The 288,358-nt window shown below is 41.3% G+C and overlaps 5 protein-coding genes and 1 pseudogene across 12 annotated transcripts in view; 4 read left to right on the top strand and 2 right to left on the bottom strand.

The window, feature by feature from the left end:
- The window catches only part of SENP6 (SUMO specific peptidase 6), a 219,638-nt gene extending 194,979 nt beyond the window's left edge, over nucleotides 1-24,659 (bottom strand). The window contains 1 exon segment of the mRNA XM_075064555.1: nucleotides 24,054-24,659. Coding sequence (XP_074920656.1) covers nucleotides 24,054-24,099 — 46 coding nt within the window. The 5' untranslated portion in view covers nucleotides 24,100-24,659.
- Nucleotides 18,802-18,956, bottom strand: LOC116829378 (U1 spliceosomal RNA; annotated as a pseudogene).
- A 48,781-nt stretch (nucleotides 24,660-73,440) lies between the features above and the next one.
- On the top strand, nucleotides 73,441-222,384 carry FILIP1 (filamin A interacting protein 1). 4 transcript variants are annotated; one of them, XM_032788161.2, is made up of 7 exons: nucleotides 73,441-73,491; nucleotides 124,056-124,334; nucleotides 158,530-158,703; nucleotides 161,836-162,014; nucleotides 204,763-207,565; nucleotides 212,174-212,231; nucleotides 219,716-222,384. In XM_032788161.2, the coding sequence occupies exons 2-7, from the start codon at nucleotides 124,062-124,064 to the stop codon at nucleotides 219,754-219,756; spliced, it is 3,528 nt and encodes a 1,175-aa protein (XP_032644052.1). In that variant the 5' UTR covers nucleotides 73,441-73,491; nucleotides 124,056-124,061; the 3' UTR covers nucleotides 219,757-222,384. The 4 variants fall into 4 exon arrangements, with proteins under 4 accessions (XP_032644052.1, XP_032644051.1, XP_074919912.1 ...); XM_032788160.2 differs by having other exon boundaries at nucleotides 212,174-212,397; XM_075063811.1 differs by lacking the exon at nucleotides 73,441-73,491 and adding an exon at nucleotides 122,869-122,888 and having other exon boundaries at nucleotides 212,174-212,397.
- Nucleotides 222,385-225,787: 3,403 nt separating this feature from the next.
- Nucleotides 225,788-248,835, top strand: TMEM30A (transmembrane protein 30A). Its single transcript, XM_032788162.2, has 7 exons — nucleotides 225,788-226,230; nucleotides 234,871-234,987; nucleotides 236,773-236,880; nucleotides 239,103-239,190; nucleotides 242,130-242,273; nucleotides 242,884-243,090; nucleotides 247,298-248,835. The coding sequence occupies exons 1-7, from the start codon at nucleotides 225,988-225,990 to the stop codon at nucleotides 247,489-247,491; spliced, it is 1,101 nt and encodes a 366-aa protein (XP_032644053.1). The 5' UTR covers nucleotides 225,788-225,987; the 3' UTR covers nucleotides 247,492-248,835.
- A 14,019-nt stretch (nucleotides 248,836-262,854) lies between these two features.
- On the top strand, nucleotides 262,855-266,927 carry COX7A2 (cytochrome c oxidase subunit 7A2). The gene is made up of 4 exons (XM_032788163.2): nucleotides 262,855-262,963; nucleotides 265,083-265,172; nucleotides 266,091-266,175; nucleotides 266,707-266,927. The coding sequence occupies exons 1-4, from the start codon at nucleotides 262,946-262,948 to the stop codon at nucleotides 266,763-266,765; spliced, it is 252 nt and encodes an 83-aa protein (XP_032644054.1). The 5' UTR covers nucleotides 262,855-262,945; the 3' UTR covers nucleotides 266,766-266,927.
- A 16,036-nt stretch (nucleotides 266,928-282,963) lies between these two features.
- Nucleotides 282,964-288,358, top strand: part of COL12A1 (collagen type XII alpha 1 chain) — a 141,339-nt gene continuing 135,944 nt past the window's right edge. For 4 of the 5 annotated variants that reach the window (XM_075063810.1, XM_075063806.1, XM_075063809.1 and 1 more), the window contains exons 1-2: nucleotides 284,872-285,111; nucleotides 287,959-288,066. In XM_075063810.1, coding sequence (XP_074919911.1) covers nucleotides 287,994-288,066 — 73 coding nt within the window. In that variant the 5' untranslated portion in view covers nucleotides 284,872-285,111; nucleotides 287,959-287,993. Of the gene's footprint in view, nucleotides 283,031-284,871; nucleotides 285,112-287,958; nucleotides 288,067-288,358 lie in introns of those variants that run through there. The other variant, XM_075063807.1, reaches the window with a different exon arrangement.

Genomic DNA, 288,358 nt, shown 5'->3' with positions numbered 1-288,358 from the left:
AAAACAGTCATAATATTTAAAAAGTTACACACAATTACAATTGTGTGCATAATATGTCTTAGCCAATTAATAGAGCTGTGATTATAGAATGAAAAATAAAAAGTCGGAAAAAAAAAGTGTGATAGGTAAGATATGTTAGTGCAGGGGTTGGCAACCTTTCAGAAGCTGTGTGCCGAGTCTTCATTTATTCACTCTAATTTAAGGTTTCGCGTGCCGGTAATACATTTTAATGTTTTTTAGAAGGTCTCTCTCTATAAGTCTATATATTATATAATTAAACTAGTGTTGTATTGTAAAATAAACTGGGTTTTCAACATGTTTAAGAAGCTTCATTTAAAATGAAATTAAAATGTTGATCTTACCCTGCCGGCCCGCTCAGCCTGCTGCTCGTCTGGGGTTCTGTTCACCTAGGCCCGCAGCGGGCTGAGCGGTGCCTGCGGCCAGGACCCGGTTGGCAAGAGTCCGTCAGCCAGAACCCCAGACAGAAGCAGGCTGTGCGGGCTGGTGGCCAGGACTCAAAGGGCTGGAGTCAGGGCTGGGGCCTGGGTATGTGAGGGGTATAAGTGTCAGGGCAGAGGGGCGCTGGGTATGGGTAGGGTGCCAGAATCAGGGCCAGGGTTGTGGCTGGGATGAAGGAGTCAAGTAGAGGGCTGCTCCTTGTCCCCTGACTTCCCCCTCCTGGGACCCCTGCCCCCAACTATCCCCAGGACCCCACCCCTATCTAAGCCTCTCCTGTTCCTTGTCCCTAGACTGAACTCTACTCCTACCGTCCCCGACTGCCCTGACCCTCATCCACACCCCTATCCCCAGCCAGACCCACAGACTCCCTGCCTATCCAACCACTCCCTGTCTCCTGACAGGATCCCCAGAACTCCCAGCCCATCAACCCCCCCCCCGACCTGCCCCAACCCTTTCACCCCCTGCCTCCTGACAGGACCCCCAGAACTCCCAATCATCATCCCCCCCCCAACTCCTTGTCCCCTGACCACCCCTTCCAGAGACCCCCCCACCCTAACTTCTCCCCCCAGGACCCTCCTTGCTCCCGGTACCGACTGCCCTGACCCCTATTCACCCCCTGCCCCTCACAAAACCGGGACTCCTGTCATAAACAGATAGCTAAGGGTTAATGTTCTTTACCTCTAAAGGATTAACAAAGGGAACCAAAACCTGACCGAGGACCAATCAGGAAACCGGATTTTTCAAAGCTCAGGGGAGGGAATTTTTGGGTTTTTGTCTTTGTCTGGCTCTCAGCTATGAGAGGGGATCTTTTCTATCTGTAAGCTTCTAATCTTCAGTTTCAAAGTTGTAAGTACAAAGGTAGAAAAGACAATAGGCTGTTATTAGGTTTTTTTGTATTTACAGGTGTGTATTGCTGGAATGTTTAAATTGTATCTCTTTTTGAATAAGGCTGTTTATTCATATTTTCTTTTAAGTAATAGCCCTGTGTATTGTCAACTTGATGCAGAGATCATGTTCATTGTTGTTTCTTTCTTTTATATATAAAGCTTTCTTAGACTTGTGAGTTTTATCTCTCTGGATAGGTAAGGAACGAAGGAGGGAAATTCTGTTTGTGTTAGACCTACGGAGCTAAAGCTCTGCAGCACCAGGTAATTGTGGAGGGGAGAGAGAGAGAATCATTTCTGTTTCCTTGTATTTGGTTGTCTCTTGTGGAAGAGAAAAGACATGCTTCTTGGATTGTGATGTAAGAGGTTGCATCAGTAACTCTCAGGTTAGCCCAGAGAGGAAATCTGGGTGGGAGAAAGAGGGAAAGGGAAGTGGTTATTTCCCTTTTGTGGTAAGACTCAGGGATTCTGAGTCTTGGGAGACCAGAGGGAGCCAAAACCCTGGAATTTTTGGCTGGTGGCAGCGAGATCAAATCTAAGCTGGTAATTAAGTTTAGAGGGGTCCATGCTAATTCTCAGGTTATGAACGCTAAGGTTCAAATCTGATAAGAAGTTATGATAACTCCCATGCCCCATCCAACCCCACCCCCACCCCTAACCACCCCCCGGGATCCACCCCCCATCCAACCCACTCTGCTCCCTGTCCCTAACTGCCCCTACCCCTTATTCCAATCTCCCCAGCCCTGGGCCCCTTACCATGAGGCTCCACACAGAGCTAGATACGCTGCTCCGCAGGAGCACACAGCCCCGCCCCTCTGGTTGAGCGGGGAGCGTGTCTGCCTCCCCGCGGGAGCGCGCAGCCCCAACCCCCAGAGCACTACGCGCGGTTGCAGGGCTCCAGGGGAGGGGCTGGCAGCTTGCTGCTCACGGCCCCACGTTCCGGCACGGGAGCGCGGACCCCGCAGCTTGCCGTGCCGGGAGAGTGGGGCCATTTGCCCACCCCGTTCGCACGGCTATGCTTCTGCTCCCTGCCCGGGGGAAGTGGAAGGCAGAGGAGAGCGTGCTGGGCTAGGCAGGATTTTTAGTGGCATGCTGGAGTCCCGGCAGGCTCCAGCGTGCCATTAAAAATTGGCTTGCATGTCGTCTTTGGCATACGTGCCATAGGTTGCCGACCCCTGTGTTAGTGGAAAGAATATAAAGATAGTTTGGAAGGACCAGATTAGTACTCACCGATGTAAGGATTTTAGAACTATACTGTAAGTCATTTCCCATGATAGAATTTCTATCATGCAAGAACATTTTGCAGTATTTCCCAGAATGGAGAAGAAAAGTCCAGATTGCCTCTCCTTTGAAAGGAGAGCAGGGGTCCCAATTCAGAGTATTTAAGAACACATCTAATCTTGAGCATTAGTAGCCCCACTTCAGTCAGAGGTGGCAAATGCCAGATTCAGTAAAGTGCTGAAGTCTAACAGAAGCTATTTTACATCAAGCATAGGTTGAGATCCAAGAAAGTAAATTACATATTGTGCCAGATTTGTTTCCATAATTAATCCCCAGGGTAAGTGAGTTCTACCATGGAGCCTTTCCTGAATCTCAAGCACCCATTTTCTGAGGAAGTTCACACCCAGATGAGGCCCACCCTGAAGTATCATATGCGGGAAGGGGGCGGGGGATCTGCTCAGACTTCAGAAATTTACAACTCAAGAGATGCTTTTGAATTTGGATAGTTTTCTCCAGAGAATCCCAGTCGTGGTCTTCCAACTCTCAGGAAAGATAGCAATAGCCCCCATCCCCATGTGTAATCTCTACAGTGGAGCCTGGAGAGAAAGTAGCTTCAACAAGAACGCCTGCTAAGACAAGGAAGTTTGAAGATTCTCTCACCAGGTCCTCATTGAAAGGAGGGAGTGACTTAGGCTATGTCTACAATCACAAGTGCTATAGTGGCACAACTGCAGCTAACCTCTAATATAGATACTTGCTATAGCAATGAAATGTTTTTTTCTATCACTGTAGAAAATCCACCCTCTTGAGAGGCGTTAGCTAGATTAACAAAGAATTCTTCTGTCAACGTAGTGGTGTGAATACCAGGGCTTATATCATCTTAAATGTCTTTTAGGGGTGTGACTTTTTCACACCCCTCTGCAAATCAGGTAGGTTGACCTAAATTTTAGGTGTGGGTGAGGCCTTATTCTTTTGTCTAAAGCTTTAGTGACTATTTTGTCTCTGTGCTCATGGAAGAGATCACCAACATATCTAGAAGGATATCAGATGTTACCCTACAATTCCAACTTTCTTTGAGTGGACCTTTTCAGGACGTGTCTTTGGAAGTTTTGAACACACAGCAAAACAGAGTCATGTGAAATATCAGTCCTGGAAAAAATGATGATAAAACGTAGTTTAAAGTAGACATTCTGTAGTTATTTTGTTTTGGTTTTGTTTGGCTATATATGTGAATGCATGCACGCTCACCATGACTTTGCAGGTGAACACAAAAAAAAAAAAAACAATAAAACAAAAACCTTGCAGAGCTGAAGAGGTGTATAATTCTTCCTCACCTGTTTATGAGGATTTAATTAAGGTGGAGTGGAGATTCCCCATCAGGAAATACTTGTATATAAGTCCTAAAAGGTCTTCATTACTCTATGTAAGATTATGCCTGTTGCAGTCTCCTTAGTAAACAATACATTTATACCAACTGAAGGAGAACTCCTGCTAAACACAGGCAGAAGGATAAAATCATCACTCAGACTAAACATGGATACAGCAGCCTCGGCCTTGACATTACTGGCTGTAGTCTCTTACTCTGGAAACCTTAGATCAGAGTAAATTATCTCCAACAAAGCCCCAGCTTTACACATTTAGTTTCGAGAATCTAGAGGGGAGACTCTTTCATGAGTTTTAAGATTTTATGCTGCCTTTTAAGAGCTGATTGTGAGCAATATAATTCACCATCATGAGAAATGGAGGTGGCACTGTGAAGTGGAAAGAGCTTTACCAGGGAGATTAAAAGGACAATCTACAGACATGTATCCTGCATGTCTCCCTAAGGAAAATCATAGCCACATTATGTCGTCTTATGGGACCTCTGGAGACTAGAAGGAGAAAAGAAATACATGTCTTTCAAGAAAAGAGATCTGAATCAATTCAATCCCTTTACTTTATTTGGGCTAAGCAGAGGCTAACCACATAGAACAAGGAATAAGCCAGAGCCACTGGAGATGATGCTTGGTATCAAAAGTTTGGAGGAACAAAGGACAGAGTTAAAACAGCCTGTAGGAAGAGCAGATCCTCTGAAGCCATCTCACCATCCCATCACAGACCTTATCCATCTCCTGACTAATAGCACGGATTTCTTCCTCCAGGTTGTACTGGTGAGGGAGGTGGGGGGGCCTTGCCTTCCCCTGAAATTCAGGAGGCTCCAGTGAACTGTTCCTGCTTGCTCTGCAAGCCATGAAAATAGGGATTCCCAAGTCTATGGAGGAGCTATGGAGGCTGGAGGAAAACAAAACACAAAACAACTTCACTTCAGTTCCATGCCACTGATTCTAGACTGGTCTCAGTTAACGGAGATTCCATGCAACTTGCGCCTTGTCCACACATCAGTCGGGAGCTACGTTTCACATCAGTCTGATCAACTCTTGGCATGGACCTTGCCCACAGCTAGAGGGGAGACAAGTTCCTGCAGCCTGTCATTTCTGAAGGAGGGTGGGGAGGGGCTGCCCTTCAAACCCTCTTCAGAAAACCACATTTCTTTTTAGTTCAGCAATTTTAAGAAAAACCTTAAAGCCAGTGAAGAAACAGACTTTCAGCTAAAAATTCTGGGAAAATTCTGCTACCAAGAGACATGAAGTCTGTCATGTGTGCCATTTGGCGACAGAATTTTGGAGAGTTCTTCCTGAGGAGCAGTCTTAAACTCAAGTTGAAAGCAAGAATCTGCTCTGACCCCAGTTGCCATGCAATCAGTGAATTCCCCCCTGTGAAGACTGACATGGAGTGGATGGAAATCTGGAGGAATTAAAAAAAAAATAATTCTACATCATTTTTACTGGGGGGAGGGAGGAATACAAGAATTAAGGGAAAAGACTAGAGCATTCTCATCTACCTTCATATTGCCTACAGAAACTGTTGACAACATATTCTCCGATGCTCCATTAAGGCTTTCAACTTCCATCTCTAATACAATGAAAATTTGAAGCGTTGTGTATCTAAAACAAAAAACTTTCACATAACCTCATATCTTTTATATCAATTACAGTCAAACCTCACAGTAACACGCCCTGCCTTAATGCAAAATCGCATATAACGCGATCACAGGTTGGCTCCTCTTTAAGATAAAATACAGTATGGTGCTCTCTGTTCCCGGCAGGCTTGGGGCCGCGGCTTCTCTCCAGCTTCAAGAGGAGCTGCGGCTCCCCGCCTGCCAGGAACAGAGAGAACCGGCATCCGCAGCCCCGGAGTTCTCTGTCCTCAGCAGCTAGGGAGCCGCGGCTTCTCTTCCCTGCTGGGCACTAGGCGGTGCACATCAATGCACCGTGTTGGGGACCACTGACAAACCCCCCTATACCATGACTCTGCATTTAGCGCCACTGAAGTTTCTGGACCCCAAACATCGCGTTATAGTGGGGTTTCACTGTATATCCAAAGATCAATGCATCTGATTGTCACATATTTCATGCATTTGGTAGGTTATTCTGCCTTAACACTGCAGTTATCAGTTGGGGAATGGATTCCTTTTGGGTACTTGTTGGAGATGGAAGTGAAAGCCCAGTGGAGCACTGAAGTTTATCAACTTCAATCTTGTAGACAATATGAAGGTAGAAAAGAATAAGTCTTTTCCTTTAAATTTCTTATTGCTCCAATTTTAATGTTTTGGGTAGAGGGAATGCAGCCTTCCATGATCTTATCTGATACTCAACATAATTTAGTTGGCTAATTTACTACCTAGAAAGTGATGCAAGGATTTTGAGTGAGCAATACTTGACATGCGAGCATCTTGTTAATTAAATGTAGGCTCTAGCATGCATTTCGAGTTTATGTAAACATTTCTTTCCGATACTTTCTACTTGTTACTACTTCAGTCTCTATGCTTTGTTAAATAAACAAATTTTATTTCACAGTCACACACAGCACTTAGATATGTTTAAGTGGAGCAGTTATCTGATATGGAAGCAGTAAGCTGGGGTGAACTGTTTTTTTTGTAAGCAGCGAATCTGCGAATACAAGTTTCCAGTGGACCAGGGGCTTGATAGTCCAAGAAGATGCTCAGACAGCTTGAGGGTTTGGAATGCACGGTTGCTAACCTGTAGAATGACTGAGAGGCCTAGAGTGAGTGCTTGTGTGGCCATGGCCAGTAAGGTTCGGAGACTGACCCACAGGAGGCACAGACAAGACTTCTTCGTGCTAAGGGCAGGTGGTAGTGAGGTGCCTCAAAACACTGGGTACCCCTGGGAAGCGTCACAACGGTGACTGGTAGGATTACCCAATCTGCCTAACTCCTGTTTTCAATGGGAGTTTGGCACTTTAAAATCCCACTTCATTTAAAAGTCTAGACCATATAGTGACCAAAAGTAAATAATTAAATGAGTAAATTCACTAACTACAGTTAATACTTCCTTTGTTTACTAAACCAGTTAGCTTTAAATGCAAAATAGGTTTCGACAGACTTTATTTAACCAGCACATTTAACGGTAACTTTACTTAACTAATATTTTACTGCGGACCCCAATCCAAAGTGACTTGTTAATATTTTCAGGAACAAAATAAATCAGGCATGCTGTTAATAGTGGATAATAGCCTACAAATAAGTATATGGATGGCCACCAGGTGATTTTTAAAAATACTGATAAATATTAGAAATTATTCATCCAAAAATATGCATTCAAAGTACATTTTCCCTTAGTCTCCTATTTTATAAGGTGTCAGTCTTCTAAGTCAGGGAATAGAAATAACAACATTGTTAGGAGCTGGGTGAAACAAAATCTCATTTACATTTATTTGTGTGAATACACCCTTCAATTAACTTAAGTGTAAAAAGTAATTTATCACAAGCCTCCGACTAAAACTAAAGGGTTATGTGACCCCACCCAGGCAGAGGGGTTTTTGCTGAGTATTGTTTTGGATAAGGGGTCAGTGTCTGGAATACACAACTAGAGTGCACCATAGACGACCTGAAAAAATCCAAGCAGAAGTCTACGCACAATGTGAAACAGAGAAGCCTAAAAAGAGGTTTTAGGTAAGGGTGCCAGCTGACAGGAAGAGGGGGGGGAAAAAGTTTGGCCTGTAAAAAAAAAAGAAAAAAAGAAAAAAATGCTTCCTTTTACCTTTGTTTCCTCCCTGCACTCAGAGAAGCAGAATTTTGTATGTGCTTGTAAATAAACATCAGACTCCATCAATTTCTACCCCCAACTAGAACAATTTATAGTACCCAAACTTTGACTAGCCATATGGGTAAAAAAGGGGCAACATTATGTTGCTTACGTGCCAACCGCTCACTATGAATAGTAAATAATAAGTGAACAGTTTGAAAACCACCCCTCCTTGGCTGAAATTCTTTTGTAAAACTATTCTTCAAAAACAAATATTTTTTATAAATCAGGATCTAAGCACAGACAGAAAAAAAACAAAGTTACATTTGCACATCTAGTGATTCAGTGCTATGCAATTCGCTGCTCCTATAAGACCATCATCATTTGACTGGTATGCTTAAGTAGTCCAAGCAGAAAGTTTATGGGTTTCATAGGAGAACCTGTGGCTTTCCCTCTTCCTCTCTTACAATTTATTCTTAAAATGGAAGAGTGTGAAAATGGTGTACAGAGAAGCAGTTAAGAAGTCATTTTAAACAAGAAGCTATGTGACCACCAACTTTAGTATCGATTTTGGGAGCAACAATCAGCAGGTGACGTTAATCATATCAGGTCTGAAATTATGAGAACCAGAGGAAGTTTTATACACTAAGCAAATGCTGCCTTTGTAATAGGAGGAGATGTACAGTGAATTTTTGCATCTGAATTGCAGACTGCTGATTGCAGACCCACTTATGAACTGCAGAATCCATCACAGCCATCATCAAAAGAGCCAAGCTCGTGCAATTACATACATGGTAACAGTAATAATCAAACCGCATATCTATTTTTAGAGATTGCAGAAAGGCAGTTAGGTACAAAATAGGATTTAAGAACCTAGCCTAAGTACCTACAAAAGCAGCAACTGAAAGTGCACCATAGTTTCCCAGAGTTTGATACAATAGTTTGGAATGTCAGGTTGAAGTAAATAGAGTACCACAGATACTATAAATTTTTCTTACGTTTAAAAAAAAAAAAGTTTTGTTTTGTTTTTGTTTTTTTAAACACATAAGCAACTTTCATGCAAGCTTGGCAACGTGCATATAGGAAGGTGTTATCCCTTCTTTAACATAAGGAAACTCAAGATACATAGCAGTTAAGTAGCTTCCTTAAGAAAGCCAGTGATATAGGCAGGACCAGAACCGGGAAAATTAAATTCTGTTAATTAAAAAGAGAAGCAAAATACCTCTTCATGTTGTCTACTGTTGGATGTTTAAGTGTGCAGAAGTCAGGAAGGGAAAAGGCATGTAGAAATTTTGCTAGCTGAAAAATAAGACATATTCCAAAAGAAAAACTTTGAGGGGTGGAAGAAGACAGGAGGGTGAAGAGAATATTTACAGAGCACTGCTGATGAGATCCTATATGGGGAGACAACTTTGCTGCTTTACAAATCTGTGTTAAGGAAACATCACTGAGGAGGTATTTTCACTGCAGAATTAACCCGAGTGACCGGCACCTAAATCTGAACACCCACATTAGCCTAGACATACTGCAAAACTATACCCAAGTTACTGTGTCCTCACTGGTGCTTCACTCACCCATGTGTTGGTAGGACTTTTGGGTACATATTCCATGGTTCTTTGTTCTGCAGTATGCCAAGGAGCTCTATGGATTTTCTTCCCCAGTGAACTGTGGGAGGACACTAGAGGATTGTCAGCATTTGAGTGACAGCCTGAATCACCACAGCAAAGTAGGTGCGTTAGCAGCCCAAATTAAAGCCTCTCTTGGGTTTTAGTTTATACCTTAGGACGGGCCAGCCCACCCTAAGTAAAGAGCCCCAGTTAAGAGAAGTGGAGAAGTGTTTGGGGGGAAAACCTGAGTAAGCACTTTGGTGAAGAGAGTCCTAATTTCTCGCTAACAAGGTCAAAACAATAAGAAATGCAACTAATTAAAAAACATCCTCTTGGTTAAAGCATCGCCCAGAAAATTTTAGCAAAAGAAACTAGAAACACGGAGCTTTTAAGTGCTTTTAGTTAGCTTTAAGTTCAAGAAACTTTTAACATATAACATACTTCATGAGCTTGAACACACAAGAACGGAGAAAACATTGGTGGGATTATAACCTTAATAAGCTTCTCTCCCCCATAATCCTGAATAGGAATTTTGGGTGAAGTCCACAGTACTACCTTATTTGGGTAAACACTGGAATAAGGTAGATCAATATTAGGGCAGGAAGCGCACAGGAACTCAGTGTCATAACCACATTAATCCCCTAAATCACAGGGGGCTTTGTATTGTGCCAAACCCCACATGAACCTGATGACCTGAGGCTTCAGAGACATTGACCTACTTGTGCCTAACCCATGGTAAGACAAAACAGCTGCTAAGAGTGTTTTAATTTGCTAGTATTTATAATTTAGATTTTCTTTTAAAATATATATATAAAATAGAAACTTTGACATCCCTGGAAAAGTTCATAACAACTTTTAAAGAAGCAAAAAGGCAGCAATTTTCTCAAATAAGAAGGGGAGATAACTCCTTCCAAGCAACCACCAACTCCCTTCCTTGTTCTCCCGAGTCCTTAGAGAGATGCTTTTTAGCATATCCTGAAGATTAACGCATGGTAGATTCAGAAAAAGCAGAGAAAGTAGTCAAACAGGGGAAAATACGGGGGCCCAAATGACCCTGTCTGCACCACACACTAAATTTATCCTCCTACGTTATTGCAAATGCTTCTGGTAGATGATATTTAGAAAAGCTAAGACAACACAAGCTTCCTCAAACTCTCTACCCAGTTGAGAACCAAGCAATAGGGGAAAGAAGATCCTACTGCTGGACAGTGTGGGGTTGAAAGTGGTAGTTTTAAACAGGATGCTAAATAATTTTATTTTAAAAATTACTAAAAATATATGTATTGTGTAGAGAAGCAATAAATATTCACCCACGAAAGCTCACGCTCCAAAATGTCTGTTAGTCTATAAGGTGCCACAGGATTCTCTGCTGCTTTTAATAAATAGTAGGCCAACTCTTATTAACTGCTTCTCTTACTGCCAACTCAGGTGTGTGGCTCTCGGTGTTTAGTCACATGGGTATTTTTACATAACTTCAGGGTTACCACGATCAAAACTAAGCAAAATAATCGTAATAAAATAAAACATGATTAACAAACAAAAAGAAAATATTAAACAAAATATCACAAATGAATTCTAGAAATATCCTAGCTGAAATTAATTTTATAATTTCTCTAAAAATGCGATGCAGGAAAGAAAACCATGCATAGTTGGAAATGTTTTCAGCTTTTCTTGGGTCTCCAATTCTTAAGATGACATAAGCTTCTTCTGAAGTGTGTATTTGCAAATATTTTGTATCTAAATGAAAGCCCTTGTACAAGCTACACCACTGACTTGGTAGTATGAGAAAATAATTAGGCCTGGTCTACAGAACAAAGCTAGGTTGATGCAAGTTGCCTTGTAATTACTCTGGCTGTGGGCTCCAGGTCTAGACATGGTTAGCAGGGGACAGGCAGGCGATGTCTGCTGCAGGCAGCCCAGGGCACGCTGCAGCCTGGAGCACGCTCATTTCCTTCTGCCCCCAGAGGTGACACATACCTGTAGCGGGGGGATGGAGAAAAGGGGGAGGAGACATGTACCCCCCACCCATTTCTCCGGACACCTCTGGCATAGATGCCCAGAAGCGAGGAGGCAGCACTCTCAGTGTATCCGTGCAGCATGGGGAGAGAGAAAGCAGCAGGCTGCTGGTGGACTACCAGCTAAGCTCCTCCTCCATCATAAGGGGCTACTTTGCCTTCTCTGCTAAAAGAGAGCGCACAAGGAGGGCTCCGTGGTGTCATCTCCCACTCAGGCGGCCCTGGCTCCACCATTGCTGGGACCCAAGAATAAGCCAATCGGCGTGGCTATCTTTGAATATTTTTTAGCACACAGCTGGCCCACAGCCATGTGCTAACTGGGCTGCAAGCAACCTGTGGGTTGAGAACCACTACCATACAGTGATAACAGTTTGGACAGTAAGGGCTTGGATATCTATTCCTAATAGCAAAATGTCCCTCAACTGCCTCCAGAGAGACCTGGACATCACCTCTTATCACGATGTGATGAAAGAGAGCCCATAGTGCCTGCCACCTCTGGAATTTCAGTGACGAGTTGATTGTTTCATTAGAAATACGCCACAGAAATTATAAATGCAGTTGCAGCAATAAGCCCCATTATGGTTGCTGATGCTCCTGTCTCTCTTTTCTGCCTGACCCTGCCTTAGAGCAGGATATTTATGTTTTGCTAAATTAACCCTAAACTGGATTAAGACAGACCGACATAGCATTTAGAACTACCATATTAACAACAGAAATAGCAGTTATGAATCTTGAAACATCTTTTCCAGGCAAATAACATTATGCCATTAGACATCATCCCCACCCCACAATATTCTTGGTGCAGTGTTCAAAAGCTGTATTTCATTCCCCATTCCCTTCCCCCCCACCCCCCCCAAGTATTGGCATACCACTAATTACTGCAGTGCAATTTAATTATAAGACTCCAACATTCGTAGTTTTACCATAAAATGCACTAATTCAATTTTCATGTATAGTTAATTTAACAATAAAATATTCTTATGTATCAAGGAAACAGAGGACCATTTTTGACATCTCATCTAGAACAAAAATTGCTTCAACCAACAACTGGTTTCATCAATACACTAAATTTTCTTTTAACTTACAAGAGCCATGCTCCAAAATTCTTCTAAAAAGAGTTACTTATTCTCACACACTCTTTCTATAGTAATCAGGTACCCACTAACCATTCTATATTCTGTTTTGTATTAGGCTCCAGCTCCAAGAGAGTGGACCCTGCTATCTGGCACTTCCCACCAATGCCATGTAGGCAGACTGAACAATAAATACAAAAATCATTTATGCCAAAGGCATTGGTGTAGCAAGGTAAATATATCTTCTTCCACGCAAGAGAGATTTATATTATTGCAATCTGTTGCAGAGAATATTTACCAAATCTCACTAGTTTGCTGTTAAATTAAATCCAGGTGCTGGGATATCAACAAAAATGTAGAACACTATATCCTACCATATGAGGGGAGGGGAGAATATATAGCGAGCTGTTACTTTCTATACCCCACTATAAAAGAATGAAGAAAACAAGAATCTCACCATTATGGAGAAAGGAATAATCACTTTCTCACATGCTGTCTTCTGACTTGTCACTGGCAAGTAAGTTTGTCCTGTTTACCCACAGAACACACAAACTATAACAAATAATTGGTTTATCATTAAACAAAATACTTTCAGATCAAATTAAAACAGGAAGAGAGACCACTAAAGGCCTTTCTGCTCCTATTCAGGCAGCTTCATATGTAGACAATTCAGTAAATTCCTTGATCTGACTATAAGGCAGAAACCAGTCAAGAGAAATTGAAATGAACAAAACAAAAATCATATAAAACAGATCAAATTAATTCTAAAATAGTAACTATCACTCTCAAGGATCTGTGTGATATGCAAGGTGTGGAGAGAAAGACTTTAAAATCTCAGTCTAAATGTTTGAAGCCAGCCTTTACAGTATCCTAGAAGTATTAACATCTCTTATTAGCTCAGCTGCAGTCACCAAGGGTATGTCTACACTGCATTTAAAAGCCCCACAGCTGGCCTGTGCCAGCTGACTTGGGCTAAGGGCTGTTTAATTGTGGTTTAATGTTAGACATTCAGGCTCGAGCTGCAGCATGAACTCTGGGACTCTCTCACTCCGTACCCAACCATAAACATGGCAATTTTCTGTGAGCCCAAGACAGCTGGCAAGGGTGAGCTATAGGTTTTTAATTGCAGTGTAGACATACTCTTAGATACGGTTGGAGGCTTAGATGTAGTTGGCTTTAGAGAGAAAAAAGTTTGAATGAATGGTTTAAATTCCTGCTCCCTCCCCGCTCCCCTTTTGCAGTGGTTGGAGTTTCTAGCAATTCCCTCGTAAACCATGTCATCTTAAGTTCTTTATCCCAAAAGTTAAAAGGCCTATACTTAGCTTTGATATCTATAGGTATTAATGTTCTGTCTGGCTCAGTACAGTCTAAGCAAGTCAAAACAACCACCACCTCTTCAGAGCAATATCAGCAACAACAAATCTGAAGTAGAATCAAAATACGGCTCTTTCAATAATGTCCTGAATCCATAAAAGTTTCAGTGGACCATGAAGAATAACCAAATGTTGTGAAAAGGTAGTCAATTTTACAAATTTGCCGAGGTGACAGATTTTAAAGCTGAAATCTAACAAATCAGATTTGCCAATTGGATAAGTGCTATAGCCAATATTAGAATGGAATCTAATAAGATAACCCCTTTTATTGAGTCCATGGAGCATTAGCTTACTAATTTAACACTAAATTCTTTTCAGGTCAACTTTTAACTTAAACAATCTTTTTAAATTGAGACACCTGATTATTCTTAACCAATCAACAATTTATTAATTCACGTAGAATTACAGCACTATACAATCAGTTTATCAATCCAGCGTAGATAGAACCAATGTTCTAGTTATGTATTGCGCACACCCAATAGATAGTCTTGCAAGCAATTGTCAAAGACTAGGGTTGAGGCTCAGCTGTTACATCAAGGACCAATTATCAGAGGGGTAGCCGTGTTAGTCTGAATCTGTAAAAGCAGCTAAGAGTCCTGTGGCACCTTATAGACTAACAGACATATTGGAGCATGAGCTTTCGTGAGTGAATACCCACTTTGTCATGGTATTCACCCACGAAAGCTCATGCTCCATGTTAGTCTATAAAGTGCCACAGGACTCTTTGCTGCTTTTATCAAGGACCAATGTAAATCACCTAGATTTCTTATTAGATGTATTTATGATATCATTGTCCCAGTATTTCTTTAAGGAGTAAGATGTATTTGTCATTTATACATTTAAGAACGGTGGTCCCTGCTATTGGAATGGACTGGTTTAGAACATACTATATAAAAAAAATTACTTCCGTTTTTCTTTACATTAACTTACACATCACATTGTCAGAACTAATCAAAAATGCAGGGGAGGTTGGTTTACATTTTCCCTTATTCAGATTCAACAAAAAAATATTGTTTTTAAAAATTATAGAACAACTATGGTATAAAAACAATTAATTTTATTTAGGTAGTGCTGGATTCAGAAAAGCAGTCAAACAGTTTTTGCAGGACATGTAAAGGGGTTTAGGCATTGCATAGAAGAACTCAACACATATAATGAAGAAATTTCCATACATAAAACAAACACATACAAATGAAAAAAAGTGCAATTTTTAAAAAGGGAAGGTGATACACATGAGGCTAAAAACCATCATTATTAAACTGTTGCTTTTCTTTAGAAAAAGCTTTGAAGAGAAAAAACAAATGGCTTTTAGTGTCAGGTAATTAATTTCACATTTTAGGACCTATTACAAAAAAGCATGATCGTCTGTTGACTTCAGGTATAACAGCTAAAACTTTGAACAGCAGATAGTGTGTGAGAGCATAGATCAGTACAAAGCTCCAGAAAGGTCAATACGTAGCAAGAGCCAACCTTGTTGACAGCTATAACGCCTCTTTCTAGCGATCCATGGTGTGTTCCATACTTGGACGTGAAACGAGGAAACAATATATTCAGAATATTTCAACTGGCTGACTACAATGCTATCTGATGTCTTGTATTCAGAACACTTGCAAAAATGTTCATATTGTTTCATCCTTGTCATCAGCCTATGCACTAGTCTGTTAAGTATCTGGCACATCATCATGCTAACAGATGTAAGAACTCCACTGAAATACTGTTAAATAGAGGGGGAGAGGAGGGCTGCTACCTAGAAACAATTGGATTTCAGAACCATCCCCCCCCTAGAAAAGCTAGTGTGTAATTGCCAACACCAAGCATTCAAAAATCTTAAATCAAGCTGTCCCCATGACAGTACAATCTATCATGAAAGTTGAACTTACAAATGTAGAATTATGTACAAAAAACTGCATTCAAAAATAATGTAAAATTTTAGAGCTCACAAGTCCAATCACTTCTACTTCTTGTTCAGCCAATCGCTCAGACAAACAAGTTTGTTTACATTTGCAGGACATAATGCTGCCTGCTTCTTGTTTACAATGTCACCTGAAAGTGAGACCAGGGATTCTCAGGGCACTATAGTAGCCAGTGTCGCAAGATATTTACATGCCAGATGTGTTAAAGAGTCACATGATACATATCTTCATGCTTCAACAATAATTGCAGGGGACATGTGTCCATGCTGATGACGGGTTCTGCTCGATAACAATCCAAAGCAGTGCAGACTAACGCATGTTCATTTTCATTATCTTGAGTTAGATGCCATCAGCAGAAGGTTGATTTTCTTTTTTGGTGATTCAGGGTCTGTAATTTCCACATCAGAGTGTTGCTCTTTTTAGACTTCTGAAAGCATGCTCCACACCTCGTCCCTCTCAGATTCTGGAAGACACTTCAGAGACTCTTAAACCTTGGGTCAAGTGCTGTAGCTATATTTAGAAATCTCACATTGGTACCTTCTTTGCGTTCTGTGAAATCTGCAGTGTAAGTGTTCTTAAAATGAACAAAATGTGCTGGATCATCATCTGAGACTGCCATAACATGAAATATATGGCAGAATGCAAATAAAATAGTGAAGGGGACATATAATTCTTCCCCAAGGAGTTCAGTCACAAATTTAATTAACGCTTTAAAAATAAAAAAAAAAAAGCAAGCATCATCAGCATGGAAGAATGTCCTCTGGAATGGTGGCCAAAGCATGAAGAGGATATATGAATGTTTAGTATATCTGGCACGTAAATACCTTGAAATGCCAGCTACAAGACTGCCATACAAATGCCTGTTCTCACCTTCTGGTGACATTGTAAAGAAGAAGAAGAGGGCAATATTATATCCTGTAAATGGGAACAAACTTGTTTGCCTTAGCAATTGGCTGAACAAGAAGTAGGACTGAAAGGACTTGTAGACTCTGAAGTTTTACATTGTTACATAACTGCACTCAAAAAAAAAAAATCTACATTCGTAAATTGCACTTTCATGACAAAGATTGCACTACAGTACTTGTATGAAGTGAACTGAAAAATACTATTCCTTGTTTATCATTTTTACAGTGCAAATATTTGTAACCAAAAATATATACTTTGACTTCAGTTACAACACAGAATACAATATATATGAAAATGTAGAAAAACATTCAAAGTATTTGATTTATTTTAATTGGTATTCTATTATTTAACAGTGCAATTAATCACTATTAATATTGAGTTAATCGTGTGAGTTAACTGTGATTAATCAACAGCCTAAATAAAACTCTTTGTCCTCATGGAGGTAATACGGAAGAGGATTTTTCCTTAAAAGAACTGAATTTTAGAGAATACCACCAATTACTGCATTGTCCACTATCGTGGAAAAGCATCATCCACTACATAGTTAAGGCTGAAGCTAGCTCCTTTTTAGATTCGATTTTCAACACCGCCCAAAGTACCCTAAAACAAACCCCATCACTCTGCCTGCCACACTTCATCCTGGGGAAGACTGGCAAACAAGACAGCAAGTTTGAAATATTAACTTTTGTAAAGCTTGAAAACATTATCCAAATTTGTTTCTTGCTAAGAAGTGACTTTCAGGTTTGTTGATGTTGATTTTGTTTTTTTTAAAAAAAAAAACTGTATGAAAAGCAGTCTTTATTAATAGAAGCTGACCCACTTCTGAAATGATTCCAGAAAACACATGAAATGCATCAATTGAATAGGAAATCAGCAGAAGTGCGGTGGAACAGAGGACCACAAAAAGACATGAACTGGCAAGCTGGGGCTTGAAAGGGGTAGTGAATGGGGGCAGAGGACCAGGAAGCACATGAAACTGTGGAAGGGAGCCATGCTCCTCATTCTCAGAATGGGAGACTAATGCTGAGGAAGGCAAGAGGAGGGGACAGAACATTCCTGGATATGAAGGGGATATGACAGAGCATTAATCAGAGTATAAAATAGGGCAGTGTGAAAAAGACATGGGAGGGGTGTACATGTGCATCTGAAACTTGAGAAAACATAGGCCTTACCTAGATTTAAAAAGGTCTATTCCCCTACAATCCAAAAATCAATTTAACCCACACCAGCTACCCAAGTTTACACTGCATATACAAGTATCAGAGGGGTAGCCGTGCTGCTCTGCTTCTCTGCTACTGCATATACACTAGGTCATAAGTAGCATTTCAAATTGAATTGACTAACTTTGTTTAAAATAAAACCAGATCTTTATTCATTTGCTTAGAAAAGGTCAGAGGCGGTCAGGGGAAGGCTGAGTATTTGAAGTTCTCCATGTGAATAAAAGCTTCACTCTCCTTCTTCCCACTCTATCCAACACTACTCATATTCCACCCCAAGTAAAACTCTTAATACCACCATCTCCCCTATCTCTGATGCTGAGAGTGAAAAAAATCTAACCTCCCAGGGCAAGAAGGATACTTTCCAACACAAATATCATCAGTTTCTACAGAATCTAAATTTCATTAATAAAAAAAAAACAAAAACAACCCTATTCTACAGTCCTCGCATTTCCAAAGAATTCTCCAAATGTGAACGGAGTGTAAAGTAATAAAGTACTGTCTTCCAGAGTCCTCCCACAGGCAAGTCCAAAGCCTCTGCTACCGCTAAGAGTCAGTCTTGTCAGTTTTTAATGTTTGTCAGAAATCTGTGTCCAGAACAACATTAATAGGAATCTATTTCATTCTGCATCTGCTTAGGAAGTGCTCACCAGCTGACAGATCAGCTTTGGAAAAATTCCCATGATGAGGTCCTAAAAAAGAAGCTTGGGAAGGGAGAGAGAACCCCAACACATTGTTGTAGTAGCCAGGAGACTGAGATAAAAGAGAAAAGCAAAGTCTACCAGTCAGTGTGCATTTCAGAGTGCTTCAAAAGTATCTGATTCAGTAATTCCTCACTTAAAGTCATCCCAATGTTGTTTCATTGCTGATCAATTAGAGACCATGCTCCTTTAAAGCTGTGCAATGCTCCCTTATAATGCTGTTTGGCAACTGTCTGCTTTGACCACTGCTTGCAGAAAGAGCAGCCCGTTGCAGGTAGCTGGTGGGGGCTTGGAACCAGGGTGGACCGGCAGCCACCCAGCAGGCTACCAATTTTTTTTTTTCCCCCCCAGGGGAGAGCGCGGAACGCAGTCCCACTACACAAATGCAATGCAGTCGAGTTTCCGCGATTTTGGGGAAATCGTAGGGGTCAGCACACCGCAGTGCAATGGATGAGCCTCACCTGGAAAACACCTTCGGAAAGGTATTCCCTGCAGGTAAGTACCAACGTTTTCAGCTGTCCCTCCCTCCTATGCATGTGCTAACTCCTGCCCTCTGCCTTGGAGCCTGCCCTGGAGCCTCTGCTGGTTGTGCAAGGGAAGGGGGCCTATGTCAGGGTGTCTCCTCCCCTGGCTTCTGCCGCCCCGCTACCCATCTCATAGGAGCACGGGGGGTGGGCAAACGGGCCCAGGAGCGGGAGGAAGCTTGCTGACAGCAAGCTTGCTGGTTCAACTTGCTGATACTACTAGTTAAAATAAGACAATGGTACTTGGAAGTGGGGTCATGGTACTTAACGGGGCAATGTTGCAATGCTCTTCTCACACACATTACAACACACAGGGTGTGGGTTCTGTCGCCATGCTGTTCCCTCACCTCCAGGTGTGTTGCCTTGGTAGAGCATAGAGGGCTACAGTTAACATGTGTTACCCGAGTCAGCTAAGTGCTAAGTTATCAATTGGTAGGTAAGGTATCTGAGAAAAGATCCCACCCGCCAGCTTCACACTGAACAACGCTTAACAATCATCATGCTGTGTACAGTAAAATTGTAAAATCTTATACTGTATATGGTAAGAGTAATCACACGAACTAGAGTGCTGTCGCTGGTGAAAAAATTCTGGAAATCCTAACCATCCTCTCTCCCTCTTCCCCCCCACCCCCCATTTACATTAATTCGTATGGGGAAATTGGATTCACTTAACATCGTTTTGCTTAAAGTCTCATTTTTCAGGAACACAACTACAACGTTAAGCAAGGAGTTACTGTACATGTTACCACGATACTATGCAAGTGAAAGCTTCAATTGAGACTGGAGGAGATGTACAGCAGTACAAACATTCTTCTTGCAGCTCAATAAAATATGAGGGCCAAATCATAATCATTGTTCCTACAATGTTTGCAGAAAGAATGAACAACAGTGGGATTTGCCCCATTTCTATTGTAGGGCGGAGGGACTGAGAATCATTTTCCCTATCCCAACTCTGAGCAAACCTTTCTGCATCATCTCACCACATTATGGCTCTAGTACTGAATGGATACTGACCACTCTCAGCTACAAGTAACGAGCCTCCCAAACAGACTGGATTTTCAATGCCACACAATGATCCTGTTGGGAAGATCTTTTGCAGATTCCCCCTGCAACTTCTGATCTCTCACTAAAGGCAAGTGACTTGGGACAGCCATCAGTAGGGATCCCATGAAGCACAAGTTCCTGAGATAAGTGTGCTGGAAACAGAGAATTCACAGATACACTAAGCTCTGGGAATTCTTTGGTCCTCTGTAGACTAATTGGGATCATTCCCCTTGCCCCCCTCCAGGATTCTGAGTTAAGTAGAATTTGGAGCTCAGTGCTCTTTTAAAATGTGAGAATATGGCAAGAACTCTGACCTCTGTTCTTCCAGTGATAAACTGTAAGGAAGTCACATAATTTGGAATTTATATTTTCCTTGTCCTTTTACAACATTTTATCATGGAAGTGACAATTTGGCCAAGAATTTTCAGTTAATGTGTTGAAAGCTTTCATTAGTCTAGTTACAACACTGCATTCTGCACATACTAATGCTCTTAAAAAAAATGTTAATTCCATTTGCAAATTACCTTTAGAAGCATAAGCTTTATAGATTCCAACGCAAGAAGGGACCACTGTGATCATCTAGTCTGACCTTCTGTATAACAAAGGCCACAGGACTTTCCTGAATTAACTGTTCTTTAAACTAGAGCATCTTTTAGAAGAACATCCAATCTTGATTTTAAATTTTTCAGTGACGGAGACTCCACCATGATCCTTGTTAAATTTTTCCAGTGGTTAACTACCCTTGTTATTTCCTCATTTTATTTCAAATCTGAATTTGTCTACCTTCACTTCCACCCACTGAAATTTGTAACACCTTTGTCTGCTAGACTGAAGAGCACTTGATCAAATTTCTGTTCATATAAGTACTTATAAACTGTGATCAAGTCATCCCTTAACCTTCTCTTTGAAAGAGAAAGAGAGACTCATGGAACTCAATCACTATAAGGTATGTTTTCTAATCCTTGAATCATTCTCGTGGCTCTTTTCTCAACCATTTCCAATTTATCAATATCTTTCTTGTATTTTGGACACCAGTGCCAAATACAGAGATAATATAACTTCCCTAGTTTTACTCAAGATTCCCTCGTTTATATATCCACAACTCACATTAGCTCTTCAGCCACTGGCATCACACAGATAAATATCTTTCCCATGCCACCTGTGTTTTGACAGCCTCTAGAGCTGACAGTCAACAAGGAAAGTTCAGCTCTGAGCCAGGTTAATCAGTGCTCTACATTATTTTCATTACTATACCAAACAGCCTCAAAGAGTCAGTCAGGCATGGAAATTCTAAGGATCATTCTTGCATTTCCAAGAAGACAATCTACATTTTTTTAAGTGACGACATGCTATGTTATATAGATGAACATGGACAAAAACTGAATGACCTAATCAATCATTACATTGCACAACAAGACAGGCAATATATACAATTGTCAGGGAAAGTTTTTCCATATATCAACCATTCTATGTTTGATAGAATAATTTCAGTTTAAAAAGAAGAATTAACCGTTAAGACAATGACAGACATTTTAATTGAATCTTTATTACACCAAGACAGCAACTGTCTTAATGGAGATCCCCAAAACAATACTAAATCTATAAAACTGCCATGCTTATAATTTAATGGTTTTCCTCCCGTACTGTATATTTTACCTTTTTATAGTCTGATTGAAAGATCATTACTATAAGCCAAACAGAGCTATTAAATATTCACATTAACTTTAAAAAAAAAAAAAGATTGTTCACCTTTGATCTCATTATCTCAATTTAATTATGAGGCCAGAATTAGACAGACAGTTGCTATACCTACACACACTTCCTACCTCGTTTGTTTCCCAAAAGATTGATGTGGGACAGAGAGGGAAACAGCAATTCTCAAAACTCTGCCCACTCTTTTTTTTTTTAATAGAGTAACCTAATAAAGATTAATTCCTTGCTGTTCTTTGTTGGTGGTGGTTTGTTTTAGGGTTTTTTATATTAATTGAAGTTCTTGATGTTTTAATGATGTCTTAAAACATCTTGCAGTCTCTACTCAGCTTAGTTACATATTTCACAGATCTAGTCTCAAAGCCAAATCATGGTTCGGGAACATAAGTTACTTCACTTCCTTGTCTATAAACCTTCACTCCTATTTTTGTCTACCTCACACTTCTCTTACCATTGTCCCAACTCCCTGCTTTCGTTATTGTCCAAAGTCAGAACTCTAGAAAATGATAGGTCTAATGCCAAAAGCCGATTTGAAGTGCTCATCCATTCCATATCATTAGCTGCTAAAAACAAAGATATGCATCACCTGTGCTTTTACTTTCACATACAGTAGTCATTTGCAAAGCTTCATTTATGTTTTTGTTTCACATTAAAACCCACCATAATCCAATTACAGGCCTATTCTGCTATTTTAATAGCCTGCAACTCTGACATTGTGAGCTCAGGAGAATGAACTCCTTCTTCCTAGCACCACTGCCTGCATATGCTTTCCTTCACCCATAGCTCATAATAGTCTCTGTTAATATATACAGACTCCTTAGACCGTCACCATTATTGGACACTACCTGCAAGATCAGTGGGTTTCCCAAATAATCTGGAATACAATATAAGTGTAACTAAATGAATACCCTATTTTGTCCACTGATCACAGGACTACCAAATATTTTAGCAATCATGCATTACAGTGCCAATCTGCCACTGCTGTTAGAAAGGGAGCCCCCCCCCCCCAATTTATAATATTTGAAATATTATGCATGCTACTTATTTTTACTTGCCACATGTATAATATACAGGAGTGGCATACCACCCACTGAACACACACAAAACAACTAATGATCATCATATGGTTGTCCCCACACCTGTCATTCTTATGGTAGAATCAGGGAACATCACTGTCAGATTCTGTGAGAGAGGAAGAGGGATGGGGTGGAACTGGTACCAGTATTTCACCACCATATGCTTAAAAAAATTTATGCCACTGTTGGCTAAGAAATAGGTCTTTAGGACATCAGTATTTCAGATGAATTATTTAAAGTAGGTATTTATTCACACAGAAAGGCAACATTTCTGCTCTATGTAAACTTCTAAAATACAACCCAAAAAAACTAAAAGAAATCCTATACCGTACATGCTTTATACAATATATATGCTGCAAAATATGCTGTGCTGAAAGAAAAACAAACCGTCAAAGACATGCAAAACTATTCATGCAAGCAGAGTATTTTCAGGTCTATGATTTTTCATGATCACCATGGTAAGAGGACAGGTAAGGTACACTGCCCCTATTCTGGTCAATTTTTATGGCAATTTTGCAAGGCTAGGTTAACAATATAATATTTAATTGTACTATGAAGGTTTAGAGTAAATATTTCTACACTTTATTAATTTTTAGTTAATTTCTGCATTATTATTAGAAACAGATACAAGAACTATGTCTAATAGTAGCCTGAAGCTTTAAAAATCATCCCAAAGCTCCCTCTTTCTAGTGACACAAACATAAGAGAAAAGCCCCAGCAGAAGAAAAGTCTTCTCTGGCCATGTCACCGGGCTCCCCTTCCCCAACTCTTCGGATGGGCCTTTTACAACGTTACAAGAAGAAGACGGAACAAGCAGCGTAGGCCGGGGGCCCGAGCGCGGCTGAGAGCGCTCCAGAGACGAGACCCCGTTCCGCATCAAACCTCACCTGCCAATTAACTTCCTACCTCAGCCTCCCGCAAACCGCCCCTCCATAGCGGACATCGCTAACCCCAGGCCAACGACCCACCCTGTGCCAGCCCTGAATAACTCTTGCCCGCGGTCCCCCACCCCATTATCTCCCCCACACACCAAACCACGTTTCCTGCCCTCCCCGCCTCCAACAAACCTGCCCCTATGAACACTCACCCTCCCCCAACATCAGGCCACCTCTCGCTGCGTCCCTCCCCCGGCACCCCTACTTCCCCCCACACGTCCTCCGGTCCGTGCCGTGTACCTTTGACGGCCGGTTGCCAGGAGGAAGGAGTCGCCCGTGGCCCACATTTCCCCACACAGCCACACACGCACCTTCCAGAAACAAGCTGTCCCTGAAGCCGCCGCCGCCACCGGCCATCTTCCTCCTGTCGCTGCTCCCCTCACTCCATACCCGCGTTGCACGCCCAGGCACCGCCAGCGGGGGCCAGGCCCTTCGCCCGGCCCGCGCGCTCTGCCTCTCGCACAGCAACCCAGCCCCTTCCCCCGGCTTCCCCAGTGCACAGCAGCAACCAGCCAAGCGGCGCTCCCCCGCCCCGCCTGCCTGTTCCGGCCCGCGTGCGGGAGGAAGAAGCGGCGCGTCGGCTCGTTCCCTTATTGTGTCCGCCACCGGCAACCCTCAGTGGTTCCAGCGCAGTCCTGGCCTGGCAGCTGCCTGCCGCCACCTCGGCGGGGGAGTGAGCAGGCCTGACGCAGCCTCTCCCTGCGGGTCCCGCACATATCCCAGCTGCAGGAGCAAGGAACCCTGCTGCTGCCTTTTTCTCCTTCCTAGGACTTAACTAGTCATCCCTCAGCCCCTTCGCTAGCCCCAGGACGTACAGCCCACAGCCTCCAGGGAAGGGGACTCTAATTTCCCTATCCCCTGGATGATAAAATGGCCGCACAAGGGCTCTGCTGGTAAATATCTACGGCTCTACCGCTCCCCCCTTATCAGCTCAGGAGGCTGCCACTTGCTGGGTGGAAAGGTGGGGTGTAGGTGGTTGAACTACATAAAATGAATGAGCTTTAAAGACTGAGGGGGCAATTAGTGAATCCTATGCTGAGGATCCTTCCCACCCCTTCTAGGTCATAATTAAACACGCGCACAAACCGAAGGCCACACTTATTTATTTTAGTTTCTAAAATTTGCCAGTAGCCCGCTGACGCTATTCTTGTTTAAGAGCTTAAGGTGGTGAGTCTGAAAACACGGATGTACAATATTGTCAACACCAAACATTCAGAAATTAGGAGTCAAACCCGTCAAAATCGTGAGATATTAAAAATAAATGCAAAAAAAAAAAACCTTAGGTTTTTGAGCCTTTAGGGTTCACACTTTAAAGCTTTTCTCTAGAAGCAGGAGGGTTAGAAACTTATGTTTAAAAGTTGAAACAGTTTCTCACTGTCACAGGAGCCCAGACTTTGGCTAAAATCTCTCATATTTTTGTTTGTAGTCTCCCTCAGTTGCACATGAGGATTTCACCAGCACAAACTTATGGCAGACTCAGGGCTCTAGCTACCTAATTTAAAGCACCCAAATTTTCAAAGATAGATGTGGTCCAGGGGCCAAGGTGAATATATAGGTCCTGCATTCCTTGCAAGTCCAAAACTCCAATTTAACTCAACAAGAGTTGGCAGAATCAGGCCCTAAATTACATAAATTGAAGTACATAATGCACCAAATAGTTCAAGGCCCAGAAACAAAGCAATGCAGATTTAAAAAAAAAAAAAAGAAGAGAACCCACTCACGACTATCGACATATTACCTACTTGCTAGATTATCTTTGAAAGACTTCAAGAAATAAGTGTGATTTAAGGAAATATTTTAAGAGAGCAGTCAGTTTTCATACAAAATAGGATGAGGAAGTTCCAAGCCTAAGAGATAGCATGTAAGAAGAAAGACTATATCATTCCTCTAAATCTACCTTACAATTCCTGGACTATGGGGTTGCTGAAAATATGCTCTGAAAGTTTTAGTGTACTGATAAGCCTAAATCATTAGACTTCAAAATGCCAGTCTTAGAAAAGTAGGTTTTATTCAGAGATGAATCAGAAAATTTGATGTGGTATTTCATTACTGATTAAATTCAAAGTTCAAACTAGAAAAAGATAAATGCATAGGATTTATGTTAAAAAGGAGAAAGACCTTAAGTGTCTCATTGAAATCTAAACAACAAAATTCTTTATCATGAGAGGGAGACACAAAGACCCTGATCCTCCAATAGGATCTGTGCAGGTAGAACTCTATGCCTCAGTGTGGCCCCGTGAGGGCATAAGGGTCTACTTGTATCCAGTTTCAGGGCTCGGACCATAATGTTAATCCAAAATGGAGAAGTTTCCCTTGAGTGAGTCCAGACTTTTGATTCAAATCTCACAAACTGTTTTCCAAAACTAGGAGTTTTATTTTGATAAAAAAGAAATACATGACATGCTAGTGTGTCCTCATTGACCGAATCAATGGCAGCAAATATAATTCCATACTCCCTATGTCCCAATCTTTGCTACTGTTTTTAATGAGTGGACATCAAACGTCAAAGTAGTTTGAAATGAAATGGACCATTTAAAGAGTGACCAATCCTCCCCCTCCCACCCCCACGGGGATGATACTGTCTTCAGCAACAGGAATTATCAGATATTAAACTGCTTGTGCTCCTGATTTTAGGCTGTCCTGCTGTGGCAGATTTCCTGTCTATGGCCATGGCTACACTGGCGCTTTACAGCGCTGAAAGTTTCACGCTCAGAGGTGTGAAAAAAAACACACTCCTGAGCGCTGCAAGATACAGCGCTGTAAAGCCTCAGTGTAAACAGTGCCGCGCTCCCAGTGCTGCAAGCTACACCCGTAGAGGATGTGGAGTACGTGCAGCGCTGGGAGAGCTCTCTCCCAGCGCTGGCGCTGTGACCACGCTCAAATTTCAAGTGTAGCCATACCCTATGAAGATTTTGTTGTTTAACATCTACTTTTTTCTGGAGAAGAACTCTTCCTAAATTACATACCAGAGAATAGAGAGTTTCCTTTTCTGCCATTTCATGTATTTAGGGATTCCTGAAAGGAAAGTGTTCTGAAAGGGGTGTGTGTAGCTCCATTCCTTCCTCTCCTGAGGCCATTCTTTTCACAACTAGTCCTTTTTCTACTTTAGATGTTATTTTTCACATTATGTGTGTATGTGAATGAATGTATTCCATATAATTTAGAAGATAACCATTTCCATCCTCTTTTCAAATCTCTGCAATCATTCTCTTAATTTGCCCCCAAAATTAAAGAGAAACTCATTTCCCATAATTGAGGGCTAATTGAGTCAGAAAATGTAAGATTAGTATATCCTAATAAAGAAATCTTATAGATTTGCTGGTTTTATTTCCTCTTTTCTCCTTACCTGAAATAGTCCTCTCTGATTGAGCCAAGAGCAGGAATAAATCTGACAGCTGCTTTCTTAGTATAGCAGCCATTAGGGTCTGACTAGACCAGCTGTGACTGATTGACTGTCACAGGTACATAATTTAAGGCCCTGATCCTGCAAATATTTATGCATGTGTCCTATTGATATAAAGCATGCAAGTATTTACAGGATCAGAGCCCAAAGTAGTATGAGACCTCTGATATAGAAAGCCTTCTTCACACAAAGTAGGAGGTGGTTATGATCAGTTAGTGTTGGCAAAGGCAGAAGTATGGAAGGTAAAGTTCCAGAAAGAAACTTAAATGCCAGCTCAAACAAACAAAACAACCACCACCTGTAGTTTTCCTTGGCAATATAGTACCCCCTGTGCACTATTTCTAATCTTTCTATGTGAAGAAATTTACATATGCTTGCTGTGGTGGGTGGTCTTTTACAAGCCAATCCAGCTCCTTAATCTGTGACATGACCCTCTCACTTAAACTTCAGTTTTTACATTTTTGATGGAGTGGGGTTGGGAGGAGGTTCTATAGAGACAATATGTTCAGTGCCTTCAGTACTCCTAAGCCAATGACTTAAGTTACAAAAAAAAAAAAAAAAAAAAGTGAGCTAAAATCATGAGAAAAGCTAAAAATGTTTAAAAAATAGACATGTATTTTAAATAAGTGCAGAGAGACCTGGTATGGAAAAATGTCCATTTATAAATCTGAATGTTAGGAAAAACACATTAGGATATTTTAGTTATGTGAATAATTGGAGAGGAAATTGTAAAAAACCCAGAATTTATCATTATTATTTATAATATCTCCTGTCACAGATTATATACTTTTATTACATATTTTAAACTAAACATTAGACCTTTAATTTAAAGGTCACTTACAAGATGAGAACAAATGGATATAAACTGGCCATGAGTACATTTAGGCTGGGAACTAGAAGTAGATTTCTAACCATCGTAGTAGTGAGGTTCTGGGAGATTCTTCCAATAGGAGAAGTGGGGTCTAAAAACCTAGTTTTAAGACAAAGCTTGTGGAGAATCATATGGTAAGTACAGTTACTGTTATTTTGTGTATGGGGTTGTGGGAAGTAAAACCTGTCATAGGACATGAGACAGTGATTTAACATCTGCAGACTCTGTAAAGGCCCATTTAGTTGCTAGCAGCCACCATGGAATGTTCATTCAAATGTCAGCAAGGGTGCATGGACTGTTAGAAGAGAGAGTTAAAGTTTGCCAGCTACAAGTGAGTTTTTTTTCAGGATTTCAATGAAAGTGCTAGGACTGGCCTCTCAGGACACCAGAGACTAGGCCAAGGGACTGTATGGGTCCAGGCCACTGGGAAGGTAGCATTGAGATCCATGTTGGAAGATTTAGGACCCCACAGTTTCTGAGAAGAAAATCTGAACTGGGACCTGTAGCAGGCTTTCCTGTGTTGAGAAGGGAAAGAAGATCTCCACATGAACAGTAAATGAATTCATCCATGGGTTTACCTGTAAGTCAATTTTAAGAGTTTGCTAACCAAGTCTGAAATGGAGCAGTTGGATAGTGGGCATTCTTGCAGTGGCCCCTGAAGGGCACCTGTCATATTGATCAGCGAGCATCCTGCTCCTGGGAACAGAGTCCTTGGAAAAAGGTAGCAGAGTGATGAGGTGTCATGATATACAATTTCCAAGTGTACAGCTTGGTGATGGTAGCAGTTACAAGAGCCCAGAGCATAGGAAATCTAGGGTCACGACAGAGCTAGATAAGTTTATGAATGGGATTATATGATTGCATTGCCTGTGACAGCATGAGACTGAACTCAATGACCCAGGAGGTCTCTTCCAGTCCTATGTTTCTAGGAACAGAATTGTTGATCGTACATATATCCTTACATAATTATTAAAAGAAAGGGAACAAATACAAAAAAGAGCTAAGATAGCAATGAATATTCATTCCCATAGGTATTCATATTGTTTTTGTATCAATTTAAAAACAAAAAAATAATTTTAGCTCATATAGCCCATCTTTCCTTAAATAGCTCAGTTATTAATCTAATATAGACATTTCCATTTCTCCTAATTCTTTTATTCTGGTTCTATAGCAGGTATATATTTTTGCACCCAAAGTATTAAAATACACTTATTGACTGCAGTTATTCTAAATAGGTGTGTCATTGTTTATAACCCCTGAAATAACTATTGCACAGATTTTCTCACATCTGACCAGAAAGTCATACATTTTTTATGTCATGAGTGAAAAAATAAAATGCGTGGATTGTCAAAAATATATATTTTTGATTATTTATAATAATGAATGGAGAAAGTACTTACAATAAATATATTCACAGCTTAAAATATTAAAATTAAAAGCTATACAGGCAGAAAACTTGCTCGTGCCCTGTACTCTAGAGATGACCAAGAAATTTAACCAACGTGAGAAATAAAAGAGTACATTTTAATTATATTCTGCACATTTGCTCTCCAAGCTACAATCTAGCTAACCTTTGAGAACAGTTTGATTAATTCAATGGTGCCTTTTTTAGTATGAGACAAAATGCAGGCCTTGCTTAAACTACTCTATGTTAAGAAGTAGGTAACATTTTCTTTACTATTCTTTCCACAAATGGTACCTATTTAATTCAAATACTGTAACTCATTCAGAATATGAAGTACCCAGCCACCCAAGTACAAGCAGATGTTTTATTTTATTGTACTTTTAAATAATGAAATTTAACCATTTTCATAAAATTACATTTGGATTTCACAATAATAAAAATAGCCTTGAAATATTAGGGGACGCTACATTTTAGTATTTGTAAGCCAGAAAAATACAAATAAAATATTCTCAACATATTTTAAATGTTTCAAAATAAATGTTTTTCATTCTTAATTTGATTTATTTAGCAAAACATAAAAACAAATCAAAATCATGAAAGTGTTATAGAGAGAAACAGACATCCCTCTCTCCTCCTTTCTGAAATAAATGTTCTCAGTTGTGGCTGATAAAAAAAAGTTAATGAAAGGAAACGTGCAAAATACCAGTAGGCCTAATTGCCCACACACAGTCCCTTCAAAAAACTGGGTTTTCTTTCTGACCGTTATATAAAAAAAAATTTTTTTTTGGCATTGTTAGAAGAATTAATAGCAAGGCTGCATCTATCCTAACACTTCTGGTCTTCAGGCTATGAGTCAGAGATAAAGTTCTGGGCTGTAAGCATGAGAGCAAGTACATAAGTTTACAGACCACTTCCTCCCCTTATTCCTTTCCCCTCTGGCCTGGTCTACACTACACGTTTAAACCGATTTTAGCAGTGTTAAACCAATTTAACGCTGTACCCGTCCACACTATGAGGCCCTTTATATCGATATAAAAGGCTCTTTAAATCGGTTTCTGTACTCCTCCCCAACGTGAGGAGTAGCGCTAAAATCGGTATTACCATATCGGATTGGGTTAGTGTGGCCGAATCCGACGGTGTTGGCCTCCGCGTGTCCCACAGTGCACGACTGTGACGCTCTGACCAGCAGTTCGAGTCAATCTGACTCGGATGATGGCCAGGTTAAAGGAAAAGCCCGTGAACTTTTGAATTCATTTCCTGTTTGCCCAGGTGACTCTGACAGCACGGTGGGCAATGCAAGTCCCAAATCCAAAAAGAGCTCAGCATGACATACGGGAATCTGCTTATCGCTGTATGGGAGACAAATCTGTCTATCAAGAGTCCATACAGAAGACAAATGCCAAAGCGTTGAAAAATCTCCAGGCTACACAGTCGTGTACAAGCGTAACGGAAAGCCAAAGAATCAAATGGAATGCTCAAGAGGGAGGGAGAGGGTACTGAGGACTCCACAACCACAGTCACACATCTCCGAATTTTACATTTGACTGAGCTCATGCCTGTAGTTCAAACACATTGTCCGCGTGGTTACAGGTATAGCTCGACAATTTACCTCCACCCACATGATAAAAAAAAAAGAGAAAGAATCTTCTTGATTCTTTCAATGTCACCTATGCTACTGAATGCTGCTGTAACATGTGCGGCAGTGAGAGCAGTATCGTCTCTCCCTCCCAGTGGCAAATGGTGCAGTAGGACTGCTAGCCGTCCTTGTATCAGCACCGGAGTGCTCCGCTGGCCTCAGGTGAGGCTGCTGGGTGCTGGTAAAAAATAGGAATGATTCCGGTCATTCATAATGACATAAAGCTACCGTCTCATCATAGCAATGGGGCTGACCCATCACCTCCTCCTTTCCTGTGTAAAGAAAAAGATTCTGTACTGCCTGACTTCATACAGCAGATGCTGGCTCTCCCCCACACGCTTAAGTTTGCTGACTGCATAGCATGTGGAGCTGCATCCCCTTATTTTTATCTCATAAACAAGTCACTGTTTCTTATTCCTGCATTCTTATAACTTCATGACACAATGGAGGGAACTGACTTAAGCCAGGAAGTTGGGGAGAAGGAAGCACGGTGGGGTTGTGCAGGGCACCCCCGTGATAGATGCAGCTCACTTTCTGCGAATTTAACAAGGAGCACTGTGCTCTCTGATACATAGTTTCTAGTACACTGCCCCATATTCTAGCGCAGGATGACTTCTATTTTTAGAACATAAAATGAGGGATTGATTCAGGAGTCATCTCCATTTTTGCTTTGTACCCTGCCTACGACCTCACAGGAGCACCATGATACAATAAGACAGTACAGGAACGCACAATAACCGTCATCTTACTGTATTAATAGCAGCAGACGGTAACAGAACGACTGATAACAGTCCTTGCTCTCGTGCAAAAGACAATGAATGCTGCTGTTAGCGCTGCAATACGCCTCTGTTAGTCGGCAAACTAGCACACATAACGGTGAAGTAAAAAGACGCTGAAAGCTCCAGGTTGCCATGCCTATGGTCTGCCAGGGCAATCCAGGGAAAAGGGCCAAAATATGTCGCCGTTGTTTTCGGAGGACAGAAGAGACTCATTTACCAGAAACCACGCGGACAATGATTTTGCCCATCAGGCACGGGATATAACCAGAATCCAAGGGTGGGGGAGACTGCGCGGAACTCATGGGATAGTACAGCCGCAACCATGGCAATCTGCTCGCGCCAATCAACGCACCGCCTCCAGCCTTGGACATGGATCACACACCGCCGATAATGTCCTTACGCGCGGCTGCTGGCACAGACTTTATACAATCTGTTTTACAAAACTGGTTTATGTAAAATCAGAATAATCCCATAGTGTAGACGTACCCTCTGTGTCAAGCTCTGATAGAATTAATCTCTCACAAACCTAGAGGAAAAGTGCAGGACGTGTCAAAGTTAATGCACATTCATACAGATTTTACCGACTAGACAGGCTTTATAAATTTTACACAAATATACAAGGGCAATATGAACATCAAGTGCAATCAGTACAAGTACACAAATAGAAACACAAAATTTAATATACAGAAGAACACAAATCCCCCTCTTCAATGTTGCATACATGATTTTATTATAATTATTTCAGGATAGGCAAGGTAAAAATCATGACACACGCTTATCCATACATGCCTATAGTTATGTGTAAAGACTATATCCACCAACCTAAATGCATGCAGTACATGCACGGACACCCTCAAAAATATGTAGACACACCCATACTTGTTTTAATAACATTATATTTACACTTGGAAAGATTAGATTTTTATTGGTAAATAGCAACAACTGTTTATTTCACCATACACACACAAACCAATGAAAAATATTTCCATTAATAATGAAAATTTACAGGTAGGCAATGTAAGAAAAATGCTGTTGGAGAATTTATTAGAATTTGATTTAAGGCTATTCATTTTGCATATTTTGACATATGATGTTGACAATTTGTATTTTAAGTTATAAAGCTTTAACTTTTTGAATCTCAGCATCTACCATCATTAAATTATTATTGTTTGACCCCACATTGTCTGACCTTCCCATAGCTCAGTGGTTTGAGCATTGGACTACTAAACCCAGGGTTGTGAATTCAGTACTGGAGGGGGTCATTCAGGCATCTGGGGCAAAATCAGTACTTGGTCCTGCTAGTGAAGGTAAGGTGCTGGACTCAATGACCTTTTGGGGTCCCTTCCAGTTCTATGAGATAGGTATATTATATTATAATATTAATTTCCCACAACCATGAAAATGTAAATAGATAAAAATCTAAAAATAAACATCAATATTATCCATCAAAATTATTAAAATAGTCACTTTCTGCCAAGCCTATTTTATAGAATATACACAGAGGAAACACATAAGCTCACTTACAGTTAATATTCATTTGACCACATAAGCCAAATGAAAAAGATAACCCCCTTTTCCAAGCACAGATGAAAAATATTATTGGAGTATTTACATTGTGGTTCAAGAAACCCTTTTTCCTTCATAAAGCTATAAGTGATGTTATTTTATTAACACATTTTTGGGGGTGCTTATGAACTGTAACCGTTATTGTGAAAATTTAAATATCCAGAGATTTAATAATAATAATTTATTGGAAGAGCTTTAGGAAATTGTAGGAAGTAACTAGACTTCATGAAGCACTTTTCAAAGTGCAGTCATGCATTAACAAATTAATATCTCCCCTTCGTGAGCAGTAGCTAGTGTTTTTCCTTCTGCAACAGTTTAAACTAAATACAGCGTGGATTATGGGGTGTGAATAGCAGTGCACATCAAACTGCTGCGCTGTAACTCCCCCATGTGGATGTTGCAGGCAAGAACTAAAAGATTCCTCGTTCAGATTATTGTAGTTCCTTGAGGAACACTAACTACTCAAGGGCACGCAGTGTGATGTGGCAGAGCCAAGATTAGAACTCAGAAGTTCCTGGATACCTGACCTTTATTTAAGACTCTAGATCATGCAGTTAAAACAGCCTTATATGGTGATAAGCATTAATATGGCATTTAGAAGTGAGAAAAACCAAAGTTACACAGAGTTAACAGGACAAGTTTTCTCCATGTTCTTCAACTGCTTTGCATTTTTATTTCAGCAACTTAACCTAGTGTGAAATGTTACAGAAAAGGAAAATCCCGATGGCTAGAGGCATGCATAAAATAGCGTATGTGCCTCCAACATCACTATAGCTGAAATGAAGAGGGTAATCATTTGCAAACTCAAAACCTATTGTGGGACTTCATTAAAATACCAGTCCATAGACAGTTGGTGGTCCTCATTTATATGGCCTTCACTGACTAAACAACTTATGTGGTCACTTGAAAGACACCTGCTTTGAACCAACTGTACCTAACACAACTTCATTCCTTTCATGCCTACGCTCTTCACTCAATCACTCTTTAAGTTGAAGCAACTTATTTTGTTCAAAGAAATAATGGAGTATTGAACAAATTTAACATCATAGCCATCCCAACTGTTAAAATCCAAGGCCATGCTTTGGGCACCCTTTGACTTGGCTCTTCCACTACAAGATTTAATACTGTAATATCAGGAAGGAGTTATTGTGCCTGTTTTAATTTAATCCATGGGTTTTATAATTTCTGTATAACACATATTTAAAGATGTTATGATTTATTATTTGTACTGCAATAGCATCTAGAAGTCCCAACCAACTGCATTACTCATTGCACATATAATAAAAAGTGCCTTCCCCCAACAGCTTTTAGACTAAAATGTCTACTTTCATTTGTTTACAATAAATCATACAACTGGCATTTAAAAATTAATTTGACTGTGAGGCCATTATATGCTTTATACAATCACAATGCCTATTGTTTGCCATTAGCTGCAAATACCAAGATTTTGATGTTTCCTAAGGGAAGATATTTTGGCTAGGTTAAGTTTGTTGAATACTTCAAAATTTCTATTAAAAAAATCAGATGCCTCAACTTCAAAAATCTCACTTGCACCCCTTTTTCATAAAACTTAGTCTTTAAAACTTCAGGTATCAAATTTAAGTCATTTCCATCTTTGGTGACACTGGTATCAGATAAAGGTATATATAATCTCCCTCTCTCCCTCCCTCCCCCATTTATGAAATCCACTTTGTGACTGCATGTTTAAATGAAGTTTATGTTTAAAGTGTAAAATTATCTCTTTATTCAAAATTGATTTATATAGGTTAGTAGGTCCCCTCACCACCCTAGTTAAAACTCAAGACCACTCTAGTCTCTTTCAGGCCCTTCCCTCAAGACAAAATTTATTAATTCAAACAAAACACTCACAAAGTAACACAAAATAAAGCTATGACCAACACACATCATAGTGGCCCACAGACAACCCTCCTTTGTAAGTCACAGGCACTAGTCTCCCTCAGCAGTTTATAGAAAACAGCTGAGCCTTTCCCAGCTTGGTCTGATAATCAAAATGCACTGGCTGGCCCCAGACCCTTTGGCCTATAAAGAGGCAGACCACCTTGTTACACCATATTACATCTTCAATCCACAGCTTGTCAACTAGTTTCTCAAAGCAAGTCATATAACGACCCAACCCATAACATTTTTCTGTGTGTGTGACTGTTATGCTCTCTGTTAATGCTGGTGGGTGGGCAGTTAGGAAATAGACTTAAAGGACACATGTCTGAATGGGTTCAAATCCTACTTCTGGCAACAAATTTTTTTTGAGAACTTTCTTTTCTATTTAAAGAGTATTGTAAAATTTAGACTTTATTCATAGCAGTCAGTGTTATCTAAAGTTAAGCCAATAATGCATACTTGTCACAGAGGGTATGTAAAAAGACCCACACAGGAGAGAAGAAACTTTGAGTTTTAACTCAGTTTCCCAGGAATTCTTCTGAATGAAAGCAGAGTTTGCCTCTCCACCTCAACCCACAGATGACAAGGGATTTGCAGGAAGTATCAGGAATTTGCAGGAACTACACATGCCCCATGCCTCTGCTCTACTGACTGGCTCCCACCAGTACCTAGACAGCACAACTCCTGCAATAACTGGGCTTCCAAAATCATCTCCCTCATGATTAGACCTATAAATGCCTTATGATGGTGCCACAACATAAAGGGAAAACCCCTGTAAGGTAAATCAGATTATTAATTTGCACCTGTTTCCCCCTGTGGTTTCTAAGAGAAAGAGGAATAATTGATTTTCATTGTCCAAACTGACAGAAATGCAAACCTTAAACATAGCATAAACAATCACAAGTAAACTGAATGTTTAACATGCCAGTTTGCATTTGAGAACAACAGGTAGGTATCAGTAAAATGATGGTATAACATAAAAAACAGCAATAGGAGAATGAGGGCATTTCAAAAGGTAATCATTGGATTGTATATCTTGCTTGCAACCCTGTGTCTTTGGCAAGAGAAATGGAAAATAACTAAAAGGTTGAGTTATGCAGAAGAGGTGGTACACACCAAATCACATGTGATTTGAACTCTGTATGGAAGAGTTACATTTCTGTCCTCTCCCTCAATCCGATTCTTCTGTCTCAAGTTTAGAAGATTTTGTGGTAACAGTTGAAATTTTATCTGTAAATTTCTATCTAGTCACTGCTCTGGAACTTTCAGATCTTTTTTCTCATGTGGTCATGGCAACTTCCACTGCACTTACTCAAATGACCTATTACTAAAGGGGCCTTTTAATAGCTCATTTTTATGGACTGAAGTTCTTAATGGGGAACTTGCCCAGCAGCCTCTGCTGTACTTTCATGGCCAAAAAATACAATTAAACCATAGTGACTGGTCCCTGTATCCAATTTCTAATTTGCTACTATGTGAGTTCCACTGTATATAGTTTATTTATCCACTCCTGTGGCAATTAATATGACAGCATCTGTCTTTGTTTCTGTGAAAGTGCAATGAGGGAGATATTCCCAGATTCCCTCCATCCTTGATGAATGGGATTTTCAGTGGGTCCTCACACTGAAACTATAAAGAAATTGTCTCACTGTTATTCATGCAGATTTCTTATAGACATTTACTGTTATTGAATTAGTACACTGACAATACATAAAAGTTTCCCAGAGTCTGATACTGCCACTGGATTGCTCTGAAGTAATTTAGTGACCTGTTGTACTTTATCAGTGTGGTGCCATACAAGCATTTTTGTATATTTTAATAGTTCATAATATTTCATTTTAGCTTTTCATCAAAAAGCTTACGAACATTCATATTTAAAAGGACACCAATGTAAATTTTAACTATGTTTGCACATAATTCTTACGAAACTAACATAAAACCTACAAAATGCTAGCAGGAATCCCTTGGGAAGTATATTCATAGCTTCTGAGAATGTCTCCCCAGATTGATCTCCCAGAGTTTTTTCACAACCCTCTTACAGAGTTGGAGCAATAGCCTAACTAAAATTAAACAAAGACAGATACTTGTTTAGAATCCTAGTGGTGTAAGTCAATAAATGTATTTAATCACCATAGTGCTATGCAATTTATCCCAACAACAAAAGCAGTAATATACTTGATTTTTGACTGTTGAAAGCTGCAGAGAGATCAAGTGGCGCAAGCATTGAGGTATCACCTCCACTGGCTCAGGAAGTTATCTTTTAGTGCAAGGAGGGCTGCTTCAGTACTGTGACTTGGCTTGAAGCTTGACTGTGAAGCATCTGGGATATTAGCAGATATCATTGTTCTGCCAGCAGATCTTAATGGGATAGGATGACTCTACTGTGGGTGACTCCATTCCTTTCTGTCTGACAAATCTCAGCGTTGTTTTTGGTAATTAATCTTCTCTGAGAGCTCTCATGTGGGTTCGAAGGGGGGAGCCCTATCTTTTTCAGTGTGTATAGGGGGCAGTGAGAAAAAATAGGCAATGGTGCCTTCAGTATTTTGTTGACGCCCAACTCAATGACCTTTCTCCAGAAAACACTTAAACTTGTTCTTAGGTCTCATTGATTTGTACTGTATTATGTAAATTTCTGTAAAAGGCACCTAGAACACAAAAAGCACTTTCCTCCTTAGTTATAATCAAAATAAATAAATAAAAATTAATCAGTTTTACAATCATTTTGCAGGTATATATTGTCTGATTGAGGATCATGATTTCTAAGATGGGATGAAATGTTAACAGCCTTGTTTTTTCTTTTTTCCCCTGCTTCTTCTTCTTCTTCTTCTTCAAATAAGGACATGTACAATGGGTCTAAGTAACATAATGTTAATACCTGGGCTGTGACTGCCACCCTGTAGTACAACGAATTATTTTCAAAGGACAGGAAAGTTTTTAAGTGTTGTATCAGTTTTCATCATAAAAGCTTCAGACTCTGTGCCACCCATAAAAATGAATAAGGATTGTGACTGTCCTGTGGCAAGTTTATCAGATGAAATATAAACTCTTCAGGAACTGATAATGTAATTTACAAGAAGAAAAATTAAGCCATATGCATTATCCATAAGTGACTTTCTAGGAAGAAGAAAATGATCAAATTGCACTTTCAGAAAAATGAAGGGCAAATGAAAAATTAACGTTTCCTTTCTCATTAAAAAATTCTGGTATCTAAAATTGTGGGTTAGGCATTGCAGTTTTTTGCCTAGTAAAGTATTTTGAGATATCTGAAGTATGAAAGAGGCTAAAGTACAAATTCCGTTCTACAGAACATGTTGTATAAGTTAATTTATTTTTAATTTAAAATTGGTAGAAATTTGATTCAGAGTATTTACACAACTTACAGATATTTTATTTGATCCTACCTTTAGGGTTTTATACCACTCTAATTACCATGATGACTGACAGTGTCCATTCAATTGTGGTCCAGTTCCAATCTCCCTCCCTCCTACTGCACAGCTGATTCACCTTGCCTTCACAGTCCCTTTGTTTCCACTCACTGCCTCACTACTTCCTGTGCTCCTTCCTTAAGATCAGTCTCTCAACTTGCTGCTTGTCACTGCTCAACTTCCTCTCACCACCCCCTAGTCTTTCTGCCTGCTCTGTCCATCTGTCTGGTTCCCTTCCTTCAGACAGCTTCTGTCCTCAGCATCCTTCTACCCATCCTCCCATTGCCCAGCTCCCTCCCGCTGTCTGAGACATAGATTTTCCCCAAGCCATCCCTCCCACAGATATTGCCCCATTCCTGGCTCCAAATTCTCCTCTCATGGCTCCCCATTACTGCAGCTCATTCTGTGATAGTGTCTATCAGTAGCCAAGATCCACATGCAGTATTTGGTGGCACTGATAGCACTACTTATCTAGGTGAACAAAAATAAAAATTCTTCCCATCGCTATTTATAAAGCATAATCTTATTCTGCATTCTAAAGAATTTTGGTAGTTAAACACATCTTTGCTCTTTTTGTATTTGAAAGTGCATGTAATTTTCTTTTTACAAATTCTGCATTCGTACATAACCTTATAAAAGAATAAAACAGCAAATCCAGCATAATTATATATTCAGTGCACCCCCCCCAACAAAAATGTAATTAATGCAATGTAATGTTTGAGATTTTAAGTCAACAAAAGCCAGACCATTTAAAGCTAAGGTTCCCATGGCAACCTTAACTGTGTCTCCTCCTGTGTCTGCATGATAGGGTCTTTTCTTACATGACCACATATTGCTAGAGAAAAGAATGCAACATACTATCCAGTAATAGAGCATTGGTTTTATGTATAAGATACTTATAGAGGAATATAGAAAATAAATATCTCTCTAGTTATTTCAAAGGAAGTTGTGATTTATTGCAATTCTGCATACATGTAAATTTTAAATACAACAACACTGAAAACAGCAGGTAATTTAGTATTAAAGATTTACATGAAAATATATAACATTATCAGTGAAATACATCTCATCTAGTAAGTGAATTTTTGAGATATTTATAATGCTACTAGTTATTTATCTCCCTAACTTAACAGAAAGTGTAATAGAGTATAGGCAGCAAGTATTGGTTTCTTGATACATCTTCACAAATTCTGTCACCCCAGTAGTATCTAACTACAAAAGTAATCTTGTTGATTTCAAAAGGACCATTCTCAGAGTAAGGTACTACTGGATGTGAGAGAAGGTGTTAGAGTTGGGTTCTCTAGTAGTAACTCTTCAAGGACTCCTTGGTGTTACAGTAACAGAAATTATTATTATTATTAATATTAGTACTCTCGTTATAGTCAATTTGAGACTGGAAAAAAATGTGATACAACTGCTTCTGGAAAACTGAATGGAAGATGACTCATTTGGACTGTGCTTTTAAATTAGTATAAGTGGGTGACAAAACCAAGGAATACCATATACACAGACATACATACTCATAATAGAAGAGAAATAAGCATAACATTCCCCCAGTTGTGCTGCAGCATATGTGTTTCTCCAAAATTCTGATTTCTATATGAAATGTTTCTATAGTGAGGATCTAGGGACTATACTAGCAGTTGATAGTGGATGAGTGTCAGCTATACCCACCTGTTTAACCACTGTTAGCTCACAAGGAATCTGACACAATCACTAGCAAATCCCAGAACCAGGTCACATACTCTCATTGACCACAACCAGTCAGTCCCACCAGATCAGAGAGGTTAACCATCTGAAATAGGAGTAGTTCTGTCCCTCCAAGAAATAATAATCACTAATCATCTCCACCTGGCAAGTAAGGGTACCATGAGGCAGCAATCCTATCTTCAGTGGAACTTCAGAATCCTAGTCTAGCCATTGCTCATCTTGCAGATATCCTTTACCCTCATTAAAAAGCTGCCACAATGCAATGTTTCCTCTGCCAGGAAGAAAGGGATAGTGGTGTTCCACATATCAGTATGCAGTGCCCAATGGTTAATGCTAACCTGTCTATGGTAAGCTCTATACCTGAGATAACTAGAGTTTAGGACTGATCACAAACTCATTTTTACACTTTTCCATGGGAAAGAGGGATCCATTTTTCCATCACACATTTCTTTTTCTACTGACAATATGAAATCTCACACTCATATAGTACTTACAAGTGAGTGACAGCTGCCTGGAGGATGCAGACATTGATGAGGTTTTTCCTAGGTTGCTGAGGAAGAAAGTCCATCTACCTAGGGAGAAAGAAAAATCTAGCAAAACACTTGGGAGCACAAATGGTGTTGATGTGCCAGGGTAATTGCCTGGTGAGATTTCCTGAGAGACCCCTTCTGTATTACTGCCTGAACACTCCCCCTCTTGGCTTGAGTGCCAGCATTCACACTTGATTGTCAGGTTGGCAGAATAAATTAATTCTCCTCCTTCTTGTGGTGGGGCTTACCCCCGTCACCTGTTAGACAAGGCATTCAGAGCCCATTAGTGCACCTGTGTTTGATTACCTCTGGACAGAGGCGGTTGAAATAGCTAAGGATCATTAGGCACTTGTGCCTTATAAGGAATTGGAGGGACTGTAGCAGAGGTAGTGTTTACTTCAAAGCAAAGCAAGGCTTGATTGGCCCTAAGAGGAATCCTGAGCTAGGGCTTAAATAGGCAGGAAATCAGCAGCAGTTGCTGCTGCTATAGTTATGAGAGGTAAGAGACCCTGAGGTAGTGTCAGTAAAAACACTTTAGTAGAGTTGGGGTGGAAGAGTGCTTAATTCAGCAGAGAGGGAAGAAGTTGTGTGGACTCATGCAGAGGAGGGAGGCCTAAGAACTAAAAAGAGGTTGTGTTATGTATAAGCTGTAGGCAAGTACTAAAGGCATTAGAGGTAGAAAGTAGCTCAGAGAAACAGTATTCTGTCTAAAGGAAGAGATCTAGTTCTTTAATATGGTGTCCTTGGGTCAGAACCTAGAACAGATGATGGGCCTGTGCTCTATCACCCTCTTAGGAAACAAGTCCAAGGGAAGGAATATGGAGCCCTTGGTGGGGCTGAAGAATAGCCCAAGAGAGGGCTGAAGACTGGGGGCGGTGTGAACTTTTTAGCTGGACCTTGTTTCCCCAGAAGGTGACTGAACTGTATGTGGTTGGCTGAAGGATAGAGCTATGGAAGACCCACTGAGAGGCAGATGAGGATTCTTTGTAGTATTGCACCCAGACACAAGGAGGTGCTATGGTGGTGAGTACATTACGCTACCTTGCACCTCTCCTAGCATGTCTCCTCATGCGCTGTTGCTGCCTAGCGGCTACTTCAACTGCTGTGGAATGTTTGGGCCCCAGCATTCCATCTGAGAGCTCGCCAGGAAGGGAGAGGGAAAGGCTAGCACTGTGTGTTCCTGGTTCACCAAATAGCGTGGGGGCATGGGTTTTATTTGGACAACCAAGAGTTGGGATAAATGAGATAGCATGAGCCATCTAGCAGTAGGGTAGCCTCCCCCATGGCTGGGGATTTGTCATCCTCCACCTTGCAGTTCTGGCCTGGTTTCTCTGCTCTATCTGAACCTCTGCATTATCTGATGGCCTTCCTTGTTTCCCAGCATGCTGCAAAGGGCATGTATATCATGCTGGGGATAAGGAAGGGATTTAGAAAACATGGAGAATTCAGCTAATGGGGTTTTGGATAAATGGGAGTAAACTGTAATATCTTGGATTGTAGGCTCTTTGTTGTGGGGGGTCATACTAGTTCTGTTTGTATAACAACTCAGATTCTGTTCCCTTCTATTTTATTAGACAATAGGTCAAATTTATTGTAACACCTGGTCCAAATAGACTCGTGGTAATTGACTCCTGTGGCACCTTATAGACTAAAAGACGTCTTGGAGCATGAGCTTTTGTAGGTGAATACCCACTTCATCAGATGACATGCATCCTATGAAGTGGGTATTCACCCACGAAAGCTCATGCTCCAAAACATCTGTTTAGTCTATAATGTGCCACAGGCCTCTTTGTTGCTTTTACAGATCCAGACTAACACAGCTACCCCCCTGATAGTGGTAATTATATACTTTTGGATTTCACTACTTTACTCATTGATTATAATCTTCATTAACAAGTAGTCCTACTGACTTCTAGAATTGCAGTGTTCCAGGACCTATCTCTATGCTTAACTTGTATAATCATCATATTACAAATAGCATGTGAACCAAGTCTATAAAAAGTGTAATTAACCCATAGTAAAGTACCTCAAAGGGATGTTCTTACACCCACTTTAGGTGAACATGTAATAGTAACATATGCTGAATATGTGTAAAGAGAGAGAGCTTTCTCTCTGCACTTTAACTCAGTCACAGGTGGCAACAGGTGAGGCTGCACTCTGATCACTAATACCAGTCAGTTCCCCTAGAGAGCTGATTAGAGTAACTGAAGTTAATTATCTAAAGAACTAACTGGCCCATCAGCTCAAGTCTGATTTAAAAGGGCACAGGAAGGAAGTGAGGGGGGGAGAAAGGAGCAGCAGGGTCAGGGGCCAGAACCTGTTTTTACAGATTTTGGAGAGGGGAGACCTTTGCTCCTCTCAGGCACTGGGGAAAAGGCTGAAAATGCAGGAGATGCTGTATATAGCACTACTGCATAGGACTGTAAAGATGTTGTTGGAAACCAATAAATGACAATGTGGCTACAATGGAGTTGGGTGGTTTCTCTGGTGCTTCAAGGCAGGAATAGAATGCATCCTATTACATATCCTTTCTAGTATTTCTTGCATCAATTTTTTTTCCTAGTACTCACTCCTTCTCTCCCTTGCCCACCCAACTATCTTTTGTGGGATGTTCACAAGTCAAAGATGTGGGAAGCATAAACATGGTAAGATACCACAAAACTACTTTGGCACAATGCCATGTTGCTCCATATTAATAAATAACCACAACTTCCAAGTTTGTCTCAGTGACTCTGATCAACTCAACCTGGCAATCAAAGTTGACAGGCAGGATTATTAGGCATTGCCTTCTGCAGCAGAATGACTTTTCTACTGAATAGTTTGGTCTATGACAGCTCTACCTTCTGTGGTTTTCTGAGGGATGTGCCCCTTGGAAGGATATGTTTGACAAAAGCCATTTTTCAGTCACTGGTGAAGCTGAAACCTTCTGAAACTTGAGTTACTGCTTCAATTGTTGAGCTGTAGAAGCTCCAGTAGATATCAATAGCAGTGGCCACCCAGCCTTTTCAAACTTTCACATAGAGAATAATAGGCAGAAGTATAAGTTCCCATGCAAATGGTACATTTTTCTTTTTAAACTGTTTTTTAGAACTAATTTTTCAGAGGCTGGCACCTAAATTGCAACTGCAAATCCTGCATTTGTATGAAGTGGAAGCATGTACACATTGTGTTCATGCTATTTTGTAAACAAAGCTGTGTATCACAGTCTTTCCAACTATCAAAACTCTGTTAGTGTACTTAGTGAAACATTTCTTAACATTTTAGGAACATCACAAAGCTCACAAAAATGGCTTCCCCATTTGATTCCACCATACTTTATGGCCTACACAGTCTACAGAGAGCCAGTAACCATTTCTCATTCAATCTGCAACAGTTGTTTCAGTGACAGGTGTCAGGAATCCATCTCTGAGTTTTAATGAATACTCCTATTCACTGTAATCACATCAAAAGTGTTCCTGCTGATGGAGATATGGTTTAATTATTCTCATCTTTAATTCCAATCTCTCTTCTGATGACCTTTCATTTCTTGATAGTCTTTTTTAAAATTGCAGAATTTTATTCTGGTCTCACACTAGGGGGCAGATTTGTACTACAGCTAATCCATCAATCCGCAGTTTTTTCTCAAGGACAAAATAATCGCATTGCTCATTTGAGAAATTTTTAAATGCCTAAAAACAGCTGCATTTTTTAAATTTAAATTAAACCATTTTTGAAATAAATATTCTAATCAAAGAATGAATCCCACTCAGTAGGACTGAATTCTCATAAGTATTTCTGAATGGCTTAGCTATTCAGTCAAATAACAAGCCAAAACCAAAGTTAATCTGAGTGATTCATATTGAGTTTCCCTCCACCTTTTTTCACTGTTTATAAAGTGTTCAGTCCAACTACTGCAAAACTACTTGATGCTGGACAATTTTATAATTTGCTTATCAATGCAAACATTACATGTTTCATTAAGGCTTGTTTTCTTTAACAGCTTAGCATAAAGAGTTGAAAGTTTGTATTCACACTGCAAACTTGCACAATCTCTTCAAATAAGTAACTTGTCATTAATGAAAATTTCACCCATTTTAAAAACACACAACTTTATTCTCTTTACCTGATGTTCTACAAACTATATCTGTTTAGCTTAAATTACAGTCCACTTTTTTATTCATTTACTGTCTGTATAGTTCACTAGCAAACTCAGACCGGTAACATAACTTGATTTACTTTTAACACTCCTTCTTTACAGTGCCCTTTTTTTATTGTTTTATAACTTTTATATTCATGCCAACATTACCAAAGGTAACGTCCTCATTTTTCTGTAAGACTCACAGTATTAGTAGAAAAAAATTATTTGTATTGTGTTTTGTCTGTGCACAGTCAGACAGTCCCTGCCCCAAAGACTTTACAATGTAAGGTCCTGATTCAGGAAACCACTTTAGTCTGTACTGGTGTCTCACTGAAGTCAATGGGATGTAAGCATGTGTTTAAATGTTCCCCTGAATTGGAGTTTAAGAACAGAGTTTAATTGTGTTTAGAGGCACTAGAGTTTTTGCTCGAACTTTCTAAATAAATAATGCAGCCTGAGGCAGACACCATGCACTGAAAATTTAAGTCCAAATGGATTGTTTCTTTTGACTTTGCCAATCTTCAAACAGGGTCTTAAAATGGGAAATGTCAGGCAACCTTAACTTAGCTGATAGTGCTACATATATGAAGAGTCTATGGTGATCTTTGTTCCATTAAAGGAACTGAAATTTGAATCTCTTAATACCAGCAAATGTTGGTCCCACTACAGTTTCTGGAATAGTATAAAGGCCAAATTCTACCCTCACTCATCTCCCTTTCCTTTAAATGGGAGATTAACATATATTTGACATACATAGCGCTTACCCATAGCATGTGTATAAATAACAGTGTAGACAGTGAGGTGCTGCTTAGGCAAGTAAAGATGCACTTGAACCCTGTGGATAGGTACCCACGTGTCTCTCTATGTGCCAAAGGAGTGCCTTCCCCTTCTACACTATTCCTTTTTAGCAGTGTAGTGTCCCATTGTAAGACCCTTTCACTGCTGCAGCAGGAAGCTGCTGGAGCCTTTTTCCTGTTACTTACCTGCTTACAGAGCTTTCACTAAGGTGTATAGCTACACACTGCTACGTGGATACTGCTTGCTTCTCCCTGAGGCATGTAGCTACACATAGCGTATGCTGTTGTCAATCGTGTGCAGCGTAGATGTACCCAAAATAAGTGGTGCTCACATATCGGAGACAAAGCATCAGAAAGACCAAAAACCCTGTTGCTAAAATGCTTGAAAATTTTTATGTTTAAGATGGCAACTTGTCTTTAGTTCTTGTTTTTATTAATTGAAATATCAATTCAAATCAAAGACACATATTATCTATTACTTCTATCTTCAAGTTGGCCATGTTAATAGTTAAATAACAAGAATGCATTAATTATGCCAGACATTTATTCAATGCAGTCCTTACTTCTACTGGTAAATTTAATTTGTGCTGGCCTTATTCACAGAATCCAGAGCTCTCTGAATCACAAAAATATACATAGTTTTGTTGTACACTGTACATCCCACATCTAAACCTAAATCAAAATATTCTGTAAGACATTTTCTAGAGACTACTCAATGATAAAGTCCAACTGACAAACATTCTGTATATGCTATTTGTTAACTTGCACATGAAGAAGTCTTTCTGGATATAAGAGGATTTTTATTCTACACTCTTTCAAAAATGTTGAAAATGTGTCCAATCTCCTTTCTTTGACTCTTGAGTTCATTAGCCAACTATAATGTTCAGAAACTTTTGGAAAAGTTGGCAGAGGCTATGGTAAAAGCATTCTTTCTTCTGTCAATTGTGTTAAAATAGTACTACTATGCCATAAACTTATCAGAAGTTTTTTAATTTTGAAGTTCAGTACAATGAAAAAATGGACTCTACTGCTTAAACAATAAATATTTAATTACCTTCTTATTAGTTATGTGCATATTCTACATAGCCCAAAGACTGGCAGTCATGCATACATTTAACAGTTGTATTAATTAGATTCTTGGATACATAGAAATAAGAAACATAATAGTGAAATATTTACAGAATTTTGTTACAATTTATATCTATCAGATTTTTAAGAACTTCCCCTTTCCTACAGATTCCCTGTTCTAGTGGCAACAGATTATATACTTTATGAAAAGCAGAAGAGCACAGCTAATATGGGAAGTCTAGTTTTTTCTAAAGGTCAGTGTAACTAACCTGTGGATTTTTAGGAGAAATCATTAACAAATTTAGTCTAGTACTCAGTTCACATTCTAAAGGCTACTTTCTCAGTGAAAATGTCTAGTACTATATTGCAGTAGAACCTCAGAGTTACAAACACCAAAGTTACAAACTGATCAGTTAACCACACACCTCATTTGGAACCGGAAATATGTAATTAGGCAGCAGCAGAGAGTCTGCCCCCCAGCCCCAAAGGTAAGTACAGTACTGTTAAAGTAAACTACTAAAAAAAGGGAAAGCAGCATTTTTCTTCAAAGCTGTATTAAGCCAGTTTTCAGTTGTAAACTTTTAAAAGAACTATAATGTTTTGTTCAGAGTTACAAACACTGTGGGAATGGAAGTTGGTTATAACTCTGAAGTTCTACTGTATCTTGAAACAAAAGCATAGACTGAAAAGGCCCACCCAGACGGGCGGGGAGGGGGGGCAAGTGGGGCGATTTGCCCCAGGCCCCGCAGGGACCCCCATGAGAATATAGTATTCTATGGTATTGCAACTTTTTTTTATGGATGGAGCCCCTGAAATTGCTTTTCCCCAGTCCCCCTGAATCCTCTGGGTGGCCCTGAGACTGAAGAGTGCTTTCTCTGTGCAATATAAGTATGCACAATGTCAATGCAGGTTTGGTTTGCTGCAGATGGATGACCATCTACTTTTATTTTGCTACATACTTATTCCTACACTAATGGCCAAAGCCTGTTTGCCTTAGCCATCTAGTCAATGAGGACACAAACCATTGTGTTATGGTGCTGATATAAATGGATAGTCATTATCTTGAGTCGTCTTTGGGCTCAGAGGTTGTCTGTTTTTAAATGCTAGTATCCCAATTTTGCTGTCTTTGGTCACGTGGCAAACAAATCATATAACTGGTTATTCAAGATCTAGAGTCACAAATTGTATATAACCCAAATACACACTGAAGCTTCTTTTGAAGGTTGCTATATCAGTAGGTGGTGCTATATAATCATTCAGTGAGTACGGGAAAGCACAAAATACTAACAACACATATAGGTAATATGAAAACCAATAAGAATAACTTTACTACAACAAAATCTTAAAAATAAAGTAGTAAAAGTCACTCATACAATTGTCTAATGGTACTTCACTATGGGATTTATTTGTGAATGTTGCATTTGAGTAATGCCCTTGTAATGGGATGCTAGTAATCATTTTCTGTGATTTCTTTACTCTGACAACTAAATCCTCAGTACCTTTGTGTTTTAGTAGTTTTGCTTGTTGCAAATTTGGCACTTCTGAATGTGAGGGACAATGGGGGCAGGGAGGGTTATTATGGCTAAGCACTGTTAGGTTCCACCTACTGATCTTCCAGTGCAGTAAAGTTCTGTCTTACAACTCGAAATGGGCCTCAACCAAGACTCTGGAGATTAATAACTCCAAACCCTGCGAGCATTAGGTCTTCTGCATATGGCCCTCATCTTTATAATGGCAAAAGCAAAAACCCTGGAATCAGTTATTGCATTTTAGGCTGACTAAGGTCCAAAACTGGCATCTGAGTATATCTCTACTAATAATACTACAGTCCTTCAGACTTTCTTTAGCAAAGACTATTCAGTTAACCAGTTTCTATGGTGGCTCTTTGTGAGTAAATATCTATCAGACATGAGCCTACAATGGACCAATCCTACAGTCCTTATTCAGGCACAACTCAAAACCCAGTGGCTTAGCCTATGAATAAAAGATCTAATTCTGCCCTTAGCTACAGAGGTATGTAACTCTCATTGGTTCACCCTTAACTGAGAGCAAATTCAGGCCTAAAATGTTTTGGGCACTTTAAAATTAAGCAGTTATTTTATTTTAAAATATGAGCCTAAATAAAAATATCAGGGAGTTTTATTTTATTTGTTACTGAAAATTGACTTTTCTATTTTTAAAATGTATGGTGGAGACAAGAGTCCCTAATGTGAGTAAACAATACCATCCTTTCTGCTATTCCCAGCTAATGAATGCAAAGCTGAACTGGGTTCATGAGGGGCTAAGACATTGTTCCCCCACACATCCCTGAAGATAAAGCAGAGAAAGTAAAAAAGATTGGCATTTTTTAAAATCATTTCCATGGTGCCTCTCTCTGTTAGGGAACTCTTTTCTTTAGTGGGGCTATTCAGGGTAAATGCAGTTAGGAAGACCCAGGTAATAGGATCCATTAGCGCTGTTGTATAGTGCCAAGGAACAGAGAGGGGATGACAGTCTGCAGTTCAACTCAAGGAACAGGTTCTCCACATGTGTGACCCTTGCTTCCTTAGATCCAGGAAATCCAGCCTGTTGTGTGTGTGACTGGATAGGCAACCCCCAATGGAATGATTCAGGAGAAAGGTTTTCCAACCTTTAAACTCTTTATTTGTGACATTAACATATGTGAACAGAAGATATAATTCTTTAAGTTATACATATCTCTATCCTTGTTAGCATTAACCTAATAAATTCACATTTCCACACAAGTCTAATGAACATTTTTGCACCCTTTAATCTTCTCTTGTTGGCTTTACTAAGCAAAGGATCTAGTCCTGTGTTAAGAGAATGGAAAGTCTGATAGAAAACACCAAAAGCAAAACCAGTCACACATGAGTGAAAGCTACATTATAATCCCTCAATGCTCAGGCATGTTGGAACATTTTGTTAATTGCTCCAGTGAGAATTTTGTGTGAGGGCTGAAATTCATCCCTTTTTACAGCATCAGATCACTGAAGTCCCAGTTTAGGCCCTATATGGGATGTTTAGGTGGTTTAGGCTCTATATGGAGGGTTAAGGTGGTATATAGTTCTTTACTGTGATCCCCTCATAAAGAGCAAGTTTCATCTATGGAAAGCAGGTATTTTGACTCATTGTATTATAATGTTGCATTTTTCTGGTTCCATATCATGGGCATAGCATATGTCTGAGTAAAAAAGAAAGCACCACTGCATTAGCAAATCCCTGTCTGCTATTAGACATAAGTCTTTCTGAGGCACGATTATGTTTATTCTGGCTTTTTCCCCCCATACCAAATGTGATGTAATCTTCCTCATAAAGATCTGACATAAATAGGGGTAGGAAGTGACTCATTAAACTTTCCAAAGATAATCAGGGTGCTTTCAGGCATTTTTATTCTACACTTTATTCTTCCTTATTTACATTGGCTTCAGCTGACACACACATGGCCACAGGGCTAGTTCATGTCAGGTAACCAAAGCTTAAGATCAAGCAGCTGAGCTCAGTTAAAATTTGGAGGGGAATGTTATTAGCTAGACTAGGGGTTCTCAACCTTTTTCTTTCTGAGGCTCTTCTCCCAACATGCTATAAAAACAGTTTTTCTGCACATAAAAGCCAGGACCAGCATTAGGAGGTAGCAAGTAGGTCAATTGCCCAGGGCTGCACACCATAGTGGGCCTCTGAAGCTAAGTTGCTCAGGTTTTGGCTTCAGGTCCAGGTGGCAGGGCTCAGGGCCCCAGCAGGTCTAATGCTAGCCCTGCTTGGCAGACCCCCTGAAGCCTGCTTGCAGACCCTGGTTGAGAACCACTGCTTGCAGACACCTGGTTGAGAACCACTGAGCTAGACTGAATGTGTTTACTCCAACATAGATTTTTGGAATATTGTTTTTAGATTAAATTAAGAATGATATCCAATCTACTTAATTTTGCAGCAATGAATGGTAAATTAATAACTCTTTTGCTTTTTATTCTATTACTTCTATGATATCTTAAATAATAAAATATCAATGGTTAAGATACTTTACCAGCCTCTCAAATTCCCACAGAAACTTGAATCTATACTTTGTACAGCTTTCCCAAACAAAGCAGTAAATTCAGGAAATGAGTAATTCTACTCAGCAAGACAACTATCTTATCAGATTGAAGAATAATATATTAAAAACAATATATAAGTAAAGATGGCTTTGATAGAGTAGTTTATAGGAGACCCTGGCTCAACAGCTATTGCAAACCTTTAGAAACTGGATAGCTTTCAACGGTAATGTGCCGAATGTCTTCTTTACCCCAGTGTTTGTCAGCTTATCCAAGGAGTGTTACAGCCAGGGCTAAAAAACCAACAGGTCTCATTCCTCTGCTAGCTTGATGGGGTGAAGGTGCTGAAGAAGAAACAGGAACATATTGTGCCCCAAGAATGAAATGAAAGTGGGAAAGCCCATAATTAGAAAATTAGGATACCTGCTTAAAAGAAAAGCTCAAGATTATGAACCAAGAACATCTGGTTACAAAGATATTATATAGATTACAATATTTGCTACAAGTGATATCTTTAGATATTGCAGGATACATTCATAATAAAGGGTGTGGGTGCCAAATTTTTAATGAACATTAAAAAATGTATTTGGGCATAAGTACACAATGGTTTTAATGCAAAAATCAGTGAGACAGAATAGTATACAATGTATCAGTATAATGTTGGTACAGATGTAACACTGGTTAACTACTGGTCTATTCAGCAAATTTTTGTATGAATATTTATGTAAACATATGTAAAATAAACAACTTTCAGTTTTTAGTTGAGGCAGTTTTATATGAAGGTAAGAATACAGGTGTTTGTGGCATGTATATATTTGCTGCATCATTATTATACCTTAATAGGTACACAAGTAGGTATAATTTGACATCTTTCTATTTGTACTATAATAAAATTTTAGTTTGAGGCATCATGGTTTGTCGTCTTCTTGCATTTAACAAGTAGCTCATTGGCTGAAGCCCAGTGTTCCATAACTCACCTTGGGTCATGACAGTCTAACCTGAGCTGTGTTCTGTTCATACATACAATTTCTCATATCCATACTGCTTATAAAAAGTTTGTGGGACTTCTTCTTATGAGCAATAATACGGTGATGCATTTCCATGCTGCATCTCTTTAATATTGGTGAAGGCTGGAAGAAGTTTGATTTCATTTTATTGCAATTTTTGGAGTATAGAACAAAGTTGTTTACTTTCCATAAGAATTCTCTTCATGATGGTGGGTAGGTGGTAGAATAGGCATTCTGGAGGGTCTACCCTGTACCCTCTCTTCTATTGTGTCTTGGTTTGGCTTGCCTTTCTTCCCTTATATAAGATAACTTACCTGTTTCCGCACTATTGAAGCTGCGTAGAGAATGACAATTTACCTTTTTAAAATTGCTGTTCAGACTTGTGCTCAATCTGTTCTGGTGTGGAGGTAATTTCATACACTGTTATTTATAAAACTTTGATCTTTGAAGACAGTATTGTTGGAGAAGTTTTCAAATTATTAAATGGGATAGGGAAATTTCAAGCCCAATTTTATTAATGAGTTTCTAAATATTTAAGGTATATTTGACCCATATTAGTTTGTAATGCGTTTTATTCTTTGTGGGATATTTAAAGGGTATAGACTTTAGCATTTTCAGAAGGTTGGATTTTTTTGTGCACAAGCAAATTGTACATACTGTCTAGTATGTAGTTTAGGTGGGCAGCTTGATGATGATTGGGAAAGCTAGTTCTCTTTGTACTTTTCTAAACCATATAGGAACTTCTGTTTTGTTCTATATTTTTCCTTATCAAATCAACATGGAAATATAAGATAGGAACAACTATCTGGGAATATGATATGGGGGCTGGAAGAGCAAGAAGAATTCTGGAAGGACTTTCATTCTAATGGTCAGGATTAATGGCAGAATTGATCATTTAAAATTTTTTTAAAATTTGTGCAAATAGTTTTGAGGTGGGTTTATTATTTCTCAAATTATTTATGTTTAGGTGTATTATTATTCTTATTCCATGCTACGGGAAGCCCTCTCCAATCTGTCTACACGACTGGAGATCCCAAATACCAGAGGCTGAGAGTCTTTTTATTTATTATCATGGGCCATGGCTTTTGTGTGATGTTTATTTTGTTGCTAGAGAAACAGGGCTGGCTCTGACTTTTTTGTTGCCCCAAGCATGCCCGCACACACACATGCACATAAAAAACCCTGCCGGCCAGCCAAAGCACAGCAAAGCCCTTGTCATCCCCTTGTTTCTGTTGCAGGGGAGGCCTACCAAACTCAGTCTTTCCTTTGTGGAGTGGGCTTCTCCTGTTGGCCTCCAGACCTGTCCGTCCCCTGACTCGCCATTGGAAGGCAGCTCTACTACACTCAGCTGGCAGGCAGCCTGCTTGTTCACAAGAGAAACTAGAGTATTGGGATTTCTGCAGCAGAAAGTAACTCAGGAGCTGCATCCCCTTCTTCTGCTCCCTGCATCCAGCTTTTTATCTATAAACAGAGTGCCAACCTGTCAGCTGACCAGGATGAGGGTGGCCTACCCTAGTGGCCAGAGTGGGCAGCAGGCCTAGTGGCTACAATTAGAGCTGAAGTCAGTCATTGGGAACCAAAGTCTTGGGTAAAACCAGGAGGCAGAAACTAGGAACTAGAGACAAGGATCGGTCTGGAGTCAGGAACATAGTGTCAAAACTGGAAGGCAGGAACTAGATACAATAGCCACGGGGTCAGGGCCGGATTATGACATTCTGAGGCCCTAAACTGTGCCAAGTGTAAGAGGCCCCATATCATTTTAAAAAAATACTTTTTTTTCACAGAAAGGACTTTGAATATATAAACATGAAAACTTTATTGTTTGCATATATACAAAGGAGAAGTTGTAAAAATAGAATACTCTTCATTTTCAGCAGCCCTCTCTGTAACGATGACATCATGACAAATAAATTTTAGACAAATTCTTTGAACTAATTGCATACATAAGTAAAATAGAAGTAAACAATACAATATAAAAATTACTGTAAATAATACAATTTACTAGAAGAATTCTCAGGAATTCTTTCTTCTCTGTTGGGGCATCTAAATTGTGGAATTCCTTGTCTGAAAATGCAATGAGACTCTTTGAGGCTATAAGATGGCAGTCGAGGATATAGAAGGCGGATAACCCACAAGATTAAAGCTCACTTATTAGTTATATTGATATGAATTATACCCAGGTAATAAGCAAGCCATCAGAAAATTGGATGCGGGTTGTATTTTTCCGTTAATTTGATTTGTTTTGTTTTTATTAAAGGTTATGCTGAATTACCTAACATTGGTACTAAAATTAGTAGCAGGAAGTTTTTATTGAAACCAGTAAAAAAAAAATAATTTTTTACATTATAAATATTGAGATTTATATATATCTATACAACAACAAATTTATTAACATATATATGCTAAATACCTGTGCTATTTTACCATGATATTTCTGTGAAAGTTAGTGCTATTTTGTCTATGTTCCTACAGGAAAACAAGAGAGGATATATACTCTTTTTTTACACCATGAATAAGGAAAATTATCCTTCATTTCATATGAATAAATGAAAAAATGTTTGATTAGTTTGGTTAGGGAAATACAAAGTTTATCCAGATAGTATATTTACAAATGTTTTATTCCAATTTAATTTTCACTATGAAACAATGAATTGTTGGGATTTCTTTTTTGCCACGCTATAAAAATACAATGCATTGTGCATATGATATCTGATTTATAAGTCTATATAAGAATTTTTACATAGCATACTACCTATAATAAAATATTATCTTGTGTGCTCCAAACCTGAAGAGCAGAAAATCCCAGTGTTTTTTTCTAGGCAGACATCTCCCTTTGCGTTCACTTCTCTATCCTCTGTCTTCCCAGGACCACTACTTAATCTTGAGTAAACACCTTGGACACACAGAGTGACAATAAGCTATATGTGCAAAACAGAGAGAAACAATATACCAGAAAAAAAGACTGGTAATCTCTAGACAGGCATTGAGAAAGTGAGAAAAACTAACCTATATTCAAGCATATATAATGAATGTTATAGGCGTTACTAGCTATAAATCATATATGCTCATAGTTCGAAATAACTTGTTCACCAAGTACTCAGAATATTTTGATATATTTGTATATCTTCCTTCACTTCTCTCAAAACCCTCTATTTATCCTCTCTTCAGCACTCTGATATTTACTGTGAAGGTTCTCAAAACTGATGGAGGGAAGGGAACACAAATTTATCCTCCTGAAGATCCACTAGACCCAAGTCCATAAGACAACCATCTGCAAATTCAGTCATGTGAAGCATGGATAGCTCATGAAGCAGAAATCGGTGTGTGCACTAAAATACACAATTGTACATATATACAGTTCAAAAGAAGGAAGAAAACAGTAACATACGAGTATGAGCTTGGCAGAATTACTTCATGACACTGCTGCCTTTGACCTCATATTTTTCCTGATTTTATCAGCAGTGAGATTATTTTATTTTATTTTATTTTATTTAAATAAGTTATGAAGGCACTGTCAGAATTTTACCAGTAGCAGCTGGCCATCAAAACTCTGCCTTAGGAGCCTGATAGCAGACTTACTCATAGAAATACTAATTTTACAAGTCTACTTTAACATTTTTTTCCCTCAGCCCTGGCCTCCCACCTGTCAATAATGAACAATTAGTGAATGGTAAGGGTATTTGTGTAGCCAGATGTGTGTTTTTGTCATATTTGAACAAAAATGTCTATATTTAGAGAGAATCTTCTTATTTATCAACTGGTTTTTATACAATTTGAAATGGAGTCAGTTTTTTCTTTTTTAGAGGTCCCTCATATTGCGAGGCCTTAAACTGTAGTTTATTTATCTTATACGTTAATCCAGCACTGCAGGGGGTCAAGCCATAATCGATGGGTGCTAGAGCTGAGGGTCAAAGCAGAGGTCAGGAGCAGGGTAACAGGCAAAGAAGGGTTCAAGGCAAGGGCAGGACAGAGGTAAGGCTACAGCAATAGGAACACGGTAAGGCAGGGGCAGGTATAGTGGTGGGCATGAGTGTTAAGAAGTCAGTGAGCTGAGGGCCCTGATTCCAGACACCACCCAGGGTTGGCTCACATGTTAGGGCAGTCCCAGGCTCTCCAGGGCCTGCAGTTGTTGCCCAGGAATGTAAAATGGGCCCTGACCTGAAAACGCCTCCCAAATACAGTATCTGTCCTTGCTCAGTTTAAGTCTGGAAAGTTCCAGCCATGTGAAGGACATCTGGGGCTGGCATTTGTTTGCCCTGCGTGTCAGTCAGCTGTGTAATCTAGCCCCCAGAGGCTGTTTGTGTCTCTCAGGCTCAAGGAAAACAGGCAAATCTCAGTTTCAATTCCAGGCTCTAGTTCTGTGCTGCTGTCTGTGGGAGCAGCTTGGATCTGCTTCCCTGAAGCCTCTTATCTGAGAAAGGAGCTACATTATAATCTGCAAAGGCAGCAATTGTTTCCTTTGTTTAGTTGCATATTTTAGTCTATACTAGCTACAAAGATTGCTCCTACTGCAGTTGGGACGACACCTATTTGCTCTGTTCCCAACTGTGGCAGGATGCAGAGCACTCACATGAGCATGGGCAAATGGACAGGGAGTTAATTTCTTGCCAAAGACCCTACACCTGTTACACAGAAAAAAACGAAACCTAAACAAATGGAATACTTTGAGCTTACAACACTTGTACGATACATTTCACATGCAACTGCTGCCCCAGAGAATGGTTGTAACTATAGCTGGCTGGGAATTTTCAGATGAAACAGGATTTCACTGGAAAATGCTGATTTGTTGAATCCAAAAAGGTTTTGTGGAAACTTACTGGGTTCCTAGAATATCCAACAAACCACAGGCAGGTTTCCATCTGAACCCTGCTGCTCTTCCTGCCACCTTGTGTGGTGGGTTTCTGAGGAGCCTAGGCTCTTTCGCTCTGGGACAGTCCCGTGTGTAGACTGCCTGAGACCAGGGACTTCAGGGCTTCCAGATTCTAAGCTGCGTCTAATAAGGGTTTGGCTTCCAGGGAGGTTGGAAGCTCTGGGACTCTCGGGGCTTTCAGGCTCTTTGCCACGGAGCTGGGAATCTTGGGCTCCCAGGGTCAATTTTGTTTTGAAAGTTTCAAAATGAAATGTTTCAATTATTTTGAAATATTTATTTTTTTGGTTTTCCCTTCTGTGGGAAATTTCGAAATTCTGTATTTCCTCCCCCCAATTTTGGAATTTTCTGCAAAAGGGAAATTCTGACTTCTGACCAGCTCTAATTACAACTCCTGGGATGAGATCTTGAGCTCAGGCCTCCCTGAAGCAAGGAAGTCTACAATAGTCTCTCTCCCCAATGTGGACAAGAAACCACAATAAGTGAAGCTGCAGTGGTTCATGTCCAAGATAGATGGAGGTTCGAGTAAGGATTTGATTGAGAGAGGAAAATTAAAACGTGACAGATTGAAATTTCAAACCATGTGGCTGTTTATTAACGGGGATAAGTTACAACTTGGGCCGAGGAGAGGCAATTTATCAACTAGAAATACTATTCAGAATAAAACCACACACAACTCGAAACAGTCTATTTACATCTGACAACAAGAAACCAAGTGATTTATAATCAACTGCTCACTAAAATCCAGAGCAGATACACAAAACTAAGTAAACTGTACACACATTAACCGAATATTGTAAAATACACCAACCAATCACAATAGCAATCAATACAACAATTTGACTTTCATATACTGTATACATAACTTTATACCAAGTAAGGGAGAGAAAGAAAGAAGGAAGGAAGGAAGAGGCTGAGCGAACAGAGTATTTACAGAAAACAAAACGCACATACCACACTCCAGGCGCAGCTGACCAGCAGTACAGACACCAAGGGCATGACGAATTGGTGAGAAGTAATCCAAAAGAAAAAATCGACATGACATGAGCCGGCAAAATCCGGAGGAGACCGTGGCTGAAAGGGTGATCAGGCCTTTCAGCTAACACGTGGATACTCCTGCCGTTTTTGGCACGAGACATAGTTTTATTTGAAGACTCCTACTCGTGTCAGCGTCTGATTGGTCCCTAGCTCCTTCACCAACCAGGTTCCGAGCTGGTGCCCTCTACGTAAACAGGATCTGCACCTGGCACACTACCCTTTGCTCACAGCCCTGTACTTTTGCACACGGCCCCATAGTGTAGCACACGGCACCAACTTGACCTTTTAACGAGACAGAAGGTTTGAGAATAGGCACACGGCACTATAATGTAGCACACGGCACTATGGTGTTGCGCATGGTACCAATGTGACCTTTTGACCGACAATTGGCCATACAGATGGCATGTTAGAGCATAGGTTTAGGGTTGCGACAGTTCACTGGTTTTAAATTGTATATATAGGCTTTTTTATGGGGCTCATTACCATAATCTATGAGCATCTCATTTATTAATGACTCATTACGTCCAGTCAGGTCCTCAGAGCTAACTGGAAACCTTATACATTTATAAGGGATGGAAAACAGAAAGTAGAATGCCACAGCTTGTAGATGAAGGGCTACCTTGGAGGCTCTTTTGTCTTATGTGAAGGCCATAGGTGCTGGAACTAGGAGTGCTGGGGGGTGTGGCCACACCCCGGCTTAAAGTGTTTTCAATCATATACAAAGTTTACAGTTTTGTTCAATGGCTCTCAGCACCTCACTATACAAATTGTTCAAGCACCCTGGTGAAAGCCTCTATTTTTGTTACAAATGGGGAGAATAAACCTCAAATCCAGTAAAGACTTGAAGCTCAAATTCTTGTGCTAAAGAATTTTTGTTGCTACTTGACTGGTTGGACCTTTTCATAACAGCATGGAGAGTGAGCCAAACAGATTCCACAACAGAAAGTAATTTATCACAAGAGGTTGTCTATTTAGGTTCTTATATTGATCTTATCGTTGATGCATTTGTACTCCAGCCATGCTATTTCAGAGTGTACTGACTGAACCTTTCATTGTCTGTTGTGGTTTTCTTGTCTACTCTAAGCTTTTCCTTTTTCACCCTTCTTCCTTTTCCCACACTTTTACTACGTCCTCTTCTTATTTCATGACTTTTCCCTGTGGTTTGAGGGTGTGATAAATAAAGTGCTGGGATAGCTCCCTTTGATGGACACCTGGCCAGCCAGTTAGGTGTAAAATTCCTCTTGGTAGCTGTTCTTTACTCGCTTTACCTGTAAAGGGTTAAAAAGTCCCTCAGGTAAAGGAGGGGGAAAAAAGGTGGGCACCTGACCAAAGAGCCAATGGGAAGGCTAGAACTTTTTTAAATGGGGAAAGAAACTTTCTCTTTGTCTATTGTTCTCTGGGCTGCAGGGACAGAGCAGCCATGCTATAAGCAACTACACCAGGTATGATTATAAGTCATTAGATCATGCCTAGAACTATTTATCTGAACTCCAAATTTGTAAGTAGATCAGAATGTTTAGCTAGAGGCGATTAGGGTTATTTCTTTTATTTCTTATTGGCTTGTGGCTTCCTCTGTGCTAACCCCAGATGCTTCTGTTCGCTTGTAACCTTTAAGCTGAACCCCCAAGAAAGCTATTTTGGGTGCTTGATTTTTGGAATTGATCTTTTAAAATCTAGCAAAAGCCTAAGTTCCAGATGTATTTTCTTTCTTTTTAAATAATATTTACCTTTTTTAGGAACATGATTGGATTTTTGATGTCCTAAGAGGTTTGTGCATGTTTGATTAGCCGGTAACCACAGCAAATTTCCTTTGTTTCCTTTCTCAGCTCTTCCCTGGAGTGGGTGGTGAAAGGGCTTGAGAGTACCCCACAGAGAGGAATTCCCAAGTGCTCCTTCCTGGGTTCAAAGGGGGTTTTGTTGCATTTGGGTGGTGGCAGCATTTACCAAGCCAAGGTCAGAGAAAAGCTGTAACCTTGGGAGTGTAATACAAGTATTAATTTTTAAAAATCCTTGCGGGCCCCCCTTCTGCACTTGGAGTGACAGAGTGGGGATTCAGCCTTGACAGAGGGCTTATGGGTTGAGAGAACAGGCCAAACTCAAGCTAAAACTTTAGCTACAGGTTATGGGATTTTCTTCTTTTTCAGATTCTTCTACCTTTTGGCTAGCAGCGAGCTTTGTGCATTTTTTATTTTTTAAAGCATTAATTAGATGTAACCAACTCCCCACACTCTTCCCTGAATACCCCACCCTTCATCTTCAGGAGAATTATACAGGTAATTTCCTGGATGAAGATGCTCAAGTCAGACTTCTGAACTTTGGCACTTTGTGTTCAGAATGGTGGTTTTATTTATGCAATCTCATACATACATTGTTCTACTCTGAGTCTATTTAGGAGTGTGCAATTATGATATTCAGGTATTTAACTTTTTCCCTTCTTTTCTGTGGGGAAAGCAGTTTGTAGCTCACCACAGGATTAGTGGTGATACTTCTCCATGGTCGTTGTTTGCTGGCAATCTCTTAGTACTCTCCCTGTGAAGTATACAACGAATAATGGTAAGCTGTGCAGCAGCCACTTAATGTATGATCTAGGGCAGTGGTCCCAAAACTGCGGGATGCACCCCCTTAGGTGGCACAGAGGAATGTCCACAGAGTGTGGTAGGCCTATGCCAGCCCCCTAGGGGTGGGGAGGGAGCACCACCCAGCCCTGCTCTGTCCCCAGTTCTGCCCCAGCCCCGGCATCCCTGCCGGCCCTGGCTCCCAGCTGAGACCTCCGGCCCCAGCAGTTAGAGTTGCCAGGTGCCAATTTTTTATCAGAAAGTCCTCTGCCATGGTGGGGAGGGGCGGGAAGAGCAGTAGCTGCTGCTGGAACCTGGAGGAACGCTCAGGGATGCTCCAGGGAGAGATACTGGCAACCCTCTCCTGTCCTGCCCCACTCACCCTCCATCTCCCAGCCCCGCCTCCCACTGACTGGGTAAGGGAGGCACAATTGAAAAAGTTTGGGGATTACTGATTTAGGGGATGTTTTTGTGATAAAAGGAGGGAAGTATAATTGAAATAAATGAGAAAATTATGTTCTCAACTTTCTAGAAGGCATTCTTTAAGGTTGAGAAAGCAAACTGTCCTTAATGAAACAAAATATGTGGAAAACATGGCAAAAGGATTTAGTGCCTGCTGCAGAGAGATGGGTAAGGAAGCAAGACTGGTCAGAGGGAAGCTTACTGTTTGCTGAAGAAATGTCATGCTTAAGCTAGTGAATAGTACAATAGAGTAAAATTAGAGATCCAATAACTGTGGAGAAAAATTTATGAAGCTTACATTTCCTGAATTTTGAGTATCATTTAAAATGTGTATTTCAAGAGACTTTTCTTTAGATAGATAGGCCCAGATTTTTAAAGGTATTTAGGCCTTGCAATGCTGAATGGAGCAATACCTACAGTGACTTAAGCAGCTACGACACATTTTCAAAAGTGACATAGGCTCTTAGGATCTGAAGTATCAGTGTATATAATTTTTGCTATATACAGTTCTGGTCACCCATTCCCAAGAAAGAGGAGTTCAAACTGGAACAGGTGCAGAGAAGGGCTACTAGCATGGTTGGGGATGGAATGCGGAGGCTAGCTTATGAGAGGAGACTAAAAGAGTTTGGCTCATTTATCCTAGCAAAATGAAGGCTGGGAGGGGACAGGATTACTCTCTGCAAATACTCCAGGGTTGCAAACACCTGGAAAGGAGAAGACCTATTTAAACTAAAGGACAGTGCTGGCACAATATGGGTATAAACTGGATATGAATAAATTTAGACAGGAAACTAGAAGAAGGCTTCTAACTATTCGAGAAGTGAAGCTCTGGAACAGCCTTCTAATAGAAGTCGTGAGGGCAAAAAACCTAGCTAGTTTTTAAGACGGACCTTCAAAAATTTATGAATGGGATTATATGACCGGGTTGCCTGCTATAATGGGCCTGGACTCCATGACCCAGGAGGTCCCTGCTAGTCCTATGTTCTGAAGTGTATTCCTCAACATGCGATGAGACACTCAGGTACACAGTTCCCTATTTGCTCTTATTTCTGCTTCAAACCAGGGATGATTTGCTAGATGTTCAGCAGTGGTCTTGTTAATGCAGAATCAGATTCCTCTGCACTCCTGGTCCTGCTCACCATTTTCTACCTTGTTCTTATACCCATAACACTGCAGTCTTGCACTGTGCAGGAACAACTTTGTTTGTTGATGGAGAATCTCTCAGCAATCAGTCTAGCTCAGTTTCCATAGTATGCCTAGGAATGAAACCTAATTTACAAGGATCAAGGACTTCTAAGTACTTCAGATACTGCCAGTACTGCCTTCTCAATAAACTTGCCCAAAAGGGACAGGTTAGAGACCAATCAAGTTAGTGAGCTTGTCAAAGTCATGCATGTTTATGTTTTGGTTCAGATGGGTTCTCTGAGCAACATCACACTAGATGATGATTATTCATTTCCTTTTTTCTTAGGAGTACACAATAGTTAATAATAATTCAATAGGTTTAGAATATTGATACAAAAAAGAGGTTGGTTCATTATCTCCTATCCTCATCTCTTGATTGGAGCCAAATTCTTCTCTAGATAGACCCTGCATGTTTTATTGAAGTCAAAGGGAGATGCGTATACCATCATATGAGTTCTTGATCAGGTTGACCACCTTTGCTGGAATGCCGTAGTGCCGAAGGAGCTTCCAGAGGGTCTCTCGATCCACGCTATCGAACGCTTTCTCATAGTCAACAAAGTTGATGTACAACGAGGAGTTCACTCCGATGCTCGACCTATGATGCGAAGCGTTTGCTATCTGGTCCGTGCATGATTGTTCAGCGGGAAACCTGCTGTTCATCTCGTAACTGTGGATCAACGCGATCCTTCATTCTCTAGAGAACCGGTTGAGACCTTCCCTGCACCGACAGGAGTGTGATTCCTCTATAATTGGCACAGTTGCTAAGGTCTCCTTTCTTGGGGATTTGGATGGATATCTCTTTCAGTATCAGCTCACTTCTTCTCCATATCTTCTCAAGAGGGGGTAGATTCCCCGAAGATCAGGTCTTGCTTTCAGGGCTTGCTGTTGTAAGGCTGATAACATGGAGGGGCAGTCACTAACAGCTCTCCAGTGCGAACTGGAGTCAGCGGATGCATTGTTGTCACATTTCTCTTTACCTCGCATCGATTGGGATTCGAAGACATCCATTACGAGATGGATGGAATCCCGTGGACGTTGTGGACAGCTGTGACTGGATTTGTGAGTTTGCACTCACTTTCCGCCAGTAAGAGCCGATGCAGAGAGACAACATGTGGCCGCCGTTCACAGGTTGGCTCACATGCACAGAAAGACAAGATCCTTAGGATTACATTCCATCAGCACGACTCCAGTACAACTGATGGAGCTTGGAGAAGTGCAGTCCTTCACCCTAGGTAGCATATCGGACCAGCAAGGGTGAACCAGCGCAGCACAAAGTAAGGATTGTAGGAAGCGCAGGTTCTAAGCCAGAACATCTGGAGTCCAGAGAGGGCTGTTTTGGAATAATTCGACTGTCTCAATGTGAAATAGTCATACGTACTGTATGGCTGCAATGGAGGAAACCCAAACCACAGGAAGATCCAGACCTTCATTAATAGCTGCCTCAGAAGGATTCTCCAGATCCGCTGGCCAGACACCATCAGTAACATCCACCTCTTGGAGAGGACCCGTCAACTCCCAGCAGAGGAAGAAATCAGAAGGAGAAGGTGGGGTTGGATAGGACATACACTACGCAAGCAGCCAACTAACATCACCAGACAGGCACTGCGGTGGAACCCCCAAGGCAAGCGGAAAAGAGGCCGTCCAAGAAACACCTGGTGACGCGACCTTCAGGCTGATAGCAAAAAAATGGGCTATACCTGGAACCAGCTAGAGCGAATGGCCCAGGATAGAGGACTCAGAAGATCTGTGGTTGGCGGCCCATACCCCGATTGGGGTGACGGGCATGAGTGAAAGGGAGATGCATACAGAGAACTCCAGCCCCAAGATGTTATAACTTTTTCTGTTATCCTAATCACTGCGAGAGTAGATGCTTTATATAGACGATACTTGCCAAACAATATTTTTGAAAAGATACAAACCTCCTACTGTTTGCAAAACAGGAGTAGTTTTATGTTTTATGGCTTTAGTGCCAAAGTATACAGAAGGATCATATTCTAATATGGAAAAGTAAGGGCAAAATAATGGGTTCTGGAGCAATAAAAAGTTTTATTTCCTATTTTCTTTTATATTTGTTGATATTAATTTTAAATTCTCCTGGCCTTTCTCTAGGCAATAAAAAACCCCAGTGCTACCTCTAGCCTTTCCTGTAAATTGCACTTTGAGCACTGTGTTCCAGATAGTATTGCTTTAAAAGAACCATGTTGTGGAAGATACTTTTCACTTTTGAAGACCACTGACAAGTCATACATATACATGCCACTGACGGGACTGTTAAATAGGAAGTAGCAAGAAGTACTTAAGCAGAATCCTCTCCCTAACCAAACAAAAAATGTAAAATAGGATGATACAGTGGTAAATCGAAAACAGAAGGCCCAATGTTTGCAGAACAGTTTGACAGATTCACAAGTTAATGTACGTACATTCCTCTCTTCTTTTATACTTAAACCAATTCTGTGTCTCTCTGATACTTTGTCGAGATTATATTCTTGAATTTATTGCACAGAATAGATTCAAGCAAAAGGCTAAATTCTGGCCTAGTGCATAAATGCCCCCACAAATATGAAAGTATTTCTGTATTCTGGATACCCTCTTCATCCTTCTCATCCTTACTGAGTCTCTCCTCTGCCTTGTTAACACACACAGATTATTCTTGGAAAGAGCATAAACAGCCTATGCAGAGGTATATGCATAGAATACTTTTGTATCCTTTGGAGTGCACCTCTGACTCCTGTCTTAAGGGAGTGTTCAGGGAGCCAAGACACTTTCTCCAAACTGGGGAGGACCCAACCCTTGCTGGGTGCAGGTTTTTAGGCAGGTTCTTACCTAAGTTGATTTGCAAGAACTTAGCTTAGATATTTTTTTAACATGAACTTTTGATAGGGGTATTAATGTACAATCCCTTTTCACTAAAAGGCTACTATGAGAAAACTAGTATTCATTACTATAAATAATCAGATATCTAAAAAGAGATTTGTGACCCAAATTCTGCCCTTGCATATACCTTGAGTAACTCCACTGAAGCTAATGAACTAATCAAATGACTAAACTAAACATTTCTCCCCAGGCATTGAACCACAGCAGAATCAGGCACATAGGGAACTTTTACATGTAGCTGGTGCAATGAGTGGCAGCTTACGTAAAGGTGCCTGTACTAGCTGTACTCTACTTAACTTGGTAAAAATAGAAATGATGACACTGTGGTGCAGGCTTCAGTGAGGGCTGCACAAGTGAGTACATAGCTCCGGGGCTGAAAGGCAGGCAGGCAGGCTTGTGTAGCTGGTGTTGAGGCCTGTGCTGGGGTATCCTCGCTTCTATATTTAGCAAACTTAGCTAGAGTACAGCTAGGGTATGTTTATACAAGTGGCCATTCACACCTCCAGCCACAACATAGACATATCCATAAGTGTTGAAGTGAACTTAGGCTTCATCCAACAAAATCTGTTATACAGTAGCCTTATGATGTCAGATGGTGATCTCAAATATCTGAAACAAAGCAGATGGAGGTGGGTCAGCATTTGAATGGAAGCATCCAAAGAAAACTCAGGTGATGTCAGAATGCAGCATTGGTGCTGCAGTACTTAGTACAATTCTCTTTGAATTAATACTGAACAAAAATTCCAGCGTGTTGATAGGTGGCACTGTGCTAATGGAGGTGCTTCCTTTTGGATGGGAAGTAAAGCCATGGTCCTGGTCACTTGTGGACATTAAACAGCCCTGTTTGCAAAAATAGCAGTGCTAATCCTGGTAGTCTAGTCAAATTCCAATTTTGGTAATTCATTCAGCTGATCTAAAATATTCTACTGCATTTGGACAAAATTATTCTTCCCTTTCTCTGATATACAGTGTTAAAAGTGCACTAAAATTGCCATGTTTCACCCCAGAGGTTGCTGCATTTTACTTGTGGATGAATCATTCATTGTTGCGCTGGAAGGTGTTGATGGCTGGCAAAAAGTGTGTCTTCGATCTGTGAGCAATCACAGAACTCAAAGAAGTTGATGGATTGTTAGCCACCTTTTCATTTCAAGCTAAATGGAGGAAGAAATTAAGTTCCCTTATGGAGTAAGATAGCTGAAACAATAAAAGCCGCTGGAGCACATGGGAAGAACTGAACAAGATGCCACTCAGAATGACAGGGATTTCCCTGGAACTGACTGAAAATGCAGGTGCTGGGGCATAGGTGCATGGAGCTATATATCTCTGTGTGTGAGAAGCAGAAGGGAACCAGACAGTGAGCAGACAGCAAGGGAAGCAGTGTGATTGTGGCCTTTGGAGGAAACCAACAGAGGTGCTTTTGGGCAGTGTACTGGGTGGAAAGGCAGGCTTGGAAATTGTGAGCAAGGAAACTGCCTACCGTTTGTTCCAACTATCAGGGCCGGCTCTAGGTTTTTTGCTGCCCCAAGCAAAACTTTCTTTTTTTCGCTGCTCCCATCTCCCTGTTGGGGGGCTTTTACACATGTTTGCACTTTGCAATGTTTTGTTTTGTTTTTTGACTGGCTGTGGTACTGATGCAGCATTGGGCAATGAGTGCATCTGAATCTGCTTGAGTCGGGTGTATCTGCCTGAATTTTTTGTTGAGACAAAGGAGCTGAAAAGCCCCCTGGGCCACTAGAACACCTCAGTAATTTGTGCCGCCTGTAATATGTGCGGAGGGGAAATACAGAATAGAGAGTGAAATTTCAAGAGGCTTAAATCACTGCTTGCTTTGCTGCCCTGGTGTCATGTCTGGGTCTCTTGAAGGAAGGCTACAGGGTTGTGCAGCCATGATTGGAGGCTAAGCTAGAGCCCTCAGAAGGGGACAGTTATCTCTTGAGACAGCCCTTGGCTTTCCTGGGCACGCTTTGTATTTCAGTCTTAATAGGAGCTGGACTGCTGCTTCTGAGTGCTTTCTGCTACTTTTGGTAATTTAAAATGAGCCTGACGTTCCTCAAATCATTAACTGAAATGGGTAAGGAGTGTTCTGGAGAATTTCCTGCTGTCTGACAGGTACTAATTCCGACACTGCTACTTGATCAAAGGGTCGGGTAATTATCTTTAAAAAGTTGTGCCTGAATGAAGGGATTTCTCCCAGTTCAGATGTGTTTCCAAGGGGGCAGGGGAAGGGAGAGAAGAATGGGGAAAGCTGGGCTAATCCTTGAAGGGATATTTCATGGCCCTCTCTTCCGGGGAGTCTCACTGAGCCCTGCCGGCTGTGCTGCAGCGTAAGGTTACCTGGCTGGTGGCATTGATGGTGTTATTGGCTGCTCGGGGCTTACCGGCCCTGGTAAGTTTTTGGTGGCTTTTTCATTGTTCCTTGGGACACTTGGGCTGTAGGGCTTTAGAAACATGAAATCACTCTTGGCGGACTCTGGGGTCAGGCAGACTTTGTAGCAGTAGCCCGGAGGGTTGCTGCCTGCCACGTCCATGCAGTTGGTGGGCACTTTGTTGCCCAAGGAGACCTGGGACTTGATGATGGAATTTTTGAAGACATTGGCCGGAATGCTGCCCCTGGAAATGTGCCGCCCCAAACACGTGCTTGCTTTGCTGTTGCCTAGAGCCGGTCCTGCCAACTGTTTAGGGAAAAGGACTTTGTGTACATTCTTTATAAACAAACAAGATTGCATCAAAGCAATACCTGACTTGTATAATCAGTTTATTCTCCTAATGGAAACAACCCATCAAGGCCTTGAGTACTGCCTATCCACCTGGGCTATGGGGCAACAATATTATAGGAGAGACAGTAAAGAGTAGGGCTATAGGAAACGAACCTTTCCCTGGTTCTGCTTACTTTTCTATTATGAAGTAAATAATAAAAATGTTCATTTGAGTAATTTGGGCTTGCTTGCAAGTTGCTTGACCTAATGAAGAGGAGATGATAAAGAGAAATTAAACCTTTTTAAAGATAGGTGGCTAGACCCTTAGGTAGTGTAAATCACTTCAATGAAGCTACAGCAGTCTTAAAACTTGTCTGATTTTTCAAAACCAGTATGGGATTAACTACCCTGAATAGAATTAATCAGCAATGAAAAAGATGCTCTATCAGGTCCTCATCCACCTCATAACTTGCTTCTTGTTACAGCACAAGATGAAACTAAAGAGTGAAATGTTTGTTTTATTGAGGAAGAACAATGCTTACAGTGTTATTTGCTGTATCCTTTGCATGTGATTGAAAAGAGTCATTTATCAGCTTGTTGCTTCTGTCCATTCTTCTGACCCTTTAGAATGAGAGTTAGGAAAGTGAGCTTCATTCTGGTGTTACATACAAGATGATTTTTATATTAAAATTCTGTAGAAATTCAGTGTAATACCCTTGAGTGTTGAACAGTGCACCAATAAATACTTGAAATTGCAGGACTACTATGATCCTTATGAAGCAAATTTCAAGCAGACTTTTAAGCAGATATTTTAAGTTTGCAAATTGTTCCTTGTATAATTCAATGTGTCAGATTTGGAGCACTAGGCTTTTGTTTATAGATGGGAATAATCTGAGTGGCTCCTTTTCATAGTATGGAAAATGTCTTCTTAGAGACTAAAAGTCCTCAGTATATTTAATTTACTGAAGAAAAAGTTAAGTGACTTCATTAGCATCTATAATGTATGTAGGGAGAAGACATCAGTTACTGTACTAGAAGGCTCCTTAACTTAGTAGACAAAGGCATAACAAGATCCAGTGGCTAGAAATTGAAGTAAACAAAATTCAAGGTGGAAATAAATTGCAATTACTTTTGTTAACATTGAGTGTAATTAACATTTGGAACAGATATGGTAAATTCTCCATCACTTGGAGATCCAGTCTTGATTTAAAAAATCCTTCTAAAAGATGTGCTATAGTTAAATCATAAATTACTCAGCTAGATGGGTAAATTTTATGGCCTATATTGTTCAGGAGGTCAGATTAGATTATCATAATAGTTTCTTCTGGCTTTAATTCTATTCTATATATGTTTTTATACCACTCTCATCATTGTAGTTCCTGAATGCCTTCCAGTAGTGCATAAACAATGTGACAACATCCGTCACGTGGTATTTGCTCTTTCATCCTCTGCCCAGACATAGAAGCATGTGCAGTGGAATTGTCTTCTTTTGGTAGGCTTCTGTTAGTTTGGTTGAACTGTTATAAATATACCTGGTATGTGTTTACACTGAAGAAGCGGTGCAGGCTGTACTGGCTGCCACTTCCAGCAGCTCCCATTGGCCTGGAGCAGCAATCCGCAGCCAGTGGGAGCCGTGATCGGCCGGACCTGTGCACATGGCAGGTAAACAAACCGTCCCGGCCCACCAGGGACTTTCCCTACACAAGTGGCTTCCCAAGTTTGGGAAACACTGCTTTAAAATATAAAGGTCCTTGGCACTGTCAACCAGTAAACAAAACAGGGTAGAGTGCATGTGGAGAGGAAGTTCTCACTGGTACTGATAGCACCTCGGGTGGGTTTGTTGATCCTAGCATCAATGCTAGTGCCATTGAGACGAGCTGCTACTACAGCACCAATCCTTTGATGCAACATCATCAGCAGCATCAATCGAACCTCTAAGTGTTAACAATGCCAGATGCATATGCGTCTGTATGAGATGTCCTGTGTCTCTCAGCACCAGCCTTCGCAGCAACTCAGGAGACATTTTGTCTAGTAACGATAAACCATCAGACTGACTTACCCACAGGAACAGCTCAACTTTCAGTATTGTGGCCTCTTTCATACCCTCCTGTATCTCTTCACCTGGGTCCATCGAGGGACAAGTCTAGTAGGCTGTCTTGTTTACCATCATCTCTGGCATCTTGATGATGCTCCTTGAGACTGAGGTACCACATCCCCTTAGCTGGGTGACTCGGGTTCATCTTCCTAATTGGAGGTTGGCTTTTATGCATCGTGGCCTCAGGATAGAAACTGTCACTCTCCATCCAGGGATCTTCACCCCTGATACTCAGCAGAGGTTCTGCATTGGTGGAGTGGCGGGATTGGCTCCAATGCCTAACCAATGGCCATTCTGGAATCTGTGAAGGTTTCCTCCCACCACCAGATCCTCTCCAGACCCTTATCCCTCCAGATCCCTGAGTAGATGTTGGGACAGTTCATGTGAGAAGGCATGCAAAGTCACTCCTGATACTTAGTACAAGCAAACTGTCCCAGTGGAACCTTTATTGGAAGAAACATGGGAGGCTCCATCTCAATCTGTTTTGGGTACCTCCTCTCCATTCCCTGCTGAGGCAGTGGTGTCTAGTATGTCCTCACCTCTTCAGGATAATTACAGGGCAGAAGAGGACTTATTTATGAGGGTGGCTTCCTCCATGGACATACAAATGGAGGTAGTTCAGAAGAGCTTATATCAATTGGTGGACATTTTGGGCTCAACAGGGCCTCCCAACTAGCTCAACCCATCACAGAGGACATTTTCTTTTTTAATTAGGGAGTTCACTCCACTGTCTCAGACCATTCTGTAGAAAGGTCTTTTCGACTCAGATGAGCTTTACTGTTATGTTGAGAGTTCCATTGTGCCAGAGGATCTTAAAAGCTATGAATGTATGTAACTTATGTTTTTGACCAACTTATATACCTTTGTATGTGTTCCTGGCCATCTTTGGTTTATTTCATTTTATCTGGACAAGTCCCTCTAAATGCTATATTTTTGTTGGCTAAATGCTAAAATAGCTAAGGTAAAATACTACTTTTAAATGACTGAAATGACAGAGCCTGACAACATAACTTTCACTTAAGTAACACAACAATCCACAATAGCTTTGGCACAGGAATTGCACACTACTTTATTGCACACTAGGAATTGCCCTACAGGAATTGCACACTACTTTATGGTGCATTTCTGGCAGCTAAGTTTGCAGTTGCACAATGCTGAGCAGATTTATTTCATCAGAAGATTTTCATCACAGGTTGCAAACCACTGGCCTGGGTGATTTTATTGGTCTCCCATATTGTAGCACCTCCTAAAGCAGAAGGAGTGAGTTAAAGCTGAATTTTCATAAGAATTCAGTGTTAGTGTATTGTTTGCTTGAACTTTATTGTAGTTAGTGCAATATTGGCAGTAGCATATCCATTAACAGCGAAGTTAAGGCCAAAATCTTCAAAAAAGCGTTCGGTGATTTTAGGTAACTCAATTTTAACTCTAAGGCACTCAAAATTTGAAGCTTCTTTTAAAATGGTGCTGTATTGACTTGTCAAAGTTCAAAGAGTGAGTACATGACATTGGGCTTTGAATAGGACCCAAATCTCCTGACTTCAATGTCTTCTAATACTTAGATAAATTCCACGAACCAGTGATCTCTGTACTTATAAAAATTCTTAACTATATTCTAGTCTTATTATTCCTCTACCCAAGCCAAATATTTAAATATACAATGAGAAAGTATTAGCTCTTACTAGGTCACCAAAATAAAGTCTACTTGACACATTAAGCATAGAGAGTATTTATAATCCATCAATACAAGGTCTAAGCACCAAGAACACAAGCTAAGGGTAATATCATAGAATCACAAAATTGCAGGACTGGAAGGGACCTCGATAGTTCTGCTTTGGTGCGTGGGACTGGAGTCTAACCTGCTCTTAAAAACTTCCAGTAATGAGCATTCAACAAGCTCTCTAGGTAATTTGTTCCAGTGTTTAACTACCTGTAGAGTTAAGTTTTTCCTAATGTTTAACCTCAATCTATCTTGCTACAATTTAAGCCCATTATATTTTGTCCTGTCCTCAGTGGTTAAGAAGAACAATTGATCACCTTCCTTTTTATAACAATCTTTTACATATAGTACTTGATGACTGTTATCATGTCCCCCCTCAGTCTTGTCTACTTGTCTGATTCCTTGGATTCTTAGATGGAACTATTCCTTTCTTTTGCCTAGCTTGTCTGGAAAGTGATTAGCACATAGGAGATACTACCATAAACAAATTAATAACAAATGAATCAGTATTTTTCCCAGTGTGTTTTTCTCCTTTATTCTCCACTCTATTCTTTGTTCCTTCTCTCCTCCTCCTCAGACCACAAGGAAAGATGCCAGGGAAGATTACTGGGGAAAGACTTTTGGGAAGAGATTAATTTTTCAATTGCATCCTAAAAACAGGCTGGACTCAGACTGAACTCCTGTGGTTAAGAGTTTTGCTGCCAGGGGCCATTTGCAGAGAATGTCACTCCAGCACTGGAGAACTGTGCTCTGGTCTCTCTCAACTGCAGCTTCTCTTCCCTGGACAGTGTAGTTGTGTCAATGGTTTGTAGATAGAGAGGCAATCTCTAAAGTTGTCAGGCTTCAAGCTGTTAAGGGACTTTAAGAACTAGGACAATGATTTAGATCCAGAAGCAAATGGAGAGACAGTGTAGTGGGCAGAGCACTAGTGTGATGTGTTCCTGATTCTTTCTTGCTTGTTGTGTGTTGCACAAATTGGAGTTTTTCTGGCTTTCACCTTCATTCCTAGTGAGAGGTGACATACTCCAGTGTGGAGGTAATGAAGGGATGAATCACAACAGCAAGGTTCAAGTGGAAGAAGACAGTTGATACTGTCTTATTCATAATAAAAGTGACTCTGAACACTTTCTAGCTAAGCCTTTCGTTATATCTCCATGCCAGCTTGATACATTTGAGCTGTGCAAACAGAAAATGGTTTACTCATTTACTCAGAATAAACATATTTTAAAATATTTTCCCAATGTGTGATTTATTTATTTTTTGCAAGGACTGGAAATACCTTTCAAATTACAAACATCCTAGGTTTTCTTAAACTCCTTACTGTGTAAATTGATTTGATGTTAATATGAGTATCAACACAAGTATCTTTCTAATGTTCTAAAATATATTCCCAAATACAGAACTTCTATGTATTGCTTAAAACAGTAATTACTCCAGTGAAGTCACTGGAAGGCATTAAAAAGATTTGACAGTTTCACCACAATTTTTCATTAACGTAGTAGTCAGGCAGTGCAGTTCTACATCCACTGATAACTCAGCAGCTGAGGAACTCAGCAAAGCTTGCTTCAAACTTCTCAGCTGTTGACAGGCTTGACTTGCTGAGAACACTGGTTAAATATAGAACAAGGGAGCTGAGCTCAACAAAGTCATTGCTGTAACAGTGTGTGAAGAGAGCAGAAGAGGGGAAATACAATCTGAGAACTAAACTGCCAAAGCCTAACACCACCTAGCAACAGTTTGAAATTTTTTTTAAACAAAAGTCTGTGTGTGAGACAGACAGACAGCATACATCCTATTTCTCCTGATTGGGATTTCTGTGAGAAGAAACTACATTCCTCTTCTGCTCCCTACCCTATTTTCTGCATTACTTCAACTGCTGGTAGACCTAGAAGAGTGGGAAAAGCTTATCTCTCTGGGTGCTTCTGCACTGGATACTTTTCCAGGTCTTAAATCTGCCTGTGTAGCGTGGAGAAGAACAAACTGACATTGTAGGATACGTTCCTAGGTTCCTACTGCTGTCAGGTAAGAATGAACTAACTGCTCCAATTCATTAGCTTTGTAAGATGTGATTTATATATTTTCATGTGGAAGCTGCTTGTCTTTTTTCCTTCTGTGATCAATCTTCTACTGATTGGAAAAATTCAGTCAAGAAAAGCTAAAATAGGAAGTTAAGCATGTCTTTTTTTTTTTTTTTGGCTCTTTTAACAGAGAATCAAACTGTTGCTCAGACCATTTTTTGAAACTTGGTTGAAACGAGACTTGTGACACTAGCTAGTAATCACATGAAAAAGGAATATGGATTGAGACTTTCAACATTTGTTTTTGTAAACTCATACTGTCAGAAGACACACCAAGATTTTATAATAAAGTGGTTATTGTCCCTTAGCAGCCAGAAATTTAACCGCTATAAAAACTAACAGCCTATGTAGTAAGCCAGAGGAAATAGCCATACAGTGACTGAACTATGTATGTTTTTGTGACCTATTGCTTTCTACTTTTCTGTTTTTTTTCCATACTCTAAGCACATTAGTGTCACCTGGCACATTTTGTTCTGCCCTTGTGACAACAGCTCTAAGTGCTTCTGCTTCTACTCTGATATGTATAATATCAAATTGCTGCTTGGATAATTGCAGATCAGAGCCTTCTTAAAAAGTCCTTATAATTTTAGTACCTGAGTGTTCTTAAACTGTGTAATTTTTTGCATGCCACTAACTGATTTTTTCTTTTAAAAAATAAATAATGGAGAAGACAGTCAGTACTTAAACCTTTTCCCCTAACAGCTCAAGAGAAATCTGTTCAAAAAATGTATCCTTCAGCTTCATGAACTGCTAAGTCATTTAAGCAGGAATTGTTTAGAGTGATTAGTCTATGTCAAAACTGACAAAAGCAGCTTGGTCCAATAAAAACTAACCCACATCCTTCTAAAGCTGCTTTCTTTATACAGAGGGGAACTTTATCATTTATGGATAAGGAATATGTACTCATTACAAAAGCTATTCCCTGTACCATACCAATTAAGGTCTGAAGGCAAAGATTACTAGAGGAGTAATAAAAATCCCTTTAGCACAGACAAGAGATTGTAGTCTGGGATTCTCTCAGTAGAAATATTCTGACTGGGTCCTCTACCTTGTTTGACACTCAAGGTCTAGACTCTGAGACACTTGCAAGAAGTTTAGAGTCTCTTATTTTATCAAAATGGATTTTAGATGCATCCCGGCATACTAGATACATTACGTCAGTACCATAGTTCAGCTGTGAAATGTTTACACATTGGATAAAACTAACAATACACTAAACCAGTTCTGACTTGGCAGTGCCAGGGGATGTAACTGCCAGTGAAACAGTGGAAAAGATGAAGTGCTGGGCCAGGAAAGAATTCTGGAAAGAATCATGTTTTACATTTTGACCAGTTTATTTCCTAAAAAGGGGCACATTGCTTGTTTAGAAATAAACTCTTTTGCATGTAGTGTTAATTAGTGACTCTGTAAATTAATAATGGTAATTATTTCAGCTCTATTGTGACCACTTTCAAGCTCACAGTGGAAACTCTGAGACTTTGTGAGAGCATAGATATATTTTGAGCAAGTTATTTTTTTTCTAGAGAAAACCGTAAGGTGGAAAATATTCATTGTTTAAATTTTGTTTTCTATTGATATTAGAGTAGAATAAATCTTGTCCTTTTCTTCCTGAATACAGTGATAGATAATTCATTAAAAGTGCTGAGAAGAAACAGCAGATTCACCTTTCATTTTAGGATAACTACAGTCTTGGGGAGAAAATGCCACTAATTTTATGTCATTTTATATTGTAATTTTAATTTTCCTCCATAAATCTTTTTTTTTGGGGTGGGGAGGGGGAAGCTAGTCTTATTAGCCCCAAAACTTGGTGGTCAAATGAAATGACTTTCAAATAGTTTGCTGACAACTTCCATCCAAAGAAAAATCATGATTATACATTCTTCTGCCTTCTCTTTCCATTTTAAAATGGGCACGCAGGCTAAAATTACTCTTCTCAACAGGTGTCCAGAAAGAGGCTCTGGGATTTTCCAATCAACTCTGTGAAATATGCAATGTAGCCATTCAGCAGCTGGTTTCATTGTGATTGTTTATAGCTTTGACTATTCTTCAGAATGGAAACCAACTTAAATTTTATATTGAACAGAAAATGTTCTGCAGGTGTTGCCTGTATTTTTCTCCATATAGATTATCTAGGAAGATAAGTAGGCATAAGCACAGATAGTCATTTTCTCAGTCATATCTATTTGCCCTTTGTATTACAGCATCCTTATTTGAGCCTCTAGAACCTGTAGCCACTGGGAAACTTATGATGTCATAATGGTGCTAAAGACTGCCAAGCCCTTTCCTTCACATCAATTATCTTGACTATAGCAACTTCCTCCTTTTTGGCCTCTCTTCTTCAGTCTAAACAAAACTAAAAGCATCTTATCCCACCATTCTGACCCTGTCACTTTACACATCAGGCTCAAAGACCTTGAATTCACCTTCAAAGCTCAACAGAGTTATGCCCCAGCCTACATCAGTTGTCAGATCCTCTATCTCCACCATTTTACATTCTGTGGGTTGTTAATCTCAGCTCTAGTATTATCTGGTTCCTCTCTTATGTCAGTGGCTATATTAAAATATTAATCTAATCTAGCAAGCCATGGGTTATCTATAGTGCTCATCGCCGCAGAAGCGAGGGCCCTCATCCGGGATTGATTTACATACAAGCTTAACTTTACACTTGTGGGTAGTTCTACTGAATTCAATGGAAATACTCTCATACTTAAATTAAGCACATGCCAAAATGCTTTACTGAATCAGAGGCTAAATCCATATGATTAATGCCAAGGGGAATGTTGCCATTAACTTCAGTGGGAGTAGAACCATGCCTCTGGGATCGAAGTGCTTGTTATTAACAAACAAATATCCACTCCCCCACAGGAACGTTAAACAAAAATAGAGCAGCTGAATTCTTTGTAAATAATCTTTTCCCAAGAGCTGTTTTACTTTCCCCCTAGTTTCCTGTTTCTCTCCTTCCTTTCTCATAGTCTAGTGTTGTTTCTCATCATATTAGTTTAGAACAGGGGCTGGCAAACTTTTTAGCTCAAGAGCCACATGGAGGAAAGGAACTTGTATGGCAGGCCATGAATGCTCACAAAATAGGGGTTGGGGTACAAGAGTGGGTGCAGGCTCTGGGATGAGGCTGGGAATAAGAGGTATGGGGTGCAGGAGGGTGCTCCGAGCTAGGATCAAGTGGTTTGGAGAGCGGGAGGTGGATCAGGGCTGAGGCATGGGTGTGGGGAGAGATTCAGAGGTGCAGGCTCCAAGCGGCGCTTACCTCAAGCAGCTCCTGGAAGCAGTGGCATGTCCCTTCTCTGGCTCCTACATGGAGGTGTGATCAGGTGGTTCTGCACACTGGCCCATCCACAGGCACTGCTCCTGCAGCTCCCATTGGAGCACTGGAGGGAGCAATTGGAGCACATGGAAACCAGAGCGGGGCTATGCCGCGGCTTCCTGGAGCCACGTGGTGCAGCCCCCGACCCTGCGCTCTGGCTGGAGTGCTGGAGCAGGGCCAAACCGTGTGGTGTGGCTTGCAGGCTGGCTTAAAATGTCTCATGGGCCCTATCCAGCCCGCTGGCCATAGTTTGCCCACCCCTGGTTTAGAACGTCAACTCTATTTGGGTTGGGACTATGTCATCTTACATGTCTGTAAAATACCACGCACAGCAAGGTAGCTGCATAAAATCCAATATGAAATGGCATGGAGGAAATTTAGTATCTGAAAATGCTGAACAAGAATTAAGAACTATAATTAAACAGAAAATGATTTGTGACAATGATTTTATAAGGGTTCCATTAAAATAAAAAAGCCCTTTTAGTACTTCTGTATATAAATCACAAACTCAGTTTTCAGTTCTATCCTAATGTGTTAACAAAGATCTGCCATGGGGATATTTCCATTCATCTGTTGCCCATTGCTCATTAAAAATATCTGTCCACTTATATTTTTGACAAACTTCGGAATCCACTCATCACATAAAAGTGGCAGAAGAATGTATACACTGATATTCAGAATCCTGTTTGGAAAGGCAGTGCTGTTGAGTTCCAGGGATACACAAGGGGAGTGGAAGCCAGGTTTCTAGACAAGAATTAGGGTTTCTCAAGCTCTCTCTTGTCACTCAGCAGCTACTATTCTTATAGAATTGGTGATACTAAAATATAAATTATTTATAATCCAGACCATGGCCTATTGTTTTGTGGCTGTGGGGTGGGGAGGGGGAGGAAAGGGTGGCAGGATACTTATACCTATATTTTCTTGTAGAAGGCCTTGATGCTGCTCTCAAGAAAGACTCCCAATGGGAGTTTTGCTATTAATTTCAATGGGAGCAGGACTGAGTCTAATAACTGTAACTGAAGACTTCAATGTGCTTAATGTATTTGGGAATAGTGTTCCTCTGGGGAAGCATAAATTATTAGATCTATCATTTTTATTTCCCCACAAATACTATTGTACTTTTGTCTGACTTTTATTCATTACCAGGTCAGGCTGAAAAAAAGTCAGTGCTTACACAAAATCGTACTAAATGGGAATGAAAGGATTTTTTCCATTTAAGATATTTTAGCTGTCATTTGCCTTGATGCTTTTGTTGGTGTACCTCTCCAAATCTTACCCAGAAGAAGCAAAAGCCACAAGTACTAGATTCAAAGATGACTTCATAAGATCATATAGATTGTAATAGCCACTATAATGAGCTAGGCACTTTTCAGAGGTCCTGCCATGAAGAACACATAGCTTAAAAGCATAATTATACAATATTTCTGCAATTTATGAATTTCCTTCATTCCAAGAGACATTTTAACTGTCCCCATGGTTATTAAAACAATCAAAGAATGGTTTAAAAACGATGTGTGTGGAGGTCAGTGTTGTGTAGCAATAAAACCCTATTGCTTATTTATTTTCCCAATGAACAGGAAATTTCTAACTGTAATACTACTGAATTGAGAGGAAAAGGGAGAAAATAGGCTGTGTTAATGGAAACCTCGTTGATTCTGCAGATGTGCCATTAGCAGCTAGAAGTTAATCAGAAGTGTTTGTTTTTTTTTCCCTTTAAAAAATGCTATCTGGCATCACAGAATGCATTGCTGAGGGAGTGGGAGAAAAACATGCAAACAGGGAAATAAGCTGGAGCTTGTATTTTTTCCCTTAAATGGCCACCTCTTGCAGCTTAGCTGACATGAGCAAGTCAGAATTAAGGGGAGGGGAGTGTATTGAGGACATTTCTGTACAATAACTGAAGAGTTTCATTTTGCTTCATAAAACTTTAAAAATAATATATGAAGTGACCTATCCCATCTGGATATTAACCAATGGAATCTGAGGACAGAAAAACCCACAGTGAAGTTTCAATAAGCTCTAGTTTGATTTAAACCCCAGCAGCACTTCAGTTCAGTAAGAGCTGCTTTTGTTGCACTTCCTTTTTTGGGGAAATGATGTCAGTCTGTATAATGTTGTGTGATTTATGCTGTTCTAAGGTTTGTTCTACTGAAAGAGTAAAAGTCGTATTTTAGAACCTAATGTCTCTTATCTAAAGGGCATCTTTCTTCCCTAAAGTCTATAGGATTTAGGGATGAGGTGGGTGGTTTTGTTTTGTTTGTGGATTTTTTTTTGTGCGCCAACCTCTCAACTATTTAACTGAGAGATACATGAGAAAATATATATATGCACACTCATATATCATTGCTTTATAAAACTAACAGATTAAACAACTGAAAAATTAGATTCTACTGGTGTCACAATTACAACAGTTAAGTAGAGAATTTTATTAACTTGTTTTAAGAGTGTCACTTTAAGTAAAAAGGTACTGTAGCATTACTACAAGAATTTCCATTACTTTATCAAATGGATTACATTTTTTTTTGAAAATGTAAACAAAATTAATGTCATTGAAAGCAGCAGATTCCTGAAATCAGCACAACTGAATCACTGCAAACTTGCCTTGTTTGTCCAAGAGGCCTTTGAAAAGGTCTTCCCCCAGACGCTTATATGAGTCTTATAGTTCTAATGCACTCATGTCTAAAGTTATTTTAGTACCCATCCTTGTAACTAAATGACAAACAGCTTGACAACAACAGGAAGGACAAGGGGTGGTGAGTTTCATGATGCCATTTCAGTGAAGCAACCTGAATGTTTAATGAAATGATGCAATTTCTATTAGCTTTGTAGTTACTGTACTGACAAACACAAACTAAAAGAAAATAAAATGATGTGATTTGCTCTCCTGTTCATAGTTTGTGAGCATTGCAGACAGGACTCTTAAGCCCCCTGAATATCTAGCTATGTGACTCAAGAGCTATTATTATCTTTCTACTGTATAATGTAGATAGTTCACTAGACTAACTGTGCCATTAAAAGATGTAGTCCCGGGCACAAATGAAAAAGTGGCAAAGCATTTGTGGTTAGCTTTGAATGGTTCACAATAGCTTCTAGGCAGAGATCTGTCATTTCAAGTACATTCAAACTCTGTTTGTCTAAGCCTCAGTTATCCAAAAATCTCATTTATCTAAACAATCAGCACATAAAATGCTGAAGAAACCTCTACTAGTCAAAAGACAGTAGCTATGATCATACCACCTGTAAAATCACAACTCTGTTCAAAGATAACAGTGCTTATTCCTCTCACACTTCTCTTCTCTAATTTCTCCTCCAGAGGAGCAAGCTCCCCTCTACCAAAAGCAAGGTAGAGCAGTGTTTAGTTTAAATGGGTGAGGAGTTCAATTGACATCTCTGAAAAAACTCTTTGTAACATAAGAGAATACCCTTTATTTTAATTGTTAGCCCCAGGGTGAGAAATGCCAGGTTGAGAGTTCCCTGAGCAGTGTTGATTGTAGGGGGGCAGAATATGGAGAGATCCCCTGTATTCAGAGCAAGGTTTCCTAGTCTGGAGCTGGTAGGGGTTCTTCAAGTTCCCCTTTCAGAGCCACAAGACTGAAGCACTGGGAGCCAGTGCCAGATTCAGCAGTACTACCACAAGTTAGGACAAATCCAGCTAGTATCACAGTCAGGTGATAAACACATGAGACACAATGTTGCCCCAAATCCCATTTCTCTTAACTCCTCTCACGTCTCCCATCATATCTGGATCAAGAAGGCTTGAACATAGTAGAACGAGAGATACTTCCTTAGTAGCAAAGTGGATTGGAATCAATCCTCTTCGCTGTGCCACAGAGACAGAGTAGAGCAGAGTGAAGGTCCAGGGTTTCTTTCTGGCCACAGTTTCAGGATTTCAGTAGTAACAGTGAAACAATTTGTTTCCTTTTTGTTAAGTACTAACAGAAATGACATGAGGGCAAAAAAGCAGTTGACAGCTGTGTTTTTTCCTTTTACTGTCCTCATTCACTTAAAAAGTGTTCTTAGGGGAAGATTGCTTATGGTAAAGGAGTTTGTTCATCCCTCCTTCTTTCCCTCCTGCAGTGCAGCACAGTTAGAATTAGGGTGCCATCTACCAGAAAGCAAGGAGGCAAAGAAAATCAAAAGTCTGAAAATATATGGAAGCAGAGTTCACCTTTCATCCTTCTAGGTAGTTCAAACACCAGGACTATCAGAGCGAGGGAGTGTAAAATGAACATGTAAATAGGGAAGTGCAGCAGGGATGCTGGATAGAAGAAAGGGAATGCTGAAAAACTCTTTCACGGCTGAGTAAACTTCCCATGTTGAAATCTCCTACTCCTGTCCTGCTGAGGAACCAAATAGCAAGCAGATGTGGCAAACACTGTCCCCAGAGGCGACACTGATTAACCTGAGTAGTAGTTTCAGCTATTTTATGCTTTAAGTCTCTGCAGATGTGTCTAGGTTCACTTGGTAGTGGTTGGTGAAGGGGTGAAGCAAAGACCGAGAAGCAGCCCTGCTGATTTCAAAGGGATGAGGCCAGCACTCTCTCAACCCAAGAAGTAGAAAGGCTTCTACTGTAATGAGCCTGCAAAGAAGGTTTATCCATCTGCTACAAGTCATTTTATACAAGATTTCTATCAGCTACTAATTGCAGTCTTAGAAACCAGGAGTCCTCTTTCCTCTCTGCTTGGATCACGAAAAACAACAACAAACATAGCCTTAATTTTCACAAAAGTCTCAGTCCTGTGAGAAGACAAAGAAGGGGAAGTCAATAACTAGGGATCTTAATTATCTAATAAGATAAGACAGGGCTATAACTACTAAAGGACCTGCTTTCAGCATCAACTGCTCCATGGGAACTTTTCATACAAGTTCCCCACAGCCCATGAAGCACAGATGACAGGTTCAAGTGAGGGAGTCTCTGTATAAGAGGGCACTGAAAACTTGTAGGTATGAAGATGGTTTAAAAGAAGCCCATTGGACGTTGGAAGGCTGAGCTAGCTGAAACACTCATATCAGAGTTGTTTCAAGCCCTTATTGTACCTGCCAAAACTCAGAATTGTTGAAGGGAAGAACCTGAGGTTGTAATATGTCAGCCCAAACGATTATAGAAAGGTCATCTCGACCATAGTAGAGCTTCTTTGTTGAGGAATGTAGCTATTTAGCAAGCATATTTGCTACTGTGAGGGATAAGAAGTTCAAAGAAGGTTACCCTGAATGGAGGTGGTGGCCTCTGAAAGAGAAGATCAGATTGGAAGAGGTCATATGTACTCCATACAAGATCCAGTTAACCTGGGAGACAGGGCCCCTAATCTATGTGGGCAATTAGGATAATGACTGCTCTGTCCACTCTTGCAAAGGGTCCAGGGCGTGAAAAGTGCGTATAACCAAACTCCCTTTTCTCAATCCCAGGAACAGGCATCCCAGCCTTGGGCTGAAGGCCTCAAACCAAAAACTGGTGTGCAGAGGATTTGACAAACCAGCACAGAGGGAATTCCTTACCAATGTCAGTGTGAGAAGACACTTTTTAGAACAAGACCCTCTTTAGCTTTGGTCAAAGGAATGGAAGCCTAAAATTGGGAATCTACTCACTTGTGGCGGAAAAATTAGAGAACTAAGAGATAAGAGCAGACCAGAGGACTGAGGTGTGAGGCTGCCCTCAGTATCGCTGGTGCATAGACTTACAGCACTTAAAATGACAGTAATACAATCAACTGATTTTTCCACAGAAACAGCTTACCTTGAGTGACCCTGGATTCTATTTCTGGCTCTACTGCATACCCTCTAAGACACTCTAAGCAAGTCACACAGTCTCTCATTTCTTCAGCTTCTATCTCCAAAATGAGGTCAAGATCTAATAGTATTGTGAGACATAAATCAGTCATGTCTGCAAAGTTCTCTGAGAACCTACAAGGTGCTGCAAAAGCAAAAATGTGAAATACTGTGAGTTTCTCATTAGTGCAAGCATCATAAAAGAAGCACAGGAAAGATGCATCACAAATAAAACCCACTAGTTGTCCAGTGCTCAATACCTGTCCTGGTTATGCCTAAGTTTTACAGATACAGAATCCAAGATATAGGCAAGGCCTGATTGCTGGCTATGAAATAAATATACCAGGAACAGTTCCACAAGATGCTACTGTGATCTCAAAAAATCCTTCAGAGGAAGCAAGCAATACCTAAAGATAGCTCCAGGGCCAGGCATAAATGCAGAGAGGGGCAATGTTTAGATTTTGCTCAACAAAGAGTTCAGGATACTAAAGTGGAGATACTTGAGGCATGACAAAGCATCTGACAAGTGGCTCCCATTAATAAGACAATATCCTGATGGGTGAAGGCCACATTGCTAAATTCAGATGGTCTTCCATGATCTATTCGCCCTAAGTTCTGAATGCACAGTCCATTCCTCTTATACAGTTTTCATCCTGTGATATCAGATCTTCAGGATAATAATGGATGAGCAGGATGGTCCTAGGGTTAGGATGCTTTTCTGGGGATTGAGGGACATAGGTTCAGTCCCCAGCTCCACTGCAGATTTCCTGTAAGACCTTGGACAAGTCACATTATCTGTCTGTGCCTTGTTTCTTCCCTACCTTGCCGGGTAGATGATAAACACATTAAAGAGTGTGAGGGGTTCAAATATTGGGCCTAAAGTAGAGTTTAACCCTCTTCCATGTTGGAAAGCAGATTCTACAGCATAAAGAGGGAAGAGAAGCTGATTGATCAGAGGGATAAGAACATGCAGCCTCAGAGGAAGGAGACAGAATGAAGTATGGCAAGGAAAACAGCTAGTTAGTCAGCATTGAAAGCATCAGAGGGGAAATGAAGACATGAGATGTCTCCATGATGTTGCAATAAGGGAAACCCGTGCAAATAAAAACTAAGTAATGTCAACACTAAGAAGCTTTAGAAAAGCATATCAGTTGGCAAAGCTGCAGCAGAAGGGATGCATAGGAAAGCCCTGGGCAGCTACCAGTGGGTTTACTGCTGTGTTAACAAATGGTACATTAGTAAAAATATCAGAAGCTAGCAGAACCTCCTCTACACTCTGACTCTGCATATACACCAATGGACATTTTTTCTAAAACTTCCTACTATAGAGAAGGAAGCACTGTGGTAGGCAGACCACTGACAGCACTCCAGAAAGCCGTCTGGTGCAAGATGGAGAGTGCGGAAGGAAAAGAAAATTGGGGACAAAATTAGCCAACAGGAGAAGACAGACTAACCCAGTAGCTGAGAGGAACACCAAAGTTCCTAATTAACCAGAGGGCCCTGGGTTCCACTAGCTAAGTTGGAAAGCCAGAGGGAAAACTGCCCTGGAGGATAAGGGAAGGGGACCAATGAAGCTGTGAGGGGAAAAAAGTTCCTGTAAAACAATCTTGTCATCCTGAGTTGTGCATTCAGTTTGGTGAGATGAGAGAGGTTTAAATGTCACAGTCCAGCACCTACAGTTTGCTAAAACAGTATTGTCATCTCTCACAATTTCATCACAAGTACAGTACCATATTTGCCATTTTTGTTAGAGTCCCAGCTCCTGGAATCAGGTAAAAAACATGAATCCTAAACTTTCCAGTATCAGAAGGGAAAAAAGAACCCCAAATTATTGCTTTAAATGTCATGATTTTCCAGCTAACCTCAGTTTTTGGGTTTTGACTTGAAGTTTGAATGCTTGGGGTTGGCAATGCTGCTGGAGAGAAGGGAGAGTGAGTCTGAGCTTAGTGGAAGGTCCAACGTTCACATGTTAATCACAGTCCGAAGTGCGAACAGATCAGGGGTCACACTCTCAGTTGCTGAGACACAGCAGAAGGCAGATATCAGTGTGAAGGATCTGCTGCAAATTAGCAGTTGTTGCTGCTACCGAGGAGAGCCACTTCCAATAGAGATCTGCTAGCCGGTTAAGACCAAGGGGCTTGGGAACAAGAAATCTGGGAGATCCTTCTTAGCGGGTAAAGGGTCACATTGGATTTCATGGCTGGGAGGGCTTTCCTTGTCCTGAGGCTCCCTCCAAAGGAAGACAAAAGGTGGAGGTCCAGGACAAGTGGAAACCCCCAACAGCAGTCAAGCTAGCACTGTTCAGAGAGCAAACCACTGAGAGCTCACAATTTTCTTTAGAGCAACATTGAAAGGTACTGTAGCTTTAAGAAACCTTCCAGCTGGAAGAGACATTGGGATGGGTGAGAGAAGGAACACCTAAGAAAGGGCAGGGGGAGGGTAAAGAAATGAAGGTCTCAGGCAGATATTACATTTAATTGTAAGAAAGAGAAGAGAGGGGAATGGGAATTGGCTGTGCCCTGCTGGAAAGAGACCTGCTAACATTATGGTACAATATACAATTCACCTTAAAGTGGTGAGTCTCCAGACTGCTCAAAATTGAGCCTGTCATGACTAGTTTTCTGAAGGATCAACAATGCTATAAATCTGTATGCATACCATAGGGTACCACTGAAATGTTTCAAGCCAACCAGTCTGCAAACTGTTAAACAGTCCTTCTCATGGACACAATAGCAACACCACAATTTTGATGAAGAGAGCCATGGTATTTTTTATGTACACAGAGAACATTGTCTTCAAAAGGTTATCAGAAGTTCTCCAGACAATAGGTTGTATGGTACATCTATCTACCAGCAAAGAACGTTGAAATTTGGATCTGTTGGTCCAATGAGTCTAATTTAAATGCTGAAGCATAGACTACTAAGCTACTAAGTCCTCTTTGTTCTGCTTTTTTTGGCAGTGACTCTTGGAAAACTGAGCAGTACACAAGTGTCCCCGTCTTCCTACCTAGGCCACTCTTTGAATCAGGATTGCTCCTTGAATCAGGCAGCTATGTGATGCTGAAAAACAACTGAGCATGCCCTCCCCCAAAGGTTATGTATACAGCACCTCTGTGATGTGTCTGGGCTCCCTTGGCCTCAAATCAGAAATGTCCAGGTCTCCTGACCCATTGTAGTATCTCCAGTCTGGCTGTACTCCATTAGCTTGACAATCAGAACTGCATCGGGCTGTTGCATAGGTTTTTCTAAACAGTAAATCCACAAAAAGCCCACAGGCTTTATTACATTTGTCTTGGCATTCATGATCAAAAGAAAATGGCAGTTTCTTTTATTCTATAAAGCCAGCCAAAAAAGATGGAAAGATATGCTTTTGTAAATATTTTCCCCAAAAGGACGAGTAAATGTTACAATAGCTGAAAATAAACCGATTCATTGTGCTTCAGCTGAGCAATGTAATTTTCATTTTTATTAGCAATTAATTATCTTTAATGTTAATTAAAATGAAGCTGGGATACTGTAGCTGAGAATCATTAGTAAGGCAAGTTGCACAACTGATGTGTAGTAATATACCCACATAACCTCTACTTCAAATAGTTCTGCCTTTTGTATTTATATTTCAAATATTTTGTGGGTCACCCATTTTAATAGCAGTGGTATTATCATCCAGCTCAAACTAGCCTTTAAAATAAACAGCTCATGACTCTTAATGGGGTTCAGTAGAAGAAAACACTGACTCCGAAGTCTATTTTGGATCTAGGATTGCTCTACTCCTCTGCTAGCAGTATGAGCTAGCATTTTTGCTGACAGCTATAGCTAACATTTCAGTTCATCCCAACACCAACAGTGCCTCTTAGCTCTTTTACTTTGACTATAACAACTAGCTTTCTCATGGTTTTACCTGCATACCACTACTCTCCTTCTGCTTCTAGCAGTGCAATTATTCTTGCTGCTTTACAGAACACATTCTTAATGGAGAACATTTCTGGAGATGTACCGAAATGAAATCTCATCAAAATAATCTCATAGACCAAAGATTTAGAGTGGAAAGAAGAAGGGGACACCAGACTAAAATGACAGGGGACTGCAGATATTCCATAACTGTAAAAGACAACAGTAAAGAGGCACTTTCATGTGCAGTATTAAAGAAGGCAGAAGCTTATTATTTATCAGTGTTAGGGCTCGTCTTCATTACAGTGGAAGTTGCTGCAACCGATGCAGTGGGTGTGAATTTAGTGGATCTAGTGAAGATCTGCTAAATTGACAGCAGAGCAGTCTCCAGTTGACTCCGATATGGTATTCCAGCTCCCCAAGAAGAGTAAGGTAAGTCAACTGGAGAGCATTTCCCATCGACACAGCACAGTGAAGACACTGCGGTAAGTTGACCTAAGTTACATCTACTGAAACTACGTTATTCATGTAGCTGGAGTGGCCTAACTTAGGTCGACTTACCCCGGTAATGAAGACAAGCCCTTAATTTGTGCACAAAGAAACAAAGTACCAATTAGTGTAATTTGACAGTGTCAGTGGCCATGTATAGGTAGATATGTAATACAATAGTGTCTATTTTTACTATGCATAATCAAAATAATGGTGGAGAGATGTGCTACTCAAGTTAATAAAATAAAAATCCCCCAGTAAGCACACTCAAGTTTGTCAAGTTTCTCAATTAATAGCTGCCACTCCCTTCATTTAATAACTAATCATGCCCTACTGATTCATGCAGAGTGGGATCTCCACACATAGATCAGAGGAAGGGGTGAGGAATTAGCTACCTCAGAACCCAGTCTTGTCCTACACCCTGCAAAGGCTGCACCATAAGTCCAAGGATCTGTGAGTTGAGAAGAGGAAGCAAGATGTTGGGACTGGAGAGCAGCAGGCACTTCAGGGTAGGTTGAGCGGAAATGCCTCATCCTTTGGATGATCCCATAGACTTTCCCTAGGGCAGTTATTACAGCCCTAGGCTATAGTTGTTAATAATAAACCCTCACATTTTCCATTGCTGGACCCCCTGTGGTGGGCATCCTCCTTTAAGGCTAGTCCGTAGGGCTGCTGCTGGCTGACAAAGTGGTGGCAGCGTGACTCCAGTGGAGCTTGTGTTGCCAGAAGCAGTTGGAAGGAGGGAGTCCTGAGACACAGAGCTGGTATGAGGCCTTGTGCAGATGGAGGAGGAGGACACAGGAGGCCTTGTGCAGATGGTCCCACAATTCATTCAGATGCAGGGAATATGGGACACTTAGTGGCTATCCCTATGTTACTTTCCCCAAGCTCCCTAAGAACAAGGTAAGAAACAAATAAAATACCCATATTTAAAACAAGTTGCTGCCTTCCTTCTGTGCCACAGCAGTACTAAAAATGACCAAAATCCCAGGATTTTCTCACCTTTGCAAATCACTTTTAGGGACCAGATTCTGTAGCCTTTGAAGTTCTAAGAAAGTCTTAGAAGCTACAGTATTATATGTTGTTAGGTTTATTTTCTTGTAAAACATGTTCTCCTGTGACTTTCTTCTTCCACAGGTCTATTGCACAGGGCAGAAACTGACATTATCTTTGTACTTTCTGTCACAGCAGAATTTAGTAGCATTGTCTAGCTCTAGTTTAAGGGCAGGCTTATGTAGCATTTCATACAGGTTGTTTTTGAAGTTCAAAACAGCTTCTTAGAGAAAAGATCCCCTTCCTTGAATAGCTTAAGTTAAAAATTCAACTGTGGTTTAAAGGGTCAGAATTCCCAAGGACATAGCAGTTAACGCTGGCTGAGTGTCAAATAAGTACATCTTTAAAAAAAGCTGTCATAAAACATTAGAGGCAGGAAAACATAAATCACAGATGTTAAATTGTTCCCATGTATTTCCAGAGCACTGCCAAAATTAATCTTTTTCAGATAAGGAGAAAAATTAATAAATTTGGCTGCCATTATTATATGAATATTTAGACGGTTTCTCAGATCATCTTTGAAAATATGCCACCTCTGTGCTCCAGAGATCTCACACACATTCTAAAAACATCATAGCCAATAAAAGGGAGGAGAAGACAATGAGAAATGACACTTTCAGTTGGTTGATTTTCAATGAAAGCATGGGAAAAGAGGAAAATGAATTTAATAAATCAAATGAAGAAAACTTCAGTCTTTACTTGGAACTATTTTTTTAAAGTAAGATACCACATGTTCTCTGAGAATCTGGTGTACTGGTTTAATAGTACCCTAAAAGTGACATGTGGAGTCTGGGGAAAATGGATTTGATAAGGCATCAACATTCATTCCCATTGTCTGACAATTTAAGTTTAGGTCAAGAAAGAGAATTATTCAATCTTAGCCATCTACTTCAATTTTTCTTACTAAGACTTGGCTTGGGGTGGAGACCTCTCTTACTGCTTTTAGGGAAGCAGGAATATACCCAGGAATCACTCCCATGCCATGACTAGTACAAAGACTCAGTTTGTACAAACAGTCACCTTGATTAGCAACAGACAGATTCAGAATCCAAAATGCCCCAGCGTGTGTCTCTAGTGTGTGAGCACTGGTGCGAAGTCCAGGTCTGTGTTGTATCTGGCCCCTGGTTGACCCCTCAGCTGCAGATTCTGGTTGAACTGCTCCCTGCTCTCCCTCTAGTGGTCAAAATAACATACAGTCCCACGATGCCCAGATATGCAGGACATAAAGGGCACCACATGTCTGTCCACTCACTCCCTCAGTCACGAATGGGGGCATCTCCTTCCTTTCGAGGTTCTGGTTGAGTCTCATGTACAGTGCAGAGCAGGTTCCCCAGGGCAACATGCTCAGGATGTTCTGAGCCTGCTGGGTCCCTGCAGCAGCAGCTTCTGTCCTGGCATCGCTGTTGCCCCAGCCATACCTGCTGTTCATCAGCTCTAGTCCCAGGAAGTTGTGCAGAACTTCCTGCCATCTCTCTGCCCAACTCTCTATCATCAGTCAGGGCTTCAGGAGCAAGGGCAGCTTTCACAGCACTGTTGCTGCCATTTTGTGGAACGAGAATTCACACCTCCACAGCTAGGGTGACCAGATGTCCCGATTTTATAGGGACAGTCCCGATTTTTGGGTCTTTTCCTTATATAGGGTGCTGTCACTTCCCACCCCTGTCCCGATTTTTCACATTTGCTGTCTGGTCACCCTGTCCACAGCGGGGCTTCACATCTCCAATTCTTACTCCCACTGAAAAGTTATATGGCAGCTTGTTTTATGGAAACAGTTATGGACTTGTAGGAAAAAGTTTTCATGTATCCAGCACACATTCATCATGGGGGCATATGAGTACCTGCATAAAATCTGCTATACAATACAGACATATATCATATTATATAATCAGACTCCAAACAAAACAGAGGAGGAGTAACTAATTTTCTCCAAGAACATCTTAAACTATCTAAAATATGTTTAATTTTAATGCCAAATATATGAAGCAGCAAAATTTGGAATATATGGAACTTATCAAAGTCATGGCATTGAAAAGTATTTAGCAGGACATCAGATATCAAAATATATTTGAAAAGAATTTTTCATTTACATGAGGAGGCTGAAATTAAGTACTTTCCTTTAGATGTTATTTTAACATATTCCCTGAACTGCAACGCTGATTGTTTGCCATTGTTGTTACCTTAAAAGGGCAGGTTGGCTTTTTGTTCTGCCGCCATTTGATGGATGCAAAAAGCTAAAAGAATTGTAATCATTCTTGGATATGACAGACCTGAAATGCTAGTATTACTGAACACATCCAATAATATTATGGTCAAAAGATTCAGCTGTGATAATGTTATGCTTGTTAGATCCTTTTAGTTCCTTAAGAGTAAACGGCATATGACAGCAAAGAAACCAGATTTACATAGTAATTCACAGGCCCGGTCCCTAGCTCCCTTCCAAAAGGAAATATATACATGTAAAGAAAAGATGTCTGCAAAAATGTATTTTAAGGTTATAATTCTTTGGGGGAAGCGACTGTCTTGGGGCATGTGGGTACAGTGTCTAGCACTATGGAGCCCAGATTGGCATCTCTAGCTATCACAGTACAAATAAAACAAAGTCCTTGATGCAATTTAGAGTGAACTGGGAAAAAAAAAAGGCAGAAGGCTAAGATTTTAAATCATTAGTGGGCAAGTCATGCCTCAGCTTCATGAGCATGGAGACAGCGGGCGCTCACTTTTTGTGTCTGAGAGCACTCAGGTCCACAGAAGCTCTTTTATATTGCCACATGCAAACGGAGAGCCAGTGAGGCTTGGAGCAAGGCAGGAGGATCTGATACTAACTGAATCCTTTGGCCCTTTGCATCTGTAGAAGGGTGGCGCTAGCAGTTGCTCAATCCATTAGTGGACTAGCATCTGGGAAATGAACCAAGTAAAAGGCAGATGCCAAGGTCCAAATACAATAATAGCTGGTAATTTGATTTCAACTGACTTCTGTTGAAGATACAGATAGCCTTTGTACTGTGTTATGGAATATGTATTATAATGTGCAATCACGCTAAAATGAGACCTTTTGCACTATATAAATATATTAAATTTAATGAATACATTTGTTTGAAGCAGTTTACCAAAGACATCACTCACTATGTAGCAGTAAACATTTTGGGCCAGACCCTCAGTGAGATTAAATTGGCATAGCTCCACTGATTTCAATAGGGCTACACCGATTTACATCATCTAAGATCTAGCCTTTCATTTTTAAAGAGTTGTATGTACACACATTTGTATACATTTCTGTTTTTGATTGATTTTTAATGTTGGTAGCAAACCACTGACTAAACACATTATTATGTGGTGCAAGCAGCCACGTGATAATCTGTATTTATCATACAGCTTTGACCACCTTGCCTGGATTCTGCTCATTAGTCCATCTCTCCCAGGATGACTTCTAACATTCCAAGTGTAAAAATATAATTAGGAAGGCCAAAAAACAATTTGAAGAACAGCTAGCTAGAGATTCAAAAAGTAATAGCAAAACAATTTTGAAGTACATCAGAAGCGGGAAGCCTGCTAAACAACCAGTTGGGCAAATGAACAATTGAGATGCTAAAGGAGCACTCAAGGATGATAAGGCCATTGTGGAGAAATTGAATTAATTCTTTGTATCAGTCTTCCCGGCTGAGGATGTGCAAGAGATTCCCAAACCTGAGTCATTCTTTTTAGGTTACAAATCAGAGGAACTGTCCCAGACTGAAGTATCAGTAGAGGAGGTTTTGGAACAAATTGATTAATTAAACAGTTATAAGTCACCAAGACCAAATGGTATTCACCCAAGAGTTCTGAAGGACCTCAAATGTGAAATTGCAGAAATACTAACTGTGGTTTGTAACCTGTCATTTAAATTAGCTTCTGTACCAGATGACTGGAGGACAGTTAATGTAACGCCAATTTTTAAAAAGGGCTCCAGAGGAGATCCAAGCAATTACAGGCCAAGAAGCCTGACTTCAGTACCAGGCAAACTGGTTGAAATTATTGTAAATAACAGAATTGTCAGATACATAGATGAATATAATTTGTTGGGGAAAAGTCAACATGGTTTTGGTAAAGGGAAATCATGCCTCACCAATCTACTTGAATTCTTTGAGGGGGTCAAGAATCATGTGCATAAGGGGGATCCAGTGGATATAGTGTACTTAGATTTTCAGAATGGTTTTGACAAGGTCCCTGACCAAAGGCTATCAAGCAAAGTAAGCTGTTATGGGGTAAGAGGGAAGGGCGTCTCATGGTTCAGTAACTAATTAAAAGGTAGGAAAGAAAGGGTAGGACTAAATGGTCAGTTTTCAGAATGGAGATGGGTAAATATTGGTGTCCCCCAGGGGTCTGTATGGGAACCAATACTATTCAACATATTCATCTAGAAAAAAGGGGCAAACAGTGACGTGGCAAAATTTGCAGATGATACAAAACTACTCAAGATAGTTAAGTCCAAAGCAGACTGTGAAAAGTTACAAAAGGATCTCATAAAATTGAGTGACTGAGCAACCAAATGGCAGATGAAATTCAATGTTGATAAATGCAAAGTAATGCACATTGGAAAACATAATCCCAACTACACATAGAAAATTGTGGGGTCTAAATTAGCGGTTACCACTCAAGAAAGAGATCTTGGAGTCCTTGTGGAGAGTTCTCTGAAAACATCCATTCAATGAGCTGTGGCAGTCAAAGAAGCAGACAGAATGTTGGGAATCATTAAGAAAGGGAAAGATAATAAGACAGACAATATCGTATTGCTGCTATATAAATTCATGGTATGCCCACATCTTGAATACTGTGTGCACATGTGGTCCCCCCATCTCAAAAAAACATATGTTGGAATTAGATAAGGTTCAGAAAAGGGCAACAAAAATGAGTAAGGATATGGAAAAGCTTCCATATGAGGAGAGATTGTTTAGACTGGAACTTTTCAACTTGGAAAAGAGATGACTAAAAGGGGATATGATAGAGGTCTATAAAATAATGACTAGTGTGGAGAAAGTAAATAAGGAAGTGTTATTTATTCCTTCTCAACACAAGAAGTAGGGATCACGAAATGAAATTAACAGGCAGCAGGTTTAAAACAAACAAAAGGAAGTATTTTTTCACACAACACACAGTCTATCTGTGTAACTCTTTTTCAGAGGATGTTGTGAAGGCCAAGATTATAATAAGGGTTAATAAAAAGAACTAGGTAAGTTTATGGAAGATAGGTCCATCAATGGCTATTAGCCAGGATGGGCAGGGATGATGTCCCTAGCCTTTGTTTCCCAGAAGCTGGGAATGGGAGAGAGGGGATGGATCACCTGATGATTACCTGTTCTGCTCATTCCCTCTGGGGCACCTGACATTGGCCACTGTCTGAAGACAAGATACTGGTCTAGATGGATCTTTGCTCTGACCCAGTATCTTATGTTCAATTTCGCATGACCTCTCAGGACTGAGATACTCACCTTTACACTCCCCAGCAGTATCTGCAGGACTAAGAGAGTTTGGTATGTAGTATCATATTGGTCACACACTACAAAGAAAGCTTCTAATAGCAGGTGGAGGGAAAATGGCAAGTCTTGTATCTTTTTAAAACATATTGTGATAGACCCAGGCCAGTTGGGAACAGCAGAGTAGTCGAAGGGAGAAATACTGGCCACTAGATAAGCAGTTTTCTGTTCCCTGAGTGACCAGAGCAGGGGCTGCTCCAGGCTAATGAGAACACTTGACTCCAATTAACCTGCTAAGAGTCAGGTGAGGCTGTTAAGCACCTGACTTTAATTAAGGCCCCTCTGATGCTATAAAAGGGCTCACTCCAGTCAGGGAGCCAGAGGAAAGGAAGTGTGTGTAAGGAACTGGGAGCAAGAGGTGTGCAAGAAGCTGAGAGTGAGTTGTCATACTGCTGGAGGACTGAGAAGTACCAGCATTATCAGACATCAAGAGGAAGGTCCAGTGGTGAGGACAAAGAAGGAGTTGGGAGAAGGCCATGGGGAAGTAGCCCAGGGAGTTGTAGCTGTTGCACAACTGTACCGGGAGGCACTCTAGACAGCTGCAGTCCACAGGGCTCTTGGCTGGAACCCGGGGTAGAGGGCAGGCCTTGGTTCCCCCCAAATCTCCCAACTCCTAGCACCAAACCTGCTCCCTGGGTCACTTCCTACTATAGCCTCTGGCCCTCCAACATCACAACAGGTGTCAGTTTATGGACTTGTTGGGCAGGGCAGGTGGTTCTCACTGACAGCGATCTGGAGGCCTCTCAATCCCTGCCCACTGTTCCCAATCTCCAAGGGAGCCTGTGGCAGCTGTGAAGCAGAGTTTGGTCCAGGCAATGTGGAGCTCCTGCACCCTCTCTGCAAGAGCTATCAGCACAGGACTGCTCCCTTGGTCTGTCCACCCTGACTGAGCTAGACTATTCCCTTTTGAGTTCTCCCTCCATTGTGAGCATGTCCAGTAGGTGTGGCTGGGCAGGACCTTCTGGTCCCAAAGTTGCTTGTTAACCCTTGGTTCCCCGGTGTGAGGCTTATCCACACCATCACAGACAGACAATTGGTTGTGGAAAAACACCAACATTGAAAGGAAAATTGTCAATTACTCACATTCACTTCTGGGTTCTAGAACGACTAAAACCGCCTAGGAAAGAGATCTGAGCATCACTGTGGACAGCTCAATGAAAATCTCTGCTCAATTTGCGGATGCCATTAATAAAACTGCTAGGATGCAAAGCTAATATTATGCGAAAATATTATAATGCTGTTCTAGAAATCAGTGGTATGTCTTCACCTAGAACACCAAGTTCAGCCCTGGTCAGTATCTTTGAAAACATACATCGATAAAATGAAAGGGGTTCTGAGCTGTGTGATTAAAATGATTAGGAGACACAAAGTGGCTTCTTTGTGAGGAAAAATTGAAAAAAAAATGTTTCTTTCAGAGAGGAAAGGAATAAAAGAACACAATAGAAATATACAAAGCAATAAGTGGTGTAGAGAAGAAGGTCTGGTCATATCTATTTAACCTGTCTTATAATACAAACACAATGGACTAGCAGTGAAATGGAAAGGCAATAGATTTAAAACAGAAGGAAATCATTTTTTACAGAATGAATGAATAACCCATGTAAATCTGCCAGACTAGATGATTAAAGCCAAGAGTTTAGGAATTTAAAAATATTTTTTATATGTATAATAAACAATGGCCATATAAGATAGTGAAAAAAATTGCTTTTAGATACTGCAGGGCTGCTTGTTCTGGAGCATCTCATACTGGCCACTGTCTTATCTGGCTTGACAAATTCTGAGTTCCTATGCTGCCTAATTAAATTTGGTATAACGAAAGTAAATGATTTTCTTATAAGTAGCATGATATTTAGGTGGCTTTGCTATTTTTATTACAAAACAAATCACAACAGATCTGCACATCCAAAACCTTAAAAAGAAGTGGCAGTGGGGTTATAAGTGGTTGAACAATGCATTAATCTTTAGTTAACCATTAGCTGAGTTATACAATATTTTCCTGTGTTCCATGGAGGAATCTTTGACTCAATAAATAGATTTGTTTGTTTATATCTGATTTTAGATAGTACTTCTAATATCATCTAGAATGCCTGTAGTACACTATGTTGTTTGCAGTGTTTTTGAAGCAGTGTTGGTCCCGGGATAGAGAAACAAAGTGGGTGAAGTAATACCTTTTTCTTCATGTAAGCTCAAAAACTTGTCTTTTTCACTAACGGAAGTTGGTCTAATAAAAGATATTACCTCACCTACTTGTCTCTTTAGTATATAATGTTATTCAAAATACTGTTGATATCCTTATACATTCAATTTAGAATATTCTGTATCTGTCAAGAGACAAGAGAAGCTTGAAATGTTTCTTCTCTATTGGAAAGAGAGTATTGGTGCACCTGCTCTGTATCCAGGGCCAGAGCTTCCATTAGGTGACCATAGGCGGTTGCCTAGGGCGCCAGGATTCGGGGGGTGGCATTTTGTGCCCTCCCCATGGGGCGCATGGGAGCTTCCGGTTCCGCTCCCATCGCGGCGCTGAAGAAGGACCCTCTGCGGACGTGCCGCGGAAAACAGCGGCAGGCAATTGAGCAGCTCAATGACTGCCGCTGTCGCCTGCAGCATTTCGGCAGAGGGCCCTTCTTAGGTGGCGCCATGGGAGCAGAACTGGAAGCTCCCGCGTGCCCTATGGGTAGCACACAAAATGCCGCCCCACGAATTCTGCCTAGGGTGCCAGAAACTCTGGCACCGCTCCTGTCTGTATCTGAGAAAGACAAGTTAATTCTAAAAGCATGCTTGTTCTCTTTCAATGGATTACATCAAGGATTTTAAATTAATAGCTCTGATTTAAGTGCCAAAATGTCCTTTATATGAAACACAGTTTTCACTGCTTCCTTTTAAGTATATAGTTGCTATGGTGTTGTCCATGGGTTTAACTACATATTTTAAGCAACAGGGGCACATAAATTTGGACAGCTGCCTCCTCCTTTCAGTACCTTGTTTTACCCCCATTAAATACTCCTGAGCCTGTATCTGAACAGCTCAGATGACACTTCCTAACAGAAATTGATGTGAACAGTTAAATTTTACTGGCTAAGGAAGTGAGTTGGTAATAATAAAATGGACCACCAACCTTGACTGTAAGTTTATAAAACCTAGGGGGGAACTGTGGGAATAGATATGAATAAGATTAAGATACGTAATATATTCTAGTAATTTTTAGCTGTTAAAATAAAATCCCACTTCAGTAATATAAGAGAGCTCTTTGTGTTGATGCTTTTTTATTAAGCTACCTTACAGTGACTCTCACTCAACTCAGTTGGATCATAGTGGCTTAGTGGTAGTTCTGGTTTAAAACAAAGTCTGTTTTCAAAGGAAATTCTTTTTTTCCCATCAAAATATTTTGGTTTTTCAACCAAAAAATTAACCAAAAACTTGTTTTTGTTACAACAAATACTTTCTGTAAAAATTAGCTTTTAAAAAAATGACTGAAAATTTTACCAAAAATCAAACCAAACTCCCCAAATTTTAACTGAATACTTTTACTTAAAATAAGGGTTTTCCCCCCCAAACTCAAATGTTTTTACCAAATATTTCTTGGAGTTTTTTGGTCAAAAAAATTGTTTCCCATTGTTGTGAAACTCATTTCAAGCTGTCTCTTGGCCATAGGAAAATTGAGCTCTAAAAATTTCTTCAAAAATCAATTTGTTCAGTCCATCTCTGTTTCTAATAAAATGCCTTTCCGCTCACAGTTACAAACTATGTTGTAACCAAAATAAACTAACAATAATCTATTCAGCAGTTTATTAACCATTAAATAAACCCCTCAGCTTATCATACTTGTCCTCTGGCTACATTTTTTTGAGTATCTTCCAAGATGAAATGCATAAATACAAAAAGTACTTATAGTTAATTAGGATTAGCTCGGAGCAGAATACCAGAAATAACAGTTGAACTTCTGCTATAAAGACTTTTAAACTATGAATTAAAAAATTCTTTGATACTTATCACAAACCTCAAATCAATGCTACAGGACAAATGGGAAATAATTCTCAACAATCTTAGGAATTTCAATGCTTGACAGCTAAATTGAAGAGCTGTTTACTTTGCAAAATGCTTGCGTAATACAGACTTTTTTTGCTTATGTGGTAAATGAAATAAAGTTTTTCCATTGACTTCAATCAGCTTTGGATCAAGCCTTCAGTGAACTCAAGAGCAAATTGGTTTGAAATACTGATGAGGTTAATCCCTGAAGGAAGCAACATATCCTGGTATTGCTGTTAAGAAAGTTTACGTTGATAGAATGCAAAAAGTGCTGAGAAAAATCTGAGGGGCATCATACAGCATGCGGTCAATTTTCCAGTTTTGAAAACAGCTCAGACAGTTGGGGACACGGCATTTAAAATTCATACTTCTCCTGTAATGAAACCCCTGGAGAGAGGTCCTGGAGATTCCATGGGATTAATCCTGCAGTTTCTGACAGTGTTGCTGACTGATAGTAGGGATTGTGAAAGTATCGACCCTGCAAATCCCAGGGACTCACAGAGAAAAGATTTTTCACATCTGTAGACTGGCTGTCACTTCAATCAGATTGAGAAGTACTCCCTAAGTAGCCTGACAAATCACCTGACTTCCAATCCCAGAAGACCACAAGACCATCTTTCCTCTTTTTAATTTCCACTGATTTTGGAAGTTTCACCAAGATTCAAGGGGAACATGCCACAAAGAGCAACTGCCTTGGAGATCTACTGAAACTACATACCCTTCCTAGATTTGTGGAGCTCTGACCACAGGGTTCTGAGTGCTTGTGTGGGTGCTGTGGGATTGGAGGAGACTTTGGGTTGACTCCTCTCCTCTTCCTCCACTCATTGCAGGATTATTTAAAATTTATTTTATATTTATTTGCTGTCCACATATCACAGCATAAGGGAACACAGAGCCCTAATACAAGGAAGGAAAAGAGGAAAGCAGGCCTAATTTGTTAAATGGACATATGAAGATTAATGCCAGCAATGAACAGAAGGCTTTTAAAAAGACAAACAATGTTGTTAAGCAAGAGGAAAGGGGGATCTCAGACATGATCAAGAACAAATTAACTGGATTATTGAGAGTAAACAAAAATTGAAACTTTCATGCTAGAGAATATGTCATCTAGTAATAAAGATGAATCTTCAAGTATATACACACATTAGAGATACACAGAATATATGTATTCTGGGGCTATATTTGAAGATTCATAGTTATTATACACACACACTGTGATGCCAGTTATCTGTTGCAAAAAAGGGACTGCAAAGCAGGGAATACCTGCTGCACAAGGGGACTTGCTCACTGGTGCACAGTTGCTGAAGTAGCCCTACGCCCTCAGGCCCCAGAGTAGAGGGGGTGTCTTGTGCAAGAAGTGGGAGTGTGGGAGGCTCACGCTACCTTCCAGAAGGTCTCCTGTGGGCCATGGGAAGCGAGCCATAAGTTAAGCAGTCCTGAGGCTGCTTTCAGTGATATTGGGGCTGACCCAGCCACTAAATAGCTACCAAAATAGGAGTAAAAAGAAGGTTTGAAATCTCCTTTGCCATTCCTGGCCCCTCCATTCCAGTGTTCAGCTCAGGGTCAGCCTTACTGAGAAATGGGGCCTATAGGCTTGCTGAAGAATAATACTGGAGAGTCAGTGAGAAGGAGCGATATCATTAGATCTTTAGGTCACTAGAGTATCTTGGCCAGCTCTCTGCTCTGTGGATCCAGCTTCGTTGTTTTGGGGCCTTGGCACAAATCTCCAGTACAATGTCGAAGAATGTGTTTTCTGCATGGCCCTGCATGTTATGTTAAGGATTTATACTACATTTTGTCGCCAAAAGGGATTTAGAGCATAGATCTCAGTCATACCTTGATTTCCTTTTAAAAACTCATCTGCCTGATCAGTGGCCTCCTTTTTCCCACCAGAGAATCAGGGGAAAAAGCAGCATATGAGAAAGGGGGAAGGAACAAGAGGGTGCAAATTCCTCCAAAGCAAATTGATGGGAATCATTGTTGTCGAATGAATCTGCTGGCAGTCCTAACTGAAAAATAGACAATCTTTGTTTATCTTATAAATTTCCATGCCTCATATTTCAAAGTAACATATCGATGCTGGTAATACATGTGTGATTAAAATTCTCAACACTAAGAACTAGAAAAAGTGAGGAAGATACACTGTGGTCTAATAAAAATGCATCCTGCTGTACAAAGATAAGAAGTGATATCTAATCTTATACAAACAGCATGAGTGAAATCCTGATCCCACTGAAATCAATGGCAAAAATTCTACTGATTTCAATGGGGTCATGATTTCACCCCAAGTCTCTAACTAAACACCATCAGAACTTTAGCAAAAAGGTAGTGGCAGTAGATCTGATTTGTGGTCTCTCACCGCTTTCATGTTGGTTTAATTTAATTAGCATCTGTTGCTTCTTATTTACACCAGTGTATGTGAGAAAAGAATCAGGCTCAGTATGTGGCTGGGTAGAGAAGAGAAAGTTACCTTGGAAGTCAGTAAGTTTGGGAAGAAGATTAGAAAACAAAACCAGCATATACAACTATATCTATATAAGTACAGCTAATTATTATTTTGCAACATGATTTAGCATTAAATGAAACAGCGCTGGTCTGGTTTAAGCATCTGCCCCAGACCAGCACTCCACGAACAGTCAGTGGTGCTACACCATGCAATTTGGAGCCGTGTTCTAGGCTACCCTTTCTGAGTGAGGTTTGAACATGGTTAACACGATTGTAACATAGTTTTCAAATTACATAATGTGGAGGCAAAATATGCTTCAGTGCTATTTTTAAACTATGTGCCCTGTGAACAAGACCTTAGGAAATCATGGACCGAGTTGCTTTTTCAGGTTAATGGCCCAGATTCAGATCTCACTTACAATGATCCAAGTCTAGAGGAGCTCTTTAAACAAACTGGAGTGACTCCAGACATGTGCCAGCAGAAATGAGACCAGAATCACCCTTCTGATCATTTTAATATCTACTAACGTATACAAATCAAAAGAAAATCATCCCCCTTTGCTTCTTAGCATTTATTAACTGCACTGAAAATTAAGCTCTTCATTACCAAAATGAATGCTCACTATCTTTTATCAGGTTTATCTGCTTGCATATTTAAGTTAGTTTTTTAAGATAATAAACCTGATCCTTTTCCCATTGAAATGAATGAAAACGCTCCCATTGACTCTGATGGGTGCAGGATCAAGCCACATATATGTCCCAAAAGACAGACTTCTTATGAAGCAAAGCAATGATTTCTTTACATCTCCTGTATCTTGTACAAATTTACATCAATACCCCAGAGATCTCTGCTTTGCTTCCTGCAAAGTGTAATGTAAGTCATGATTCAGAGCTCTTTGATATAACAAATAGGACATCCTTGATTGAAGTGCTGGTGTGAAATGCTTTCTGCGAATAAAACAAAACAAACAAAGATTGCACAATTGTACTCTGGCACTAGTTGTTTGGGATTTAAAATTCCTCTTCTAAAGTTCCAGGAAAAAATGTATTTCTTTTCTTTATCAGTAAAATTATCTCATGTCATATAATGCCAGGTATTCCTTTTAGCTACAGTGGTGTAAAGCCATTAATTCAATGGAATTGCACCAGGTTAACTGAAAGGAGAGTCTGGCTCCGATTTCTTTACCATATTTTCCCTTTTTCCTCTCATAGGCCAGTTCAGAGTTTTTGAAAGTACTCTTGGATCATTTGTCAATTCCAATAACATTATATGTTTTGCAAATGTCAAGTTGGTTTTATATCACTTTCCCATTTATTTCCTATTCTGCTGATCTACAAATAATTCAGTTAGAAATTACATGAGAAAATGTGTCTTGTACTTCTGTAAGTGCTGCCATTCTGGTTAGCTATAGTTGTCCCCAGGGTTATTCCTTAAATGGTGACATCACTTGATGTGACTTCACTGCTGTGAGGCAAAATATTAAATAACATCCTACTGAGGTGAACAAACAGTGCAAGTCTTATTAGTGACTCTAGGGACAGCTGCGATAGAATGATTAGAGTCAGTTGGCTTGAACTGTCAGGCTGCCACTTGAGGAGGGAGGCACAATCTCTGGAGCCAATCAGCTTCCAAGAAATGGAATATGTTTAGAGTAATAAGGCTAGAGAGGTCCCTTAGATGAAATATTTCATCCAAGGAACATCTTGTTCTGAGAAGTTTTCATTTCGTTGAGAATGACAGTAAATTGTCAGAGAAAAGGTGGGTGAGGAAATATCTTTTACTGGAATAACTTCTGCTGGTGAGAGAGACCAGCTTTCAAGCCACACCAAGAGCGTGCACAGGAATAAAAATGTGACCCTTTTTGAAGGGGCACATTCTGTCCTGCCTCCATGGCCCTGGGGCCAAAGGAGCTCACTCTTTCCCTGTGGCCCCACTGTGAACCCTGTGCTCCCCTCACCTACCCACCCTCACCACAGGCTATCTTATGGTGCCACCACCAGGGACCCCATGCTCCCCCCTTGACTGATGCCTTCCTTGCCTGGTGGAGGCAGAAAAATGGGTGGAGTGGATGAGGTCCAGAGAATGCTGGCTCCTGGAGGACTGGCTTTGGCTGACAAATGCTGTAACTTAAAGCTCTGTTAGGTCCCACCCTAGCCCCAGGGCTGGAGGAGTTCTGTGCGCCTGCCAATTATTGGGGCCCTACGTCCCTGGTTGCCCCCCACATGCATGCCCCTGAGCCACACAGAGCTGTTCTTCAGGTCTTGGAAAGGTCATGGACCTGAAGAAGAGTGCTGTGTGTCTCAAAAGCTTGTTTCTCTTACCAACAGAAGTTAGTCCAGTAAAAGATAACACTACATGCACCTTGTCTCTCTGATATCCGGGGACTGATACAGCTACAACTACACTGCATACAGTAATCTGTCAGGTCAGAATTTGGTGTTAAATATTTCTAGTTCTAGTTTTCTATACCCTGTGTAATAAAATAAATATATACACACACACAGACTATATAAGTGAGAGCAAAATTTACATGTTAATACCTGGGTTGCACATTTCAGAGGTGCTAACTCATTGTCAGTCTATGTGCAATGTGTCCACCCATTTAATGGCATCAGTCAGATGGGGACCCGGTAGTCCACCATCAAAATAAGTCAGTGGGCACTCATCAAGGATATGCAACATAGTCTAAAGTGATTGTTAGAAAACCCCCATTTAAAAAGATTGGCTACACAGTTGCTCTGTCCTGTTCAAAACTGGTTCAGAGAGATCCACATGTACCTTGCCAGATCAAAACCTGGTCTACAGATGGTTGGGCCAGTAGTGAGAGAGTGATTAATGACTGTTGTCATTGACCACTTGTTGCGTCAAGCAGATTCCATCATCATGTCCTGGTGGCATAAATGACCATAAAGGGCATCTAGAAGACAAGTGAGCTGGTGGGTGGTGGAAGAGGTCTGTGTACAATGGCAGGTCGCTATTCTTACAGATGTGGCCAGCAGCATGACACAGGTCTTTTCACAGTGAATCTGGGGCACTGTTATGTTACTAAATATCAGTAGCCATGGCAATGGAGTTGTCCGTAAAGTCTCTGTACCAATATGCATAGCTTTGTTAAGCTCTGCATTGACCAGCCTCATGTGAGACGAGCAACACTGGACAGGAACACAGTACTCTGCTGTTGAACAGCAGAGGGCAGGGGTTGATGATCTAAGCGTTCGGGTGTTCGTACCTCAGGTTGAACTGGTCCTTTTCTGAGCAGGTTGTGCTGAGTGGTGACTTTGGCTGCTGTCTTCCCCAAGTGGTTGTGGTACATTAATGACCTATCCCATGTCACACCAAAGTAAACTGGAGTTGGATCATGCTGCAGTCTTATTTAAAAGTGTGTTGGTGTTCTATCGCCCAATAATTATTCCACTGCTTGAACAAAGCATTTACCTCAGGCCTCCTCCTTTATGGCTTCAGAAATGTTTCTTCAAGGTTTGGAAAATCCCCATTATAGAGCTTTCTCCAGCTTATCTTCCTTTTCATTAGAGGCTGGTGTCACAGCTAGAAAACTCCAGAAGTCAATAAGTACAGTAAATGTTGTTCTTATAGAACTAACCAATAGATGTGGAAAATAGCATTTTGTTAGCTTCCTATGGTGGGCAAGGGTTTTAGTACTTTTCTTCATATTTATGGTTCTGGTTTTCAGGGAGTCATTTATGAGGTTAAGGTATCATAAGATCCGGTTTTCTCACAGTATTTAAATTATTGGATGGGAAAGGATACCTCAAGATGATCAAATCTTTTTATTTCCTCACTATAAATATGTCTGAGGGAAAAGGGGCTGACGAATGACAAGTATAAATACAGAGCTATTCAGTCATGTTGTGGTTTACCAGAATAGAGAGATTCATATTTATTTAGGTCTCTGCAGGAACTGAATGTACATTGCTAATGGACACCTTGAACAATAAGCTGGCTTATTAGGATGAACTGAGGGAGGGAACTGAGACTGCTGACACTGTGTGAGAATGGCTCAGTTCATAGTGCTTAGAGTGATAGAGAATTTCAGAACTTTAAAGATATTTTTGTGCTCTGGGTCCCTTTATCCTTTCAATGATAATCCTTTGTCTTTCATAGTTATCCTTTTCCCAGCAAATCACAGGTCTGAAGGATGCTCAGTGTCTGATATTCCCTTTGCAGTGGTACTCAGTAGTTTCTAGTAGTTATAAAGGTCAATGTTATAGTCCATCCATTGAACCATAGACAATACCTGACAATATCAGACAATGCCACACAGAGATATATGTTTCTATTTTTAAAAAAATCTTTCCTGTAACATGTTTTTTCTTGACCCACATTTCTTGGCCTAAAAACCAGTAACTGACATTAGTATCAATAAACACAGCTGTAATAAAGTTGCTTTTGCGAGCATAACAGCAGACATAAGGGCATGCATATTGTCACTGCTCTGTATGTAAACCTTTCTTCTGATAACAGTAACAAAAACACTAACAGTGTGTCATAATTAAATACAATCACACAACACACCACCAGCTGCAGTTACTGTCTAAAAATGTCCATATCAGACCACATTATTTAAGCAGTTCTAGAATAGATTGGGATTTTGTTGACTTGTTTACTTAAAGTCACTGTTTGAACCATGCCTTATTTTGTACAGATGAATTCAAGGACTATATCAGAATTTATACTTTTAAAATTAGTGTTGGTTAAAAAAGTTACAAAACTTAATATTCATTTAAATAATTTTATCATGTTTTTGGTTGGATTCAAATATTTGTCTACAGTGTTTGAACCCCAAACACTGAATGATTGTACTGCTGTCTGAAAATCAAAAAGTGAAACTGATTAGAAACAATAAGGAAACTAACCAGTCTAATTCAATTTCCCAGGCAGAAGACTTGTCTTCACTGAAATATCAGGTCCTGTTATCTGCATTGGAGTAAGGCTAGCTAAAGTGAGAGCATTCACACTGCAAAACAACATTCAGACAGCACAGAATGTTCTGTGTTAGAGGCACAGAGTAAATGAGTCCCCACTGCATTACTAGCTCAGGCATCAGCATCACACCACCTTCAACCCATACCTCCTGATGCGCCAGACAGTTCCAGTTGAAAGCACCACTTAACTTGAACTAGAGATGTTTGTGTACAGACAAAAGTTGGACTAAGGGTTATCAACCCTCCTGGTTTCTCCAGGAGTCTCCCGGAATCAGGCCCTAGCTCCGAGAGGCTACTAAAGCCAAACCGGGAGATTTTAGGTGCTGAAAGTCTGGCGGTGCAGCTGCTCCCGAAAGCAGCTGGCATGTCCCTGCGGCCCCTGGGTGGGGGGACTCCAGGTGGCTCCTCACTCTGCATCCGCCCCAAGTGCTGACTCCACAGCTCCCATTGGCTGGGAACTGTGGCCAATGGGAGCTGTAGGGGCAGGCTTGCAGGCATAGGCAGATCATGGAGCCCCTGCCTCTCCCCCCAGGGGCCACAGGGATGTGCCAGCCTCTTCTGGGAGCAGCATGGACCCAGGGCAGGCAGGGAGCCTGCCTAAGCCTCGCTGTGCTGCTGACTGGAAGCTGGCCAAGGTAAGTGTCTCATGGCTGGAGCCTTCACCCCACACCTCTTCCTGCATCAAACCCTGTACCTCAGCTCTCTTGCATCCAAACTCCCTCCCAGAGCCTGCAACCCTCACCCCCTCCCACACCCAAATGCCCTGCCCCAGCCCTGAGTCCCTCCAGCACCCAAACTCCCTCCCAGAGCTTGCACCCCCAACCCCTCCTGTACTCCAACTCCCCCCGGCTCATCCCAGAGCCCCCTCCCACACTCTAAACCGCTTGGCCCTAGCCCGTAACCCAGAGCCCGCACCCCAACCCCTACTCCAGCCCAGTGAAAGTGAGTGAGGGTGGGGAAGAGCGAGCGACGAAGGGAGGGGGGATGGAGTGGGCGGGGCCTTGAGGAAGGGGCAGCACAGGGGCAGGGCAAGGGTGTTGGGTTTGTGTGATCAAATAATTGGCAACTGTAGTTGGACTAGGGGCAATATTTGAGTTATACCCGGAGCTAACAGTGCAGTGAAGACAAACTGTCTGCTGAAATGCAAAAAGTGAATAAGCACACAAATGCCTGAAAGTAAAATAGACTTGACAGAGTCTTTCAGCTTTAATAATTGAAGTATTATTAATAACTCTGGTAAAGATTTATTTCTTTAATGTGCATTTTTTATCTTGACTGCTCTAAAACTGTGTGGAAGATGTATTCTCACTGTATATAAAGCATTTAGGCCCAGTGAGTTACTCTGAGCATAATTATTCTAAAATCAGTTACTCCGCACTCTGGAGAATTGCAATTAAACTCTCCGTTGAGCAGGTGTGAAAATGTCTATTGCCCAGGAAAAACCTGCAGTGCATGTGTGAGCAAGCAGTGGGAGAGAGAAGAAAAAGCTCTGTTGATGGTTTTGAAATGAACATTATCAGAGATCAGAGTGTACTTCTTGCTTTCCCAGAACTTTCCATTACAGAGAATAACCTTAACATGATATATTTTCTTTTTGGGGGGGATGAGGTTAGGATGTGAGGCAGAATGGAATTTTCTATTCTTTGCCAAATCTTGTGACTTTTATAGGTATAATTTTACATCATAATATTTGGCAAAGAAATAGCCAAGCATATATAAAGAAAATCGCCTCTTCATTTAAGGAAGCAGGATAGATTAACTGGGCCTTAGCATGCAGACATAACTGACCAAGGCTTCCATTACACAGCATGACCATAGAGGATAATTGCTATTTAATTTCCCCTGCCCCAAACCCAGTCATTACATGGGCAGTTCAGTGCTGGAGTATAACAAACATGTAAGGTACCAGGGAGGCAAGCATGGAATCATAGGACTGGAAGGGACCTCGAGAGGTCATCTTCTCCAGTCCCCTGCACTTATGGTAGGACTAAGTATTACCCAGACCATCCTTCATAGGTGTTTGTCTAACCTGCTCTTAAAAATCCCCAATGATGGAGATCCCACCACCTCCTAGGCAATTTGTTCCAGTGCTTAACCACCCCGACAGTTAGGAAGTTTTTCCTAATCTCCAACCTAAACTGCCCTTTCTGCAATTTAAGCCCATTGCTGCTTGTCCTATCCTCAGAGGTTAAGAAGAATAATTTTTGTCCCTCCTCCTTGTAACAACCTTTTACATACTAGTAAACTATTATCATGTCCCCTCTCAGTCTTCTTTTCTCCAGACTGAACAAACTCAGTTTTTTCAATCTTCCCTCATAGCTCATGTTTTCTAGACCTTTAATGATTTTTGTTTCTCTTCTTTGGACTTTCTCCAATTTGTCCACATCTTTTTTGAAATGGTGGCACTTCAGCAGGTAGGCCTCATAAGGGATAGCCCTGCTACTAGCCATGACAAGTCCCAGTAACCATTCAGACACACAGCTAAGTTAAAAAGTATTTTACTAGGGCTGGCAGGAAAGAGAAGTTGCAAATACCCTAGATACAGAGGCTTGAACAGGTGCAGTTCAAAGTGAGCAATAGCAATTAGAGGGTTAAGACTCTTCAGGCCTGGTGCCTGGAGTGCCTTGTCTAGGTCAGTTTCTATTCAAGGAAATAGAAGCTTTCCTGTTTCCAAGCAAGCTCAGTTAGTGACTCTCATTGGGGCCCCTTTGCACTGGCTCCCAGCCCAGCTGCTGCTGCTACCCCATAAGTCTCACACAGACCTGCATCCAGCTGTCACAGCTGGTGTCACACACGGTTAACTTTTGCATACAGTTCCTGGGGGTTCCCCTCTACATTCAACTTCTCTGCGGCTCTTGGCTCACCATGTGCCTGCTGTTTCCTAACACAGGCTGGCCACTTCCTAGTTCACCTTACCTGGCCAGGAGGAAGGGGATGTGCAAATGGGGAGGGAGCTGGTGGGAGGAGTTGTCCCCTGCTTAGCAGATCCATCCAAAAATATAAAAGTTATATTGATGTAATTTTGAGCAGTTTAAATACAGAGGTAGGTTTAAGCTTTTAATAATAATCAGCATTTTCATCCAGGAACATTTGCTATTTAACTCTTATTAAATAATTGCAATACCAATACCAATAATTGCAATATCAATGTCAAGCTTATTGGTATGTATAGTCAAGGAGGATGGCACATTTCCTACAGCATATAAATCTCTACTATTTTTTTCTCTTCATTAATCACAATTTAGAAAATTGAGTAGGCTTTAAAATGTCTTCTATACACAATTCAGGAGTGGTGTGTAGGGGACTATCAACTGGTATAACTACACTTTCTTCTTGCCCCTCACTGTATATTTTAAGTTATACCTATCACAAGTTTTTAGATGGTTGGGAGGTAGAAGCATCGAGCCCAATTCACTGCCTGGGTTTCATAGTTTTCCAATAAAACCCATGCTGACAATCCCCAGTGGAGGAAAGTCTGCCAAGAGTGAGGACAGTGGCTTAAAATTCCTGGGACCCCCGTTATGCTAGGTGAGCTGGAATTGGGCATTATAGCTCCCAAGGCAGGATAGGGTCAGGCTGGCTCCCTGGCAGGAAGATAAAGCTGCTTTCCCTGGCAAAACACTCAGGAGAGGGCAACAGTTCCATCGCCTTTTGCACTCCCCCAGCAGTGAATCTCCTTTCCAGTTCAGGGATTGCAAACACTCCTGGGAAAATAAACCCAGAATTCTTTCTGTTGCCCACCATTCCTTCGAGGTCGGCCGAAAAATAGTTAAGTAAACAAATAAGTAGCATTTAGCACAGAACTAGTAGGAAAAATATTTTCTCAATTTATGTATAATTCTTGAGGAACAGTGATTTTTCTACTTGTATGAATCTTTCTAGTCTAATTTGCCAGCCAGGACCTTATATGTCCCTAAACTTTTCTTGTGCATTTTCCAGATTTAGATACCTAAAATTAGGCACCTAGATCTAGGGCCGGTTTCTACTGTTTTTTACTGCCCCAAGCAGCGTGCTGAATTGCCACCATGGACGGCAGGGGCAGTCGTGTGCCATCAGGACGGCTCGTGCATTTCCGCGGAAGCGGCAGTTCAGCAGCAGCTTCTATGTTCAGCTGTCCATGGCGGTGCAGCTTCTGTCTTCTGGCTGAAGACAGAAGCTACCATCAAATTGCTGCCACCGCAGAAACACGCATGCCACCCTAACTGCACACAGACTGTCCCTGTTGTCCGTGGTGGCAATTTGGCGCGCTGCTTGGGGGCAAAAACACACAGACTGCTGCCCCATGCAGATTGCCGCCCCAAGCACCTGCTTGGAATGCTGGTGCCTGGAGCCGGCCCTGCCTAGATCTATATTTAGATACCTAAAAAATGGCTGATCTTGAAAGGTACTTGGCACCTGCACAATGCCTTTCAGTGACTCTGAAAACCAGGCCACTTTTACATCATGTGCCTAATACTAGTTATAAGAGTTTGAAAATGTGGGCCAATGTCTTTTTTTCAATATACCTCTGTTACTACCAGTACATCTTTTATGAGTGTCACTTTATATTACCAATGCAAAAATATTTTTTTAAATACTTTATTGTCTGTTATGTTTACTTATCTTGGGTGGTAGTGGACAGATTTTCAAAAAAGAGTTCAGCTCAAGAAACTGGGGCTAGATATGCAAATGAGCTCAGTTCCCATTTAGACACCTAAATCAGGTCCAGATGTTCAGGAGTGTTCAGCATGTTGGGTGTTGCTGAGCTGTTTTTGGCCATAAGTGTCACAGTGGGGGGGGATTTTTGTGTTGCGCAATTTTGAAAATCTAGCTCTCAAGCCACGATGATCACTTTCTTTTTCTGGCTCTCATGCATTAACCCAATGCTGATACACTTGTGCTTCCACACTACAGTGGATTTTGACTGAACTGCAATTAAAACATTTCCAACTACCTCCGCACAGTTTGAAGGATCCCCTTTTCCATAACGTTGTATTGAAATTATTTGTTAAAATAATTGAGTGATTTTTACCATGCACTAGTAGCAAAAAGAAAATTCAAGAGTCTGTATCACTAAAAACAAGCTTAGAGACATGTAGGGAGCCTGGCTGACTGAGACAAATATTTACCCTCCCTTGTATCCATGTTGAAACAGGATTTTAAGAGGTTACAGCCTTAAAGCAAGGTGATTCTGACAGTGTGTAGTTTCAATAATGTGAAAACAAGATGATTCTGTGTGGGAATATTTATCTGGATCTTTTTTTCTCTCCAATATTTAAGGTAGCTGTGTTATGTTTTCAGTTTAGCATTTTTTTCTCTCTCTGAGCTAATAAGACAGGAGAAGCTTTTAGCAAATTGGAATGGACAGGATGGTCAAGAATAGAGTAAAACTGACTCAACATGTAGATCCATAAATAAGAATGATCTTAAATCATTCTTTTCAAGTCAAGAAATTGGCTGGGAATTTTTTTAAATCAAATAATTAGAATAGATACATGAATGTGGTTCCTATATCTGAAAGGCACTGAAGCATATGAAGTCACCATCAGCGCACAGAGAGGGCTATTTGTGCTGTATTTTATGTTGCTCCTTGGCAGCATGAAGCATTGCTATCTTTCAAACCAATGAAAACATATATATGGCGCAGGTTAACTTTGGTTCCTCTTTAATTTTTTCAATACATTTGTGTGGTACTCACTGAAGAGCTGGCAAAACAGTGGTTCTCAAACTTTTGTACCGGTGACCCCTTTCACATAGCAAGCCTCTGTGTGTGACTCCCCCTTATAAATTAAAAATATTTAATATATTTAACACCATTATAAATGCTGGAGGCAAAGCGGGATTTGGGGTGGGGGCTGACAGCTTGCGACCCCCATCTCAAAACCTTGTGACTCTCTGAGGGGTCACAACCCGCAGTTTGAGAACCCTGTGGTAAAATAATTTGGGACATTATTGTTATTAGCCTTGCACAGAGAAGCAAAACCGGTAGAGGACATAATCATTTCCTCTTTCATTGCACAAATGGTAGTAACAACTCAAGCGTCTTGTGCTTTAGAGAGTGCTAGCCCTCCTAAGAGGAACACAGAGAGGCAGAGCTGGATTATTATCTTCCCCACTCCTTGTACAGTCAGTAGAAGTGGCATGGCTTGAAGAGGAAATGTTGCTGCCATCTTTGAAGGAGTGTGGTAGCAGCATCAATCTTGGAGCAGTAGTGGAACATTGTGCTATTTCAGGCTCAATGCTTCTCAGAACTCCCTCTGTGCTGAAGCACCTCCAAACACCCACTAACGAGGGCTGTGGCTTAAAAGAACTCCTCCTGCTCTGCAAGCATACCTCTGCCTGCAAAGAATTGACCTACCCTTACTGTAAATGAAAGAGCTGCTTTATTTTTCCTACCCAGTTTGTTTACTGTTTGTTTATAGTGAATGTCACTGTTTCCTGTGTTAAGCCAGCTAGGGCTTTATTTATTTATTTTGGTTTTGTGGATTTTTCACACAGCAACAGGGCAAGGGAGAAGGAAAAGAGATTTTTTTTTCTTTTTTTAAAAAAGAAAAAACTAAAATAGGAAAATATTATTGTAAAAATCACAAAAATTGGCAGTGGGATTCTGGGGCTGGTTTAATATCAAAGTACTTTTAACTCATTTTTGAAACTGGCTAGATTTCAGAGGGACAGTGTCATTCTGAAGCTGCAATTCTGCCCTTTGGGTGGAATGATTACACAGTACTTAGATGGAGACCAGCATTGCTGCTCAAGCCTGAAGTCCTGTGACACCAAAAAAAGAGAGGGAGCTGCTGTGAGGGATTTGGTTCTCCACTTTGGTCAATAGCCGAATTAGACCTAGCAGGACGTGCTGCAGAACAAGGCTCATCTTTTTACTCTATTGCTGTGGATAGTGCTGCTGGTTTTGTCTTTGGTGTGCTTGTATTTATTTGTATCTTCTTCTTTGCTTTCCTCCCCCAACCCCTATGACCAGTTTTTAAAAGCCAAACATAAAATCTAGCTGTAATTGTTTTCCATGTTTCAATTAAAGTGAAAAAAATCAGCCTCTAATATAAAAGCATTATTTCCTTGTTGGCAGTGTCTTATTGTCACTATTAGCTCTCTGGAACAAATTTCTAAGTAAACATGAGGTTTTTTGGGCCCCAAAGAGTGAAGGATTAGACTTTAATTTCCACATCATGCTGGAGCAGTGATATATCACTCTTAGGTGCTGGAGCAGATATATCTCTCTTCTGGGTCTTTGGAAGGGCAATGACAAGGGACTAGAAGGAAGAACCAACAGCTGCATGTATTATTGGAATACCCATTTCCTGCCATTTTGGAAACAGAAAATCCATTGTTGGAGTGTGACCGAGTGTGAGTAGCTTAAGGCTGACTCAGCACTCTGTGCACTTAGTAAGTGTCCCCACATGGGCCAAACTGAGGAGATAATTGATTAAGGACTGGATGATTCACCAGTTAACAAAGTGATTCAGCACCTCAGCTGAGGACAGTTAAAAGAGAAATGGGAAAAGGAAGAGCTAGAGAAGCCCATGATTGTAAGGAGGGGGTGATTCCCCCATCTTATGCCTAGTGAGAAGGTAACAGACTTATGGGGTGAGGGGCAGGGGCTTGTTTAACACCTTGAAGATAAAGCAGTTGGTGTTGAACTTGATTGTGGTGTTTGCAGCAAGGAATCCAGTGTGAGGGAAGTCTACTCTCTGACAGGGAACAAAAACTGCTTAAGTAAGATTGAGCGTGGTTCGTAAGTTCACGGTATATTTTACCTTGTGGGATATAAGCTTGGTTCTATATTGTTAACAATATAAAAATGATTAATGCTTATCTAATACCAAGGATTCTCCACTGCAGGAGCAAATAAAGTTTTTGATAGGTTAGCTAGACTGCATTGCCCGCCTAGTAATCTCCCAGGCATGTTCTTACTGTCACATGATGAAGCAAATGTTTAATAATTGTAGACTAAAGTTAATGGTGACAAGGTTTCTTTAAAGCCTGCATTAAAGGTCATGAGCTGCTCTTCTAGAGGAATGGAAGAACTTCAGAGAGTGGAAAGCAGGAAAAAAATATGCAAAGGGCAAAATACTCATTGACCCAATTCTTCAAGGAGCTACATGTCTATGAAGAGGTGCTGAGTAAACCTTAACATCTATGAAAGTTAATGTAAATCAAAGATACTTAGTACCCAGAAATGGAACGTACTCACTACCTCACAAACTCAGGCCTGTTATGAGCCTTTTTTCCCAAATGGGTCAGTCACAACTACACTGCTGCAATTTCCTCAGAATAAGGCATGTTCCATGTTAATGTCCACTGTGGGACAAGCTACTCAAAATAGAGGGGGCAGTGGGGAGTCTGGCCAATAACTCAGCAACTCCTGTCACCTCCACACATGCTACACCCTAGAAAGGTGGTCCAGGTTGCTGGGGAGCTTTAGGGCAGGCCAACACTACAAATGTACATCGGTGCAGCTGCAGCATGTCTGGTGAAGACGCTCTAAGCCGATGGGAGAGAGCTCACCTCTTGGCTGAATAACTCACCTCTCGCAAGAAGCAGTAGCTGTGTTGGCAAGAGAAGCTCTCCCGCCCACATAGCACTGTCTACATGGGGGATTAAGGTCAGTATAACTATGTCGCTTGGGGGTGTGTGTGTGTGGATTTTTCACACACCGGAGTGACGAAGTTATATCAAAGTAAATGTGTAGTATAGACCTGGCCTTAAAAGACACTGGATCAGATATGCTACCCCAATACAGCCCTATGCCTTAATGGTACAGTCTGGCTCTATCCATTATACAATATACTGTATTTGTAGGCTAAATTCTGATCTCATTGAAATCAATGCCAAAACTCCTATTGACATCCTAGTGGGAAACGAATTAGAGTAATGTACCATCCAGTAAAAACAGCCAGCTGTTTGAGTACTGTGATACCAGTGATGATTTTCTTTTAAAACCAAACTTTGTTGTAACATCAGATTAAAAAGTAAGCATCCTAGATACCCAATTAGATTGCATCATAATGGGAATAGAGAACTGTAGTGGTAGGTGGGCCCTTTGCTATGCAAGAAGACATGCACTGGGTGTACTAGGCTAGGAAGGACAGTAAATCCACCCAAATAAGGCATACATTTTTAACAGTGAGTGTTATTAACCATTGGAACAATTTACCAAAGTGTTTCATGGATTGTGCTTCACTGACAATGTTTAAATCAAGACTGGATGTTTTTTTCTAGAAGTTAAGCTCTAGGGATTATTTTGGGGAAGTTCTATGGCTGGTGTTATACAAGAAATCAGACTAGATGATCACAGTGGTCCCTTCCAGCCTTGGAATCTATGAAACAGACACAGATCAAATGATGAAAGTTTATCTTGAGTAGGTGGTGACCTAAATTCCTCTCCCTATTATCCCTCAGCCGGTGTAGCCAAAATGCCTTTCCAGTTGAAGGCAGCTGGACATGACTCCCTGTGAAACAAGTCCATGCCACTTCTTTGCTAGACAAAGTGGATTGCTCAAGAGCAACTAATGTAACTGTGAGACAAAGTTTGGCTTGAAATCAATGAAGCTAACAAAGTGACACTAGCATAAATCACATGCATCATACTCTGTGTCCACTGGATTTGCCCTGAAGGTTATATCACTAGTTTTGTGAAATTGACTTGTTTTGAAGAACATTAAATCAACTCACAATGACTAAAAGTTTCAGAAAAATTTTTGATAGGCAAATAGTTCCTAAATAGCAATTCTCTCACACAAAACTGAAGTACTTTTCTCAGCAGAGAAACTGTATGGTCGTTATAATTCACATGCTGTTATGCTTTGCCATGGATCTGTAGGGTGAGCGTCTCTCTGACCTTTAGACAATCTCTCTGAGAGTGTAACCCTTCAGTGCAAGGTCTTCCATTTTTGGCAAGACAGAGCGCAGCAGGTCCAGTACATGGATGGCAGTTCTACGCTACTGCTTAAGTTGATATAAATTTAATTGCTCCAGGGTGTGAAAAAGCACCCCCCGAAGGACACAAGTTTCATGCTGTCCATGCTGGCCAGTATAGCGCTGTAGTGTAGACTTGCCCTGAGACTGGGCCCTGTGGCTTAGTTCTTCTGTTTCTCACCATGGTTCTTTCAGCAAGTCCAAAAGAACTTGAATTCGTGTCAGAGACACTATCCTTTTGAGAGCGATATTAGCAGTGACAGCCTGTTTAATAACAGCTAGCTTGTTTTAGTCAAAGGAAAGGCAGTATGCAGGTCCTTAGCAGTAGCAGCTCAACCTGCCTCTATTGCGCAAGCATCCTGAATTCAAATCCATTACACTAAGCAGCAGAGTTCTTATTCCTGACCCCTGACATCTCAGTTCTTTGTTTCAAGCTTTAGTCAAGCTGTTTTCACATGTTCTGCCTCCCTTGATTGGCAGTCATTAAAAATTTAATTGCTGCGTTGATCCCAGTATAGTAGAGAGACAAGATGGGTAAGGTAATATGTTTTATTGGACCAACTTCTTTTGGTGAAAGAGACAAGCTTTTGAGCTTACACAGAGCTCTTCTTCTGTGCTATGTAAGCTCAAAACCTGGTCTCTTTCACCAGCAGAAGGTGGTCCAACAAAACATATTATCTCATACACATAGACAATGTGTAATGGAGACAAGGGAAGGCTAAACCTCTCCAAACCTCACACTGCTGGGGGCGGGGGGGGAAGGCGAGCAGTGGCAGATTTGGGGCCCCTGGAAAAATCTCCCCCCATTACAGCCCTGGGGCTGGAGGAGCTCTCGCTCCCTGCTGCAGTGGTAGGGGAACAGAGCTTTTGTGGTCTCAGGGCTGCAGCGGGGAAGGGGAGTGGTGGTGGAAGGAGTGAGCAGGAGGCAGGGCCTCAGGTTGGAAAAGGCAGAGTAGGGGCAGAACATGGGCAGAACTGCAGGCATAAGGGGCAGAATGGGAGAGGGGCCCCAGGCTCCGAGCTCCAGCCAGAGCAAAGAGCTCCGCCATGCGGGCCGACCTCTCGGCTTCCCCCCATGGCCCTGACCGAGCTCTCAGCCCCAACCAAACTCTTAGCCCCTAGGCTAGGATCATAGGAGGGAGGGTGTGAGAGCAGTGAGCAGGGGTGGGATCTTGTCAGAAGAGGCAGGACAGGGGGCTAGACTCTTCAAGGGGAAGCTTCACCCACTACCCATGTTCATCTACCTTGTCTCATTAAAAGTAATGTCAGTTGTTGGTCTTCCTTTATATCTCCAAGGTAACTCCATTCATATGTGTTGACAGTTCTTGATAGTTCATTCATACCAACCCAAACATGCCTACCTGACCAACACTCTGATTTCCCTGTCCCAGAGGAGAAATTAACCCCTTCAGTGCTAATAGGTCACAATGCACAAGTAAGTGGGGAAACTGAGTCATGTATATTTTTCATTTAAAATAATGCAGAAATTTCTCACATCCAGCACACATTTTACTGATGGGAAAACAAAATTGAAAAGGTATACAAATAAATAATTTGATTTGAAAATATGAGGAAAAGAAAGCAATTAAGGCAACCAATACTGCACCTCAGAGAGCAGGTCTTTCTCGAAATGTTTTCTACCACTTGTTAACCAAAGTAGGTTAGGGGATGTTTATCCATCCATTCCATTGACAGTAGAAAGCAGTCATATACATTAGATACCAATATATTTTATAATACATCACCCCCCACACATACCAGATAGTGCTAATAGGGCCAACTCCACGACTGATGTGCTCCCTGACATCAGCAGTACTGTTCCAATGCATTGGGCAGGCAGAGTGCTGAGCCTTGCACAGGGTCCGTGAACCAACTGCGTGGGTCTCACTCCGCTCATGCTTACAGATGAGTTTAGGCTGGCAGAAAGGGGCAGAGGTGTGACCTGTGGATCCACCAGCTATTCTCCCTACCTCATGGAGCACTACTGGTGTTATTGCAAATAAAGCAGCCATGCAGTGCCCTGGGGGAGAGGGCACTCCCACCCTGGTCCCAGTGAAGATCCTCAGCCTGCAGCTTGGTTGCCTAAGCACCAAGGCAAGGGTTTGTCCCATTGTACCTAGTGTAGAGATACCTGTTCTTAAACAAGCACCTGACATCCTCCATCACAAAAGGATGTGCTCTTTCAACCCCCCCTCCCAATAAATTACTTTACATTTGGTAAAGTAAAAGGAATAAGAACCTTGTATTCAGTTTGATTCTTCAGATGTACAGATAGTCTGTGACCCATAAGATGAGAAGAAAGGCAGCTAGAGAGCACAGTGGAGTAGTACTCTAGCCTTTTTCCCCCTGGAGATTTAGGAATCTGTAGAACTACAAAGGGTTAACATTTGTTCCGTTCTTCATAGTGTTAGTCATTAGGGTTACATTCTTTTCTGGCTACATGTGTAGCATAACTCAAATTGGCATTGGAGTGTTTTGTAAAACCAAACCAGGGATGACTCAAATCTGTGTTTCATAGTACCTGAATGCCAAACTTTGAGGGAGAGGAATTTGCAGGGCTCTACATTGAACTCATATTTAGAAAAAACCTTTTTTTAGACATACATGTGGTGTCCTGTTAGCCTTTCACTGAAACACAGCGCGTCCATATGGTGTTTCTTTTATTCAGATCTATTATTAATCTTTAGACTACAATTTGTGTCCACAGCCAATGACCATATTACGGATCCAAATCAACAGTCTTTTTTTGAACTCTCACACTATTATTTTTTTGAGAAGAGAAACCGCTATGTAGCCAAAATCAGCATGTTTGATTATCATAAGGGACTGTCTGCTAGGTTCAGAGAAATCTTTGCATTATCTGATTCTAATAATAACACAGCTAATGTAACAATATATTTCAATCTTGCCTGTTATTCCAGGAACTCTAGTGAGGTTATATAATGATAGATAGAAGAAAAAGGGTTGAAACAACAGTCTACTCTCTCCTGACATTCAACTCAGCAAATTACTCACAAAGATTTCTTACAATAAAAGTAAAGAACATTTCAAAAAACTTGTGTGTATTGTTAACTTTTGAAAACTGAAGAATCTATGCCCAGAACAACAATATAAGTTCAAGTAAATAATCACAGCATTCATCTTTTCCTTATTATTTATAAGGCACTGTGGTGCTTAATAGATAAATAAAAGAGTGAATGTCAGTGTCCTGAAGCATTTACAGCCCATTTATAGAGCTCAATCCTGCAAATATGTATTTACACAAGTAGTCAGTAACGATTGCAGTCAATGGGATAAGTTGTACAACTCCTTGTTTGAGTAGAAGTTGGCAGCCTGGGCCATAGTTTAAGATACAGCTGGGTGAGGGAAGGAACAAACACGGGGTTAAATGTAAACATTAAACTCCTACAATGTAAATAATCTACATCTGAACTACTTCAGGGTACACAATCCCTTCAATTTCACAGACGTGGGGTCCTGTGTCATGTGTGGGGAGGCCAGGCAGCAAGAGGATGTTTATCACTAGAATTAGGTCTGGGTAGGTCACCAAAATCAGTTTGTGGAGCAGGGAGTGGAACTGTGATTGGATGACAGATAGGCCAGATAACAGGGCTTTGGGCAGTCATGCACTTGGCATAACCCTGGAATATCATCCAACAATTCAGACACTGTTTTTGTTTAGATCACCATGTTATCAGAGATATAAAAAATGGTAGTCTGGGTCCAAAATAATAATACTTAGTACTCATAATTCCAAGACAAAACATTCAGGCCAGATTCACCCGTACATTCTGGTTGCTTTGCACTGCTCCAATTGAAAAAGCAGCCATATCTGAGTCAGGCTTACAGCTGCTTTGCATCACCAGAGCACAGCAAAGCAGCCAGACCATAGCAGTAAATTTGGCCTTTAGTCTCGGAATGCTCTATAAAGCAGTTATTAAAACTTCAGTCCCTGCTACTGTCATTTAATCCTCAGATCACCTGCATCTCTGCTACTAGCAAGGGGAGAGGGATAGCTCAGTGGTTTGAACATTGCCCTCCTAAACCCAGGGTTGTGAGCTCAATCCTTGAGGGGGTTATTTAGGGAACTTGGGTAAAAATCTTTCAGGGGGTTGGACTAGATGACCTCCTAAGGTACCTTCCAACCCTGATGTTCTATGATTCTATACAACACCTTGGTGCCCAACAGGGGCTTTGGAAAAAGCACTGAGGGAATGAATTTAAGATACAGGCAGAGATTTTAAAATTACATTTATCCTTGTGAGTTTACACCTTAAAAGATTGTTTATTTAGTGTCTGTGAGTGTAACTGAATGCTTGCCAAACATACATTGATCTCAAATTTAATGCAAAATAAAATTACATGTGCTAAAGAAATATCAAAAAGTCAGCTAAGGGTGTAAAGGTTGATTCCTTTAGCACCATGACAAGCAAATTCTCAGTTTGGCAATTAGTATGAAAAACTGGGATTATTGATTAATCTACATGCAATATTAGTATATTCTGTAATTCAATTTAACGGATATTTTCAGTGGAGCGATATTGATTTACATCAGTTGAGGATCTGGCCCCAGATTTTTTTTAAACTTTGCGTAAATGGACACTAGTTATTATTCTGTTCACATGCTTGTAAGCCTGCACTTAGTTGCTCAATTACTATCCTATGTGAATGGTGTCATAAATAGATAGCTAAGGGTTAATGTTTCTTTTATCTGTAAAGGGTTAACAAAGGGAACCAAACACCTGACCAGAGGACCAATCAGAATATGGAATTTCATAAGAGGGAGGAAAATTTGGACTCGCCTTTTTTTGTCTCTAGCACATGAGAAGGGTTCTTGCTATCGTCTACATTCGTTCCAACTTGTAAGTACGTGAAAACATATAGGCTTATGTTTTTTGGGTATTACATGTGTAGTACTTGCTGGAATGTTTCAAACTGGATACTTTTGAATCAGACTGTTTATATCATATTTTCTTAAAGCATAGCCTGTATTGTGCATCTTATGCCGAGTTTTATATTCTCATTCTTTTTCATACTGAGAACAGACAAAAGAAGCAGAGTCCAAATTCCCCTGACTTTGAAAAATCCAGTTTCCTGATTGGTCCTCTGGTCAGGTGTTTGGTTCCCTTTGTTAACCCTTTACAGGTAAAAGAAACATTAACCCTTAGCTATCTATTTATGACAAATGGTTGTTCAGACTTTCACTGGTGTGTGACGACAAAGTGGTTCTGTCATATTGTAATGGCAACATAGAAATGAAGGGCTGGAAGGGACCTTGAGAAGTCATCAAATCCAGCCCCTTGCACTGAGACAAGATCTAGTATATCTAGGCCATCCCTGACAGGTGTTGGTCTAACTTGTGCATAAAACCCTCCAATGATGGGGATTCCACAGCCATCCTTGGAAGCCTATTTCAGAGCTTAACTATCCTTATATTTAGAAAGATTTTCCTGATATCTAACCAAAATCCCCTTTGCTGAAGATTAAGCCCCTTACTTCTTGTCCTGCCTTCAACAGACATGGAAAACAATTGATCACCATCCTCTTTATAACACCTTAACATATCTGAAGACTATCAGGTCCTGCCTCAGTCTTCTTTTCTCAAAACTAAACATGCTCAGTTTTTTTAACCTTTCCTCATAGGTCAGATTTTCTAAACACTTTATAATTTTTGTTGTTCTCCTCTGGATGCTCTACAATTTGTCCACATATTTCTTGAAGTTTGGCACCCAGAACTGGACTCAACACTACAGCTGAAATCTCCCCAGTGTTGAGTAGTGAGGGACAATTACATATGAGGCTCCTGTGAATATGGCCCAGAATGATGTGACACAAGAAAGCAACATGATGCCCCTCAGAAAGTCTGGCATACACAGTTACCATTATCTAGTCTTTTATGGCACAATTGAGGTGTCCAAACAGCATTACTCAACTGTCCATGAGTTAAATTTAACCATTCTGTGCATCTTCAGTTCTAAAGGTTTAGTCATCTTTCTGCTGAGGTCACTATGTAATATACTATAAACTAGAGCACTATGGAATGTAACAATCTGGTTTCTACTTGAAAACATATATATATATGATCTGAAATGCTTACAGGATGCTCTAAAATAGTGGTGGGCAACCTGCTGCTCGTGGGCCATATGCGGCCCGTCAGGGTAATCTGCTGGCGGGCCACCAGATAGTTTGTTTACATTTGCATGGCCGCCTGCAGCTCCTAGTGGTCATGGTTCGCCGTTCCTGGCCAATAGCAACTGTGGGAAGTGGCAGCCAGCACATCTCTGAGGCCCACACCACTTCCCACAGCTCCCATTGGCCGGGAATGGTGAACGGCAGCCACTGGGAGCTGTGGGTGGCTGCACAAATGTAAACAAACTGTCTGGCGGGCCACCAGTGGATTATCCTGATGGGCCGCATGCAGCCCATGGGCCACAGGCTGCCCACCACTGCTCTAAAACCATGAAAAACATTTTGGGTGCTCTTGTGGCTGGAGGCTGCAGACCAGAGGGACTCAAAAGGAAATACATAGAAAATAGAGACAAAGTAAATCCGAAGTGCTCCATCTTGGAGAGGAAACATGGTTGTGGAGTTTAAAACCCATTACAACCAAACCGAGTAGCCCTATCTGAAAGGAAACACAATACAGTGTTTATTTTTCCATTACAAACCTGAGACCCAAAAGATTTCCTGAGCTCCTCAGGTATTGTTCATGCTCATAATGGAGATCTGTTTTTAGAAAACATGGTTCTTGTGATAAATCTAAACTAGTCTGATGAATAATATACTGAGAAGGCTTTCAGGAAGTTAGTAGCTATTGTATCATGTATTGTCTGGGTGGAAATAACCCTACAATGCAAGCAACCTCATTATGAGACTCTCTTGCTTAAAAACACTGGGCTGGATTCTCTTCTCTGGATAGACTTCCTTGAATTCAATAGCGTTAAACCAGTATATAACCGATGAAAATGAAAAAAACAATCAGGCACACTGTGAATGATGTTACAAAAAATTAAGACTAATCTAAACAAGATATTTAGAATCAATTTAATTGTAAATCCTTCTAGGCTCTGTGTAAGATTACCCAGACTGATTTGCCAGTGTACTTTAAGATTTTCATTGTCATTACTGATCTGCTACTTCTGGGTTTTTCATCATCACAGATTGGCAATTATCTGTGACTGGTGTTACTTGTGGTGCTGAAAATCATGTCCTGTGACTAGAGAATGAAGTTCAAACTAAAGTCAGAAGTGAATTTAGGCAAGTCTGAGAAAAATCTAGGGGCCTGATTCTAGTCTTATTAAAATGTATATCAAAAGTAATGCCACTGAAATCAATAAAATTATACAAGTTTTACCCTGGTATAAGCGATCAGAGAATCAAGCCCTAAGAATGTCAAAGAAAGGCTAGAGGGTATCTAAGATATCGTTATTTACACTTCCTTCAGGTCCCTCAGGCAGTTTGTTATACTTAATCTCCATCTATGCTCCCTTCCACTTATTATATCTTCAACTGCTTTACATGTTAGTTCTGAATCTGCCTACCTAATCTAACTGAGTCTAAGGGAGTCTAAATTTGCTTAACTCACACAATAAAGGGCCAGAAGACAGGAGTGTAGCACAAAAAGAAACAGGGTGTGTGTCATAAAGTAAGTTGAAGAGGCCCCCCCTTTACTTTTAACTTGATCCTTTTTATGGCTTCTTCTGACTGTTCAGCCTATAAATTATATCAGTTTATAGTCTAACACATGAATAAATAGGTCTAAGGAAGTCTGAGTTTTAGGGTGACAAAGTTAATGTCAGGGAGTCTAACTTATACCTCCTTACTCCTTAGCTCTGAATTTGGCCCTGAACCAGGCCTCAAAATTCATTATTACTATTTTACAGTTCTATTACAGTAATATCCAGAGTCCAAATCATAACTGGGGCCTCATGGTGCTAGGCACTGTACAAATACTTACAAAGACACAGTCCCTGCCTCAAACACCTTACCATAGGTAAGTGACACATGAAGGGTGTGAGGGTAGGGATACATGTCCAAATACATCCACTTGACTATATTTTGCATTTTATAATTGTAAGTAGATGAAGTGAGTGCCAACGAATCCCACCTCCCCCATCAAGCCATAACTAACTGGCTGATTTCCTATAGGCACTGAGACCTAGGTGAGTCTCAAAGAGAGATGTGATGGAACAGAGAATAATGACCTTACTGATCAGATCAAGAAGGGAATTACTTGGGGGGAGGCACAGAAGAAGACATAGAGTTGTTTGTGAGAGAAGCAAAGAAACAGGAAGATGGTGCTGTTCTTGGCAGAGTGAAAACTGCATGGGAGGCAACTTGTTAAGAGCAGACATGTAGGGATGGACAGTGTGGTGAAGAACCTTGAAAATAAGGACAAACAGCTTCAACTTGGTGTAGTTAAAGGTGGTCCAATGGAGAGATTAAACAGGGTGTTTCTGTGGTCAGAGTGACATACAGAATAGATTATTTTAACAGTTCTGTTTAGTGTGAACCCAGGAAGATGATGTAGGTGTTAGGGAGGGATGGAGAGGTTGATGTCACAATAATCAAGACTGGAAATGATGAAGAGGGTCTGCAGAAGCGGGTTATCTCAGTTACCAACATTGAACCCAACAGGTGAAAAGCTAGAGAATTATCCTAGTTTGTCACATTCCTTCTCACTCTCTGTCTTAGAAAACTTATACTCAAGGTATATGCTTCTATAAATATTAAGTACAGTCTTATCTTTCAGCTAACTCTGATATTAAATCAAGATGTGCCTCCAGACCCAGTGTTCTCATTTTTTCTTACAGTGAGCCAACTGAATACTGAATGATAAAATAAAGAGACTGGAAAATTTTAGTTACCAGTCTCCCACATCATTTCAAGCACTGCAGAATGTAACTCACCTCAGTATGGTTACTCTGTTTTAAGGCTCCGTTAAGTTTATAATCAATATTTTGATTCATTGGCTTCCAAAGACAAACTTGTTGACATGGGTCAGCTTTTCAGCACTCTTGCACTGAGCCTGACATTCATCTTGGTATTCAGAATGAAAAGATGGCTCTTCCTCTTGGCAATAATTCTGCTGTAGATCAAGTGTTCATGTAAATAGTTTTACGTGTTTAGAAAATGCATCTTTATAATTTTCTTTCTCTAGGTGGGGATGAGATCCCGAAACCAAGGTGGAGAAAGCTCTCCTAATGGGCATTTCCCCAATTCTAAGCCCATTGTTAGCAATGCAGAGAATGAAAACCTTCAGGAAGATGCCAAGAAAAAGAACAAATCTCATCGAAAGGAAGAGGAGGTCATAGTCTCAGGGACTGTAAAAAGACAGTTAAAGTCACCGGCTCCTGGTGAACGAAAGAACAAGAAATCCATAGAACTTTCTAAAGAGGACTTAATCTGGCTCCTCAGTATAATGGAAGGAGAACTGCAGGTAAATAAAACATCCTCTCTCTTATATAAGTGTTCTGCCTTTTCTCCTTGTTACACTTTTCTCTGAGGGTATGTTTGCACTTGGAATTGGGAAGATAATTCCCAGCTCCAGAAGACGTACTCACACTAGCCCTCACCAAGCTATCGCACTAAATATGGAGTGCAATCACGGCAGAGCAAGCAGTGGGACAGGCTAGCTGCTCCGTGTACCTGCCTGTGAGAGACCCTAGGCAGATATTTAGGACAGCTAGCCCCTCCTACTGCTGATGCTGCCATGGCTACACTATGTTTTTAGCATTCCTGCTCAATAGGAGCTAGTGCAAGGATGTCTCCTGCAGCTATGCATCACACCCTCAGCTCTAAATGTAGACGTACCTTGAGAGACTTGGGTTTCGACATTGGCACACAGATTGAAGATGAAGAACTCCAAAGGAGGAGTAATGACAAATGGGACTGAGTGGGTTGAGGTGTTTAGTGCAGCAGTCACTATTAAGTACAGCCTTACTGAAACCCTCATTAGTGATTTGCAGAGGAGTTGCAAAGGAGGGAGGAGTTGCAAAGGAGTTTCAGAAGAGAAAGAGGCCTAAAGAGATTAGACATGTGGGCAGAAAATAACCAAATGAGATTCAGATGCAAACAAGTACAATGGGGGAAACAACCCAGGAGATAAGTTATTCACTGCAAGGGAGAAACTGGAAATCAGTAATGCTGGAAAAGAGCTTGAGGTGACAGTGGGGCAATCCATGAAACAATTTAGCCTTTTATACTGCACTTGTGTTTATATTTGTGAACCACAGCAACATTCCGAAAGCTATACCGATTTTCCTGGCTGAGTTGACACATTTACCTGCAGCTGGGATGGTGCTATAACAGGGGGAATGGGATTTTTTTTCATAGTAGCGTCCCCTCTCTGCATTTCTCCTAAAGTACCCAGGTGCAGTTTAAATGTGGTCAGAGCTTTTATCATCCCTAACCCCTTCTTTCCAGTGAACCACTATTACACAGCACTTTTTTTATGCCCTGCTTTTCCTGAAAGCCACATTCACTGGACTTTTCCTTTAGTTTTAGATTCCTGTTGCCTCTCTGTTAATCCACTGGCAGGAAGCAATTATGTTGTGAATGATCAACCAGTGAGAAACCTGAGTTACACCAGCACTGCAAAAACACTAGGCCTGAGCTCATTACTGAACACTAGTATTCCATCCATATTTCATCACCAAAATACCAAGGCACATTGATTGATTGCTTTCTTAGTAGATCTGTATAAAAGAAAAAATAATCTTATCAGCAGAGAAGAGAAATCAGCTTTTTTTTTTTTTATTTAGTGGCAGAAACTAAATTGTTCTTTGGTTTTCGACTTTAATTTGTCACAAACAAAAGGCACCTTTCCAGACGAATACAACCATAATTTCTCTATGACAAATGGAAATAAAGAGAATGAAATTCTGTCTGATTTAGTTTTACAAAAAGTCATGCTATTGCTTCTGAGGCAGAATTTCACTAGCCCTGTGTACTGTTATAAATGAAAAAATTTCACCTTGGATGAGATTTGCAACTATGTTTGAAAATATCAGTGTTAATTTTTGCAAAGCAGAACTGTCACACACAGCTGTAGTGTTCAATACAGTCTGATCTGATGAATCATTTAGCACATGTATGGTTTCCTGAAAGATTTAAGCAGAAATCAGTTCAGTGATTTGTATGCATCACTGATGGAGGAGGGATGAAGTACACTTTTGTGGTGAAGGCACAAGTCAACATGGCAGGAAATTTGCTTCTATTCTTGACTCTGTTGTGGAATTCTGTCTAACTTGAGTTAAGTCACTTACAGCCTGATCCCCAGTGCTTAATTTGTGCTGGGGCTTGCCAGGGATTACCCTGGCACCTCTAGTCTTGGCAGTTCATAACTCCATGCTGGTCCCTTGGACAGCTCTGTAGACAGTGCTGCTGCCAGCCACAGCACAGAAGTAAGGGTGGCAATACAGTATTCCAGGCCACCCTTACTTCTGTGCTGCTGCTGGCAGTGGCACTGCTTTCAGAGCTAGGTGCCCAGTCAGTAACTGCCACTCTCTGGCTGCCCAGCTCTGAAGGCAGCACAGCTGGCAGCAGCAATGCAGAAGTAATGGTAGCAACACCATATCATGCCCAGTGCTGGCCAGCAGCAGCCACTCTCCTGCCACCCAGCTTGAGCCCCGCCACCTCTTTCATTGCAAAATAAGCATTGCTGATCCTGCTTCCATTCATGTAAATTCCTGTGGACTTCACTGAAGCACAGCTGGGTCTTCAGTCTTTGTCTCTCACTTTACATTGAGGGAACAGAAAGATTAAAGGCCCATCCATCCACCTTCTCATATGCCATATCCTCACATGGCAACTGAGCACAATCATCATCTGAACTGCAGTAGCATCCAAAGTTCTCAGTCAAGATGTAGTCCCATTGTACTAGACACTATTCAAACAAATGGATAGTCCCTGCCACAAAGAGCATAGAATCTACTGATACCTACCCCACAAGAGGACAGTGAAGCTAAATTTGTTCATGTCTGTGAAGCATTTTGAGATCCTCAGGAAGAAGGTGTTATTGAAATGGAAAGTATTAATTGTTAATCCGTTGGGTTTTTAATATTGCTTCAAAAACCAATTTGATTTATTTACCCAATTATTCTAAATGCATTGAATTGTTAATAGAGTGGGCAGGCCAAAGAAGCCTGGCTTGAGATGAAGGTCTGGGCTTTGTGATCATAAATGAGGACAAGCCAAAAAAGAATTATGCCAGGGTGAATATTCTGGCACTACTCCCTGGCTGTCGTAGTGACCTACTACACTGTATCGTTTTACGTATTTTCTTTTTCAGATGTGTAGAGTCAACTGTAGTGGCTTGACTAGTGTTTTGATTCACAGAGCCAAATCAAACTCTGGGTTTAGCTTGGTCTTCAAACCTTCTGGATTGTTCAAGTTACATTACTTAGCTAGTCTCTAGAACAAGAGACTCCTGTTAGCCACAGCTCTGGTGCTATGGTTTAAGTGCTTTATAAAGCACCTTTCCTACTCAAGATATTGAGACAGGGTCCAGGACACACAAAATAGGGTGTACAGCCTTGTATTTGGAAACCATTTAAACAGCAGCAGAACAAACATCACATAGACACATCTGACAAGGTTTTATTGGGAGAATGACTGCAGGCTTTGCATCTAGGATTAACCAATATCTTTGCAAAAAGTGCCATAAAATCTTTAACATCTACAAGGCAACTGATCTAATTTATCACACTTCTAACGATGCAGAGACCTCCCAGCATTTTGTTGCATTGCTGTCAGTACGGATAATGAGCCCTTAGTATGGGATGTGAATCCCTAGCTTCTGCTCCAGGGGCTGAAAATACTAACAAGCTATACGGACATCTCCTAACCGTGATAGTTGTAATTTTTTTTAAAAACTACAGTGACCTCCAGTAGCTTGCTTGAGTTTTGGTTCCTAGAGCCACGTCAAACACTGATTTATCTGTCTCAAATTTCCTAGCGTGGCTATGTCTAGTTACTGAGTTTACAGAAGAATAGAGTTTCATAAACCACTAAAGTCACCAGTGCCTAAATGTTGGTCTGTAAGAAAGCAGAAGGAAAAAATGCATTTACAAACTTGCAGTAATTAGACTTCTTCCCAATATCCATGGGCAGGAGAGCCTGAAGGACAGCCTCTCCAGGAGGGAATATGAACAAGCTCATGCCAGGAATTGATTGAAAAAGCCACACACTGCTTGATACAATAGTTATTATTCTGCAGCATCTTACTGCTTACAGAAAACAAGCAGAGATTATGTAGTCTTTAACCACCCACCTCTCGCATAAGGGTAAACAATTACAGAGGATGTTTCCCCAGTAACAACATGAAAAATGTCTGCAGGTTTTTAAATCATGAAAAATTGATTTAAAAAGAAAAAAGAACCTGAACTACAGTCAGACATGAAAGAATAATATCCCTGTGCTTTCAGTGATTTCGGTGACACAAAAGAAAAGGCATAGATTACCATAATAGAACAGCAGAGGCATCGGGGATCTTTCCAGCTAAAGTGTCATCCTATCTGTGGTACACAGACTTTAGTCTGATACATCTACATGTTTGTACTGGCAAGAAAATGTTCCCTCTCTACTTTCCAAACAGCAGCCATTAATCTACAGAAATATCCACCCCAATGTTAAACATTTCCTGATCAGGGGCCTGAAAGGAAACAGGAAGCAGCATGTACACATTTTTACCAGCCTCCCTCCTATTTCAGACAAAAAAACAATAATAAAATCTCTGCAAATGCAGTATTCCACTAGGAATAGTTATTTTTTTCAAGGAAAATCATTTATGAGCCAGGTTTTTGGCTGTTGCCTGATAGATGTAGGAAACTGTCTACCAAGTTTAAAATCTACACTTCACACCAATTAAAGTAGAAGCACCTTTCAACTCAACCCTCTAGTTATATCTAGTTAGCATGATTCCCTAGTGTGGCACTGGTATATATCAGACACAGCTCAGAGGTTACCAGTTACATTTGTCTCTTGCACTCTTTAAACAAGCCATGTCTACACTACCTCTATCGATATAACTTATGTTAATCAGGGGTGTGAAAAAAACAACATGAATTTACACAAAACAGCTGCCCTGAGAAATCATCATTCTTTCAAATGGTCAGATGTAATATCTTTTTAGTAGCTTATTGTGAAAGGTGTAAACATTGCATGACAAATAGGCAGAGATTATTTATCCTTTAAAAACATGGTTTCATTTTACAATTAATTTTAATGCTTATGAATAGTGGGGCTTGAATACTTTTTAGAGTGGGGGAGCTGTGCCCCTCCTTGCCCCTGTCTGTGCCCCCCGCTGCTGTGGCCGGGAGCAGGGCCATGGGTTCTGGAGGGGGGGTACATGGACAGGGGTAAGGGGGGTGAGGTTGAGGACATTGCTGGGTCAGATGTGGAACCCCGGATGCAGGGCCAGGAGCGGAGCCCCAGGTGCAGGTCCAGCAGCCTCATGTAAAACTAAAGGGTGCTGCAGCACCTTCCACACCCCTCGTTCCCACGCCTATGCTCATGAAAGGCACCAGATTGAGAGCCCTGAAGACTGGAGTTCTTCATTTCTTTTAAGAGCAATAGGCCCAGAGTAGTCAATGGCAATGCAAGTTTCCACCATACCACCAATTCTGAGCCTGGAGGGATTTCTTCTTGGTGTGTCCATTCAATCATTGGCCTCTCTGGAGAGAGTGCTAATAAGAGTCTAATTTGTAATGTGAATGCCTGAACATTAGGAACTGGACTAAGGCTACCAGTTCACACCGCATGTAAGGCATTGGTTTTAACCTATAAAATTCTAACTGCTTTGGGCCCAGCTCTCTGAGGGATCGCATCTCTTCCTATGCTACACTGTATCAGTTGCATACATTCAAGCTAGTACTCAGGCTAGTACTTCCAGTAATAAAAAAGAGGGGCCTGGTAGCAGGACATCTACATTCAAGTCCTTGGCTAAAGTCTTGGCTACAATGAGGTTTGCCCTAATCACAGCCATCATTGTCCAGCTGTTGGTGCAGCTGCACTTGTCCAGACCTCCACAGCTAACAGACAAAGCCACTAACTGCACCTGTGGAGCTTACCTTTGTTTGAAACTGGGATAAACTATGTTGGCATAAATTGTGGTTCTCCTTATCTATGACTGGCAGTTACCACTGGTGACTGACATGGGGACAAATCCACCATATAGGCAAGGCCTAAGAACTCACTTCTCTCTCTGGCAGGCCCAGGACTTGTTGAATTCAGCGCATGCTGCAAGATTCAACTATCGATTGTCTTAGACCTGTCAGTGAGAGGTATATTGGAACTGATTCTCATGGTACCAGGGACTGAGAGTCACCTTCTTACCCCTTGCTTCTAATGAGAGGTAGTCTTGCCTGCGGTAGCTGGTGCTAGCTCCCTAACCCCACCAACTAGTCAGTCACTCTCGAGGGCTCTCCTCTGGGCTAAGCCAGCTCTGTCTTTGCCTTGCAAGTTAACATTAGGTGCCTCCCAGGGTCCAAGTCCCCTTGAATTGTTCCCCTGTGATATCCAGCCCCTGGCACTGGCTACTCGCCGAGATTCTAGATCCTCTGCTCTCAAGAGAGCAGCATACCCCAGTTTACCAGTTTTACCTTAAATTTCTGCTCCTGTGTAATGCACAATACTTTTAATAAAACTAAAGAAGGTTTATTTAAGAAAGAATAGGGGTTCCACTGGGAACAAGTGAGAGTGATGAAAACAAATGGTTACAATACAAAATAAAATCATAAAACATAACTAGGCCCTACACTTCTTGATAGTTACCTTTCCTATCTAATAAAATAGATTTCTCTTTCCAACCCCTCATCCTCACCCTCCAGGTTCAGTTTGTTGTAGAGCCAGCTGACTTCACAGGAGCCTGGTTCTCCAATTATTCATGAAACACTCCCAGCCAGCAACATGTCTCCTCAGTGAAATGGATGCAGAGTGTCTTCCTCCACCCTGTGATAAACTACATCAGTCTTTTGTCTTTATTTGTTCCTCTATCTGTTCTAATGTTCCTTTTTAACTCCAAGTGGTTTCAATTGTTTGCAGTTGTCTTGGATAGTTTTTCATTTGAGAGTTGTTCTGGGATGGGGCAAGGGTAGACAATTGAACCTTGTATTACATCACCAGATGAGCAGGGAGGGGTGATAACTCCATCCCAGTTAAATGGGCCATCACTGAGACATATGAGTCCCTAACTTTTGAGTGACTAGCTTTTACTTTACCATAAGGCATAGTTTTCAATATAGGTCCATTGTTCTTTAAATATTATCTGTACACATCTCACATTCATTTTGAGTATTGATAAGTTACAACATTTCAGTAGACTCCTCACAAACTACTCTTCATGGATAAATACCAGGAAAGTGGTGTAGTGAGTGTGGTTGGTCTGAAACAGGAACTGCTTGTAAAGAACAGTGAACCTTTTCCCTACTGGCACCAGTGGACTACTGTGTCACATATTATGAAGGCTTTAAGGGTTAATTGTTATTCTGTTTGCTAAGGCTTTGGGGGAGATTTTGGTAGTCATAACCCCACAAAGGAATGACCTCCTGAAGATATAGGGAAATCCCCTTTACTTACAAATTCAAATAGTGTGCACATGTATGTATATAGCACATACTCTAACACTGTTTTGGGTAGTTTACTGTAGCATTTTGTCATTCATCTTTCTAATAAATAATGAAGAGTCATAAATTATTACAGCCTTTTCTTGCTCTTTCTTTTCACCCCATTTTTCTTTCTTTCCATTGTATATTACTATATTCTATTCTAATCTACTTTACATTTCTCTCTTTGTCAGTATCTGACATTCACTCTTCCCTTAGCTTTCTCTCTCTTTTTCCTTCTTTTCTTTTCCAGCTATGTTCTCCTCCACTTTCCACAATGGTCTATCTTTCATTCCTTTCCAGTTTCATATCTTCTTCATCCTTCATCTCCAAATCCACTCCCACTCCTGTCTCACTTACCTCTGATCACTATCTCCACTTCTCCCATCCATCACCACCATCCCTCTCCTTTTAGTGATCCAGCCTCTGTCCCCAAACTCCTCTTTTCCAGCAGCACCAAGTTTAGCCTGTTTCCACCACCCTCTCCAGTCCAGCAGTTCCACTCCAGGGAACTACCTGAAGTAATCTTGGAACCATTAGTGATTATCTTTGAGAGCTTGTGGAGGACGGATGAGGTCCCAGAGGCTGGAAAAGGACAAATGTAGCACCTACGTTTAAAAATTGGAACAAAGAGGACCTAGGAATCATAGACCAGTCAGTCTAACTTCAGTACTTAGAAAGATACTGGAACAAATTATTAAACAGTCAGTTTGTAAGCACCTAGAGGATAATGGGGCTATAAGGAATAGCCAACATGGATTTGTCAAGAACAAATCATGGCAAACCAACCTAATTTCCTTCTTTGGCAGGCTTACTAGTCTAGTGGATAAGAGGGAAGCTGTAGACTATTTAGTAAGTCTTTTGACACAGTCCCATGTGACATTCTCATAAGAAAACTAGGGACATGTGGTATAGATTAAATTACTATAAGGTGGGTGCAAACCTAGTTGAGGTCCAGAACCTGAGAGCTGGGCCATGAGAGTCCTAGAAGGAAGTGGGGTCAAGAACCATGGAGAGCGTTGTCAAGTTCATCTAGCTGGGCTGCAAGCAGAATTAAAATGGTCGCAGCAAACCAGAAGTTCTTCAACAAATAGTTCTCACTTCCTCCTGCAAGATTTCTTGTCTTACTGATGGACACAAAAACATCTTTGCTCTGAGATTACATTCAGAGATCACATTCAAATCTGTGTACTACCTGTATTGCTATATGGATCAGAGCCCTGGACTCCCACAGGGTCTAGGAATGGCTAGAGCAGGCATTCTCAAACTTCATTCCACTGCAACCCCCTTCTAACAACAATTACTACACGGCCCCAGAGAGGGAACCAAAGCCTGAGCCTCCCCAAGCCCCACCACCCCAGGTGTCGGGGGCCAGAGCAAAGTCCAAGTCCCACCTCCCTGAGTAAGGAGACCAAAGCCAAAGTCCAAGGTCTTCAGCCCCAGGCAGGGGCATGTAACCTGATCCTCACTGTCTAGAGCTGAAGACCTCAGGCTTCAGCTTTGGCCCCGAGCGGTGCGGCTTGAGCTTCAGCTTTGGCCCTGGGGAGTGGGACTCAGGCTTTGGCTCTGGCCCCAGGCTCCAGCAAGTCTAATGACAGCCCTGGTGACCCCATTAAAATGGGTTCATGACCCACTTTGGAGAACCGCTGGGCTAGAGGCATTCCATATGTGGTGTTAGCACCAAATCCTGAGCATAAGGTGGTTTGACTCTGTGCAAAATGTCAGAGCCTCACAAAGATCTAGCATTCCTTCCATTGCTTGTGTAAGCAGAGTCAGGATGAGCTCTACCCTGACATCTGGTGGAAAGAATTTCAGAGAGTGTATTTGCATAGGCACACTTACCCCAACGGCAGCCCGGGATGGTTGTTTTGACAGCTCTGGGATCCCCAGTTTCTTTGCTGTTGGGGTGGGAGGAGTGGAGTTTGTCACCCTGATTGTTTGAATGGGGAGCTGTGGGACTGCTTTTTGACAGAATTGACTCAACCTCAGTTGGGTGGTATTTGCTAGGCAAGGGACATGGGTTCCATAACCCAGTGAATTGAGAGAGGTTGGGGATAGGTATTTGTGCCTGGTGGCATAGGCTGCATGTGGAGCCAGAAGCACCAGTTCCACCCACTCCTCTCTCCACTGTGGAATGTCAGAGTTGATTTTTTATTCCCTTAAGAATCTAGATACAGGTTACTGAGCTGAACTCACTTTGGGCTAATAGTGCACTAGCACGGGGGCTCCCCTACTATGAGCTGAGATCACTAAGAGTTGAAATCACTAAAGAGCTGGAATTACTGAGCTGAGAACACTGAGTGCTGTGCTAACTAGTGGGGGATCCTGAAGCTATGTGGCGGAACAGAGCAGCTGGCAGAGTGGAATGGAGCAGTTTGTTGGGATAGCTGGAGCGGATCACAGGACAGCTGGTGGAGCAGAGCAGCTGGCAAAGCGGAATAGCTGTGGGACGGGTGGAGCGGCCCACGGAGTGAGCGGAGCCGAGCAGTTTGCGTGGACAGCTGGAGCAGCTCACGGGACAGCTGGTGGAGCAGAGCGGCTGGTGGAGCGAAGCAGTTTGTGAGCACAGCTGGAGAAGCAGAGTGGAGTGGCTGGTAAAGTGGAACAGTTCGTGGAGAAGGCAGAAGCAGAACCCCACGGAGAGGCAGGGCAGTTGGCCCCAGACCATGTAAGGTGCCCCTTTCTACCCAGGCTGGGGGGAGGGACCTCTGCAGCTAGACACTCGAACTTTGGGGCTGCACTGACCCAGGACAGAGACTTCTGGATTGTGGGACTTTTGGGACTGTGGGTGATTTGGGGGTTGCTGGACTCAAGGACCCAGGGAAAAGGATACGGCCCAATTTCCTGGGGTGGGTCTTTGCTCACGGTTTGGTCTAGGAACTCTAGTTGAGGTGTTTTCCCAATTTAATGCTTGTTGTTTATCTCATGTAATTATACCTTTTCTGCTACACCGAGACTCTGTGCTTGCGAGAGGGGAAGTATTGCCTCTTCGAGGCGCCTAGGGGTGTGTGTAAGATTTTTCCAGGTCACTGGGTGGGGGCTCGAGCTGGTTTGGCATTGTGTTATTGAAACGGAACCCCTGGATACTGAACCCGGCCCTTGTTGCTGCCAACTCAGAGGGGCAGAAGGGTTACACTTGTTATATTCAAAAGTGGTGTTGTGTGCTCTTTGGATGTGTTGTCAGAATGGATAAAAGCAACCAGTGCACTATGCTGTCAGACTCTCCATAGAAGCTTGAAAGAATGCAAACCCTGACTCTACCTGGCACTGCCAGTGCGACTGCTTCAGAAATTCATGGATTTGCAGAATTGAGCCAAAGCTGGGAACTTCACTACATGATGCCTAGTGCAGTGCTCTCAGATGTGGTCACTCTGGAGAGTGCAATGGTCTTATATTAACAGGAGTGTCATATGTAAGACACAGGAGGCAATTGTCCTGCTCTATGAGGTGCTGGTGAGACCTCAGCTGGAGTGCTGCATCCAGTTCTGGGAGCTGTACTTCAGGAAAGTTGTGGACAAATTGTAGAGTGTCCAGAGGAGAGCAACAAAAATGATAAAATGTTTAGAAAAGACGACCTATGAGAAAAAGTTAAAAAAATGGGCATGTTTAATCTTGAGAAAACAATCTTCAGATATATTACGGGCTATTATAAAGAGGATGGTGACCAATTGTTCTCCATGTATACTGAAGTTAGGAAATTTAGGTTAGATATTACGAACTATAAGGGTAGATAGGCTCTGGAATAGACTTCCAAGGAAAGTTGTGGAATCCCCGTCATTGGAGGTTTTAAAGAACGGTTTGGATAAACATTTGTCAGGGATGGTCTAGATTTAGTCGGTCCTGCTTCAGTGCAGAGAATTGGACTTGATGACCTCTTGAGGTCCCTTCCAGCCCTATATTTTTGTGATTCTTTGATTCTCAAGGTCCTTAGTAGACTGTGTGTGTTTGATGATGATGAAAACTGGTTGAAAGACTGTACTCAAAGAATAGTTATCAATGGCTAGTTGAGGACGAATCTCGTGGGGTCCTGCAGGGATCTGTCCTGGTTCTGGTGCTATTCAATATTTTCATTAATGAGTAGGATAATAGAGTGGAGAGTATACTTATAAAATTTGTGATGATACCAACTTGGGAGGGGTTGCAAGCACTTTGGAGGAGAGGGTGAATTCAAAATGGCTTTGGCAAATTGGAGAATTGGTCTGAAATCAAAAAGACCTTATCTCCACATTTGGAGATCAATATTAGTCTACATTTAGATAACTATGTGTACCTGGATCACTTTATTGTCCATCTTCTATCTTCTTACATCATCTTTCCTCCCATCTCTCTTGGGTATTTACAGTGCTGTCACTGTGGCAGTAAGAACTGGTTCTGTCCTCTTGTACTGTATTTCCCTCCATCAGAAATTGTGGTGATAGGCTTAAACACTGTTGTGATGGGTGATACCGAAAGTGGTTAAAGAAATACTGGACATACTCATTCTTTCCCCCTGGAGCACTTGCTCTCACATTCTTGAATTGATTTGATTAAATAATTAGTTGCTTGAATACTGGAGCAGAGAAGGTGGGGCTGTTGGTGTGGTGGTATATGGAGGTGCTACATTATGATTTCTGAGGGGGACTCACTTAGAAAGGGAAGTGAGGAGAAGCTGCTGGAGAATCAATCCAGAGGGAAGCAATAGAATCAAATGGTGTATGTGAGATGAGGGAAGTGGAGGGAGTTCTGAAATGGCCATCAGGAGTATTAGCTGGTGTGAGAAGCATTGGTCATCTGGAATGGAGTGTGGGTGAACAGGATTGATAAAGATGTGTCTGAGAGGTGAGAAGGAGAGCTGAGTAGAGCAGGAAGCATATGCATGTAGTGGTTTGGTGAAGTTGTTATTAACTATGCTGAGCACTATGAGTGGGTTGATTTAGTCCACTCTGACCATATTGCTTGGATGAGAGTTAACTTTACTAAAGCACTGAGAAAATTCTAGGTATATACACAGGAACAGAAAAAAGGAGGCAGGGAAAGAGACAGGAAAGAGAACTAGGTTAAATGAAATGGAATGAAATAAAAGGGTAGAATGATGGAGGAAGGGAGATGAAGAGGAAAGGAGGAATGGAACAGAGACCAATGAATTTGACATAGAGAGTAGGAAGAGGAAAAAGAAGGAGGGACTGAGAAAGAAGGAAGGGAATGAAGGAGAAGGAGGGACTTGAGATGGCAGCAGAATGATAGCACTAGAAGAGTAAAGTAGCAAGAACACGTCAGAGAAGAGACCTTGAAATGGCTTATGGACCTACAACTGCATCTAGAGAATGTTACTATGCAGATACCATATACGAGAGAGAGAGAGAGCAAAAAACAGTATTGCTACAAGGAGCTAAGCTATTTCCTCAGATCTGACTGAATACATGTTTCTTTTCTAGCAACTCATGTTTTTGACATGATACCAAACTAAAGTAGATTTCAGATGGTAAGTGCTTTATGAATGGAATTGTTATCAGAGGTAAATTCCATCTAATCATCAGTTTTGCTATAGTGTACCATCAATACACTGCTTAAGCACTATCATTCAAGGCAATCTGAGCCAGCATACCACAAATCTTTACTCTCAAAAATTTAGAATTATAAAATGGAGCCCTGCTGTTTTTGCAAGAGAAAGTACTAAGACACAGTTTGCTGAAGTATGGTGATTTATTTCAGCATTTTCTGTTTCCACTGAAGTTAAGCTGGCTCTTTAGTAATAAAACTTCCTTAAAAGTAGATAATTGTTTAAAAACTTTGTTTATAAAAACATTAGCTGGAGGTTTTTAAGCTGTTACCTATAGTTAACTGTAGGGTGAATAGCTCCTTCATAATAGCTCCGTCTGTCCTCCTCCATGAACTGTGAACACCAGAGTCTGTCTCTGTTGTGCCAACTAAGCACTGGTAATAGAACAGAGAAGGAATAACGGAGGAGGGAGGGGGATTAGCTCCACTGAATCTTCTAGTCTAGACTTGAGGGAGGGCTAAGAGCACCTTGTCATGCTGACTGGAATGGCTCACAACTGGGAGTGCCAATCTCAGGGCAGATTGTCAAAAGCAAGGTAGACACCTCAAACTGGTGTTATGTTCTATAATTAGATTTCACCAACCCAGTAACAATGTGAACTCCTGAGTCACTGTAACAGTCTGACCATGGAGTCACAGACAGTCCCCTTGGGCATCTCAGCCTATCTTGTTGCTGGCCTTAGTGATCAGTGGCCATTTACACCAAAAATCACAAAATATTCAGGTTGCTTCCAGTCCCAAGAGACCAGTCACTAACCCCAGATCACTTTGTACCATACATCTCACACCAAAGACAATATTGGTAGCTAATTAAGGATTTATTAACTAGGAAAAAGAAATGAGAGGGTTATTTACAGGTGAAAGCAGATAACATATATACCAGGGGTGGCCAAACTGCAGCTTGTGAGCCATATGCAGCTCTTTTGCCATTAAAGTACAGCTCCCAGAGCCCTCCAAACCCACCATTCTCCATCTACCAGACTGGGGTTAGAGCTCAGAGATTCTGCCCTGTGGTGGGGCTAGGGACTTCTACCAGAGACGATGGCTGCCTGTAAGTGTGTGTGTGTGTGTGTATGTATGTATGGGGGGGGGGGTGTCACAATTTAAAGGTTTGGTCCTCCCACCAGCTTGAGTCACACACCCTTAGACATACTCCCCTACTTTCCCTCAGCAGCTCCCCCCTTCAGCTTCCAGGTGTTAGCTCTGCTTGGCGAGCAGTGGCAAACAGCTGGGAGCTGCAGGGATGGGTCTCTGCTTTAGCTCCTTGGGGAGAGGCAGCAGCAAAAGCAACTGAAGCCCCAAGCTCAGGCAGGTGCCTCCCACAGGGCTGAAGCCCCAAGCCCTGGCAGGTGCGCCTTGGCTCTCAAACTTCTGAAGACTGTCATATGTGACTCAGAGGGTCAGTAAGTTTGGCTACCCCAATACATACACAAATGAGTTTGGTCTATGGTTCCAAAAGGTGGCACAGATGTAGCAATCTGTCAGCACTGAATGTTTTTTAGGGCTAGTCCAGGTTGACTCTGGGAATCTCTGCTTCTGTTTCATAGCTGCAGCCCTGGCAGAGTCCGAACAGCAAAAAGATGAAAAATCTTCATGTTAGCCATCTTTATTCCCTCTTCTAGAATTCAGACTGATGGGGCCTACCTTCTTGCATATAGCACCTTCCTGGGTAGAAGAGGGCCCTTGTCCAGCCTTTTTGTTGTGATGTTCCACAGTGGTCCACTTAGTCTTGATATTTCTTCTGGATGGGTGGGGAAACTACTTTTCTTGTCTAGGTTCACAAGTTCAGAACAGGAAATTTTACAGTTATAAAGCAAAATTTACATATTATAGCATGGAATACAGACATTTTACAAATAAGATTACTGCATGCCGCAACTTACAAGCATTTTATAGAGTCTAAACGTTAAACACATTCTTACAAGTTCAACACCCGTCTTGAACAATATTAACATACAGGTGAACTGGTCTGGTTTCCAGCTATGAAGTTGTCAGTGCTTGGTGGATGCCTACAACTTTGGCAAGAGCTGGCACCTAGTTTTACCAGTGTCATACACATTTCTTTTGAAATATCCTTAGCCTTCTCGTCTTAGCCTTTTAGAATTGAACAGTCCGGCACCACCATTCCTAAAATTATGAGACACAATCTTTCTCCCAGAAGTGTCAATGGCTGAACTTCCATTAGCTTCCAAGGGAGCAAATTACGATCCACGTTCTTTTCTTCCATTATTACCTTTTGATGTTAATGGGTAAAAGGGTTTTTTTGATCAGCTGACCTCAGAAGATATTTTGTCCTTCAGTTAATGAGGAATTATGTAGTAACAGCGATGGGAGCTGCTTGTATAATTTCCCATGTACTTCACTGAAGACTCATTCTTTGCTGAGGGAACATGTCAGACGCTCTTGTAACACATGGCAGTTTTATAGTCGCTCCAGCTCTAATCTATCTGGGATTTTTGAAGCAAACTTGCGGTGAATGTCTGTATCACAGGTCACATTGCAGGGCAGGACTGAGTCATCAACAGTCATTAATTAATGTTTGCGTTTGTGGCTCCTAGTCTGGTTTTATTGGCTTTACTGCCCTAATGGTGTATTTATTAAGTTTGTGTCTCCTGATCCTCAGCTGAGGAGCAGATAATCTCTTGAAATCAAAACTAATATTTTTCCTTCCAAAATGCATTTTAATAACAGCAAATATAAGCTTTCAAACCATACTTGTGGGAACCTGAACTCTGAGAAAGTGTCTTGTATCTAGGGTTACAGGCTCCACCTATTGGTTGATTTAAATGAGAGAAATGTAACATTTTCACTCAGAGAATTGTTGGCTATTCTCATGCTCCTAGGTCTTGCCACATCTTCCATAGCTTACTGGCCTTGACCTCAAGATTCTGCACAATGTTAAAAAAAAAAATAAGTTGAGTCTGATTGATTTATTTTAGTGGTCTATGTACAAGAGACAGCAATGCCAAACTATTACCCAAAATGTAGAATCATTATTTTTCTTAAGTAAGCCTTCCTTTGTGTTATTATAAGTGCTCTGCATCAGTAGTGTAGCTGGGGGGGGGGGAAGTGGGGCAGCAGCCACTCCCCCACTGAGCACAAGTGGCGCCTTTTTAATTTTACTCACCCAGGAGTGGAAAAAAAAAAGGTGCCACCCCCTGTGGCGCTTTTACTGACACGGCGGGCACTTCAGCGTTAGGACCTTCACTCGCTACAAGTGTCTTCAGCGGCACTAAAGCTTCATCACCGAAATGCCGCCGAAGACCTGTGGAGCAAGTAAAGATCCCGCCACCAAGGTGCCGCCAAAGACCCAGAGCGCTGCCCCGTTAGTAAAAGTGCTGCAGCAGGTTGTGCCTTTTTTTTTTCGCTCCCCCTCTTCCCTCCACCTGGCTATGCCACTGCTCTGGGTTTTACAGGAGCAATGATTTAAGGTAAAACTGGTAAACTGGTGTACACGGCTCCCTTGGGGGCAGAGGATCTGGTATTTCTGTGAGTAACCAGCCTCAGGGGCTGGATATCACAGGGGAACAATTCAAAGGAACTCTGGGACTGGGGTGCACCTCTTGTTCACTTGCAAGGCAAAGATGGGGCTAGTAAGCCCAGAGGAGAGTGGCTGAAAGGCTGGTGCCATTAAAGAGCTGACACACAGGCAAGACTCCCTTATGCTGGTGGCAGGGCAGAACATGGTGACTCACAGTCGTGGGAGCCCAGAGAACTGTCACAACAGTTTCTTCGCTTGCAGCCCTAAACCTCTTTTGGCCAACACTACATTTTGCTTGAACTGGCTATGTGTGGCTTTCTTTTTCTGGCTGTTTCTGTTTCTCTTAGCTTGTCTCGCATCCATACACACACACACTCTTATCCAAAACAATAACAAGTTAAGCCCTCCACCCACATAATTATATTTCCTGGCTGGTGGGGGGCTGCTGTGAAGGAGCTAAACTTTCTTACAGCTCTCTTAAATGAAGGGTGGTAGTTTCACCTGCCCACTTCAGTGATCTTTCACTCAACCCACAATAATGTATTCATGAATTAAGCCTCATAACATCTCCAGGAGGGAAGGAAGTATTGTCATCCCCATTATACAGACTGGGAATTGAAGCACAAAGATATTAAATGATTTGTGCTAAGGTCTTTTAAGAAGCCTGTGGCAGACTACAAGCAGAACCCAGATCTCCTGATCCTAATCCAGAGTGTGGACTACAAGAACACCTGGAATAAGAGGGGAATGAGAGGAGGAGCAAAGGAGGCTCTCCCTGATGTCACAATTCAACCCACCTTTTTCTTCCTTTTTTAATTAGGTACCAGCTAGTCATGAAACAACAGGCCTGAGTCTCATTCACACTAAGGCTGTTCTACACAACTCTGGTATAGCAGTGTGAAAAAAGGCCTTAAAATGGGTATACTTTACTCCCACTTCAATGGCATTTACACTGCCAGAGTGGCGTAAAATCCTGTAAATCAGAATTAGATGCAGTAAAATGGTGATCTACAGGTTTTTGTGATTTCAAGATCCTTCCTTGAAGTGTTGCTGACTACGAAGACATTAGTACCAATGAGAAAGCGTGATCCCCTCTTCTTGTTCAAGGGAAACTAATTTTCCTTAAGAGGTTGGCTGTTGAGGAGGGTGTTATTGAGTGGATGTTGAAAAATTGTAAAGGGTTCAGCAAAGAGCTATGAGAATGATTCAAGGGCTGGAAAACCTGTCTTATAGAGACAGACTTAAGAGATTCAGTCTATTTAGCTTATCAAAGTAAATTGTAAGATGTGACTTCAGCACCATCTACAAATAGGAGCACAGGGAAGAGATTTGATTGTAGGGGGCTCTTTAATCTAATGCAGTGGTGTCCACACTTTTCCTCGTGTCTCCACATTAACAGTAATTGAATGCATCCACACACACACACCTCCCATGTGGCGGGGAGTAGGAGCTTAGCAGCAACAGGGAGCTGGGGCTGCGGCTGGGAGCGGAGGCCAGGAGTGCAACTGGATGCTGGTGGCTTGGGCCAAAGCAGGGCTGGGTGGAACTCCCTCCTCGCCCCCTAGGGGACTGGCTTAGGGCCCACTGTGCCCTCCCCAGACTTTCCTCCCTGCCTGCCTAGAGGGAGGTGCCCCACAGTTTGGGGACCACTGATCTAATGGACAATGCCATAACAAGAGCATGTGGTTGGAATCTGATGCTAAACAAATTCAGACTGGAAATAAAACACATTTTATAAGTGAAGGTAGTTAGGCATTGGAACAATTTACCAAAGCAAGTCCTGCCGAATCCACCACATCATGTTTTTAAATCAAGATTGGGCATCTTACAAAAAGTTATGTTTTACCTTAGCCAGAAGTTATGGGCTTGATCCAGGAATTTCTGCATGGGATTCTGTGGGATGTGATATACAGGAGGTCGGACTAGATGATCATAACAGACTCTTCTAGCCTTAAAAACTATGAATTCAAAGTTACTAACTATTGGCAAAATCTGCTTTGAACAAAGTTACCTTTTATAGCTTGAAGAAAAATGTATAAACTTTGATCATCTACTACCATGACTTTACTGCAAATCAGAGCATAGATTTAAACCAATAAATTCCGTGACTAGCTTGTTGTCTGCTGGAAGAAGAATAAAGTCTAAAATGAGATCAGCAAACAAATTGTTCACTGCAACACAGAACCCCAGAGAAATCTTGAAATATGGATAAGAGTCTTTTTCTGTGCAACTGTGGATGATTCTTTCCTATGTACAGTCTACAGATGGTTTGAAAAGCATTCTTCTTGTTAGCTAGTGCTGTTCAGTTTGTGGTCTCTACTTGTAGCTGGATACGAGTCATGTTCACAATGCTTTTATGTGGTTAACTGTGGCTAAAATATCATTTATGTAGCTGGATATAGCAAACCCCAAATAGCAGTTTTAGACATTGTGATGCATTTCTGAAGCATGTAAGACATATCCCAACATGCTTTGATTTGTGTACATAATCTACAGTGACCTTCTGAGCTTGCTTCTCCACTGCCAAAGATCATGAAACTGTAAATCAGTACGTTGCAGCAACCTACCCATTATTTGATAATACAGAGCAGAGCTCCTTTTCAATGTCAACAGACAAAAAATTATACTGCAGCCTTTTAAAAGTCAGAAAGCATCAAGCAGTGTGGAGTTAATACTTCTAGGAGCCTGGCCATGGGAATTTGCTGGCCCTAGCCCAGACTACAGATAATTAATTATGTCAGTGAAAGGCTCTGGTGGCCTGTTCTCTTCAGAGAAAAGTGACATCATCTATGGAGCTCACTGGCAATAAAACAGAACAAAGCTGTGTGGGCAGGAAATAACAGACAGATGTCTTCTAGTGCTCATTTGATCTGTTTCGAAGCTTTCTGTAAGAAGTAACATGTTACTCAGTGTTTCTCCTCCATAGCACTGCCATCTTTAGCTTGGACCTTTTTTTTTTAAACTGTAAAAGGCCAGATTATTCTCTGACGTAACTCCACTGGTGTCACTTCAGTGGAGTTTACATAAGGGACAGTGTGGCCCAACATATGTCTCCCCCCACACACTGATTTTAATAGGACTTTCTATATTATCGTTGTAAGAGACTCACAGCAATATGCAGTTCACAGCTATCACATCACACTGACAGTGTCATAATGTAAGGTAAAAGTTATTCATACTATGGACAGGATAACACTTTTCAGTTTCATTTTCTCAGCATTTCTAGAACTGTCTTGGATTTTTGTAAAATTTCGCTAAACTATACAACAAAGGCTGAAAGTCAAGTTTTCATCCCTGAAATCTCCTGGCTCCTTGAACTGCAAATTGTAAGTCACATAAATAGACCTGGGCCTGTAGATATAAAAACAAATTCATTCAAGAGAACTGCATACCACCAGGTGGTGGGGAATTTAGCTCAGGTGAAAAGCAGCTTTTGAGGACAATAAAAACTCTTTAAACCTAGGGAAACTATGCATCTGTTTTCAGAGGGAAAAAGACAGGATTTTTTCATGTTTGGAGTTATTATACAAGTGAGAAAAAACATACTTCCAAGGTTTTATGTAAGAGTAAGAGCTATTTCTCAAGTTTTTGGCAAAAAAACATAGCAATGTGCAGTGGTGCTCAGTGACCATATCCAAGCTTCCAGCTTTGAAGCAGCCTGTGCAATGGATCTTGTGCACAGTAAACATTTGATCCCAACAACACATGCCTAGCTCGTCTGTTACCAGGGCCATCGTGTCTCCCCAGATCCAAAGCACGCTGCTATGCCCAGCCTCAGCCAAGGAGGTTTATTTTCATATCAGAGGTAAACAAACAAAACCAAAGTCTTAACTCAGTCCTGAGCCCCAGGCTTCAGGGCCACCCCCTCCCAGGAGTCTCTAGCACCCCAGCTCCTGGCAGCCTCCCAGCATCAGTCAGCTTTTTTCCCCTCCTGGATTAGCATCCATAGGGCTGCTTCCCTGAGCTGCTTGCCCCCTTGCTCCAGGGACCAACCACAGGTGCTAGCTCCAGTCTGCTGTGGCTTTTCCTCTCAAGAGCTCAGCCTGTCTCAGTCTTTGCTTCTGCTACCTGCCTACTAACAGCCCTTGAGAATATGCCAACACAGCAAAGAAAAACCCAAGGTTGGCCCAACTGCAGAGCAGTTTCATTGCTGTGTAGATTTCTGGGCTCAGGCTGGAACCTAGAAGTTTACACAGCAATGAAAGGCAGCCTTACCCACCCAAGTTGGCTGGCACAGGCCAGCTGTGGGTTTTTCTTTGCTGTGTAGAATTACCTTGATATGCCCAGGTGTAGCCCAGCCCTCTTTAATTAACTTAGTTGGGCTCATCTGCTCCACTCCAGGGTACTGGACTCAGTCTATGGACAAAGCCCAGCTACCCTGTGACAAAGTGGTTGTAAGAGTACATGGGGATACTCTGAGGAGGTAGGATATTAATGGAAGGACCCTAAAGGGACAATTTAATATTATATGGTTCAAAGGAGCCTCAATTTGATATCTTGGCAGTGGCCAATTTTTATTTCTTCATTTTTTTTCTTATTTTAATACAAAATGTAGGAAGATTTTTTAAAAATATTTAAATTAGTCTATTAAGAATCTAACAAGAGAACAGGAGTTACAAAATCTAAGCAATGGACTTTTGTTAGGAATCTTACACTGGTATCCGTGTTTGCTTATAATGTCCTCTGAGACACAGTAGGGCTACAGCTGCCTGAAGAAGTTGTCTGCATTAATTTCATCTAGATGAACCCTTACTGCACATGCATCACCTGAACTGTCTAACTGGAATTTCCAGAAACAAGAGGTCCCTTCAATCTCTGCAGTGACATATCACCCAGCATGCCTCAGATACAGCTGAGAGCAGGGTGGGAACAGCCACCTGATTTCCTTGAGAGGAGTGTAATATGAGACCTTGTTCTTGGTCTTTATTTGCACTATGTGAAAAGCTTGCAAAGTCTATTGGAATTTAGGAAATTAGCCACTGGTGGGATCACCACACTGCATGAGGAACCTATGACCTTATCTAGTTTCTGATCCTATTCACAGCAGCTGTTGCACTATTAATAAACTGCAGGTGTAAAATAACAGCACAAGTAATAAAAAATGTGCTCCTATCCATGATTTCACAGCTACTGCCGTGCCATGAATCAGAGATAAAATATGACTTCGTAAACTTTGATCCTGTGTTATATGGTGCTTTTACCTGTGTAATCATTCCAATGTGCCATGGTGAATAGAAAGACAGTTTTTGAAAGTGAAAAATACCAGATGAACTTCTAATGGTTTCCTGAAAGCATTGCTTATGAATGATATCATTTGCCCTTAACTTTACATCACGCTCCTTCGTAATAGCTTGGGGAATTCTCATTATGTTACTGAAATAAAGAAGCTCTTTGATCAGCAAATTCTAAACTAATTACTAGCTTGGGTAGCAGATTATTACTGATAGGCAGGTAGCTCTGAGAAGATGTGGTGCCAGTTAGCAGGAAGGCAAGTTATGCAGAGCCAGAATTGAAGAAAGAAGTTAAGAAACTGATTTGCTCAGGGGCTTTGTAGGAGCTTTACTTTCACCAATGAGTCATTGGTTTGACTCCAATCCAGCCCATTTTGGTAATGACTGAAATTTGATATAATCTAATGGCTCTTTGGTAGTTTATGTGAAACAAGTTTGACTCACTCAGTTCAGCTTGCAGTGCACACGTGTCCTGTCCCAAAGCATGCCACCTCAATGGGCACTAAAGTGCAGCTTTAGTGCAGTGATTGGAGAGGCTAAGGACTGAGTGGACTTGGAGACCAAACTGCAAACTCACTCAGAGCTGATGTCCTGGGTCAGAATGGTAAGAAATTGGCAAGGCACAAGGAGGAAGCTTGCATTGTTACTGCTCATGCAGAACTGGTTTGTCAACAAATCAGGACCATTGGTTGCCAGGCTGTCAATCACCTTCCCAAGCAGTGAATGACACCAGTTTTTTCTAAACCATGGGCCTAATTCTCATGTATGCTAAGGCCTATTTATGCTGCTTTGGCAGTGTAACTGGCCCTTACTGTGCGTATAAGTGTAATATATGGGATGTGGTGTGTGTAAGGTCCCTTAACCCTACTAGAGCAGTGTGAAGGAGTTGCAGTGTTTAACAAATAACACTATGGAAGCTTTTGTTCTTCTTCAAGAGGTCCCTGTGGGTGCTCCACTCCAGGTGCTGGTGCATCCCTGCGCCTTTGCTCAGAGAGTTGTAGAGAAGTAACTGCACGGGCCGCGCATGTGTGGTGCCTGCCTCACATGCTGCTGGTGCCTTAACATTGTGTGCGGGGCTGTGACTCCTCAAGTCCTTCTCTACCATTCCCAGCCTGAGATGGAGCTCAGTGGTCCACCTCAAAATTTTTTTTTTTTTGCTTTTGCACAGTTAGTACAGTATTTTAGTCAGTATTTAGTTAGTTTTTTTTCTTCAACCCTCCCTTTTGCCCCCCCCATAAGTAATTTTTCCTCTTGTTTTTTCCCTTGCAGTTAGTTAATGAGTTTATATATGGCTCCCAAGGCTTTAAGAGATACACTACATGCAGAAGGCCATCCCCATCTCTGATGGACATTCTCAATGCGTCTGCTGTTTGGGGGAATCCCATGTTCCCCCAAAATGTGCCCATTGTAGCAAGCTCAAAGCCGGGGCATGGAAGAACAGAGACCTGAGGCTCAAGTTAATTTTGATAGATAAGTCCCTCAGACCCACCTCTGATCTTTGACATGAATCCTTCTTGGGACAGAGCCCTGCTAAGACCAATAAGGACAAAAAAATGTGTAAAAAAGCTGCCAGCCTTGTCACCTCAGAGGGACCAAACTGCCTTGAGATGTCCCCGAGCAAGTCTGTCTCGACTGCACCATGGCTCAGCACATATGACACTCGAGGCACCTCTGGTGCCATCCATACCCCGGCTGCTGTCAGTATGCACTGCCCTGGTGCCAAGGCCAATAGCTTGAAGTTGCCTGCCTCTTCTGTCATGGTACTGCCTGGCACCACAAAGGACTTGGCGCTGCCTCAGACGCACTTGTCTGTGCTGCACACAACCACTAGTTCAGCCACGGCACTAACTCCTCAGCCACCTCTGGTGATGCACACAGTACCATTCCAATCAGCACCAACCAACCCTGCGGTCCCATTGCTGCACTCGGCACAATACCCATCGGCACCATCTACATGGGCACCACGGTGTCTTCATCAAAGGGATTTGCTTGTTTCACCAACTGCTGAATCTCCCTTGCTGGCTACAGATGTCTCACCAGGAGTGTTGGGACTGTAGCTACAATTATCCCCTTTCCCCTTGTAGATGGGCGGACTCACCCCTGCAGTGCCTCCTGCTGGTGACTTCCAGGAATTAGCTCAATTTCCAGCCTGGAGCGCCCTCTGCAGGCCAGTGATCCGCCTGTCCTCCGGCCCCAAGTCCCTCCCTGGACCCCAGTGCTTCTTTTAACTGGGTCTCCCCCTCCCAGGGGAAGCCCCACCCCACTGTCCCCACTTTGCCTCAGTATTGGCTACTGCCCAGTTTCCATCTAGCCCTTGTTCACAGGGGCAGACTGCAGTATCATCCACTCATCATCGGCAAAGGGGTTTGGACCTGCTGCCTTTGCCTACCCCTGGGCTGCCCTCTGCAACCCCCAGTACCTCTTGGCCTTATGCGAGGCCGCAGCCTGGGGCTTTCCAGGCAGGAGCTCCCCAGCTCCTCTCCCTTTCCCCAGCTCTGTTTCACCCAGGTACCCTGTGTCTAGCTCCCTGCAGCCAGGCCCTTCTCCCTCTACAGCCAGAGGGAGATTCCTGAGCTCCTGGCTCCCAGCCTCTTTATAGGACCAGCTGGGCTCTGACTGGGGCGTGGCCCAACTGCAGCTGCTTCCCCCAATCAACCCAGCTCTTTCCTTCCACTGCCCCATCCCTCTGCAGGGCTGGCTTTAACCCTTTCCAGGCCGGAGTGGGTGACCACCCTGCTACACCCTTCTCACTTTTCTAGTGATGGGGATGACGAAGTGGAGGGAGGTTTTTCACCACACCACTTCTTCCCAATCGACACATCTGCTAATGCTGGACCAATAAAATCAAGGTCCTCATACCCCAAAGACTTATCACCCTGGTATGGGCACCCTTGGATGGGACCACTCATGCCCTTCCCCAGACAATGGCATTATTGGAACCCATGGGAGTCCTACAGGAGACATCACACCAGTCGACACAACCCATGTAGTAGTGACACGAAATCTCCTCCTCAATCCTCACACACCTCTGTGGCAGAGGTGCAGGAGGAACCTGCAGTGATGTATACAGAAGACGTGCCACCTGATACCTCTCCAAATAACAATAATCCATTTTCCTCACCTGCTGAGTCTATTATGCCACCACCACTGACAACGGCAGATGATTCTACCCACTTTCAAGACCTATTTTAAAGGATGGCTAGCGAACTCAAGATCAGTATGGAGGAGGTGTCAGACACTCAACATGAACTGACAGATATCTTGCACCTGCAACCTCCTCCAAGATTGCCCTCCTGATCAATGGCACCATCATGGACCTGGCCAAGAATATCTGCAAACTCCAGCCACTATATCCCTGACCTGCAAGAGGGAAGATCCAAGGGCTCAGAGTTTCTTTTCACATATCCAGCCCCAAACTCACTAGTAGTGGAAGCGGCAACCAAAGAAACAAGCAGCAGCATTTCCTGTCTACTTCTTCTGACAGGGACGGTAAAAGAATGGATTTATTTGGCCACAAGGTTTATGCATCCTCCACAATGCAATTCAGGGTGGCAAACTATGCCCCCCTCTTAGCCAAATATGACCATAAAAATTATGGGAAATTAATGGAATTTATTAATGATCTTCCAGAAGAAAAGAGACAGCAATTTAAGGCAGTGGTCTCTGAAGGGCAAATAATTTCCCACACACACTCCAGGCTACCCTTGATGCTGCGGACACCGCAGCCAGGTCCACCGTGACAGCCATTGTTATGGGCTGGGTGTGATGGGCTGGGTCACAGAAAGCCCCTTTCGGACTGCCACCTGATGTGCTGAGACTACCTCTAAGCCCATTTTCCCTGGTAGTTTGGGACTTCAGTGCCCTGCCTGGTTGTGCCAGACATGCTTGCCTGCTATAAATACAGACCCAGACCCCCAAAGCTGCAAACTTAACTGAAAACAGCTTAAGAAGTGCTCCTGTCTCCAGTATTCAGATACCCAACTCCCAATGGGGTCCAAACCCCAAATAAACCCTTTATAAAGCTTATACACGGTAAACTCATAAATTGTTCACCCCCTATAACACTGATAGAGAGATATGGACAGCTGTTCCCCCGCGCCCCGCCCTCGTCAGGTATGAATACATACTCTGGGTTAATTAATAAGTAAAAAGTGATTTTATTAAATACAAAAAGTAGGATTTAAGTGGTTCCAAGTAATAACAGACAGAACAAAGTGAATTATCAAGCAAAATAAAATAAAACACACAAGTCTAAGCCTAATAAAGTAAGAAAACTGAATACAGACAAAATCTCACCCTGAGATGTTTCAGTAAGCTTCTGTCACAGACTGGATGCCTTCCTAGTCTGGGCCCAATCCTTTCCCCTGGTACAGCCCTTGTTCTAGCTCATATGGTAGCTAGGGGATTTCTCATGACTGCAGCCCCCTTTGTTCTGTTCCACCCCCTTAAATCTTTTGCACAAGTTGGGAATCCTTTGACCCTCTGGGTCACCACCCGTTCTTCTAAAAATGGAAAAGCACCAGGTTAAAGATGGATTCCAGTTCAGGTGACATGATCACATGTCACTGTAAGACTTCATTATCCACTTGCCAGCATACTGGTATACAAGAGGACTTGCAAGTAAACAGAGCCATCTACAGTCAATTATCCTGGTTAATGGGAGCCATCAAGATTCTAAACCATCATTAGGTCAGGCTTGACAAAGCCCTGGCTGAGACTGGTCCTGCTTTGAGCAGAGAGTTGTACTAGATGACCTCCTGAGGTCCCCTGCAACCTTGATATTCTATGATTCTATAATTCTATGATTAATGGACCACACTTTGCATAATTACATTAGGTCCTCAGAGTTATATTTCATATTTCTAGTTTCAGATACAAGTGATACATTTATACAAGTAGGATGACCACACTCAGGAAATTATAAGCTTTGTAATGTACCTTACAAGAGACCTTTTTCATGAAGCATATTCCAGTTACATTATATTCACATTCATTAGCATATTTTCACAAAATCATATAGAGGGCCAGGATCATACTGATAGCCCCTACATGGCCCAGACAGCCATGGTACCCACTTCTAACATGGATGTCCACTTGTCCACTAATCTCCCTCTCCTCCCCTTCCAAATTTATTGTCCGAACACAGGGGCCATCTATACCACCCAAACGTAGCAATGCTACTCCTCAAGGCATGGCTCTTCAATGGTTCTCCTATGAAGAACTAGACTGCTCCAAGCAGGTGCAAACTGTACTATTACACAGCAGGACACAATCTACACACACCACGTATATCCATAAATGGTTCAGGTTCGTGGCGTGGTGTTCTGCCAGGCAACCCACTCCTACTTCTGCACCTCTTCCAGTCATACTGGGCTACCTTCTGGAGCTCAAACCATCTGGGCTCTCTTCAGATCCATAAAGGTACATCTGGCAGCAATCACAGCATTTCACCACAAGATCGGTGACATCACTATCTTCTCTCACCCTATCACAAAAAGATTCCTCAAAGGCATCCAGACCCTGTCCCCAGACATCAGACTACCCATTCAGCCTTGGAACCTCCACTTGGTCCTCACATGTTTGACACAAAAGCCCTTTGAACCACTAGTATCCTGATCTCTACTACACCTCTCTATGAAAGCTGTGTTCTCAGTGGCAATTACATCCACCAGATGCACAGGAGAACTTGGAGCTCTCATGGCCGACCCACCGTACACTATCTTTTTTAAGGATAAAGTCACAGTCCGAATGCATCCCAGATTTCTCCCAAAGGTACATTCATCCTTCTACCTTAATGAACCTATCCATTTACCAACCTTCTTTCCTAAACTGCATGCAAACTCTTTTGAAGCAGCAGTGCACACGCTTGATGTGTGCAGAGCATTGTCCTTTTATTTGGATAGGACTAGGCTATTCGGGGCTTCCCCTAAACTTTTTATTTCAGTCGCAGAGCAATCTAAGGGCAAATCGCTGTCCACCCAGAGGATATGCAACTGGATAGCAGAGTGCATCCATTTGTGCTAACAACTAAAGAAGATACATTCTCCAACCTCTATTAAGGCACACTCTACCAGATCTGTGTCAATGTCTGTTGCATTCCTATGTAACATTCCCCTCATAGACATCTGCAAGGCTGCTACCTGGGCTTTAGAGCACACCTTTGCCAAACACTATGCCTTTTCTCAGGGACCCTTGACTGACACTCAAAGGGCCCGAGTTGTGCTGTCTATGGCTTTCTTACCAGATCCAAAGTCCCTATCATTCTAGAGATACTGCTTTTCAATCACCTGGAGTGGAGCACCCACAGGGACATCTCTCGAAGAAGAAGAGGTGGTTACTTACATGTGCAGTAACTGATGTTCTTCAAGATGAGAGTCCCTGTGAGTGCTCCACTACCCACCCTCTTCCCCTCTACTTCAAAGTTTGGGGTGGTCTCCTTTGTAGAGAAGGAACTGAAGAGTCACGGCTGTGCACATGCTGTTAAGGCAGTAGCAGTGTGTGAGGAAGGCACCATCCATGCATGCGTGGCCCAGGCGGGTACTGGTGTACAACTCTCTGAGCGAAGGGATGCATCAGAACCTGGAGTGGAGCACCCACAGGGGCACTCATCTCAGAGAACATCAGTTACTGCACTGATGAGTTACTTCCTCTTTTGCATAAAATGTTCTCAGCCTGACTCCTTTTCACAAAGCCGTTATTTACAGTGTAATTTACACCAACTTTAAGGCCAGAGTGATGTAAATGGAACTTTGCAGTGAGAATCAGAATGAGAATCAGGCCAAGAATATTTTATACAAAACTAAAACTTCTGTGATGCTATTTATTATTTGTAAAGCACTTACTATGGTCAGTTTGGGACAAGAAACAATATCAAAGCCACATCAGTGGTAAAGAAGACAGATATGTTGGGTGACCAGAGGAGAGGGGCAGTATTAGTTTTTATTTTGAGGAATGTTTTTCTCCTCTTACTCTCTCCCTTTTATATAGTGTTGGGGTAGAGAAGGCACTTGACGAATATTAGTGTTAAGGCCTTACAGAATAAGTGTGCCTTTGTTACAGTGTGCCTTTATTTGAATGCAGAGAGGATGTGATTGGAAAGTTATTCCATCCATTGGTAATAGCAAGGATGAAGGCATAAAGCTAGAAGTGGAGAGAGGGCATGAAGGGGAGTGAGGCTGGCAGTGTTGGTGAATGAAGGGAAGTGATAAGAAAGGTGCTCCAAGATGTAGGCTGGAATGGAGTTGTATCCTCCCGTGATGAAGTCAGATATGGTCTTTCACCTTTTGTAATCTTCAACTTCAAAGACAGTTTTCTTTTTCAGAGTAAATCCTGAAAATCTCACTAAACACCTACTCTCAGAGGCTTTAGACCAGAGGACCACATGATTTCTGACTCACTTTGTGGAGGAATGCATCCTATTGTTCTCCCTTCAAGTCTCAGGAAGAATTAGGAAGAAGGCATAAATGATTCCTCAGTGCTGAACACACTGTGAGATATCAAAACAAATAACGTGACACCTTACACTCAGCCCAAGCCCCCTTCTTCCAGAACCTGTTATCAGTTACCCAGCTGTTACAACCAGATTAGCCTCTATATGCTAAGTGGGGGAGAAATATCAAGGGTTAACTTTTCAGCAGAGCCTTATTTGTCAGGCACCGAAATCCCATTGAAACTACTCCCCTGGGCTCCTTTGTAACCCCAAACTCAAATTCCCAACCAAAGAATATGATTGTCAAGGGTGAGAAATATTGTCCTTTAACACAATATTAATAGATGTTATATAAAAAACCCTAAACTCTGGAAACTCAGGAAATCCAGAGTTAAAATTCCACAGCTTCCTGACTCTGACCCCGGCCTGGTCACTCTCTACCTCTGAGCTGAAAACCCTCATCAGCTGCATATGTGAACTTCAACAATATGGTCCCTAGTTATTAAGAATATAGAGGCCAGAACCAAATGCTTCAGAGGAAGAAGATATAAGAATATTCACAATGGACAATAATGGGAAAGCCAGAAAACAGGCATTTTCTGTCTAACTATAGAGAAGCTAGTGGTTGGCTAAGGCTCTCAAGCATGAGGGCTTATATCTCTTATACTTTTATCCTTTCTAATGTAATGTGGATGTTCTTATTATCCATATAAATGGCCAATTCTTTTTTCACTCCTGTAAGATCTTGGACTTAATATCTTGTGGCAATGAGTTCCACATGACAGTTGTAAATTGTATAAAAATAATTTAATTTTATCAGTTTAAAATTGTACTGCCTCTGATTTTTGCTGGCTAGCCCTTTATTCTCATAGTATGAAAACCAGGTATAAGAATTCTCAGGTTGGGCACCCAAAAATGGAGGCACCCAAATGCAATGGCTTATTTATTTTGTAAATTTAGGCCTTAAATTCAGATTAGGTGGAACTAAGTTTGTAACATTCACAAGCCTCCTCTCAAAAGTTCACACACACAGCCCCTCACATGGCTCCCTGGTGAAACAAAAACTGCTAGTAACTAAAAATCTTTCCACCCTAAGTAGGTAAAAGTAACTTGTGTGCTAATTCACCTTGAAAACCACTGCTGGTGCATCAGTAACATGGTAGGCACAGTACAGATATAAAGGAAGATTAACTATGGCACCAGCGTTAAAGAACATATGATCTGAATAGCATATATAATTGGTTTGGAGTTTTCATAGCAATTTAAAGTTATGAATGAATTTAAAAGGTAAAGTGATTTTCTAAAAGTGAAAACTCATCCATTTTCTAAGTTACTCACAGTGATTCTTAACCTCTTGTCTGAATAATCTCAAACTTTTAAAAATGTATCTCCATTGACTAGAAATTGTTGTAATATCTGATCATCTCATATCTCTGAATGTTCCCACTTATCGTAGTGGCAAGAGGAATGGAGCTGAGAAATGGTTTTCTAGTGCCAGAAAACCCCATTCATTCCACCAAAAACCACTAGAGACTGCAGTCTGTAGTTTTATATGCAAGTTTACTTCCAAGCTGAAATCCCTTCCTTGTGCCTGTGCCCTGGCATGTGTTTTATATTAAGTAACATTGTATCCTTGAACAAACAGGAAACATAAAAGAAAATACCCACCAGCTGGGATGATAGAGTCTCTCCGTTGTCTAGAATTGAGATATGTGTGCCATCTATTGTCCCACTATAGTTCGGGAGGCTTCAAATCCCTCATCTATTTTCTGCGCATTGCCCAGATTCACATGTCTGCATATCAAGAGATACTTATGTCCTTGGACACCTTTCTGACAACCACTCCATTGAATTTTCCAACACTGAAGTGATTACCTACCAACCAGAGTTGCCAGCTTCCAGAGTGCAATTGCCACCTGCTTTTCCACTATCAAAGCAGCTCTCATTCTTATGTCTCTGTGCTAGAGGGCTGAGGTGAGCTCAACACACAGATCCAGGAATGTGACCATCTGCATCCGAAAGTTCTGCAGCTACAGCTGGTCACCCCAAATCTGCATCACAATGTGATCCCACAATTCAGTGCTCCTTTCTCCAGCATAGAAGCACCACTCCAGTGTGTGGAGCTGGTCAGCAAATGCCTGCAACACCCTCAGTTTTAATTCACTGTCTACATTATGCATTACCCCTCCTCAATTGTCTGATCTTCATTGCAGTACCACAGTTGGTAGCTGAAGTTCCACAAATTCAGAAGAAATGTGCACTGCATTTCTAAAATAGACTTGAAAATTCCCCTGAGCTGTTCAGGATTCATGTTTCTTTTGGTGACATGATAGACAGTGAAAAGTGACATGAAGAACTGTGGGAATTTTTAAAAATGGCTTGAAAATTATGGGATGAAATTATGGGGAAGCTCCCATAAATCTGAGCGCTATGCTGTTATCCCAAAATGCACTGCAAAATGTCCCACACGCGTTATATCGGACAGTGGTGCAGAAGATACTGGGATGTCCACGCACAATGCAATGCATATTCTGCTGACACAACCACTTGTGGTTGCGATGTGCGGCAACAACAAAAGCGGCCAAATATGCACATGCTCTAGTGTTATAGGAATGTCAGTGAACCATTGTAGTGAAGACATAGCCAAAAAGAACTTCAACAAAAGTACTTCACAGTGGAGATTCTGCCTCGGTTCTTTTTTCTTCTTTTTTTAACCCAAGTATGTGGCCCCAGGCAACTCAGCTCTTTCCCAACAGGACTATTTGGCTTGCTATCTGAAAAGGGCCTGCATCCCAAAGTTTATTTTAATTATATACTTTATCACTATACCTTGAAACAAAACAGCAGCATGAGGGCTAGTCTTGTTGTTTAAGTGGAAAATTAGTCATTTGGAGGAAGCATGAAATCATTAATTTCACAGGCCAGCTATTTTAGCCAATTCTCTTTGCAATCATTATGAGGAACTTTTAGGGAGACTAATTGAAATCCTGAGAACTCCTGAAAGCTACAATATTATCTGTGACCCTGCAGCCCATTAAGATTTAAGAGCAGTTGCACTTAAGAATCCTCCCACTCCTGGATTTGGGTCTTGCCAGATAAAAGCAAATTGTGTTCAGTTTATTATTAGCACAGACCTATTTTTGCTCTGATGCTTCCTAGCAACCTCAGTGGAGTATCTGTTTGCAAGTTTGCTTTTCATAAATTGTTATCATAAGTCCATGGTAACATACAAGGAAACAGTACTTGGTGAACTAGCTGATACCCCTGACAAGATGAGGATATGAACAATGAGCATATTATATCTACACACACATTTATTCATTTATACACGCATATATACAAGGTAATATACAGTATATGTGACATGGACATATATCACATCTTGTAAATATATATACATATGGTGATATCCATGTGAAAAATCATAGAACTATGTGAAGAACTAATATCATATATCTTTGAGCAACTTATCTGTCCCATGTCCATCCATCGTCCCATCCTCATTTGAACTTTTTAACATTCCAAAAACATCTTCAATGAGTTATCATTATATATGAAATAAAATCAGTCTCTCAGAGAAATATTTATTTGTTTCCCGCCTCAAATTATGTTCAGTCCTGTAGCAGAGGGCAGAACATCACAAGTGAACAGTCCAATATCTCGCAGCCTTGTAGTGCTTTCCGCTTTTCTCTGAGATCCAATACTCACTTCTTCCTTTGGAAGGGCCCAAGAGAATGGATTTGAAAATTGTAACATTTATATAAATAGAAAAACTGTCTCCTTCCACTTTTAGAGGGTTTTATGGCTTCCTCCGAGCCCAGAAACACTGAACTCATGATAACTAATGTACCTGCTGTTGCAGTGAGAGTATGAAAAATAGTGACAATAAATTTTCTTTAACATCTCTAAAGCATTCCTACAATAACTTTTTTCATGTACTTTCAGTATCTTATATAGAGTATATGATGGATTGTAGTGTACAGATTTTATTGTCATAAGTTGGGGTTGACCTGCATAACTCATTTTGTCACTCATGAGTAATGTGGCTTCATCAGACTCATGCTGATAAAAATATTTATACTCCTCTACCATGTATTCTCTATATTACAGGAAGACACAGTTGCAATGTCTGGTTGCCTAATGTTTTCCATTAGAAGCCCTTGTTCTTAGTTGTTTTTAACTGTTAACATTCTCGTGTGGGCTGCTTACTCTCTGCCGCAGACTCAATTTTTAATTGACAGAAGTGGCTCAGCCATTTTCAAGAATTAAGTTTGGGGAAAAGAGCTAGTTTTGCTAATGTTAAAAGCCTTTTCTTTGAAGAGCTCTAGTGCCTCCATGGTAAAATTTGCAAAGTGATAGTCCTGGGGACAGAGAGGTACCTTTGCTGTCCCCATGAAAACACACCCAGATTTGGCCAAGTTATAAGCCTTTGAAAATCATTATTTGTGTGTTTAGAGCTTTATAGGAACTTGCTGTTAACAGGGGCGGCTCTATGAATTTTGCCACCCCAAGCATGGCAGGCACAAACTCCCATCCAGAGCCAGGAATAAACTCCTTAATTTCCTCTGTTATCTAGCAAATAATTAGGTTAGCCACTGTCAAAGTGTGTGCTGTGTCCCCCTCTAGTGGCTGGTCCACATAGATGTTAACAGCTCTACTAGTTACCCTCTCAGCTCAAGCTTTTGAGATCCACGCTATGAATATAAAGGTCCTTGATTCAAACCCTACTGCTGATCCATGTGACAATTAATATGGTTCCATGTATTTTATTTTTTCAGTTCCCTTTTTTAAAAAACCTAGAAATGTACATATAATAATTACCTTAAAAGAACATTATGGTTGCAAAGTCAAGCATTCAGTATTTAGGAAATGACAGAATTACAGTTGTCCATGAAATCTTAATTCAGCTCCCTTGCGTGTGCTGTATGGTGTAGTTTAATTACATGATCATACATTCTTTGTTCTACCAGACACCTGCTTCATCCAGTGCACAGGATGGACAGTGAATGAGGCAGGAGGTAATAAGAAGAACAAGGATGTTCTATTCTGGTTAAGGTCCTAGACAGGGGCCCAGGAGATCTAGGTTTTAGCCCTGAAAGTCATAGACTTCATATGTGATGCTGGGAAAGACTATCATAATTCATACCCACAAGGGGTCAAATTAAGATTACAGAGGCAATCTTTATTCTGGCATTTCTCACCTGGTTGATTTTGCAATCTTAATATTCTTTTCATTCCCCCCCAGTGTACTCTGTTTGTGTACATATACACACACTGTAGTTGTAGTAATACAAGTGTGGTTTGCCTGCTGATTGTAGCTTGTCTAATTATATTGAATTGAAATCCCACAGGCTAGAGAAGATGTGATCCACATGCTGAAGACAGAGAAAACCAAACCTGAAGTTTTAGAGGCCCACTATGGATCAGCAGCTCCAGAGAATGTGCTGCGAGTATTGCATAGGGATGCCATCCTTGCCCAAGAAAAATCCATAGGGGAAGATGTCTATGAGAAACCCATTTCAGAGGTAATAACTTATCCAATTCCCCAAGAAAGGATGAATAGAGCGAGTCATGATGAATAGACTGCCCATTTACCTTGCTGTCATTTCACAAAGCAAGAGTCAAATGCAGTGTTCACTGCTCACGCAAATAAAAGGAATTGAAGGAAAGGTGAATATTTCCTTGTTACAAAATCACCAAAGCATGTTCCCTGTGATAATAGCATTGGCTCTGAATGCAAAAACAAAGGCCTCTCATGTTCCTTAGGGGACTTTGCCCTCCTTCCCCTGCTCCCCTACGTAGTGAACTTGAAGCAATTAAGCAAAAACAAACCTGCCCAGGATGGTGAATAGTTTAAATTCTTTTCCATTAATAGGTACAAATCTGTAGTGATAAGTGCTCTTGACAGTGTGTCTCCTGTTGAGAAGACGAGCTCACTCACATCAATGTAAAGTAATTACTCCACTGAAGTCAATCCACATGCAAAAGAAATTTCCCTCCCACCCCAATTTTCATGAGACTGGATCATTGCATCAGGTAAAGAAGTTAAGTCTAGGGACCAAATCCCACAGTCTTTGCTCAGTCCTTAGAAAGTTTGTCTTCAACAGTCATTTTGCCAATATGATGACTGTGGGCCCAGTCCTGCACCCAATGGCATCAGTCAACCTGATTCTCTATTATAACACTGATTTTATGCTGGTGTAATGCCATTGAAGTCAACGAACTTACACCAGCATTAAAATGATGTAACAGTGTGGAGAATCAGGCTCATAGGGAGCAAGATCAGGCTCTAAATTAGACCCATAGCATTTGATCCTTGGTTTGAAGTCTATGGAGCTATACCAGTGTAGAATAGGTCGGAGACTAGAAAAAGCTCCTAATATCTACAGGGTGAATCCAAAACTGAGCACAGAGCATGTTCTTAAGGTAAAAAAGGCCGTCTGTGAGATCAGTTATTAAGGTAAAGACTAGCATCCCTAGCGTTTTAGTTAATCTCTTCTAGTTTTTCTAAATACATCAGTAATATTGGTACAATAATTACAGTAATAATGGTACAATGGTTGAACAACCCACTGTATTAGATGACATCTTTTCAGAGTTTAGAGTCAGCAGAGTGATCAATCTGATTCAACATGCCTGGGTGATTGGTTATGTTTAAAAAAAATGTAGAGAAGGATCAGGACACATTGTAACACACTTATATTGTATCTGAGATCCCCTCACCATACTAAAGGTGTCCAGTGCAAATTATGAGGCTAGGTATTCATAAGAATTGGCCAAGAGATCCCCATGTTAACTCGTGCCAGCATTTGATTCATATAGGAAAAAAGTGAGTCACAGAACACCCCAAGAGTCCTAGGATGCATGCAGCCACTTTATTGCTTAGTACCAGAATAGGAATGGTGCAGCTAATGAATTCTACCCACATATCAAAAAACTAGCACTGATAACTGCCAGCCAAAAAATGTATAATATGCCACAATGTATGTACAATTTTTCAAGGACTCTCTGGGTAGAACACAGTATAATTCATATTAATTGTGTCTAGTAGAAGACAATTTAAAATACACTGCGTAATTTTAATGTGACCTCTTCTGGAATATTTGTGAGGCAAGTAAGCAGGGAAAATAGATTGTAGCATTCAGGAGGATACATTAAATATTCACTTTGAACAATGCTAAAAGAGCTTAATAAGACTCTTTTGTAATAGGTGGCAAGGGCACTGTGTCCATAGAGTCCCTTGGTTTGGGAAGGACTCTTTGTTCTTTGTAAGACTTGTACAGCAGGGAGTTTATTAGAAGATGATTGGTATAAAAATACTGCATTTACAATATTTTCTGGCTTCAAAAGGTCCATTGTCCAGATGAGAATGCAGCTGATGCCAGGCTCTCCTTTGTGAAGTTTAATGAGCACCTCAGACTCTCCTGTTTATCATCTAGAGTTGTTTCAAAAGGGCTGCAATTCTGTTCTTCTCTTTCCTTTAACCCATTACAGGGATACCATAAAATAGCCACTAGCTTGGCCACTCCTGGCTATAGGAGACATGATTCCCACAATGGGTGGGCTGAGTGTGATCAGAGCAGTACCTAGTGATATTTTTGTTGAAGGCACATAATCAGAAAGGTACTGTGTGGGTCTAGCTGAGTGGGAAGTTTGTTACAAACTGAATGAGAACTCAGATTCAACTCCCCTCTCCCCAACAAAACACTGAAGGTAGAAGTGTGAATAGCAATGTTTGGTATTGTTCTTTTTAAACATGTACCTGAAAACTAGAGTTTGAAAAATAGCTGAAATAATAATAATACAATAATAAGTAATAACAATGTAATTAATAATAAAATTAGACCAATTAAAAAAAAAAAAACCATTCCTAATAAAGTAATGAGATAAATTGTAAAAGAAGAGGAAGAGAAAAAAAGTCTAAACTGAACAGTAACCAGAAATGTATCACAAAAAGAATCCACACTGACTCTAGCTAATTTAGATTTTATTTTTCATCAATCAAATAAATGGCAGCTGCGACTATCTATGCAAGTCACAGATGTGCACCCAAATTTTCTGCTTTAGGCATGCAACTTAAGTGTCAAACTCATCTTTAGGTATCTAAATGCCCATCTAGACATTTGAATTCAGGATTTAGGTGTCTAACAAGTAACATCAGGCATCTTAATTTGTACATAGGGTCCACCATCTTTTGTCCTGATGGGTGCCCTCAGTTCCCATTGACTTCAACAGGCTTGAGGACACATTACCTGACAGGAGAGGCTGAACACCTTGTCTGTTCATTGTCTCAGACCTGCCTCCTGGGAGGCACTGAACACCCTCAATTCCTCTTGCAGTTGGTAGGAGTTGAAGGTGCTCAGCACTGTGCTGCAGGAAGCACTCAGTCCTGCAAAAGTATTATACAATGATGTCAGATTCTATTCTTCATACATCTGGGAGCTATGCAAATATTTAATATAAATATACTGTTTAAAGAAATCTTTTTTTTTTTCACAGAGCAATTACTCTGGTTCCTAACCGCTGCTTTATGTAAAACCCAAGACGTAAAATTACTAAACTGGCATTTACTAAATACAGTTTCTTTGGTTAGTTAATCAGCTGATGTCAGTGAATGAAACCTTTCAAACAGTCCATTCTCCTTTTCAACTATCCAGCTGGACAGACTGGAAGAAAAGCAGAAAGAGACATATCGACGCATGTTGGAACAGCTCCTCTTGGCCGAGAAGTGCCATCGGCGCACAGTTTATGAGCTGGAAAATGAGAAGCATAAACATACAGATTACATGAACAAGAGCGATGACTTTACCAACCTCTTGGAGCAAGAGCGTGAAAGGTGAGCACTAGAGTTACTATGTAGCATATCCTCAACATCCGGACACTTCCTCAGTTAAGAAGTGAAATGTTTTTTTATATGATACAACTATTGCCCATGCAAAGTGTTTGTAAAATGTCACTGTGATTGCATTGTACTAATGACATTGTTCACGTCCAGAGCTGGGAGATCCCTCCAGACATTTCTGTGAGTATGCACTCGAATTTTAAAATGAATTTGCTTTGGCCACACCAGTGCCAATTTGTGTTCATCTTCTGGAAACTTTTGAGTGATCCAATTTTATTCACATTGACTGAATTTTAATCTGGCATGCTGAACCCGAGGTGGTAGGTGTCCTATGGAATGGAACACTGTTTAGCACAGCAAGAGGACATGGTTTCCAAACCCACATTCTAGAACCTTGGCATGGAAGTGAGAAGAAGTTGATTGCACTCTTCATATCCAGGGCTGTGAATTCACAATTGATTGGAGAGTGTCACTTCAGGCAACGTGTGTGTCCCAGGAAGAAAATGTTTTCTAAAAATTGCCTAGTCCTGCCCATCTGCTACTGCAGACTAGTTACAGACATTCCCAGGAAGAAAGATGTCAGATTCACTGAGTAAATTATTTGTAACTTATTTCCTCAGCAAGGTTCAAGTCCATCTTTTTGAAGATGACACATAAAGCTACAAAGTATGTATGTCTTGGCTGCATTGCTGAGCTGATTGACAAACTTCAAAGAGCACAAACTCTGCTGCATTTTACCCAGTGATGTGAAATGTTGTCACCTTCACAGCATGTCAAGAACTATGTTGGCTTGTTTTTCCAGTTAAGGAGTATTACACTTATCACATTTGGTGCTTGTATATAAATTATTTTGATATATGCTGAGTATTCATGTGTGTAGGGATACATATTTATGCCTAGAGACTACACAAACAAGGGTTTGATCCAAAGCCCATTAAAGTTAATTGAAAGCTACCCATTGTCTTTAATGATCTTTGAATCAGGTCTTTAGCACTATAGAAGTACATATAATAATAAATTATTATAAGAGTGTTGCAATATTATCTTATCTGATTTACTTTCTACAAATCACCCAGCTCAGTTATTGCCATCTCACTATCCCACAATGAATTTGTGTTGTCCAAATAATACGGTTTTGTACATTGTTTTTGGAACTCTTATATAGTCATATGGCTAAAGGAGCTAGGAATTTAAGAAAAAAACCTAATATCCTGAGACTCACAATCAAATCATAAGAGTTGGCAGCACTACCAGCCCTGGAGAGTAAAGCCTCTTTTTTATCCACCGATCAGGGATGGTTTGAAAGTACCAGTGTGAGTTTCCCTGCAACCTCACTTTATCCCTATCCTAGAAAAGAACCTTCAAGGGTGAGAGGTATTTATTATGTGTACACCTGTTCACTGCCAATTGAATTGAGATCACCAGCTCAATTCATATAGGCCACGAAACAACCCTAAAGTGATAAACTATTGATCATTACTGACTTGTGCTGTTTTCTTTGGTGATCTGGAGTTGAGTTCTGTGTCCTGTTACTAATTCATTACATAAAGTTCCATCTCCATGTGCATTCTCTCAGTATCTCTGCTCCATTGTGTGCCTTCTTTTGTAAACTCCATGATTAGTGCAAAAACATCAATAAAAAGGAAATTCTGAATTTAAATATATATTGAAAGCTGATCCTTTGGGAATAGCCAAGACCATTTGCCTCAGTCACAAGGGCAAATAGATATATGGTAAGAATTGCACCTGTTGAAGCCCCTTTGATTTCTCTTGAGTGACAAGAGAAATATGATACCATAAAAATGGCCATACTGGATGAGACCAATGGGCCATGTAGCCCAGTATGCTGTCTTCCGTCAGTAGCCAATGCCAGATCACTCAAAGGCAATTAACAGAACAAAGCACCATCAAGTGACCCAATCTCTGTCATCCAGTCCCAGCATCTGACAGTCAGAGGTTTCGGGACACCCAGAGTATGAGTCTGTATCCCTGACCATCTTGGCTAATAGTCATTGATGGACCTATCCTCCATGAACTTATCTAGCTCTTTTTTGAACTCAGTTATACATTTGGCCTTCGTAACGTCCCAAGCAATAAATTCCATAGATTGACTGTGCATTGTGCAAAGTAATACTTCCTTTTGTTTTTTTTAAAACTTGCTACTTATTAATTACTTTGGGTGACCTGTGGTTCTTGTGACTTTCACCTTATTCACTTATTCTCCCTTTAGCTGTCTCTTTTCCAAGCTGAACAATCTCAACAATTTTTTAATCTCTCCTCATACAGGAGGTGTTCCATACCCTTAATCATTTTTGTTGCCCTCCTCTGTACTTTTTCCATTTCTGATATATCTTTTTTTAGATGGGGTGATCAAAACTGCATGCAGAATTCAAAGTGTGTGTGTACTATGACTTTATATAGTGGCATTATGAGTGAAGTGTGGAAATTGTTCATTAATTTAGACTTAAATGGTGTCAGCTCTTACTCTTCAGAGGACAGATCCTTTAGGATTTGAGTGCGCAAGGAATTCAGGATCCAGACTAATCTGAGTTCAAATAGCTTATTTATATATATTTAAAACTGAAGGTAACATCTTTGGAAGGACAAATTCAAAGAGAAAGATAAACTAGTAAGATGATTCATCACAAAACCCCACAGAAACTGTCAGCAAGGTCTTTTCATCAAGAGACAGGGTTTGTAACAGGAAAGAAAATTAAGCTGAGATAAGAAAAATCCATCCCCAGCTCAAGGTTCAATCCAGTCTAAGACATTGAATGGGGAGTCAACCTTCCCAAAGGCATTTTTCCTTCTCTCTTCACCCAACCATTCTTATTTTACCATCAATGTCATCTATATTATTTATATTATGGCAGTTCTTAGAAGCCCAGGCTCCACTATGCTAGGAACTGAACAAATACTCAGTCCCCTTTGTGCAAGGGAAAGCAGAAGTTGAGCTGAGGTTAAGCAGTAGTTCACATGCAGTATCTGCAGTGGTAATGGAGAGTGAAAACCTAGAGAAAGAACAATCCTGTAGAAGGTCCATTTCTTACAAGTCAGATATAATGATGATAATGCTTAGCAGTTATATGGCTCTTTACCTTTTCAAAGAACTTTACAAATCCTTCATCACTCATGCTTTATAGACTGCCTTTCAGAGACCACATGCCCCATACCATCTTGCCAAAGCTACAGGTCGCAAACACTCTAAGAACAATCAGAGGGCTCTTGGTTCTTACATCTTCCCAATCCTCATTTATAATATTTACTTTATAATGCTATAATACTTACATAGTTTAGGTATTCAATCAAAAAAAAAAAAGCACTGGGTGGAAAACATAACAGGAGTGTATAAAACATACTCATCAAGGAGAGAAAATTGTAGCAATCAGCAGCCAGTCACAAAATGACCCCTAAGGGCTGTAGCTGTTTGACTTTGCCAAACATAAAAGGCCAGCTCCAGAAAGGCATGCTGGGAAAAAAATCCCATAAGAAGGCATCTCTAGAGTAGGAAGAGTTGGAATCAGAAGTTCCAAAGGAAGATGCTCCAGAGAAAGGGTGGCCTTTGTGTTTTGTAAATATCTCTATAGTTTGTTCTTATAAAGATTGGAATACAAACCACATATTTTGTTTCCTAGTCCTGTACCTTAACCACAAGTCTATCTTTCTATCCTTACTCACTTCTATCACCATTTTCTCCACCCTCATTCTCTCCTTCAGTTCAGTTCTGTACTTCTTTATCCTCTACTGTTAAACAAAGTTCACTAATTGTCTGTTCTTGTTTCAATGTCTCCATCAATGAGATATATTATTAGATATAATTAATCCTGTTTGCAGTCTGTGCTGTCTTTCAGGAGGATGCCTGGTGGCCTGCTAAATTCACCAGTATCTGTTAGGTACAGCTGATACCATTCCATTCAGCCAACTATCCAGGCCTTGCACTTCCATTGGCACCCTTCATTCCTCTCACATATTAGCTATATTCAGGCCTATTCCCAAGCCACTTCCCTCACAATCTCCTTACCTTCTGTTTAGTCTCCTTCTGTTGTCCTCTCCTACTGCAAAGCCTTTAGCCTATCCAAGCTCCTTAGCCTTGTGGTATTGTCTTGTCTTCCCATTCATGCTCAGCACCCTGTCACTCATCTCTTCTTCCTCACTCCTACTTGGTGGTTTTGGGTAGGGAAGTAGGGTAGTCTTCATTCCTCTCCCACCTTCTCAGGGTTAATAGGATGATTAGTACAAAATGGCCACTCACACCACACTGTGCCTTCCTGGAGATGAGGTGCCAGGTGAGAGCCAGACCTTCTTCATTCATGAAGTTTTCTGTGGATGTGGGATTCTAGGCATCCCCTTTCCTGTAGCCAGAGAAGGGAACAGTCATCTCTCCAGCTAAATCATGGCTGAAGTCTTCATATAGTTGTAAATATTTCTGCACATTGTATATGGCCACATAAGTGAGCAGACTGCCAGTCCCTCCAGCCCAAGGTTAGAGGAAAATGCCTAGTACTATCTGCAGAAAATTAAATAGGTGGGAAGAACAGTAACCTGTGTCTGGCACCCTAACTACCCTAAAGTCCCAGTGTGGAGTAGAACAGCAGTCTAAGGCTCCCTAGAGAGCCTGGGAAGAAAGGAGAGGGCTGAAAGCCACCAGGCCCACTTTTCAAAGACATCAATGGTAAGTGGGATCCAGAAGGAACAGGAATGGCTAGGGATGGGCAAAATGAGGTCTAGTTGGAGTTGGCATGGGGTCTTGGATAGAATTGGCCACTGTAGAAAGGAAAGGCTGGTGTAGCAGCTGCAAGGTTGCAATTGATCCTTTCAGCACAGTCCCACAATGATCTTCCCCATCCTTCAGTCACAGCTTTGACAGCTGAGAGCACTGGCTCTGTCACCTGTCAGGCTGGCTATATTCAAGCATGAGAGCAGCTGGGGCCATTCTTGGCTCTGTCCATTCACCCATAAACCTCTCCTCAGGGCAGGGCTTAGTGTAGCCAAGATAGAGGGCTTGTTGCCCTCAGCTCTGCTTAGTCCCAACCCTCAGATAGCAAAGAAGGATATAAAAATATAATGAAAACTATAACTTTATTACAAACTTTAAACTCTTTCTTTGGTCCCCTGGAGATTCACTTGGAAAACAAAAGACAAAAATCAAAGATTAGTTAACAGACAAATGCAGGCACACCCTTCAGTACACTTTACTGGGGAGTGCCACTGCTGTCCATCCACTGCCTCAGCATTTCCCATGCTCCTGAGATCGAATATAGGAAGAGGTCATTAGCTAAAATGCAGGGTTAGGCTATTGATGTCACCCAATCCCATTATTCTTTTGTAACTCCCCATAGCGTCTCAGCACCCATTCATTGCCTCACTGTCCCCTCAAGGAATGGTTCGTATCCTGGAAGTCCTACTGCACTGTGAAGGGGGGGAGGGGCAGGAGAAACTAGATATGCTAAATGGAGGGTGCCCTATAGAGATGACCTCCTTTCAGATCCTAGGTTGGATCACTCCCATTTCTCTACTCAGGACAGAAGAAAGCCATTAGTTCAGCTACAAAAGAAAGCAAAAGACCAGGAAAATACTAATTGAAAAAACATTAATGGCAAAACTGAAATGAATAATACTACTGAATAAATGAATGAAAAGAATACAGTCCAGTCCCTCACTTCTGCAGGCATCACCACTAATAGACAGTGATGTTTCTCATAATACAGCTTGTGCCTCTAGGTCCACTCCAGAGTCAGTCTGGCAGTGGCTCAGGGGTGATTGGTGATGATCTACAGGTGTGAGCATGGTCCCAGCTCCTTGGGAGCTGGCTTAGGCATTATGGGATCAGTGAAACAAATCCCAGAACCTGCAATGCTTGTAGGGAGCACTGTGTGCACCTAAAGCAGGATGGCTAGGGTGGAAGCACTGCACCATTGCAAACTTACACTGATTCAGTCACAATGCTGCAGGTTGCAATAGCGCAGTCCTCAAAAATAGATACAGTCACAGAGAATGCCTGATTCCATTGTGCAGTTTCCCTCAGTGGGAGAGCTCCTCTGGACTTATGAAGTTGTCAACCTCACAGGTAAAACCCATGAGAGGAGGAGACCGGGTTTTCTTGGCAAGAGGAGCAAGCTTTTGGAAAGCATTACCAGCTGAGATTAGCACAACCACAACCTCATAGCCTTCAGAATGAAAGGTAAAACTCACTCCTTTGCTTGGTTTTCATACAATCACAACTAACAACATCATAGAAGAGAAAAGGTGGAAGATGAGGAGAAAGAGCTGAAGACAAGAAGGAAGAACAAGAAGGAGTGTAATCGAAGAGGGAGCTGAGAGAGATGGAAGGAAGAAAGAAAACCTACACAAACAAAAAATTCACCCCAACTATCTAGAGGCACATAGAGAAAATAAATTAGGCCACTGGCTGTTTGTATTCTTGATTTTTTAACCATTTGGGAGGCTCTGAGGCCCAGATCCTTGAAGGTATTTAGTCCACTAGTTCTCATTGATTCAAATGAGAGTTAGGCACCTGAATGCCTTTGATCTAGGCCTGAGAATAGAGATACTACAATGCTGGATGTTGTTTAAAACTAGACTATAGATTGGCTTTAGAGATGGGCCTGAGCCTGAATGTTCAGGTTCAGATCTGAATCTGTAAAGCTCAGAGAGATTTGTGGCAGGTGATGTTGTTCAGATTCATTTTGCAGAAATAGATCTGAGTGAACATGCTTGGATTAAGATCTGAATTACTCCAAAATATAAAAGGGTTTGGATCTGGTGAAACACTAGGAGGGTGGTGAAGCACTGGAATGGGTTACCTAAGGAGGTGGTGGAATCTCCATACTTAGAGGTTTTTAAGGTCAGTCTTGACAAGCCCTGGCTGGGATGATTTAGTTGGGTTTGGTCCCGCTTTGAGAAGGAGGCTGAACTAGATGACCTCCTGAGGTCTCTTCCAACCCAATCTTCCATGAAACCCTTCTCTCATTTATTTTTCAGTTTCTAACATGCACCTAATATTGTTGTCCCTGGGTGCAACCAATGCAAACAACACACTATTAGTATTAGCAAATATTAACTAAAGAGTAAGCTCTCCACACAGAGTATAGAGTATTAGCATCCCCCTCTGCACTTCCTAGGCAAAAGAATGAATAAATAGGTGAGTGAGAGAGAGAGAGAGTGTAACACAATTAACAATTCTAACACCCTGGGCCTGATTCTCCACTGATTTGAACCTATGCAAAGTGAGGGTAAAAATTGACCAAATCCTAATTCTCCATTCATTTATGCCAGCAGCAGAGTTTTACAAGCACTCTGACTGCACATGGTGCAAGGCCATGGAGATGTAGGCCCCTGACAGGTTGAGGTTATATCCATATAATAAAGTGCACAAGTATACAGTTAAGTTATAACTTCTGTTCACTTGCTCACACATCTGTGACCCTTGAGCAGCTTCAAATAGCTGCTATTTCAATGTCTTAAAAATTAACCTACCAGAAAACTGTCCACTTTCTCTTCCAGGGTGGTCTAATTTCCCTCATCACCCGCCCCACCCAAAAAAAAAAAAATTACATCTGCCCAAGGCCCCGGACACACACAGTTCAGTCCTACACCAGTGGCAGGTTTTCCATACATAAAACTGTCACAACTTTAAAGTCTGTTATCTAATGATCCCGCGGGGCTAGAAATGGGCACAATGGAATGGAGAGATCTTCAATGAAACTGCTCTTGTTACAAGTCCTGGAGAGGCCTGAGAGATTGGACATAAAACCCTGATAATTTTAGCCCCAGAAAATCTATTTTCCATCAGTGGTGGAAGTGTTTACATTTATTGGTTTCAATTTTATCTCCCTGTAATCCTGCTTTGGTTGGACTCATAAGGGCATATCCATCTCCCATTGAAGTCAGCAGCATTGATGTTAATGATTCAGGATCAGGCCCAAGCCCATAGTCTTGCAGAAGAATACAAGAAATAGCCCTGAAAGCCCTCTAAAACATTCCTAAGATAGCTTTTTCTGTAATATACATGGCATATATTTTACAGAATAAATGATGGAGTGGGATGGCATGCGGATTTTACTGGAATGTAGTTGGGATGATCTGCATAACTCACTCATGGCTTTGACACTTGGGAGTAACATGACCATCACAAAACCATGCTGATAAAACTCTTATAACACAAAACATACCATGTCTTCTCTATCGGTCAATATAGAAAACCAATATTTCAGCCTAACAGAACTAATGTATGTATGTATATATAAATTATACACACACACACACACATGTTTTTGCTAGACTTCATTAAAGTGATAAAGATTTGAATTGCCTGTTTGCATTGCTCATTGTAGCCTCAAATTGCACTCTGCAGCTAATAGGACAATGTTCTAAGTACAAAGAAGCATTTAGCATTTTCCTCCAAGACAGGGTTGAGAATTCATTCTGTATTTCTTAAGCAATGCCCAGCTAAATCTGGTTTTAGTTAAACCCTCTTTTTGAAGTACATGACCATAATTAGATCTGCACAGAGGAGACAGCAGGATTCTGACCCCAGATCATTCTTCTACAAAGTTTTCTTTCACTCTTCATGCAAAATTGTCTCCTCTCCTCCTCCCCCAGAGCAGCACCCCCAGCAAGGAATGTATTGGCAAGTTTCTCAGCGGTCTGTGATAATACATTCCTCTCTGCTTTAGTCATCCTGGCATCAAGATACTCCTGGCTGCTCTTCTGGTGATGTAATGCTGGGCCCACATCACCTGCAAAGAAAATTGATCTGCAAGTAATAAAAAGCACAACCGTCTTGAAACAAAAACGGGAGTATCGATGTTACCAGATTCCAAACTCCTTTTTTTTCCTGCTTTTGTTATTAAAGTTTCTCTTCTCCCTTATCCCATGAGAAGCCAGCACCAAGCCCTTTCTTTATTAAAATTTTCAATTGTTTCATTTTATTTAAGTATAGCTGAGACAGCCAAGGGGGTACTAGTAGGGGCTAGAGTTCTGAGATTGTTGTAGAGTTTTACCTGTGATCCCCTTCAGATCTGTAGATTCTTTTGATTTTTATAGCACTAGTAAAATAAAGAAAAGACCACAGTATCAATCAGCCAGTGACCGATCTACAGCGTAGTCTAACCAAACAAATATAGGTCATTTTGAAATGTTCACTATTAATGAATCTCTCAGACTTAACATTTAAGGCCAAATACTGAGTGTAATGCCATGCAGTGACTTCAGAGGGGTGACGGAGGGTATAAAATAGCACAGAATTTGGCCTTTAATTAGATAATGTGTTTTTTCTTTTAAATTCTGGAAACTTTCACGGTTAGAGATTTGCATCCATACATCCAAGACTTCTCAGCCATCTTCTTATTCTGACTGAGTTTTCTCATTTATTTGTTTTTCTGACCTGCTTTCCAAATCATGAGCCTGAAGGAAAAAGCCAGCACAGTAGGAATCCACAGAATGGCCTACAGTTGTTACTCAGCTTACCATTATGTTATTGGCAACAGTAACTCGCTGAGTTGGTCTGTTCTGACTTTTCAGTAATTGCATCTATAAACTGAATTTTGTATTAATTAATTAAAAAGCTGACAATGAGAAGGGCAAGTTTTACAATCATTAAACAGCTTTCATCCCATTCCTTTAGCTTGACGTAAGTATCTGTATACTTCAGAAAGATTAGTTTTTCTCTCAATATGATAACATTTTAGGATTGCGGATTAAGTAGTTCAAGTTTAATGATAGTCTATTATGAAAACACCTGACAGTAACAAATGCGACTTCCAAACCGTTAAATAAATCAAAAGATCCTGAGGTCCCTCATTCTTCAAGTTCTATTTTACAGTTTCAGTTGACCTTTAAGATAATAACTGGAACGTGATTTTTGTGAGGCATATATTTTAGCTGAGTTGTAAAGCTTGTGATCCTGATCTCAGATTTAAACAGGACTGTTCCACAAATGTTAAAATAATGAGAAAACATAAAGCTACATCTAGCTGCACAAAAACAATGAGAAAATATTGTGAGGCCAATATGATGTGCTATTTGCCATGAGTTTGGGGTAATCCAAATCCCTATCTTCATGCTTGGATATTCTTTAAAACTGTCAGATCTTCTAGTCATTACTGGGAGCATATAAAATAGCATCAAAATGTGGTATTTCAGCTACTCTTCCAACTGCAGATTATTTCTAAATCCGAATCAACTTTATAGGCCTTCAGAGAAAATTGTTATGCAGAAGAGATCTGTTGCATTATTTCTGGACAAGTTTACTGCATCTGCATCACTCTAAATACGCCATGAGTCAGGTGGGGGAGGGAAGTTACTCAACTCAAGCTCCACTCACAATCTCAAGCTCCACCCAGAGTGAAATAACTAGCAATATTGACATTAAAATTGGCATAGGTGTCTTTCATGATTATCACATAATTGAAACAAATCTGTTCATTAACAGCTCTATTAGTCATGTTTTCAAGCTGTCTACCAGCCCAGGAAAACTTAGCTGAATCAGGATCACATTTAGAAAGTTTTTTTCTCAAACAGACAGGCTAGAAGCACAATTTCAATGGAAGTGGCAGGTGCTCAGCACTGCTAACATATTACTTATGCACCACTTATTAATGTGGTGCATTATGGATTTAGGTGTTAGTACCTGAAGAAGAGCTGTGTGTAAACTCAAAAGCTTGTCTCTCTCACCAGCGGAAGTTAGTCCAATAAAAGACTTTGTCTCTCTGACTTTAGGCTCTGCAGTTCGAACAGGTTGATTTTAATTTTGCATTCAAAAACCTTGCAGACTGATGGAACTATAAGAAAAATACTGGTATTGCATATCAGTTCAAGTAGTGTCGTGAAAAGACCTTAAAAATATTTTCAATCTGTTCTCTATAGTCAAAAGTTAACAATGAGCCTCCACTATGAATATATCTTTCAAACAGTTTAGATAAGTAGCTGCCCCCTACCTGGCAGGCCAAGGACCCCTGAACCATTTTGTGTCCATTACACTAGCATCTGAGCTCCTAGCTGCAAGCTCATGCAGGAAGTTGTAATTTAGACCTGAGTGCACAACTAATCCATAAATGTATTAGTCTGATTAGTGGTCTCACATACACGAGTTTACATTGGTGCTACTCCTTTGATGACATTGGAGCTACCCAAGATTTACACTGGTGTAACTCTAATCTGAATCTGAATAATAACTTTTTTAAAAGTATATAAATAAGCTGTTTCCTAATTGCAGTTTGTACTTTTAGTCTCTGAATAAAAGTTAGCTCTCTAGCAAAGTAACTTGCAGACCATATTTGTTCTGCTTGTGACCATATTAATTTTAGATCATTTCTGTGCCCAAATACTGTATACTTATTTTTATAACAGTCAGCCACTCTTGCACATTGCAGATGAACTGGTGATTTTTAGGTTCTTAGCTTTTCAGGAAAGGGACTTTGCACCATTCATACTTATGGCACTGTATACATATAAAAACAATAGCAATATACAAGCTAATGGAATTTGTAGTAGTCAACAGTGGGGCAAACAGATTCAAAATTTGAGGGGGATGTGGGTGAAGATGCATGAACCTTGCAGCTATTCAAAGGAAAGACAAACCAAATAGTACAAAGTTGTGGGGGAGAAGGTCTCTCAACACTTCCAGTGTCTGTACCTATGGAAGTCAAGAGAAGTTGCATATGTGAAGGAAAATTTGTCACACTACATACTAGAAATATCATAAAATACAGATGGAAGTACAGAGAAGCCGTTTTCTTCCACAGCCACCTATAAACATGCTAGCACAGACACAGAAGACAGCTATCACTTGGGAAGTTTACTAATTTTAGCCAAGAAGCAGTAGAAAAACTGGCTGTTGATACCAATACACATTTTATCCATGTAACCTACTCTTCCTAGATTCATTATACTGAACAAATAAAGGGACAGAAAGTATTAGAGATGCTGTGGTGGAGGTTTTGATGTAATGGACAACTGTTTTCTCTTTTGCATTCCAGGAAAAATCCACAGACAGTGAAATGAACTTTGATGAAAATACCTTTCCTGCCTTTCCTACTGACAGTTGTGACATGGTGTATTAGGTTGTGGTGACAGTCAGGATTACTCAGTGTTGAAGTTATTAAAATCTATTAGTCTTACCTGGGATCAGAAGCAGCCACTGATTTATGTTGCACAGTTCTTGAAAATTCATTTTTGCTAAATTATGTAGAAAGCCATTCTTTGGAAAGTTTGCTTAAAAAAAAAGCCTCAGTAAATAAAGCCATGTATTTCTGTTATGGTACCCTAAGAAATATCTTTGAACGAGTTAATATAAACTCATTGTATAGGCAAATAACATTATAAATGGCTAAGATTAAAATGTAAAGGTGAAATGACCATTTCAAAAAGTAGAAAAATAATTTCTAAAACGAAGGGCTTGATATTAGACTATTGAAGCCAATGGGAATGTTATTAATGACTTCAGTGAAGGTGGGATCTACCCCAGAAATTGCACTCCAATTGCACATTAGCAATTGTTCTACTATTAGGAAAATTCTATTTTTTATTTTTTATTTTTTTGGCCTCACTTCTTTGCACACAGGTGATTTTCACTGTTCTCCTAAATCTTAGATCTTTCTTATGCCATTGTACACAGCTACATGAGTTACTATGGTTTCCTAAGTCAAGAGTCTCAACTTTTACTTTAGAGAGTTTTCTGTTCATGGCCCTCATCTCTGTTACACTGTTCACCAGAAAGTCAGGTCCGTCCCTCTCCCAGAACTTCTGTCACTCTGACTTTTTGGATTAATTGGCGCAAAACAGCAATTTCTGCTGTGTTTTGCCCTCATTTTTGTGTGTTTCGCCCTCTCCTTTTATTTGCCTTTCTAGACTGATGTATCAAATGAAAGACAATGACTAAGCTGACAATTATTATTAGGCTTAGAATGCAGGAGTTTCTGTCCACTAGCCCCGTAATTGGTTCACTAGATTTATAGACTCATAGAATTTAAGGCCAGAAGGGATCACCGTGATCATCTGGCCTGACTGCCTGCACATTACAGGCCACAGACCCTCATCCACTCACTCCTGCAATAGGCCCATAACCTCTGGCAGAGTTACTGGAAGTTCTCAACACTTGATTTAAAGACATCAAGTTACAGAAAATCCACCATTTACTCTAACTCAAACCAGTAAGTGACCCATGCCCCACGCTGCAGAGGAAAGCAAACCCCCACTCCCATCCAGAAATCTCTGCCAATCTGATCTGGGAGAAAATTCCTTACCGATCCCAAATATGGCGATCAATTAGACCCTGAGCATGTGGGCAAGACCCACCAGCCAGACACCTGGGAAAGAATTCTCTGTAGTCACTTAGAGCCCTCCCCATCTAGTGCTCCATTTCCAGCCATTGGAGATATTTGCTATTAGCAGTTGCAGATGGGCCATATACCATTGTAGGCAATCTCATCATACCATCCCCTCTCTAAACTTATCAAGCTCAGTCTTAAACCCAGTTAGGTTTTTTACCTCCACTATTTCCCCTGGAAGACTGTTCCAGAACTTCACTCCTCTGATGATTGGAAACTTTTGTCTAATATCAAGCCTAAATCTATGATTGGCCAGTTGACATTCATCTGTTCTTGTGCCTACATTGGCCCTTACCTTAAATAACTCCTCTCCTTCCCCAGTGTTTGTCCCTCTAATGTATTTATAGAAAGCAATCATATCTCCCCTCATTCTTCATTTTGTTAGGCTAAACAAATCAGGCTCCTTACATCTCTTCTCATAAGGTAGGTTCTCCATTCCTCTGATCATCCTAGTAGCCTTTCTCTGCATCTGTTCCAGTTTGAATCCATCTTTCTTAAAGAGACCAGAACTGCACACAGTATTCCAGGTGAGGTCTCACGATTGGTGCTGACTCCATGGATTCTCTGGGGCTGGAGCACCCATGAAAAAAAACAGTGGGTGCTCCACCCACTGGCAGCCCCATGGATCAGCTCCTCCCCCTCCCACCTGCCGGTTCAACAGTGTGCAGGAGGTGCTTGGGAGGAGAAGGGGAAGGAAAAGGCAGGGAGAGGGGGCAGAATGGGGTGGGAAGGTGGGGCAGAGCAGGTGTGGGAAGAAGTGGAGCAAGGGGGCAGGTTTGGGGGAAGAGGTGGAGCACTCCTCGCAAACTCAGAAAGTCAGCACCTCTGGGTCTCACCATGCCTTGTATAATGGTAATAACACTTCACTATGTCTACTGGAAATGCCTTGTCTAATGCATCTTAGGGTTGCATTAGCCTTTTTCACTGCCACATCACACTGGCAGCTCATAGTCATCCTGTGATCCATACATGCTACTTCTAGGCAGCATTATAAGAAAGAACAGCAGCTGGAAACAAGGTCAGCAGAATTAAAACCAGCATAATGGGGGAAAGGAAGGGGTCTGAGAGAAAAGGATGGCAGGAATAAAAGGAGGATCAGTTTAGGACAAATGATACCAGAAACAAAGAGGAGCTGAACATGGAAGATGATTGCAAGTGGAAGATTTGCAAAGGAAGAAAGGGCAACGAGAGGAGCTAGGTATAAAGTAGTCAGAGAGAAGAATGTGGTAGGGCTTGTGCAGGTGGAAGAATGGAAGGAAGGGGAGAGGTGAAGAGATGTTAGGTCAAAGATGAGGATGGAGTAAGAAGCCCTGAGATTTGGCTGTGAAGACTTATTAGAGACTTTAGTGATAACAGTTTCAGTAGACTAGAAAAAGTAGAAGGGATTCATGATTGGCTTGGACAAAAGAAACTCAAGGCAACAGTTGTAAATGGTTCATTCAGTGTTGATGAGTTTAGAGGTGAAGGGAAGAAGGGAAATGGGGCTGATGTTGGAGAGCTGGGGAGGTTTCATGGAGCTTTATAAAAGCAGGTAAGAACTTAAAGAACTTAGTCTATATAGGACACTATGGTTCTGGAGTGAGGGGCTGTGAGAATTATTGATGATGATGATTTACTATTTATATTATGGGTTGTGCCTACGAGCCCCAGTGATGGACAGGGCCCCTCGGCCCGTGCCGCTTCCCACAGCCCCATTGGCCTTGAATGGCGAACTGAGGCCAGTGGGAGCTGCGATCGGCCAAACCTGTGGTTGCTGCAGGTAAACAAACCGTCCCTGGCCCACCAGTGGATTTCCCTGATGGGCTGCATGCCAAAGGTTGTCCATCCCTGAGCTATACAAACACAAATCAAAAAGACCCAAATACTGAGACCCTGAATCAATTGTTTTTAAACAGTGTTCAGGATGTTCAGGATTGATTAGCATGATCAGAGTCAGAGAAGAGGAATTGCTTGAAAAGGGGGTGGGAGTGGAATTGGGGATTTTTAAGGATGACCTTGAAGAAAGAAAGAGATGGTGCTGGATGGAATGGGAAGGAAGACTGGTCCAGCCACAAAAAGCTTGTAATTGGTCCAGCATGCTACCGCCAGTCTACTCAGCAACAAGAGAACATGCCACTCTGGTATTCTGTTTACTGCACTAGCTCCCTTTACAGCACCACTTCAAGGTCAAGATCTCAGTTCTCATCTCTAAAGTCCTGCATGACACTGGTTCAAGCTACCTAAGGAACCACTTTTCTCTAATCTGTCATCTCGCATGACAGATACACTCCACTAGAACTATGAAACTGACACTCTCTCGGGTCAAACTTCTGAGAATGGAAGACAGATTGTGGCTGGCCCAAGACTATGGATTCTTCTTCCTCTGCATTCCAAATGACCTCTAACCCCATGGCCTTTGGAGCAGAATATAAAACTTAGCATTTTTCACAGCCTCAACTTAGTGTTTTTACATAAACAATTAAAAAAATAAAGGCAGCAAGAGATAGGGGAGGGGAGGAGAGAAAACTGGAGAAAAGGAGGAAGAAGAGGAAGAACTAAATGAGGTGGAAAAGAAGATGGGGTTAGGGAAAAGGAGGGAGGAAACCTGACTAGAGCAAGAGAGGATCAGTGGTGAACTCTGAAACAACATGGAAGTTGCTTAGGCCAGGTCTACAGCACTGCTTGCTGTGGTATAGCTTATGTCGCTCAGGGGTGTGCATGAGGCCCCCTCGTGAGTGACGTAGTTACACCAACCTAAGTGCCAGTGTGAACAGCGCTATGTCGTCGGGAGAGCTTCTCCCACCCACATAGCTACCACCTCTTATGGAGGTGGATTTATTATGCCAACAGGAGAACATCGGCATAGTCCGTCTTCACCAGAAGTGCTACAGTCTAGTGTAGACTAGCTCTAAGATGCTACAGTGATGAGGTAGGTGTGGGAGGGATGGATAGCTCGGTGGTTTGAGCATTGGCCTCCTAACCCCAGGGTTGCGAGTTCAATCCTTGAGGGGGCTACTTAGGGATTGGAGGCAAAAATCTGTCTGGAGCTTGGCCCTGTTGTAAGCAGGGGGTTGGACTAGATGACGTCCTGTCCAATCCTGATATTCTATGAGCATCTATATAGGGGGCAGCATGGAACCATGCTACAGCCCTGACGTTAGCAGCTACAACACCCCCCTTAAATCTAGGGCCACCCAGAGGGAGGGCAAGTGTGGCAATATGCCCCAGGCCCTGCAGGGGCCCCCCACAAGAGTTTTTTGGGGCCCCTTGAGCAGGGTCCTTCACTCGCTCCAGGGGCCCCAGAAAACTCTTGTGGGGCCCAGGCCCCCGGAGTTTCTTCCGCTCCAGGTCTTCAGCAGCAATTCAGCTGCGGGGGTCCTTCTGCCCCAGGACCCACCACCGAAGTGCCAGGTCTTCAGCAGCAAATTTGGCAGCCAAAAGCCCCAGGATCCCTGAATCCTCTGGGCAGCCCTGCTGAAATCATTGAGAGTTGAGGCCACTTACTCCAGGGATATACTTGGCCCCTGTTGTTAAAGAACTGTGATATGGCTGTATAACATGATTGAATTCTGTCAATACTGGCAAGAACAAACCATGCCATAAAGCAATTAGAACCCTGACATAATACAACTTGCTGTCTAGGTGGGTCCTGAATGATGTTCAGCTTTAAGCATCATTGCTCAGACATGTCTCACTGACACTGGCTTTCTTCATAGGCAGATAAAGGATTAGTCGTATAAACCAACTATTACGATTTTTTGCATTTATCTATGATTTAAGTTAAATCATTTTTTGTTTTGTTTCTTTTATTAAATATCTCCCACTCAGGTGTGTAATATCATTGCTTCCAAAACAAGCTTTTTTGAAATAGTATCACAACATATAGCAGTTCCATGAAAGCAAGAATGTTTTCTCCTAAGCCAAAAAGAAAGAAATGTTTATGGTTAGCTCATGGATCATACTTCCATAAAAGGCAACAACATAAAAACGTAGTGAAATTTACATACTGAAAAGAAAAGAGAAGAAAAAATTTAAACCCAGGCAGAATGACTTATTTAGAAATTATCTAGAGAATAATAAAACAAAGTGTTGGGTTTTTTTTTAACAGCTGCCTGAAACAACCTGTTTTAAATAAGAAGAAAGGTGAACAAAGCCAGTTGTTCAGCTTAGATCACCAAATGGAGTTTTTTAGGGTGTATGATGTATACTGCAAAAAATGTATTGCCTAGAATATACAACAGAACAGATTTCAACTTGTGGTCTTTTACTTATGCTTTTCCTACAAGGTTCAGTTTCAAGGATTTGGTATATATATATCTTTAATGCATACTTTCCACAAAAGGCACAGGGAACCACCTAGTTCAATATATTTTCAACAGTATATTAAAAAGTCGGTTTTTTTCTGAGTTTTTCTTTTATGATCTACCATGATCTACCATATCTTCCCATAGCTTAATAGATGTTAATGAATTCAATGGAACAGATGTTCCATTGAATTCATTAACATCTATTAAGCTATGGGAAGATATGTGGACAGGTGGAAGTTTGAAGACAGATTTGCACCTAACAAATAAGTGCTAATTATCCAGAAACATATAGCAAAGACAAGTACCCTAAAAGATCAAGAACACTAGAGCCTAATAATGAAAGGTTTTCATTGCTTAGGGTTTTTTATGGACAGTAATTTGCAGTTTGTCAAGCTACATGCTGCACATTTTCATATCTATAAGTAAATACAAATCCAGATAAATCTTTTGTTTTGTTTTGCTTTGTACTAATAGCAGCATCAGGGTTATTTGTAATATAGCTAGAGAATCTGGGGAGGTTGCAGATACCACCTTTGCTATTAATGTTACATATGTTCTTGCACTAAAGATAAAGAGCAAGGGAGAGAGCGGGGCTGTCCCTGGAAAGAATACAACGCAGTGTTTAAAGCAAATTTCATAATCAAATACTCATTTGCTAAGGGTGATGGCTACAGACACTTAAGAACACCAACAAAAGAGAGCAACAAATCAGAGTAATGTGTAGTTTGTTAGCACTTCATTAAATAGTTAAATCAATTTCCAGCTTCCCAGTTTCTCCTCTTCATTGTAGCAAAAGACTTAACCCAGCTATGTAGCACAAATTTTGAATTAGGCTGGAATTTGTGATTCCCCTCCCTTCCCTCACTTTTTCTTTTCCTTTTTTTGTCTTATGTGGTTTCTCAAATGTTGTGAGTGCAATTTGTTCTGGAATTTAGTGTTTTAAACTACTTCATGTGGCTGGAAACTTAAATGTAGAGATTAAAAAGCAAAAGTTGTGCTTACCTGTAAATCTTGTAAGGAATAAGCTAGACCTATTCAGTCCTCCTGTGTAAGCTGAGAGATTAAAAAGTAATTTTAAAAAGGCATTTAATGCTTAGTCTCTGAATTTAATTCCCAAACTTCAAAAGAGTATCCCAGGGTTAAAGGTGAAACTCTATTCATCCTTAGTTCATGCTGTTATATCTCATGTGCTCCATTATACTTTGGCACCGTGCAATAGCTAAAATAAATGAAGGAAAGTGTTTTAATTCTTAAACCCACTACACAAGACATATTTAAGGGAGACTCTTAGTCTTGGATACCGTGATGGGCTTTTCTATGTTGAAAAAAACCCAAAAAACACAGCAAGCAGCCAGCCAAACATACCATGATAAATGTGTGGGGAAAACATTTGTTTGAGAGTCAAGAGATTCTGTATATAATATGCATTTGTTTAGCTTCATGTCATAAAGCAAGACCTCTTTCAAGTTTTGCAGGATTTCCTTGAGAGTTAAATAAAATCTTGTCCTCCTCTATCAATCTAAGGGAAGGTGGTTTGTGAGGGGTTTTGTGGATATTGATACAGGTCCCTGATCCTACAATCAGAACCCTTACTCATACATAAATTCCTAATGGAACGCTACATAGGAGTCTGCCCAGTTTTCAAGACTGGGGCCTAGGAATGTGTAAACACACAGAATTCTAGTTAAGAGTGAAACAAAATCTATATCTGAAACCTGATAAGCTCTTTCTGATTCAATATGTTTTGAGAGAAAAATTAGTTATTTTTGAAAATGGATTTAAATACTTTTTAGCTGTTCACTTTTACTTAACAAATTAAATCCGTGTTCCATATGGGGGTAAAAGGTGGCGTGGTTCAAGGGCCATGATTTATGCAGTTACAGACCCACAAAGCAAGTAAAGATAAAAACATTAAACATATAAAAACTGATATGAATTTAGGCCTGAATCCTTGATCCAGTTGATGGGGGACCAATCTGCTTGGGGACAGGCTGGCTAGAGTAGTCAGGAGGGGATTAAACTAATAGCAAAAGGAGTGGGTAAAAAAAGGGAAGATATGGACACTCAGCACAAAAGAGAGATGCTGAGAACAAAATTAATCAAGGAACCAAAGGACATGATGAGAAAAAATTCTTTAATTGCCTATGCACTGATGTTTGGAGCCTGGGTAACAAGCAAGAAAAACTGAAATTGCTCATTTATGAGCATAAACTTGGTCTAATTGATAAGACTGAAACCTGGTGGGATGGCTTACACAATTGGAATGTTAAAATCAAGGGTTATAACCTAGTTAGAAAGGATCAAGTGGGCAAAAGGGTAGAGAGAGATGCAGTCTGTCAAAAGTGGTTTTACTGTTTCCGAGTAACTGATAACGTGGAAGAAAATGATCTTGAATGCTGATGGATCAATGTCCTAACAGATAAAGCACAAGATGGGGCATTAGTTGGTGTCTGTATTTAAAAGAGTAAACAGGATGACCTAAGTTATTATAGGCCTGTTAACCTGACATCAGTCCTAGGTAAGATAATCAAGCAGCTGAAAGGGGACTTGATTAATAATGAATTAAAGGAGGGTAATGTAATTAATGCCAATCAACATGGGTTTATGGAAAATAGATCCTGTCAAACTAACTTGATATATATTTTATGAGATTACAGTGATAAAGGTAATAGTATTGGCATAATATACTTACACTTCTGTTAGGTGTTTGACTTGTTAGTGCATGACATTTTGATTCAAGAAACTAGAATGATATAATATTAATCTGGCATACATTAAAAGGACTAAAAATGTGCTAACTAATAGGTCTCAAAATGTTACTGTAAACAAGGAATCATCATCAAGAGGGTTTGCTTCCAGAGAGGTCCTGCTGGCATCACTTCTTGTCTCTTCTCTACTTAACATTTGTTATCAATGGTTAAATGTAAATTTATATATATGGGAACAAAGAATGTCGGTCATACTTACAGGATAGGGACTCCATCCTTTGAAGCAGTGACTCTGATGAAAAAGATTTGGGGTCATGGAGGATAATCAGCTGAACATGAGCTCCCACTGTGATGCTATGGCCAAAAGAGCTAATGTGATCGTGAGATGCATAAACAGGAGAATCTTGAGGAATAAAGAGGTTATTTTACCTCTATATTGGCACTGGTGTCACTGCTGTTGGAAGACTCTATCTAGTTCTGGTGCCCACAGTTCAAGAAGGATGTTGATAAATTGGAGAGGGTTCAGCGAAGAGCCATGAGAATGATTGAAGGGTTAGAAACATACCTTGTAAGTGAGCTCCTTGAGTCTTTCAATCTATTTAGTTTAAGAAAGAGAAGATTGAGGTGTGACTTGACTACAGTCTATAAATATCTACATGGGAAACAAATATATATTGTGCTCTTCAGTCTAGCAGAGAAAGGTATAACATGATTCAATGGCTGGAATTTGAAACTAGACAAATTCAGACTGGAAATAAGGTGTAAATTTTTTATGGTGAGAGTCATTAACTATTAGAACAATTTACCTGGGGTCATAGTGAATTCTTCATTAATGACAATTTTAAAATCAAGATTGGATGTTTTTCTAAAAGGATCTTATTTTGGGGAAGTTCTATGGTCTGTGCTATACAGGAGGTCAGACTAGATGATCACAATGGTCCCTTCTCACCTTGGAATCTTTGACTCTATGTACATAGTTATATATTTGTTTTTCTATTTGTTTCTATTTTTTTACTTGCTTCTTTCTTCCAGTATTTTGGATTCCCACTTATTATTCTCCAGCCTCACTGATATTATCTTCCTTTCCCCCTACTGTGTGTGTGTGTGCATGCGCGTGCACATGCTTCTCCAGTTTCTTTCCTCTCTCCCTTCCTGACCTCTCACTTCTGCAGGCCACTTCAGCTTCTCTCGATCACGACTCATCCCTTGCTGTGTGCTATTTCTTCTCACACTCTAGGGCCCCAGCCCCACTCACACTCTAACCCAAATCCTGCTACACACAGGCCCCCAACCCCACTGTCTCCTCTAGATTTCTAGGGGATATGCCTAGTGTTATGCTGGCTAAAACTCAGCATGAGAACAGAGACACCCTTTGAAACAGGCATACACTGACTCATAGACTTTAAGGCCAGAAGGGACCACCATGATCATCTAGTCTGACCTCCAGCACATTGCAAGTTACAGAATCTCACCCGTCTATTCCTATAATAGACCCCTAACCTCTGACTGAGTTATTGAAATCCTCAAATCATGGTTTAAATACGTCAAGTTGCAGTGAATTCACCTTTTACACTAGTTTAAATCTGCAAGTGACCCATTCTTCATGCTGCAGAGGAAGGTGAAAACCCCCCACAGTCTCTGCCAGTCTGACCCAGGAGAAGATTTCTTCCTGACCCTAAATATGGCAATCAGTTGGAGCTGAGTATGCAGCTAGTAAAAAGTGCAGTCAGGGTGTATTGGCTGAATACCAGCCCTAAAATGAATATGCAAATACAGTTGATATATCAGTATCTTAAACTTTACAAGAAGAATTTTTTTCTTCTTAATGTGCCTCATGACTCTAGGTCAATACACAAACAAGAGTTTGGCAGGGCCAAGTACAAAGAGATTCTGGGCCATAACTGAGGCTCCTAGGTACTACAGCAATACAAACAATTCATAGGAGGGGTGGAAGCACCACCTGCTATAAAGGTAGCTTGACACTTCCCATTATAAGACCTTGTTTTCAGTTGTTTATAGGGAGGCAGTATGGACTAGTGGGTAGCACATTGGACTGGGACTCAGGAGACAAGGATTTTATTCCCATTTTGGCCTCTGGCCTGCTGCGTAACCTAGGGCAAATCACTGCTCTGTACCTTAGTTTCTTCATCTGTAAAATGGAGATAATGCTGCTTACCTCCTTTGTATAGTGCTTTGAGGTCTACTGATGAAAAGTGCTATGGAAGACCTAAGTGTTGTTATAACTCTGCCAAACAATAACTGCTGGGGCTGAAATTTTCCATGTCACATATCTATCTTAGGCTGATCTCTCTCTTTCTCTTTCTCTCTCTATCGTTTATTTTAGCGCAAACTGTTCAGCTTTCTTCAAGAATGATGCTAGGGAAAACACATTGTTTTGCCCATGTTACAAAATTCTAGTGATGTCTTCTTTGCAAGGCTCTAGCATTCTGCACTCTTGGAACAGGGATTTGAAATTTGGCAGGGAAATGCCCTTTACGTCAGGGATGTGCCTTTTGCCATCCCTGTGAAAATCTGCCCAAATGGTTAATCTAAGCCTTTGAAAAATCACAGTTTGCACATGTTAAAAACACCTTAGATTTGAGCAGCTAAATTTCCCCAAAGATTCCGTGCACACTTGGCAAGCTACAGCCCAGGGCTGGCAGGACTTTCCCTGTAAGTGCAGCTTTGAACTGCAGGACATGCTGAATTGAGAGCAGAGAGCGAGCCTGTCTCTCCTGTGCTTTCAAAGACACAGCTTCAGGCAGTGTGGAGGAGGAAGCTGCCTGATTGAATGACCCAGAACAAGAGAGCTGGACCCGAACTGGCAGTCTCTGTGTGTGATTAGCTTCACCCTTGGGGACAGGGTGGAGAGGCTGAGACTGTGACTTTGAAGAGGGAAACTGGTACTGAGAGTTGCAGAGGGGGCGGGACTGTGAGCCAGGGAGGGAAATGGGGCTAGCAGGGATGGGACTGGGAGCTAGTAAAAGACAGAGTAAAAGGAGGAGCTGTGGTGGAAACTGGGACTGACGGGGCCAGGATATAGGGACTGAGATGGGGTGAGGAGTCAGACATAAGATAGGGATGAGGAGTCAAATCTGATGAGGAGCTGGGGGTCGAGGTGTTGGGGAGGAAAGAAGTAGGGGTGGGTGGGCAAGGGAAAGAGAGTTGGAAGTTGTGGACACTGAGATGGGGCAAGGAGATTGTGACTATGAGGCAGTGGGGATGAGGAATATGGGTTAGGAGATGGGACAATTGGGGACCAGGGTGAAGGAGAGAAAGATGAAATGAAGAAGTGGGGAACTGAGCATGGCTGGGTAATGGCAGTGGCGATTGAGGTGTGGATCCTGGATTCCTCATCCACACTGCCTCATAGTCACAATCTCCCTGCTATCAGCTACTTCATATGGGGAGTCCACAACTGGCAAGACTAGGATTTGGGACTGGGGTGAAAAGCCTGAGGAATGGAGATTGGGACTGGCCAGGTGAGGAAAATGGAACTGGGATGAGGAGCCAGGGGTGGGGGTGAGGCAGGACTGGGACAAGGGCAGGTTACAAAGAAGGGAGAAGAAGGGGTCACCCTTGGGGGAAATGAGAAATAGACTCTGTGCCCACTAGCACACACTTCTCTTCAGAGCATGGAACGTAGCTGAAGATTCCTGAGTCTCACCATTCCTCTGCTGTTTGCACAAGCGGTGCATGACTCTTGCGTTTGGGGAGGCTGGGCGGGAGTCCCAGAAGTTCCCTAGAAGTGGGAGGGTCCACCAGCACCCGGACCGTGGCCCTGCCTCTTGCTCCATTCAAGACCCCACCCCACTCTGCCTCTTTCTGCCCCAACTCCACCTCTTTCCCGCTGCTCTCTTCACCTGCCTGCTGTTCACAGCTCTTTGCCCCCTTCCCCAAGTTCTCACCCACTGCTCCTTCCTTTCTGCCCCCTTCCCCTGAGTGCCCTGCCCTTTGCTCCTTTCTGCCCCCTCCTGCCATAAGTGCAAGCGATGAGGGCAGAGCAGGTGGAAAGGAGTGAGGGGCAGGTAGTGGGAGGGCCTCGGGGGAAGAGGTGGAATGTGGGCAGGAAGAAGTACAGTGCAGGTGGGGCCACAGGGATAGAGGCCAAGCGGGAATGGGACCTCGCATTGGAGCACAGGTGGGGCCATCATCTGGGTTCCACTAGACCCCACACTTCTCAGGAGCTGCCGGTGGTGGCACTCCAAAGGTGGCAGGCTGGCGCATCTCCAAAGGGAGGTGTGTCTCATCCAGCATTTCTTGTCCCATTGGGGAGGCTTAGCCTCCCCAAGCATCTTATATCCGCCGCTCATGGCTGTCTCCAAATATCTGTGAAATTTACAGCCGAAGTGTTCCATCCGCCTCTAGTGTTGGTCCATAAAGAGGATAACAACCTGCTACTGCTATCAGCTACTTCATATAGTCAGGGCCGGTTCCAGGTTTTTTGCCGCCCCAAGCAAAAAAAATTTTGGCTGCCCCCCACTCCAGCCCTGGGCTTCCTCCCAGCACTCTCCTGCTGCCCCAGCCCTGGGCTCCCCCCCCACCAGCTATACCCCCTGCTGCCCCAGCGCTGGGCTCCTTCCTTTTCACCTCCACCAGTGCCTTACCCTGACCTGCACTCCCCTTCTGCCCCGCAACTTGGACCCTCCTGCTGTCCCAGCCCTGGGTCACTGGTAACTTGCTCCCAGGGCGAGTCATTCAGCAGGAATTTTGGATGTGCACAGAACACAGACAGGATTGGTTCCCATATGGTTACAGAACTGCAGCAAAGTGGAACAATTTTCAGCTTGTGTGATTGGAGGATATCTGGATGCATATTATAAGACTGTCCTACATAAACGAGGAAAAGTTGAGATGGATTTATTATTCTTTTGTTCCACTCTTTGTTTCTATGGGGAATTTGCCAATGCAATATTACTGTCTTCCTTTTAAACAAATAAAACTTTTTTTTTTTTTTTTTAAAAAAAAGGCCAATAGCTGTTGAAAATAGCAATTCCAGTCCTAAAAACCACTGGGAAGCATTTCTTGCTTCTTCATTTCTTATCCTCTTTTTCTACAGCAAGTTACAGTGAATCAGTATATTTGATTTAGGAGAAGTGAAGTAACAGCTGCCCGAATTGAGCTTGAGCACTCCTGAATTTTGAGGGTGTTCAAATCTGGAAGGCAGGTACTAGATTCCCTTTCTGAATATTAGCTAAATCTGGAAAGGAAATGTCAGTTTCTGCTTCTGTGGCTCAGAAGTGGAAATCCTTCCATGTGCCTGGTACTGTATCTAAAAGCTGCCAAAGTCCCCTAGCAGCAGGGCCGCCCAGAGGAGGAGGCAAGTGAGGCAATTTGCCCCAGGCCCCAGGCCCTGCAGGGACCCCCACGAGAGTTTTTCAGGGCCCCTGGAGCGGAGTCCTTCACTCGCTCAGGAGGCCACGGAAAACTCTCGTGGGGCCCGGGCCCCAGAAGCTTCTTCCACTCCGGGTCTTTGGCAGCAATTCAGCGGCAAGGGGTCCGACCGCCGAAGTGACCCGAAGACCCGCGGCAGGGGGGTCCTTCCGCCCTGGGACCCGCCGCCAAAGTGTTGGGTCTTCGGCGGCAATTCGGCAATGGGGGCTCCCCACCGCTGGTCTTCGGGGCACTTCAGAGGCGGGTCCCGGAGCAGAAGGACCCCCCACCACTGAATTACCACTGAAGCGGGAGCCCCCCACCGCTGAAGACCCCAGGCCCCCTGAATCCTCCGGGCGGCCCTGCCTAGCAAAGCCTCCCCTCCCTTACTTTTCATTTTAAATTCTAGTGGGATCCACGTATGTCCGTTGCTAGATGATACAGAGGTGCACTGTCCATTTAGGCCACCCAATTCCTTCTTTGTGGGTTGCAAGGTAAGGTCACACCAGTATCCCTAATGCAGTCTGGGGAAGTCTTCTGAAGGGGATATCTGGGGCAAAGCCTTCTATTCCTTGGGCACACTTGTTCCCCATTCACAATGCCACCCCTTTCAACTCGCAGCATGGCTCAGCTACCTCACTCCCTACCCCTCCCTTTTCTGTTGATAACTGCCAAGGGATTGCTGGGAAAGGTAGTTCTTTCTCTGCTCCAGGGCTGGCTCTATAGGCAGGGAGCTAGGCTAGGAACTACAGCTCCCAGGGTCCCATGGGTTCTCAGCTCCCATGCTGGATCCGGAGCTGCTCTGTGCCTCGGCTTCTGCAGGGTTGTGAGAGGGGAGGAAGTGAATTAAAAAAATAAAAAAAAAAGGATGGCCAAAATGATGCCCGGTGGAAATATACCACCCCAAGCACCTGCTTGTTTTGCTGGTGCCTAGAGCTGGCCCTGCCATTAGTTCAAGAGGCAGAGGTATATCTGGTGGATCTAAAGGTTCCATCTCTGCTGATGACCCCTGTGGATGTCATTATGATGCTACATGATGTAATTTCTGTTGTCAGTTTGCTTTTTAACAAACCTAGGAACTTACACACAAACTACATTAAGTGAGTATTTATTAAGGTTGCAAAGTCAAACACTCAAACATTTGGAAATGCCAGAATTAAGGCTAATCTTCATTTGGCTTCCAAGTACCTATGCATTATGATACAGTCTTTAATTACATGATCACATTATTTTTTTCATGGGTCCCCAGATTCATTCAGTGCATAGGATGGATGGTACTTATTGATTAGCTAGTCAATATTATGTTTTCTCCTCGTTGTTTTATGTGTGGTTCCAGGCCTTATTTACTGTACACTATTCAAACCTTGCTCTGAAAGCTTTTCTATAGTTTCTGATTACATCACAAATAAGAACGAATTTATTTTTCAACAGCTCTATGAGAAAATTGGGTATTTTTATCCTCTTTTTACAGATAGGGAACTTAGGCACAGAGACATTAAGTTGTGTGCCCAATTTGAGATGCCTACTACCTGATTTTTCAGAGTACTTTGCATTCTACAGCATTTACATGCTTAAATTGCAGCTCCCATCGACTTCAGTTGCAGATGTGACCGCTGAGCACTTCTCAGGTTGGGAAAACAGAAAATGAGGCACACACAATTAGTGACCACCTGTTAAGAGTTTGGTTTTAAGTGATTTTCCCAGCATCACATAACTCTGTGGCAGAGGCACAGATAGAATCTAATTCTCCATGGAAGCATTTAACTACCTTAAACCATAAGACTGAACTTTATTTTCCTGCAGTCCCACCTCATTCCCTATACACCTTACACTTCAGCAAAATGTGAAGCCGGGGTCCTACAAGAACCTCTTTCACTGCACAGCCATGGTTCATGTCCAGAGCAGTGCCTTTCCGTGCGCTGAACAGGGCAGGGGTCCTGTAGGAAAAAAGTATGTGATCATGTGATTAAAGGCTGTATCATAATACATGCTCACAAAGGAGCTGAATTATGGGTGCACAGGCAACCTTAACTCTGGAATTTTCTAATTTTTGAGTGCTTGACTATGCAACCTTAACTATATTTATGTATAACAACAGAGTGCTGCAGTGTTTCCATTTAACTATATATTTGATTTTATTTCTTAAAAGTCCAGCTTCTGGAATCCTGTGATTAATGAAAGCTTAAAAGTCTCTTGTTTAAAAAAAAAAAAAAAAAGTTTCTAGTCCTCAGACTTGTGGAGAAATAAAGCCTGAAAAGGTGACCCAAACACAGCATAGAGGATCAAAGGGCATTTAAAGGACCCAAAAATCTCAATGACGGGATGGGGAGGGAGCGGCGTGATTCATGATATTTAAACACCGGGGGTTGACAATACTATGCTTTTCTGTCCTGTTACTGTTTCTTGTGATTGTCCTGCTGCCATGCATCTGCTTTTAAAAACAAACAAGCAAGTTTATTATTTTTGGAGTTGTGGTGGGGGCACGGCAGCAATAGATTTCCTTTATTTACATAAGTATGAATGGACCATAGGGTCCATAAATCATCAACAAGGGTATGACTGTTAACTTTAACACACACACACACCCAAAAAAACAAAACAAACAAACAAAAAAAAAAACCAAGCTTTTCTGCAGCTAAAGGAACAAAAGTGGCAACTCAGCCTGGTAAACTTCTCTTTTGCACATACTTGTTTAATTTAAAAGAACATAACTCGTAGATGCTCCCTGATTTCAAATGAATATCTTATAACTGCTAAGTTATAAACCTGGTGGTGAAGGGTGGGAAGCTGATAATAATAAACCGGGGGGTGGGTGGGGGGAGAGGGGAGATGGGATTATAGCAGAATGCTGACAAAAGCAAACCTTGAAGATAGTTAAACTGATTTAAATTCAGAAGCGTCAAATCAGTGTGGAGAACTCTTTCATATCCATTTTTGCTAAAGATAACTTCCAAGAAAGCAACTGCATGAAAAGGTAACTTAAAAGTTGTTTGCTATTCATTAGTTGTATTGTATTTTGGATAGAATTCTTTATATTGATCAATTGTTTACCTAAATCCTGGCTAACTTCAGCTCAGTATGCTGTATCTTCAGCTAATGTGATTGTGACTTACATTCAGCCATGCTGAATAGAATTGGCTGGAATCCAGTTTTTCTGAAGGGAAAAAAAGTGATGGGAGGATAGAAGGGATGCGGCTTTCCCCCCATCTAGAATAGATTATGCATTTTGCTAAGCCTTTCTGCAGCCAGTTTATTTTCTTTTCCTAAGAACTGCCTTCCTTCTAGAGTCACTGGGCTCCACCCCTTCTCACTGACCAAAGTAAATCTGCACAATAATGAACCATATAAGGGAGGGATGACATCATCAGTGAGTGGTCCCAAGCTGTTTTGCACAACATTCACCTTTCATTGTTCTGATGACATGGCTGGAATGTGATGGCTAATTCCCTGTGGAGCAGGCGGTTGAGCACGGCCTGCTAAAGTTCTTCAGCAAGTGTGGGGTTTTTTTGTTTTTGTTTTTTTTTCTTTTACTTTTTGCAAATATATATATGTATATTCCTAATTGTGAGGTAAGAAAATCAAGATCTGCTTTTATTTAACAAATGTTAGTTGCTCTTATACATGCGCCTTTCACTTGTTAATGGGTTTACTTGGCAAGGAAACAGCTGTAAGTGTTATTGAAAAGAACAGCTTGGGAACTGGGTTTGTACATTAATGAAGCACTGACTAATCTGACATGTTCCAAAGGGAGAACTCTACAGTCTTTTAAGTTACAGCTCTCTTAAGACTTTAACTCACTTGGAAGGGAGGAACAACTCTGTTAAGGTACTGGCATGGTCTTAAAATAACTTATGTGGAATGTTTGGGTTTGAAGAATCCAGAGACCATTTAAAGGTACACCTTGTTTTGGTGCTCATATTTTGTGCTTCTGTGTGTGTTTCTCTGTGTGTGTGCGTGTGCAGACAACATATTGAAGTGTTAAGGAAAAGACAACCTCGGACCAAAGACACTTTGGGGGAATTTAATCTCTGATCTAAATTTGAAATCTTCTTTATCTCACTAATGTATTTTGAATGCTTCCTGCCTGCATCCCTTTCTGACATATGCTGCAACTCTTTATCTTTTAATTTATGATTTCTTTTAAAGCCAGAAGAAAAAAATATCTGGGTAAAGTGCTATTATTTGGAGTATTTTCTTGCATCCTGAACAATTTTGTTTGTTTGACGATTCTTGGTTCTTTTCTGATGTGAATAAGGAATTTGGAAAGCTGGCGAGGCTCTGGAGCTAATAAGTGTAATTGCTCTAAAATAGTGAGCTTACTTAGTGCCCAGTTTCAAAGAGGAGAGGACAAGTTAAGAGTGATGAGCCATGTTAACCAAATGTGATTTTAATAACAAATAAATAAAACTGAAACAATCAGCTAGCAAGTTCCAAAAGAAGGAAGAAAAGACAAACCCTATTGTTGTTGTCTAAGGTCAGCAGAGTGTATCCTCCTAAATAAAGGAAATGAGTTTCGCTGTCTATGTTTATAATTGTGAAATTCCACAGGGCTAAAATTATTAATGTACAAGTCTGATTTCATTTAACACAGTCACTTCTCAGAAATTTGCAATGTGTAGTTTTCCTATGATAGACAAGGTGGGTGAGGTAATGTCTCTCTTACCAACAGAAGTTGGTCCAATAAAAGATAAGCTTTCGAGCTACACAAAGCTCTTCAGATCTGGGAAATGTACTCCAAGTGTCACAGCTAAATACAAGATCAAATTTAGTTTAGCATACGTAGTCTATGCTTTATTTTTATGATGCAGGTAACATTTTCCCATAGATTACCAGCATTGGTGATCACATATTTAACGAACCTTTACTTTTTTTATGCAATTTATAATTTGCTAAATTGAACAACTATTCATAAATGTTCTGTATCAGGATAACTGCAACATACCTTCCCCTTTTCTTCTGCTAGATGGCTTTGAAATTTCAGGAACTAGCAGGAAAAGGAATTCATACAAATATATTTCATTCATTCTCTTTGCTAATGGATCCCAGGACTGATTACATCAGTTTTACTGTGGAGGTTTTCTCTTCTCTTTGTCAGTTCATATGGACTTGGGGGAGAGATTGAACCCAAAAATTTCAAAAGTGTCCACTAATTTTGGGTGCCTTCATATATTTTGTAGTGTCCACTTGAATAGTAGGCCTGATTTAGTTGTTTGCTGTTTGTTTCCCAGGAAGACATTAAGCACCAGCATCTTTCATTAACTTTCGCTGGAATTGTGGATGCTCAGAATTTATGCAAATCAAGTCCTAGGTGTCTCAAGATGTGCATCCAAAAATGGAGGTACTCAGAACTAGTGGATGTTCTTAAATATCTGGGCATCACTGCAGACCCCAACCCCCTCCTCCACCACACACACTCTCAATCCGTATGAGAGTTAGATTTCCCAGTGACCTATGAAATAATAGCTTCTCCAAAATAATTTGTGTAATTTAAGCCTGAATAAAGTAGGGAAGGAATTGCTTTATTTAAAACATATACATTTTTAATTGAAAAAAAAATCTACTCAGGTTTTTTTCAATAACGTTTGATGGGCAATTACTTTCTAACTCGGGGTGAGCACATTTTTGGCCCGAGGGCCACATCGAGGAATACAAATTGTATGACAGACCATGAATGCTCACAAAATTGGGGTTGGGGTACAGGAGGGGGTGCGGGCTTTTGGGTTGTACTGGGGATGAGGAGTTTGAGGTGTAGGATGGTGCTCTGGGCTGGGACCCACGAGTTTGGAGAGTGGGAGGGAAATCAGGGCTGGATCAGGGGTGCAGGTTCTGGCTAGGGGTGTGGGCTGTGGGGTGGGACTGGGGATGAGATGTTTGGGGTGCTGGAGGGTGCCCTGAGCTGGAATCAAAGGGTTTGGAGAGTAGGAGGAGGATTCGGGCGGAGGCAGGGGTTTGGGGCATGGGGAGAGGCTCAGAGGTGCAGGCTCCGAGCGGCACTTATCTCAAGCGGCTTCTGGAAGCAGTGGCATGTCCCATCTCTGGCTTCTATGTGGAGGCGCGGCCAGGTGGTTCTGCACGCTGCCTCATCTGAGGCACCACCCCTGCAGCTCCCATGGAGTGCTGGATGGGACCACTGGAGTGTGTAGGAGCTGGAGCGGGGCCATGCCACGGATTCCTGGAGCCACATGGTGCAGCCCCTGACCCTGCACCCCAGCTGGAGCACCGGAGCAGGGCCAAGCCACATGATTAGGCTTGTGGGTCACCTTAAAATGGCTCACGGGCTGGATCTGGCCCATGGGCCATAGTTTGCCCACCCCTGTTCTAACTGGAAACAATGAGTTGCATGGCCTCTCAAATACTCCTGCCGAAACAAACTTCCTGTATGTCAACACTGCAATTAAAGACCTGTGCCAGCTGAGTTGGGCTCGTGGGGCTCGAGCTAAGGGGCTGTTTAATTGCAGTGTAGAGGTTCGGGCTTGGGCTGGAATCCAGGCTCTAGGACCCTGAGAGATGGGAGGCCCCAGAGCTGAGGCTGCAGCCCAGCCTCGAATGTCTGAGCCCCCTGGGCCAGCCGCAGGTTTGTAACTGCAATGTAGACATACCCTGTGGCTCAGTTTGAAAGAGAGGGAAAAGGAGCTTGCTTTCCTGATGCTTCCTCAAGATGGTTGTGTAACTGGCAGGAGCAGTGTAAGCTGGTGCCGTAGGCCCCCTCAAAGAGGAAGATGGCTTTCATTAGCTGGCTGCATCTTCACAATAACTTACTCTATAGATTTGAATTTTTATTTATCTACATGCACCCACCATTCACAAACCACAGGAAACGTGATATACTAACATCAGAAGTTTTCAGTGCTAGAAATGTAAATAACTAAAGTGTGTCTTTCTATCCTTTAACAGTAATTCTGAAATTTATTATTTCTTCTTCTTTGCATTGTGGGAGCACCTAGGAGCTCCATTAACTCCATTGTGCCAAGTCCTTCTTGTGTTAGGCACGGTACAAACAGAACAGAAAAAGGGTGCCTGCTCCAAAGAACTCACACAGTTTCTCCTTCCTCTGACACTGTCCATTATCCCACTGAACTGGGGGTTCTATTCCTGGTGCTGCCATTGACTTGCATGGGTAAATTACTTAACTCTGTGCCCTAGTTAAGCCTATCTGCATAATGGAGTTAACGATGCTTACCCACCATTATAAAGTACTGAGACATAAAAATGAAAAGTGCAATATAATCTATTATAATGATTTTCAAAAGTCATTTGGGGTACATCAATTTTTGGATGCTCAATTTGAAACACCCTAAAGGGACCTGATTTTTAGAAACTGCTGAGCCCCCTCCCTTTGAAAATCAGGAGTTTTAAATTATCTCAAATTGAGCACCTAAAATTGCTAGTCACTTCTGAAAATCCTGGCTTATAAATGTATCTAGGTTCTCATATTGACTCTAAGTGCTAACTATCATTATCAGTTTTTATTCACCCATCGTGAAGAATGTTTAGTAAATTTCAAATTTGTGCATGACATTGTAAAATTGTCCCTATGGCCATTGAAGCAGAAACTTCCCATATGTTTTAGATCAGAGTGATGTTTGCATTCTATGTGCACTTTTCAGATTCAGAGAAGGATTGGTTGGAAGTTATAATGCACAGAAAGATTTAAAAAAATTATGTTTGTTTTGAAATCTTCAATATATTTGAGAGAAAAGAATTTATATGTATTAGGTGAACTACACCAAAAGAAACTTGGCTGTCACTTTTTTAAAGGATAACAGACTGGCGGTTTAAGGAGACCTTCAGTTGACAGTCTATTATATCTATTGTTGGCTATATTTAGCTAGCAGCAGTGGACTGCTTGGTATAGAAGTACTCATACTGTCTGAACAGCAATAGTGTTGATCTGTTTCAGTGGAGCAAAGAACTGTGGAACCAACCAGCCAACTAAATGAAATACCTCTGGCCTTCTTCCTCACCTCCATCAGCCAAAATTGGCCCTTGGTATTGGTTGAGGTTCCAGTATTTCTCTTACTGGTGTGCAAACAAAATAAGTCGTATATAAACTAGATCTCCATAACAACTCTACTCTAAACTCTTCAGGTGACACACTGTTGTACTGTCCTTTTAAAAAAAATTGTCTCCATCTGCAATATGTAATGAATGTTGAAGTTCAGCTCTACTCTGAAAAGTGACTAGGAAAATGGCATTGTGGGGTTCCATGTTTGTGTGTCAATGATTGAACTTGACAGATGCAGGAAAAAGACAAAGAACAACAATATGTGGTTAAACAAGGCTGTAACTTTTATTTATTCAGTAAACCAATCAGCTTTGAAGGAGAGTAAAACCGCCCAGCAGACCAAGTCCAATGCAGATTCCAACTAAGAAACCCTCACTCAGCCTCCCCAGGTTTGCTGCTATATAAGAGATTAGGTCCAGCAACCTATTTCCCCTTTCACCTGTTCTTTGTCGTATGAGTATTGGGGGCCCAGATGAAAGAGGACCTCTGTCTGCATTAGATCTTATAGACTGATACGCTTATCCATCAAATCTCAGTCCCCGCTGCCATAGCTTAATCATTTATCAGTTTGCCAGTTGGGCCTGCACCATATTCCTTCCTGCTCAGTCTATAAGGGTGTTTTTTTGGTGAGTCATTGGAGCCTATATAGGTCAGTGTGACTCAGATAGCCTTAACAACAGCATCCAAGCTAATGCTGGAGGCAAAGCCTACTGATAAATCAGTAGTAAAGGTCAAGATGGACCAGCATAGCTTGGGTTTCTGCTGAAATTCCAGTTAACCATTGAATCTGAAGTATTGTATAGTACGTGCCATAGCAAGATAAAAGTCACTTTTATTCTGCTGCTTAGCAGTAACACTAAAACAAGGTTGTAGATTTCCGCTATTACTGTTACACCACTTCCAGTTTTGACATGGTTCTACCACTCATCCAGGGCCGGCTCCAGGCCCCAGCACGCCAAGCGCATGCTTGGGGCGGCATGCCGCGGGGGGCGCTCTGCCGGTTGCTGGGAGAGCGGCAGGCGGCTCCGGTGGACCTGCCGGAGGTCCACCGGAGCTGTGGGACCAGCGGACCCTCCGTAGCCAAGTCTGCGGGAGATCTACCAGAGCCGCGGGACTGGCGAGCGGCAGAGTGCCCCCTGCAGCGTGCTGCCATGCTTGGGGCAGCGAAATGGCTAGAGCCAGCCCTGCACTCATCCTCCACAAAAACAACTTTCAGTGGTTTCTGTGGACACTGAAATAGAAGTTTACTATTTGATGAAAGACCATTTCTTAAACTGCAGGCCTTCTGATTTTACTGTGTAGGAACTGAGACAGAGTTGAGTGCTGTGAAGGTCCAACACAACACTTGTAAAGATGCACACCCACACTAATTCCTTCATACAGAAGTACTGTAACATTAATTCTTCAAAGTGGCTGTATTGTTTGTGAAAGGTTCAAACCCGACTGCCCCAGAAATAGTAGTGTTCCATTAGCTCTTTGAATAGGGATGGCATAACAATGGCAGTGCCAGCTTATCTGCATGGCTCTGCTCCTGGGTCTCATCCCCAGCTTCTCTTCTATCTTCATAAACAGTTCTTTCTGTAAGGAGCTTTATTATTAATAGCTTCCTGTTACGGTTCTAACTCTGCTTAGCAGATTAGTTGGCATACACAGTTGTTGACAGACGACCAGTACTATCAAACCACAAGCACTGAAAAATCAGAGTCAAGCATGCAAAAACCATGAGATTGTCTTAGAAATCATGAGTTTTAAAAAAAACAAAACTAAACCAAACCATTTTGGTTCTTTTTATTTGCTTTCTGATTTTTGAACCTTTAGGATACATTGGGGTCACATTTTCAAGCTTTTCTCTGCAACTATGAAGACTAGAAACATACTATTTCTTTTTTTTTTTAATGAAAACTCAAGTTCTCGCATATTTGTATGACTCCAGGAGTTGGATGTTTAAGAATAACACTAAATATTATGAGTCATGATAAAATAGTGAGAGTTGGCAGCACTGCACCATGGCTTCATAAGTAAAGCAAAAGAGTTTTTACATAACCCTTTGTGAAGGTATGTATCCTATGTTTTTAAAAACACTGCAGGAAGCCAATCAGTGGGAGTATGGGGAAAGTTGTAGGCAGATACTCTTGAATATTGCAGAGAGAGATGGAGTAGCCTTGGGAATAATAGGTTTTGCTAATAAAATTCCTTGTTCAGTGTTAAAAGTGACTCTTTCTACGATTCTTTATCATTGTCAGATGGCACTGTAACTTGACCCACGCAACCTGGACACAGCACCTGTTAGGGTAGTTTAATCTCCATGTCCATTCAGTCCTTTCCAACAGTCTCAGAAAAACAGATCATGGAGAATAATCTGTAAGAAATTACACAACAAGGTTAGCTGTTGTTTCTGCTGGTTTAATATCAGCAAGCAAATTACGACTTTCTTGAGGTTATTTAAAAATACATTTGTGGATTGTACTGCATTGGTCAGCTGTGAGTAATCAGATAAGTCACATGACCTTTCCTGGCATGTGCGAGGATTTCTGATGCAAATACATAATTTCTGCTAATATTTGTCCATGTGACTTTGACACCTCTTCTGTGAATATTTATGCCAGTAAAGGTTGTTTATTCAGATATTAATGGGAAATGAATGCAAGAAGCATGTGTATAGTTGAAGCAAATTCATTTAGGTCAAGATTTTCAAAACTGATGATTGATTTTTGGGAACTCAATTTGCAGTAAAGGGGCCTGTTGTTTTTTTTTCCCAGAGGACAGAAGGATGTTGACTAGAACAAGTGCAATGATTAGTGTGGTTGTCATTTTGGTTTTTTATATATTTGGATTTAGGGGGTGGATTTTTTTTTTCGTAGCCATTATTAATCAACACTCCATCTTGGTATAGCTATGCCAACTTAATCCTCAGGGCAACATAGCTATGTCAATAAAAGAATGCTTCCAGTGATGTAGCTGCCATCATTCAAGGAGGTAGTGTTTTAATACCAATGGAAAAACCCCTTCCATGGGTGTAGGCTGCATTTACGCTACAAGGTTATGCAATATTGTCTACATAGTGTAGACATCCCATTAAATTCACTTAGATTGGTACTTACCTACCAAAACTAACCTACACCTTCTCCCTGTGCATTGCCTTTAAATTTGGCCTACTGAGTCCAAGGGAGTGAAAACATGTCTAACTAAAGTAACTCATAAAGAGGAGAAAAGAAAATAACAGGACTGTGAAAGAGGGAGTAAATTAAAGCATCATCTGTTCTACTTTTTTCTAGTTCTTTGGCAGGTACTGGATACCCATTTAGCTTCTCTTATGCTCATTCAAATATTTGGTGCAAGGTCATAGAGGAGTTTTTAAACTAAGGACTGGGGGAAAGCCAACAAATGCTGAGGAGTGTACTATTCAGATAGATGCATCGCAAATGATGAGGAGTGTACTATTCAGATAGATGCATCGCTTAGGGGAGGATTTATTAACGAGGATTCTCTATATCCTAGTAAAGAGAAGAGGATAGAAGTTGATTAAGTACAAGTAGAAGCTGAAGATAAGTAGTCAAATGAAAGAGCCCCAGTCAATTACATCACACGAACACAGATAACTAAATATTGATACATTTTATCAGCACTTGCATACAAATGCAAGAAGTCCAAATACTAAACTGGGTGAACTTGAGTGCCTGGAATTAAGTGAGAATATTGATATAAGAGGCATCACAGAAACTTGGTGGAATTTTGATTATCAATGGGACATGGTAACACCAAAGTACAAAACATATAGGCATGACAAGAGTAGGTGGCACTGGTGGGAGAGTAAATTAAAGTGGGAGAGTGGCACTATATGTGAAAGAAAGCATAGAGTCAAATATAATAAAAATCTTAAATGAATCAAACTGTACCAGAGAATCTCTATGAATAGAAATTCCATGTTTGAATAATAAAACTATAGCAGTAAGAATATACTACTGACCGCCTGACCAGGATGGTCATGGTGATTGTGAAATCCCTAGGGAGATTAATGAGGTTACGAAAACAGACAGCCCAATAATATTGGGGGGTTTCAACCACACCCATAATGACTGGGAATGTGTCACCTGAGAATGGCATGCAGAGATAAAATTTCTACACGACATAATTACTGCTTCTTGGGCAGCTAGTCCTAGAACCCACAAGTGGGGAGACAGTTCTTTATTTAGTCCTAAGTGGTGCACAGGATCTGGTTCAACAGGTGAATATAGCTGAATCACTCAGTAATGTTGACCATAATGTATTAAATTTAACATCCTTGTACGGGGGAAAATGCTAAGAAATCCACCACAAAAAGGCATCCTTTAAAAATTAGAAGACAAATCCAACTGAGGAAAATAGAAAGGAACATAAACTCTCTCAAGTCAAGTGTAAAAGTATTATTAGGCAAGTCAAGAAAGCACTTCAAGAACAACAAACAAAAGACAAAAAAACTAACAGCAATTTTTTTTTTAATACATCAGAAGCAGGAAGCCTGCCAGACAATCAGCGGGACCACTGGACAATTGAGGTGCTAAAGGAGCACTCAAAGAAGACAAGGCCATTGTGGAGAAGCTAATGAATTCTTTTCATCTGTCTTAACTGCAGAGGGAGAGAGATTCCTACACCTGAGCTATTCTTTTTAGGTGAAAATCTGAGGAACTGTCCCAGATTGAGTTGTCAGTAGAAGAGATTTTGGAACAAATGGGTAAATTAAACAGTAATAAGTCTGTAGGACTAAAGGGTATTCATCTGAGAGTTATCAAGGATCTCATATGAAATTGCAGAACTACTAACTGTAGTATATAACCTATTGCTTAAATCAGCCTCTGTACCAGATTACTGATGGATAGCTAACATAATGCCACTTTTTAAAAATAAGGTTCCAGAGGCAATCCTAACTTCAGTACCAGGCAAATTGGTTGAAATTATGGTAAAGAATAGAATTATGAATTGACATGATTTGTTGGGGAAAGAAAATCATGCCTCCCCAATCTATTAGAATTCTTTGAGGATGTCAGCAAATCAGATTTGAGGATGTCCAAATCAGATCAGATATTAGGAATGGCAATATACAAAAACCTGTAGGAGAACACTTCAACCTCCCTGGCCACACTATAGCAGACCTTAAGGTGGCCATCCTGCAGCAAAAAAACTTCAGGACAAGACTTCAAAGAGAAACTGCTGAGCTTCAGTTCATCTGCAAATTGACACCATCAGCTCAGGATTAAACGAGACTGTGAATGGCTTGCCAACTACAAAACCAGTTCTCCCCTTGGTTTTCACCTCAACTGCTAGAACAGGGCCTCATCCTCCTTGATTGAACTAATCTCGTTATCTCTAGCTTGCTTTCTTGCTTGCATAATATAACCTGCCTATGAAATTTCCACTACATGCATCTGAAGTGGGTATTCACCCATGAAAGCTCATGCTCCAAAATGTCTGTTAGTCTATAAGGTGCCACAGGATTCTTTGCTGCTTTTACAGATCCAGACTAACACGGCTACCCCTCTGATACTTGACCACAGGTTAGAAAACAGATGACTAGCGGGATATGAATGAGGTCTATAAAATCATGAATGATGTAGAGAAAGTGAATAAGGAAGTGTTTTTTTTGCCCTTTTACATAATAGTAGAACTAGGGGTCACCTAATGAAATTAAGAGACAGCAAATTTAAAACAAAAATAAGAAAGTATTTCTTCACACAAGGCACAGTCAACTGTGGAACTCATTGCCAGGGGATGTTGTGAAGACCAAAAGTATGACAGGGTTCAAAAAAGAATTAGATAAGTTCATGAAGGATAGGCCTATCAATGGCTATTAGCCAGGAAGACCAAGGATGTAGCCCCTGCTCTGAGTGTCTCAAAATCACTGACTACCTGAAGTTGGGACTGGACGATGGGATGGATCATTCAATCTTTACCTTGTTCAGTTCATTTCCTCTGAAGCATTTTTCACTGACCACTGCTGGAAGATCGGATACTGGCTATTTTTCTGATCCAGGATGGCCATTTTTATGTTCTTATGAATCTAATTTACGCTGAGCCATATTCAGAGGGGATATGTACCTTAATTGAATGTCAGTAATTTAAACACCTAGGCTGTTTTAAATTAACTTTTTTGGGAAAAGGGGCTTGAGAGTTTTCAAGGATACAGTTCTTTTTGCTTACCTGACCTTATAAGGGCTTAGTTCAGCAGTTCTTGTTTGTTAAGAAACTTGCAGTACGGAGCTTGGCGTTGGTAGTGCCATCCTATGTACAATTTCCTAGAATGTATAAAGACAGTGCATGTTGCTTGGGGATCTTCTTTTTTTCATTTTATTTTTTTCACGTCTCTTAGGGGATGCAACAGACAAACTGATTTACTCCCATTCCTAGTACATTTTCTTTTCTCTTCTGCTAGCTTCCTTGATTTCCCCCTCTCTTCCCCCTACCCATTTCTCTGTGCTATGTGCTACAGCATCCTATACCTGATAGTTAAGGCTGCAATTTTGTCATGGAGGTCATGGAAGTCACAGATTCTGTGACTTTCCGTGACCTCCGTGACTTCTGCAGAAGCTGGTGCTCCTGGCTCAGGGGCACCTCAGGCAGCCCCTGTGCCAGGTGCATTGGGCGCTGCTAAGGCAGTCTCGGGTCACTGAGCCCCCATGCCCAGCAGCAGAGTTTCGGTGTGGGAGGGGGCAGTAGGCTGGGGCACAGGACACAGTGAGGTGGTCTCTGGGTGGTGCTTTCCTGCCGGGGTCCCCAGAAGCAGTGACATACCCCTCACTCAACTGCTTGGTGGAGGTGTAGGCAGGCAGCTGTGCATGCTGCCTCTACCCAAAGCACTAGCTTCACACCTCCCATTGGCTGGGAACTACGGCCAATGGGAGCTGCGGGGGCGGTGCCTGCAGTTGGAGGCAGCCATGCTTCCGCCTAGCAGCTGAGTGAGGGGAATGTCACTGCTTCCAGAGAGCCCCCCAGGTAAGTGCCGCACAGATCCCAGCTCAACGCGTCCTGTGCCCCAAACCCCTGCCCCCTCCCACACCCAAACTCTGCTGCTGCTGTGGGGGGAGGCTTGGAGCCAGGTGAGGAATCTGCCAGCCCCACCAACCACACCCCTCCTCCGCACCAGTGGGGGTCCTGGGCCGCACATTGTCCCTTCCTCTCCCCGCCACCCCCCCACAAGCAGCTGGCCTGCCCTCCCCCAGCACTTGTGAGGGCCCGGGCAGACCTCCCAAGTTTTATTCACTGGTATTTTTAGTAAAAGTCCTGGACAGATCACGGGCCATTAATTTCTGTTTAGTGTCCGTGACCTGTCTGTGACTTTTACTAAAAATACCCATGATTAAAACGTAGCCTTAGTGATCGTTCCTGCTCCTACTGTTGCCTTTCCTCCTGAGCCAATGAGTTCCATTTCTAATGTTGTTACTCTCCTCTTCCACCCATGTCCCATCTCACCCTTTCATTCAATCACATTCTTTGACACTCACCTTCCCTGCCTATTGAATCCTTCAGTGTTCTGGCTTCCCTCCCCTTTCTTATGGCTTTTCATCCCAGTTATTGGTATTTTCTTGATCCCCATGGAATCAGGAGTAAGACATTAATAGATATTGACAACCAAGTTAATTTAGTTCTTGCTGTTAAATCAAAGTCCAAACAAATTAGCTCTTCACTTGGTTGTGAAGGGTTAAAATGTTTTGGATATAGACTGAAGAAAGCAAATGAATTTGTATTGTTGGATGGATCTTCATATGGGAACTGAGAGTACTTTGATAATGGATTGAACAGTGTGTAGTTTCCCAGGAATTTGTGTAAACATATCTGTATCATCTTCTTTAAAACAATATTGTTACTTTTTTTACAGCAGTACTCCTAAATTTATGGCAACAAATATCCCTACAACAACAGTACCTCTATCAGTGGAAAAACAGCTCATTTACAAATCTCTGCTAAATAATGCACTAACACTTTCTACATTGATATCCATGTGTTCTGGATTTAAAGCATAAGCCTAACATGTATACAACTATACTTTGTTTCTACTTTGAAATGTTATATGAATAGGTCTGGAAAAGTATCATTGCACATAACAGATTTAAATCATTTTTCTGATAATAATAGATCTAGTTCATATATCAGCCTTTACATTCTGTGAAATGTCAGAAAATTGCTGTATGCTCTAATTGCTGTATGTCAAGTAGAGAACTTGTGTTCTAGCCAAAGCTTTGATCAGTCTGATCCTCGCAGTCAGTAGAGCGGTACCGGTTGTGTACTGTGCTGTATGTGGAATTGAGCCCAGGAGAATAAACAGTTTTAAGTCTTTACCATAGCAGTCATTAAGCAGCCAAACCGTTTTTTATATTAATTTTCCACTGCTGCAATGTCTAGATAGTGACTGAGTGCTGACATCCTGTTCTTTTGTTCAGCTGTTTCACTTCTGACCAATGTTGATCCGGTGAAGGCTGGCTGCTTGAAGCTACTCACTCAATTCTGATCTCATCTTACGCATTCTTGCATGTACAACAAGCTAATGAGGCTTCCATCTTATAAAGCTGGCACAGTATAAAAGGGATAGTAAATCTATAGATATGTCCTGTTGGGTAAACTGTACACTTTCTCAGGTGGGATGATGATGGAGAAATACATTTGGAATAGTTCAATTCAAAGCTGAGTGTTAAAATCTTCTTTGTCACCTATGCAACTGAAGATAACGTATTCTGCAACTGAATGCCACATATATATTGGATTAAAAAGGAAATCTGAAATAATATATTTACATTCAGATAAAAGGGGAAATGTGTGGGGAAGATAGTGGGAGGATAAAATCTTACACTTGACAATTGTTTTCAGAATACTAAATGATTTTGTGTGATTTCCAATAAGCTTCCCTAATTTAAATAACTGTGCTTTGGGAGACTTATATGAAACCAAGTGTTGAAACAGTGCTCTAGGACACTAATGCAAACATGAAAACCTATAGAAAATGTGGCTGAAACTTCAAATGTAAGGGGAAAATTGCACTCGTATAATGTATTTATTCCCCCTTTTTTTTTTCAGGTTAAAAAAGCTTCTCGAACAGGAAAAAATCTATCAAGCCCGCAAGGAGAAAGAACACACAAAGAGACTCAATAAACTGAGAGACGAACTGGTCAAACTCAAGTCATTTGCACTCATGCTGGTGGATGAGAGACAAATGCATATTGAACAACTTGGTCAACAGAGTCAGAAAATACAAGATCTTGCTCAGAAACTAAAGGAGGAAGAAGAAAAGCTTAAAGTTATTAGTTCAAAAACAAAAGAAGATGGACAAAAATTGATGAAGTTAGAAGCAGAACTTGAACACAAGACATTATCATTTTCTCAAGAGCATGAGGAGATGACTGCTAAACTGGGTAATCAAGAGTCACATAATAGACAGCTGAGACTAAAGCTGGTTGGTTTGACTGGTAGAATTGAGGAGCTAGAAGAAACTAACAAAAATCTTCACAAGGCTGAGGAAGAACTTCAGGAATTAAGAGATAAAATAGCAAAAGGAGAATGTGGAAACTCTAGCTTGATGGCTGAAGTGGAAAATCTACGCAAGCGTGTACTTGAGATGGAAGGCAAAGATGAGGAGATCACAAAAACTGAATCCCAGTGTAGAGAGCTGAAAAAGAAACTGCAAGAGGAAGAACATCATAGCAAAGAGCTGAAATTTGAAGTGGAAAAGTTGCAGAAGAGAATGTCAGAACTGGAGAAGCTGGAAGAGGCTTTTAGTAAAAGTAAGACTGAATGTACTCAGTTGCACGTAAATCTGCAGAAAGAAAATAATTTAACCAAAGACTTAATAAGTGAGTTGGACATGGTGAAGACTCGAGTGAAAGATCTTGAATCTTCAGAAAGTAAGTTGGAAAAAGCTGAACTAAGCTTAAAGGAGGACCTTACCAAGCTGAAGTCATTTACTGTCATGCTGGTGGATGAAAGAAAAAATATGATGGAAAAAATAAAGCAGGAAGAAAGAAAAGTTGAAGGTCTGAACAAAGATGTTAAGGTGGAACAAGGTAAAGTTATGGATGTGACTGAGAAATTAATAGATGAAAGTAAGAAACTTTTGAAACTGAAAACTGAAATGGAGGCGAAAGTGTCCAGTTTAACAAAGGAAAGAGATGAGTTAATTGGGAAACTGAAAAGTGAAGAAGAAAAATCCTCTGAACTGAGTTGTAGAGTTGATTTGTTAAAGAAAAGAATTGATGGTATAGAGGAAGTCGAAAGAGAAATAGCAAGAGGTCGAGCCAGAAAAGGACAAGAACATGCTTATCATGAGGACAACAAGATTAAAGAACTAACCATTGAAATTGAAAGACTGAAAAAACGTCTTAAACAATTGGAAGTGGTTGAAGGAGACTTGATGAAGACAGAGGATGAATATGATCAGCTGGAGCAGAAATTTAGGACTGAGCAGGACAAAGCTAACTTCCTTTCTCAACAACTGGAGGAAATGAAGCTCCAGATTGCCAAAAACAAAGCAATAGAGAAGGGTGAAGTGGTGAGTCAGGAAGCAGAGTTGAGGCACAGGTTTCGGTTAGAAGAAGCTAAAAGCAGAGATTTGAAAGCAGAAGTGCAAGCTCTTAAGGAAAAGATTCATGAGCTGATGAACAAAGAAGACCAGCTTTCCCAGCTCCAAGTTGATTATTCCGTTCTTCAGCAAAGATTTATGGAAGAAGAAGATAAAAACAAAAATATGGGTCAGGAAGTCCTGAACTTAACAAAAGAGTTAGAGCTTTCTAAGCGTTACAGTCGTGTCCTAAGACCCAGCATGAATGGTAGAAGAATGGTAGATGTTCCTGTGACATCCACTGGGGTGCAGACTGATGCAATAAGCAGTGAAGCAGCAGAAGAAGAAACCCCAGCTGTGTTTATAAGGAAATCCTTCCAAGAGGAAAATCACATCATGAGTAATCTGCGACAGGTAGGGCTGAAAAAACCCATAGAGCGCTCATCTGTGCTTGACAGGTATCCCCCAGCAGCAAATGATCTTGCAATGAGGAAATCTTGGATACCATGGATGAGAAAAAGAGAGAATGTGTCCCAAGGAGCTCATGATAAAGGAGCCCGAACACATGGTAACCCAGGACATCCTGGAGAGGTTGTCCTTTCCCCAAAGCAGGGGCAACCTCTTCATATTCGGGTGACTCCAGATCATGAGAATAGTACAGCTACTCTGGAGATAACTAGCCCAACATCTGAGGAATTCTTTTCAAGCACCACTGTCATTCCAACCTTGGGAAATCAGAAGCCACGGATTACCATCATTCCCTCTCCAAATATGTCACAAAAAGGAAAAGGTGGCGAGAGCTCAGTGGGCCCAGAGCGTGCTATGTCACCTGTTACTATAACTACATTCTCCAGAGAAAAGTCCGCAGATGGAGGGAGAGCTCCTTTCATGGAAAGACCCATATCCCCAATTCAGATTATGACAGTATCTACATCTGCAGCACCATCAGAAATCTCTGTCTCTCCAGAATTGCAGGATATGACCATGGGAAGGGCTGTTTTCAAAGTAACACCAGAAAAACAAACTGTCCCAACCCCAATCCGGAAGTACAATGCCAATGCCAACATTATAACAACAGAGGACAATAAAATTCACATTCACTTAGGTTCTCAGTTTAAACGCTCCCCTGGTGTTGCTTCTGAGGGAGCTAGTCCTGTGATAACGGTCAGACCAATGAATGTAGCAGCAGAAAAGGAGGTTATGACTGGTACCGTCCTTCGTTCCCCTAGGAACCATTTCTCCTCCAGGCCTGGAGCAAGCAAAGTGACAAGTACCATAACTATAACTCCAGTTACAACATCATCCACACGAGGAACACAATCAATGGTAAGTAGCAGAGGATTCCGTGGGATATCTGCCCAGACTTCATGGTGGGGAGATGGGAAGCCATAAAATGGACTTTGTGTGCAGGGGCGGCTCTAGGTATTTTGCCGCCCCAAGCACGGTAGGCAGGCTGCCTTTGGCAGCTTGCCTGCGGGAGGCCCCGGTCTCACGGATTCAGTGGCACGCCTGCAGGAGGTCCGCTGAAGCCACAGGACCAGTGGACCCTCCTCAGGCATGGAGCCAAAGGCAACCTGACTGCCGCCTTCGCAGCGACCAGCATTGCACCCCCTGCGGCTTGCTGCCCCAAGCACGCACTTGGCATGCTGGTGCCTGGAGCCGCCCCTATTTTGTGAGACCCCACTGTGGAAGAACAGTTGCAAAAAACTGTTCATGCTACTGACTTCACTGGAGTTATTCTGGATTTCAACTGGATGTAACTGAGAGCAGAATTTGCCCTGTTGTGTTTTTAAACTGTCCATTTTGGCATTGTCTCATGATAACCACTGGAGGTGAGCCTTACGAGGAAGCCCTACGAAGCTGTAGGAAATGAAAGAATGATGGTGCTGTAAACTTTCCTGCGGTGGTTGGGGGAGGTAGGCAGAGAGGAAGAGGGGGCAATGCAGAGAGAAACCCTGTTTCTATTTTTTTATAGGTGTCAGTTCTTAACTTAGTCCATTGTGCTTAGCTAGTATATAGCTCTCAACTAAATGATAGAATGTATGTAGCAGTACAGTACCCAGTGAGGTGAATAAAGAGAGATTTAATTCTGAAGTTCCTGGCTCTTGTCTGTTTTATGACAGATTTGCCATGGTTTTAATTTTTTCATAATTGTATAAAATAGAGGTGGTGGTGGAGGAACAAAACTCTGCAGAACCACCAGTTCAACAGGGAGGATATTTCTATAGGGTCAAGCATGTAATTTTTGCGAGTCCTGCCTGAACTGTGAAACCTCCTTGCATGGTGATTCCAAGATGGTGGCTGTAATTTCATGTCTGGGCCATTTAGGACATAGGGTATTTTTCTTTTTTTAATTGACATCTCCTCTAGTCTGTCTAACTATTTTTATTTTCCAAAAATCTATATAAGTGCCTCCAGCAGGCTCAATTTGAACAAAATTACAGATACCATCTTGGAAGTGCTGATGTGGTTGGCTAACTCATGCAAGCCACAAAAGTCCATAATTATCAGTCCTGTAATTTCCTCATCAGTGTGTTCCACACATCTTCTGTGCCATTCTTACCGGCCTGGGACCCAATTCTGTATTGCGTTATCACTGTTCTTGCCCCCTCTGTACCACTTTTCCCTGCACATATTAAAAAACCTTACAAGAGATAATGCGCAAGTGACAAAGCTATTCTCAGATAGTAATAAAATACACTCAGGAGGATTTGTGTTATAAACTGCTTAAGAATATGCTATCTTTCAAAAAGTCCAAATCATTGTTGTTTATTTAAACCAACGAACCATCCTGATTGCGAACACTTTGACTAGTATACTTGTAGTCATGTCTGCATATTCTGCAGTGAGCCACCGTTATGGGCGTAAATAGCCTTGGCAGTTGCATGTGTTTACTCCTCCATTAAAATTTAGTTCTGGGTACCTATAATGTTCCACTAGTGTGTACTTCTGGGAGGAGAACAGCTTAGCTTCACTCTGCAAGTCCTAATGAGGCAGCATTATAGGTGTCCCGTATTAACTTCATAAAAGTATAGAGAGCCAAATTCTGGCTGATGCTGTTTATTTGCATAAAGCAGAAAAAAAAAGCAGTCACCTGCAAATGTGCGAGGCAGAAGGGAGCCAACCAGACTCTGAATCCTGCAAAATTATACCAAGAGGTTCTCTGTAACTGACACTGTTAAGGCAAAAGCAGCTCTAGCCATTTTCCCAGCCACCAAAAAGTGTTTTAGATGCTCCTCATAAGCAGCTGAACCCCTCAAAACACCACAGCTGGCCAATCAGCAAAGGGAAGCAGAGAGAGAAAACACACACACACACACACACACACACACACACACATGGCACAGGGGTACAGCATCCCTTGGAAGTTGGCACCTAAGGCAATCACATTGCTTGCCCACCCCTAGAACCAGCACTGGCTGAGGCTGTTTGAAGCCCAGGCTGCATGTTTATTCAGTCACATAGGCCAGACAGTGGGGACCCGCATACAGCTAATTTTCCCTTCACTTAGCAGGGAAAAAATGTATTTGGAGTTGTGTGTTGAGCTGTGATCTGAGTGACATGTTAGGGTGCCTCTTTGGAAACCGGGGAGAGCAGAGTCAAAATACTTTAAAATGATTTTTGAGTGTTTTAGACATGAAACTAGTAACTCTAGAGTGCCAAAATCTTCAGTTAATAATTTACGTGTCATTAAAACTCAAGAAATGCCTGAGATTCCAGCTACTTCATTTAATAGCTGTATGTTTACACACCGGGGGAAAGCTTTCAGGGAGTGCAGGATGTTTGTCATTTTGGCTCCAGGGTATGTTGACGTATTTTTCCTACTCTGATAGAATGTATTTCCATGTTGTGCCATACAATGTGCCATGGTTCTTACTTGTTTTGACATAAAAATGTGAGTTCCTTTAAATGTTGTTGTAAACACTGCTTTTGATTGTTGAAAATGGCTCGCTTTCCATCGGTCTGTCAGCATTCAAATTTCCCAATTGTGATTTCATTTATTTTATTTTGTGTATGAGTGCATGTGGTTTTGTACTGTTCTTGGAACATTAAGTAATGGAGAACGCTGATTGACTGGTAAGGATGGTGATAGTTTGCATCCTTTTTTGCAATGCTCGGTACATATAAACAGGACCCTGTGTGCACCATGACAGTTTGAAACTAAACTCTGTGGCAAGGGCCCTAGATTCTACTGTAGTCTGGTGCAGCAGGGAGGAGATTCTGTGACAGATTCATTTGATTATTTTAAACTCAGGTTAGTAATGTGCAACTAAATGCTACAATCAACAAAGTGCCCTCAACACTGTTTGTTTTGTAGATTCAATTTAGTTTATATTGTTTCCACATTTGCTGTTTTCAGTGTGCTGCAGCTTTGGTCTTCACACTGCAAAATTACTATGTAAATTGTCAGGGAATCTGGAAGTATTTTAGCTTCTAGGTTGCGGATAGCTGGGACTTCTAGAACTAAAGGAGGTGTTCTGGGAGTTTGGGATTAGGACAATACGGATTTTTTTTTTCTGTTTAAAATGATCAGTGGTGAAGCAGCTAATATTGTTAATTAAGCTTCAAATTTAACAGCCCACTGAGATAAATAGGGCAATGCATGTGCAATGCTGCATCAGTTTACATTTGCATTATGTTTTGTTCTCAACCACAGAGAAAGGCTATACACGTTTTCTCTACATGATGGTTAGATTCTGGCCAATAGTTCTATGGTAAAGAATAGCTTCCAAATTCTTTTGCTGCAGAATACATTGGCCTGTCAGATGAACAGGAAATAGTAAAGACCTATTAGGTTTCTAGTCCATCTCTTCCCATATTGGTGCTGGTCTTGTCTACATCAATGTAGGTAAGAGAGTAGAGACTTTCTCTCCTTTTTCCTGTCTTTTTCTCAATGATAAAAGATTAGGTCAATTCCCTGGATCTGAACAGCTCCGAACTTTAGGAAAGTATGGACCCAGAACTTGTACTTGACCCCCATCTCTAATAAGCCAACCCAAAATACTGGATCTGAACACCAGAAAAATAAGGTCTGGATCTTACCTCTGCATTTTGGGTCCATCTCTAGCATGATATTCACCATTGTGCAGTAACTGTTCTGATACGAAGCGTCTTCTTCACTGTTGGTGTTTTGCTTCTTGCCACTAATATTTAAATATGCTGCACAGAGCTGCCCAGAGGGGGGGCAAGTGGGGCAATTTGCCTCAGGTCCCGCAGGGGCCCCGTGAGCCCTGGCCTGGCGATGGTCCGGGTCTTCGGTGGCATTTCAGCGGCGGAGGGCCCTTCAGCGCTGCTGAAGATGCGGAGCGACTGAAGGGCCCTCCATCACCGGGTGAGTACAAGCACCGCAGCTCCCCTGCTTTGCCCCAAGCCCCCTGAATCCTCTGGGTGGCCCTGATGCTGCAAAGGATTCAACCACCCTTATACCAAAGGAGATGCCCTGATTCCAAAGTAGAATACTAATTAAATAATTTAAGTGCCCAGAGTGACCTGGTTGCCTGAGATATGATTTGTCTTCCTGTGATTTTCTGCCACTGTTGAGAGTAGCTGAGGCACTCCCAATATAAGTGAAAGGGAGCTGCGTGGCAGGGCATTCCTTGTGAGGGGCCCTCCGTTTTGGAACTTGCTCCCCACCATTGGTAAACAAGAGCCTAGATTTGTTAATCTTCTGGGCATGCTTGCAAAGTCTATCTTTTCTCTGTCTTTGTTAAGGAGGGCCTGGGCTGGGGTGGATATATGTGTGGCCAGTTGTTTGTTTATGGTGTTATTTTTAATTCAGGGGGGAGGCTCCCAGTGCACTGGATAAGTGCTTCAAGGCATATTTTAAAAATTTGAAGAAACAAATAAAGAACTGTACAGATTTAGGAGCTGTTAAAGAAAAACTTCTAAAAATCCTGCTTACAATTATATCCTTTCTCTTTCTCTCTCTTGCAGACAGGACAGGATGGGTCATCACAGAGACCTACACCCACCCGTATTCCTGTGTCAAAAGGTATGAAAGCAGGAAAGCCAGTAGTGGCAGCCCCAGGAACAGGAAATGTGACAAAATTCGAGCCTCGTGCCGAGACTCAGTCTATGAAAATAGAACTGAAGAAATCTTCAGCCAACAGCTCTGCCTCCCTGGGCGGGGGGAAGGGCTGAGGGCAGTGGCTAAGGGGGTATGTTGTGCAGGTTTTACTGCTACCATGGAAATCAACCCCCTGTCTGTTAGTTGCTGGTGTTTGCATTTACTAATTAAGTCCTGAAACTGTCACTTAACATAACAAACTAATACGTGTGTGTGTGTGTTGACTTTAACAATATAATTTTGTTTCTATACTGGGCTAAAAAGCTACTTGGAGGTTCGTAATGTTTGCAGATAATGAAATCAGACTGAGCAACCTCACTTACACATTGATCTTAATTCAGGGGTTATTGAATTTATAGATAGGGTGGGCCACATCTTAAGAGATTGTCTCATGGGACCACCTTCCATCTCACTTACAATTGCGTAGGCTACTTTCCCTCCTTTTTCATGATCATTTAACATTCCTGAGACAACTAAAGCATTGCTTGGCTAGAGAAGTAATGCTAGAAAAGCCATGTATTTTAGGTCTCTTTTAATGACGTCTCATAGCTAAAACAAAGAGGAAGAGCCAGCACCATGTGATCAGCCATCTCTCTGTGGATCAGCAGTGATTCATAGACCACAGTTTGGAAAGCACTGATGTAATTGATTTTTTTTACAGCCACAATTTGGGCCTGATCCAAAACCCCTGGATGTCAATGGAATTACTTTCTTTGGGCTTGTCTATACTTTTGGCTATATTAGCATTGTTGTGATCAATGCAGCGGTGTCAATTTAGTGGGTCTGGTGAAGACTCGCTAAGTCAATGGCAGAGTGCTCTCCCATCGACTCCTGTATCCAGCTCCTCAAGAAGAGTAAGGTAAGTCAGAAGGAGAGCATCTCCCATCAGCACAGCAGGATGTAGATACCACGATAAGTGGATCTAGTTTTGTCAACTTCAGTTATGTTATTCACGTAACTGAAGTAGTGTAACTTAGATTGATTTACTGTGGTAGTGTAGACAAGTCCTTTGACTTCAGTTTACTTTGGATCAGGCCCATAATCAGAATGTGTGCTGTAGTTTGACATCAGCTGCCTAGAGTTCTTCTGTCTTGGAACAGTCCTTAATACAGACAGTTAATGGTGCAAAGTAATTGATGAAGAACTCTGCTCAGATACAGAGGGTAGGGGACAGAGGGCTTTGCACCCAACTTACCCTGAATTCCAGCATGTTCCCTGAAGTCTGGTATGTGTCTATCTCAAATAAAGAACCAGTTTACAGTGTTGTGGAGTACCAGTTTGTGTTTTGTTTTGTTCTGGTTATACTGAAGTATTTGCATTTTTTCTGTTTGTGTTTTTTATAGCATGTTTTAAGGAAGCATTTCAGCATGGAAATGGATGTGGATGTAAATGATTGATGTCATTATTTTGTTTGATAGCACCATAATTTCCCAGAAAACTCAATTTCCACACAAGTAAGATACAATAAAGGAACTCTGGGCTGAAGTAACTTGACATGCTATGTCTCAGCCAGAAGGTGCATTTTAAAAATATATAATGATTCAACCATTAGAGTGAGCTATTAAGAGTCCCACAACTGTGAGTGCCCTTGCTGGAGGAGAGATGAGAAAGGAAGATGACTCATGCAGCATGAAGAATACAAGTGTAACGCAAAATGAATTTGAGGGAGAACGTTAAGTGAAGAAGTTAGGTGGCTGAAGGAAGCAAATGCAGTTAATAGGATGTACAGGATCAGTGCAATGAAACAAGGGATTGGGTAATTAGTTTCTCTTGTGAAGGAGAGGTTGAAAGAAGAGTCTGTCAGTGGAGGGCAACAAAAAGGTGGTAGAATCAGGCAATGTTTATCCTTAAGCCACACTTGGCTGCTACCCTATTAAAGATCTTGATATTTCTGTTAGAGAGCTTACCCCAACTTCACTATCTTGAAGGCATTCTTATTCTTCTTTCATGCACATGTCCTTCTGATGAACATCATAAAAGTATTGATTCTGATTTTCACAGGTCTTCAAGCATCTTCCATTAACCTGCATCTCTAATTAACTTTGGAAATGTAGGTGCTAGGACATCTGAAAAACAGACTCATGACTTTATATATATAATTTTCCTAATAGCAGAATCAAACTTGGAGCTTCTTCTTGGGAATTTGTGAGTTACTGACCAGAAGTGCATCACTCCTTCCAGCTAACTGTTATGCCCAATAAATGCCCTATACCTCAATTTGTCAATTAATCATTAGTGAGTTCTTATTATTTCTAAGTATCAGAACTTTTTCAGCAGAAGTTCTAAACATAATAACATGAAGCTAAAAGCTCATAACAACACTAAATGCTGAGCTAAACCAAATCTTCCACTCAGTTCAAAACAGTCATTTTAAATGCTGCAAAGTAGATGAGCCCTCTGGTAATGTGGTATGATACAGTAATGAACTATGGATGGCTTAAGCCTTCTTTTTCATAGCTTTTAAAAAGAAACTAGCTCTTCCTAACTTAAGTGATGATATATATGGGACAATAGTCTAAATATGCCTGCCTTTGAAAGCAGCATCTGTTTTGGATGGGATTTGAAAGACTACTTTATCTGAAGAAGAAACCATCAGATCAGACTAGATATCCAGTGCCACCACAGCACAGCTAGAATTGGAGAGACAAACTAGAAGTAGCACTTGTGGAGTTATCAGGACATGTGAGAAGGAATCCAGTAACCCCAGATGAAACAGAATTGACAAGTCAGACTAGTATTTTGAGGATTCAGTGGCAGAGCCCACTGCCAGGACCAGACCAGAGGAAAATCTCTGACCCACAGCCAACCTAGCAAAAGGTCAAGGAATCAGAACCAGGCAAAAGGATGTTTCTGAAACTAATCTGGAAAAAAAAAACCCCACAAACAAACAAAAAGTAACAACTTGTGAATATTGGTAGGAAAAGACCCTGAAAACATACTAATCTTGTTTAAATATTAGCAAGAAGAGGGCAGGTCGCAATTTACAAAACTTCTCAAAAGGAAAGAAAGATAAAGTGTAAGGGTTGATGTAAGCCAAAGGGTAAATTATTTACTAAGTATTGATGTATAAGGATTTATTCTGAGGTTCACGGAAATTAAATATTTTGTATAAACTCAAGAAAACTGTGTGCCTATAAGTACTTATGGATATCTGTTTTAAGTTTAGTGTGCATCTTTGGTTAAAAAATTAGGTGAGTTCAGCATTTTGTAATATGTTTTCATGTACCTGAAGTTTGCTACTCTAAGTAGGGGGTGGGCAGGGAGGGAATTACAACAAACAACAACAACAACAACAACGGCTTGTAGCACAAAAGTCTTAAAAAGCTGAAGCTTAGCTGTCTTGATAATACAGTTCAGAGTGCCTTTTTCTCTGAAGGTAGCAATATAGTTAGTGACTACAATAAGATAAGCCACTCAGCACCTTAAAACTTTGTCTAGTGAAAGAAGCATGACTGTTACAATCTGTCTGTGAGAAAGGTCTCAGAAGAATGAGTCAGGTTACATCTCAAAAGTGTTCCAGCATCTGTGTGTGGAGCTAAGGATAGAGTAACCTCTATAACTGAATTTCCCTGTATTTGATTTTAAATCTGATCCTTAACACAAGTTTCTACTGAATTATATAGGGCCAGGTGCGGTCACCCTTACTCATGCTAAGTACAGCTTGCTCATGTGAGTAGTCTCATGGCCATAAACAGAAATACTGATCTGACTAAGTGCTGCTCAACGTGAGAAAGTTTGCAGAATTTGGTTCATAATGACATGCAATCTCTAGTCTAAGGGGTTTCTTTCAGATCTTAAAATATGATAAGCAAACAATATCTTGACTTCTTATGGCCACTTTGATCTTTAGTTGTTTACTCTTTTCGTTTTCTGATCACAATCCTTCACTGTGATTAAAAAAGCAAATAACATCTTGTGATTTTTATAAATATGACCGTACAGAATGTACATGACAGTATTTTAACTTTAAACCACTTACTTGGTGATTAATATCATGTGCATAATCTCTAAAACTGCATTGGTCTGCAAAGGTTCATGCCAATTATAGACTAAATACTATGTTAAACATGTTTTCGGATCTCTCAAGGTTAACACTAATGTTTGGTGACTGATCAGAATTTTAAGAACACATCTTTAAAGAGGGAAGGCTACCATCCTACTATGTTTCAGGTTTTTGACACAGGCTACACAATAAGGATGGTTTTCAGACCAATTATATGTTCCTATCGCATATCAGTTGCCGACATAACTAAGTCAGTTTGAAACCTGTAGTATGCTGGCAGTAGTTTCTATAAGCTCATCTTTTAAACTTATTCTCCTTTAGGGGAATGTTTTTCTCTTCCATCTGTGTGAGTAATGCTCATTCCCTTAACTTCGACTGAGCTCTCCCAAACAGAGCTCTTTCTAACATTTGTCATTATAGATGTTGACTTCACTTTTAAACTATCTTACTACTTGGTCTCTGTTCTTATTTGGCTTTTTGGAAAACATCAAAAGGGTTAACTGCTTTCAAACTGGGAGCTATCAGCTGCAGGAACAAAGCCATGTAGGACCATGTGTGGGTTTATTTTATTTTATTTTTTGGCTTCTTGCAAGATACAGGTATGAACAACTCCCTATATTAAAAACTCTTCTAAAGATGATTTTAAAAGTTCAGAAATAGTTATACTGGTACATGATCCACTTTTGTCACTGGGACTTATACAAAAAGATGTATTGGAGACAATATAATTTGGTACTATCCATTCATGTAAATTGTAAAAAGGAAATTTAATTTAAATTTCAAATGTTAAAATGGCAGTTGATTTGCTTTTATCTGAATTGGTCAGACTTTATGCAAATTTTTCACTATGGGACAGTTTCTAAACTCATTTATAACAGTGTAAATGCAAATAACTACAATGACCTCTGATTTATAGCAATATAATTTAAATCTAAATTTGGTCCTATCCATACAGATGTCTTCATTTAATTTTATCTTTAGAATAAATTAATTAATTTTTTGTTTCTTTAAGTAAACTTATAGCTCATGGAAGCTGTAAGATTTATAATCCCAGAAGCACTCTCTCTAGCCATTGCCAGATTATTCCTACATCACTATGCCAGAATATATCCGGGATGGCCAAACCATGGCTTACGAGCTGCATGCGGCTCTTTTACAATTGAAGTGTGGCTCGTGGAGCCCCTCTGGGCCCTCCCTTCTCCACTTACCAGATGAGGTGGGGGGGGGAGCTCGGGACCTCTGCTTTTCAGCAGGGTGATGGGGTAGGGGCTTCTGTCTAGTGGGGAAGGGGGGTCTTGGGACTTCAGCTCCATGGGGTGCAACTACTGGGGCTCAGGGGTTAGCAGGAACGGGGCTGAAGCCCCAAGGCCTGGCAGATGCCTCCCATAGGGGAAAAGCCCCGAGCTCCAGCAGGTGCATCCTGGCTCTCCACTTTCTGAAGATTGTTGTATGCAGCTCAGAGTGTCAGTAAGTTTGGCCATCCCTGGAATATATCCTATGAAAATTTTACACCTCTTTGGACATCTATTTTAATAGCAAGAATACAAAGTCAAATGTTAGAAGGGGTGAGGTGTAAGAGAAATTAATGAAGACATGAATAATGGAAGTATTCACAATGTATGACTTCTTAATCCTCTCAAGTCTGTGACATCCCCCTGCATACTTGCTATGTTTGGTCTATAAGAGGAAGACTTTGATTTTGAAACCTTACCATAATTACGCAGTTCAGTTATTAATTGGACCTGTACAAGGAAGAAAGCATTTTTTGCCTACCAAATTTTTGTTTTTAAATTGTAAATTTTGTCTTCAAACTCTGTGTATAGATATCTAATGTATATACTGGATATTAAGAACCGTGTTCTTAAAATGAGCTCATGTGATTCCCACTAAAATTAATAGATGTGTTCATATATGAATAAAATTTTATGTTAAGCAAATAGAACTTTTACCTTGCTTCATATTCTCCAAGAACCTGAAGTTATAAAACTGCATTGGTGGTGAAGATTAACTTTTACTACAGTTTATGATTCCTGTATGTTCATTATTCAAACCTGCGAGGAAATATGGACATGTATGAATGGAAAAACCTTATGTAAAGGGTAAATTAAATGTAGAATACACTTTATTGGGAAATTCCATTGTTCACTTGTGTTCCCACATTCTCCTAATTGTTGTCTTAGCCTTGTTTTATCCATATGAGTAAAATAATGAATATATGCCATCTAGTGGCAAGGTTCTGGCATAAAGGGTAAATGAAATATTTGAACATTTTTTTCTGTTTTAAAATTACAATATTGTACAATTCCCACAATCAAACATTCTACAAATGTATTTTTTTTAAAGGTGAAACATAGGCACGTTAATAAAAGTGGTAAGGATACACTGAATTTATATTTTGCGTATCTTGCAAATGGCTTTTGAAAACAAGGAGGGGAAGATAATCACAGTAGTTTATATAAGAAGTTTCAGCTATATAAATAAATGCTTTTGGAAGGCACCTTATACTAAATTTCAAATGTCTGACTGCAATTTCATCATTTAAAACCCATAAATATTTTTTCTTTAAAGCTGCACTGCATACTGAAATTTACATTTATGGTTAAACTCCGATTTAGTAAATATCATCTTGTGCGCAATGGAAACGCATTTAGACCATAGGACAGTTAATTAATTATTTAATATTTGTTGTGATACTACCAAAAGTCTGATCAGGATCAAGGACCTCTTATGTTCGCACAGTACAAACTTAAGCTCTGATCTTGCAAAGACTACACATAGCTTTATATATTGTGTGTGAAATCCTGGCTCTACTAAAGTCAATGGCAAAGTACTGTTGACTTTAGTAGAGCCAGGATTTCACTATGTGAATAGTCCCATATAAGTGATTTAGACTACTTACATACTTGAAGTTGAGCATACAAGCAAGTCTTTAAACATGTGAGTAGTTCAGTGACTTCAGTGGGACTATGGGATATGTAAAGTAATTTTGCATGTAAGTCTTTACATGAACTGCGCTTAAGAGGACAAGCAACCTAGGAAGAAGAGGAAATAGACAGTCAATATGCACATTTTATAGACATATTTTAGTTGAATTACATTTTTGGTATAATGACAGAGATATGGTCTGAGCATTGAATTTGGAGTCTCAGACTTCTGAGTTCTAATCCTGGCTCTAACCCAGACTCCCTCTATAGCACTGTCCAGGACATTTCTTCTCAGTCTGAGTCTCCCATTTTTATATGGGAATAGTATCTACCTCCCAGGAGTCTTGTGAGGTTTAATTAAAATCTTTAAAAGTCTCTGAAGATAAAAAAGCACTATATAAATGCTAAGTTCTATTAACTTTATTAAAAATTACCTGTATTTCCAATTATATAATAGCAAATGTTTTGCTCTTTTCTCTTAGAGAGTGTCATCATTCATCAGTTACGCATGAACTCTAGATGAGATACCATACCCAATGTATTCTATATGTGTGCTTCCTCTCCACACCAGTTGGATGGATCACTGTTGAAGCCCTCTACCACTATCACCATTGTCTCCTGTGCTACTGATCACTGACAGAAGTTTTTTACTGCTTCCATTGGATTATTATGATTATTTGTAGAGTTTTTAAAAATAATGGCCTTGTTGATATTTTGAAAATATGTAGAGAGAGAGAAAAGCAGTTATGGTGCCAGCTGAATGTTACTCTTATTTTGGAAAGCCTAAGGCACCAGCTTGATTTTGTTTGGTAGTGTTTCCCATATAATTTATTTTTATAAAACACTTTAATGTAACTTTCCCCAAACCTTCCAATTGCTACTGTCCATGGCATGTTAATTTGTAGAATACACTGTCAAAATTCTTAGTGTCAATTGCTATTTTTGTATTAATGACAGTAAAGGAAGTTTAAATTTTAATCTGAACACAGCTTTCTTTATTTTTAACAGAAGTAATATGCAACACATTTTCCTGCACCATATGACTGTGAGACTAAATGCTCAAAGGACTGCCATACAGGGTATAGTGGTATAGAATTTTTCTTGCACTGTGCAGCAATTCAGCATAAAACTGAGTACTAACAAACCAAAGCCCTGAAGTACTACCTGAATTTAAAGATTCTTTTTAAACATTGTAAACCAGTTTTCACTAAGCTGTGATTATTATTTTACAATATGTTTTTACTTCTGCCTGTACTGAAAAAAGTCAATTTTCATCACACTGTAACAAATAAATTTTCACAAGAATACAAATGTAACCAAGTGTTTGGATTATGCCACAAATGCCATAAGGCTGACAGTGTTGAAGTTTATCTTGTTGGTTTTATTTTATAGTAAGTACTACTGATAAAAAAGTAATTGTATGGTTTTTGTAGTTACCATCTTTAGTCTGGTATTTCATTACAATATCACAGTGCATACTACATGCATCCAGATATTGTCAGTGCTGTGAAGAAAGATCTAGCATCTGGCATAATTAATGATGCCATTGTTTCTAACTTTGGGTTTTCGCTATGCTATCAAATATCACATCTATATAAGGAAACTGTATTGTAAAGATGTCCAAATGATAGTGTAACAACAAGACTCCACGTATGCCACTGCAAGGTGAACTTAAATTTTACAGCAGTGGCCCTTTGATGACTGATGCTGCATTCTGAAGCATAATGAGAATTCTGTGGCAGCTACATTTGAATTAAAAATGGATTTTTAAATGAATTATGTATGAAATTGAATGGAACCTGTATGGTATCCCTCATGCTATTTATTTTTTATAATAAATTCATTTTATTTTACATTTTCCCCACATTTTCAGTTTCCAATTTGCTGCAGACATATATTAGTGTATAATGGTACTGTAAAGCTGCTGGGGAAAACTGGATTTGGCAGCTGAATGTGGGGCTATTGGGGCTTTTAGCATTTGGGGAGGTGGTTTGAGCTTGTGGGATAAGCATATTAACGAGTCCTTTTTGCTGAAATGATCAAAAGTGAAACAGTTAACAATTATGACATTTTAAATTTGTCGTAAGTAGATGTTAACATCTCACTGAGATTTCAATAAGCAGATAACCCTTCAGGCTGTCTGCAGACTTTGGAAGGTAACATTACATTTAGTTTATAGTCATTCAGATCATCTTTTCAAGGTTATTTCACAACAATTGAAGCTGGATTTTTTTTTTTAAGGCAAAACTTTATTCTAGAGCTCAATTTTGCAGCAAGGTTGGGGCGGGAAGGGGGGATTCTGCAGCAAATTTGACAGCTATAGAATAGCAGGAACATGCTTGTCCCTTGTATATCTTATTGACAGCATTTTTAAAGCTGAAGTTACATTCAGTTTTATGTGACAGCTTGGTTCCAAGTTTCCTGAAATCCTAATATTCTTTTGTTTTGTATAAACTTTTTATACAGAGTTCACTTTCACTGGGTATAAAGTGCTGATATGGTAACCAATATGAGGAAGTTATAATGACATCCAGAATTTACATAGCATATTTCAGTTTCCTTACACAGAACTGAGGAATATTGACTTCCAGTGTAAAACAGGAGTAAGACAGTGGTGAATCAGACCCACTTATGTGCCACTGACGCCTATGAAGTTACACCAGCACAAAATGGGAATTAACATAGTGATAAACCAAGCCCATTACCTTAAAAAACTTTACCTGTGAATGCATAATCATCTGGGGTAAGAACCGGTTTGACTTAATCTATAATGAACCTGACAGCAATTTGAAAAGTATAGCAACAGTACTGAAATAGTTTCTCTGGATTTAAAAGTAGAATAAATGTCTCAATAGCAGTAGAATGAGTCCCCCCCCCCCCACCAATCTGGATTAACAAAAAATCTCATTATGGTATGTGTGAAGAAACATTTTCCTTTTGTCTTTAGGAACACTCGTCCTCCAATCCAACCCCTCCACACTCACACTTTTAAAAGTTTAAAAAGTTAATCTGGTGGTTAACAGAATTACAGTTATAGTTTATTTTATCTTAATCAGTTTTTAAAAATATTTTGGATGAACTGGGACATACTGGGTCAGACCAATGGTCCATCTAGGTCAACATCCTGTCTTCCAACAGTGGCCAATGCCAGATGCTGCAGAGGGAATGAACAGAACAGGTAATCATCAAGTGATCCATCCCGTCGCCTATTTCCCAGCTTTGGGCAACTTCAGAGTATGGATTGCATCCCAGCCCATACTTGCTAATAGCCATTGATGGGCCTATCCTCCATGAACTTACCTAGTTCTTTTTTGCACCCTCAGTTTTGGCCCTCACAACATACTCTGGCAAAGAGTCCATAGGTTGACTGTCCCTTCTGTGAAGAAATCCTTCCTTTTGTTTTAAACCTGCTACCTACTCATTTCTTTGGGTGACCCCTAGTTCTTGTTATGTGAGGAGTAAGAAACAATTCCTTATTTACATTCTTCACACAAGTCATGACTTTATAGACCTCTGTCATAGCCCCCGCCCCTTAGTCATCTTTTCCATGCTGAAAAGTCCCTGTCTTATTAATCTCTCCTCATATGGAAGTTGTTCCATATCCCTAATCATTTTTGTTGCCCATTTCTGTACTTCTTTCAATTCCAATATATCTTTTTTGAGATAAGGCAATCAGATCTGCACGCAGTACTCAAGATGTGGGGATACTATGGACTTATATAGAGGCAATATGACATTTTCTGTCATATCTATTCCTTTCTTAGTGATTTCCAACATTCTATTAGCTTTTTTGATTGCCGCTGCACATTAAGTGAATGTTTTCAGAGAACTAGCCACAATGACTCCAAGATCTCTTTCTTTAGTGGTAACAGCTAATTTAGACCCCATCATTTTATATGTATAGTTGAGATTATGTTTTCCAATGTGCATTACTTTGCATTTTTCAACACTGAATTTTATCTGCCATTTTGTTGCCCAGTGACCCAGTTTTGTGAGATCTCTTTGTTAAATCTTAGCAGTCTTCTTTGGACATAAGTATCTTGAATAGTTCTTTATCATCTGCAAATTTTGCCACCTCCTCACTGTTTAACCCCTTTTCCAGATAATTTATGAATCAGTTCTGGCCCCAGTACAGACTGCAGGGGGACACCACTATTTACCTCTCTCCATTCTGAAAACTGAGCATTTATTCGTACTCTTTGTTTCCTATCTTTTAATTAGTTACTGACCAATAAGAGAAAAAAGCTTTTTCAGACTCAATGTGTAATATAGATTAAGAAGTATATCACATGGCAAGCTTCTTAAAATTTTCTTATACCTACATATACATCCACTCTTAAGGTCTCTTTCAAATGTAACTTAGTTAATTTCAACCTTCTTTAACAGTCTTTGATACAACTAATTAAGATTAATTAACAAATGTAACAAATTAAGGCCCCAATCTTACACTGAGCTCTGCATAGGTACAGGATATCACTGATAGGCTGGGATGGAGAAAAGGGCATTAAGGGAAAAGGAATACTGGTGCGTGTACATTCTTTTAAAAATGTATTTATTTCCCGTTTTCTATCCACTTTGCCTAATGCCCTCCACAAAGCAAAAATGTTTGACTTAGCCAGTTTATCACCACTAGGTGACATTACAAGTGATTTTATTTTTGCTTGCTTAAATGTGATGTCCCTCATCTCCCAACTTAAAATTCTGGAATAATATCAATCTGTGACCCTATCTAGACACATGTTGTATTGCTTTATAGGTATAGTCAAAGCAGTACAACTCCCCTAAGGTGGATGCAGTAATAATCTGTCTACAAGTGTTTATTTCAGTATAGTTTTCTTCTTCACAAAAGGGGGAATAAGCTACACTGCTACAGTTAAAGCCACACTAGAGACTGTACTGGTATAACGATTTCAGTTAAAAAAAAAAAAATCAATCCCCCTAACAAAAATAGTTACACTGGACAAAAGAACAAAACTAGCTCCCATAGTGGGTACCCAGCCAAAGCCACTTACTAAGTACAGTCAAAATTAAACTAGTCCACCTTTGTAGTGATTTTAGCAGCCCTAACACAGCAGATGATGCAAGTGGGTGGGAAGGCAGAGGAGACGCCTTAGACCACGTCTACACTACCCACCGGATCAACAGGTAGTAATCGATCTATCCTATACTCCTCCTCAGCAGGAGGAGTAAGCAGAGTCAACAGCGGAGCCGCAGCAATCAACTTGCCACCATGAGCACAGCCAGGTCAAACTAAGATACATAGACTTCAGCTACATGAATAGAAGCAGCAAAGAATCCTGTGGCACCTTATAGACTAAACAGACGTTTTGGAGTATGAGCTTTCGTGGGTGAATACCCACTTCATCACCCACAAAAGCTCATGCTCCAAAACATGTTAGTCTATAAGGTGCCACAGGATTCTTTGCTGCTTTTACAGATCCAGACTAACATGGCTACCCCTCTGATACTTGACTACATGAATAGAGTAGCTGAAGTTGTGTATCTTAGTTCAAACACCCCCCGCCCCCAGCACAGACTAGCCCTTAAGTCTCTTTTGCCTCATTGCCCCTGCCTCAGCCTAGGCCGGCAGAGAGAGGAGCCAGTTGATAGTGCGCTCCCCTGACAACAGGGAAGATCTACACTACAGCCCTGCTCCAGGCTCTGAGATTGATCCACCAGCAGTCAACTAGCTGGTCTAATGAAGATCCGGCAAATCGACAGCAGATTGCTCTCCAGTCAGCTTCTCACCAGAAGAGTATAGTAGGTGGACGGGAGAGTTTCTCCTGTCGACCCCCCCTCAGGGTCGTCCCTGTGGTAACGTGACCTAAGGTATGTCAACTCCTGCTATGTTATTCACGTTGCTGCAGTTGTGTAGCAGAGGTCGATTTACCGCGGCAGTGTAGACAGCCTACCCCAGCGCTTCCTCATTCATTGCTGAACCTCGCAATATGCATTTGACAAAAGCCGTTGGCAGGGCCCACCGTTGGCAGCTCTCCCAGTACACAGGGCTCAGCCCGTTAGCGCAGCAGGGGCGGGACAAGGCCCCTGGAGCCAGCCAGTGACCAGCAACGTCGCTGGGGCCCGGCTGGGCTCGTGGCGCTCCCGCGAGGCGGTGCCCAAACTAGCGTCCTGCCGCCCGGCCTTATTCGCGAGGCAGAGCTGATCCATGCCCGCTCCCGGTGGCCACGGACGGCTCGAGAGTGCCCTGAGCCGGGAGAGACGCGACATCCCGCCGTGCAGCTTGGGGGCCTGAGTCCCCCCCGCCCATGACGTGTCGGCGTCTCTCTCTGCACAGGACAAGAGTCATTTTCGTAACGCACCGCAACAGCCCACAGTGACGGCAGCATGAAGCCCACCGCTAGGTCACGCGACGCCTCCCCACTGAGCTTCGTACACCACAACCGGGGCGGGAGAGACTGCGCATGCGTGGGCAATCTCTCTCGCGCTCTCTCTTTGCGCATGCGCCTTCAAGGAACGGGCCGGAAGAGTGGAGCTTATCGTCATCGATTATGCGCCCCAGATCTAAACAAGCGCCTGCATCGCCTACTGCGGCGGCGCATGCGCAGTTGGGGGGAAGACTGTGTCCCGGTCACCCGGTTAGGGGAGCTGGTGACGTTTGTTTGTTGTTAGTGGCTCCGGAACTGTCCCCTTCCTCGCGCGCAGGCGTAGTTCTCTCCCGTTCCTCACTGGCCCGAGCGGAGACGGCCTCGGTTCCCGAGCGGGGCGCTGGCTGCTTCCCCTCCTCGGCGGCCCCATGGCGGTGAACTACAACGCGAAGGAGGAGGCGGACGGGCACCCGTCGGGAGTGGGGGCCCCTGGCGGGGCGGGGAAGAGCCGCAAGCCGGATAACACAGCATTCAAGCAGCAGCGCCTGCCGGCCTGGCAGCCCATCCTGACAGCGGGCACCGTGCTGCCCGCCTTCTTCATCATCGGCCTCATCTTCATCCCCATCGGCATCGGCATCTTCGTCACCTCCAACAACATCCGCGAGTACGAGGTGAGGGTCGGGCCGGGCCGGGGAGCGGGCTGTTAGGGGCTGGGGGACCGGCGCTAGCTCTCCCTGCCCGGGTGGGGGTGGCGGTTAGCCGGGAGGCGGGGGTCTTTGCCCTGAGAGGGGAACTCTCTCCCGTGGTGGTTACCGGCACTGGGCTCTCCCGGCCGCGGAGGATGACGGGGCTTCCAGCTCCTGTTCTCAGCTGGTGTCTGAGCTCGCGCCTCGTCCCCCTCGTCTCGGTGAAACCCTGGCAGAGGGTGAGCTGGGGCGATTTTGAGTGCAGGAAGTGTTCGGAAAAGGGAGCTGGGCTTGGTAAAGCCAGGCAGACCACTTCTGGGAAATACCCTGTACAGTCCTGGCCTGGGATGGAGGAGTGTGGAGTTAATAGCTCTCTGCCTTCCATAATTTACCACATTATGGTTGACGTTACAAATGCCACTGAAACAGAGAGAAAAGTCCCCAGCCTGGGTAATAACTGGAAGACCCAGTGTTTCTCATGGAGCATCCATTCCTCAGACCATGGTCAGATGAGGTAGGTTTTATAGGTAGCATGATAGTCTAGCAGCCTGCAGGATTAAAGGGGTTCTGCTGTTCCATTGGGCATTGCCAGATCCTTCTTGTTTCTACATGCTGTTGTGGTCAGTGTGGTTTTGGAGGTGAAGAAATTGCTTCTGTAGGAAATGACTGTGTTTCTCAATTTGGTCAAATGTTAACGTTCTGTTTTTAATTACTTGTTTATTTCTTGCATTGACTAATGGAGGTTGAAAGAACATAGAGTGGTAGACTCAAAACACTGAAGGTGACCTTGCCTACTACCCTGAGCATCCTTCCTTGATACTGATTTCTCTAGCTTAGTGGTCTCCAACTTTTTTACACCTAAGATCACTTCTTGAATTTAAGAGCAACCCAGAATCTATCCCTCCCCTTCCCCCTGAGGCTCCACCCCCCCATCACTCACTCTCCCCCACCCTCACTCACTTTTACCAGCCTGGGGCAGGGGGTTGGGGTTCGGGAAGGGATGCAGGCTCTGGGCTGGGGCCGAGGAGTTCACAGTGTGGGAGGGGCTCCGGGCTGAGCCAGGGGCATGGGACTGGGGTGCAGGAGGGATTGAAGGGTGAAAGTTCTGGGAGGGAGTTTGGGTGCAGGAGGGGGCTCTGGGCTGGGGCAGTGTTGTGCAGGAGGGGATACAGGGTGCTGGCTCTAGGGGGGGTAGGTAGATGATGTGCAGGAGGGGGGTTTGGGTTGCAGGCTCTGGGAGGGAGTTTGGGTGCAGGAGGGGGCTCTGGGCTGGGGCAGAATGTTGGAGTGTAGGAGGAATATGGGGTGCAGGCTCCGGGAGGGGGCTTAGGCCTGGGGGTTGGCATGAAGCCTCCTGCCGAGCGACACTTACGTTGGTCAGCTCCCAGTCATCAGCACAGCAAGGTTAAGGCAGGCTCCCCGCCTGCTCTGGCCCCATGCCACTGCCAGAAGGGGCCAACACCCCTGTGGGCGGGGGCACGTGGCTCGGCTTGCTGCCCCTCTCTGCAGGCAGCACTCCCGCAGCTCCCATTGGCTATTCTCGGCCAATGGGAGCTCCAGGGTCAGTGCTTGCAGACAGAAGCAGCGCGCAGAGACCCCTGTCTCCTCCTCCCGCATGGGGCGCACTAGCAGCTTCCAGGAGTGGTATGGGAACAAAGCAGGCAGGGAACCTGCTTTAGCGGCAGCCCCACTACACCACCGGAGATCGCGATCAACTGGGAGAGTCTGTAGGATCGACCAGTCAGTCGCGATCGACTGGTTGGTGACCACTGCTCTAACCTGATCAGCATACATTTCAACACTAGGACCTTGATTTCACTAGAAGAAAAGATGGCTTTTTGCCACATGGTAAATCCCAGTGTGGACAAGGCAAATATAGTTTAATGCTAATAGCAGGCTGAGGTAAATATCTGTAACATGTTAAAAGTCATGTTTATTTAGTGATTATAAAAAACACATTTTTTCCTAGCATGCATGCTCCCTAGAAGCCTGACATGTCAGAAATTTAGCAGTAAATGCACCAAAGGTGTGTGCTCTTCAGTTTGCATTTTCCAGTGATATTGTAGTATAAATATTCAGACAATACTTTGCATTTGGTACACCGCTACCTCGATATAACGCCACCTGTTATATCCAAATTTGGATATAACGCAGTTAAGCAGTGCTCTGGGGGGTGGGGGAGCTGCGCACTCTGGTGGATCAAAGCAAGTTCAGTATAACACGGTTTCACCTATAACGTGGTAAGATTTTTTGGCTCCCAAGGACCTCATTATATCAAGGTAAAGGTGTACTTAGCTACAGTTTTCATATAAACCCTTAAGCTTTGGCTTTACAACTCTTAAAAAGCTCAAGCTGAAAAGTTGCACATCGTCGTCAAAAACAAACTTGTCATCATTGTTAAATCTGATCAGCTTTTATCTACTCTACATTGTGTTGACTTAGACCCCAATCTTGCAAACACTTACATGTATGCTTAACTTTACCGCTTTCAGTAGTCCCACTTAAAATAGTGGGATTACTCACAGTAATAAAGTGAAGTGCATATGTGCTGCAGACTGAGCCCCTTAAAAATACACTTTGGTGTGCAGATCAAGTCATACCAGTTATATAAAAAACAGTGTTGTTCACTTCTATCTTTCAATCAGTGGAGATAACCTCCTTGAGGAGTGAAGATGGAATAGTTGTGGAAATTATTTCATTAGCTAGATTGAAAGAGTGTCTGAGATTTTTCATTTGTATATCTTTGTTAAAATGTTAACACTACCATAATGCAATATGCAAAAGAATATAAACATCAGACTACTTAAAAAAATAAATGAAACCCTCAAAGGCAAGGAATTTAAAAGATAAGGTAGAAATGTGCTTTATGTTCTCCCAGTAGTGTGTGTGCTCTTAATTGCTTTCTAAAAATATACATGCTTTTCTGCCCAGATTTGAGCCATACATTCCATCTCAAAATCAACCCTGAGCTTCTTAAAAAACATAGTTGGATTTGATAGACTAACTTTAAGACATTTTCTTGAAATAACGCTTAGGATGAACATGTAAACTCTAAATTTGAGTGTTCTTTTAATGATTGGAACAAGAGTAAAAAGTCGTCGTTTCTAACACATCAGCCACCATTGTAGCTCATCATTTCTTTAAAGAAACAAATTTTCTTAGTTTCGTTCTAGAATAAATTATTACAACAAAAAATATTTAAAATCAAAGGGCAAATTTTTCAAAACAGAATGCCTGAAGTTAAGGCCTTCTATCTATATTTAGATAGCTAAATTTATGTAGTCTGATTTTCAGAAAAGCTGTGCCCTCCTAGCCTCAGTGAGTATGTCTGTACTGCATCTGGGAGCAAGCCTCCCATCCCAGGTCTCATAGACTTTAAGGTCAGAAGGGACATTTATGATCATCTAGTCTGACCTCCTGCACAATGCAGGCCACAGAATCTCACCCACCCACTCCTGTAACAAATCCCTAACCTGTGTCTGAGTTATTGAAGTCCTCAAATTGTGGTTTGAAGACCTCAAGCTGCAGAGAATCCTCCTTCATAGCTGAACTGTTGTTTCAGCAGTTACAGACATGACAAAACATTCAAGCTGTGCACGACCTTCGTTGCCAGATCACCTTGATAAGCCCCAGTACCTGCCAGTTTGTTGATGTTTCCCCCCTTCTTTTTACCATCAACCCATCCCAGATTCAGTTTGGGGCAACATCTTGTCTGGAGGTTCCAATGTTCTGCAAAACTGAATTGTGTGCACCCAATAAGAAAATGTAGGAACTCTGTGCTGTGGCATTATAGTCCATCTCACCTCTTCTGGTCTCTAGCTATTTTATTGGCAAACATTCTTGTTTGCTTTTGCAGCAGTAGTTTGCCCTTAATATGTACTCCATTAAAGGAAGGGGATACAAAGGATTCTCTTACTGAATAACAACTAACAAGAAAAAACTCAGAGAAGCATATGTTCTCTGCCAGGAACAACAACAAAGAGAGAGAGGGTGAAGATATCAACCAGAGTTCTTTTGAACTTTAAAATAGCTCTAGCTAAACTGTTGATTAAAAAGAGAGCAGTAGCAGGGCCACAGATTTGTGTTGGTAGAGCTCACACTAGTGTGGTAAAAAAGCTGTATAAATGTTGCAGCTCAGGCTTTCTAACCTAAGAGGTAGGGTGGGCTTGAGAGCTGGAGCCACAGTGTTAAAGCAATGTCTACACAGCTATATTTATCATGCTAACACGGGCCCTATTAACACAAGCCTGTGAACCCAAGCTGTGTGAGATCACGGATGCTTCAGTTACTTAATATCTTTGAAAAATATACTGCTTTTATTTAGGTGTCTAGGCCCTTGACCTAACAAACATTTGCACACATGCTTAACATTTCTTGCATGAGTAGTCCCGCTGATTAAAGTTAAACTTGCGGTTAAGTGTTTTTGGGATTGGGTCCTAAATATAGACTAAGAAACTTTAATTGAAAGTTCCCAGTTTTGAAAATTTTGGCCTAGTTTCCTTTTTTCAGCTTGATTGGGAATCATTCTGTTCATTTTCTTTTTTGGGTTCTTATATTGAGACTAAGACCATAATGTCTATATAAATACATAAAATGGATCTGCTAGCTGTAGAGGAATGTTCATTTAAAAATAAATAAATCTGGTCTCACTGTTTTTTTTTTTTTGACAAGTTGAGGTTCAATGGCATGGGGTATACGTTGTGATGATAAAAGATTATATGCCAATGGGGATCATTCATTTATTTCCCAGACTCTTTAATGATTGTCTTTTTAAAGATATATAACCAAATTTTCTTCTGCAGTCTAGCCCCCTTGTGCTGCAACAGACCTGCAGGATCCCCTTGGCATGGGTAAATCCCGAACTGGCGTAAAACCATTTTAGTTGTTTTCTTGCAGTCCCTGGAATGGAATAAAGGGTGTGGCTGGAATGTGAATGTGCCATGGCCGTTTTTGGCTTACATATTGTCCTTTCAGAGCCGTAGCTAGCTGCATATTTTAGAGTAGCCTATATGCCACTCTGAAATAATCCAGAGCTGACAAATAAAGCCCTGCGCAGATTCAAAATTTGTATCTGCATCCAATCCGTGATCTGCAGATCATTTTTGCAGATATAAAGCAGATATCTGCACGTTTGCAGGGTTTTAGATATAAAATTTGGATCCACATCCATCCGCAGTCCACAAAAATGGTTCGCGGATATCCGCATCCATGGACACACCTCTCTTCCCCTTAGCTGTGAATGATAGGCACACCTGTATAATCTAGCTCATAGAATTTTTACGAACAATGTAATTTTTTTGGTAACTACTCTGTGGTTTAAAACAAAATGAACATGTTAAGCACTTTACAGATTTGAAACAACTTCATTTTAAAGTAAAATTTAGTCAAGTAATGTCAACATTTGATATCTTTATTTTCCAATAAAGCCATGTTTACCAAACAGTTGAATATTCTAATACAGTGGTTCTCAAACTTTTTTTTTTTCACAGACCACTTGAAAATTGCTGAGAGTCCACTTAATGATCTTTCCAAATGTTGTTTGTACCATTAGTTAACTATTGTAAAGTACTTTGGCTAAAAGCACTATATTAAAAAAAAAAATGATTTTTTTTTTTGTTCTACAAATAAAAGCACACAACTTATATTTTAATATCAGTAGTCTTACCTTTCTAATGCAATGGATGTGCCCTCTCTCCCCTGCCGCAGCAGCCCCCAAGCTGGGGCTGGAAAGGAAGGGGTCTCTCTCCTGCCACAGCAGCCGCAAAGCTGAGGCTGGGAAGGAGGGCCATCTCTCTCTGGCAGCTGCAGCCCTGGAGCTGGGGAAAGTCTCCCCTTTCTCTGGCCGCTGGAGCCCTGCACATCCCAAATTTCCCCCACTCCCTCTTCTCACCCCACTGCCCCCTCCCACCTACCCTCTATACCCCCTAGAGGCCACCACATCACCTTACATGTGCATCTTCTCCAAGGTCCAGGTACCTAATTAATGGAGCCACGCTTGCTTCTCTTGTGCACCTGGGTGGCCACACACATCTTAGAGGGAGCTATCTGCGGACCACCTGAATGGAGCTGGTGGTCCATAAGCCACAGTTTGAGAACCTTGGTTCTAATAGCTGTCTGAGTCAGTGAATAATTCCACTTCTTACTATACGCAAACATGTTTATTCCATAAAATTATTTATAAGTTACTGTCTCTTGTTCAAAAAAATAATGGTTGTATTGGTTTTATTTATGAAGGGGGGGGGTTATAAGAAGCAATTTAAGCACACTTTGTTAGTACTTGTCACTCAGCTAAATGTGGAGTATCAGTGTAGGTTTCACACTGATTTCCATTCCTCTTGTCATGAATTGAAATATAGAAGCTTTCCAACAGCTTTAATGTAACATAAAATTGCATATCCTTTACATGAGTCGCTTTTCTAGCATTTTCTGAAATTCTGTTTAGGTCACATGAACATACTTCAGAGGATGGGTAGTGTGTTCATAGCAGTCCAGTTAATAAAATAAATAAATAATTTTGTTGAATGGAAAACAAGTACACCTCTATCTCGATATAACGCTGTCCTTAGGAGCCAAAAAAATCTTACCACGTTATAGGTGAAACTGTGTTATACTGAACTTGCTTTGATCCACCAAAGTGCACAGCCCTGCGCTGCCTCCTTCCCCTCCCCGCCCCAGAGCACTGCTTTACCGCGTTATATCCAAATTCATGTTATATCAAGGTAGCGATGTATATGGCTAGCAAAAAGGTGTCTTCGATGTCTTACCAGTTTCTCTTGCTTTCTTTTCCTCTACCCTGGGAACAGTGCAACAAGTGTTGGATAAATTTAAATTATTTAGGAATCATTCAGGAATTGAAACATAAACATTGAAAATTAATTCTAAAAGATACTGACAAACTGATCCGGGTCTAAAGCAATTTTTTTAAACTATCAATAATATGATGTATACAGAATGATTGTTCAATTATTTACTTTGTAAGGATGAACAAAATTGACTTATAACAGTTAAATGTACTATCAATTATAGATGACCCACAAATGAAAAAAATTATGGAGTTTGTTCTTTCTCTTTCTGCATTGCTGCTACTATCAATTACTGTTTATTATTTGTATTACCATAGAGCTAAGAGGCCCCAATCAAGAGTATGGTCCCATATACAGACATGTAGAGAGAGGAAGAGAGAGTGATTTTCTACTTCATAGAGTTTACAGTCAGTTGTTTAAAAACCTGACATTTTAAAATATAACCTGCCTGCCTTTTTAACCTTAAAATAATAAGCTTTGTTTTTTATGTAGGACTCTTTGGCTGACTAGAGAATAGAGTGGGCTCTGAGTATTAAGATCTCTGTGAAAGATACTTCACTCTAGGTTTGGCTTGTCATAGGAAAACTATCAATTGTTGACAACAGGTGTCAGTACAGTACTAGTTCAACTGCTGTTTAACTGCCTGTATATATAAGGACAGACTGGGCAGCACTGTTGCAGATCTGTAGCCAAACACATTGCTGACGGAGACTGCTGAAATGGTGCTGTTTCCAAGTGAACACAGGGCCTAAAACTTGTTTATTTTTTAGATAACCCTATTTAATTCAACCTTCTTGCCGACTCTCAAACCTGGTATACACTAGAAAAAGGATTGTTGATAATGGGGGTCGGCAATAGGTTCAACTGCAAAAATAGACCAGACCAGGGGTCCCCAATGCGGTGCCTGCAGGCGCCATGGCGCCCGCATCCTGGCCGGCAGTGGAGCATCTGCCAAAATGCCACCAAATTTCTGCGGCATTTCGGCGGCGACGCCTCTTGATGACACCACTTGTCACTGACAAGCGACGTCATCGAGAGGCATCGCTGCCGAACTTCAGCAGCATTTCAGCGGATGCTCCACTGCCGCCACAGTCCTTTGTCTGGCGCCTGCCAGACGAAAAGGTTGGGGACCACTGGACCAGACAAAATAATGTGCAATTGCCTTTTGGAAAACCATCCAAACAGCTGGTCAAATTATCACTGTTCTGTCAGGACACAGTACAAAATTCTTGTATTTATATACTTTGTAATAAAGGTTTGTTTAAAACACCAAACAGAATGATGAGTTGACCCATGTATATATTCTCTGAGGTTTTTAACTCTTCATGTTAATGTTGTTTGAATTACATCATTTTAAAAGTTAAGTAATCCGTAATCAATCAAATAAACACTGATGGTTTTCTCCACTATCCAGTGGTAATCTGTGCTTCCTAGCTTTCTTTAAAGACATGCCAACATCATTGTCTTAATATCTTATATTAAGAGCTAGCCTTTCAAAAGCAACCAGCAGCTCCCAGTTGGGGTCTGAGTGCTTTTGAAAATCCTACCTCCTCATTTAGGTGCCTAAATGGGGAGTAACAATGTATTAAGTAAACCTCCATGAGTTGATTTGTTTTTAGCACAGACATTCTTTTTTTTCCTTCTGTGATGTGAAAAATCCACTTGTGGAACCTTAATTCTATATGAAGTCTTCTGTGTGGGAATATGCTTTGGATTTGAGATGGAGTTGTTTGAGAGAGAGCAGAGATTACGTCAGTCTGGTTTAGCAATCATTATTTATATCTTTCTCTCATTGTAACTCAGCATCTTCTTTTTCTTGCAGATTGATTACACAGGAACTGACTCTTCTAGTCCCTGCAACAAATGTTTGAATGTGTCCTGGAATAGCACACCACCTTGTACTTGCACCATTAACTTTACACTGGATCAAGCCTTTGAGGTCTGTTACTTTGTGTGTGAGTTGTTATCAGAATTACTCTTAATTTTATGTTCATGCCTTTTGCATTTTATCATTGCTTTTGTAAGGTATTATACTAGTTATCTTAACATCTGCTTAGTTAAGTCAAAAAACTAAATTTCTATGTTAGAGGAACCTCATACTTGCCTTATTCTTAAAAATTCAATCCTGTTATGCTCTTCTCTTCATCCATCAACTAATCCTGTGTGTTGTGTCTTCTCCACAAACTACATCTAGTGCAACAGGTTTGAATCAGGTCTTAATTTATTTAGCATCACCCAGAAATGTTTAACATTAACTGGATCCTTAAGTCATGAATCCACAGATTTGTGAGATTTTGACAGTCTGTGCTGAGCTTTTTATTAAATTCTCTTTCTGTTGCACCACTGATGGTACAATATGTAGGAGCATTTGCATAGACTGCTTGCTGATGTTTTAACTATCATTAACCAGAGTTAGATGACCTGTTATAAAGATACAAGTGGCCAGCCTACATTAGCACTTCCAGTCATTGATGAAACAATGCGGGTGGTAGTGCAACTAAAGCAGATTTTAACAATAAACTCAGTGTAAACAAGGCTTGCAGACTAGTTTTATGAATGTCCCTAAGGGCATTCAGTTTTACAAAAGTTTGGGGGTCTTATGCTTTAAAAGAAAATTTGAGTTTCTGTGTGAATTTTAGAAACACCCTGTATAATGTAAAGATTTGGAAAATTGAGACTCCTTGAATTGTGCAATACCATGTGACCAGATGCTGCCTGACCACTCCTGTGTGGTTAGTGAGAGAGACCCAGATCAGAATAACCAATAGTCCTGTGGTTGGAGTGCTCTTCTGACAAGTGGGAGACCACTATTCAAATCTATTCTCCCCTTCAGACGGGATGGGGAGGAAATGAGCTTGGGTCTCTCACGTTCCAGTGAGTGCTCTAACTACTGGGCTAAAAGTTATAAGAAAGGTGGCTGCTGCTCCTCCGTTTTTTCATGCAAGAATGGCTTAGGCGCTAAGCCGTTTTACTCCAGGAGAGGAGTTTCCCAGCTATGGATCGCAAGCAGGCTTAGATGCCTCTCTGCAGCCCAGATTTAGCCAGTGAGAATCCATGAGAAGGAGGGGTGGGAGTTATGATAAACCCCTCTCATTGACATCACCCATTGACTAGGTCAGGCAAGGAGCCACCTAGCTTGTTGGCTTGTTTGGATCACAGCTTTAGTCACCTATCTCTCCGCATTCATTGTATAGAAAGGCTAGGTTAGGCACCTAACTCAGGCTTTGTGGATTCCATTATTTCAGTGATTTTTCTAGGTGCCTAAAAATTAGGCATAGCAGTACTTAGCATTGCTGTGCCTAAGTCCCTTTGTGGATGTGGGCCTCAGTGTTGGATACAATGAGTGTGGGAAAGCCCCTTGAACTTAGATATTGACACTGAAGAAACTTTCATTGTTGCCTCTGAATTGTTAAACAGTGAATGTAAGGTATTTCAGCATTTCTTCTTGATGACTTGTAATATGTGAGGTTAGAAGGACACAACTTGTCTTTCAGATGCCAGGCTGAGTTTACAATACCTGCAGTATAAAACATTTTGTTTTGATTTGTCTTCTGAGCTAATACATTATGAATATTACTGATGTAGAATAAATATAGAACATCAGTATGTAAAGATTTATCAATTTCCTGGCTGTATCAACACATTAATGTATCTTATGGATCGTTATCTTATGTACTGGTGTTATTGAATACCCTTTTTCAATCTGTCACCTTGTGTTTTGCAGACCAATGTGTTTATGTATTATGGACTGTCCAACTTCTATCAAAACCATCGTCGTTATGTGAAGTCTCGGGATGACAGCCAACTAAATGGTGATAATAGTTCTTTACTTGTAAGTAAACTTATGCTCAAATCTAATCATCAGTAATAATTAGATAACATAAATCCATATGCTGTAGAAGCATTTTCAACATTGAGGTGAAATAGACACTTTTCTTTGTGCAGTAGGAGACATTGTCAAAGAATCAAAGTTATATTGGTGACTTCATATATGTTACACTTAATGGACATTATATACACCTCTATCTCAATATAACGCTGTCCTCAGGAGCCAAAAAATCTTACCACATTATAGGATAAACCGTGTTATATTGAACTTGATTTGATCCACTGCAGCACGCAGCCCCGCCCCTCCCGGAGCACTGCTTTACCATGTTATATCTGAATTCGTGTTATATCGGGTGGCGTTATAACGGGGTAGAGGTGTACTTCTATCTGATGAATTGTGATACAGTAGATTGATCATTGCTCACTGCAAATAAATGTATTCTGATTAACTTGGATCTGTTGTGCTTTTCAGGCAGTGAAACCAGTTTAGCTCCATTTGATCTGTCTGAAGTTTTATCTTTCACTAATGAACAATGCCCAGCTAGTTAGCAGATTTCAATGCTTAGAATTGGATACTCAGGGTCATATTCCAGTTGATTAGCTACTAGTTATCAAATATCAATACTAAAATGCATGTGCTCAAAGCAGCTATGTGAAGTTTCTCATGTCCTCTTTAGGAATGCTTTGTCTTCTACAGGCAGTGTGGGAACAAAAAGAATAGGGATAAATGGTCAGTTTTCACTGTGGAGAGAGGTAAATAGTGAGGTCCCCTAAGGATCTGTACAGGGACCTATGCTGTTAAACATATTCATAAATGATCTGGGAAATGGGGTTAACAGTGAGGTGGCAAAGTTTACAAATGATACAAAATTATCAAGATAAGTCCAAAGCAGACTGCAAAGAGTTAGAAAGTGATTTCTCAAATCTGGGTGACAGGGCAACAAAATGGCAGATGAAATTCAATGTTGATTGATGCAAAGTAATGCACATTGGAAAACATATTCCCAACTATGCATACAAAATGATGGGGTCTAAATTAGCTGTTCCCACTCAAGAAAGAGATCTTGGAGTAATTGTGGATAGTTCTCTGAAAACATCTGCTCAATGTGTAGCAGTAGTCAAAAAACCTAACAATTTTAGGGACCATTAGGAAAAGGATAGATAATAAGACAGAAAATATAATGCAACTATATAAATCCATGGTATGCCCACATCTTGAATACTGTGTGCAGTTCTGGTCACCCCCTCTCAAAAAAGATATATTATAATTGAAAACAGTACAGGGAATGGCAAAAAAGAATAAGGAGTATAAGGAGAAATTAAAAAGAATGGGACTGTTCATCTTAGAAAAGAGATGACTGGGATGAGGGGATATGATAGAGATCTATAAAATCATGAATGTTGTGGAGAAAGTGAATAAGAAAGTGGTATTTACCTTTCATATAATACAAGAATTAGGGGTCACCCAATGAAATTAATAAGCAGCAGGTTTAAAACAAACATAAAGAAGTACGTCTTCACACAAGGCACAGTCAACCTGTGGAACTTGTTGCCAGGGGGATGTTGTGAAGGCCAAAAGTTCCAAAAAGAATTAGATAAGTTAATGGAAGATCGGTCGATCAGCGGCTAATAGCCAAGATTGTTGGCTATTTGCAGCTCTAGCAGATACTTCACTCTCTGTTCCCTGTGACCTTTATAGAAGGGTGGGAGAGTTCCAATAAATGGCTGTTGTGCTACTGAAGTCAATTTTATTTACTTGGATGTTTTGTCTCAAAACAGGGCGAGTTGGGGGAGGAGTTACCATTTTTACATTTTCATTTTATAGTATCTATTGGTATTATATCAGGATATAAATATTTTACTGTTAAGTGCCTAAGTCTTTTTTCAGATAGTCTTAGTGGTTTAATGGTGGAAATATGTTTTAAATATAGTTTGGTTATTCTGAAGCATTAGATCAAAAGCATACAAAAATTCCACTATATAGAGCATAGATTTAAAAGAAAAAATTGTATTCTACAAAATGTATGCACTATGTGGGTTCTGAACTCTGATTTAGTTTTTGTTTAGTGAGTAAAAACTATTACAATTAATATTAAAAATTATATTTTAAATAGTTTAGACTTGGCAATTCAAATTATGTTATTCAAAGGATGCAGAAAATGTAGTTTATAATGGAATTAGTTAGCTGCAGATCTTAACTATCTCTTCTTTTCTTTTAAACATTAGCATCCCAGTAAGGAGTGTGAGCCTTACAGCACGAATGAGAATAAACCCATTGCTCCTTGTGGAGCTATTGCCAACAGTATGTTTAATGGTATGGTCATAAAATATCAAGACACTTTTGCAATCTGGTACACGCATCAAATTGTGGTATAAATTATTTGAAATTGATGTAAAATGTTAGAGGATTTTGTCTTTAAATTAGACAAGCTTTAACTGTGCAAAGCAAATAGATTTTGTTATGCTTGAGTGCAGAAGGGGAAACATGCTAGGGGAACTGCTACTGCTTATTTTCCTTCTGAAACTGTATTATCAGATTCATTCAATTATGACAGCAAGGGTTGGGGATAACTTCCACATGGCACTGGCTGTTATGTTTATCTAGTACCTATGTGGTACTGTATATAAAATAAAATAAAATATGGAGATCTGAGTGAAGGATCAGAGTCTGAGGGGGAAACGTGGGCAAGCACAGCAGGGACAAAGGAGAGCAGAGGAAATTTGGGGGGAGGAGATCTAATAGATATATATGAAAAGTATGGGGAATGAACAGCAAGAATCAGAAATACCATTGAATCACAGTTATGACATAATTGGTGTCACATAAACTTGGTGGGATAATTCACATGACTGGAATATTAGATAGAGAGTATAGCTTGTTCAGGAAGTACAGGCAGGAGAAAGAAAGGAGGAAGCATTGCTTTGTATCTAAAAAATGTATACGCTTGCACTGAGTTTGACAGGGAAGTAGGAGATAGACTTGTTGCAAGTCTCTGGGTAAGGATAAAAGGGGTGATGTCATGGTAGGTGTTACTGTAGACTACCTAACTAGGAAGAAGAGGTGGATGAGGCTTTTTTTTAAACAACGAATAATGATCAATAAAATCCGTCCAAAAACACAGAACTTGGTGGGGATGAGGGATTTCAACTACCCAGACATCTGTTGGGAAAATAATACAGCACAGCACAGCTTATCCAACAAGTTCTTGCAATGCATTGGTGACAATTTTTTATTATAGCGTGTGGAAAAAGCAACTGGGGAAGAGGCTATTCTAGATCTGATTCTGATAAATGGAACAACTGTTCGGTAATCTGAAAGTGGAAGGCAGCTTGGGTGAAAATGATCATGAAATGATAGAGGTCATGATTCTGAGGAATGGTAGAAGAGAAAACAGCAGAATAAAGACAATGGGCTTCAAGAAGACAGTCTTTAGCAAACTCAGAGAATTGGTAGGTAAGCTCCCATGGGAAGCAAATCAAAGGGGCGGGGGAAGAGTTCACAAGAGTTGTCAGATTTTTAAAGAGACATTATTAAGGGCACAAGAGCAAACTATCCCAATGTATAGGAAAGATAGGAAGTTTGGTAGGGACCATGCTGGCTTAACCAGGACATCTTCAGTGACCTGAAATTCAATAAAGAGACGTACAAGAAGTGGAAACTAGGTCAAACTACAAAGGGCAAATATATATAAAAAAAAAAAAAAAGCCACAAGAATTTGGGGACAAAAATAGAAAGACTGATGCACAAACCAAGATTAACCTAGTCAGGAATATAAAGGTTAACAAATACATGGGAAGCAAGAGGAATACCAAGGGCCTAGTAGGCCCACTACTTAACGAGGAGGGAAAGACAAAAACAAGAAACTGCATCAATGGCGGAAGTGTTAAATGCCTTTTGTGTTTGTTTTTGGTGAAAACAAACAGCGATCGGATGCTTACATAGTGAACATCAGTGTAAATGGCGTAGGATCTGAGACTAACATAGGAAAAGAACAAGTTAATTACAAAGACAAGCTAGATGTCATCAAGTTGGCAAGACTTGATTAAATATATCCTAGAATAGATAGAGAACTGACTGAAGAGATCTCTGAGCCATTAGCAATTTGACTTAGTAGTCATCAATGGTTCACCTGCATGGATCTGTCCTGGGTCTGGTTTTATGGAATATCTTCATAAATTATTTAGATTATTACATAGAAAGTACGCTTTTGAAGTTTGTGGATGATACCAAGCTGAGAATGGGTGCAAGCCCTTTCGGGGACAGAATTAGAATTCAGGTTGATCTTGACAAAATGGAGAAATGTTGTTAAATTTAAATAGGATGAAATTCAAGAAGAATGAATGCAAAGTACTACACTTAGGAAGGAATAATCAGTTGCACAAATACAAAATGGGAAATGACTGCCTAGGAAAGAATATTGCAGAAAAAGATCTGGGGGTTGTAGTGCATCACAAATTAAATGAATCAACAATTTAAATCTCTTGCCAAAAGAGTGAACATCATGCTGGGATGTGTTAGCAGAAGTGTTATAAGCAAGACACAAAAAGTAATTCTGATACTCTATTCAGCATTGATAAGGCTTCAGCTAGAGAATTGTGTCCAGTTCTGGACACCATGCTTCAGGAAAGATGTGGACAAACTGAAGAAAGTCCAGAGAAGAGCAACAAAAATGATTAAAGGTCTAGAAAAGTTAACCTATAAGGAAAAATTTAAAAAAATAGGGTTAGTTTAGTCTGGAGAAGAGAAGACTTTGACGGAGGGGAAACGTAACTGTCTTTAAGTATGTAAAAGGTGTTTTAAGAAGAGGCGAGAAGTTGCTCTCCTTAACCACTGAGGACAGGACAAGAAATGATGGGCTTAAATTGCAGTAAGAGAGATTTAATTAGACATTAGGAAAAACTTAACTATAAAGGTAGGTAAGCACTGGAACAAATTACCTAGGGAGGCTGTGGAATCTCTGTCATTGGAGGTTTTTAAGAACAAGTTAGACAAACACCTGGTTTAGATGATAATACTTAGTGCTGCCTCAGTGCTGTGGCCTTGAAGACCTATCAAGGTCCCTTTTAGTCCTACATTGCTATGATTCTATGATATATTGTGTCCTGTGAAACAATTCATTTACTCTGATAGTCATGGCTATAAATGCTGCCTTCTCCTGTTTTTGTGGAAATATCAAATAATCCTGAACAGATTAAACTAGAGTCAATTGAAGGTTTTTCTACCCCTTCTCTAACATGAATTTCTCATATTAGATACATTGGAATTGTTTCGCATTGATAATGAAACAAGGATCCCTATTACTTTGAATAAAAAAGGTATTGCTTGGTGGACAGATAAAAATGTTAAGTTCAGGAATCCTTCTGGAAATACAAATAATTTGACAGCACTTTTCCAAGGTAAGATCTTAAAATTTTAAATTGAATAACAAAATACTGAAAACATGTGAAATGCCTTTTAATAAAAAGCTATTGTTACTGATTTTTTTTTTTCCGAGTACAAGCACTGTAGTGGGCATCCTAATATCACTATGCTGTCATTCTGCTAAGAATACCAAGCTCAACACTTCTTTTGCCATGCAGAGAGAGTTATGATTTGTCTGAAAATGACAGAAACTATGTGTGTCTCTATTTTACTGCAGTATTTTAAATAATGATTTAAAATCAGTACAGTCATTGAAAGAAACTGATATTTTGAAATGCTGGAATTAGAACATGTTATAATTCCCTGCCTATCTTTCAGAAAGTCTAGAAAATGTCTTAAGTAAAAGTTAGTGGTTTGTCAAGCAAAACATAAATGTCATAAACATACCCTCTGGCAACTGTATTAATTCCTTCTATTGATTTCTAATTGGCCAAAACCAAAATTACCTTTTGAATGCCAGTATCTGGAATTGCACACACACTTCAGAGTCTTAGAAAAAAGTTCTTAAGTGCACACCAGTATCTAAACCTGCAAGATATACCTCTTGTCTAAATATTTCTAGTTAATTGAATTCTTTAATTTTAGGCACAACAAAACCTGTGAACTGGCCCAAACCAGTGTATATGCTAGATTCCGAAGCGGACAACAATGGGTTCATCAATGAAGACTTTATTGTGTGGATGCGTACTGCAGCATTGCCTACATTTCGTAAACTCTATCGCCTGATTGAGAGAAAAAATAACTTCCAGCCTACCTTACCAGCTGGAAAGTACTCTTTGGACATCACATACAGTATCCTTTATTGAAACTTTAAAAACTGCTAATATCACCTGGAATATTTGAATGTATGTATTTATAGCTTTCAGAATTTATGTCAGTATTTCAGTTTTGAGAACATGTGATATGAAACTTTTGTTCTGAGATGAATTCAGAGACGCTAATGCGAAGGATGTTGTTTGTGAATAAATAATATCCTTTTTGTGCTTTATTTTATTAGCTGCATAGCAGAACCACATAGCATGTCTACGTGTAAATTAATGAAATTATCAGCCCAGTTTACTACTTGTGCAAAGAAGACTGCTCTGGTAATTGGTTTGAAGAAGGCAACATAGTATCTATAATGGAGGTAAACAGTTTGATATTGTAAAGAGTGCCCAAATGAATCACTATAGAAAAACCTGGTATTTATCAGACACATGGAAACTTTCTGGTCTAAACATTTCACATTTTTTATTTGTCCTCAAATGAGAACTGGTCCTTAGACTGTTTTGTAGGCTTTTGAGTTGGTTTTTGCTGTGAAAACTTGAAGCTCTGAGAATGTTGAGATGTGCAGAGACTTCTTGATGAGTTTTGTCAAACATCCTGAGTTTTTAAACTTCATAAACTGTGAATAACTTTGGGTCAGGAAGAATGTAGGATATGTTTGTGGAGTCTGCAAGCCGTTTAAACCAATTAACTTTGATTCCAGAAAATCAGAATCTTCTGTCACGCTACAGTGTAAAATCTCTTTAGTTTAATTTACGAGTTTTCAGTTCCTGGTCAAGAAATACAGAAGCATGCTGCTGCACAGATTTCAGGATACACAGTTGCAACCTGATCCAGAAGATATGTAAATCCATCTTCTGGCAACCTTAGTCCTGGCATTTCTTAATTTTGAGTGCTTGACTTTGTAACTTTAGTCATTTACTTCTACTAGTTTTTTGTACAGAATGTAGTGGCAGGAATATGCTAAGTCCTTTAGACAGGTGTGAAGACAATCATGCAATCTAATACGTCACTGAGGAGAGAACGATAGTGCCTTTTGAGGAGATGGCGGAGGCATGGCAATGCAAGCGATGGATTCCAGGTACACGGCTTGCATGGTAAACTCAGAGACAAAGCTGGAGGACCCTTAGGGCTTGTCTTCACTGGAGAGTTAACTTGGGCTTTTACTTGGATTTTGTCGCTAACCTAGTTCATAACAGGGCTAGAGATCTGTGTGTATAGTCGGGATGCTTTCAGCCCTGGCTAGCTTCCCTGTCTGGGGCTATAGGCTAAAGCCAAAGTGCTGTTTATGCATGGTCTGGTAACCAGTTCACTTTGCAGTGTGGGCACGGCAAATCAACTCGGGAACTACTAGTCTGCCATTGTCTTCCCACAGTCCTCCACCAGGCTGTATATTTTTGCTCTCTGTCTTTTCTGCATTTCCTGGTGCTAACAGGCCAAGACAAGCTCCTCACGCAGCTCCAAAAATATGGCCTTCCTCATGTGGAAATTCTGGGCTTTCTGCTCCTCATCCCAGATCTCCATGACAGTATAGTCCCATCACTCTGCTTGTGGTTCTGCTCCAGAAGCATTAGGTTGTGGGGATTCCACAGTGTTTAAAACCTCATCAACTATCTCCACTACTCCATGTCTGCATTCAACCTTTGTGATCTCCTTAGCAAGGCACACTGCTGCGTTCTCAGGGTTACAAGCTGCTGCCAGAATGCCCCATACCAATGTCATGCCTGCATCTGCTTCCTGTTTCCAGAATGAGAGTTGCATTAATGCCAGCCGCAGGTGTGTTGGATCCAGGCCATGCTACAAGTTAGAATGGAGGCTACAGTCCGAAATCTACCATATAACAAACTGGAAATGGTTTTCTTCTGGTGAGCTAAGATCACTTCAGCACAGGTGCCTAGAAAGGACGGACAGGTTCTTCCACAAAACACTATGGAAATAGTTCACAGATACATGCAGCACTAAACAATAGGATATTACCCTAGAAGTCTTACTGCTTCACATGTGAGAGTACAGCTCCCAAGTGGACACAGGCCAATGGATGCACTCAAGTATAGTTGTGTGCTGTTCCCTTTTATGGCTGTGCTACATATATGCTGATAATCATGTCCAGATCTCGTCATCTCAGTGATTTCTACAGTGAAGACATACTGAAAAGGGGAGAAGTAAAGCAGGCAGTTTAGGTGTAGTGAAGGGAGAAGGAAAGACAATGTGTAAAGAATAGGAAATAAGTGGGAGCCTTGAACATAAAGGACCGTCTCCCCCCCCACACACACACTTCATAGATACTAGGGTTGGAAGAGACCTCAGGAGGTCATTTAGTCCAGCCGCCTGCTCAAAGCAGGACCAATCCCCAACTAAATCATCCCAACCAGGGCTTTGCCAAGTCGGGCCTTAAAAACCGCTAAGGAAGGAGATTCCACCACTTCCCTAGGTAACCCATTCCAGTGCTTCACCACCCTCTTAGTGAAAAAGATTTTCCTAATATCCAACCTGAACCTCCCCCACTGCAACTTGAGACCATTATTCCTCGTTCTATCATCTGCTACCACTGAGAACAGTCTAGATCCATCCTCTTTGGAACCCCCTTTCACGTAATTGAAAGCAGCTATCAAATCCCCCTCATTCTTCTCTTCTGCAGACTAAACAATCCCAGTTTCCTCAGCCTCTCATAAGTCATGTGCTCCAGCCCCCTAATCATTTTTGTTGCCGTCCGCTGGACTCTTTCCAATTTTTCCACATCCGTCTTGTAGCGTGGGGCCCAAAACTGTACACAGTACTCCAGATGAGGCCTCAGCAATGTCGAATAGAGGGGAATGATCACGTCTGTCGATCTGCTGGCAGTGCCCCTACTTATACAGCCCAAAATGCCATTAGCCTTCTTGGCAACAAGGGCACACTGTCGACTCATATCCAGCTTCTCGTCCACTGTAAGCCCAAGGTCCTTCTCTGCAGAACTGCTGCCTAGCCATTTGGTCCCTAGTCTGTAGCAGTGCATGGGATTCTTCCAGCCTAAGTGCAGGACTCTGCATTCATCCTTGTTGAACCTCATCAGATTTCTTTTGGCCCAATCCTCTAATTTGTCTAGATCCCTCTGTATCCTATTCCTACCCTCCAGCGTATCTACCACTCCTCTCAGTTTAGTGTCATCTGCAAACTTGTTGAGGGTACAGTCCACGCCATCCTCCAGATCATTAATCATAAAGAGAAATTCACTTGATGGTTAAAGAGTCTGCCAAGGCAAAGAGCCTCACTGCTTACCAGTATAGCAGTTCTGTTCTATTCAGGCTCTTAAGCCAAGCTCCTCACTGTAGTATCTATCTGCCATTTTATTAACCTGGCACTCTTAATTCCCCTATCACTCAAAGCTAAATCTGAGAAACTGAGAAATTGTTGGGAATATAGGAAGAAAAGACCTTTCCCCAGTGACCTACAGCATAGCCTACTGCCTCCTTTTAATGAAAGAGGAGGCAAGCTTCAGGTGGATCCAACAGTCAACATCCCCAATTTGCAGAACAGGTTGACAAATAAAGTTAGCGGTGACAGAGCTAGGATATAAACAGTTCGCAAAAGCTGCAAGGAGAGAGAGGGGAGGCAATTGCGCTCTGAGGAAGCACCAGCCAGCTCAGAGTCTTAAGAACATCAATGGAAGTGGAAGCTTTCTTACCTCCTAGTATGGACACAAACCTCTCCAGCAAATACAGAATCTGTTTAATATACATCAGGTTTTTTGCCTTCAGACATGTAAACTGTAGTCATTGGAGCTATGGCAGTTTACACCAGCTGAGGATCTGCCCCAGGACATGCTTAAAATTGATCTGGAAGGTGAATGAAAGCCAGTGAAGGGGTTTAATGAGACACATGTGGTCAGAGCAGCAGGTAAAGTAGATGACAGATTGAAGGTTAGGTGAGAATCCAAAATACCAGACAGGAGGAAGGTTGCAGAAGTTGATATTAAAAATTTAGCAGGGTCCGTACAAGAGTTCTTAATCATTTGTGTGACTAGCAGCTGTGTATTGGTCAGTGAGAGAGCCTTATTGTTGTCTTTCGTTTTGCTGCACTGTAGCGGAGAGTACATGAAAACTGAGAATTAAAATTAGGTCACTAAGGAAATCAGATATTGGGGAGAGGGTGTATTACATTGTTACCAACTGAAATGATCTCACGTTTTAATATGCCAGCCATACTTCTAATTAAATGACTGAATTTAGGATGAATTTTCCTATACGTTCTTCAGATTACCCTGTGCACAGTTTCGATGGACGGAAACGGATGATCCTGAGCACAATATCATGGATGGGAGGCAAAAATCCATTTCTGGGAATCGCTTACATCACTGTGGGGTCCATATGCTTCTTTCTAGGAGTTGTGCTGCTTGTCATTCATCACAAATATGGAAATCGAAACACTAGTGCGGACATTCCCAATTAATCTTGTATTCTGAAAACAAATGTACTGCATGTGCATCAAGGCCAGTCCAGAGTGGGCCCAGTTTTTTAGCTTAATCTGCTTATATTGCTTCTGAAGCTGGGTGCAAAACTCTTTCTCTAAAGCCTTTCTTCCCCTTGCTGTGGATTGACTTTCGAAAATGACGGGTATTTAATTAGCTATACTGATTGTATCTATGCTGACTGCATAAATGGTTTTCTGATGTTGGCCTCTTCCTAGGCAGGCTATTGTGATGCATATAGCCCCTGTTCCCTTAATGCATCTGCTGCTTGTTTCTGTGCTTTGTAATATATCCATATGATACTGTATGTATAGGTTGTGTGGAGAAGGGGGAGGCAGTTTTAGGATATAGTATAACTTGTTAACCATTCACAATGTCAGTGCTATTAAAAGGAAAAATAAGAAGTCTTTAGTGTTTGTTCATGTCACTGTATTGTGTGCATAGGCTTTATGTTCCTTGCTGAGATGTTTAATATATTAAAGTTGTAAAATATTTCCTGTGTAAGTGTGTTACACATTAAATCTTCATAAAGTACTGTTATAAATTCACATAACTCTCTGTATTTTAGATATCAGATGTGCCTGGCATGGGAACTAACATCCCCTGAAAATGTCAGGAGATCTGTCAACTGACTGTATGGGTGAATTTCCAAGTCTAGTTTCCACTTGAAAACAGTTGTTGAGATAAAAAAGCAGCTTTGTTCTAAATATTTCTTTTGCTTGAAGTTATATTTAGAACAGTTTACCCATTGTACTTGTGATCTTGCTCTCTGTGAGCAGCTTGAAGATATTAATCAAGGAAAAAATGAAGAAGTTCTTTCCAATCATAAATCTGGGTGGAATAACTATCTTGCTGGTAGAGGAACTTCCTTGTTCTGCTCTAGTTAAAAACAAGGCTTAGATGTTCAGAGCAGGCTTTGTTGTAGTAAATTAAATGTAATATTCGGTTCCCTCGTTATTTGGAAAAAATAAAACTGAAATTTACTTTTGAAGGTAAGTGTTCAAGTCCTAAACTGAAAGAATTCATGGTTATTGAAATGACTGTCCCTTTTCTTTTTACATAGATTAAGCTTGACATGAAGGTCATTTAAAGTCTGTTACAGGTAGTGTATGCTATTCCCTCAAATCTCAATATTAAAACCGGTTTCATTTTTGTTGGTTCATTCAAAGTTAACTGTAAATTGTAAGCTACTGCATTCTAGTAATTTTAGATGATGCAAATTATACATTGTAATTTAAATGGCAGAGGTTACTTTACATGTAACTGGCTTGATAAAGTATCTGAATATTCAATATTGAATAAATGCTGCAAATGATTTATGATGACACTTTTGTCCTTAAACTTATTTTCACCTGGATGAATATGTATTGTATTCTGCTGAATGAGATGTACAGTTTCAATGCAATTTAGCCAAGTTTTAGTATTTCTGAAATCATATACACTTGTGCCAAAAACTTTGTTCATATTTTAGTAGCTTAACTTGTGGTCAGTTTCTGAAATATACTGTATTAGTATATCAGTTTTGAGAAGATCTCTGACCATTTTTTTTTTTACTGAGTTGCTTGTTTCCTTATGTAGTATTTCAAGTTAGCAGTGAAAATAGTCAGTTCCTTTGTATACCATGTGAAATGAGGCAAAAGTTAAACCAATGATTTAGATAGTTTGTTCACTGATAAAATAAATTTTAGTTGGTATGTTATGTAGTTGACTGCACGATAGAATGTGGCAGTGCAACACATGATGATTTTATGTCCAAAAGAACAGTTTAAGATTTTTTGAAAGTGTTGAAGTTTCATAATGTCATTGTCATTACAGAATTGGGGTATACAACTTTGATTAATGTCTCCACACAGCATAGTAGAAAAGCTGCACAAAAGATGTTAGGTTAAAAAAATCACTTTAAATTATAGAGTAGTTGCAAGATCTTATTCATTGAACTAGTAAGGGAACTTCTCTCAATTACTGGTTATTTAAATATTTTTATTTTTATAAATGTTTTTTTTGGCTGGTATTTGTCAGCTCAATAAAGGTAAACTGAATATATTTTGCTGTGTTCATAATCAATGTTTTAAATATAAGGAACTTCCTCTTGAATTACATGCAACAACTGAAATGCCATTTCAGGTGAAAAACTGATTCTAGCAATAGGTAAATATCACCTTTTGACTAGCTTGAGAACGATATTTTCCTAGGGCAATGTGTTTCCTCTGGTGTGCAGAATATTTAACTTCATTCCCTAATCTTGCTGTTAGTCATGACTGTCTCTCCTCCCCCAGCATTCCCCTGCTGAATGCTTGTCCCTCTTTGGAGGTCATCTTAACTAACTGGATCAACTAAGGTACTTTTTGCTGCTCTTATCAGAGTTAAGAAAGGGGTTTCCCTTTATTAAGTAAAATCACTGCTGTACGTTCTTAATCTAAGGACCCAAATTACAAGATAAAGCTTACACACCATAGTAAATAAGAGACAACTAGAATAATATGAAAGTATATAATGCAAAACTAAAACAAGCCTTGGTGAATAGGTAAAAGGCCTTGGTTTAGATTCAATTAGTAATCTTATAGAGGGTTCAGATATGTTCTTTCTATATGTAAAAGCTCATAGTTTCACTTGAGCAAGTAGATTCCATGGTCCTTACCTTGTTTCTCTTGCAGGTTGTCAGCATGCAGTCTGTTTATAGGTCTAATTCCAGTGTCCCTGATTGACCCTTCCCTGGGCAATGTCAGTCTCTGGGACTTTAGTATATTTCTCTGGAGTCTTTCCACTTATACTTGGATGTGAGCAGATGTGACCTTGTTCATCATATCAGACATTCTACACAATAGTATTGGCAAAAGTGTCCTCTCAAAATGTCTGTTCCTCATTTAACTACCATTGCACATTTTCCAATTTCCTCTAATTTTGGCATAGCTGAGACAGTGCGCCCAGTGCAGAGGAGTAGTGAATTTCCTTGAAGTCCTTGTTGACATGAAAGTCTGCTTATGGAGCAGAATCTTCCCTTGAAAAAATATTTAGAGAGACTCTTTCCTTTTGCTCCCATTCTCCAAACAAGTTCTCTGTGGTGTAGTATCAGGTCCTTAAACTCTTTCTGGATCTCTTGTTAAAGCCCAGTTATTTGTAAGCAAGCAGATTTATGGGCAACCATCCAGTTTCAAGCAGTGGTCCTACAAGTATCTCCCACATCAGAAGTTACTTAAACCTTGGGGCAATTGGGAGCTGCTAACTACTTGTTTCACTCACGGCTCTGTATTACCAATTTCAAACTTGGAGGCCCTGAGTGTCAAAAGCCAATGCATGGCATGGGCCTTTTAGCAGGGGGAGGAGGCAGAGTATGTGGCACTAGTACTAAGGGCTTGGCTACACTTCCAAGTTAGAGTGCATTAAAGCAGCCCTAGGCGCCCTAGCTCACTACCCATCCGCACTGCCAAGGCACGTAGAGCGCTCTGACTCTAGAGCTAAGAGTGCCCTGTCCTGGTACTCCACTTCAGCGAGAAGATTAACACTGGGGGCACATTGGCTGTAACACCCGGGTGTTGCATTACTGTGCTCTGATCAGCCTCCAGAAACGTCCCAGAATCCCCTTAAGTCAAATGTTTTGTAATCGCTGCAGGAATGCGGATATGCCCTTTGAAAGCTCGTTTCTAACATCCGGCATGCTTATCTGCTCTGAGACAAAGCAACCATTACTGTGGAATGCTGGTGGGGGATAGGGGGGAATCTGCTGCATCTGAACTTAAGGCAGCATGCTGACATGCTCTCAGACCCCCAAAAACCCAGTCTCTCTCCCCACATACACACAACACACTCCCTGTCACACTCCACCCCACCTCCCATTTGAAAAGCACATTGCAGTCACTTACATGCTGGGATAGCTACCACAATGCACGACTCTCTGTGGCCATTGCAAGAGCTGCTAACGTGGCCACGCCAGTGCGCTGTCAGTGTGGACAGATTGCAGTGCTTTCCCTACTGCTCTCTACGAAGGCTCTACATCTGCAAATGTAGCTATGCCCTTAGTCTTGGCCTGGAATGCTCTTGCCCAATTTTGGTTTTAGCTTTGTGAGTTTATCTTTAGAAGCATGGAATGCCAGCCTTAGGCTCGCTATTCAGGAGTCTCCTTGGGGACAAGTAGATGCATGTATTAGCAGCAAGTAATATCTGCAGACACTAATATTTCCCTACTTAATTGGCTCATGCAGGCAGATACTACAATGAGCATTATTATTGGTATTTGGCATTGTTCATCTTAAACGCAATGTAACCTGTGCTTAAAAACTATGTTATAGCTGAGGTCTCATCCATCATTTGAGAGTAGGACAATTGCTGATGCAAAACCTGCTGTGGTAGTTTGACACAATCTGATTCTTCTTTATAATTTTATTTTCTAAACAATGAGAATGAAACTAAATAAGTGGGAGTGAATGGCTGAATGAATAATTAACTGGGTTTGGCTACACTTTCAGCTGTACAGCGCTGGGAGTTAAAGCTGTCTTCGTACAGCTGTGTAGGGAAAGTGCTGCAGTGTGGCCACACTGACAGCTACCAGCGCTGCAGTGTGGCTGCATTTGCATCACTGTTGGGAGTGGTGCATTATGGACAGCTATCCCAGTGTTCAAGTGGCTGCAACATGCTTTTCAAAAGGGGTGGGGGTGGAGTGTGACAGGGAGCGTGAGGGAGACAGAGTGGATTTTTGGAGCTGACACTGTGTCAGCTCCCTGCCTTGCAAGTTCCGACCCCTTCCCCCACCCCTCTCTCATTCACTGAATGCAAATAGCCTTCTTTGTTTTTTTCCTCACAGACTAGATAAGCAGCTGCTCCGAAATGGACTTCCCAACCCCCCACCTGCTGTGCTGCTTCTCTCCTCAAGCAAACACTAGCTGTGGACGTTCCCCTGCCTCTGCTCATTCACTGCAAACAGTTGCTGTGTTTGTTTTTCAGATAAGCAGCTCTGGGAGTTCCGAGTTCACAACAAAACAAAGAGAGGCATCACAACAAAACAAAGAGTGTTATCTTAAAAGCATTATGGGAAGGTTCCGGAGGTCAGTTACAGCTTAGTAAGATTAATCACTGTTTACACTGGCACCCCAGCGCTGCAACAGCAGCGCTGTTCTCTTTATTCCTTTCGTCGAGGTGGAGTACATGCAGCGCTGTAGCCAGGTCAGATATTTTGCACTCATTCTGAGGGACAAACAAGTAACCACAAACAAGTGTAGTATACTAGAGGATTTCACAAGAAGGGAATTTTAGGGGGCTTTAGCTATGAGGTTGCTATGCAATATCTAAGCAGTTAGATCATATTTACATATAGGAATTATTAAGAAATAAGTGATGTAAATCATGAATATTTTTGCTTTATAAGAATGGCCATACAGGTCAGATCAAAGGTCAATCAAACCCAGTATCCTGTCCTCTGACAGTAGACAATGGCAAGTGTCTCAAAGGGAATGAACAGACAGGTTATCATCAAGTGATCCATGCCCTGTCACCCAATCCCAGCTTCTGGCAAACAGAGGCTAGAGACAATGGCTAATAACCATTGATGGACCTATCTTCCATGAATCTATCTAGCTCCCTTTTGAACCCCGTTATAGTATTGGCCTTCACAACTGTCACGGAGTGTGGGGGAGTCTGGCCCTGCCCCCGTCTTCCTGGGACTCTCAGTGACTCTTAGCCAGCCAGTAAAACAGAAGGTTTATTGGACAACAGGAATGCAGGTTACAGCAGAGCTTGCAGGCACAGTCAGGACCCCTCAATCGAGTCTTTCTGGGCTTTCAGGGTGCTTGGATCCCAGCTTAGGATACCCTGAATTCCACCCACACAGCCCCAAACCCAAACTGAAAACTACTTCCCTCCTGCSAGCCCCTTCCTTGTCTTCCTTCCCGGGCAAAGGTGTTGACCTTTCACCTCCCTTACCTAGCTCAGGTTACAGGCTCCGGTATGGTCCATCCCCTAAAGTCCTTCCCTGCTCTCCCATCCCCCACACAGACAGCCCCTACTCCATCACAACAACACCCTCTGGCAAGGAGTTCCAGAGGTTGACAGTGTGTTGCATGAAAAAATACTTTCTTGTGTTTGTTTTAAACCTGCTACCTATTAATTTCATTTGTTGGCCCCTTGTTCTGGTATTATGAGAAGGAGTAAATAACACTTATTTACTTTCTCTATATCACTCGTGATTTTATAGACCTCTATCATATCCTTCCTTAGTCGCCTCTTTTCCAGGCTGAAGAGTCCCAGTCATATTAATCTCTCCTCATACGGAAGCTGCTCTTTACCCCTAATCATTTTTGTTGCCCTTTTCTGAACCTTTTCCAATTCCAATATATCTTTTCTGAGATGGGGCAACCACAACAATTCTGCAGTGCTCACAAAAGGTTTCTTTGTTCTACAGTCGACAAAGATCACTCCCAATACTGTGTGCTCCCTTTTGGCCTCTCCTCTGCTCAAGGGTATTGTGACTGGGTGCCTACATGGGCCACACTGAGAATGCCACGCTCAGGGCAGATTGCAAAAAAATAGGCAGAGACTCCCCCGGACTGTGCTTTATTGTATAATTAGATTCACCAAACTAGTAACAAAAGTGCTTCTGTAGACCACACTTTTAGCAAGAAGCCAAATACAGCCCCCGTTAGGCATTCCAGCCCATCTAGACAGCCAAGTCTAATATAGTGAGGGGTTATTCACCATATGGGAGGTTCTTTCTAATCCCAAAGGATCACCCATTACCCAATAGGTCAAATACACACATCTAAGATTTATTAATCAAAGAAAGAAGAGAGTTATAAATGGGCACAATATCAATATACATATGAATGAGTAAAACGTCCTTAGTTGTTTCATAGTAGAGATGCTGAGGCTGCTGATTTGTTAAAGTCTTTCTGGATTCAATCCACAGGGTTATAGTCCAATAGGCAGTTCAGATATACGGTCTGTGAGTTTTTCCATGAGAAATCCAGAATAATCCAAGTAACTACTGGGAGATCTCAGTCCTATGGCTTAGACTTTCCCTGTTAAAGTTTAAGCAGGCCTGAGATGAAAGGATCAGACCCACAGTTTCTCTTCTATAGCTCTCTAGCAGGCTGACAAGCCTCCTCACAGCAATCATCACAGCAGGGTTTTCCTCTGAGGAAGAATAGGCCATGCAGATAGCCTGTGGACTTTTGCTTTCAAGCTTATCTTCTATTTCCTATGCGTACACAAGTAAACTAGTTACACTCATTCACATAGGACAATTAGCTGATCCTTCATTATAACAGAGATAGTTAAACTGAAGACAATATAGATAATATTCATTTCCTGTAGAATCTCACATCTTTGTTCTTAATGTTAACTGATCGTATTTTCATACTTAATGTCAGGCAATTAAGACATGAAAGGGAATTAGCATCTACAAGATAATTTGGTTATATTGTTAAACTTTTAACAGGACATAGGTAAACACAGAAATATATTTAGCAACTGCTCTTTGATTCTATTACTACAAATGAATGGGTTAATGATGCTGGTCTAGTACATCTCTTTGAAATTCACATATGAATGAATTTGTCCTGATACAATTGTAATGCCTCATGTTAAGTTTTTATGGATGATACACAGGTTGACAGGTCTGCCCATGTCACAGGTATTCCCGAAGAGCACAGCGGTTATATCTGCCCACCTATGTCAACTAGAAATAATGGTCTTTCCTTATCTCGACAAGGTCCTATTGACAGTATAAACAGCAGTATAGGCCTCTGACTCATCCTTGAAAAGTCCATTTTGACCCCAGTACAGCAGATATGTTTCATAGAAACTTCTCTGGATCTTGTGACCAACAAGGGCTTAACTACTTATGGACAGATTAGTGATCCTAAGAAATCTTATTTTGAGAATTCAGATAAGTCCTCAAACCTCAGCAAGAAATTGTCTCCAATTGCTATGTCATGTGGCAGTTTGCACTTTAATAACCCAACATGCCAAGTTACATCTTCAGTGCCTCCAGGGATTGCCCAGGACGGTTTATGTACTGAACAAGCACAATCTGAACAAGCAGGTGTCTGTTCCCCATCAGGTTCTGAAGTCATTGATTCGGTAGAAGGACCCCTCCAAAGTTTGGGTGTCCCTTTCATTTAGGCTCCTTCTACCACTGTTATAACATGAGACACATCCCTCTTGGAATGATGGGGGCACATCTAGGGTCACACACCATCCAGGGCAAATAGTGTCCCCAAAAGCATCTTCTTCACATCAGCCTTTTAGAACTGAGAGCTGTCAGGAATTTTTGTATTCATTTACTTCCTTTGATCAGAGTCAAGACCATCAAGCTCATGACACACAACGGGGCCTATGTGTTCCACATCTGTCATCAGGGTCGTGCTCACGCTTCCTCATTTTGTGCCAAAGCAATTAAACTCTGGAAATAGTCATCTCAGCTTCCTACATCCCTGGTACACAGAATACCAAGGCCAACGACCTCTGCAAACATTTATCCCAGAATTATGAATGGTAATTTTGGGGTTTCCAGAAGTGGACCTTTTTGCAATTGCCGCAAAAACAAAATGCAAGAAATTTTGCTCCAGATGGGGACTAGACCCTCAGTCACTAGAGGATGCCTTCCTTATTTCATGGACAATAGGTCTTCTTTACACCATTATTTTTTAAAGTACTGAACAAGATCAAGCAGGAGAGGGCCAAAGTCATTTTACTTGCAGTGACTTGGCCAAGACAAGTTTGGTATCCTTACCTCATTTGGCTTGCTTCTTGTCCACCACTGAGACTTCCAACTGGTTTTCATCTGTTGTCTCAGAATGCCAGTCAGATGCATCACCCTAATCTGGAAATACTGAGACTTCAGGCGCAGCTCCTCTATGGCTCTTGAGAGACCCCCCCTGTCATAAACAGATAGTTAAGGGTTCATGTCTCTTTTACCTGTAAAGGGTTAACAAGCTCAGTGAACCTGGCTGACACCTGACCAAAGGACCAATCGGGGGACAAGATACTTTCAAATCTTGGTGGAGGGAAGTCTTTGTTTGTGCTGTTTGTGTTGTTCTTTGTTCTCTCCTGGGACTAAGAGGGGCCAGACGTGCAATCAGGTTTCTCCAATCTTTCTAAAACAGTCTCTCACGTTCAAAATAGTAAGTACTAGCTAGAAAGCGGATTAATCTTTTGTTTGTTTTCTTTATTTGCAAACCTGTATTTTGCTGGAAGGATATTTTTCTTCTGTTTGCTGTAACTTGTAACTTAGGCTAGGGGGAGGGAGTCCCTCTAGTCTATGTATAGCTGAAGACCCTGTAAACATTTTCCATCTTGGTTTTACAGAGATAATTTTTACTTTTTCTTTCTTTAATTAAAAGCTTTCTTTTTAAGTACCTGATTGATTTTTTTTCCTTGTTTAAAACCCAAGGGGATTGGATCTGAACTCACCAGGGGATTGGTGTGGGGAAAGGAAGTGGGGGGAAGGTTAATTTCTCTCTGTTTTAGGATCCAAGGAGTTTGGATTAGTGTATCTCTCAGGGTAACCCAGGGAGAAGAAGTCTGGGAGAAGGAAAGGAGGGGGAATGGTTTATTTCCCTTTGTTTTAAGACCCAAGGGGTTTGGGTGTTGCGGTCTTGGGTCCTCCAGGGAAGATTTTGGGGGGACAGGGAGTGTACCAGACACTGGAATTTCTGGTTGGTGGCAGCGCTATCAGATCTAAGCTAGGAATTAAGCTTAGAAGGGTACATGCAGGTCCCCACTTTCTGGACGCTAAAGTTCAAAGTGGGAATAATACCTTGACACCCCCGTTCAAATTGGTGAAACAGGTTTTGTTAAACAGTAGAAAAGCAACTACACAACAAATTTGCCTTAAGAAATGGAAGACTTTTCCTGTCCAGTGTACCTGTTGACAACTGTCTCCTCTTCATTCTCTTTCCACCATCCTAGACTACCCATTAGAACTGAAAAGATCAGGTCTTATTATTAGTTCCTTCAAGATTCCTTCAAAGGCTTTTTGATTTTTACCCACCCCACAATGTCAAGACTCCTCAGAAGACTGATTAATCTTTTTCCACAGCTTAGAAGATCTAATCCAATGGAACTGAACATTGTCCTTAACTGCTTTATGAAAAACTCCTTTGAGCCATTAACCACACGTTTGTTGTTTCATCTATCCATGAAAACAGCTTTCTTGGTGGCCATCACATCTGCCAGGAATATAGGAGAACTGGGGGCTTTAATGGCAGATTCCCACCCCTTTATGGTATTTTACAAAGAAAAGATCACTAGGATCACATTGTAAGTGCCTATCGAATGTGTCTTCTGAATTTCATATTAATCAGATCATTCATTTTACAGTTTTTCCCAAAAAATACCATTGGAGTAGGCAGGAAGCTGCCTTTCAGACATTGGATGTCAGAAGGACGTTAGCCTTCTATCTGTACAGAATCAAAAAATTCAGAAAGTCTCCCAGACTGTTTATTTCAATTATGGATAGACCCAAAGGATCTACAATCTCCACTCAAAGAATTTCAAGGTGGATTTCAGGGTGTATTATCTCACGTTACAAGCCGGCCAACATTTAACCTTCTCCTAGTGTGCTAGCCCATTTTACAAGATCTCATTCTACTTCTATGGCATTACTTAAGGATGTTCCAGTTGCAGAAACTTACAGAGCTGAAATCTGGACTTCAGTACATACTTCCTCCAAGCACTGTGCTTTGGTTCACATCTCTAGATCAGATGCTGCAGTTGGCAATGCAATTCTGTCTTCAGTGTTAAACTCTGCTCTGAAGCCCCCTTCTCCCTGTGGGAATGCTGCTTGAGAGTCACCTGCTGTGGACCACTCACAGGACATTATTTGAAGAAGAAGAGGTTACTCACTTTGTGCAGTTACTGGAGATGTGTCCCCCTATGTGTACTCCATTACCCCACCCTTCTTCCCTAATGCTTGAGAGTTTCCTCTGTGGGAATTTGTGATAGAGAAGGAACAAAGGATGGTTTGCCCACGCAGCCCAATATATCCTCAGTATGGGGAATGAGGATGTGTAGAGAGCATGCAGAGGCTAAACAGGCACTGTTACCAAAAATGTCTGATCAAAGGCACATGGGAGCTCATGTGCACCTGAAGTGGAGCGTCCAGAGGGGGGCACAGCTCAAAAAAAATTCCAGTTACTGCATAAGATGAGTAACCTCTTTTTTTCCAATAGCCTGACTAAATCTAATATTTTTAGTTTATCCATTTTATTTTGTCTTCTATGCAGTAAGCTTTTGTTCTTGTAAAGAGTGTCGTTGCATGATGAAGTGCAGTGAAAGAAAATTATTTTTATAATTAAGGGTATCACTTCTTACAGCATCTCCTAGAAGCATATTACCCATGTGACCTAGTCTGTTTAGTGAGGTAAAGGCATATTGTCTTAAATTTAGCCTCAGACCTGTTCCTGTAAGACTGTGGTTCCCAACATCTTTTTCCTGAGGCTGTGTTCTGTTCGAAATATGCTGTGATGGAGAGAAGTTGTAAATAGATAGCATGCCTCAAAAAGAATAACAATCATGTAGCTCCAGATGTGGTTGGGTTGGTAGCAGCTTTTACATGGCAAGCTGGAGATATCAATGATTCACTTGAAAATTATTGAAGCAAGGATTCCAGTAGGAATCTGTTCTTGGCCCAATTCTATTCAGAACCTTTCACAATGGAAGAGAACATAAATCATTGCTGGTAAAATTTGCAGATGACACAAATTGGTTGAGTGGTAAATAATTATATGAATAGGTTGGTTCTACAGAGTGATTTAGAGCCACCGTAACCTGGACTCTTTTGAACAACGTATTTTGATGCAGCCAAATGCAAGGTCATATTGCGATGGACAGGGCCGGCTCTACAGTTTTCGCCGCCACAAGCAGCATATCAAATTGCTGCTGTGGGAGGCGGGGGCAGTCCGTGTGCCCTTAGGGCGGCACACGCGTTTCCGTGGCAGCGGCAATTAGGCGGTAGCTTCTATGTTTAGCTGAAGCCGCCCTGGACAGCTAAACATAGAAGCTGCTGCTGAACTGCAGCCACTGCGGAAACGCGTGAGCTGCCCTAAGGACTCACGGACTCCCCCTGCGGGTCCAGGGCGACAATTCGGCGCGCTGCTGGGGGCAAAACAACAGGGACTGCCGCCCCTTGAAGATTGCTGCCCCAAGCACCAGCTTGGAATGCTGGTGCTTGGAGTCGGCCCTGGCGATGGACATGGAACTGCTATGTAGTCATTTTGATGAATACTGTATGCAATCTAGTCTTTGAGAAACTGTAAAATTATCAGTATTGCCAATCCCAAAGATTCAATAATCATGAGTTAGACTCACAAAAAAATTTTTTTTCTTTTTAAATTATGTTTTGGTCTGTCTTGATTTTTGAACTCTCCTTGTCTAGTTCGTGTGTGTGTGTGTGAGAGAGAGACAGAGCATTAGTGTTGCCAGTGCTCCTAAATTTATTAAGATGATTTTGGTATTAGCTCTCCCACCACATCTGCCCAGCCTCCCCACTGGCTACTCCAGCACACATTAGCTCTGCTCATTCTGAGTAGTGAAGTAGCCCTCTAGTGGCTTCGGTAGCATATGCATCACACAGATCAAATTGTAAGTAGATCTTCCTATCATAAAGAATGCTTTTGATGGGCAATAGCATTAAAATATTATCAGGTGTTTTTAGTATTCCACAAAAAGGATTTTACAGCTTCAAACAGAATGAAATTGTCCAGCTATTAAATGGACAAATGTAGCAGATATTAAATGGAGTAAATTATTTAGTGGTAATATTGCAATAGCTCCCAAAGGTCCCATTGGAGATTGAGAGACCTTATTGTGCTAAGTGCTCAGATAATGGGGATGACCATGGAATGAGAACCTGAATGGAATAGGAATGTTGTATATGCTTAAAGGAAGACATGCCATGCAGAGTTTACAGTTCAACTAATTTAAGAAAACATTTTACAAAAGCAGCAACACAGCCTTCTACTATAATAGCTCTTCTTGAATGCTAGAAGTATTCAGCCATTGGTCTAATAACATATATAGCTCCCTCTTTATTACAGCATTCTATACTTTCTAGATATAATACTCAGGATGGAATGCACAGAACTATGTAGGTGCCTAACCCCCACACTTAGACACCTAAGTTCTGGTTCGCTCCTGCTTGCTGCTGCCTAACCCTATTCATGTCTAAAATTGTGCAGCACCTACATTTTCAGACTAAAAGTCCCCTGGACGCATACATTTCTGCCTCTGGGCCTAGAAACATAGGACTGGAAGGGACCTCAATAGGTCATCTAGTCTAGTCCCCTGCACTCAGGGCAGGACTAAGTAATAAGTAGACCATTCCTGACAGGTGTTTTTTTAACCCAGGAACTCCCAAACTGTGGGCTGCAGCCCAAAGGTGGGCCACAACACATTCTGGGGTAGTCTGTCAGCACAACTGAATTCTCCCGTCAAGCTCTTAAAAAATTACAAGTTCTGTGGCACCTTATAGACTAACAGACATACTGGAGTATGAGCTTTCTTGGGTGAATATCCACTTTGTCAGCCACATGTGGTGGAAATTTCCAGAGGCAGGTATAAAGTATGCAGGCAAGAATCAGCCTAGAGATAATGAGGTTAGTTCACTCAGGGAGGATGAGGCCCCCTTCTAGCAGTTGAGGTGTGAACACCAAGGGAGGAGAAACTGCTTTTGTAGTTGGCAAGCCATTCACAGTTTTTGTTTAATCCTGAGCTGATGGTGTCAAATTTGCAAATGAACTGAAGTTCAGCAGTTTCTCTTTGGAGTCTGGTCCTGTAGAACACTTCAACCTCCCTAGACACACAGTAGCAGATGTAAAGGTAGCCATCCTGCAGCAAAAAATCTTCAGGACTAGACTCCAAAGAGAAACTGCTGAACTTCCGTTCATTTGCAAATTTGACACCATCAGCTCAGGATTAACCAAAGACTGTGTAATTTTTAACGTTTAGTGACATAGCTGAGTCACTACAGCCATGTAAAAGGCGTGCAGTGTAGCCACTCATCCCCAGTGCTCCTGCTGACAATGCGCTCTTCACACTGGTGCTTGTCACAGCAAAACTTTTGTTTTTCGGAGAGGGGAAGGGGTGTCTGAAAGGCAAAAGTTTTGTCATTCAATTGCCATTGCAGACATAGGCTTTGACAAGTTATATGTCTTCAAGTCACCAGGGCCTGATGAATTACATCTTAGAATACTCAAGATGACTGAGGAAATATCTGAGCCATTATCGATTATCTTGGAAAACTCATGGAAGACGGGAGATATTTCAGAGGACTGGAAGAAGGCTAATATAGTGCCAGTCTATAAAAAGGGGAATAAGGACAACCTGGGTAATTACAGAATAGTTATCTTAACTTCAGTACCTGGAAAGATAATGGAGTAAATAATCAATCAATTTGGAAACACCTAGAAAATAATAAGGTGATAAGTAACAGTCAACATGGATTTGTCAAGAACAAATCATGTCAGACCAACCTAATAGCTTTCTTTGACTAACAAGCCTTGTGGATAGGAGGGAAGTGGTAGGTGTGATATAGCTTGACTTCTGTAAAGCTTTTGACTTTCTCATAAACAAACTAGGGAAATGCAACCTAGATGGAACTACTATTAGGTGGTGGCAAAACTAGCTGGAAAACTGTTCCCAGAGAGTAGTTGTCAGTGGTTCACAGTCATGCTGGAAGGGCATAACAAGCGGGGTCCTGCAGTTCTGGGTCTGATTCTGGTCAGTATCTTCATCAGTGATTTAAATACTGGCATAGACAGTACACTTATGAAGTTTGTGGACAATACCAAGCTGGGAAGGGTTGCGAGTGCTTTGGAGGATAGGATTAAAATTCAAAATGATCTGGACAAACTGGAGAAATGGTCTGAAGTTCAGGGATTCCCAAACTTGGTTCACGGCTTGTTAAGGGTAAGCCTCTGGCGGGCCCCAAAACTCTTTGTTTAGCTCAGTGTCCGCAGGTACGGCCGCTCGCAGCTCCGGTCCTGGACAAAGCAGTGACCTGGCCCGCATCATTGGCCGGGACCAGCGAACCGCGGCCACTAGGAGCTGCGAGCAGCCACACTTCCAACACTAAGGTAAACACAGCATCTCAGGACTCCCACGGGCTTACCCTGAACAAGCTGCAAACCACGTTTGGGAAAAGTTGATGGGCCTTTGGGACTTTCAACTAATCCTCACTATTCAGGTGGCGGCAGGAGTAGGGAACGCCCATCCCACCCCACTACACTCCACTCTGCACTGCGCAGGCGTCGGAGGCCGGAGGCCTAGCCGAGGGCGGGTACCACATGACTAGCGGCGCTCTATGAGTTTGGTAGAGCCGCTCCAGCCACCTCCTGTTCCTCTCTATAGCAGCTGTGCGCTTCCGCAGGTGGCCAGCCCCAGGCGAGCGGCTTCCGCTTCCGGTGTCCTTGTTTCCCGGTGCGAGGTGAAGGGACCAGAGGCAAGATGCTGCGGAACCTGCTGGTGAGCGGGCCGGGCAGGTGGGCAGCTCGGCCCCGCGCTTCTCCGCTCCCCGGCGCAGCGTCCCCTGCCCCGGAGCCGTCCAGGCCGCGCCGCGGGCTGTTCCTGGAGCGCCTCTGGCGGAGGGCAGCGAGCGGCCTGGCGCGCCGAGGGCTGCAGGGGAGCCCTGCCCCATGTCCCTTATCGTGAGCGGCCTGGGGGCCCTGCTGACGGCCCGGGGTCCGGCGCGGCGCGCCCCGGGGAGCTGGCGGCTCGGAGGAAGGGCCTTGCTAGGGTGCAGCAGGGTCCCTTTGGCTCTTCCCTCGGCCCGTGGTGGTGTCCGCCCGACCTTGTTGTCAGCGTCAGACAGCAGGAAACGCCACAGTTGGGACGTATGCAGGCAGCCTGTTGTCTTTGCTTTTTGATCTGCAGCTGCCCGATGAGCTGACGTGAATGTTTGAGAAACAAAACCTGGGTGCAGCGCCCTGCCCCGTAGTATCACGGGCAAGACCGACTTAGCAGTGAATTTTTAATCCGTTATGATTCCAGTAGATAAAGTTTTCAAATGGTCATTCCTCCTTAGTGATGCTTAGGCACAAGTTTTTAAGGGTTAAATAGTCTTCAGTCTTAAAAGTGGGAAAGCATATATTGTCCCCTCTTTGCTTATTAATGTTAGGGTTTTCTGAGTGGCTCCATTGGTATGGGATGGGTTGCCCAGGTAAATTAAATATCTACATGAAGGTCTGTAGTGGAAAAGCTCTATCAAAAGGGAGGGAGGGTCTTGCATCATCTGCTGAAGATGGAAAGACTCTGGACATGACTCTTTTGGAAGTTCATTCTATGCGGACATCCTCTTGCATTATCTCAATCTGTCACACATTTAATTCTGAGTTTTGTAAGCTGCGTTCTCCTGGAGGAATCTTGCCATCTAGGCAGCTTATTGGTGGGGATGCACTTGCTGGGTCAAGGTCTCAAACTGCCAACTAGGGCAGACACTACAGTTAGAGAAATTGTAGCAAATAGATAAACATTTACATCACAATTAAATAGCATTGCAGCCCATGTCTTCTGACATAGGCCAGCTGTGGGTGTTTAATGAGGTAGACGTAATCTTGGTATCTTGCCTTCTCTTCTAGAGATCCTACATGTTCTTGAAGATGAGGGAATACAGGATAGATCTGAGACTTCAGGTGTATTTTGGGGGACAAGGTGCAGTTGATATTACCACTCTTTGAGCCCTGTGGGAGATAAATAATTTGAGCCATTGTAATGCTGGGCTGTCACTCCACCCCTATTATGTAAGGGGATCAGCAATGATTTGTGGTCAGTTGTCAAGGCTGGAATGGTTGAGTACCTAACTCAGAAACGGCTAAATGAATTTTGATCAGATGTTGGGCTGAGATCATTTGGAAGGTGACTTTAATAGAAAGCTGTAAGGAAGATAAAATTGTTGCAATTAGCGTAACTTTTTCTGGCAGAGCTATGGTAATTTAAATGAGATTCTAGGCTTGTAAAGGCAGCAAAGAATCCTGTGGCACCTTGTAGACTAACAGACGTTTTGGAGCATGAGCTTTCGTGGGTGAATACTCACTTCATTGGATGCATGACATGCATCCGACGAAGTGGGTATTCATCCACAAAAGCTCATGCTCCAAAACGTCTGCTAGTCTACAAGGTGCCACAGGATTCTTTGCTGCTTTTACAGATCCAGACTAACAGGGCTACCCCTCTGATACTAAGCTTGTATAGTCTCATGACTCAGCACAACAAAATGAAACTGGTCAAGACTGTTGTTTTTCTTTAGTGCTGCGGCATAAGCCTGATCTTTGGCATAGAAGAGAAGGAACAGAGGGCATGCAACTATAGCTTCTGCTTTTAACAGTTAAACAGTAATAGTTTGTTGGAATGGAAATAAAACAAACAACAAAACCCCTGAATCTCTTCCATAAAACTTGAGTCCTCCAGTTGACTAATCTTAGTATTACACATTTCCTGAGTTTCAGAAAGCTAAGACCCCCTCAGCATTGTAATTCTAGAAATATGTGTAGGCTGTAAATAGTTAGGAAAACTCTTTTTCACTTCACCGTGGATAAGTAGAAGTAAGAAGTATGCCTTTTTTAAGTACTATATGTTCTAATTGTAGGCTCTTCGGCAAATTTCCCAGAGGACCATAAGCACTGCTTCACGCAGACAGATTGCAAACAGAGTTCCGGAGAAGCAGAAGCTTTTTCAGGTATTGAATAGGCATGATCAATGTGTAATTTTATTGGAATAGAAAAGATTTTGATAGAATGTATTGATATTTTGTGCAGTTTGATTCTAGCATTTAATTAGATAATTTAGAGGCATACGTAGAGAAAAGATCTACTTTCACATTTTAAATGGGGAATAACTTGTAAAACTAATATGTTTCAAATTCACTAAGATTAGTGTTCATATTATTGAAATGCTTTGCACATAGGAGGAAAAGGTGCATCTTTTGACTTGTCAACTGTTGTACAATCTGACTGCTTAAGTGATAATGCTACATGGTTTTAAAATATATGACTTTGTTTCACTTTCTTGAAATATCCTTCTGATGGGATAAATGAAATAGTTCCAAATAGGAAAAGTGTGTTCATAGAACAGATGAAAAGTAGAAAATGTGTGGGCGAAAACAAATACTTAGGCCTCCAGGCATCTGAAAAGGTGCTTTTGGACCCACGAAAGCTTATGCCCAAATACATCTGTTAGTCTTTAAGGTGCCACCGGACTCTTCATTGTTTTTGTAAATATGTAAGTAGTGCTTATTTTGTGGATGAAAGATGCTATATTAGCATAATGTACTGATATAATTAAATGAAAGCTCCTGAGATTTGCAACTTCCAAATAACCTTATCAGAATGTAGTATCTAACTTTTGGTGCCAAAAAAAAAAAAAAGTGACTCTTTTCAAGTTATTGACTTAAAAAATATGTTGGAACATACTGGCTAGAAAGGATTCTTCAAAAATAATGAAAACTAACAGTATTTGGAAAGAATGATATGACTGCCCAGCCCTCAAAAACAAATTATTTGTAAATTTGGTAAATTTAGAATATCTAAAATAAACAACTTAAGAACAGCATGCACACAAGATTATTCATGTTCCTGTTTTTTTTTATTTCCATTAGGAGGATAATGGAATGCCAGTGCATCTTAAGGGTGGACTAGCAGATGGTTTGCTGTATAGAACCACCATGGCTCTAACAGTTTTTGGTAAGGTTTGATAGAAAACTGTATTATTAAACAGTTACATTTCTTGGGTAACCTGAAAAGTAGTTGTCTTTTAAAATGTGAATGGTAAGTCTCTTGTACAATTGTGTGCGTGTAAAGTATGTTAAATGCACTCCATAATAAGGCCAAGCAAAGTGTTAGTACAGCGTAAATTAAAAACTTTAAGCTTTGTTTCGGTTTCGACCTATCTGTTAGGAGTACTCGCCACATATAGATACAACTTCAAGTCTTTGCTTTGATCTTTTAAAATAAAGAACGCACATTATAAAATTACTCTAAAGCTGCTCCTGAAAAGAGAAGCAAAGGTAAAATGTCATTGATAAAAGCTTTTCAGTGCTTCAAGTGAAGCTTGAGTTGAGGCCCTCACTTGCTGGGAGGTTTAGGTCGGGTCTGTCTCTTAATTGGATCCTGTATACTCAAAGAATGAGATTTTGCAAAGCAAAGGCTAACTTGCAGCTCAGTTTGTATGTGTACCTTTCTGTAAACTTAATCTTTTCTCTCTTTCCATTTCAGGAACATGCTATGCTGTTTATGAGCTGTTTGTAGCTGCAATGCCCAAGAAAATGAAATGATTCCGGTTTACAAGATGCCTCCTTAATTACCATCTGCTTGTCCAATTTCATGTAATTCTTCAGGGATCTTGCTTGTCCTTGTCATAAATGGTTGATTTCATGTTTGGGATCAATATTTATTGTAACATGTTAACTGCAACCAATAAAGCAGTTTTTACATGATTTTGTGTAATTTGGGAATCTGTCAAACACAGTCTACATACGTAGAGTTCAGGTTCCGAACAATGAATGTGTATTTATTAAGTGTGACTAGCTGTGTTCATTATGATATGTGCTCTGCTTAAGCAGAACTCATCTTGCATATAAATTGCAAGAAAGGAAGAGTTCAGTAAAAAGTATAAAAGTGTCTAACTTTGATTTCTAGTTTATTTGAAGTCTAAGCTAGTAAGACCTTACAGTAATTTACAGGAAAAATAAAATCCTCTAATCAATAACTAGTTTTTAGTATGACTATCTTTGGTCAGAAATGAAGAAAATATTCAAGTTGGAAGGTTTAATTAGCCATATGTTAAGCTTTTTGGTTTTAAAATAACATGTTTAAAGTATCTAGAAACTGAGATATTGCAGGAGGAGTAGAATTTCCTATGTGTTTTAAAATAATAACAGAAAGTATCTTTTCTCTCACTGTTTCACCAAGCTAAGACAGCATCATTGAGCCTGCAAGGGAACACAGTATACCTATTATATAACGTTTTTTTTTTTGTGGTGGTGATGGCAGGAACTCTTTTCGGTTAAATTCACATCACTGGTTGGTCGTCTTGGTGCTTTTTCTTAAAAAACACTTGTTTGTCTATTTCATTAAATTCTGTAGCTTATTTCTGTGAACTTGCCCTGCTCGTGTGTATACTTGATAAGCGTTTCTTTTACTGCTGCTGAAATGAGCAGAAATTGATTCATTTTGACTTCTATAAGTCTGCTTCTAAACTGATCACAGTAAATCAAAGCGGTCAACTGTAAACTACTTGGTTCTTGTTGTCATGTTCACATCTAGAAGCAATATTGGGTTTTGGTATAGGGTAAAGCAATCTATGAATCTGAAGGAGGAAAGTCCAGCACAGTAATAGTCTCATCTCAGTTTTCCAGGTATAAATCCAGAACAGCTCTGATGACTAATGCAGCTGCAGTGGTTTTACAATAGTAGACACTTAGGACTTTGGTTACTAATGAAGTATAAATCAAAATTGTTCCCTATTGTAGTAGCACGTACACAGACACCTACCATGACAGAGAATGAATGGTGTTGGCTTCTGAGCAATGTTATAAGTGAGTGGGGCAGGACTCAACATCATGGAGGTGATTTTTTCTTTTTAAAAATGCTTTTACCTACTGCTATACTTCATTTAACAATAGAAAGGCATCATAGTGTACATAATTGCACCAGTGAGGGAACAAAACAGCATATTTTGTAGCCAGAGTCAGATAGGTGCTGTAGCTGATGGAAAAGAATTGGAATGTAATTGAACAAGGTGCATGTCATCTTGTAGGAGGAACCCTTCATAGTAAAATATCCCAGAAAAGTAACTTTTTATTTTGGGAAAAACTTCTACCCAGTCTTTTTTTTTTTTTTTTTTCCCCTCCAATTTGTAAAATATCTTTTGTTTGCCTATTCATATAAGACTGTCACACAATTAACAAATTTTAAAGACAACAAGCAAGTTTAAAGTTTTTAAACATTTCTTCTCTCCTCTTAACGAAACTAAAATGATGGCAGAACTGGGTGCCAGCCTACTTCATATTTTGTTGCAGAGCATTCTGACCATCAGACATCTCTCACTACTACCAAGTTGAAATCATGGAGTTGTAGTGCCACAGCCAAGCAATGCTACTTAGACAAGAAATAGACACTGTGTGCTCCAGAGCAATGCACAGAACAGAGAAGTGAGAAGGAATAAAATAATTTTCACATTAAGACTTCCAGGAATTTTCACATGTACACGCCTGTTATAATAAGCAGAGACTAGTGAAAACGCAACCCTAAAAATGAGTGTTGAGGGATTTGGAGGAGGAGAGGAGACTACTGTATGAGGGGGTCAAAGCATATGAAGAGAGCACAATATAGTGAAGAGAGAAGGCTAAAGGAATGGATTGACAGGAGAAGAGAGGGAGAGCCTGGTGTGCATGGCACTTGCTATGAGACAAGGTGAGCTGACTGAATGTTATCACATGATGAAGCTGCAGCACAATCATCCTTCATTCTCCCTTCATACTGAGACAGCCCTCACATTCACAACAGGAGTAGTGATGGAAATATCCTGCAGACTTGAGCTGCCCAGTGTCATGCTCTGGTGTCACTGGTAGGAAATAGAACCATTCATCCACAGTTCGTATATAGATGCCAGCCTCTGCAGATATACAACTGTAAGATACTGCTGAAAGATGTAAAGGAAGCCTTGTAGGCACCTACCATTTCTTCAGGAGACTAAACATAAGATCTACTATATCACGTCTACTACATGCAGGACTATCCCAAGCTGAAAGGATCTAGCAGACAAGGTATAACAAGATCCAGTGACTGCAAATGACAAGCTGACACATTCAGACTGAAAATAAGGTGCAATTTAACAGTGAGGATAATATTGGAACCACTCACCAAGGGTTGTCATGGATTCTTCATCACTAGCAATTTTTATATCCAGAGGATGTTTTTCTGAAAGATATGCTCTAGTTCATACAGGAATTTATTCAGGGAAGTCCTATGGTCGTGTTATACAGGAGTTGGCCAGGTCCTTTGGCCTTATAACTTAGGGTCCCTGCCCCCAAATCACTTCTCTAAACTGTCATCCTGGCATCATTATTGTTCCTTACTATTGCATGTTGCTTCAGCAGCCTCTGTCATTGAGATACAAGTGCCTTATTCTTCTCTCCCCCCATCACGTCCCAATTATGCTATATATTGAAGAGATGGAGCTGGTGCTGTATAACTGCTAAGTGAGTCAGACAAAATATGCACAAACGACCCTGATCAGTCAAATCTGACTGCAAGAAGTCATCTATGTGGGGAGAGTTCTTTGTGAGTCAGAACTAAATGTATGTTTCCAACATATATTATTGTCCATCTTTCATGCATATGTTTGCAGTCTTTTATTGATTTTTTCAGACAGTCCTGCTTAGTAAAACACCTCTTTTTGGTTAGCTTTCCTAAAGTCTGTTTGAAGCATAACACAAAACAAAACAAAAACTCCCAAAAGACAAAAAAACCCTCCAAAACAAAAAAAAGCATCTGCTGTGATCACTTATTTTTTAAAAAAGATAAACCAAAATAAATCACTTGTGCTTTGATTACAGTGTTTATTCAGCAAATCACATCGTCAATTATTTAAGGTAGCAGCTGTTTGTATCAAACACAAACTCTTACCTGTTTTGTACTCTGTAGCAAATGGGAATCCTTCCTTGAGGTAAGAAGTAAATCCTCAATTCTGTAGACCCAGCAGGGAGAGCCAACTGTCTGAGGCCTGTTCTTTTCTACAGTAACTCCTCACTTAAAGTTGTCCCGGTTACCATTGTTTTGTTATGTTGCTGATCAATTAGGGAACATGCTCATTTAAAGTTGTGCAATGCTCCCTTCTAACATCATTTGACAGCTGCCTGCTTTGTCCACTGCTTGCAGGAAGAGCAGCTATGGAGAGCTTAAGAGGGTAAAGCTGCAGTTTCTAACTGCTTGTTCCTCACAAAAACCGAAACAATAACAAAGAAACTAAGTGGCTAATATAAATGGCTCTTCTTTACTGACTCGGGGGCTAGATCTGTCAACTAGGGAAGAGCCTTAGGCCTGGTCTACCATGTGTGTGTATGTGTGAGCTAAGTCGGTCTAAGTTACACAACTTCAACTATAAAAATAGCATAGCTGAAGTTGACGTACTTAGAGCTACTCACCGTCATGTCTTCACTGGGGTAAGTTGATTTCTGATCGTCCTCTGTCAACTCCGCCTACGCTTCTCGCTCGTACCAGCGTCGACGAGAGACACGATAAATCAACCCCCCCGAATCGATTGCTCTGGAAGTAAGTGTAGAAATGCCCTTTAGAGTAAACTCTTGGCTATGGTCCATCTAAAGTTATTGGGTGGATGACTGGTGTGGGATCAACTAGTGAAGTGCTTACTCCCATGAAAGGATGTCTCTAGGACTTCCTGAGAAAGTTCACTGAAGTAATTCTGAACAGTGAGATTGTGGCAGACACCTATCTGGAGAAGGAAGAGGTGCAGAGTCCTGATCAGGCATTTCTCAGCTGCTGAGAGAGAGGGTTTCTCTGAAGAACTGTGAGTAGCCTCCATTCCTTCAGAGCACAGGGAGCTTTCATGTGCTGGCAGGTCTGGAGACTGTTTAGGTTGGCTCAAGCCCTTTTAACTGCAATTTTTTTTTAATCAATTTGATTAAAAAACAAAATGCTTCTATGTCAAGGTTCATCACAATGTGAACGTTTATTGTGGATGTCTACCCCCTTGGGAACAGACATTTATAATGGAAAGGCTGACACATATACACACACACACACACAATCTTATCTATTGCAACAGTATGATGAATGGAAATATATACTTAAAACATTTTACTGATCTCAGCTGCTCAGTGGAAAAATTACAAGCTGTGTAGGGATCAGGCCAACACTGTTATCAAGGCTTTCTCAGTTATCTCTTAGAGACAGTGAGACACATTTTGCTAATTATAGTGTGGGGTACTAATATGTGCTGTGTGGGTGGTGTGTATGTGTCCCACTGGGATCACTGCGCCACAGATCTACAGGGCAGTGCAGGAGTACCTAAGTATATTTTTTCACTTGGGCCAAAATTTTCAGAAATGGGGGCCTAAACTTATATCTGTAAGTCTGTTACTGTATATAGATATTTAAATAAATGGTCTGATTTTCAGAAGTGTCTGTTAGTCTGTAGAGCAAACTCATTAATCTCTCTCTCTAAGTGGTCTCAGTGCCACTAGATGGGACCACAACACCACACCCAGAAGGTGTGTGGGTTATACTGACACCTCTGTATAACGACAAACAGTGCTTTTATACTAAGTAGCTTAGCTCATGTCTGATCCTATACTCCTTGTTCACTCGCATAGACGTCCATAGGAATTTTAGATATGCAAGGAATGCAGACTAGAGTCCCATTCCTCTTCAGTAAGGCTGCATAGTAGTAACTGAGGACATGGCATGAAGATAATAGAGTTGCACAGGTGTTATTGAGGACATAATTAGGACTGCAGGCTCTTTATTATTGGTGATGATATATTAAAAGGAAAGACTCCAGCTTGACCCTCAGATCTCAGGCTAAGTTTGCAGAGCTGCAAACTAGGGAAAAAACAACAATATTTTTACTTTGAAACCAAGAGCGTTGTATAGGGAATCATTGAGAGATGCAGACTTCTCCAATGCCACTTTTACAAAGTCACTTTTCAGAGTAGAATTGCAAAATTTAAAAAATCCTTCTACTTCAGACTCTACTTTCTCCCAATAAACACAGTTCATTTCCGGCTGTTGTGCTCACATCTAAAGGTGGACATAGAATAACAGTCACTTAAGTTAAGTTATTAGGTCCCTACCAAATTCACGGCTATGATAAATGCGTCATGGACCGTGAAATCTGGTCTTCTGTGTGCTTTTACAGTATACTCTACAGATTTCATGGGGGAAGACCAGCGTTTCTCAAATTGGGGGTCAGTTCCAAAAGGGAGTTGCGGGGGGTTTCAAGGTTATTTTAGGGGGGTTGCAGTATCCCCACCTTTACTTCTGTGCTGCCTTCAGAGCTGGGCCGCTGGAGAGCGGCGGCTGTTGGCTTGGCACCCAGCTCTAAAGGTAGCGCCCCACCAGCAGCAGTGCAGAAGTAAGAGTAGTAATATCATACCATGCCATCCTTACTTCTGCTTTGCGTCTTCAGAGCTGGGCTCCCAGCCAGCAGCTGCCACTCTCCAGCTGCCCAGCTCTGAAGGCAATGCTGCTGCCAGCAGCAGCGCAGAAGTCAGGGTAGCAGTTCTACAATTCCCCCTACAATAACCTTGCAACCCCCCCCCCCCACCAAAACACCTTTTTGGGTTAGGACACCAACCATTACCACACTGTGAAATTTCAGATTTAAATAGCTCCAATCTTGAAATTTATGATTTTTAAAATCCTGTGATCATGAAATTGACAAAAATGGACTGTGAATTTGGTAGGGACCTAGTTATTATATACTAGCAGCCACTAGAATGTAACCCCCCCAAATGTAATGCTCTCCATAAATGTATCATGGAGGCTTTTCAGTGGTGGCCCATCAAAATACCAATATATTTTGTGTAATTAGTCCTAGGATGTTTAATGTCTGAGGCCCCTGTGTAGGCTGTTTAGCCCTATAGACCTGTGTCATGACCTGCTGATAACTATGAGACTTTGTGTCGTGTGGCTGCCCCCTGCCATTCTCTGAACCTAACTGGAGAGAAGCATATGAAAGCAGAGTCCCCCTACCTGGTCTTTTTGTAGTTTGTCCCCTCCAAGCAGTGTAACCATGGCAGTTTCATTGTGTGTACGGCCTTTTATACGCAAGGGAAGAGATGAATGGGGACAGCATTTGACCTAATGGCTTTTAAAGTTCTTTCCCACTGGACCATTAATTGTACCATATATAGGACTAGCACCCACTGTCTATGAAGAAGATATGGTTTGATCATCCACTTATATAATATATCTCTAACCATACACTTTTATAACATATCTGTAACTATCAACTCTAACACTGTGCCTCTATATCAGGGCTGCCTGTGACCTTAGCGATACCTTAGAGTATCTTTCCCATCCCTTCTGTAGATCTGCCATCACAAAATGTGTACTGAAGTTCTTGGACATCAGAATGTGAACTTATGAAAGTGAGGTTACAAATCAGTGTATCCATGTTCAGAAATTAAACCTGCATCATTTCAAGATTCTTTGTGTGTTAATATTTTGGAATTCCATATAGGGGGTAAAATATTTAAGAAATACAAAAGTTAACAAAAGCAAGGAAAACCAGTTATGATTATTATCCTTTAATCATATGTCTGATAAAAGGGGATGTGTTGGGTATAGTATATTACAATGTGCCACAAATAACAACTAGTGGCCAGTATAATTCAAGAGAAGTATGTGTCTTTTTGGATGATAAATTCTCCCCAGCAGCTTGTTGATCTCTCAGTGAACTGTCAGTTAGAGAAAAACCAGGGATCACAGTGATGGTGTTGTGGAATAATATTATGAGCTCAGACTAACTACGTGAATAAAGGGAATACATTAGAAGCAAGAGGAAGCCCAAGGACAGGGTAGGCCCACTGCTCAGTGAGGAGGGAGAAACAGTAATAGGAAACTTGGAAATGGCAGAGATGCTTAATGACTTCTTTGTTTCAGTCTTCACTGAGAAGTCTGAAGGAATGCCTAACATAGTGAATTCTAATAGGAAGGGGGTAGGTTAAGAAGATAAAATAAAAAAAGAACAAGTTAAAAATCACTTAGAAAATTTAGATGCCTGCAAGTCACCAAAGGGGCCGATGAAATGCATCGTAGAATATCAAGGAGGTAATAGAGGAGGTATCTGGCCTCTACTATTAATCTTTGGTAAAATCATAGGGCACGACAGGAGAGATTCCAGAAGACTTGGAAAAGGCAAATTAAGTGCCATCTATAAAAAGGGCAAATAAAAACAACCCAGAACTACACCAGACCAGTTAGTTTAACTTCTGTGCCAGGGAAGATAAGGGGCAAAGTCAATTAAGGAAATAATTGCGAACACTTGAAAGGTGGGTAAGAGTGAATAGGGAATAGCCAGCATGGATTTGTAAGAAAAATCATGTCAAACCAATCTGATAGCTTCTTTGTAGGATAATGAAGTCTGTGGATAAGCGGAGAAGCGGTTGATGGGTATACCTAACTTTAGTAAGGCATGTTATAATGTCTCACATGATATTCTTATCGATAAACTTAAGGCAAATACTAATTCAGCTGGGCTACGATAAGGCTGGGTGCATAACTGGCTGGATAACTGTACTACAGAAGCGTGGTTCTTAAATGGCTAACCAATCCTGCCTGGAAAGGTATAACAAGTGGGGTTCGCAAGGGTTTGTTTTGGGACCGGCTCTGTTCAATATTCTCGTCAATGACTTAGGATATTGGCATAGAAAGTACACTTATTAAGTTTGCAGATGACAACTGGGAGGGATTGGAGGACAGGGTCATAATTAAAATGATCTGGAAAAATTGAGATGGTCTGAGGTAAACAGGTAATTTTAACAAAGACAAAATCAAAGTGCTCCACTTAGAAAGGAAAATCAAGCTTTACACATACAAAATGTGGGAAAGGAAAACAGAACTGTCTAGGAAGGTAGTATGACAGAAAGGGATCTAGGGGTATAGTGGACCACAAAGCTAATATGAGGTCAAACGTGTAATCTGTTGCAAAAAAGGAAAATGATTCTGGATGCATTAAAGGTGTGTTGTGAGGCAATGACACCGGAAGTCATTTCCGCTCCTATCCTGCACTGTTTAGGCCTCAACTGAGTATTGTGTCCAGTTCTAGGACCGCATTTCAAGAAAAGATGGTGGAGAAATTGAGAGGGTCCAGAAAAAAACAAGAATGATTAAATGTCTAGAGAACATGGACCTATGAACGGAAGGCTGAAAGAATTGGGGTTTGTTTAGTTTGGAAAAGAGAAGACTGAGAGGGGAAATGATTAGCATTTTCAGGTATCTAAAGGTGCATAAAGGAGGCAAAGAAGAAAACTGTTCACCTAGCTCTAATGATAGAACAAGAAGCAATGGGCTTAAACTGCAGCAAGGGAGGTTAGGTTGGACATTAGGAACAAAGTTCCTAATGTCAGGGTTGTTAAACTGAAATAAATTGCAGGGAGGTATTGTGGAATCTCCATCTCTGGAGATATTTAAGAGTAGGTTAGATAAATGTCTATCAGGGATGGTCTAGACAGTATTTGGTCCTGCCATGAGGGCAGGAGACTGGACTCAATGACCTCTCGACGTCCCTTCCAGTCCTAGAATCTATGAATCTATGTATGGAAAAATGTATGTGAAAAATAGCTGTAGGCATAATTAAACAGAATGGGCCAGATTCATCTCTGGTCTAACTTCACTAGAGTACCAGGGATTAATGTATAGAGTTATATAAAAGGGTACATATAATTTGCTCTTTATATAAGACTCTCCTTTTCTTAGTATAAAATCTTAACATGAACAAAACCTAGCCATGACAATAGCTGAATGTAGGCAGCATAGCTGATTGTGTTAGATTTCATGAAAGGAATTTATGTGACCTTTTATGGACACAACTTTGCACACTGTGTTTTATATTTGAGCCTTGGCAGATTGACAGGTAAATGTGAAGTGCTCTTGGCTGTTATTTGTCTAGTTTACAGTCTTTCCTGCACTTCCTACGCAGGCAAAACTCCCATTGGCTTCACTGGGGCATGCTGCCTGAGTAGCAAGTGCAGGAATGAGCCTTAAAATTATAAACTGATCTCTTTGAAATAATGTAAAGGAACGTATAACTGAGTTTGGAAAACTTTTTTAATTAATGTGGAAATTGGGGGCATTCACATTTGCCATCTCATGCCCCTCGTGTTTCAATGTTAATATTAGAAAAACTATTTATTTTTGCAATGGCTGTTTAAAAAGCACAGGATCTTATAAAACTTCTCAATCCAACTAGAAATCTGGTTCCTTTCTATTAATATCTCTGGTTTTGACTGACTTGTTTAGTTTTCCATCTTTTTGTTTGTTTATCTACATGATCATTTTACATTTTCAGAATGTTACATGATGGGAAAGATTAGTTATAAAAACTAAATGGAGTTAACAGTTACTAAGGAAAATGCACCTGGCGAAAACTATCCTAAACAATGATTTCATTGCCATAGCATTCTCCTGGGACACTCTGCTTTCATATCCTGTCCAGTAAATGCTGAGATTTAAGATAGAACCAGTGCTGGAAGTTTGAGCTTGGTAATTTAAGAAGCCATTTCTCATAATGGGAGGTCAGACTAGTGCTGCCCTCTGAATTCCAGTACTGAAATGGAGGGATCTGAAATTGTCCAAATAAATAACTGCAGGTTGGAGTTTTTCTCATGTCACTGGCTGGAAATCTGCCAAGGAAGGCAGGGCCTAAAAGATATATTCTATTTTTATTTTGCATTTTATGGAACGTGTAATATTAGTTTAATGCCTAATTTACCAAGGAATATAAAAACCACTAGAAAGGAAACTGATCACATATATATTGTAAGGAATAGCTGGGAAAAGAACAGGCCTATTAAATAGGTTTTCTAAGATGGGTCATTTCTCCAGGGTTAAGGTGGTAATAAAATGTCTAACTGTATCCTTCTAATTTATTATGTACCTGCTGAAATGACTAAATTACAGAAATCCAAGCCTACCATCTTGCAGGATCAGGGTCAAACTCTGGTGTGCCATCTAACATGCATTAGGATGTATAATTTGTGTCATAACTTGAGAGACTGAAAAGACTGGACTGTTTGCATCAGAGATGAGAGGAATAAGATGGAACATTAGAAAGATACTTAACATAATGAATGACAGAAAGAGGCTAGATTGGACACTCATTCTCTCTTTATTACAATACATGAACTAGGAAACACTCAATGAAATTGAAAGAGAGTAAATTTAAGACTGATAAAAGGAAATACTTGTCCTCACAGTGCACACTTAACCTGTGGAACTCTTTGTTACAAGATATCACTGAGGCCAAGAGCTTAATAGGATTCAAAAATTGATTAGACATTTACAATGGGTAAAAAGCCTATCCAGAACCATAACAGTTAACAAGCAATGGATTAACAGTCTTTTTTTGGTCAAACTAGCATTTTTTAACATCCACTAGAAGTATAGCCAAGTATGTCTTACCCAGTAGTATTAAAACACTGGTATTTTACACAAAATACCAGTTTAAATATAGACTAAAGAAACACAATTAGCAGAAGTAGCAAAGAAGTGAAACATGAGCAAGGAATTGGTAGCATGACGGGGCATGGTAGTGTGACGGCGCATGACCCACCACAGTGACGCCTCCTGCTGTTCATCTTGGGGATTATCTCTGCAGGTTGATATGCCCTCTCCCGATGGTGCTTTGCTCGCTGTCCCAGCTGCTCTCAGACCCACATCACTCTAAGGAATGCGGCATCCTTTTCAAGTCACAACCCTCTGGCCATGTCACCTTCTGGGGGATCTACATCAACTATCTGGGCACTTCCAGAGTGGTGAGTGGGAGGGACTTGGGCCTACCAACTGCTCCAGGTCCTGGCCCAGAGACCCTCTGAATCACAGTAACCTACTGTGTTCCTTGCCTTGATTAGCCCTGCATTTCTCTGGGCCACTTCCCCATGGCCACAGCACCCTACTTTGTACCAGCAGCCTGTTCAGAGCTCCTTCTCTATTCCCCAGGTCCCTGCCTGCACTGCTCTGTCCAAGGTACTGTGGGGTTGCAGCCTAATCAGGGCACAGTTTTCTCTCCTCAAGCTCCCAGCAGTGACAGACTGACTCTGGCCCTGCAGCTCCTTTTATCTGAACCCACTGGGCCATGACTGGCTGCTCCTTGCAGCCCCTCTCTCCTATTGGCTGCTTCCCACACAGTTTCCTTAGGACTCTATTAACCCTTTGTATGCCAATGTGGGGTGAACATCTCATCATGGGGGAAATCCCTCTTGGGGTATCATAAAAAGGAAAAATGGAGATCAACCCCAATTTCACCCCCTTTTTGCAGATCACTTTTAAATAATCCCTTTGTCCTGACCACCTAAGGCCACTGTAACAGTTTCTGCATTTTATATTGCCATCCTTCTATAGTTTATTCATCTTGTATAATATCTGAGTCTTATTTCGTGAGTTCTTTGGGCATGAGTTGTTTTTGAGTTATCCATTGGTATAATGCCTAGTACAATGGGGCCCTGATTACTGATTGGGATCCTTAGGTGCTGCTTGAACAGAAATAATAATAATTAATAAAAAATGAATGTAAATACATTTCAGACAATTATATAATTGGGTTCTGTTCCTCCTCTCTCAGGACGTGAGCCTGTCACATGCTGAATGCCTCCTGTGAAGTGCTGTGCAACCTCAACTGGAAAGTGCTATGAGGATATGTGTACTGTTTTTTTAAATCTACAGGAGGAAACAAGGCAGGATGTAGGTGGATCAGTTCATAGGCAGAAGCTTCACAGTAAATCAGAGTAGCTTTAAATATAATGCTTTTTTCCTAATTCTAAAACCATTCCTTGTTTGGCATTTGAATAAATTGACCCTTTCTGTGATTCTTTGTGTCCATATAAAGCACATAACATTTACAAGCACAACTGCCAGGAAACCACCAAGTCCAAATCCACTGTGGTAGCCACACGGAAAAGATATCCAAGTTTTTATGGTGCTGAATTGCAGAATATTCTGCTTTGCATTATCCTGGCATTACAATCTGAGGGAACATGGAAAAAGTTGCCAAGAGCACCCTTCATAAAATTCCAATCAATTCAGGAGCAGCTCATGTTTTCTAATCAATCTATAGTTTCCTATATACATATTATCTCATAAAAAGACACAAACATATTATTAAAATTGTAACAATATTTATTTCAAAATGAAGTTTTTGTATCTAAATCACTAGAGTTTCTATTTATTCACTTTAAATAGCAAAGAGCAGTTTGGAGCTAGAGTGCATGATCTTAATGTGTTTAATACTTGTCCAAGAAACAAGCAGACAGGAGAGAGTTGGTAAATGTTTATGCATTTCAGAAATACCTTCTGCATCACATATTAGTTACTCAAACTGTGAAAGTACATAGCAACAGAGGAGATTAAAAATAATCATGTCATTTTACCTTCAAATGATTGCTGAATATGAAAGCACAGATTCGAAATGAAATTCTTCAATATATTGGGCTTCTAATAGCTAAAGATCTTGAGGCAAAATGAAATACATTTAAACAAAATGTTAGAGACAAGGGGTGAAATCCTGGTCTCATTGAAGTCGATGGAATTTTTGCTGTTGACATCAGTGGAGACAGATTTCACCCAACAAATTCACAGAAACTGCTTAATTAGTTGGGATAGGAAGTGAATCTCTGGTCTTGCATCTAGATCCATGTGGGCAGACTCCTGCACATGTGCGGAGTCCCATTGACTTCAAAAGGTCTCCACCCATGTGAATCCAATTGCAGAATGGGTGACCAAATTCTTTTATGTGACATTTAAAAAAATATGTCAAGTAATTTAATTTTTGTTTCTAGATACAATTACTGATATTTCATTTTATCCAGATTATTTTCATTATTCATGTATTGATTATCACAGACTTTTTGGCATCCTAATATTCAAAAGCACATTTCTGAACAATGTGGTTTCATTGTGGAAGACAGGGAAACATCTGAGATGCACTCATTTATTTTTGTTTGGAAAAATATTGCAATGTAGTTAATGATGCCCCTCTTTCTGGAACAATCGTCCTGGGGGCATACTGAATTTAGGGAGATGTCTTTGTTATGTCAATCCAGTAAAAGAATTCAAAATCCAAAACACATCACCATCAAATATTATTTCTTAAAAAAACTTGATTTTTGATCACAGAGATGAGTTTTTAAAAAACTGAACATCCTTCATACTGAAATGCTGACAGGAAACTAAAATTGAAAATCTGGATTGGGGGTTAGCAGGTCAAGAGTATTTGATAATCCATCGGTGAGGGGGAGGTATAAATTCTGGAAAGTGCATTTTAGTAATACCAGACAGTTGAATATGTTCCTAAGAGTGGTTGACTCACTTCCAATGTGTCTGGAAATATCAGTGCACTTCTTCTAAGATTTCTTTCTTTCTGAAAACTATTTATTAAGGTTAAATTGCAATAAAGTGTTAACGTACTACATTGTACATCAGTTGTTCAGGATCAGGTTAATATTAAAAGACCTTGGCTAAAGATTCTGGCTTGCCAGCTGGAGAGACCTTTTCTTCTGAGTATGCTAGAAAGGGGGACCAAATTTCTAAATGCCTATCCTCTTTTTGATGTTTTTTCTTTCTTTTTAAACAGTCTATTGAAGTCAATGGGACAAGGACAGCAGCCCATCAAACTTAAGATATTTTTGAAAAAGGTCATTCCGATCAAACCTGCCCTTTAAAGTCTTAATTGTAATTTTATTTGCACTCAGCTGCATTTTCAGGGGAAATTAAATGGAGCAAAAGTGAGTTTAAACAAATACAATGGTTCAAATTGTGCAGAGTTGTACTTCAATTAAAGGGGGCTACATAGAATGTATATCAGAGCAGATTTTGACCCATTATTGACTCACATGACATTCACCTGCCATCACTCTGCTTTGTGTGAAAGTAATTTCTATACAGAAGGCCAGCAGGCGTCCTATGCACCACTTAAGTACCACATAAATCCTCATAGTAGGGCTTAAATAGTACATAAATGGTACACAAGTCTTGAGCTGGGTTCTGTGTTGGAGTGAATGTTACCCTTTGCTTGTATGTCGCGTCCCTTTCACCACCTTTCATCTTTTTTTCTCTTTCTGTCTTTTTAGATTCTAAGCTCTTGGAACAGGGATCATGCCTTTGTGTATGTCTGCAGGATGGGCTGGTACTGGAGCCTGACGCTGAATGTGGTGGGTCTCTGGCACTACTGCAATATAAATATAAAAACTGAAAGATAGTAGTTTCTGTTTTCTTTCTCCTCTTTCTTTATGGTGAATCCTCACACCTTCTGTGAGTCATCTCAATTATCACTTGAAAAGTTTTTTTTCTCCTGCTGATGATAGCTCATCTCAATTGATTAGACTCTTCCTGTTGGTATGTATACTTCCACCTTTTCATGTTCTCTGTATGTATAAATATCTCCTGTCTGTGTGTTCCATTCTATGCATCCAAAGAAGTGAGCTGTAGCTCACGAAAACGTATGCTGAAATAAATTTGTTAGTCTCTAAGGTGCCACAAGTGCTCCTGTTCTTTTTGCGGATACAGACTAACCCGGCTGCTACTCTGAAACCTGTCATTACTACCTGAGTTTAAAAAGAATTAAATAAATTCATGGAGGATAGTTCCATCAAATGGCTATTAGCCAAGATGGTCAGAGAGACAATCCCATGCTCTGGGTGTCCCTAAATATCGGACTGCCAGATGCTAGCAAGTGACAATAGGGGATGGATCACTTGATAATTGCCCTCTAGTGTTCCTTACCCTTTGAAGCATCTGGAATTGGCCACTGTTGGAAGACAGGCCACTGGGCTAGAAGGATCATTGGTCTGACCTAGCGTGACCGTTCTTATTGTTGTCCTTCTTGACCATGTGCTTAATTTTGTAAATAATTCACAACATTTATTGCCATTTTTTAGTAGAAGCGTTTCCTTCCTCTTCACATCAGCTGATGGATGGCACCTGTCTCCTAACAAATCCTTGTTTGAATCCACCGCTAGATTGCGCTGTTGGACAATAAATGATAGGACTAATGTTCCCCCCTCCTACTCTAATTCCTTTGTGGGAGCTGCCACAGAGAAGGCTTACTGAAGGAGGGAAAACCTTCAAACACAGAGCGAGCGAGAGAAATCCAGTCCCTAATCCTAGTAGCTTCCATGGATGCAGCAGCGCTGGAACCTGGCGCTCCTGTTCATAGCTCTGGGAGAAAAGGAAGAGTGCTGGGGATGGAGCATCCAGGCGTAATGTCTCTGCAACTGCAACACTGCTGCAGTGGCTACACCAAAGGGGTTGGGGGGCAGCTTATGTGGCTGCATGTTTGTGGCTGGTTTGAATGTCACTTCAGGCTTCATTTTGAGAGGCAAACGCACAGCTTGTGTGTGCTTGGCTTTTGTGCGAGTGTTCCTAATTTACAAATACTTGCTGGGGATGGGGAAGATTGGCGCACAGCTGTGACCATGAAGTCCCCACTTTAATGTGAAGGGGGAAGGGGAAGCCTCTTGCAAGTGTAACTTTCTGTAATAAATGTTTACTATTTCCTGCACACATGGTGGTAAATGGCATCTAAAGGCTAAATACTGAAAAGCTTTGAAGTCATGCCGAGCACCAAATGTAGCCTGCAAAAACAAATCCCCTCGCACTGATGGAAGTGCACGAGCGCAGAAAACCCTTGTTCCGTCCGACTAACACCCAGACAGCGGCTCTGCCCCGGCGCGTTAGAGGGCAGGGCTGTAAAAAAATCACCTTTTACGTGTCCTGCAGTTCTACCTTTCAAAGCGGGTGGTGTCAGTGCCCGGAGGGGTTTCCTGGTGTTTGGCAGGCTGCCTTGGATGGGTGAGCGCAGGTATGAATCAGGCTGCTTCTGGGGTGGAGGAAGGCGAGAGCTGTGGGTCAGTGTCTGCAAATGCACACGGGGATGTGCAGGAGCGCGCCCGGCTGTCTGATTTCGGCAGGAGCGTGTCTATGGCTTGGGAGTGTTGAGGCTGGGAATGTCTGTGTGTGGCTGGGTGTCTCCAGGCGGTGGGAGAGCCGGAGTCACTTTGTATTGCTACGTTTTCTCTGCACAGCTTTTGCCGTGTGAGCCCCGTATACAAGTAGGGAGGTGTGTGCTTGGGCTCTGTCATGGCTAGAGAATGGAAGTAAGTGTGTGTGTGTGTGTTTCGGGGTGTTTGTGTGGCCTGTGTATTTCTGTGTAAGGACCTGTCTCTGATCTAGACAGCATATACAGGTTCCTGAAGCTGAAATTGTATGTTGGTCTTACCCTGCCGCTGGCTGAGAAAACTAAATACGTCTGGACATTTTAATTACAATCACCCAGCTCCCTGATCCGAGCTCTGTTTAGGTTTCTACACACAGGAAACACTTTCGCAAGGTACCCGATACCGGCACCGTTTATTTCAGGGAGATGCAATGATAAACATATTATTACCGTTGCAAAGCGTACAGTCGTTGGGCCCTAGTGGTAGCATCAGTGAGCAGACACAGGTAGCGATGGACTGGCCGAGTTCCGAATCTCTGTGCCATGGTGTCTGCGCCCTCTCCTGAGCTATTCCCCTACAACTTTCCCCTCGCCTGGGGCTAATGGCAGACATTTAGGCAGGATAGTAAGTGAAGGGGTCGAAAGCGGAGGCGGCAGGGCGGAGTATGCGGGCCGGTGGCTGGGGAGAATAGGGAGGTTGGACTGGGAAGATGTATCCTTTCATTTAGGTTCAGTTCGTTCTCTCTTATTCTTTCCTCCCCCCAACAATGGACCCTCCACGTCCCCTTTCCATCTAGTCAGATTCTGTCAGCTCGAGCCTCTGTTGTGTGTTGTGCTTACAACAATACAGCTCTGCAGCAGGAGTGACTAATCTAGCACACATGCTGGTAGCCAGAGCGCTTCTTCAAAGTGTTTCACCTCCTCTTCCTTGGCACGCTGCACGTTTGACTTTCCTTTGATCGGTTGAGAATCTAGCGCCCTCTCGCTGCCGCCTGGCTCGCCTCTGCCAAGCCCCAGCGGGCATGTGCTTTTATTGTGTTTAAAGGGCAGATTGCGATTACCATCGCTAGCGCCACGCTTTCTATTCAACTGAGGGGTTGTTGTTGTTTTCGCCTCTGAAAATGGTTTCAATCAGTGGTAGTATCGTAAAACCACCAATTTAGGAAAAGGACCCACTTGAAACAGACAGTTAGTTACTGGAGACCTTCTAACCTATTTCAATCTGCGCCCTGAGCCGGGCAGCGATCAACCTGCGGCTGCCCAGAATCGGTGTCCCTCCACCTAACGCAGGTCGATTAAGGGTTTTTTTTCTCTCCTTTCCCCTCTTCCCATTGTTCCCCAGTTTGAAAAATCGTCCTCGCCTCTGGCAGGGAAACCTGATCCGGCTGCAGCTTGGCTCCCAAGCGGAGGAGAGAGCGATCCGTCTGGCCTTGGCACGCCGGCCCCTGCCCCCTTCCCCCGCTAGGGCACTGCTGCTGCGGCGCTCGCCCTCCTCATGCCTTAGGAATGTTGCGAAGTATGCGCAAGTTTCCAGCAGTAGATCCCCTTTCTTGCTGGAGGAGAGAGGCACGCATATATCATCCGGTGGCAACTGTCCACCTTCCCTGCCGTTTCGTAACAGCTTACGAGAGTAAATTGCGAGTTGGGAACAGCCCTCTCTTAAGGAGCAGATTGGGGAGAGGCTCTTCCCACTCGGAGAAGGCAAGTCTTCCCAGGCGCACCCCTCACGTTGGGAGCTACAGCAACCCAGGCGTCTTGGTCATTGCCGCTGCTTCTGCTCCTCCTCCTCTGCTCCTGCTACTTGCTGTTCCCTCCACAAGGTGCCCAGGAGCTCATCCCTCTCCTCCTCCCTTCCTCCTCTCTCCAGGTCCTACCGCTGAGGCTGCAGGCGCTGCCGCAGGAGCTCCCCCACCACGGACCCCGCTACCAGGCGGCTACCACTAAAGGTCTGTGTGCGCGCAGAGGAGAGGGAATCCCCTTCCCTCCTCTCTTCGGAGTCCTGTTGCCTTTCTGTGTCGTTCACACACGCGCGCTTCTGATTGACGCGCTATATACTCTGACAGCTAATGGCACAGGACCGAAGAGGGACTAGAACGGGGTGTCCCATGTGTATGTGTGTGTTTCACAATCTAGGAGTTCGGCTTAGAAGTGAAATTGAAGTGGGGGGAGACGGGGAAGGCGAGGAGGCGATCGATGAACTGGGGAGCCTTCTCGCCTGTGGTTACCCGAGCTGAGAAATGCCTCTGTAAGAGGAAACACCTATCACTATTAGCGGATTGTAGCCGATTCTGCTGGAGAGCTGCTGTTTCCTTTAGCCCTCAGGAAGCCTGGCAAAATGTTCGTGGTTTTCCCCACTGAATGGGTGATACTCGCTGTTTTGGGGAGCTGTACAGAAAAGTGAAGATTTTGTAGCAAATCGCATTCAATGGTGCATTTGGAGATGCCGGTCCGCAACTGACTGTACATATTAGATAGATAGGTAGATAAGTAGATAGATGCCCATTTAAAAACAGGTTGGATAGCATCACTTGGTTGTTGTGTCTAATATGAAATTAGTTTATAATTTCAATGTGGGTTGCTCACGTGGAATCAGCTGTTTAACGCACTAAAAGACTATTCTGAATAGCTTTGACGACTAATTAAAGATATCTTAGCGCTGCCTTCATTTGGCGGGATCTTTCTCTCTCTCTCGCCCCTGGTGTGTGCAGCCCCTTGTAAGTAGCTTCTCCTTGTTGTTTCCTCGAACAGTCTGACAGCTAACTGTGTGGGGAAGCGACAAAAGTTGCAGATTGCATAGGCTTGGAATGACTTTTTGCTGGTCTTCGGGGTGGAGTTGGTATAACGTCGAGATCAAACTGATCCTGGTGGAAGGTCTGTGGTAGCTTTTGAAGTTATTGTCTGAGATCAAAGCTAAGAATTCGGTCCTGGTCCAAAGATAATCTGTTTTTATTTCAGTACAGTAAGCGAAAGGAGCATTCCTCCCCTACCTAAAGGCGGCTCAAGACATTTACGTTTGAAAGCAGAAAGTTGAATGAAGTGTTGCTAGGCAATCAAATAAATGTTTTGGCAAAAAAATTAAAAGTTTTATTTTTGGAAAAATCTACCAGGAATGCCAGTCTGGCAGCAGCAGCAAAGCACATGTCTGGCTGAACTGGTTCAGTTTTTCTCCTGCTCAAAAGATGGCACTCTAAGCCCAGACAAAACTTCGCGGACAAAAGTCCTTTTAACGTTTTGTTTAAAAGGCTTTTAAGACCGTTACCGAATGCTCTTTAGCGGATGTGCTGCAAGAATTGTCCGTCCACACGCAGAACAGTGGAATGCGTTTGAAGTTATCAATATACTTTAATCATCCTTATGCCAGTGCCGGGGACTCAAATTTTAGGCATAAGCCTAACTCCAAATATGGGCGTTAGACTCTGACACAGGCTTTTGTTCTCGACTTTCTCCCAGGTCCAAGTAATTTTTTGCGGTGTCAGGCAATTAAGCGAAGCAATTTAATATACGGCAGCATGGTATGCTTTTAAGTTCAGTGCCAGTAGCTGGGCAGGGTAGTGTTGGATCTTGTCAGCGTTTTATACCAATGAAATATGTCTTGTCTTTGGTTCGCCAGATAGCACAGAACTACTTTTCCTCTGAGCTCTTTCTGTGGGCTATTAGCCTAATGATGTATGCGTTTTCCCTCTTTCTTTCGTTTTGCTCCTCCTGGCACCTTCTTGATTAAATATATTGCTTAATTGCTTGTGGATTTCTCTCTCAGACGACCTTATTGTGGTCTCTGCAGCATTTATTCATAAACACACACAACTCCCCATTTATATAAAGCTCAGAAATTTCCGTGTGGTATGTATCCCCTCCCACCCCGGGAGAATAAGGGCCTAACATTTCAGACAAACTCCTATTCGCTCCTATGGGGGTTTTGTGTTAGTAATGACTGTTGGTTCTGACACAAAACGTGTAGCCCTGAGCAAACACGGTTATAAATGTATAGCTACTTGTAATCAAGAAGGACTAAAAATCTTTCTGATTCCTAAATATGGTTCTAGACAATCTGCAGCGATGGCATGGTTCGTTCTCTTGTCTTTTTTTATCAAGCGCTGTAAAGCGATTTCCCCTCAGATTGTGTAAACGAATTATCAGATGTTAAAACATCAGGGTTTAGGCGGTCGAGTAGGGTTTCGGTTCTGTGTTACATAAACTTCTGTATAATCTATTACAGACCTTAAAGAAAGGAAGACTTGCATATTTGTAGGCAGAACAAAAAAGTTTTATTACAATTTCCAAACTAGCTCGAGACCATTAAAATACTGTTAACTAAGTGCTTCAGCAGTTTTGAAAAAGGAGCCGAGTAAAATCCCCAGCTGAAAGAGATATTTAGTGGATTCAAGGCCAAAATGACCTCTGAATAAGCAATCCTCACAGTAGAAGATGAAGTCATGAATCTCAGTCTAAGTTTTGCATATCTAGGAGCAGGAATCTTTTCGCCACTTCCGTGATCAAATTAACTCGAATTCAATGCCACGATTGAATTTTTGTCTGATTAACATGATCAGAAGGGCCCAGTAACAACAGGCACATTATTGGGAGGCTAGACTCTCCAGCTACTAAGGCAGATCTGTCAAGTTTGGGTGGCTTCCAAGTCTAGAGGCTGTAACCTGGTCCCGTGGGTGGGGGCTGGGGATAAGGGGGTTAGGGAACACAGTGGTCTCTGCGCTCTTCTTTTCATGTTTTCTGAATACACCCACCACATCCTCTAACCAGTGCTTATTATTTCTCTCTCTTTTTAATCATCACAGATCCATTCATGTTGTTGTGATCCCAAAGGGCAGACATGAAGATCAGGCTGTCTTCAGCAATTGCTGCTCTATGCGCAGCTCTCCTCCTGTCTTCGACAGAGGCTGAAGGTAAATCATTCCCTCCCAAGGCTCCTTGCAGTGATGGTGCAGAATTAAAACAAACAACCCCAACTTTCTTGCTCTCCGTTCTCAGTGCAGTTACTTCACTTTCTCTTCTCTCTCTCCTTCAGAGAAACGCCTCTTCTTCCTTGTCCCTCTGGTCCAGCTCCTTCTGTGTGTTGTTAATTTCACTTAGCAGATCGTCTCTCTCTCTTTTGCTCTCTCTCTGGTGTGCTGTCCACACTGAGGGCCCTGCAGCCCTGGGAAAGCCAGGGGTAGGCTGGGGGTGCGGCGCGGTGCT

Source organism: Chelonoidis abingdonii, chromosome 3 (assembly GCF_003597395.2).
Source record: "Chelonoidis abingdonii isolate Lonesome George chromosome 3, CheloAbing_2.0, whole genome shotgun sequence".
NCBI classification, from domain to species: domain Eukaryota; kingdom Metazoa; phylum Chordata; order Testudines; family Testudinidae; genus Chelonoidis; species Chelonoidis abingdonii.
This window is presented reverse-complemented; position numbering and strand designations above follow the sequence as displayed.

Bases quoted from the DNA above. Each gene is read 5' to 3' on its own strand.
- FILIP1 (XM_032788160.2), top strand. From the start codon at position 124,062: ATGAGATCCCGAAACCAAGGTGGAGAAAGCTCTCCTAATGGGCATTTC. The intron at 124,335-158,529 runs GTAAATAAAACA...GAAATCCCACAG, and splicing joins TAATGGAAGGAGAACTGCAG to GCTAGAGAAGATGTGATCCA. The intron at 162,015-204,762 runs GTGAGCACTAGA...TTTTTTTTTCAG, and splicing joins TTGGAGCAAGAGCGTGAAAG to GTTAAAAAAGCTTCTCGAAC.
- TMEM30A (XM_032788162.2), top strand. From the start codon at position 225,988: ATGGCGGTGAACTACAACGCGAAGGAGGAGGCGGACGGGCACCCGTCG. The intron at 236,881-239,102 runs GTAAGTAAACTT...TTTAAACATTAG, and splicing joins GTGATAATAGTTCTTTACTT to CATCCCAGTAAGGAGTGTGA. The intron at 243,091-247,297 runs GTATCCTTTATT...TACGTTCTTCAG, and splicing joins CTCTTTGGACATCACATACA to ATTACCCTGTGCACAGTTTC.
- COX7A2 (XM_032788163.2), top strand. The intron at 265,173-266,090 runs GTATTGAATAGG...TATTTCCATTAG, and splicing joins AGAAGCAGAAGCTTTTTCAG to GAGGATAATGGAATGCCAGT. The intron at 266,176-266,706 runs GTAAGGTTTGAT...TTTCCATTTCAG, and splicing joins CATGGCTCTAACAGTTTTTG to GAACATGCTATGCTGTTTAT.